General features: G+C 38.0%; 4 protein-coding genes and 4 non-coding genes across 16 annotated transcripts; 1 reads left to right on the top strand and 7 right to left on the bottom strand.

Moving 5' to 3' along the window:
* The first annotated feature begins 25,556 nt into the window (after positions 1–25,556).
* Positions 25,557–84,846, top strand: LOC5578743 (laminin subunit beta-1). Of its 7 annotated transcripts, none has more exons than XM_021852692.1 (18): positions 25,557–25,659; positions 26,529–26,890; positions 55,528–55,633; positions 55,709–55,759; positions 72,332–72,587; positions 77,742–78,418; positions 78,479–79,164; positions 79,233–79,259; positions 79,334–79,744; positions 79,812–80,004; positions 80,498–81,462; positions 81,531–81,627; positions 81,690–82,666; positions 82,725–83,077; positions 83,129–83,270; positions 83,333–83,521; positions 83,585–83,729; positions 83,790–84,846. In XM_021852692.1, the coding sequence occupies exons 3-18, from the start codon at positions 55,576–55,578 to the stop codon at positions 83,927–83,929; spliced, it is 5,367 nt and encodes a 1,788-aa protein (XP_021708384.1). In that variant the 5' UTR covers positions 25,557–25,659; positions 26,529–26,890; positions 55,528–55,575; the 3' UTR covers positions 83,930–84,846. The 7 variants fall into 7 exon arrangements, with proteins under 7 accessions (XP_021708384.1, XP_021708385.1, XP_021708382.1 ...); XM_021852693.1 differs by having other exon boundaries at positions 25,566–25,663; XM_021852690.1 differs by having other exon boundaries at positions 25,566–25,735.
* Positions 84,847–84,920: 74 nt separating this feature from the next.
* On the bottom strand, positions 84,921–84,993 carry Trnav-cac. The gene has a single exon. It is a non-coding gene; the product is annotated as a tRNA-Val (tRNA).
* A 319-nt stretch (positions 84,994–85,312) lies between these two features.
* On the bottom strand, positions 85,313–85,385 carry Trnav-aac. Its single transcript has one exon. It is a non-coding gene; the product is annotated as a tRNA-Val (tRNA).
* A 20,216-nt stretch (positions 85,386–105,601) lies between these two features.
* On the bottom strand, positions 105,602–105,674 carry Trnav-aac. Its single transcript has one exon. It is a non-coding gene; the product is annotated as a tRNA-Val (tRNA).
* Positions 105,675–106,312: 638 nt separating this feature from the next.
* Positions 106,313–106,385, bottom strand: Trnav-cac. Its single transcript has one exon. It is a non-coding gene; the product is annotated as a tRNA-Val (tRNA).
* Positions 106,386–107,158: 773 nt separating this feature from the next.
* On the bottom strand, positions 107,159–119,115 carry LOC5578734 (eukaryotic translation initiation factor 6). The gene is made up of 4 exons (XM_001657056.2): positions 118,856–119,115; positions 116,950–117,388; positions 107,400–107,581; positions 107,159–107,339 (listed from the first exon to the last, which is right to left on the bottom strand). The coding sequence occupies exons 1-4, from the start codon at positions 118,960–118,962 to the stop codon at positions 107,330–107,332; spliced, it is 738 nt and encodes a 245-aa protein (XP_001657106.1). The 5' UTR covers positions 118,963–119,115; the 3' UTR covers positions 107,159–107,329.
* Positions 119,116–136,270: 17,155 nt separating this feature from the next.
* Positions 136,271–263,227, bottom strand: LOC5578735 (neuropeptide SIFamide receptor). 3 transcript variants are annotated; one of them, XM_021851867.1, is made up of 9 exons: positions 262,375–263,227; positions 163,838–163,958; positions 149,685–150,203; positions 148,429–148,610; positions 139,214–139,358; positions 138,949–139,060; positions 138,606–138,806; positions 137,065–137,176; positions 136,271–137,003 (listed from the first exon to the last, which is right to left on the bottom strand). In XM_021851867.1, exons 3-9 carry the CDS (start codon positions 149,933–149,935, stop codon positions 136,651–136,653), a joined length of 1,356 nt encoding a protein of 451 aa, XP_021707559.1. In that variant the 5' UTR covers positions 149,936–150,203; positions 163,838–163,958; positions 262,375–263,227; the 3' UTR covers positions 136,271–136,650. The 3 variants fall into 3 exon arrangements, with proteins under 3 accessions (XP_021707559.1, XP_021707558.1, XP_021707560.1); XM_021851866.1 differs by lacking the exon at positions 163,838–163,958; XM_021851868.1 differs by lacking the exon at positions 163,838–163,958 and having other exon boundaries at positions 136,271–136,988; positions 262,375–263,215.
* A 12,497-nt stretch (positions 263,228–275,724) lies between these two features.
* On the bottom strand, positions 275,725–282,106 carry LOC5565795 (leukocyte elastase inhibitor). Its single transcript, XM_021850413.1, has 4 exons — positions 281,858–282,106; positions 276,662–277,411; positions 276,164–276,600; positions 275,725–276,101 (listed from the first exon to the last, which is right to left on the bottom strand). The coding sequence occupies exons 1-4, from the start codon at positions 281,886–281,888 to the stop codon at positions 275,796–275,798; spliced, it is 1,524 nt and encodes a 507-aa protein (XP_021706105.1). The 5' UTR covers positions 281,889–282,106; the 3' UTR covers positions 275,725–275,795.
* Between the last annotated feature and the right edge of the window lie 6,252 nt (positions 282,107–288,358).

Raw genomic sequence — 288,358 nt, 5'->3', positions numbered from 1 at the left:
TTGCAAACTATTGGATTGCAGTAAAGTAAGTCAATTTGGGTTGAAGTGATTAGCTAGAAACACATTTTAGTATTGGAGGAAAAATTCCCTAATATGATTAGGCCATTGTACGTTGTTGCTCTTGAGTTTGATGCTGACCACGAAAACATGGCTGCCTAGCACCGGGTTGTTTTTTCAGGAAATTGTCAAAACTCCTGGTCAACACGAAAAGTATACCGAATCGTCGGAATTATCGAAGTATGTGTGAGGCGAAATCATGTATGATGTATGAAGTAAATAAACGTTTGTGTGGTACGTTTGAGAGTGGCGTCCATCCGTACTCCATCATCAAAGCAAAGTGATGTTATTTGAGAGAGCCTTTCCTAATGCTCAGAGAGATTCTCAGCAACGGCACATGGGAGTTTTAGCACACAAAAAAGAATGGGTGCAACACAATTCATATTGCACTAGCACGTCTCTTTCAAATTGAACGTGCTGTCTCCCGGCAGCGTGTGCTTCACCGAAAGAGTTTTGAGTCGCACCCTATCCCTGATGGAGAGACAATGCAGTTTATTTGAAGAAATCTTTGGAAGATATCCTAAAAATTGGTGTGTTAGTGGAAAAATCGTTGGAGGAAATCCTAGGACAAAAAAAATTCCTGTGGAAATTATTGGAGATTGTAGCTATCTCCTATCAATAAGGCAACGGTAATCGATATTTCGAAATATTGTCGAGAAATTAGAAAGATATTTATGTTCCTTTAATAATGCTGTTAAATGTCATAATTTTGTGAAAAAAAATCAAAGGGTAATAGCACTTTCCCATGTATAATATAGTATCAAGAGATATGACGAACCGGTAGTAATTAAGAAATGGTCACAGGTAAAAATATTTCCCGATGACGTTTTTCATGGGGAATGATAATATTAGTAATATTCAAATGCCAAGGGGCCCAGATAGCCGTAGCGGTAAACGCGTAGCTATTCAGCAAGACCAAGCTGAGGGTCGTGGGATCGAATCCCACCGGTCGAGGATCTTTTCGGGTTGGAAATGTTCTCGACTTCCCAGGGCATAGAGTATCTTCGTACCTGCCACACGATATACGCATGCAAAAATGGTCATAGGCACAGTAAGCTCTCAGTTAATAACTGTGAAAGTGCTCATAAGAACAGTAAGCTGAGAAGCAGGCTCTGTCCCAGTGGGGACGTAATTCCAGAAAGAAGAAGAAATGCCAAAGTCACGCAATATTCATGATATTCAACAGCACTGTTTCTAAATGTATTCTATTCTTGATTGACTGACTATTCATTCAATGAAGCAATTTCATACTAAATAACATAAAATCCTAGTTTTCATAAGAAATTTGGACAAAACAGGCCCCTATCGTTTATGCGAGAGTTATCTCCTGCACATGAAACTCGAGGATCATCATTAATCGGTTTCAAAGTTATCATTTTCCCTGTTTTTGGGGAAGTTATGTCGAATTATTGAACATAGTACAGCCATGAACTATAATTAGATTTAGAGAAACGGAATATCGATTTAAGGAGAGTTTACTGTACGAACTTGTCTGCTTGTAGTTTGCGTTTTGAAATTAATACGCAATAATGCTGACTTTCTGTGCATCATCTAATTATTGAAATGCGCTAAGTGTGTAACTGTTAACAATCAAATAGGTGAGTTCAATTACATTGATTACAGAATGTAAAACAAATAAGACAGCCGAACCTAGCTCGTTATATCTGCTGTTAAAAACTCAGTAGAAAAAAAAATAAAGCGTGCTCATGTATTTACACTAAAAGTGTCTAGCTCCAATTTTGAGGTTGAATTCATATTTTCTGGGACACCCTATACCGCCTCACGACGCGTCTATCGTTCTTTATTCTACTATCTACGCATCACAGCGGTTGTGAGGCGTATACCACTTCTTCCCATGAACATGTGCTAATGCTGCGCCTCAACAAGCTATGATGAGCTTGATTCAGTTTGTATATACGTTACGATACGTTTGAGTAACGGCGTTATGCGTACACGTTGATTACGAATAACACTGCATAACATAACAACGAAAACTTGCGTTAAAGATTGAAACATATGAGACATCTGTGTTTGGCTAGAGAAAAGAATAAATTTCATACATCCATAATATGGTCAGAGGACACCATATTGTAGGTAATCAGATAATGATGTAATGATGGATCAGATTTATTCAGAAGAAGCACAATATTTACGATCATTAATATAACAAAATAAAATTTAGTTTGAAGCTTACCTGTTTTTTCCGTCAATCATTTTGGAGAACTTTTCCAAATTTGGCAGATTATATTTTATTAGTTGAAAACCTTAACTATGCACGTTAATCTAGACTATTGTGGCTTTGCCTATTGCAATCTTAGAAAAATGAACGCAAAATTTAGCTTGCATAGATTTTTTATTCTAAAATTGAAAACTTATTTCTTATATCCATGTGTTACGTTACACGCCTTTATTCTAGTACACGCGTGAGCTATTCAGTAGGACCATGCTGAGAGTCGTGGGTTCAAATCCCGTCGTTCCTCATCAAATTGCTCTGGATTTTTCAATGAGTTTGTCAAAGAGCTTATGATTCTACAATTATATATCCGCTGCACAGAAAAAAATCCGTTCTCGTATCCGTGAACAGCAGACGTGAACTTGTTAACAAGTAAAAATACACCGTGAACTAGATCATGTTTTTGCGTAAACATGACGGTAGTTCATGGTGTATTTTTGACAGTTCACGTTTTCCAGAACTCTTTTTTGAGCGTGCGGACAATCCGACTTCGCAGTTTACACATACCAACTTTTTGGAAACCGTTTTCACAGGAAAGATATCGTTAGCGTGAGAAGAACCTCCACCAATCATACATGTAGAATACATTCTCGGAAATATTCCCATGTCACGTAGACAGAAGACAGAAGTTTAGCTGTTTCCAAAGCTTTCATTATTTGGATCGCTTTTGTTTATGGTGAAACATCTCGGAATTCAAAGATGACCGTCACAATAGCCAACTTGTGCCCCAACTCACGTTTTCAAAGGCACTAAAACAGGGTTTCCCAACTGGTGGTCCGTGGACCATAAGGAGCCCGTGATGTTCCTTTCCGGGGATGAGCTAAAACATAGTAACATTCATTTACTGATTGATTAAAGAACCTGACACGCGCGGAAATTTGACCGATTGATGACCTGGTCAGCGAATAACCAGCGAGTCAAATTTTCGGCACAAACGGTTCTCTGGTTCTCTAGATTTGTGATCTTGAAAATTTGAGGTTTGGCTTCGATGTATCTTCACTTTAATAGACTCGGTGCTTATGGTACGGGCAAATCCTTCATTTTCATTAACTTCGATTTCAGGAATATCCATTTTCAGGGGTCCGTGAAATGTTTGTGAAACTTCAAAGGGGTTTGTGAAGCTTCAAAAAGGTTTGGAATCACTGCACTAAACCTAACAAATAGTAGGCCAACGTTCCTGATAGTGCAGCAAGCCAAAATAAAAAGTATTATTATTATTGGATGCTTATTAATCGAGATTAGTGCATTAGAAGTTTTCGAACAATATTAAAAGTTGGATTTCAAGCTGTTTATTTATTTATTTTGTAATTTAAAAAAGATCTATACGAAGATTGTCAGTTTTAGTGCTTTTTTCATTATGATTACTTGGGCTGGATAATTTATTTTGCTTTAGATTTGTTCAAGTGTTCTATTGCCACTTGATAAACCTTTCATAACCATCTCTAATAAAGTTCAGTTTCAACGTCGTAAAGTGAAAAAAAAAAACAGTTTCTCTTCAAGATGTTTGAGAAATAGATTGCGATACTTAAAGGGTTTTCGACAACATTGCTACAAGGTTTCTCAGACACCCGGCTAATATTGCTTAGAAATAGGATCATTCCATATACGTTTTTGATTGACAAAATCTTTATTCCCTAAAAAAACGTTGATCACTCAGTTGCTCAATGAATGACGCAAACTCCTCTCATCGTCTTCGTACTGTCCGATAACACAATCAAACGGTCACGATCCTTCCGGTCGGTCGTTGGTGGTGCGCGCAATGGATTGAGCAAGTACTCCTGATTTAGGCAAGCGGCACGGAATCGAACTTGATAACTAAGACGGCAGACAACCAGAACCGCACTTGTTTTCACCGTCGTCCGTGGAATGTGAAATGAAAATGCTGTGATAGGCTTTCTATCACCATCGCGGCCGGCCCATGCTGCAGAGATTCCTTGAACGGTGCCACCCAAGCGGAAAGGTTAGCCAGGTCCCGCGCTTTTCTTTTAAGCTCCTTTGATAAGAAACGGTTCTATGTGAGCAGATCCGCGTGGTTTAACGCGACTGAGCCACGTTAGGTGATTTGAAATTAAGACAAATGGGAACAAAGTTGATTCAAGAGTTAGAAAAATTCCATTATCTAGAGAATGTTTCATTTCCGGAAGTCAACGTTAAATAGGTTCCGTAATGAATTGCATTCCTATGGTTTTGCGAATTTGGCTATAGATCTCCAAAAGTATCTATTCTGTGAGCAATAAAATGTACGAAAGACAAATCATTAATCTCATTTTCGTATTCTATACACGTATAAAGACTTCGCTAGTCGTATACAGCGTCATTGTGGTGGTCAACATTGACATATCGCCGAGCATTCAAAAAGTAATACTCGTAATATTTGAAGAGGTCCAACTTTAACCCTTTCTCACCCCTCTCAGTAACGGATTAAGAAATAATTGCTAGGCAAATTCAACTATTTTATGCTGAATACTATGATGTGGTCGCGTTGAAAATTCAACATATAATCATCCAAAGAATATAATCCTTTATGAACTAGATGCGCCTCGTTTCCTGTTATTCTTGGTGGGCTTAATTAGTGCTGTGGAGTTCAAAAGTTGTTAGCGATAAGCTCATTGGATTCAATGAAGCAAAAGATGAATCAAAGGAATAAGTCACATACTCAATATTGCTGTAGTAATAAGCAATACCATGTTGATTCGAATTGCGATAACGTTTCGAACCCTGGACACCGGTCTTAATTCATCCAAATGCATGTACAATGTAGAAGCTCTTCGTAATAAATTTTCGCATCTCTTTCTGTCGAGAGCATAAAAAAGAGTATGGTGTCATAGAAAACGGGTAGACACAAGTTTTGACTTAAGTATTTTTCTAAGCGAACGGTTGGAATTTAGTCGTGAGGCGAGTGACCGACTATTCTAATCGCTAGCACTGAACGCTTATCAAAATTAAAAAAAATGTCTCGTAATTATTTACCAAACGACAAAAACTCTATATACGCAGACTTTGCCCAAGTTAGATCCGTACCAGCATCCGACATCAATTTAAAATATACCAAGAATAAAACATGTACTTCTTATCACTCAGCAACGAAGTATAAGTTGGTCGAGAGAGCAAGTTGCTTTGCTAGGATGAAAATGAAAAAGAAAGTATCGCTATATACTACATATAGCAGCGAATGAGAATATGATAACAGAACTCTTTTATCAGCACCTTTTGATTGCTCTGCATTCTGGTGAAGTGAAATTTTAAGAAACTGTACTCACAAGTGCTGTAATTTCAATTTGTTCTCTAGTTCGACGAGAAAATAGTAACTTCGGAATTCATATAAGAAAAGGGGTTATCCATTAAGTATGTTACTGTCGTAAGAAGGAGATGGGATTCCCGATTTCTTGGAAATGTTCGGCAAATATTGCTTTTAGGTGACGTAATTACTTAATGTATGTTTCTAAATCTTTTGAAATTAATTACTTTTAGCTTAGCTTAGCTTAGCTTAGACTGACTACACATATCAATGGTTGCTATTCCGTGATTGACCGAAGTCAGTGAAAATGCACAAAGAATCAACTAGAAGTTTGGCTGGGATTGGCCATAATCTTCTTCAATGTGCATAATTCAGTGTCACTATTTATACAGGGTCAATAACGGCGCCGGCCACGTCCTTGCAGTCAGGTGGGATTGGGGGAAGGAATGTTAGTGTGTAACCTTTGCTATTTGGAGACCGTGTTTGCCTCTGCATCTCCACAAAGGTTACTGGGAGGGATGTTTGTTAATGGGAAGGATCGTTGGGTCACAGGATTCACTTTGATAAGCGATTAGACCATGATAAATAATGATTTGTGAGATATATACATGCTTATTTGTAAATATAAAATTTTCATTTGATATGAACAATTTCTATGTAGTGGAAAATTATGCCGACACTTGAGGTGACGAACCATTCAAAGTTTTTTGAACAAATACCTAAATGTAACATTCCTACAGCTGTCAGGACGAAATCATGTGTTATTATATTTTACTTATTTGAAAAGAAACAAAAAACTTGATTGGTTGGAACATCATAGAACACTCTCATTCTTATGCCGACACTTACAGTGGCGAACCATCCAAAGTTTGTTGAATAAAGTGAACTTTTTGCAAGTCTACACTTGTAGTGTCGAACCATTCAAAGTTTTTTTTTAATTACAAAAATAAAGGTAAAAAGGGGTGTCCTGAAAATAAAAAAAAAAATGTGAAACATAAATAATTCATGAATCAGAGTTTGTGTCGACACTCACAGTGACGAACAATTCATAGTTTGTTGAAAATTCATATTTACGTCCCACAATTGTAACGATTAAATGTGCAGTCATACATATTTTATAGATTAGAAATAGTAGCATGAAACGAGCTCACCAATTGATCCTTTATCCTTCACTGTGCAGCCACAATCCACTCTCAGCCTCACTCGTTTGCTCGGCTATATAAAAGCACTCATAAAAAAAAGGCGCGCAACCCGAAAAGGAAAAAAAAAAACTTGGCTTTCTTGACGCACTGCCCAGCAGCAAGCGTCAAGGTCAAAGGATCAAAAAGAACTAACCGATCACGCCACTTTTTCACTTACTAGACCGACGCGCGACATGTTTGATCCTGCCTTCGTCGCTAACCCGCGTAGGAGCAAGCGTCAAGGTCGAAAGATCAAACAGAACTAACCGATCGCGGCACTTTTCACTTACTCTAACCGAACTAACCGATCACGCCACTTTTTCACTTACTAGACCGACGCGCGACATGTTTGATCTTGCCTCCGTCGCTCGCCCCCGTAGGAGCAAGTGTCAAGGTCGAAAGATCAAACAGAACTAACCGATCGCGACATTTTTCACTTACTCTCAACGAACTAACCGATCACGCCATTTTTTCACTTACTAGACCGACGCGCGACATGTTTGATCCTGCCCTCGTCGCTCGCCCCCGTAGGAGCAAGTGTCAAGGTCGAAAGATCAAACAGAACTCCTTTTGAAATTAATTACTTTTAGGATAAAAAGAGTAGTGTGGTTTTTCGAATTCTAATATAATTTTCGCGATAGAAGATAGCTATATAATCTACTAAAGTTTAGTTGGAATGATGTAGAATTAAAATTACATAGAATGTATGTACATACAATCCATTACCAGGGCCGGATTTTTTTAATAATGTTGAACACAACACAAAAAAATAAAATCAGTTTTTTTGTTCGAATTTAAAGAAATCCTCATGAAAATCTATCATCGTATACAGATAGCAAGTGCAATGCAATGATAGATTTCCATGTAGGGGAAGTGGTGGTAAAATGAACAGGGGTGGTAAAATGAACATCGTGCTTTTTACCGAGAAAAAAAATCTCAATGAATTTTTATCACGCACGGATGATTTACAGTATAAATCGGAGTGTTCGGGTTGATACGGAGGACAATTGGAGTGAAAATATCAACGAAAACTAAGATTTTAAAAAAACCGCATTTGAAAATTAGAACTGACGAAACTTTTAGCTAAGAGGTCTTGAGGTTTTTCAGTGAGGTGAATATCATTATGATATGATGTTAAATCTGATACCTTTCGATTTTTTTTATGGTTTATAATTATAATTTTTCGGAAATGCAATGGAAATTTTCAGAAATATTTGTTTTGCTCACGTTTTTTGTATGATGTTCATTTTACCACCAGCAGCTGTTCATTTTACCCATATAGTGCAGTTAAAATTAACATTTGCATCGTTTTTTGCTATCGATAAAAATATGTGAAAATTTAGCTATTTTAGATAACATCCCTATTTTTGATGTTGTGCGATAGAACTATGCAAATTCCTTGTTTTTCTATCAGAAACCAGATGGTATTCTTAAGGTGTTAATTTTACCACACCTTCCCCTATATTGTTTCTATTTAAGCAACAATCTGGCATTAAAAATTTGTAAAATGATAGAACGTTACAGTAATGTAGTCTTGACCACATTATAGCACACTAGACTGTTAGTACGTTTATGGTGATTCGTGTCGTACATTTTAACCATTTGTTTTCTTGTGTTACGCGGGTCTGAGATTTCTTACGCGCCATACGGTTTATTTTTAATTTTCATACAAAAAATCTTACCAGGAGGAAGGGAGGTTTGAAAAATCTCGAAAATTGACTTACGTAATTAATAAATGGCCTCTGACGTTATTGTCAGCCGTAAGCAAGGATCCAAGGGAGATGAACTCGTCGACCACCTCGAATATATCCCCGTCTTTCGTAACACTGCTACCTTGACGAGCCTTGTCGCTCTCGGCCCCACCAGCTAGCATGTACTTTGTCTTAGTTGCATTCATCACCACTTAAACTTTTGCTGCCTCGCGTTTTAGGCGGGTGTCCGCGAAGCAAACAAATTGACTGGATCTCGTAAACATTGTACCCCGCCAGTTAAACCCGGCTCTCCGCATACACCTTCTAGCGCAATATTGAACAACATGCACGAAATTCCATCACCTTGTCGTAGTCCCCGGTGGGATCCATCCTTGCTCTTAACAGTCTCGTGAGCTTCCCGTAGTATTTCTTCTCGTCCATGATTTTTATTTTATTTTCATGTGTTTCAACTTATTTTACAACTTGCAAGTATTTATTCACCTCTAAACAAGAGTAAGTCCAAGTTTCCTTGAATAAGAAGGATTTTTTAAATAGATATCGAGTTATGGAGAGAAATTTATCTATCACGAGATATCGACTAGTGGAAATGTAGAGTTATGAAAGTATCGACTTATGGACAGCACGATGTATGTAAATTTGTAAGGTCCGAAAAATCCATTGAGTTATAGATTATCTAGTTGTAGAGAGTCGACTATACATCACAGCAAACGTTAATCGCTATCGCACCATTATATAACCGCAAATTGCATCAACACAAAGAAATGTTTTACAAAATCGCTTATAATTTTTTATTAAAAAAAATAAACACTTATATTATATGTAAAACTATCTCAGCTTTCCAGTGATGTAAAAACTTTTAAAACCGGTCGAACACCATGAAATTTTAGTTTTCCCGTTAAAATATGGCGATCAAATTCAGTATGGCCACCAAAATTTGTTATTTTGCCCATTTCGCGAGCTGGCAGCGCCCACTCAGATTTCCATGAAATTTTGCAAATGTGTAGACCTTGCCTAAGTAAGTTACTTCGCCACCAGTTTTTCAAAAAAAATTACCCATTTTAATACTAAATATTCAATCAGAATAAAAGGTGAGCACCGTGACATTATATTTGAATAAGCATGAATTGATTCCCATTCGATTTTTGTCTCCTTTGATAAAATGCGAGCATATGTTTTGAACAATAATGTGATTTATTAGCAGATCATCGGAGAAGAAAGGAATATTAGTTAGACAACCATTATTGCACAGTGCACAGTGGGACGGATTGGGGTTTTAGGAAGAAAGATGGAACTCACGCCTTCAATTGTGATTTTATGTAAAAATTATGTTCTACAAAGTTGTTTCTATTATAAAAACAATTTTTTTGGTCGGAACGAAAATTAGGGTGGCATTTTGTAAAAAAAGATAACCATCAAAACTTTTTTGTTTTAAGGAATATTGAAATAGTTTGTTCTACAAAGTTGAAGATCGGAAAATTTTAAGTTGATTTGACAAAAAAAGTTTTTTTCTGGCTCAAAAATTGACCATTTTAGAGCATTTTTCGCTATTGATGTAGGGTGGCCCATCAAACATTGGTTGTTGTGTTTTATTTTTATTATTTCAAGTTTCTCAGCAAAACTGTCTTCCCATCACTTTTTGAGCTAATTAAAACGCAAACATAAAAGATATAGCTAATGGAATCAAATAGATACAAGAGTGTTTTCGTAATGAAAATTTAATTTACTTCCTTGGACATAAAGTATCATCGATACTAATACATACGATACACGAATGCAAAATGACAAAAATGGAAAAGAAAGCTCTCAGTAAACTGTGGAAGTGCTCTTAAAAACAATCACCTGAGAAGAATGATCCGTTCCAGTGGGGACGCGATGCCAAAAAAAAAAGAATATTGATACAATTTTTTTCTGATGAAAAGTTAAAGACTTCTTAATAACAAAAAAAAAAACATTTTCTATTTGTTGGTTTAGCTGGGAAAACAAGGAAAAAATGTGTTGACATGACGGTAGCTTGAAAATGTGAATGAAAATCGTATTATTCTTCGGTGGATCTGTTTGCTAACGATATGACTGGTTCATATGTTAATAACCGTTAATAACAGATTTTTAAAAGAACTTTCAAATTTACTATCTCTAAATTATAGCCTTAATTAGTCAAAACATTTAAACATGATCAAATAATGCATTAAGTTATTCTCCTTAATCTACGCTTGAAAGTCAGCGTCATAATCAGGAATCGTACTTTAGTAATATACCGTTTCAGATACGATATATCTCCTACGGTGGACAAATTACTTGTAAACGGATTTGCAGAAATTAAACATTCGTAACTTCCAATCAGAATGTTTCCCAAAAAGCCTGACAAATCCCAAAACAGAAGTATTTGGATGTTTGGGAGGAGCCATGCCGGGAAATTCAACCGTGTGGTAAATTTAGAATATATTTTCAAAAGACTTTTCTCCTTATTTTTATTAATGAACTCTTTTGACGTTTGTTTTATATGAAAAATGTTTATAACTATACACCGACAAAATTGTACAGACCTCAAAACATGCGTCTCAATCGGCTCTAAAGATGAAGAGAAGACAACTTTGCTGAGAAATCTAAAAAAAACACACAAAAACCTTTTTTTGAAGGGCCACCCTACATCAATAGCGAAAAATGCTCTAAAACGGTCAATTTTTGAGCTAGGAAAAAACTTTTTTTGTCAAATCAGCCTTAAATTTTCCGATCTTCAACTTTGCAAACAAACTATATCAATATTCCTTAAAATAAAAGAGTTTTTAAGGTTTTTTTTTACAAAGGGCCACCCTAATTTTCGTTCCGACCAAAAAAATTGTTTTCATAATAGAAACAACTTTGTAGAACATAATTTTTACGTAAAATCACAATTGAAGGCGTGAGTTCCATCTTTCCTCCTAAAACCCCAATCCGTCCCACTGTGCATTGCTACTTCTAGACCAAATATACCTATAGGGTGCCCCAGAAAGTATGGGCACGACTTTGATAACGAGAAACACAATATTTTTCCATGTAAATAAATATTTTTATATTTTTGTAAATGCTGCCTATGAAAATTTTGTTTGATAAAATAACCTTTTACATTGAAATTTTTGATTTTAGAAAATCAATTCTTATCTAGCCAGCACAGACCCTACCTATGTATTTTGTTGGAACTTAACTAGTAAATAAAATTTGTATCAATATCTCTCGATGTGGTGAGTTCAAGAACATTCTATCTAAGATGTTCCACAAGAATTTTTGTTCAAAATATTATTTGGCTTTGCTAGGAAACATTTGAAAAAATGGTAGAATTCTAAAAAAACACTAGGTTTTCTCTCCACATAAGATAACTTCACGAAATCATAGGTATTCAGGTATTTTCAATATAAATAAAAATGATTCATTTCAAATTACCTTATGTCAAATATCTACACTTTTGGATAGGCAACAAAAATTTTATATTTTTACATGTTTTAACGGATATACAAGGGTTTGGTTTTGACCCTTTTAAAAATCGACCACAGCTGAAACCGGATTTTTAATTTCTCTTCTGATGCATATATTTAACTTTTCAATTTCCAATAAAATAAGTGATAGTCTGATTATATATCGTATCGGCAATGATGAATATATTTTTTCAGATTTTTCTAGTACGTACGTTGTGATCTAGCACAATTTTCGTACAACAAAGTCGTTCAAATATAACGCGATATGTACACAACTGATAAGAGAAGCTTCCCGAAATGTAACACCATCAACAAACAGGTAGCAAACAAATCGCTCAAAATTCACAATCTGCACTTGATAATTATTATTTATTTTATTAGAGAGGCTTTAAACCCTATGGTTCATTCACCTCTGTTATTTTACAATTACAATATATTATAGTCTATTATACAATTGAATATCCTTAAGAAACAATATTAGCTTATTTTCTTCTCTTCTATCATTACTCAATGCTACATCAAATCTTTCACTTATGTTGAATTTGTTCCTTGCCACTTTAAAGTTAGGACAATCAATTACAATATGTTCTTCTTCTTCTTTCTGGCGTTACGTCCCCACTGGGACAGAGCCTGCTTCTCAGCTTAGTGTTCTAATGAGCACTTCCACAGTTATTAACTGAGAGCTTACTATGCCAATGACCATTTTTGCATGCGTATATTGTGTGGCAGGTACGAAGATACTCTATGCCCTGGGAAGTCGAGAAAACTTCCAACCCGAAAAGATCCTCGACCGGTGGGATTCGAACCCACGACCCTCAGCTTGGTCTTGCTGAATAGCTGCGCGTTTACCGCTACGGCTATCTAGGCCCCCTTACAATATGTTTTACATCTAAAACCGCTTCACAAGTATCGCAATTGCTAACATTTTTGTTTTGTAGTAAACTTTGTTTGGTTAAGCGTGTATGATTTAAGCGACAACGTGATAAGATCCTTTGCTCTTCCCTTCTTGGCCGGTCATTCCATTTATATACTGTTGGTTTAATGGTTTTTAATACGTGATGCTGTTCAGAATCTAATTTGTGTTGATGACTTCTACAAATTTGTTTCCGGACTTCCCTAATAGCATCAATAGCAGGAATGTTAGAGGTCAAAAATTCACTATTTCTACCCAAATTGGCGGCGCGGTCAGCTGCTTCGTTGCCTGATATCCCCACGTGACTAGGAATCCAACATAGGACAATCGGTTTGTTACGCATTTTCTGCTCTACTAACTGTAGGAATGGATGATTCAGGCTTCCTTTTACAATTGCCGACAAACAACTGGCGGAATCGGAAAAAAATACTGTTGGTGAATGATGTGTATGATCAATGGCTACTGATAACGCTGCAGCTTCTGCAGTGAATACACTGCATGCACGTGGAAGTTGATTGTTTACTGTTGTGTTGGGGCCTACAACTCCTATTCCTACTAATCTTCCCGCTTTCGATCCGTCTGAGTACAGTTTGTGATGATCATTGTATTTTTGTTCGATTATGGATAAAGCTTTCATTCGGTTAACGGTTGGTGTTTCAGATTTGTCAGTTATATTTCATACAGACCAGTCAACAGTTGGTACAGATTTGTTCCACAAACGGCAGCCAACCCAGAGCAGTTTCTCAATATCCGGTATATTCGAGCCAGTCATCGCCGTAAATACTTCTTTGGCTTCAGCTTCCAAGATTGTAATAGTGGTATTAGGTTTTTCAGCTAATTTGCAATATCTTCGGACCAATGTTTCAACTACTTTACCATCGAAAGATAAAACGCCTGCTTCAATTGCGGTAGTTAGTCCTGGTGTTGTGCAGAAAGCCCCCGTTACAATTCTTAATATTTTGTTATATACTTTGTTATATGGTTTTATGCATTTAGTCCCGAATAACTCAATTCCATATAAAAGCTTTGATAAACATACTGCCTCACCAATTCGTCTAAGCGTTGTACGATTAGCTCTGAAGCTAATCGCTCTAAGAAGATTTACACGATTTTTCATGCTCTGGATGGTTTCACGGAAATTGTAACGTTTTACGTTTTTTGTAGTTTAAAAACATTAATAATAAACAAAAAACGTAAAACAAAAAATGATTTTAGTTTTTATAGTGTTGAATAAAAATATTTTGTTTGCGTTCGAAAAATGCAGCGATCCATGTAGCGTAAGCGTACACTGAGAACAGCGTTGCGGTTGAAAATACTATATCAGAGGGTTAAATTAAATACACAACGCCACTTGATTTGTGCAGACTAAATTCGCATTTATTTAGAATATTTTGTGCATTCAATTTTACCATGGCACCATTTGTATAGTAAAAATTACTATATCATGGTTAGAAACTTGCAGCAGACCAGAATCGAACCGAGGATCTGGCGATTGTCAAGCGCGAACGCTAGCCGCTCGGCTATCGACGTGGTTGGATTGAGAGGGAACAAAACGCAAATAAAAAGCGTTCATGATAGCTCAATCGTGGTTGGAATAGTAAATTTAAAAACACGTTCATGGTTCTCATTACTGCAACGCTTGTTTCAGTGTATGTGGATTGCGTTTGCCATAACGAATTATGAAAGCTTCGCAAAGCGCCATGTACACTATTTGGCGGACTACAGGCGTAATTCAGATTTGTCGCCATACCTACCAAGCGCCATGCAAAAGCAGTTGGCGCGATTTTCTATAATAGTTGCTTTTTGGTTTGAATAGTTGGACGGTCAGAATAGGCAGTTTCTTGGCGCAAGAATTTCTTCAACTCGTGCATTTCGCTACGAAGTTGGCTGGAGAGCAGAAGTGCGCGAGTTTAGTGAACCAATTACGTTTAATTAAAGTAAATTTGAAAAGTTAAAGTTTATTCTGGTGAAATTGAAGTTTAAATTAAAAAGGACCGAGGTCCGTGAATAATTCGCGATTATGCCGGAAGGGTTCATTTATTTTATTTCAATACGGAAAAAGCGCTCTGCGCTTTTTCCGTACGGCTGGATTTTACGTCGGCATTCGGCATCCGTCACCGCCGAATCGTGAATTTTGGTAGTACGTTCGTCGAGAATTCTGGAAGTCCGTTCATCGTTCAGACACGTGTGCAGTGCAAAGGCCCGCCTTTTAATAGGTAGTTAAACGGAGACGTGAGTGAAGTCGCTAAAGTGCTCTGTAGCGAATTTCCTCCTTCGGACGCCAATTACCGAAGGTAAAGGTCCCATCACGTTACACTTTGTGGACCATTTCATCGAGAGTTCGGTTCGTCGAAGCGTGACGTCAATTGCACGCCGCGAACCTCGATCCTAACCCAAAGATAGGGCTGCATTACTCCCCGCTCGGATTAGCGGACAGGTACGCGAAGCCGGGTCGCTGGGTACGTGTATTCCTATTGGCAGGAGCGGATCGTCCCGGGTATTATTTGGCGAGATCGCCGTCCTACTCTCGTTTTCCGAAATCGGAAGCTTCCGTTCTAGCCGCCACTCCCTCCGCATCGAGATTTCGGCCATTTTGCACGCGGGTTAATTCTTCGCTGCCCGCCAATTTGCAGCACGGACACGCCGGTGGTCGCCATCTCGCTACCGCCATCGCCGAGTTCGATCGTCGCCATCATCGAGTCTGCGGAGTCGACGTTCCGTTCCCCGTCAACGAGCCTTCATCGAGTCAACGTAAAAGCCTGCGCAGGTACGTCAAGAGCTTAATTTGTACATGGCCATGTTTGCTCTTTTCCATTCCGTGCGGTTTTTGCTAGTCCAACCCGAATGAATGGTGAATCGTTTCCTAAAATAAACAGTTTTGAAGAAAGATTAGTTACTTTTTCCGTTACGTTTAACTATGCTTAAATAAAACTACCCGCTAACTTACATTACGTTTCGTTCCATTTATTAGCTCATTTGAGTAAGCATCCTCTTCTGAATTCCCTAAAACTTTAAGGCTGTGGAGGAGTAAAAGTCATTCTTGCGTTGGATTTTCTAGTATTGTTTACCAAGAACCGTTTAAAACTCTCCCAGAGAGAAAAAGTCTCTAGACGTCGGGCAAATCTGAACACCTCTAATTGAGAGTGGCGCTTAAGCCACCGAGTTTGCTAATAACCTCTAGTAAAGTTTTATGAACGGTTACAAAATGTTTTTGAAATTTCCAGCTGCTATCTATAGTAACTCCAAGAATCTTTGCTACTTTCACATCCGGAATATTTATGCCGTTAATATTGACTGGTTTTCGTTGACCTTTCCATCGGTGATGTCGATGACAAATATGAATCATTTTCGATTTTTCTGCAGATAGAGAAAAGCGCACCTTGTGAAGCCATCTGCTCATATTTTCAATAGCAACAGCTATTCTACGTCTTGCCTATCGGTAAGATTTACCAACGGAGATCAATACAATGTCATCGGCATACATTAGACAATACACGTTTTTTGGTATGTTGTTAAAAACACCATTAATAGCAATCAGAAAGAGAGTTACGGCCAACACAGAGCCTTGCGGGACACCATTGGTTTGCATTCGAATTGAACTCCGGTGATCTCCAATTGTTACCTGAAACTCTCGTTCATTCAAGAAACTCTCTACACAAGCTGTCATTCTTGTTCCGACATTTAAGTCTCTGATGTTCCTCATTATGTGTGGACGCCATGCCTGATCATACGCTTTCTTGATGTCCAGAATGGCAACATCACAGTGCTGATCATTTCGGAGGGCATTCTCAATTATTTCTTTCAATTGTGCAAAATAGGTTCCAGTACCTTTACCAGAACGAAAGGCATGTTGATTGGGGTGCAGAAAACCTTCACTTTCAAGGAAGTTGACAAGTCGCCTATTAACCATTCGTTCATACACTTTGCTGACGCAACTGAGTAAAGATATTGGACGAAAACCATCTGCTACACGATAAACTGATTCTGATTTTGGAATAGGAACAACAATTGCTTTTTTCCAGTTTTCAGGAAAACGTCTTTCTGCCCAAATATCGTTGTATGCCTTAAGAAGTGCAAACTTACCATTCATTGATAGGTTGTTGATCATGGGATAACCAATCAAGTCGTCTCCAACAGATTGTCCCTTAGCAGCTTTTAAAGCATCCATAAGCTCTGCTATAGAAAAATCCTCATCTAATGGAGGATCTGGGTTAGTTGACCGGAGTGAGTGAGTTTCTTCTGAGTAATAATCGTCATAATCATCATTACTTGATATAGAATCGATTTTAAATCGGTCAGCACTATTTTCTTCAAATTTGTCAGCGAGGATATTCGCGACATTGTTAGGATCCGATATATGTTCTCCATCAATAATCAAACTGATATCGCTTCTTTTGATTTTACCACACAATCTTCCGTAGTTTTCCCACATAAGTTTTATGTTTGTGTTTGGTGTAAAGCTTTCACAAAAACGTTTCCATGAATATGCCTTAGATTCATTAATTGTTTTCCTGGCCAGAGCTCTTGCCAATTGAAATCCCTAAGTGCACGAGGCCTTTCCGAATTTTCAACGGGAAGTTTTTTCAGTTTTCTCAAAGCTTTCCTTCTTTTCTTAACAGCATCATTCACTTCATTACTCCACCATATCATAGCTTTCTACCAATGTTTCCGGATGTCCGAGGAATAGATTTTTCAGCGGCATCGAAAATTTTGTTTGAGAGGAGTTCTATGGAATAATTTGCGTCTTGTTCCAACGAATTGTCAAAATCCTTTTGAAATGATGACCAGTCTGCGTTATCATATATCCATCGTCTAGGTTTTTTCATTTTTGTGTTCACAATGTCGAGGAATGTCGATAAATGAGTTCAGTTCTGTTTGATCTTTCGACCTTGACACTTGCTTTTGCCGGGGCAAGCGACGAGGGCAAGATCAAACATGTCGCGCGTCGGTCTCGTAAGTGAAAAAGTGGCGTGATCGGTGAGTTCGGTTGAAGAAAGTGAAAAAGTGCTGCGATCGGTTAGTTCTGTTTGATCTTTCGACCTTGACACTTGCTTTTGCCGGGGCGAGCGACGAGGGCAGGATCAAACATGTCGCGCGTCGGTCTCGTAAGTGAAAAAGTGGCGTGATCGGTGAGTTCGGTTGAAGAAAGTGAAAAAGTGCCGCGATCGGTTAGTTCTGTTTGATCTTTCGACCTTGACACTTGCTTTTGCCGGGGCGAGTGACGAGGGCAGGATCAAACATGTCGCGCGTCGGTCTCGTAAGTGAAAAAGTGGCGTGATCGGTGAGTTCGGTTGAAGAAAGTGAAAAAGTGCTGCGATCGGTTAGTTCTGTTTGATCTTTCGACCTTGACACTTGCTTTTGCCGGGGCGAGCGACGAGGGCAGGATCAAACATGTCGCGCGTCGGTCTCGTAAGTGAAAAAGTGGCGTGATCGGTGAGTTCGGTTGAAGAAAGTGAAAAAGTGCCGCGATCGGTTAGTTCTGTTTGATCTTTCGACCTTGACACTTGCTTTTGCCGGGGCGAGCGACGAGGGCAGGATCAAACATGTCGCGCGTCGGTCTCGTAAGTGAAAAAGTGCCGCGATCGGTTAGTTCTGTTTGATCTTTCGACCTTGACACTTGCTTTTCCCGGGGCAAGCGACGAGGGCAGGATCAAACATGTCGCGCGTCGGTCTCGTAAGTGAAAAAGTGGCGTGATCGGTGAGTTCGGTTGGAGTAACTGAAAAAGTGCCGCGATCGGTTAGTTCTGTTTGATCCTTCGACCTTGACGCTTGCTCCTGGGCAGTGCGTCAAGAAAGCCCGAACAGTTTTTTTTATTCTTTTTGGGTCGCGCGCTTATTTTTTTTCCTGAGTGCTTTTTTATAGCCGAGCAAACGAGTGAAGCCGAAAGTGGATTGTGGCTGCTCAGTCAAGGATAACGGATCAATTGGTGAGCTCGTTTCATGCTACTATTTCTAATCTATAAAATATATGATTTATCAACAAACTATGGATGGTTCGTCACTGTGAGTGTCGACACAAACTCTGATTCATGATTTATTTATGTTTAACATTTTTTTTTTCAGAACACCTTTTATATACCTTTATTTTTGTAATTAAAAAAAACTTTGAATGGTTCGACACTACAAGTGTAGACTTGCGAAAGGTTCACTTTATTCAACAAACTTTGGATGGTTCGCCACTGTAAGTGTCGGCATAATAATAAGAGTGTTCTATGATGTCCCAACCAATCGAGTTTTTTGTTTCTTTTCAAATGAGTAAAATATAATAACACATGCTTTCGTCCTGACAGCTGTAGGAATGTTACATTTAGGTATTTGTTCAACAAACTTTGAATGGTTCGTCACCTCAAGTGTCGGCATTATTTTCCTCTACATAGAAATTGTTCATATCAAATGAAAATATTATATTTACGTATAAGTATGTATATATCTCACAAATCATTGTTTATCATGGTCTAATCGCTTATCAAAGTGAATCCTATGACCCAACGATCCTCCCCATTAACAAACATCCCTCCCAGTAGCCTTTGTGGAGATGCAGAGGCAAACACGGTCTCCAAAAAGCAAAGGTTACACACTAACATTCCTTCCCCCAATCCCACCTGACTGCAAGGACGTGGCCGGCGCCGTTATTGACCCTGTATAAATAGAGGCACTGAATTATGCACACTGAAGAAGATTATGGCCAATCCCAGCCGAACTTCTAGTTGATTCTTTGTGCATTTTCACTGACTTCGGTCAATCACGGAATAGCAACCATTGATATGTGTAGTCAGTCTAAGCTCTAAGCTAAGCTAACAATGTCGAGGAATGTCGATAAATACATATGATCGCTCCCTCCCGTGTCCTTGCTAGACTCCCAGAAAAGTCTGGGAGCAAGGCAGTTCAATGCGATCGTAACATCAATCGCAGTGAATGTTCCGTGTGAGCCGCTGACGAATGTGGGGGATCCATCGTTAAGAACTAGCATATTGTTGTCGACGATCCAATTGAGCAGGGAACGTCCTCTCGATGTAGACTTGGAACTACCCCAGGCCTCGTGAGCGGCGTTGAAATCCCCACCAATGAGATACGGCGGTTTACCGTGTTTCATCAGGAGGTTCAAGTTAATGATTTCGCTGTTAGATGCTCCAATCGGGAAGTAAACGGATAAAACGGTAGTATTATAAGGAGAGCCGAGCAGCACAGATAGGGATTGTTGTAGGTAATTGAATGAATTGATGCGGAATGTTCTTCAGGATACCTAAGCCAGCATACCCAGCGCCTTTAGCAATGTTTCTGTCGGCAATATTCCAGTCATATAACCCTTTGAGGATGTTTTCCGTTCTATTGGTTTTCAGCTCTTGAAGCCCTATAGCTAACGGTGGGTTAAGTTCTATAATTTGACGAAGTTCCGCGTGGTTGCTCCACAACTTGCGAATATTCCATTGGAACCAGATTTTTTTTCGAACCATGTTTCGAGAAGTGGAGTTTCCATTGGTAGATGAGTCTGAAAAACGTTTCGAAACGGGAGAGTGATCTGCTCGGAATAAAAAAATCGAAGATGTGCTACTTGCCTGTGGAGAGGAGTTGTCCACGCTGACTGCCGCCGAGGGCTAATCGGGCAATCCCGGAACATCCCCGGTCAAAGTCAGCGTGGAATACTTCGCACTTGGCGAATCACGGTCTGGCGGAATACTGCAGCAGGTTTCTATCGTAGCTCGTCTTTGGTTATCCTTGGATGGATCGGAGGTTTGATGTCGGCTATGAGTTCCCGACTAGAGGCTTATAACAAAAATATAATAAAATTTTATCAGAATATGATATGCATATCATATTATGATATAATTTTGTTAGGCTCCGTTCTCCATAGAACATAATAAAGCAGAAATATAACATAATGTGTTTTATTTCCCTTTAAGATATTTTTTTTATTCATTTTTAACAACTTTATAACAAAATAAATAGATAGTTATGCATTTCAATAATATACAATATTATCGTATATCGAACAGTATTATTATTTTGATACTTTGTATCAAACATTATAACTTGGTTTGATATGTTTTTGATAGAATTAAAACATATTTTGTTATGTTTATGTTACTATTCATACACTTTTTGTTATAATTTTAGTTATTTTAACAACATCCTGCATCAAGTTTGTAACAACCTATGTTCGAAAAAAACTTATAACATATGCTGATATAATTTTGTTATGTACCCTTAGTCGGGTTGGCATTTGATGTTGTCGATAGAAGCAGTCGTAGATGGAAGAGTCCGTCAAAGCAGTTGCAATTTGGTTCGGCCGAACCCCAGGAGAACGTTTTAGGAAAGGAACTTGAACAGGTTCTTTCCTTGTTCCCCCAGGCGTTCATTCCTTCGATCAGGAGGGGGGAGGTTACTTTCATCTCTCCCTCCCCACACCGCATGCCCGCTATGGGCAGAGAATGTGTTTTGCAATTTATAGAGGAATTTTCGGTGCGTGATATCAAGCGAGATTCATAATCGGGGTCCTTTTCCATTTCAGAGTCATGGCATATGTTTTTTGGGCGTGAATTCAAATTTATTTTTAAAATCTCTTGTGAGATGTTAACGTTTGGAGTTGGACGACCCCAATATTGGTTTATATTGAGTCATCCGAAAAGTCGGCGAAAATTGAGGGAGATCGTGGAGGTGAAAGAGATTTTGAATGGTTTTGCTTAGTCGGGGTTTTCTTCGAGTTTGGTGAATTCGGAGGGGACATCAGATTTCTTTCGGATTTTCTTTTATTACTTAATTGATCATAATCCATTTTTAGTTCGGTAGTAGAAGTTTTTCCACTCTTTTTGTTACCATTGCTTTTGATATGCTTGTCGTGATTGCTGTTATTCAGATTCGGCTCAGTTATGGGACATATTTGTTTAGGGTTTTTTTTTCAGGGCGAGTGTTAGTCTTGGTTAGCGTAGATTCATCGATGTTCGGTTCATTATCTTTAGAGCGCAAGCTCTCAACAAGCTTTCTAAGTACCGTAGATGAGTTATGAGGCGATCTTTCTCATCTTCAGTGGTTTGCTTTGTAACTGCCCAATAGGAGTTAGAGTTGCTGTTAAACAAAGATCGTGCTTCTCCGAATGACAAACCCTGATCAACCTTAATCTTGATTATCTTTTCTTCGTTTTTGTAAACCGGACGATCTCGCGAGCCAATCACGTGGGTACCTTTACATTGCTTACAGTAAGGATCTCTTCGACAAGGAGCAGGGTCGTCAGCACCATGTTGCTGAGAACAGCGAAGACAGGTTGCTTCGAACTTTGATGGATCACAGTTCTTCTTGGAATGCCCATATGCCCCACATCGGAAGCAGAGCAGAGGAGACGGATAATAAACTCTTACCTTGACTCGAATCAGACCAATGTAGATAAAATCCGGAACTTGTGTAGTGGAAAATGATAGCACTAACAGTGGGAGATTTTTGAAGTTATCATCATCACGCTTACGAATTCGACGAACATGTACCACTCCATGAGATGAAAGTTCTTCAATGAGGAACTCTTCTGTGCAATTAACCGTATCAGGGTCGTAGACAACACCACAAGACACGTTTAGAGTTGGATGAAAAACAACCTCGACAGGTGTATCGTCAATTAGTTTCTCAATTTTCAACAGAGCATTGCGGACGCTGATTGATTCGGTGCGTAGTATGTAGCGAGTACCACGTGCCTCTTTTGTCGTTGACAGTTTTTTCATTTGTTCCAATCCGATCGCTGCTTGTACTGTAGCCCTGATGACGAACGCTTTCGTTGAAAGTATGGGACTGTTGATGGCATTTGTTTTTGGATCCTCCTTCAAACGCATCATCAACGCACATGTCTGTCCTATATCATCACTCGATCGCATCCAACCTGGTAATTTTGTTCCAGCCGGGTCATCCGGAGGCTTTTTGTGGCTCATCTCACGTTTTATATAGGGATTGAATCCCTTTGTTGCACGATGTTCACACCAATAGAAGCACCAACGATCTTCTCTATATACCACTATCAAACACTCTCACTACTTCACAAATTAAAATGTCCAGTTGGCGGAGCACCAAACAAAGCAAGTTATAACAGTAGGTAGTCAGAAGCAATAACTACTTGGGACGATAGCGAGAACCCGTCCGATCGCGTCAAGCACTTTCGACAGAATGTGGGCTCTTGATAAGTGCAAGAATAAAATGTGTGAAAATCAGATTTTTATCTACACTAGTCTCCGAATGGCAGTATGCTAAAGTCGTGCCCACACTTTCTGGGACACCCTATATGCATCTCCACAGGATAGTAGGTTGAAGGGAAAAAGTAACTTTCTGGGAGTCACCATTAATTGGTGATACGGTCCATGATACATGCAAGCCTAATCGAATACACGATATTACTCTACATGAATTGTATGCCAAACTAGTGTGATCCCGTTCTCATATCGCACGCCTCCGCAAGAGCAAGAATCAAAATCAAAGGGTTGAATACTACAAACACTACTTTCATGCTAATAATTATATGAAAGATGATTTACAAAAAAAAACTGTGTTCAAAATGCAGAATCTAAACATTGTGAAGGTTCACCTTTTTCAATGGATTAAATGCTTTGCTCATGTCCACAGTTGATCAGCAGAAGTTTTCTCATTTCATTTTGTATGGGGAAAGGCATCTAACTGCAAATACCTCGTAAATGTAAGCTTTAATCGAAAAAATATTTGGTAGGCGTGAAAGCCATAATCATTGCGCACAACCGGTACCAAATATTTTTTTCGAAAATAATTCCCAAATTTGAGACATAATTCGTTAGATACATTTCGCCATACAAATATTTTTCGAGTAACCTGTTAGCGATTTTTCGTGCACAGACACTAGCGCAAGTGCGTTACTATGTGGCGAGTAGCGAATCAGGGCATGCATGTAACCCATTAGATTGCAGTCACCGATTAGCAAACTCATCCTGGGATCGCTCAAGCCAAACGAGATCACCTCCTAAGTCCCATCCTGTCGCCGAGCGCATTGATCTTTCCGCATACAGAACCCGCACATGGTTTAACTTACAGGGCAGCTATAATACTCCCATATGCGCCTCCTTGATCTTGTTGGTATGGTGTGATGTTGCGCTCTTAGTGATAGCGAGAGAGCATGCTGCTGCGGCATACATATGCATGCTAGCTAACAATCGCAGTCGGACAGTGATCTGACTCACCTACACTAACATCCGTTCCGGTTACAGTTGGATCTTGAGTTTTGCGGATGGAATGTGTTTCTTTGAATATGATGATTAATGAGAATGACCATGACTGGTTGAGAAATCTTCAATATACATCGGAGTAAAGGTCTCAAACTATAGAGGCGTCTCATAGAATGCATAGAGCATAACATAATATGTAGTATGATGTTTAATCCATCATTTAGGTATATAATGATAGACTTCGACGTTTTAAATTTACCTCTTTTCATATTTTTTTTCATTAAGGATGAACTCATCTTCGCTTGAAAATCATTGGAATGACATTGATAAGTACACATTATTTTTTGCTCGAATTGAAAGCTTCTAAAGAATTCACGGTGAATCTTTTAATACAAATTTTGCAGCATGAATACGAATTCAACAGATAACCTTTCCCTTAAAATGACCCAGAATAACCAGAAATCGCATGAAAGTTCACGTTACAACTCGTTTATTCATACTAATTACATCACACCCGCAAAACACCGTGGATAAACTCGTCAGATTGATGAGTTTCTTCGCATAAAACACTTCTTTTCTGAGTTCATTTGTACATTTTGTTTCGTCCCGTACACTCGTACAAAGTAAGTCGAAGTAAGTAAGCAGCTGTCAAATCAACATTAAACATGCTTGTGGAAAATTGAATGTTCTCAACTAGATTTCTTATGCTTATGAACGATACTCAACTAGAATAGAACTGAGATCTGAACTTTTCTTTACCAGCTTGGTAATCTAAAGTTCTAAGGTTGACTTTCTAGTTCAAACACGTTTCATTCTTAATAAATAAAAATAACTAAGCCTTGCTTAGCCGAGTGGTTACAAAGCTTGGTTCGATTCCCGGTCAGAGTATCATGTATATGAGCAAAATAATGCAACAAAGTCGTATTTTAAGGGTTAAAAACCATTTCAATAATATGGTTTGCCATTTCATTTGCTCAGTGACTTATTATTATTATTATTATTATCTTTATTAAAGAGACTTTCAGCCGTTGGCTAGTTCATTTTTAGATATCAAGGGGTTTTGACGGCTTTTTTCAGTAATTTATACAGAGCCTTCTTAGCATAGTAGATATAAGTAGAATAACTTATAGAGCTCTTGAAGACGTATTAATGTATTGTTATGCACTCAGTATTAAAATACTTTGGTCCGTTATTAGAAAGGTATTATTCATAGAAATGTATGCTATTTTTTTGGTTTTTTTGCCTATCAATCCTCTCTTATGAAGATCATATTTGAAATATATTTGCCATGTTTTTTCCTGCTCGGGTTACAGGAAGTCTTGGTCAGACTTGGAGTTAACCTAAAGTGCAGGTAACCGATTATGGCAAATAACTTTGAATTATTCTAAAATGATATGTTGGGAAATGTATGTAGAACTACAAATTCGTGCTTCCTAATAACCGATAGGTTTAGATACGATTTTTAAGAAGAAAACCTCGTGCTTCGAATTGCGCGAGATCCTCGACCCGCGCAGTAAAAATCCGGCATAGATCGAGTGCAGATAACTCAGGCTCAAACTGTAGTCGCCGGAATGGTTGGGTGGATACGTGCTCGCGGTCGCCAGACGACGGCTCAGTCCTCTCGCAGTCGAGTGGATTCGGTCGTATCGGGTGGACGTACGTTTTGGCCGGTCGTTTTTGGTGCTGAGAGTGGCCAGTTGGTGCCATTAGGGTCCGTGAGTGTGACAAGGAGAGGACCATCTCCATCTCCACTGGGAGTGTGAGACGGGACGGGATGGATTGATGGGGTAATACGACGAAGAAGAAGAAGAGCTCTAGAGGAGTGCTGCTAGTAGCCGAAGGAATCATAAGAAAAATTATCACATAAATCGTCGAGCCGAATTCTTGAACTTTTTCACATGTGGAGCGCGCCAAACGGGGTTCAGTGAAGTTTTCGGGAGCTAATTTTGCACCATTTGAAGCATTGAGTCTGCGATTTGCTCTTATCAGTTTACCGAGGATCTGTGAAACAGTTGGTGCCGGAAGAAATGTGTGATCGCGATCAAGTCCCAGTTGATTCCCTGGAGAAGTAAGGTTCTTGGCACTAGCGGAGTGCTATCGCCGTTGAACGACGTGACCAGAAAGGAAAATCTCAGCATATTTCATGTCGCCGTAACGTGGAGTTGCTGCGGGAGGAAAGCAGAACTTCAAGTTGCTTCTTATGGTGCATTTTTCGACTGCTTCGGGATTTGTTCCAAGATCTGCATCAGCCATTGAGAGCGAGCAACACGGGAGAGAGCGAGTTATGTGCGGTTTTTCAGAAGTGCTTTTTTTGTTTTCGAATGTGGAGACATTCGGTGCATATAGCGAGACAGCAAGAGCCCGCAGTGAGTCAGGATAGCATAGTGCAACAGCATACAGAGAGATGTGTACGATTTGTTTTTATGTTTATTTTATGTTGCTCTTTTTCGTGTTGCAACGGCTGATCTCTTTGCCTCTTCTGTGTGTTACTTTGTGGTTCGGAATTTCTGTTGGCCTCATGCTCCAGTCTGGCCAACGAGATTTCTTACGGTTTTCGGGGTGTTTGTTATTTTTCCACAGAAATCATCAACATCATCGTCGCATGGTATAGTGAATAGCGTGGAAATAATCAACAGTAGCAGCAAGTAGCATTCGTAAAAGGGGCCAAGGAGATTGGAAGTGCTGCGCGAAGGTTCCGAAGAAGAGAAGATATTTTTTTACTGAAAGAATTAAAGTGCAGTGATTTTGCGGAGGATAAAAGGAATTTAAAAAAAAAAGGAAGATATCAGTGTGCCAATCAAAAGTGAATTTGTGTTGCCAAGCTGTATTAAAAAAGGATTAAGTTGGTTATCCGAAGGAATACAGCAACCAATCAAGCCCGCGGAGTAAAAGGTCTTTATGCTGCGGCTTTTATGAAGATTGTTATATCTTGGTGCCTGAGTGTAAGTTTCAACAATTATATTTCATTAATTTACAAAGGTTATGAACCTGAAACTACGTAGAATTAAACATACACAAAAGAAAAATACTCTTTGCGTTTTAGCTTTGTGAATGTAACTCGAAAATATCAAGTTTAGGCAATCATTTCTGGCAAACGATGGAAACGCTAATTAAGAAATTGTCCTGTTATAATTGAGGGCCCCAAACGCAAAGGGATGTAAGGCGGCATCCACAAATTACGTAACGCTCGAAGGGGGGGGAGGGGGTAGGCTCGAGCGTTACGACTCATACAAAATTTTAAAAATTTCCATACAAAAAGCGTTACGGAGGGGGGGGGGGAGGGGGTCGGAAATTTCCAATTTTAGCGTTACGTAATAAATGGATGCCGCCTAAGTGACATTTTGGTTGGTTTTGAGTAAATTATTCCAAAAAAGCTGTTATACTGTTTCAACAGTATTCTAAAGTTATTATTCCGTCAAACTGAAAAAATAACATAATTCGTAGAAGATTTGCTTTATTTTTGAAGCTCCCATACAATTTGTATGGAATGAAAAAATGCTGAAAAAACTTCAAATTTCGATTTTTTTAAAACGAGGTTTTTGTCACTTACACCCCTTTGCCTCAAACCCCCTTAATTAAGATGTAAATTTGATGTTTTTTTTTCAAAAATATAATCCAATGAGACAACTGCTTAATTTTTACAAGCGTATAGTTCTGATACATGGACGACTGTGCGATAATTATAAATTGGATAAACTTTAAAACTACTAAAAATGAGATTGTCTCACAATCTTGAAGACTAGCAAAAAGATAACAAAAATCTTTTAACATTTAATTTCAATTCAACATTAGAAAAATAAATGAGGTCATCCTTAGTCTAGTGTTGATATCTACGGCAAAGCCTTTCTGAAAGTGTCTGATATCTATGATACATAAATGCAAAAATGATCATTTAGATACTTTCATGAGTTCAACCTTGAATTTTCCCAAGGATAACAACAGAAAGTACCACACCAGATTGAAGGATTTTTAAAGATTTTTTTCATAAAAGCCCTCAGTTCTTCAGAAATTTATCCAGTAATTCTTTAATCGATTTCAGGAAAACTTGCATCAATACTCCCGTTTGGAACATCTTTTTGAATTCAACCGGTAATTTTTCCTTGAGGGATTTCTAAGGATGTTCTACAAAATTGTTGTTCAGAATTTCTATAACATTTCAATCAGGATTTCTTAAGCTATTATTTCAGAGATTCCTTCAGAGAGAAGTTCAGATTTTTTCTAAGAAGTATTAGCAATTTTTTGGGCGTTCTCAAAGGGTTGTGTCCAAGTAAATATGAACGGATTTTTGTTTAGATATTATTGAAGAAACTAAAAAAAAATCCTGAAGTTATTTCTAATTAAGTAAGTAATTAAAAAAAAGAAAAGCCTAAAGTAATTTCTGAATAAACTTGTGTAAGTAGTAAAGTAACATTTGATGATAATGCAACCGTAACGCGAATAGGTCAGCTTTTCGTAATGCGTTACGGGGTAAGATTTACTCATCTGAATCCTGGTCTTAACTTGATTGTTGTACTATGGTAATACTATCTTGATTCTTGATGGGCAACAATTCTTTGCTGATGGGTAGAATCTACGCCGAATGAAGAAACCTTAACTGTTGGATTCAGTCCTGTGCCAATCGCTTCCAATCGCGCTGAACGTTAAGCGACCTTAAAACTTCCTCAACTGCAAAAAGTCATCTGGTGCGCATTCTGCCACAACGCTCCGGTCGACCTCATTCAACGTCCAAGATACGTGGTCGTCCAGAGCAACCGGAAGAATAAGCGTCTTGTACAACGCGAGATTGGACTTCGTCTGTAAGCTGTAGTATTTGATTTGTCCATGAAGCAAGATATCCATGGTATACCAGATCACTTTCGTTCAAAGTTTATCCCTCCTATGTTTGCAAGTAAATTCGGGCATGTCAGTGAGCACCGACAGTTCTTCACTGATGGGTCAAAAATGGATGATATTTCTGGTTTCGGTGGTTACAACGTTTTTCATAGCGCCTTCTTCATGCTTCAAAAGCCATGTTCTGTATATGTTGCTAAGCTAGCAGCTATACATTACGCCTTAGAGTACATCAGTTCTCTCCCACAGTTCTTCATTTTTTCCGACAGTCTAAGCTCTCTGGAGGTTGTTCGGTCAATGAAGCCGGTGAAGCACTCAGCGTATTTCCTGAACAGAATACGCCAAACATTGAGTGCTTTGTCAAATCGCTCTTACACTATTAAAATAAGTTTAAATTATAAAATGTAAATAATGTAAAAAAAAAAGATTTCGGCTCTGTTATGCCCTACGGCGCATGAGCCTGCCAAATAAACGAGATAACCCAGACAACCAAAATGTACGTATAACGAAATCACCTGGAGGCTTTATATGCGCAAAATTTCACTAATAAGATGTCGTGAAAAGGCTTTCTACGTACAAAAGTGGAGACGATATGCGTGCATATATTATGTGATGAATAATAACATACAATGCGAGTGTATAAATATTCTACCGAACCAACCTGTGATCTTATGCGACTTAACTTATGATAACAAATGTTGATTTGACAGCTTCTACGGATTGATGCGACTTACTTTATACGAGTGTACGAGACGAAACAAAATGTATAAATAAACTCAGAAAAGAAGTGTTTTATGCGAGGAAACTCATCAAACTGACGAGTTTATCCACGGTGTTTTGCGGGTTTGATGTAATTAGAATGAATAAACGAGTTGTAACGTGAACTTTCATGCGATTTCTGGTTGTCTGGGAAGTAAAAAAAACATCATTATCGCAAGTCACTAGAGTTCAAAGGTACATAAATTCTTCAACTACTTCTATAGTATCACTACCTAACATCACCTCACTAGCAACATTACTAATGTCTACTAGCGGATCATGTACTTTGCTTTGTCATATCAATAATGAACCCAATTTGAGTTGTCTCCCTTTCAAAAGGCACGTATGCCTCTTCCACGGCTAGGCGATCAATCCCGATTATGTCGATAACATCCGCAAAACCAAGGAGCATATACGAACGTATGATGATGTTGAAATCTCATCCCCAACCCGTGTACTTGACTCCGATCCTTCCAACGTTGCACATCTAAACAGCTTTACCGGAAAACCATAAACAATGATAGATATTTACCAAAACTCGTTTCAACGAATCGTACGCAAGTTCAAAATCAATGAACAGAACACGAGTCTGCAAGTTGTACACCCGAGATTCATCAAGGATCTATCGCAGGGTAACATTTGAGCCGACGTCGATCGAACCAGCTTGGTACTGGCCGACGAAAAACTATTCAAGCGGTCTCAATATTTTGAACAGATTACGCTACATTATTTTGTACGCCAAATTGAGGTGCGCTATTCCGCGCTAATGGGTTACGTGCATGCCCTGATTCGCTACTCGCCACATAGTAACGCACTTGCGCTAGTGTCTATGAACGAAAAATCGCTAAAAGGTAACGCGAAAAATATTTGTGTGGCGAAATGCATCTAACGAATCATTGCTCAAAATAGGGAAAATTTTTCGAAAAACTATTTGGTACCGGTTGTACGTAATGATAATGCCTATCACGCCTACCAAATATTTTTTCGATTAATGCTTTCATTGACGAGAAATTTGAAGTTAGATGCCTTTCCCTATACAAAATGAAACGAGAAAACTTCTGCTGATCAACTGTGGTCAAGAGCAAAGCAGGTAATTAATTTTGAGAACTAGTTTCGAAAAACATTATTTTATATATCAGCAAGTTACCTTGCACATGACGGAAGATGGCGCAGTCTTCTCCGTACACCTTTGACAGTTTCATAGAATCATCGCGTGTCGTTCTATTCCATACAGTTTTGCGCCTCGGCTAACACATTTTCATCATACTCTTTTTTCTTCCTTGCGATGAATTTACTTTTCGATTGATCTTGCTTTCTTTTACCTCTCTCTGTTCAGCCTGGGACTAGACACTGACATCCGATGTCACCCGTCACCCTCTGGCAGTTCTTGTCAAACCATCCGCTTCTGGGGCGTATACGAGTACCGGGTACCCCCGTTGGTTGGACCACATTAATCTGAACACTTTTTAATTTGTACCCCGCTAATTTGCACATCGTTCAGATTAAAAATGGTTCAAATGTCAATCAACTCATGGAACGGAGTAAAGTGAAATAGAACGCTGTTAAACGGAACGCAGAATCAAAACAAAACAGCCAAAAGGGTAACCAGAAGTACGATATTCAGTTGATCGTAGGCTGACTAGAAGTTCAAATTAAAAATGAACCCCGATGGTTTGCATGAGGTACCGTTCAAATTAGCGGGGGTGTACGGTAATACTTATCATTTTTCGTGCTGTTTCACTCACTACTCCATGGATTGAATTCCATAGATTTTTAGGTTTTCTCTCACATTGATCTCACTTATCCGCTTGTTCAGCTTTTGGTGATATTATTCAGCTGTAACGCTGGATGTTGAATCACGTTATTCGCTGTGGTTTCGAATTCGCTATAGGTAGTTGATCACCGCGCTCAAATTTAACTGACAACGAGGTTGTGATCCGAGTCAGGGCCCCTGAAACTCCTAACATCGATGATATCCGAGAAAGTTCGATTATCCACCAGAATATGGTCTATCTGGTTGCAAATATGATCATTTTTGTGCCTCCAGGTGTGCTTCCGGATGTTCTTGCGTGCAAAGTAGGTACCGCCGATGGCCATCCTCCGAGCAGCAGCGAAAGTCGCTAGTCGTAGGCCGCTGTCATTGGTAACGGAGTGAAAGCTCTCCTTATCGATGATTGGACTAAGCGTTTGCATCTCCGATGACAATTTTCACGTCGTGTTTTGGGTACTCTCCATAAAGGGTCAAACACAATGCAACGGCATTACGGCAAGAACGGCAAAACCGATTTGCATGACATGTCAATGTTTTGATCGATGTCGACCAAGTCAGATTTAACATGAACTTGACAAGGAGAGTGTAGATCAAGATGGGCTTGTCGTTTTGCCGTTGTACCGTGCTGCCGTTCACATTGTGTTTGGGGCTTAAGCCTCATCGAGGCCTTCATAGAACGCGTCCTTCCTTCCTTATAATGTTCCGATTTCGTCAACAAATTATTCGGTTTTTATCAACGCAAAAAAAATTGATTGGTTTTTAATTTTCGAAATGTTAAGAATATAAACTAAATACTTATTTTGAAGCAATTTAAATGCTTTTCAATAGCCTCAGAGTAGAATTTTCGACATTATGGCCGCACGGGACGTCATCATAATCACCCTATCTATTTCAAGAAGCAAATCCCAAGAACCACTCCATATATCGATGCGAAAATGTATCACTATGATTCTATATATGTAGTGCACAACCCGATAAATTTTCAGCTTCATCGGTTCACTAAAACTCGAGATTTGCTTCCACAAAGATTTGATGATTATTGTTCGAGTGAGACGAAAGATAGGAAAATAACACGGTCTCCCGTGCCCCCTTATGTAAAATTTTGAGCACCTGCGATACATGGTAGGTGTCAATTCATATACGATTTAACAAGATTTAACTCCTTCTTATCCACTAATCAATTGGAGTTTTCAAACTTTGCATGGTCTGTTGAACAATATTGACCCATCCTTCAAAAATCGAGAGTTGCTTTGGTCACGTCCTAGCAACAACTGGAATTTGTGATTAGTTGAATACGTACTTAAGAGAGTTGCAAAGACCTCTCCTTTTTCTTATATGGTATCAAAGAATTTTCTATGTGAATTTGATAGACATAGGTACTGTTTGAGCTGTATGGAAATAAAAAAAAATGTATGGCCCTTAAGATATTTCAAAACCCCCCTTCCACCAGAATTTCTTACGTGATTAATTAACGATTTATGCTCCATTACTTTTTTTCATAAGGGATGTACTTGAGAATGAACCTAATAATGTTTGGGCAACGGCAAGAGACATGTTCGAGTTTATTTTATTTTTGATATTTATCTCATATTTTGGACATTATCTTCTATCACTCAAACTTGATAGCATTGCACAAATTATAGCAAACAGCCATTGATTAGATCCTTGTTGATCCTGTTTCAAGGGGTAGCGGAGAGCTCCAGCAAAACTAAGCAATCTATAAAAAAAATTGGGAGTCTCCATATAATAAGTTTGCATCGAGGAAGAGGGTGGCTGACAATTTTAGAAACTGTTGATCCCACGTCACGCACATGAAGACTAAAAGGTTAATTAGGAGTCTTGTACCATCAGCCATACGCTTATTCTTAAAACTTTACAAAAGATTTTCTTATCAAAAAGATCTAATTTGGTGATGCTTGTTCTAGAGTTTGTACACTTTTGTGTTTTTGATGAACTTCTATGTAAATAAAAATGAAATGGTGTTTGTCTGTCACGAAATGGCTTAAGAACGGGCTAACAGACATACATGATTATTTCACTGAATAAGCATGAATTGATTCTAATTCGATTTGTGTCACCTTTGATAAAATGCAAAAATATGTTTTGATAAATTACGCGCTTTTATCATATTTGTCCATTGTTTGAATCCCGGCTCACAGTGACAGTTCGTGACAGCAGAATCTGGGCTCAACTTGACGTGCACAAAATCCGTATCGGTTTCTCCCTCCCAGGTCAAGTGTTCCGGTGTGTTTGAGTGAAGGAATCGATTTGGAAAATTCTCTGGAATAACTGGAAAAACAACTGAAAACTAATATTTTTTTATGGGAGATAGCATGCCATTTTTCAGCAGCCTACTTGAGGGCAAAAAGAAGTTTGACGGAACCACTGGTGTTTAATATTATTTTTACTTAACAAAACACTAGATCTTTAGGTTAGTTTATTGCCAGTTTATTCGTGATCTAACATAAAGCTAAAATGCAGTGATGGCGCTGTTCTTGATAGCGATTAGTGCGTCTCTGTCGAAGTTGGTAGTAATAACTTTAGAAGAAAGATCACTACAATCATTTAACTGATAAGATTTTGACAATTCAGCAGTGGGGTTTTTTGAACGCTACTGAGCTCAGAAGTGACTGGAACTGGGGACGCAATGCCGAACAAATAATATAGATACATGTTTTATCTGATGAAAATTTAAAGACTTTTTAGTAAAAATAAATTACATTTTTTATATGTTTGTATAGTAGGGAAAACAAAAAGAATTGTGTTGGCATGACGATAGTGTTTGTCAGCTTAAAATGTGAATGAAAATCGTATTATTCTTCGGCTGATCTTTTTGCTAATAATATGACTGGTTCATATGTTGATAACCGTTAATAACAGATTTTTAAAAGCATCTCCCAAATTTACTTCAAGGTTCTATTTTCTGGCATGGCTATCTCTAAATCATAGCCTTAATTAATCAAAACATCTATACCTGATCAAATAATGCATATAGTTATTCTCCTTAATCTAGGCTGGAAAGTCAGCATCATAATCAGGAATCGTACTCTAATAATATACCGTTTCTGATACGATATGCAGTAATGACCCGATTTTGTCTACCCCCGATTTCAGCACCCTTTTGACCCGATTTTGTCAGCCTTCAAAAAATACATTATTTTAATGTGAAAATATTAGGTACAACCAAAATGTAAAAAGTCAGGTATGACATTGGCCACGTCTATACGATCATCTAAAGTATGGATTCACTTTGTATCGCAGTTGGCACAAAACGCAGTTACGTTAGGGATCTTGTATATTATTACGGTTCATACAAAAATATAAAACAAACGCTGTAAACATCAACAAAAGCAATCAACAAAGTCTATAGGCGAGAATAAAAATAAAAAGTAGTCGAAATTTGTTTTCCCGATTTTAGCTTTTTCCCGATTTTTTAAACCGTAAATGCTACATGGGGCTGACAAAATCGGCACATTACTGTATCTCCTACGGTGGACAAATCATTACTTCCAATCAGAATGTTTCCCAAAGAGCCTGGCAAATCCCAAAACAGGAGTGTTCGCAAGTTTAGGATGAGCAATGCCAGGAAATTCAACCGTGAGGTAAATATAGAAGATATTTTCGAAAGACTTTTCTCCTTGTTTTATTGCTAACTCCTTTGATTCTATTCAGAAGTACGCATTTAAGAATATGAAATAAAATAGTTTTTTTTATTCAGATTTAAAGATGATAGATAATTATTGTCACGCAAAAACAATGCAGCATCTACATATACATATGGAAAAACGTTTGTTTTTAATGAAAAATGTTTATAACTATTCATCGGCAAAATTATGCGTTTTAATCCGCTCTTAAGATAAAGGTGGATAACTTTGCTGAGAAATCTAAAATAAAATAAAATAAAACACAAAAACTTATTTTTGATGGGCCACCCTACATTAATAGCGAAAAATGCTCTAAAATGGTCAATTTTTGAGTTATGAAAAAACTTTTTTCAACAAATCAGCTTAAAATTTTCTGATCTTCCAATTTGTAGAACAAACTACATCAATATTCCTTAAAATAAAAAAAAATTGATGGTTATCTTTTTTTACAAAGGGCCACCATAATTTTCGTTTCGACCAAAAAAATTGTTTTTATAATAGGAACGGAACAACTTTGAAGAACATCATTTTTACGTTAAATCGCAATTGAAGGCGTGAGTTCCATCTTTCCTCCTAAAACCCCAATCCATCCCACTGTGCAATGATTCCCAAAGTGGGCGCAAAAATGCAAAAAAGTTCCTAATATAAAATATTTATCATTTGAAACAATTTCCGAAGATTCATGGATTACATATTTTGTATTTTCAAAATATTCTATATGTGGCTAATCATTCCGATTCTGATAAAATCTTAAATACCATCCTTTCTTAAAACTCACATGATGTGAGAAAACCTGCAAGCATGGAAAAAGAACATAAAGACAATGGATTAAGATTTCGCGATTTCGAGTCGACGACGTTTTGTGGCGAATATATGTGTATCACCTATCAGGAGGGCGATTCAAAAAAAATTGGCCTCACGGGGGCGAAAGTTGAAAAAGTTTGGGAAACACTGCTCTACATTAAGGATACGGGAAGTGCACAATAAACCAGAATAATGGTCGCATTGGTTTATTCGAACAGAAGAAGCTCTTTTAATTAACTCTTACAAGAATCTCTGATAGAATTCCATCATGACTCTTTGTGAAATCTTGGAGGATTTCCAAGATAAATTGCAAAGGTAATAGAAAAAATCTATCAAATATGTGGATAATATCCTTAATGTTTTTATCTGAAGGAATCCTTTGAAAAACATAGGACGGGATTCCTGAAATAATTGCTGTAACATAAACTAGTGTGAAAACTTAAACGAAATTGTGAAAATCTACTTCAAATTTTACTCAAGAAAAGTTTGAAAGATATAAGAGTAATCTTTGGATGAAATGCTAGAGAAATTCTTGGAGAAGTTTCAGGAGTAACTTCATGACGAATCCCTAGTCGATGTTTTTAAGGAAATTCTGAAAGAGTTCTTAAAAGATTTCATCTAAAAATCCTCGGATGATTTTTTGGCAAATCCTGGGAATAACCGTAAAATAATTCTAAAAGGAATACATAAGAAAATTCCTGGAAAAATTGCGGATAAATTGGCGTAAATCTTGTAGGTTTTTTTTTTTTGTTAAAAAATCCAAGTTTCTTAAAAACTCAATAGTATACATTTGTGGATTTTCGAAGAATCTTTGGAATATTTCTTCGAGTAACAATTGAAGAAATCTATGAAAGAATAAGTAGAAAATTCTTCTAAGCATTCTATGAACAATCACTGAGAGAATGTGTAGAGAAATCTCCAGCGGAATTTCTGGAAGGATCCCTGGAAGAGTTCTCAGAAGAATTTCTGTATTCTTCCCTTGAGAAGTATGAAAATAAATTCTTGAATAACCTGTGGACTAGTCGCGTAATAGTCTCTGATGGTTTCTCTTAAGGTTATACATTTTTTCATCAGGACTTACTGCAAGTAGTATAAGGGGAAAGGTGACTTTAGAGATCATTTGGATCGAAATAAAGACGCATGAGACCTTCCATAAAAATAAAGACTTTTTAGAAACTTGCACTTAAAAATAGCGACCAAGTCATTAAAATCGGAACTGCTACCAAACAACCATAATGCATATCGAACTCAACTATTTTTTTGAGATTATATACTCCACCATACTCTACTATTGATAACAGTTCCCTTAAATTGCTCTTCAATTGTTTTCATAAACAGTCGAAGAAATTCGTTAAACAAGTAGAAAAATTTTACACCGTTTTTGACATAATGATCCCACTTGGACAAGGCCTGACTGATTCTTAGCGTTGTATTCTATGAGTAGTTAATTTTCTGGGATGTCAAGAATATTTTCATCATGAAAAAAACTAGACCGTCCAGGAACCTAACCCAAGCACCTTCAGCAAGGCTTTGATTCATAGCCCTTGACCAGAAAGCTAACAAAGGCCTATTACAGTTCTTTCTCGATTTTATCACTGTTCGTTTTAATATCGCTTCATTACATCACTCTCGATTTTAGCACGATTTTCTGTTCGATTTTATCACGCTACAATAATTGTTTGAATTTCATACTTATTACATTGAAAAATACCCCTAAACAACCAACATGTATCTATTTGACCCATCTCTCACGTGCTTTTCATTTCAGTCGGTCTTGCTCTGCAAAGCAAAGCTCAAATTTTGATGGAAATTTTATGGCAGAAAAACCATTTTCATTATATCACGCTTCGGTATATCACGCCGAAAATTTTTGGAGCCGTGATATAATCGAGAAATTACTGTATTAGTAAGTTGCACAATTACTATGCTCTGACTACTGTTTCATGTTGTCTGGTCTCTGTCATGTTGGATCATGAATTACACTAAAACATTTTCTGTCAAAGACATCCTTTTTCACACGCTTTTGATTCGCCCTTCCGTTTGAATCCCATGCACAGCACTTAGGTTTTAGTCAATGAACCCATTGAATAATTGAACGGGAACGTTACAGCTTTTGCAGTAAGAACGAACGACTGCTATTCCTGGAACGAAAATGACCTGAGAAAGCAATTTGAGGAGGTTCGAGAAATGAATGAAACTCATTTCACTCCATTTGTGTTGATCAAATTGCACGATATTTCAACTTGGTTTCATTCAAATAGATTCAAGCTGGCTTATTTGGATAATAACTAAGCATTCCGTTGAAAACTACAGATCATACCGGTGTATCATCGTGTTGCATCGGACGTTATTATAATGCTATTTTGATTGACAACAATTTGGATTAATTTGTATTCATCAGCTACCCGGTGACTACACTGAAAGCCGACATCGTTCGGTAAAATTTGATGACAGTTTGTAATTGTAGAAGGTTTACAGTATCCTCCAAGTGCAGTGTTCAACGGTTGTCGCCGGCCTACATTTGTGATTATTTTTTATGATATCATGAATTATGAAAGTCAAGTGCAGACAGTAGCTTCCAGTAGATCCATGTGTTTCGTCCTCGCGTAGAACAATGTTGATTCCGAAACGAGCTTTATTATTGCAGAAGTCAGCTTGATTGCTATGCACATTTGTTTTAATTTATACCATCTTTGCTGTATGCCTATCTAGAACTACTACTTGACTGCTGTGGGTCTATAAATAAATCTGACATCACTAGTGCCGAACGCATGGCCGGAGAGCTCAGAAGTCATTTATCCTATGGCTCAGCATTTGCTGCGCGCATGCTTGACCGAATTTGATATGCTTTGGCTCCCGCTTTCCGTTGCCGGGGCCAGCCTAAGTGTATCCGAACAGAAACGGATATCTGGGAAATGTGATTATTTTGCAGGGGTTGCTGAACGCATCGGGAGATCCAGTTACACAACGTCCGACATGGAAAAAGTGCATACAAAGTACGAAATTGCAAGCATTTGGGACTCCAGTGCAACTTCTAGCATGCCAAGCATCTCATGTTTTCTCTACATTTGAGTAACAGGGTGATGATGATTTGGTTCTACCATCTATTGTAGCAAGGCATCTGCCTATAGCACTGGAATAATCTGAAAAGCGATTTGATCAAGATTGTGCTGTTGTTCGTGAGCAGTTAGTCTCCTGTACTGCCCATAAACGCATAATTGTCCCATGTGAATAGGAAATCCAGCAAACATGGGACTGACATGCATTTATGGGCAGTGTATGAAGGGCTAAAAACGGATGTGCGGACCCGCAAGCAGAGACACTTGCACGAAACCCGCGGCAGGGGAAAAGAATCTTCTTCCAGAAGAAAGTTTTCACGAACAATTGTACAATCAAGCCCTCGATTGACAGAATACTCCCAATAGATGGGGTCGAAGAGCCCGCCCTCAATCCACGAAATGTAAGCAACAGTCTCAAGCTCCCTATCCAAATCGTTTCATTCGGGTGCCCTGGTGGCCCCTCCCAACCCAGTTATGTATGATCTAAAAAGATAAATAAACACAATATAAATTAAAACAATCTCACCAAGTTAGTTGGAACCCCATGCAGATTTGTAACACTTGATGAACTGGATGAACTCTCCGATAACCAATGATGGTTTGATTTTTCTGGTTTCCTATTTACACTATACTGCACTCGCGAAACATTTCTTTAATGATTGTGTTTACTTCACGCAAAATTTAATAAGATTGAGATTTCTTATGCGCCACATAATTATTTTTGTTCATATTCATACAAAAAGGGGTTTAAAAATCCTAAAAAAAATGTGTTACGTAATTAATGGACAGTCCCTTAATGGTAGGAAATATAGATCGAAAACTGCAAAATATTTATTTTGCATTTTTCTTTCCTCCCGGATATTCTGTAATGTAACTACGACCCAGGCAATTCAACAAAGCGTCACAATGTCACATATACAGTATTGGACAAAACATTTGCAACTTTTTCGATTTTCCATACAAAATGACCAACTTTGGTAAGCTAGATCTCAGTTATTTATGGACCGATTTGAATGAAACTTTCACAGAACATCAGATATAACTTGAATTTTAACATATATTTTTGAATAATTTTTCCAATCACGAGTTTATAAGTAATAACGGTTTGAGTAAAGTGTAATTTTCGACGAAAAATTCAAAACTTTTTATCTCAAAATCTGATAGCCCTACACAAAAACTGTCTTCAGCAAACTTATTCATCTCGTCAAAATCTACAACTTTGCTGAAGATATCATGAAGCTATTCCTTCAATATGTTTAGTTATGTCAATTATAAAAAAATCGTCAAAAAATTCACTTTAGTCAAACCGATACTGCTTTTCAACTTGTGATTGAAAAAATCACTCAAAAATATATGTTAAAATTCAAGTTATGTCTGATATTCTGTGAAAATTTCATTCAAATCGGTCCATAAATAACCGAGATATAGCTTATCAAAGTTGGTCATTTTGTATGGAAAATCGAAAAAGTTGCAAATGTTTTGTCCAATACTGTAGCATCACTCAACGCTTATGTGCAAATCGCACGATGAACGCGTCACGCTTCGCTTGACGCGCCGCGTTACTATGTCGTCGGCCTACAGCTTTAGGTTGTTCCACTTCTTACACCACATTTCGTCGTTGTCATGACAACATAATGCTCGATGCGCTAAATTTCACGCACACACACTTACTGATCTGAGGTACCCATGGCTTCCAGAAAATTCTATGCGCACTTCAACCACATGATTTTCTATAAATTCTAGAATTAAACGACCATATTACGAAATATTTCTGTAATACTTTACATGCCAACTGACAACAATTCATTCAACACCATAGAGCTTAGTGACATTTGAACACACGTAGACTACCATACGCTCGTCATACACAGTTTGTTTTTGTTTTCCTCAAAGAAACTTGCACACGCTTTCCAGACTCACCAAAATGCAAATGGAAATATTACCCAATTTGAAAAATTTAAACCCGTTTTCTGCGTGTTTTTCGAGACTGAGTGCATATTGTTTTCCTCTAAGGTTCACAACAACATCTACACTAGGGTACCCATACCGTTGGGCGTGAAAACCGCTATTGAGCCCCAAACCCCAATAAAACATAATCATTCAAGCTTCAGATAAAGAAACTCCTCACTTCACTCCACCCACACGACAACACCAATACAATGACTATGCCAGAATTTTTTTTCACTTCACATCGGCCAAGCCATTACAAAATCGATCAAACACCTCGAAAATACCATAATTTCACAATTTTTCACTATACACCATGAAAATTCATTCCTATATCCACTGACACGCACTATCCGCTACTTATTTTGAGGAATTTCGAGAACATTGCATTTAAAACAGGAACCTTCCGCGCACGTCTTCGCCGCCCGAGCACCATTTTGTATTCGTGTAGATATAATGTAATGCAATGTTCAAAATGATATAAATCAGAGAATTGAAAAACATAAAACAATTTTAGGAACAATATAAATGTGTTCATATGCTGGTATCAACTTAGACATAAACAGTTTCAAATTTGCTTCTGAGACCATATGTATCTAATAATCCAGCTCAAAGATTTATTATCATTAATAATTCTGTGTCTGCAAACTTCATGATGCTCAGAGATGCTTAGCATCCAACTAAAAACAAAAACAATATTTTAAACAACCCTAATACTTAGTATTGCGACCCACAACTAAGGGAACACTTACCCTAGTGAGTACAAACTAAAGCTTAGCTTAGCTTAGATTTCACTGCCTACACGTAATAAATGGTTGCTATTCCGTGATTGACGTGATGTTTTCATATCATATGAGTAAAATGATGCTTTCGACATGGTTTCGTCCTGACAGCTGTAGGAATGTTGCGTTTAGCAGTTTGTTCAACAAGCTTTGGATGGTTCGTCACTTCAAGTGTTGAAAGTATTGTCTTCACCCTGGAAATTCTCATATCAACATCCTTCAAAGCAGAGGTAAACAGGGTCTCCAAATAGCAAAGCACCTGATTGCAAGGACGTGGTCGGCGCCGTTATTGACCCTGTATAAATAGAGGCACTGGATTATGCACACTGAAGAAGATTATGGCAAATCCCAGCCGAACTTCTTTGTGCATCTTCACTGACTTCGGTTAATCACGGAATAGCAACCATTGATATGTGTAGTCAGTCTTTGCTAAGTTGAGCTAAGCTTATTTTTTTTTATTATAATAGTTTTGCGTACAAGCAAATGTTATATTTTTGTTTTTGCGCTCGAATTTAATTTGCTAAAAAATATTACAATTCATTGAAAGCTGTCCAACACCGAACAGGCAACTCTCGATTTGTGAGTTCGATTCTCACCGAGGCGACCCAGACAACCAGAAATCACATGAAAGTTCACGTTACAACTCGTTTATTCATACTAATTACATCAAACCCGCAAAATACTGTGGATAAACTCGTCAGATTGATGAGTTCTCTCGCATAAAACACTTCTTTTCTGAGTTCATTTATACATTTAGTTTCGACTCGTACACTCGTACAAAGTAAGTCGAATCAATCCGCAGCAGCTGTCAAATCAACATTTGTTATCATAAGTTAAGTCGCATAAGATCACACGTTAGTTCGGTAGAATATTTATACACTCGCATTGTATGTTATTATTCATCACATAATATATGCACGCATATCGCCTCCACTTTTGTACGTAGAAGGCCTTTTCGCGACATCTTATAAGTGAAATTTTGCACATATAAAGCCTCCTGGTGATTTCGTTATACGTACATTTTGGTTGTCTGGGGACGTTATTTTGTTCGCAGATTTCACTTTAATTTGTAAATGGACAATACAATTGGAAAATAAATGTAATGGGTTTAAATATTTTCGGTAGTTGTTAAAACTTACACTCGACTGGTTAACCGCCAACGCGATGCACAACCGATACCAATGTTTTTTTTCGAAAATAGATTTTAATTTCGAGAATAAATTCCTTAGATGCATTTCGCCATACAAATGTTTTCCGTATTACCTTTTAACAATTTTTCATGCATATAAACTAGCGCTGTGCGTTCACATGTGGTGAGCAGCAAATCTAGCGTTGCAAATAACCCATTATAAATGCCAGCAGTAGAATATCGGTTAACGCGCAGCTATTCTACAAAACCAAGCTGAGGGTCGTGAGTTCGAATCCCGATGATCTTTTCGTACAGGAAATTTTACGTTACAAATAAGCATTATGAAAAGTCTGCTAATATCCACGCATCCCCAGACCGGAGCCTTTTTGCCGTAAAAATATAATTTCTATTTTGAAAAATCAAGTACCGTAAAAAAGGGTGTCAACCCGTGTCCAATCAGCAAATGGAAAAAAAATCAAATTGCTACCATCTTGGCAATCCTTGACGGATTGTCTTCGATTGGTATAGCCTGAGTGTCTAGTTTTTCGAGGATCATTGGAATTTTTGTAAACTTTCACCGGCACGGAGTTATTCCGGAGGGTCACTGGCTCAAGTCGGGTAAAAATGTCCCCAACTTCCTTTTCAATCAACTTTTACCCAACTTATTAGTATAAATCTTACACCAATTCAACTTGTTTTAAAGTTTCGACTGCGGACGTTATGGGGGAACTTAATTAGACACTAAAACCAGCTTAGGCCTTGTTTTTATTTTCAATTATTTAAGTATCATTTGCAAATTATTTAAGTATCATTTGTGGGCTTCGTTGCCGTGCGGTTAGCGGCGTCAGTCGTTTAGGCGTATTGCGCTACGGAGTATGGTTTCGATTCCCGCCCCAGTCGGAGAAAACTTTTCGTCATACGTAAAATTCTGTGTCGTTCTGTGTGTCCGTTGTCTAATGTTAGTTATGTGCACAGACTGTGGCTGAAGACGGTGTAAATTGTCTTTTTAACTCAGAAATGGTCGTGGGAAATCATGTCAAGGATATTGGCCATGTAAATGACAGGTCCAGTGACTTAGTCGTGAACCAGTTTTTTTTACAAAATGGGAAACTTCCGAGCTTAAGGAATCTTGCCAACTCTTATTGTATTTCTAGGTGGCCAATACCCTCAAAATTATCTTGTTCGATCACCAGACCACTGAGCTACTTTTTCAGAATGATAATATTTAATAGAGTAAAGTGGGGCAAGAGTTTCTTTTTTAACTTTCTAGCTCAACTCAAAACAAAACTTATAAATGTGATGGTGGTTCGAATGGCTAATCAAGTAAGAAACTCTCACTCAAAATATCAGAAAAACCGTTTGAGATTTGTAAAAGTTATGGCTATTTGTTGGTTTAAGACATGAAAATTGTAATTTTTGGTCGAACTTTCATTGCATGGAACTAAATAAATATAAAACCTTAATGATTGGTTTATGACAGGCCTAATATGAGGATGCTTTGAGGAGTATTAAGTTTGGCATAAACGCTTAGAAACAATTGGCCTATAGTGGGGCAAAATTTCGAATCAGCGGAGCAAAAGTTCGACCCAAGTATAAACTCGCGGAAAAATTGTAAATTACTTAAAATCCACATATTAACTCCTAATTTAGCAAAATGTGTCTGATCGTGCGGAAAAAAAGTCATCAAAATTTCACAATTTCACTTAGTTTTGCGAAAAGCTGCTATTTTTAGGTAAATTACAATTAACCCTGTTGTGGGCAATTTTTTTTAATAAAAATTTAGTGTGTTTTTTTTAGTAAATATAAGTTTATGGCTGGTATAAAGAATGTCTGTCACAAAAAAAAAAAACCTTCGCCACCGTCAGAACCACCACGCTGCTGTTGTGAATAAAAAGCGAGGTTTTTTCAACAGTGTTGTACAAAATACAACTGCGCTATAAATTCCAAATGCTTCATCTATAAAAGCTGTGACAGTATAAAAAATAATACTTTTTATAGTTGCGGGCTCATTTCGGTATCAAACAAAAATGTGATTATCTCAAAGTGTCAATTTGCTCTCAATGTTAGCAGAAACAGTTTTCAATTTGTTTTTATTGACAGTAAAAATGGTTTTCCATTTGATTTCATGGAAACATTTATTTGCTCTCAGTTTTGATATTTTAACCGTTAAAACGACCAAAATTACAACAAACTGAGATGTCAAATTCCGCAAGAACGCAACACCAAAATTAGTGTTCAATATGATCTCGAGCTTTGCTAGGGAGACCTACCATTTTCCCGGCGTTTATAACAAGAGTCGATTACATTGGAGACGATGTCATGACATATTTTTGAGATAATAATAAAAATGTATGAACCAAGAAAACCATTTTATATTAACTGTTCCATTAATTCATTCATTCTATTTGAAAGCATGCTCTCAATGCGCCATACAATCATCTTGAAATGCAATAGGATAAAAACCTGAAAATTCGCAGTTTTCAGATCTTAGAAGATCTTCTTTTTTATTTTTCTTTTGCAACTGAGGCAGAGCCTACTTCTCAAGCTAGTGTTCTCATGAGTACTTCCACAATTATTCACTGAGAGCTTTCTTTGCCATTGACCATTTTAGCATGTGTATATCGTATGGCAGGTACGAAAATACTCTAAGCCTTTAGAAGCAGAGAAAATTTCCTACCGGAAAAGATCCTCGAACCGACGACATTCAGCTGGGTCTTGCTGTATAGCTGCGTGTTATCTGGGCCCTCTTAGAAGATGTGCAGTGCATCAATGTGAATAACCCATCATATGTACGGATAATTTAAACGAGCTTAACAACAGAAATGATATGATATATATATTTTTCATATACGTAAAGAGCAAGAGCGCCAAAACCAAAACCATATTGCAAGCGTGTGCTAGAATAAGGGCGTATATCGCATCATCGATTTCTCTTCATCGATCCTCTCTTCTGTGAATAAAGTTGACAAAATGCGGGTTTGATAGCATTTTTTCAGTTCAGGACGTTAGGCAGCGATACAATCTTGCGCCAAGAGCTGAAAAAATACTGACAAACTTGCATCTTTTCACCTTTATTCACAGAAGAGAGGGTCGATGAAGAGAAATCGATCATGCGACATACGCCCTTATTCTAGCACACGCTTGATTGATAGATAGCCACTATCATACAATGCACCTCACAGTTCTTCGACTAAATCAAGCATTTCGACTTTTGGCGGGCTAATATAAGGCTATTATACTGCTCACATGCCATATATTAGAAGTATAATAGCCCTATAAGCCCAAAAAGGCAAATTAGCGTGGTTACTTGGGGACATCAATGCCTTTGAGTGCATCGAAATCAGAAGCATCTGCATGTTTAGCGTTAGCGTTAGCGTAGTTACGGTATACTTCGTAGATTGGATACTAGCAATATTAATGTGTTATATGATAATCTCATCTAGATCGCTCTCAGAAACAAGGCTGGGGAGTAAACCTTGACCCAATCTTAAACAACATTACCAAATTCATGAACATTGCTATTCCTGGCCACGCCCATCTTTACCGTAACTTGGGATAGGAGAAGGAAATGTTGATGCAACACTTACTTAATGAGAGGCCACCGACTCAGCGACGCCCTCATAAGTGCTACGGAGATGGAGGTTGGGAGGGTTATTAGGTGTGGTCAGGATTCGCCTGAAGAGCTGGCGATGGACCCAGAGGGAAACAAATGTTTTATTTACAGTTTAGTTGATTACACTTCGAAACCGGTTGTGATTTTCTGCTCAGAAAACTGTAACAAGCAGAACCGATCCCTCCAGGGTCATCGGATTCATAAAAAAAAACCCGGAAATTGTATACAAAATACTATCAGGTGCGTTCAAATCGACCAACAAAATGCGAAGACATTGACAAAAAAGAATGAAAAACGCCCGAGCTTCGTACGACCATTTCCACGACATGCGACTGGCCAAAGCGCGTAAATCGAACAAATATACTGTACTTCGAATAAACGAGAGAAATGATGTCGAATTACAACGCGAAATTTAGTCGCGCAAAACAACACAAACATGCGGAAACTGTGTCATATTTAAAACAGATATCCATTCAGGCTTGGACCTCTTGATTCCGTCATCGCGAGCCGACGATACACAATATCACAAACATAAACAACAAAAACCGAATCGTTCCGGTGGTGAATTCCAAATAATAATATGGAATAAACTCACCAGATCCTCCAACCAGGTTTAGTTGGTTAAGACGACTCCAGTAAGGAAATTCGTGTTACCCCGAACAGCGAAACTTCGGCACACCACTCCGCATTTTTTGACGTTGGATAACGTCCTTCGGCAACATATGGGGGTACAATTTCAAAAAACGAAAAATTGAGCATGTAACGAAAAATGGTCAGGTTTTGACCGCTAATAACTCAGCCATTTGTCGATAGATTTTCAATATTTATACATCAATCGATCGGAAATTTATCTACGCGTCGATTCAAATGGAGGACACTATTGATTATTGGCAACAAACTATTGAAAAATCGTAAAATGTTGACCCCTTTCTTATCTAACCAATCACGTTCAAGCACATTTTTGGGTTCCGCTTCCCACTATAAAAGCGCACCGGTCCTGCTTCTTCCCTCAGTCTTCTTTTTGCGGTCGGACAGTTTACACGGACGGGCGAGTCATTTTCGCTTTGCGTTTGCTCCCGCCGTCACAGTTCAATTTGTGTCGTCGGAAGAGGAAGACGCAAGGTTGATTTGCGGCGGCGATGACGATGGCTGGGGCGCTTCTCCGAGCGGCGAACTACTGCTGCTCGGAAAAGCGTCCAAGCCATCGTCATCGCCGCAGCAAATTCATCCGCGCTTGCAGATTTCGACTTTGAATTTCAGCATCGGTGGTCAAGAAGCAAGCCCGCTAGGAACGAAATATCACAGGTTCTCTGAGTTGCTGATCCGAGGAGCTGCTTCTAATCGAGCGTCGGACTTGTGAAATCGCTCAAGATTTTAAGACTGAGCATCGTTTGCAGATTTCGACTTATGCCCGGTAATCAACAACCCGTTGCTCTTGTGCGCCATCCACGTCACGTCATTTAGCTGGTTCGTCGTTTAAGCAAATCGGCGCTTTTCAGGGCCATCAAATGTGTTGAAATGAGTTGAAAGAATAATATTTTCGACCTTATTGCATCTTATATTTCTCAATCAATCTCACAGCTTCATACAAAATTTTATTTGTCATGAATAATTGATGGCACGACAATTTGATACTGTATTCGCGGACGCTGCTGCAGTGCCGTCACAACATTTCACAACGATTGTAAAATAGAGTGGCATTTCCAACAGCTTCTTAGACTTGCCATATTTTATGAGAACATATGTAACAAAATTGCGAAATATTTAGAATGCTTCTGAAAAGAAATTCTCATTGAACAATTTTCATCATTTTGGCACCCATGGATCAGAAATTTTCCTTCATACAAAAGAAAACTATTGATTATCAATAGCTAACCATTGAATATTAGAAATTTTTCTACGAATCGACTTCAATAATTAAAACTATTGATTCTCATGAATAAACTATTGAAAAATCTATAAATATCAAGGCATGTCTTATTTTCCATAGAAAAGCTCATTTTTCTTGTGTATTCCTAGCACAGACATCATTGCTCGATATCTTAACCACTTTCGTCATGCAAAGGGAAACGCCCCTTTCGGTCTTCTTCTTACTCCTCTTTATTCTATTGTGTTCAGTCGAAGCCAACCAAGCTTCAATGTGCCCCGCGCACATCAGTCAATCGTCGACCAGCAATTGGAGAAGGAATCCTATCGGAATAAATTTTAAATATTCGTCGCTGCCGCTGCTTCTGCTCTTGTTTATTCCCAACCTAAGCTAAATGCTGCGGGTTCCGTGAAATCGCTCATCATGGCCATGGGCATCCAGCTAGGCCATCAAATTCGTGGAGAACTCGTCTAGAAACCTTGAAAATTGCCTTCGGAGGAGTGAGCAAACCAACAAAAACAACGAAGCACAAATTTACCGACAGCATTTCGATTTAATCGTCTTCGGTAATCTTTTGGTGTGTTTCTGTCTCACAATGTGTCAATCCATCAGTTCAATCACCCAGTTCGATCGACGGTGACTAGCCCCTACCGTCCTTTTCAGGACGACCATTTCATTTTGAAAGAGTTGTGAGAATTTTCCACCGTGAAGAGCGACATTACTAGTGTTTGGATGTGATTGATTCAAATTTTGGTCAGTAATTTGCATGCAATCATTTATCACGGCTAGAAAAAAAATTCCCATTGTGCGCGCGCGGTCAGGTAAATCGCGAACGGCACTTGAATTAAGAATCCATCACGGTTTGCCTCGCATTTAGAACAAAGAGCTAAAACTTATCAGCAACAGCTTTGTTGACGTTTTGATTTGGTAAGAAATTGTCGATCGAATCTATCGACATGCATGGAGACACCATCTTCTATGGTGACAGAGGGCTCGATTGGCTTGTCAGATAGATCGGGCCCGGGACATCCTGTCTACTGCAAATCGCTGCAGTTGATATAGGGCATGTCCATTGCCTGATCGAATCGAATTACACACACAGAGAAGACTGCAAAAATGCTACCGCCGCCCGACCCGAGCGACGGGAACCTAAATAAAACTTTGTTTGCCATTTATCTCCGTTGAAAACTTATCATTCGAAATTACAATTGATAACTAAATATTAATTATTCAATTGTGGCCCTGTAAAGGGTTGTTGTTTGAAATTGTGCTTCAATGCAATTTAAGCGCCTTCGCCACGGATACGACGAGCCAGCTGGATGTACTTCGGCATGATGGTGACACGCTTGGCGTGGATCGCGTACAGGTTGGTATCCTCAAACAAACCAACCAGTTAGGCCACGCTCGCTTCCTGCAGGGCCATGACGGTCGCGCTCTGGAATCGCAGATCGCTCTTAAGGTGACACGGCAGACCGTGTTATTTTCCCTATCTTTTGTCTCTCGCTAACAATTATCATAAAACTTTGCAGAAGCAAATCTCTAGTTTTAGTGAATCGATTAAACTGAAAATTTAATGGGTTGTGCACTACATATATATGCTAGTGATACATTTTTCGCATCGATATATTGAGTGGAACTTGAGATTAACTTTTCAAATGGAGAGGGTGATTAAAACACCGTCCCGTGGCCTTAATCAAGAAGTCCTGATCGATTTCACCGCCAGCAACAACGATTGCTGTGGTGCACAAGATTCGCAAACTCTGCACCTGTTATGATGTGGAGCAGGGCTTGTCAGATAATTATGGTGATATTTGCGCTGCCGAGATCACTATAATGAATTGTCGGGCACTACTGGTTTGCTTCTACATTTCTCCGGATACCACAATGAAGCAGAAGAAGTTCTTTATGGCGCGGAACTTCTTCGAGTACCAAAAGGAGACCATGCCAATCATCGTCACAGGTAACTTCAACATCGATTTGAGCAAAGAGGAGTACACAGAGTTAGCGGACTTCATGGACAAGAGCCTCAACCTCAAACTGGCTTCGGAATCCACTAAAGCAACCAATCTTAGTAGATCATGAATGGACCTAACGTTCAACCGGTATATTTGTTTGGAGAGCAAAAGTTACCGCTCATGCTTCATCTTCCATCGACCGGTTCTATCGGTGTTGAAGTGTTAACCGAACCAACCAAATAATAACACTCAATGTCCATAATAGATCAGAATTGACATGCAACAAATAGTTTGAAAATTGATTAGATTTTTTGTCAGTACCTAGAAATCTTTCATAAGTTCGTGACGGTCCTAAATCAGGAAACAGAAGAAGCTAACGTTATCCAACGTCAACTTGGCGGTCGTATCTCGGAAACAACCTTACTTTTTCGATGACATTGCACTGTAGTAATTGGAACATGAACTATTTTAGCTGTACACCAAGTTATTTGTATTTGCAGTGAAATTTACATCTCTTGATGTTGCTAGTATTTTATCTTTAGTGGAACTGCTATTATTAAGGCGAAGTAGGCCGTCATTGAGATTTGTATGCGTCGTTGATGATTGTTGCTAATTCGTCAAACAATTTCCATTTAAAGAAAATCTGGTGGATCTGCACTGGCATAGCTGAAAAAGTATCAGCATACTTGTTGCATGTAAGCACATATAGTGATACTTTCCTGTATCTATATCAATTATGACGTCTAAGTTTTATCACTTTGAAATTGCGAGCTGGAAATTCATCATGGCTGCCTAAACAAATGACGGGCTACTTAGCCTTAAGTATTTGGAATCATTAATCAAGAAAAATGTTTCCCAAAGATGAATTCATACTGCATCTGAGCGAACGAACAATTATTATGCTATAACATTTGAATTTTATCACCTGTGGGCCCTCTGGGAGTTTATGAATGCTGACGGCACTTCTTACAGAAAACGACAATACAATGATACCTTTGTAATGTCAACTCAACATTTGACGGATTTCACGCCAACTCGACAAAGGGATTGGCAGCACCCCTTCAGAATTCAATGAAACTTTCTGGGTGTGAAGACTATGTAAAACTAAGATACTTTACATACTTTGTTTTTTCAAAAACCCGTATTACACGAAAACGGTAAGACCTACAAAAAAGTGTTGTATGGAGGACTGTCGTGCAATTTCCTGACGTTTTAGAGAAAAATATTGAAAAAATAAAAACACATTTTTTACACTGAAAAAAAAAAAAAAATATTCAAAACTTTAAAGTCGATTTAAAAGAAAACGGCCATTTCAGATTTTGATCATCCTTAAGCAAAAAGTTTCGCAATTAAATTTACTAAAAGTCGTCCATACATTGCAAATTGGGCATATTTTAGGGAAAAAAGTTTTTCTAACATCGAATTTTTGAAGTCCCGTAAACTGGGGGGAAGTTGATCACTTTTGAGCGATTCTGTGCTATAATTCCTAGTGGGATTCATGTATTATCATCCAAATATTTTTAAAACCTGTACTGGTTGAATGTTTAACGAATTATACAAACGAAATTTTGACGAATTGTTATCGTAATAACAAAAACAATTTTTGGAGATCAAAAAGTGGTGTTTTTGATTCCGGGGTGAAGTTGATCAATTACTGCGATAGGTTTCCTAAAATAAAGAAGTATGCAATTCACTAAATTTGGGGTCTCTGAATCTGAATCAAGACTTAAAAATATTACAACTTATTGATAAATAGGGTAATTTTTTAATTGAAAGTTGTGAATTACAGATTACACCACATTAAACGCCTAAAGGTAGACAATTTTCTTTGAAGTTAGCAAGCCTCTCGCAAAAAGATCATTTTTTCTCTAAAATAATAATTTGTATCCTCAATACAAATTCGAAACTGGGTACACAAAACATATCTGGAATGTATGAAACAGTTTATTAAAACTATAGCTTTGTATAGCCGTGGAAAAAGTCGATTGTTTGGAGAAAAACCCTTCAACAGTTCATGAAACATTTCCTAAAAAATCTGTTTTTTCATGGAATAATTACCTTGAATGCCAAACCGAATTTATGAAAATCAAGAGTAGCTATCAGGTAATGCCACAACTCAGAAATTGTGGTAATTGAAATCGTGGCATAGCTCTTATAACAGTCTATACATGTGGGTACGGGAATGATCAACTTCTCCCCGCTGATCAACTACACCCCGAATTACGGTCCCAAAGTTTTTTTTTTTACTTTTTTTTATAAACCTGTATAACTCGAAAACGGGTGGGGATTGCTCATCAAACCTTCCGGTCCGCCTCATAGTTACGTACTATTTGGTGCTGGGTGTAGTTCTTGTTTTTCCAGCTGTATTGAAAAGCATGAGCCATAGTCTTTGGCATACAATCGGATCTTTCTTTAGCAGAAAAGAACCGAAATGTCTATCGACGACCGGTGATTGCTAGCAGATATAGTGAAGAGCTTGTCTTGAAACGTTCATCGCTTCAAGCTAGTTGAAAAACTGAATACACTGATTGCCTGTCGATCAGAGCCGAACTAGGCATAGATCGTATACATACATCTGAATCTACATGTCTCCGATGTATTACATCGTTCCAGGTGGGAGTTATCTGATATGTGAATATGGTACCATAACAGAATTTTCCATCTGAACGAAGTGATAAATCATAATATTCCGCAAACTGTATCACACATCTACAGAATGTATTGCGTGAAGTTAAGACACAGCAGAGTATTGGGTACATAGGACCAAGTCCCTGCCGGGTGGCGCGAAACTGATGAGCGATAGACAATAGAATCAACAACACTGCCATAAGGGATAGTAAGCATGTGACTATTGTCGAAACTATGATTAGGAGGCAAATCAACATCCCAAGATCAAATTTTTATTACAACCAATGTAGGTATTATTAAATTAGGCTGTAGAAAATGATAAATATCTGCAAGGTAATAAATGCTCGTAGCCTGTTTTCTTCGAATACACATGTATAAATTGTTAAAATTGACGAATCATACGCGAAATTTATTAAACGGATCATGAAATTAGGACTGAAATCATAATGATGATAGATTATCAACTTTACTTTCGTCGTGCTATTTTTTACCGTTAGAATCACCAAACTGATTGGTTTCCCACTACTTACACCAATACAACAGCACAAAAACTGAAGTATTATAATCGCGCGTTGAAACTTATTCAGTGAATTCTTGTATATAGCTTGTATAAATGACAGAATCATCAACTTCTTAAACTTTCTTTAACTGAAAACAGGATGCTTGTTTATCGATATTCGGAAGCTCCACAGTCACGGCCAGTCCATTCGGGCAGACGAGTACCTCTGGGAAACCGGCGACGACTGGGGCCTTTGGGGCTACGCCCGCTTTTGGCCAACAGGCGACGCCTTCGCTCTTCGGACAAACGCAACCGTAACGCCGCAGGTGGACTGTTCGGGGCGAGTACTACGGGGGCACCGGCTTTCGGCGCTCCGGCCACCACCCAGTCCGGATTCGGAGGAAATTCTCCAAAGACAATCTGGATAAAATCGAACTAGAGTTTCTATCCTTTGACAGATATGGGGATTTTTTTTGCTGTTTTGGAGCGTCTTGCTGGGTAGTGCTTCGTGAAGCCCAAGCAGGACAGTTCGGTTTTGCGTCGTCCGATAGATTTTACTCACGGTTTCGCGCGTGTTTTTGTCGCCGGAGATTTTTTTTCCTGTTTTGGAGCGTCTTGCTGGGTAGTGCTACGTGAAGCCCAAGCAGGACGGTTCGGTTTTGCGTCGTCCGATAGATTTTGCTCACGGTTTCGCGCGTGGTTTCGACGCCGATTTTTTTCCTGTTTTGGAGCGTTTTGCTGGGTAGGAATTTGGGAAGGCCCAAGCAAGACAGTTTGTTTTCGGGACGCCAAGAAGTTTTGCTGTCAGTGTCAGTTTTGTGTTCAGTCGAGGATGGATTACCACCTGGTGAGTTCGTTTCATGCTTATGATGATAACACATTTTTTATTGAAAGCGTAACTTTTATGTAATATTAAAACAAACTTTGTATGGTTCGTCACTATAAGTGTCGGCTTTTTCCTTATACAATTTCAATATACATATATTTTTCCCTTTTTGACATTATTAAAAATTACCTTTTGAATTGTTCGACATAGTGAATGTTGACGTATTTTTTTTAAACTTCTACCATATCGAGACAAAATGCACAGTAATACTCATATGTAATTTTCAAACAAACTATGTATGGTTCGTCACTACAAGTGTCGGCATTATTCCTGTTTCATATAATTTAAAATATATACATGTAATTTTCAATTTTCGTCATTAATAAAAAAGTCTTTTGAATTGTTCGACATTATAGATGTTGACGTGTTTTTTAAAGCTTCTCCCAAAACTAGCTTTAAATATAAGTCGTATATATCCCCCTTGTCCATGGATCGCATCACCGACCAGAGGTGACTCCCAGATCTTTTCCTCCCTCACTAATAAACACCCTTCCCGTGGTGATTGTGGAGATGCAGAGGTATTCTCGGTCTCTAGAAGCAACAATCATTACACCCTAACATTCCTTCCCCATCCCAACTGACTGTAAGGACTTGGCCGGCGCCGTTATTGATCAATAATATTAGATCTGCTAAAATTGCATTTCGAGAGTAAGCGGAAACTCCCATCCCTTATTCATTTGGATCCCAGTGCAATTCTTACCAGTTCCGATCAATCACGGAGTAGCAACCATTGACATGTACAGTCATTCTATGCTATGCATGCTATGCTAAACCCGTATAACTCGAAAACGGTAAGAACTACAAAAAACTGTTGTATGGGGGACTGTCGTGAAATTTCCTGAAGTTTTAGAAAAAAAAAATATTGAAAAAATAAAAACACATTTTCTTCTAATTTCCATATAAACCTACATTATCTTTGGGCCACTTTTAAATCACCACCTAGAAAGCTGAAAATTGGATGGTGAGGAACATATGGGAGATTGGATTCTCAAACATTTTCAAATTTGAAACAATCTTTTTGAAGCATTATGCACGTTCGGAACGCATATACACGCTCTACGTTACATCAACAAATGTTAGTAAAAAGTGTATGAATGAATGAATCTGATAAGGAATTGCTCCATTCATACCTACTTATCCAGCTACTGCCCCTCTGTTGTCGTCTTTTGACACGGGTTGTTATTATAACAACATACTTTATGTACAGAAATGCGTTATCGCCGTTAAGATTGTAGTTCCGTGTGTGCACAGATGTATGTATGTATGCTCACATGGATGCACCATGCTGCCATTCAAAGCACAAGGTGCAATTTGTAGCAGAACTCTTATCAGACTTCAATGAAAACATAACTACGGTCAAACAATGTTTCTAACAGATTTGTTTTCTCTTCCTCTTCTCGTTACAGCTAAGGACGTTATATTAACGTCCTACTCATGTATAGTTGGCCGCAGAGATGGCCAAACTAGATTCATCATGTATAGGTTTTATATTTAATTTATTTATTTTTATTAGTAAGTATCAGAATTGTTCAATTGGCATTTCACTCCTAGATGACACTAATCATTTTTCAAATGGTTTCTTTCCAGATTTAATTTTAAGTAGTTATGCACAGCGTAGGACTTCCAGTAGTAGTAGGTGTAAGTATAAAATTCCTTTCTTTTTTGTTTAGTTTGTGTTTTGGCTTCTGAAAATATCATCAATGACAACGTTTTGGCCATTCTAAATTCTAATTCAACCTTGCATCCCACACATGACCAAACCACGTTTTATGTGCGCTTGCCCAAATGTCTCTAATCGTTTTGTGTACCACTCGAATTTCTTAACACTCATTGTCACTACCATGCGCATTCATTCATTGACCGCTTCTGGGCCTGCAGCAGTCCCATCCATTATGGAATCAATTCCCTCGTTGCGACATAAGTATATCGTTCCATCGGGCAGCAGCGAATCCATCATCTTTAGTACGACCCCCGTAATTCAGCGTGGCGATCAGCAGCCAGTGGACGATGAGCTCTTTTCCGGTGAAGTCTTGTCCGGCGAAGAAGACGAATCGCGGGAAGCGCCTTATCGTGGTGGCGATTACTTCCAGCGGCCGGGAATGATTAACAACCATATCAATTACAATCAGTACAATTCGATATTTATGAGCGGCGCGAGTTCTATGCGGCACCAGCGGCAGAATGGGGGATACTGGCAGAATGTCGGGAGTATGGCTGCGGCAAGATCGTATCAACGAGGAGGTAGATTGTTCGAATTGTTCGTCACGAATCGGGAAGAGGTTACTGATCTGGAATAGAAAAGAGCTGATGGACGCTCCTGGTTTGTACAAAAACTGGTTGTTGGATTCTTTCAAACTTTTGGCGACTGAAGAATGTACTGTATACTGAAGAACGGCATAGCAGAATTCAGGGCTGGTTGCGACTAAGTATCATGAAACTAGGAACTTTAGAGACTTCAACCATTATTTTCTACAGAGATAATTTAGAATTTCCTACAACATTGTTGTTCAGGATTTCTTTGATATTCCAACAGAAATTTCCCTAAGAATACGTTCTGGATAAACTCCAGATATTCTTCCTAAGACTTCTAAAGAAAATATCCAAGCAATTCGTCCAACCATTTTTAAAGCATATCTTCAAAGAATTATCCTATAGTACCATCTGATGAAACTTTGTTATGTTCTAAAGTAACTCTTGTTGAACTACCTTATGGGAGTCTGCTTCGATAATGGATAAAAACACAATCAAATCCTTGGATAATATCTTGGAGGAATTCCTTGAGAATTATCGAACGAAATCCTTGGAGAAATTTTCAAAGGAATGATCGGAGTAATTACTGGAAAAATTACTGTACTGTTAGTTTCTGTCAAATCTTGAATGAACTTTTGAAGAAGCTATGAAGATTTGATTTAAGAAAACAATCGAGAAATTGTTTGGCAGAACTGCAGGATTAATATTTGAATGAAATGTTAAAAATCCACAGCGAAATTTCTGGAGGAACTTCATAAAAAAACCCAGGTCAAACCTATGGAAGAATCCTTGCAGAAGTGTTATATATATTCCTTGGATAATCCCTTGAGGAATTTTTTGAGCAATTCCTGGGGTTAATGTGGCTGATTTTTTAAAGGAAACCATATGAAAAAGCATGGAAGAATAACTGGAGAAATTGGCGTACGAATTATTGTAGTTTTTCTTGGCAAAACCCCAAAAACAATTCATCAAAAACTGTGGAATGTTTTTTTTTGTGGAATTTCATGAAAGATTTTATGTAAGAATCTTTGGAATATCTCCTATAGAAACAACTAGGGAAGTCAGTGGATGAATTAATTGAATCATCACTAGAAAAAAGCCCTGAGAGAGTTTCTAAGAAAATTTACACAGCTATTCTTGTGAAAATTACAGGAGGTAGAAGCATTGGAGTGCTCAAAAATTTCCTGGAGCAAATGGAAAAAATGTCTCTAAGCATCCTTAGAAAAACTTCTCAAAGAATTTCTGGGAGATTCCAAGGGGATTTTCTGGAGGGATCTTTGAAGGAGTCCCTGAAATTATGCCAGAGAAGATCTTTGTAGAAATCTTCTTGATGCTTTTTTTCAAGGAATCTAAGAATTTTTTGAAGTCATAAAATCGTCCGCAGTTGGTGTCTCTTTGTATTGAATTTTTAAATTAATTGAACAGATAGAAATTTAAAAATTTCAATAGTTAAGTACATCTACTGAGTAATTAATTGATTGAAAAGATTATTTCACACATCAACTAGGTATTTGCTTTAGATTAGAACCTTGAAGGTTTTTCAAAATTCGGCACTAAAACCAACAATTTGATGAGGCTGTAGTAAGAATCAAGCAATTGTCAAAACTTAAAATTCAGTTATCTCTAGAATGGACAACGAAAACAGAAAAATAAAAATGTACGTTGCTTTAATATATCAATTATGAAAAAACGGACGTACGATAAGTTCGACGTTTGATGGACAATTGGCAAAAACTAGCGTGTGAAAATTAAAAAATGACGTCCATCGTTTATCTCCTCAGTCACGCTTTTTCTAATACATAACATAATGGTACTGTCAAACTTTACTTTACTAAACTCCCTTTACTCCCTCAAATAATGGACGTCATTTTGCGTGTTCTTGCTACTACTTTGGCAAATTTTCCCGCTCAAATAACGACTATATCATATTTCAACTTAAATTTCAAAACTAGGTCAAAATTTGAACCTTGACACTTTTGATCATGTTTGACAAAAACGTCACAGGGGTTGAACTTTTAAATACTGGGGCTGGTCCTATCTGACATTTCGAGAGACACTGAAAACAAAATGCACTCAAAATTTAAGTTTAAACCAAGAGATGTGACAAAATCTAAAAAAAAACAGAAAAGTTGTTTTTTGGACTTAAACAAACAAAAAACATTAAAAGTAAACATGAATTTCTGGCCTAAACTAAAACGTTTGGTACTTGAAATGGGATAGTGCTTTAGGACCCTATTGCTCTCTTACTTGAGCCATTATGCAGCCCATAGACGACTCAGGTTGTTTGACCAACATTGACTCCGCCCCCAGGTTGGTGTTCATGTTGGGTGTATGTTTGACTGTAAGTGATGCTTCTTGACAAACCAATTTGACAGTTTGTGAAACCGATTTGACGGATTGTGAATTGTTCGGCCAAAATGGACGTGGACGGAGCCAAATGTTTGACGTACTGATCGTACCGTCTTAGGGAAGTTTCACGAACATCGATGTCAGCATGTCAAATTGAAGTTTTTGCGTGCCATGAACTGCCGATGCAGATGGGTGGCAAGTCAAAATGCGTGAATTTACACAGCGTCGACGACATGGTAATCTAGCTAATGTGCTCTCTTGAGTGGTTTCTATATATTCCACAAGCGTTTTCCCACAATCTGTAGTTCAAAGTTGCAGTTCTACCGGTGATTCCGACCAAATGGCCAAAAAAATCAATACGGAATTCTTCGAGGGATCGTACCAGGAATTTCTACAAGGAATCCATCAGGAATGTCACCAGGAATTCATGCAGGTAATGGGATTTCTTTTAAAGTTCTTCCAGGAATTCCATCAGGAGAGTTTACAAGTAATTGTAAGGATTACACCAGGAACTCCATCAAAATTTCCTCCAGGAATTCCAACAGGAGTGCTTCAAAAGATTCAATCATGTGTTCCACGAAGGATTACAGCAGGAGTTCCTTCAGGGTTTTCATTAAGAGTTTCTCTAGGGATTCCATCGGAAGTTCCTCTGTGCATTCCATCGGATGTTTTTCTAGGGATTCCATAGGAAGTTCTTCTGGAGATTCTCAAGAATTTCATCAGATGTTCTTCAAGAGATTCCATCAGGAGGTGCTTCAGGGATTCCACCTGGAACTCCTCTAGGATTTCCATCAGGAGTTCGTCTAGCAATTATATGAGAAATTACTCAAGAGATTCCCCCACGAATTTCTTCCACTAGGGATTCCTCCAGGAATTCTACCAGGAGTTCCTCTAGGGATCCACCAGGAGTTTTTCTGGGGATTTCATCAGGAGTTCCTCCAAAGATTCTATCAGCAATTCCTCCAGGTATTCTATCAGGAATTTCTGGAGGGATTCTATCAGAAGTATATTTAGGGCTTCCATCAGAGTTCTTCCGGGGACCTCATCAGGAGTTACTCCAAGGATTCTACCAAGAATTCCTTGAGCGATTTCATCTCAAGAGATTCCCTCAGGAGTTCCTCGAGGAATTCCATCAGGTTTTCTTCTAGGGATATCATAAGGAGTCCCTCTAGGGATTCTATCAGGAGTTCCTTTAAGAATATCCTTAGGAATTCCTCCAAGGCTTCTATCAGGAGTTCTTTCAAGGATTCCATTAGAAGTTCCTGTAGGGATTCTATCAGGAGCGCCTCTGAGAGTTCTTTTGAGGATATCATCAAGAGTTCCTCTAGGGATTCCATCGAAAGTTTCTTCTTCTGGCCTTCCTGCAGAGATTCCATCAGAAGTTCCTCCAGAGATTATATCAGGAGTTCCTCGGGGATTACACCAGCAGTTCCTCAAGAGATTCCATCAAGAGTTCCTACAGAGAATTCACCTGGAATTCTTCCACAAATTATATCAGGAGTTCCTCGAGGAATTCCATCAGGATTATTTCTAGTGATATCATAAAGAGTTACTCTAAGGATTATATCAGAAGTTCTATCAGGAATCTTATCAGGACTTATTTCAGGTATTTCATCAGAAGTTCCTATTGGGATTCCCTGCGATGATTCCATCAGGAGTTCCTTAAAGAATAGCTCGAGGAATTTCTCCAAGGATTCCATCAAGAGTTTCTATAGGGATTCTATCAGGAGTATCTTTAGTGCTTCCAGCAGAGATCTTCTGGGGATTTCATCAGGAGTTCCTCCTGGGATTCCATCAATAGTTTTTTTCAGAGATTCCACCTATAATTCTTCCAGAGATTCTATCAGGAGTTCCTCCAGAGATTAAATCATCCAGAGGAATATCATAAGGAGTTCCATTAGGAATCTTATCAGGAATTCCTCCGGGATTATCATCAAAAGTTCCTATAAGGATTCCACCACAAGTTTTTTCAGAGTTTCTATCTGGCATTCCTCCAGAGATTATATCAGGAGCTCCTCAAGGAAGTGCTTCAGGATTGCTTTTATGGCTTGCATAGGAAGTTTCTCCAGGGATTCCTCTAGGATATTCATCAGAAGTTCTTCCAAGAATTCCATGAGAGAAACTAATGATTGCATCAGGAATACATTTATTCAGTTTCTGCAGGGATTCAATCAGAATTTCTTCCTTAATACTTAAAATATTTCAAATCCTCTTGGGACGCCATCATGAACACCTTTTGGAATTCCATTAGGAGTTCTGTTAGGTATTCTATCAGGAATTCTTCTAAAGGTTCCTTCAGGAATTCCTCTAGGGTTATTCTAGGTTGCATCAGGCTATTTACTAGGGATTCCTCCTGGATTTTATTAAGGGATTCTACCAGAATTGTCTTTCAGGGTTTTTAGTGACTTTTTCAAGGGTTTTCTTCCATTAATTCTTCAAGGGAGTCCTCCCGGAATTAATCAAGGGATGCCTCCCGAATTTCTCCAACAAATTAATCTCGGAATTCCTTTAAGAGTTTTTCCCGGAATATCTCCAAGAATCCTCTTGAAGAGTTATCAGGATTTCCTCCAGGGATTTTACCAAAAATTTCTTATAAGGATTTTATCACCGGAATCATTTTAGTACCAATTACCAGAAATTCCTTAGAAAATCCGAAATTCGAAAATCACTCACGAATATCCTCTAGGGATTCCAGAGGTTCCTCTATGGTTTGTTCACCCAGGCGATTCTGATTTTCATCATGATTTCATGATTCCCATCAGGAAACCTTCGAGGATTTCAGCTGAAACTCTCATAGGGATTCCGCTAGAAAATCTTTCAGCAACTCCACCAATATTTTTGCGGTAATTTTACCGGGAATTCAAAAAATCCAAGGATTCCATAACGAATTTCTTGTGGGATTTGACCACGATTTCCTTTAAAAATTCCACCATTAATTCCTCCAGAGACTTTACCAGTAGAGTTTTCAATCCCGGGAACATTTCCCGGGAAATGAGATTTCCCGGGATTCCCGTTTCCCGGGAAATGATTTTCTATTTCCCGGGATTCCCGTATTTCTCGTTAAGCTCTGTCTCAATGAAGAATTGAGCATATTTATTCAAGTAAACTATCGCACAATTTACTTTTCACATCATACCAACAAATGTCCTCACTAGGTTACTAATTACATTTTGATGTTTATTGGTGTTATTTTCGTAATCAAATAGTTATTTATAAATGCATATCTTTTTGACGATATGTTTTTCCAAGAAAGTTCATATGCAAAACAATATGAAGGAACTTTCGAGTGATTTATTCCATGATTTGAGTAGGTTTATAGATTTTTTATGATTTCTATATTTTTGTTGCTTTCTATACGAGCTCGGACCTCGTTGATCCATCTCGCTTACGGTTTCTATCAAAAGTAAAAGTCACAATTTTTAGCGAAAGGCTCTAGTTGGTTTTTATTATAGTGTTTGAAATGATTGATTAGGGGTCTATTTTATAAGTCGAGTCGATCAAAAACGACTCGACTGGAGTCACTGTCGACCAAAAAAGTCACTCGACACGACTCTGTCACTCTAATTATTCGACAGCTGTCCACTCTATGTGACAGGATTAATATGGTAGTCGATGGGTAACTTCTGAAATATGCATGCCTACTGTGTTCCACAGTGACTGCAGACGAGTCACATAAAATGGTTCGATTTACAAAAATAGACTCCTAAATATTGGCAAGTATTATTTGAATTTAAGATGATTTGTCTAGCATGACCTGATGAAGGCTTCAACTATCAAAAAACGAAGCCAACAGAATTTTTGTAGAAACATAGATAAATTACTCACAAATAAGAGAAATAATCGTGCTTATTTACTGTTCTAAAATATAGGGGTCTATTTTAAAAATCGAGCAATCTCAAGTGACTCATCTGTAGTCATTGTCGATCAAACTAAGCATGCATATTTCAGCTGTCACACGTCGACTGCCATAGTTATCCGGTCACATAGAATGACAACTGTCGAAAAACTCGAGTGACAGAGCCGTGTTGAGCGAATTTTTTGGTCGACAGTGATTTCAGTCGAGTCATTTCGATCGACTCGACTTATAAAATAGGGCCCATAATATACATTAAATGTAAAAAAATCAAAGAACTGCATGAAATTAGCTTAATTTACAGGTTTTAAGGATTTCCCGGGATCCCGGGAATTCCCGGGAAATGACAATTTTATTTCCCGTTTCCCGGGAAGTCAAATCCCGGGAAAATTGAAAACTCTATTTACCAGTATTTTATCTTATTATTTCACCGGTATTTTTAAAAGAGAGGAGTTTTTTTTAAGGAATTTCACCAGGAGTTCTTCTAGGGTTAACACTGGAAATATCAGAGTTTCGCTAGAATTTCCACCAGAAAAATCTACCAGAGTTTCTACTAGAAAATGCTTCAATGGTTTCACTGGGATTTCCCTTCTTAGATTTTTTCAGTGTTATCATAAATTTCTCCAGGGAATTGAGTAAAAAATTTCACAAGTTCACAAGATTTTTATTTATATAAAACCACCAATATTTTCGCGAGAGTATCGACCAGGAATTCCATGAAGGATTGAACTAGAAAGTCTTCCTTTCTCAACTCTAGGTATTCCATCAGGCTCCAAAATTCCAAAAGATTATTCATACAGGGATTTTACTCATTTTTACTCAGAGGATGAAACACAGCATTTCTCTGAATTTGTTTAGGTTGAATCCCAGGAAGATTTTTTTTTTAAACTCCTGTAAAAATCCATGGAACAATTTCTTGAGAGCTCTTTGGAGGACTTATAAAAAAAAAACACTGGAGAAATTCCCAGAGAATTCCCCGGAGAGAGCAATTCATGAAAGTGTTCCTACAGCATTCTCTAAGCCTAAGAGAATTTCTGGTGGACTCCTTGGAAAAAATCCTTCAAGAAATAATGGAAGGAATTGATGGATAAATTCCTTTAAGAATCATCGGAGAAATTTCTCGTAAATTCTTGAAGTTATTCCTTCAGAAATCCCAGGTCAAATGCGTCGTAGGGTTCCTTTCCTACAAGGAAGAATCTTTGAAGGAAACACTGGAAGAATTTATAAAATAATTTATTGAATATTCCTCAGAAGAATACTCGGAAAATAACCTGGGGGAACCTCTCGAAAAATTGCAAGCGAAATCTCTGAAAGAATTCCTGGTGGAATCCGGTGTAGAAAGTTTTTTGAATTCCTTTGCAGTATTTCTTGTGGAATACCTGGAGAAGCTTCTAAATAAATCCGTTAAGAAATTCTGGGTAGAATCACTGTAATCTCTGCATGTATTTCTGTAGGAATTTTTGAAGGAATTTCTAGCGCAAATCGCGAAGGAACCGCTGAAGCAATCCCTGGAAGAATGTTTGGACTAATGGCTGAAGGATTTTCTGGAGGTATTTCTAGGGAAATCACTAGAAGAATCACTGGAAAATGTTTGATAGAAGCAATTCCTGGTGGATTTTTTTATGGAATTCCTGTATTATTTTTTTGGGAGAGATTCATTGAGCAATCTCTTTAAGAATTTCTAGAGACATTCCTGAGGGAAACACAGGAAAAGAATCCTTATAGAATCTGTTAAGAAATTCCTAAATAAATCTTTGGGGGATCACTGAAGAAATCGCTTGGGAAGTTTTTGGTTAAATCCCTGGAGGAAAATTACCCGAAAGAATCGCTGATGAAATTTCTTTTGGAATTTTTGAAATAACTTCTGGTGGAATTTAGAAGGAGTCCTAGGAGGAAGCCCTAAAAAAATCCCAGTAAATTTCTTGGAGGAAATGAAATGGAAATAATTTCTGAAGGAATATTTGAAGAAGTAGTTATAACAATCTATGGAGGAATCCTTGGAGACAGCCTTAGAGTAACATCTGAAGAATTACTGAAGAAATCACTTGAGTATTTTTTTTACTAATCTTTGAAGGAATCAGTGGGGGAAACCATGAATAATTAGCAGAGGAACCTTTGAAGGAATTTCTGGAAGAATGTCACCTGATGGTATGTCTGAAGGATTTTCTCCGGAAGAATTTCTGGTTAAATTAGTGGATAAATTTCTAGTGACAAAATTCCTGGTAGAATCCCAGGAAGTATTTCTGGCGGAATCCTTAGTATAATCATGGATTCCTTTAAAAACTTCAAAGTAGAACAACTAGAGGAAACCACTAACTATTCTGGATAGAATCTTTAAATAAATTGCCATTCCCATATCGATGAAGTTCAGAATAATCCACGACAGAGACCTCTCATAATTTTAGAGTTTTGCCAAAATACTTCGTGGGAATTATTACTGAAATCCCTCATCAATATTCATTCCGGGTACTGCTCTTTCTCACTTCGATTATTGCCCAAAACTCCTAAAAATATCTCCCCCGCAGCAACAGAACTCGAAAAATTAACAGTCACATATTAACTAGGCTTGATAGAAACTCCTCTGCGAGGCAAAGAGGAGGCGATTTTGCCGTTTTTCTGAGGAGGAAAAAAATAACTCAAAATTTTCAACACAGATCCTCATTTCACCGAACTCTAATGATGTTGAGGAGCATTATCAAGCCTGCGAAACATGCGAAGAAATATAATTTGCTGCAACGAACTTTGTCAGTCGGTCAAACGGTTGCTGCATCATGAATCAGTTTGACTAACTTGGGGGCGGAGTCAATGTTGGTCAAACCATCTGAGCGTCTGTGGGCTGCATTACGCCTTACTCCTTCTTGAAATACGTTCGACTATCGTATTTCACACGCAGGCACAAGAGATTGTTAGTCTCATTTATTTAAAAACCGCTTCTATTATCCAAATTTTCTATATTTGTGAACCTTCCTTTAACATTTTTGAAATACGTAACTAGATCGGCAGCCCTTTTGCTTCAAATCTGCACTTGTAGAGTAAGTCAGCAAATGTTGAGTGGTCAAATTTTGACTTACCTTACTTCAAAGCCTAGATTTATTTGACGATGTTGGTACATCCATAAAACCAACATTTAAACTAAACTCAGTAATTATCAATTAAGCCAAAACCAACTCGAATGTGCGGTAGCAACTTGAAAAACCACGATCATAGTCCTCAATTAGCACCCGCTGTCAAATTGCAACATCGTTTCCTTTGCTGGCTTGCCGCCTCTCAATCGTGATCCTAGTATTCACAAGTGCCAAACCCCAAAAACGCACAAGAAAGAAAAACCTAGCAAACAACCAGGCATCTGCAGTCGTTTCTCCGATTTGAATCCTAACACAATTCCATCGTGACCGCCTCATTTTTGTTGGGCATAATGGTACGAGTCAAATACAACAGCCGCATATGAAAATCACACGCAGTTCATAGGCCTACACAAATGCCCAACTGCATCCACGGAACAAACCCGTACGGGAGTCTCAGCATCGTTGGAGACAGTCACAGTAGAATGTTTCAGTACGATTAACCACCCTAGTGCAACTGGTTGCAGCATTAATATACAGCATCGCTTCCCAAACTTGGCTTTCGCGACCCCCCGACCTGTCAGCGCCTCGCTTTGGTCTTTCAACAAAATGCGAGGTGACGAGGCGTTGGGGGGTCGCGAAACCCAAGTTTGGGAAACGATGATATACAGTATTGGACAATACATTTGTAACTTGACCGATTTGAATGAAATTTTGACAGACTTCATAACATGTTTTATGTAATCATTCCAATCATGAATTCAAAAGTAATAATAGTTTGACTAAAGTGATATTTGCTTTTCATCGAACAATCTGAGAGAAGTTCCTGAAAAATCTATGAAATGGTCGTGTAACAATCTCAGAGGGTTTCTCTGGAGCCTCTAGAATTTTGCAACGAAATTCACAGCAGAATGAGGAAAAAAGTGACATTAGAGACTATTTTGGTCTAAATCTACAAATTCGCTGAAACTACCATGATGCTATTCCTACATTTTTTTGAGTTATGTCACTTATTAAAATTTATCAAGAAAGTCATTTTAGTCGACCCGTTATTGCATTATTCAAATTTTGAACTAGCTATTGAAAAAATCACTCTAAAATATATGTCGAATTTCAAAAATTAGTAAAAAGTAAAAATAACTTAGATCTAACCATTTAGAGTTAACCTTATTCATGGAAAATCGAAAAAGTAGCAAATGTATTGCCCAATACTGTAGGTTTGTGGCCCCAGCAGAAGCAGTAACGGCAACACACCCACAAACAAGTGGAACCAACAAGTTTCTGGCTGTCATCGACGAATTTGTCTCCATCGGTTTTGGAACCAAGATCGCGCTGCGCTAACAATGCTCGTCATTTGACATTAATCCGCGTATAATGCTTCTGCCTTTTTTTTCTCCTAGCACTATGCTTCGCTTCCTAATCCATATTCTCATCATGTGTGTCTCATTCGACGTTTGGCCGGGTCCGACGACCACATGTGGGTCTCCAATCCTTCATCATATCGAAACTGCGTGCGTGCGAACCTCCGCGCCACCACCATATGCTAATGTTAATTTTAGACGTTTCGTTATTCATGTTTACATTCGGAGTTTTCCCTGCTTCTCACATCCACCACCCAAATCCTAAAACATTTCTCATCATTCGTCTAACCGACCATCTTTCTTTGCGTCTCTCGTCGTCTATGTCTACCCATATCTACGCATACGCGTTAGTTTCCAGCTTTAGCCTCTACATAGTGTGTACTTAGCGCGCAAACCGCGCCAGCAGAGCGGTGCAGACCCGCGACTTGAGCATTAAACAGCTCATCGTTTTTGCTGCTGTGCAATAGACTGGTTCAAAAGTGCGTCTTGATAAAAAAAAAATACTTATATGTTCGAGAAAATAATTAAACATTATTTGAAACTCGTGGTCCCGGCCACGGTGTACTATATTAAGAAGGTGATATATTCCGCAAACTGACAGAAATTTACGAAAAATATGATCTAGTGGTCCGGAAGGTACATGGTACGATAGGAGTGACGTCACATGTTTACAATCAAACTTGATATTTATAATATCATATATATTTATTTATCAGTAAAAAGCCTGCCTTGTTAATTTTTATGCCGTGGTCCCGGCAATCTTCGTCTTGCCAATGAGCAATCAGTTCGATGCTCTAGACAAATTTTCCGAACACCAAATCGAAGCAGTCTCTAGCCCAGTCTCTTCGATTCAAGTGAGGAAGCCTAGAGTGCCGCCTATCGTGGTCAGTTGTGCCGAATTTGGGGGATTTTTGCAGGAGATCTTGAACTCCATTAGGGGAATCAAGGTCTCCTTTCAAATCGCAAGGAAAGGAAACTTTCGCGTTTTGCCGGAAACTCTTAAAGATTGCGAACTTCTTCTCAAATATCTTGAAGAGAAGAAGCACATTTTTTTACTTATGACGACAAAACTGAACGTTTGTTCAAAGTTGTCTTGAAAGGTCTCCCAAGTGACCTGGGGATTTTCCCCAGTGCCAGTAATCATTATGAAAAAGAGAATCCAATCTGGTATTGTTCGGAAAGGGCTTTCTGAAGAATATTATTCAGTTCACTTTAACAAAAAAGATCTAAATAATATTAAAGTTTTATAAAAAGCTAGACTTATGTTCGATGTCCGTGTGACATGGGAACATTTCCAGAAACCTGGAGGAAATTTCCAAAACCTCACTCGGTGCCGTCGGTGTCAAAAGTGGGGTCATGGAACCAAAAATTGCCGCATGGATGCTAAATGCATGATTTGCGGATGTTCTTCTCAAGCTAAGGACGTCTGTCCAGTGAAGGAAGATACCGATAAGTTTATATGCGCCAATTGCGGGGCAATCATAAGTCAAATTTTTGGGCCTGCCCTTCGCGTAGGCGAGTCGTTGAGGCTTGTGCCAGGCAGATGAACAATGATGTCATTTACGATAACGATCGTTTCCGGAATTTCCCTGGTAGCGAACAATGCTCATTTTTCAATTAATGATCGCTTGATTAAGAATCATACCCATCAGGAAGATCATAATCATGCTCATTCACAAACTAATTTTAGGCCGTTCGAATCCTTTAATTTCGAATGTATCTCTACCCAAGGAAAATCCTTTGCCGATATCGTTACAGGTAATTTATCCCCCCCCCCTTCATACTATGAGTACCCGTTCTAAATGTTTCAAATCAAATGGAAAAAAAAACCCTGTCGCCACAGGAAACTTCTACTCCACCTCTTCGTCTACCGAAAATTCTAACGGAAAATCATCAGATAATGTACCCACTTCAAGTGATATGTCTGCATCTGATTTTAATTTTCTAACTGAACAATTGAATCTAATGATTGATGCAATGTTCAAGTTAGCGGGATTTGGGGCAAGTGTGCCACCTTAAGCAAATTGTTCTCTAACTTTGTCTAAAGCTTTAAAAACCCAACAATTTAGCCTCACGATGTTAGTTTCGCATCTTTTCATAAGCACTATGCCATTTAAAATGAAAATAATTTCAAAAAGTATTAGTTTTGGAGCTCCTCAAAAATCATCCAAAATTACCTAATTTTCAACACTATGGGGCAAGTGTGCCACCCATATGGGGCAAGACGGCCACCGAATGAACATCACATGTAATTCTACTTGTAATAAAAATTTCTTTATTTCATATTGATATTACTTACAAAGCAGAGACTTATTGATAATTAAAAAAATATTTTTAAGTTTATCGTCATAAGGGGATGCTTTATAACAAGGGTCATTACATGCGGAACTCTCTACTAGTCAATTCGAGTAACTCAAATGGTTATTTTTGTCTTCATTCAATACGATATATGAATTAGCCTTTTATTATGGAGAATATGTATAATATTACACTAGATCAGCAGTAAAAAACGGTAAAATATTGATAAATATAAGTAAAACAGTTCTTAAAACGGCTAAAACCATGTTATTATCGAATATTTGCAGGAAAAATCACTCTGGGCGCAAAAATGCTCGCTATTCCCGTTCTACACTTCAGAAACCAACACTGGTGCCTCATTTTGGTTCATTATTATGATTATGTGGATGATGTTTACATTTTTATGAATTTCACTCCAACCATTTTTGTTTACCAAATAGGTGGCACACTTGCCCCAAAAAGTATAGATTTCAACCAAAATGGATTTCGTATGTGAAACTAAATATTTTTTCGTCCAAATGCTACAATAACTTACACTTTTGTATAGCTTCACGATGTACAATACGTTTGCAAAATCTGTTATTAATTTACCTCTCATCATGCTATTTAGAAACAACGAAATCTTATAAAAATTCACTGAAATCTGATTGTTTTTACAAAATTCGATGTAAATACATGAAAAATAGAGCAATTTTCGTCAAATTTTGATCATCGTTTTATGAACTATTAGGGAACATATAGTTAAGCTCAAAGAAAAAATATATTTTGTAGTTTTTATAAAAATAAGGGGTGGCACACTTGCCCCTATGGCACACTTGCCCCAAATTCCGCTACTCAGGACTTCGAAAATATTCTCAATCAAAAATCAAAATTCCTGGGGGACAGATTTTAAAGAAGTGAGAAATATTATTAAAAAAATCAAAAATATGAAAGCTCCTGGCGATGATGGAATTTTCTACATCCTCATCAAGAAACTTCCAGAAAGTAGCTTATCATTCTTAGTTGATATATTTAACGAATGTTTTCAATTAGCATATTTTCCAGACAAATGGAAAAATGCTAAGGTTGTACCAATTTTAAAACCAGACAAAAATCCTACAGAAGTTTCTAGCTATCGTACAATCAGTTTGCTTTCCTCCATTTTTGAAAGGGTCGTTTTGAACAGAATGATGTGGACCATATCAACGAAAATTCAATTTTTGCCAATGAACAGTTCGGATTCCGCCATGGACATTCGACCACTCATCAACTTTTACGTGTAACAAATTTGATCCGTTGCAACAAATCTGAAGGCTATTCTACTGGATTTGCTCTTCTAGACATAGAAAAAGCATTCGACAGTGTTCAGCATGCAGGTTTGATCGTAAAATTAGAAAACTTTGATTTTCACACATACATAGTTAGAATAATTCGAAGTTATCTGTCAAATCGTACACTTCAGGTTAATTATCAGAACTCCAGCTCCTAATGCTTCCCAAACTCAACTAATAATATTCCCACATAAACCAAAAGCTCTTTATTTGAAACCTTCAAGTAGACATATTGCCACGGTGAGAGAGGTTTCAATAAATTGGTCAGATGAAGTTAAGTATCTAGGGCTCATGCTAGATAAGAATTTAACTTTCAAAAATCACATTGCGGGCATTGTCTCCATCCCCTTATTAATAGAAAATCAAAACTTTGTCTTAAGAACAAGCTTTTGATATTCAAACAAATTTTCAGGCCAGCCATGTTGTATGCTATACCAATATGGACTAGCTGTTGTAATACCAGGAAGAAAGCTCTGCAGAGAATTCAAAATAAAATTTTGAAAATGATTCTGAAGCTTCCTCCCTGGTATAGTACCAATGAGTTACATAGAATATCCAATGTTAAAACATTGGAACAAATGTCAAATACAATAATTAATAATTTCAGGAAAAAATCGTTACAATCTTCTATTGCCACGTTTAATGCGTTATATATTTAGGTTAAGTAAATTGAAAACGTGTTTTTTTTTTCTCTTAAAAGCAGGTGAAATCAACTCAACTGTAAAAAATCTGAACTGCTACGGCAAATGAAATGTAATATTGTTTATATCTTTCACTACTGCACTGCACAAAGCGGCTTCATAAGTGCGAAAATACGAATAAAAATGCGGTTTTGCATCGAATCATGTAGGTGTCTTCAAAGCACTTATTCTTTGGACTGCACACTTTCTCGATTTGATGCAATCGTGCACTTTTATTATTGGCATTTCCACACTTGTAAAAACTTCTGCGATACCCCAGTGGTGAAAAAATGCGCAAAATGCTGTTAATAAAATCTTAATTTGTTTTACCAAATTAGGATGATAGTATTGTCTAATAACACAGAACACCTAGATATAAGAAATTAATGTAATGTTTGGAATGATACTAATAAAGGAACTGAAAATAAAAAAAGAAGTCTTCTCCCGATTTTTCGATGATCCCGGATACTTTCCTAAGCTTTTTCCTTGCACGAACACGTCGTATCCCTTGTCGTGTGCAACAGTGAAAAACTTATGTCAATCCGTTGACCTGTTCTCAAGCCATTTCGTGACATACAAACACCAATCCATTTTGATGAGTCGTTTGGTCAGGAAGCGGTGTTATTTTACACGGGACATCGAACGACGTAAAAAAACCTTAGCGTATAGTTATAACACCGAGTCTGGAATTCTACCTGGACTATCAAAGTTGCCGACATTATAAAAGTTACCTCGTTTTACAGTATAAAATAGTGAAGTTGGAAAGAATAGTTGATTTTTCTACTTTTGTTTTTAGAAAACCGGAAGAAATCATAACTAGTTGAACAATTTCCAAGTAATGGAGTAGCTCGAACGCACAAAATTTAACAGAAGCATAACTATCAGCACCTCTTTTGAACCAGTCTAGCACGCAGTGACTAAACTTTCCTAATGTTGCTTCAAACTCAAATTAATCTATCTTTTTCACGAATCTCTTTTCCACGTACCTCCGTTTGCAACCTAATTATGTTGAACACCAACCGACGACCGCCAACCACCAACAAACAGTACCACATAGGCCCATCCATCGTGTTCATCCGTGCGAGCAGAGCAGTTGCTATCCGGCGACGGGCAATCTGCTGATCGGTCGCGAAAACCGCCTCGAAGCGTCGTCAACCTGCGGCACGGTGCGACCCGAGCGCTACTGCATCGTGTCCCATCTCGAGGAGAAGAAATGTTTCCTGTGCGACACCCGGCCCGAGACGGCCCATATCCCGATGAAGAACCACCGGGTCGGACAGATCATCTACAAGAATCAACCGGGGTAAGTTAGGGTGACTTTTTTGCTTGATATAAATCTAAATTCGATTAAACTTGATCGATCTGAGTCAGTACAGACAGTAACTGCTTCATGATTACATCATAGATGCAGAAAATGTTTTTTTTTACGTAAATATTTATATTTGCGCAATACTTTGAATTAGATATGAATACATAGACTGCGCGTAACGACAAAGCAAGCAAACCTTAAATCGAAAAGCAAGCAATATTGTGTCATCTGGTGTCAGAACAGAGATATTATTTCAAGTTCTGATCACATTTAGACGACGGCTGTTTGAACTACCATACCGCTGCTAATATGATGGTTGCCATGTGCGTGGCCTAGCCTGAACGCTAGACGACTTTTGTCGGTCCAAGTGATGTCATTTTGACAAATAGCTAACGATGATGATGTGTATGCTTTCTACAATTGGGTCCTAAAATTTTTAATAAAAACTTGTTTTTATTTAACAACCCGAAAGAGCATGTTACTTCAACTACTTAAGCATTTTTTCCCGCTCAAATAACTCATATTTAAACTTTAATTTGAAAATTGGGTCCTTGACACTTGATATCATGTTTGACGTTCGCTTAGTCGACAAAAACACCACAGGGGTTTTAGTTTCAACACTGGGGTTGTTCCTATCTGACATTTCGGAAGGGACACGGAAAACAAAATACACCCAAAATTTGAGTTTAAGCCAAGGGGTGTGACAAAATCTAAAAAAATGTTTTTTCGACTTATACCAACGGAAAACATTAGAAAATTGAGTAAACATGTGTTTTTGGCTTAAACTTAAGCGTTTGGCATTAAAATCGGGACAGGGTTTTAGGACCCTATTTTGAAGGATACCGACTTCGACTCCGACTGGTTACTATCAGTTCGATGCACATGCCTCATTTCCAAAACGATGTGAAGAATTATTTCAATAATAATTCTATTCTAATGCGATATCAGAATTTCCTTAGTCATTGTTTCCCAAAGATTTTGAGTCTCATTGTCTTCTATCATCATCATATTCTGTCGGATTTGCAACCACTACCGGATCCTTATTCTACAAAGTTATTCAAGTTATATCAATCGAAATTGATTTCGAACCATCAAAGTATTAGCCAAAAAAGTTTCACCAGAAAACTACGTTCAGACATTATCTATCACAGCGTACAGCCAGCTTATTAGTGGTCTTCCACGAAGTCTCCTACATCTACCAGATTACCTGCTGAATATTATTTTTGCTATTTTTTCTTCCGGAATCCGCATTCAGTGACCAACATGGTACATTTGGTGCGGGTGTGAATCCTTTTTGACCGCAGCTTCTTGTGGAGGCCATATTAGGCCCGACTTCCACTGATGATGCGTCTCCGTATTTCACGGCTAACGTCATTGTCAGCCGTCAGCAAGGATTCAAGGTAGCCGAACTCGTCGACCACTTCGAACATATCCCCGTCTATCGTAACAATGCTACCTAGGCGAGCCCTGTCGCGCTCGGCCCCACCAGCTAGCATGTACTTTGTCTTGGTCTCATTCACTACCAGTCCAACTTTCCTGCCTCGCGTTTCAAACGGGTGTACAGGTCTGCCACCTTTTCAAAATCACCCGCGAAGAAAACAAATTGACTGGAGCTCGTAAAAATCGTACCCCGTCTGTTAAGCCCGGCTCTCTGCATAACACCTTCTAGCGCAATATTGAACAACAGGCAGTCCATCACCTTATCGTAGTCTCCGGCGAGATCCAAACGAACTGGAGTGTTCGCCTGAAACCTTCACACAATTTTGCACACCTTTCATCGTCGCTCTTATCAGTATCTCGTGAGCTTCCCGGGAAAGCTGGTCTCGTTCATGATTTTCCATAGCTCTACGTATGCCGCCTTGAAATCGACGAAAAGGTGATGCGTTGGGACCTGGTGTTCACGACCTTTCTGGAGGATTTGTCGTACAGTATCTAGTCCGTTGTCGATCGGCCGTCAACGAAGCCGGCTAGATAACTTCCCACGGAGTCGTTTACTACAGGTGACAGACGACGAAAGATGATCTGGGATAATACTTTATGAGCCACATTTAGAATGGTGATCACTCGAAAGTTCTCACAATCTAACTTGTCGCATTTCTTGTAGATGGGGCATATTACCCCTTCCTTCCACTTTCATCTTTATGAGTTCAGCTCCGATACCATCCTTACCAGCTGCTTTATTGTTCTTGAGCTGGCGAATGACATCCTTAATCTCCCTCAAAGTGGGGGCTGGTTGGTTTCCATCGTCCGCAGTACTAACGAAGGCATTTCCTCCGTTGTCCCGTCCTTCATTGCCTGTGTTCTCAGCGCCATTCAGGTGTTCGTCGAGGTGCTGCTTTCATTTTTCGATCACCTCATGCTCGTTCGTCAAAATTCTCTCATCCTTATCCCTGCACATCTCGACTCGCGGCACGAACCGTTGCGGGATGCGTTGAGCTTCTGATAGAACTTACGTGTTTCTTGAAACCGACACAGCTGCTCCATCTCCTCGCACTCCGTCTCCTCCAGGCGGCGTTTTTTCTCCCGAAAGAGCTGCTGTTGCCGGCCCATGTACCCGACGTTGCTCTCAGCTACATTGTGGATGGCTGCTTTTACTGTTCTCCAGGAGTCCCTAAGAGGAGCTTCATCCAGCTCACCCTCTTCCGATTGCTTAAGCCGCTCTAGGTCATACCGGGGCGGCCGTCGATACCGTACATTGTTAAAGACGCAGAGTTTTGGGCGCAGTTTCACCATCAGTGGTCAGAGTCGATAGGTCCTGACGTCAATAATGTATGAGAAGTTCCGTCCAGCAGTCAGAACATGGTCGATTTGTGATTCTGTCTGTTGTGGTGATCTCCAGGTATATAGGTATGGAAGGCTGTGCTGGAAGTATAGGTGCTACGAATGGCCATATTTTTGGAGGCGGTGAAATCAATTAGTCGTAGCCCGTTTTCGTTCGTCAGCCAGTGGGCGCTGAATTTTCCAATAGTCGGTCTGAATTCCTTCTCCTGGCCAACCTGAGCGTTTAGATCTCCTATGACGATTTTGACGTCGTGGCTTGGGCAACTGTCGTACTCGTCTTCGAGGGCTGAGAGGTGGGGACGTTTATTATACTGAAGTCGAAGAACCGGCTTTTGAGCCTCAATTTGCACATTCTCTCATTGGTCGGCCACCACCCTCTAAACGTTCGCACCATTGATCCCTTCCAACACACTTCCTGTAACGCTACGATTCCGAATCCGCGGTCCTCTAGCACGTCGGCGAGTATGCGTGTGCTCCCGAAGAAGGTGAGAGATTTACAGTTCCACGTACCGAGTTTCCAATCGCTAGTCCCTTTACGTCGCTATGGTTTTCGAAGATTGTCCCGGTTCGTATTCTCTCGTTGATTATTCGTTGCTTGATTTTTTTTTTCGGCTGGCTTGTAGGGCCTGACACCAATCCCCTAGATTTCCGGAGGACCATTCCCTTTAAATGTTCGGAGGACCATAGTGCGCAGTTTAGCTTAGAGTCCTTATCTGGATTCGGACGATGATCAGGCGCCCCTGATATGAGGAACAAACGCTGTTGTGAGCCGCTCCTAACATGGAGTACAGACGCTCCAGGTTTGCAGAAGCAAAGGCAACAGCAATTTCTGCACGCATAGCATCAAGAAAAAAATAGTTACTTACTTGATAATTCACGCAGAAAACGTTCTCACATGCACATTTTGATGAAAATCTAAAACAAACATGCATACTCTCAATTCTCATTCTGGACCGCCATTCCTTTGTTCAATACCCAGGAAAATGCGCATGCGTTATCATTTTTAACAGCGCGCGTGAACAGATTTCTCGTTCGTGAAAATGGTTCAATGGGTTCTGGATATCATGATTTGAGAGTCATGATACCGAAAGCGTTACTAAACAAGCATGCTATTGGAAGAGGCATGTTCTTAGATTACTGATTAGGTTCATATAAACGAGTATATTGAACAACTTTGCCGAAGACAAACTGGAGCCACCAAGCATTCTAGCTCATCAGGATCTTGAGATATAGACGGTTGAAGAAAATTTGTTAGTAGTGCCACCTAGCGGAGAAATTCTCAACTAGTTTTGCTATTGTCAGATAGCCCTTAGTCTTCTTAACAACTTTACCGAAGACGTCAATCTTCTAGCTCATCAGGATCTTGAAATATAGAAGGTTAAAGAAAATTTGTTAGTAGCGCCATCTAGTTGATGAACTCCCAATTAAATTTGTTACTGTCCGATGGCCCTTGATCTGCTTAACAACTTTGCCGAAGACAACTACCTTCTAACTCATCTTGGTCTTGAGTTATCCGTTGAATGGATTGTGGCCAATTTTGGTACCCCAAGACAATCCGGAATAACTCCGGAACCGCTTGGACCATATTCTCTAGCTCCACAATTTAGAAGAGTTTTTCGGGAAGTTCTGAAAACTTCAACTAAAACCAACGAGAAACAAAAAAGTTATGCACAGTTTAGTGTGTTTTTTGCATGTGAAAAGTATGTTGGCTGGATGAAGGTTAAAGTGCAAGAAACATGGAAACCCTTCACAGTGCTATGCTTAACATTATCATGAAAACGCTGTTGGAGGACAAATCCTTATTTGAAAGGAGTTTTTTTTTTGTAGAATTTGGAGAAACCAGAAACAAATGAAATTTGATGTTAAGATTGTTTATCAGTACATAGTTCATCATCCGAGAAGTCAACAACCAAAAAATCATTCAGAATCCTCATGAAGGATGGGGCGTAGTATATCCAACTGCAATTGGGACTCTTCATAGAATTACGAGCTCCAAGCATCTTCAGTGTATTTTATAATACTACATTTCTTGTAGAACTCCAACCATTTGATTGAGACAGTGGCGATTCCCTAACCTCAAATTTACTTGTTCTACGTATAGAAATGTTTCAATTTTCACAACGAATGCGTATCTACTTTGTAGAGAATGGTTTAAATAGTCGATTTCTTTTGAATTAGATAGTAAATTTGTCAAAATATCAATTTCTAGTAACGTAGAACAGGTAGAAAGTGAGGTTACGAGTCGCACCTGGATTGAGATACTCCAAAAAACTCGTGAGACATATGAAAAGAATTACTGAAAAGAATTTACTGTAAAACACTATGTTACCTTATAAAAAAACAATGATTTTTTTTCTATATTTTCAGCACCCTGGAGCAATCCTGGTGGCAGTCGGAGAACGGCAAGGAGAACGTCACGATCCAGCTGGACCTGGAGGCGGAGTTCCACTTTACCCATCTGATCATCGTGTTCGCTACGTTCCGTCCGGCCGCGATGTTGATCGAACGGTCGTACGACTTCGGCAAAACGTGGCACGTGTATCGGTACTTTGCCCACAACTGCCGGTCGGCGTTCCCGGATGTGCCGACCATCGGCAAGAACATTACCGACGTGATCTGCGACCATCGCTACTCGGGTGTGGAACCGTCGAAGAACGGTGAGGTTATCTACCGGGTGCTGCCACCGATGCACATCGAGAACCCGTACGCTGAGCACGTGCAGAACATGCTGAAGATGACCAATCTGCGAATCAACTTCACGCGTCTGCACACGTTGGGCGATACACTGCTGGACGATCGCCAGGAGATTCAGGAGAAGTACTACTACGCCATTTCGAACATGATCGTGCGAGGATCGTGTTCTTGCTATGGACACGCATCGCGATGTCTTCCGCTGGAGGGAGTGAGGAACACTATCGACATGGTGCACGGTCGGTGCGAGTGTACGCACAATACGAAGGGTTTGAACTGCGAGGAGTGCGAAGACTTCTTCAACGATTTGCCGTGGAAGCCGGCCTTGGGCAAGCAGACGAATGCTTGTAAAAGTAAGTTTTGAGGATGGTAATAGAAGATTATGGTAATGATGGGGTATTTTCATTTCACAGAATGTCACTGTAATAACCATGCAACTAGCTGCCATTTCGATCAAGCCGTTTATGAACATTCGGGACGTGTGAGCGGAGGTGTCTGCGATAACTGCCAACATAATACGCAGGGTTATCACTGTGAAGAATGTTCTCCGTTCTTCTACCGGGATCCTTTGGAGGATATTCAAAGTCCGTACGTATGTAAGCCTTGCGATTGCGATCCAAGGGGATCACTGGACGACGGAATCTGTGACTCGATAGCTGACGAAGAGAACGGAGTCGAAGCTGGAGCTTGCCATTGCAAGAAGAACGTTAACGGTCGACGATGCGACCATTGCAAGGAAGGATTCTGGAACTTTGATGAGAACAATCCGGACGGTTGCCAAACTTGTTCGTGCAACATTCTCGGTACGGTGGACAATGCCGGATGCAATGTCCACACCGGAGAGTGTATTTGCAAGCGATTGGTTACTGGACGCGATTGTAACCAATGTATACCGGAGACATACGGGCTTTCTGATAGTCCCGAGGGTTGTACGATGTGTAACTGCCATCCGGGTGGTTCGCTGGATAACAGTTGCGATGTGATTACCGGACAGTGTCGTTGCCGGCCGCACATGCAGGGCAGGGATTGCAGCGAACCGAAGCAACACTACTTCATTCCAACCTTGCATCAGGTTCTGGAAGCGGAATTCCCGGGAACGGTGAGTGGATCTATAGATAAGGAAAACTGTGAAATTTGATTGATGGCATTTCTTTTTTATAATTTCAGATTTGCGATCATCACTCTTCAGTTGGTGTAAGTATTTTGAAATATCTATAGATTGACCATAGAAGTCCGGAACTAACATAGATTGTACTCATCTTTCGCAGAATTGCTCGGCGGTCATTCGTGAGCACCCGCACGGTTATCCTCCTACGTGGACTGGTCCCGGATTTATTCGAGCTTTCGAAGGAACCGAGCTCAAGTTTACTGTCGACGATATCCCGAAAACGATGAACTACGACGTGCTGGTACGGTATTCACCCCAGATTAAGGGAGACTGGGAGGACATTCGAATGACGGTTATACGACCGGACGAGTACGATCCCGATGGTCCATGTGCAAACTCGCATCCGGAATACGAACGAGATTTCCACACGACATTGTCCGAGTATGAAACCAGTGCAGTGGCAATGAGAGATATTTGTCTGGAGAATGGCAAGACGTACAAGTTCATTGTCACTTTCCAGAGGCACGACCCGTACAGGGACAACGGCGCAGCACAAATTCTGATCGATTCGGTATGTTGGTAGACTACAAGCATGGATTGGAGCAATAGCAATTTTTTGTACCCTTATCCTCTTCTAGCTCGTACTGGTTCCGAGGATAGAAGTTACGCCAATCTTCCATGGTAACCCGCAAGCGGAAGTAAGGTATACAGAATACCAGAATCTTGGATGCAATCAGACTTACTATGACGTAAACTACGATTCGGAAGCTCGGCCGGAATGTAAGGATCTGCTGAACATGGTCAGTGTTTACGTCTTCAACGGAGCAACTCGTAAGTATAGCGATACATCACTTTGTAATGGTAGTGAAGTGCGTTTATTTCGCCAGACTTCATACCATTCATAGTAATCCAAAAGCTCTTCCTCATTCTTCGCTTATTAAAATGACCGGAGACAGGCCCTCAAACAATTGAAGCTGCATACATATAATTACATCATATATCTTATCACGAAGCGATTTTTCAACTCAGCACGCACGGCAGTTCAGGGTAGCGAGTGCTGGTCGTTATCTAATAAATAAACTGAGTCCATCATAAAACAGTCTATATTATTCGGTCGGATTACTTGGAACCAAAACAATGTTCCACGTTGAGTTGCGTTTGTTATTTTATTTTTTTATCCTGCTACCCAGGATCCACCGACTTCAAAGTCAGGATATCAACATCAACGAGCTTGAACTTGAAAAACCTGGTTCGGAGACTCTATGGTCATTCTGTCAGTAGATTTGAGCTTGATACTAATGCAGTTTCTTTTCTATCATTCCAGCATGCGAATGTAATCCGACCGGTTCGACGACGAAGAAATGTGAGGAATTCGGAGGATACTGCGCGTGCAAGACCAACGTGGTTGGGCGCCAATGTGACAAGTGTGCACCGGGAACATACGGATTCGGACCGGAGGGATGCAAAGCTTGCGATTGTAACAGTATCGGATCGAAGGACAACGATTGCGATCTGGTAACCGGTCAATGTAATTGTCATCCGAATACCTACGGACGAGAGTGCGATCAATGTCAGCCAGGATTCTGGAACTTCCCGAACTGTCAGATGTGCGAATGTAACGGACATACACCAACTTGTAATTCCAAGACGGGAGAATGTTCCCAGTGCCAGGACTTCACACAGGGCTGGAAGTGCGACAGGTGCTTGGATGGGTACTACGGAAATCCACTGTTGGGTTCGGAGATTGGTTGCCGGCCTTGCCGTTGTCCGGATACGATTGCTTCCGGACATTCGTACGCCAACGAGTGTCTGCTGGACCCCAAGGCAAACGATGTGATCTGTTTGTGCGACCAGGGCTACGCGGGAGCCAAGTGTGATGTTTGCGCTGACAACTACTTCGGAAATCCGGACCGACCGGGAGGTGTCTGCCAACAGTGCGACTGTAGCAACAATGTGGATCTGAATCAACCGGGCAATTGCGATCCCAAATCGGGTCAATGTTTGCAATGTTTGTACGATACGGAGGGAGATCACTGCGAGTTCTGCCGTGACGGATTCTACGGCAACGCTCTGGAGCAGAATTGTCGACCTTGCGACTGTAATGTACTGGGAACGAATCAAACGGTACAGCATTGCGACCGTTTCACGGGTCAGTGTCCGTGCTTAGCCAACGTACGTGGACAGTACTGCGAGGATTGTATTGAGAACCACTGGAAGATCGCCAGCGGAGAAGGATGCGAGGCATGTAATTGTGATCCGGTGGGATCCATGAGCGAGCAGTGTAATCCGGTGAGTTGGAGAGGGTGAAAAGATAGAGGTGAGGTTCCGGAACTAATGAGGATTATTTTTGGTTTTAGTACGATGGACAATGTACCTGTAAGCAAGGATTCGGCGGACGCCAATGTAACCAGTGTGAGTCTAACTTCTGGGGTAATCCGAATGTTCACTGTCATGGTAATCGCCTAAATGTTGTCTAGGAAATATCAACTTTACATAACCTATTCGATTCGTTTCAGCTTGTGACTGTAACCCGTATGGATCCGCTACGTACCAGTGTAACCGCGAGACCGGTCAATGTATCTGCAACCCTGGAATAGGAGGTTACAAGTGTGACCAGTGCGCTCGTGGTTATTTGGGAGAAGCTCCGTACTGCGAACCATGCGGAGAATGCTTCGACAATTGGGACATGATACTGGATGGTCTCAAGGAGGAAACCAACCGTACGATCGAGGAAGCCAAGGCTATCAAAACTCTCGGAGCGACGGGAGCTTACAAGAAGGAGTTCGATTCAATGGGCAAGAAGATCGATATAATCAAAGGTCTGCTAACGAACACAATCTCGGATCGGGAAATCACCACCATCGACGATCGGATAGCGGAAGTTCGACAGCATTTGAAGGCTTCACTTGAAGAACTGAAAGAATCGGAAAAGCGCTTGCAGGATACGGATGCGACAATCAACTTTGCGAACATCGAGATCGACAATCTGAGGAAGCGAACCGAAGAAGTAAAGCAGCTGGCAGATTATCTGAAGGACAATGCTACAAAGCTACAGGAAGGAAATATCGAGGGAGCTCTAAACTTGACGAGGGACGCTTGGAATCGAGTTACCCTGCTCGGTGAAACCAATATGGAAATTCAAGAGCTCAACGACAATGCCGAAAGGCAATGCAAACGAACTGAGATTCTGCTAAAGAAGCAGCAGGATCACTTCGATCATCTGCATGATACTAACGAGGCGTCGTTCTTGAAGTACCAGAATGAACTGGATACGTTGAATGCCAACATTCCAGATTTGAACGAACGAATTTGCGACCGACGAGGAGATCCTTGCGACGAATTTTGCGGCGGTGCGGGATGCGACGGCAAGTGCGGAGGATTGACGTGCGACAAGGGTGCTTTGACGAGGTCCGAGAAGGCACTACAATACGCCAAAAAGACCGAACAGACTATCAAGGAGAAGGAGGAGCTGGCCGACGATATTCTGCGATCGGTAAGTAAACGTCAACGCTGTGTCGTAAGGACCTAACAAAACGTCTCTCTATTTCCAGATGTCCCAGGCGAAAACGAACGCCTCGGAAGCGTTCAAGAAGGCCAAGCGGGCCCACGACAAGGCAAAGGCGCACTACGATCACACGCATTCGCTGATAGATCAGGCCAATGTCGTAGTGACGGCTTTAACCGACATTATCGACAACAACACAGCCACCCCGGAGAAGATCAAGGACCTGGCGGATCAGGTCATGGACTACACCTTGCAGTTAGATCCGGATCAAATCCAAAAGTTGGCGGAGCAGATTGATGAAGCCGTTTCGCACTTGGAAAATGTTGAGACGATCATTCGACACACGGAGCATGATCTACAGCGAGTTCAGGACCTGAAAGACGACACATTTGCCACAAAGTAAGTTTTATTGAGGATTGCTGGAGACTGGTACTAATATGTTCATTTTAGGGATCGCGCCGAGAAGGTACTGGACGAGGCGATTGAGTTGGTCAAGGCATTGGATGATGCAGATGATGCTCAGAAGAAGGCTCGGCAGTCGATCAAGCGTGCCAACGAGGATATCCAATCGGCTAAGATCGATCTCGAAGAGGTATTTGATCAACCAGCATTGTTTCGTGCAACACAAATTTGACTATTATTGTCATCTTTTAGATTGATAAAGAAACGGATGATGCCTACAAGCGTGCAAACGCAACCGCTTCGAAGGTCGACGAACTGAAGGCACGACTCAATAAACTGCATGTCAGTAACGTACAGAACGATCAGGATGCACAGGAGATCATTAAACAAGCGGAAGCCGTGAAGGATTCGGCTAACAACGCCCACGATTTGGCTACACAGGTACATAATAAAAATCCCAAACTTCTTGCTCACACAATCTAATCGAAAATTCAAAATCCACAGCTGAAAGACAACTACAAAACTGCCAACGCAACGTTGACGGCAAGATCTAACGCTTCGGAAAGTGCCCGGGAACGAGCCCAGAACTTGCTAAACCGTGCATCCAAGATTACCGTCGAAACAACTAACCAGCTCAATAAACTTCATGGTAAGTCACTGAAGTAAACCATTGTAGCAAATTCATTCATTTTCCCATCCCAATCTTCAGACTTGTACAAAACGTACGAACAGAACCAGAACGAGTTGGGATCACTGGAGACGAACATCCAGGGCTTGACCGAGCAGATCAATACCTATCTGAACAAGATCCAAGGCGATGCCGATCGTTACCGACAGTGTACGACGTAAACGGAACATGACGAAGGACAATATTTTTTACATAAGTTAACACACGAAAAGTCAAGTTTATTGGAAGGAAGGAAATTGTTTGTGTTCAGTGTTTTATGTGAAGCGAGAACCAAGTGTTCGTAACAAATATCTGCCGTTTTTTTCGTTCTATAGAATAATTGTGTGGCTAATGTATCTTGAAGATGTACTCGTTAGAATCGTAAACTGCTTGAGAAAATCAACGAGATTTGAAGGAATCTGAAACGTAAAGTCGTGTAACACAGTCAGAACTTATAATAACCTGTTTCTTTAAAACATTTTCGCAACAAACCTTTTTTTTAACCAGTGTCCTATACCACACTGAATAACATTCAGAAATCGAAACAAACAAAAAATAAATGTGCCAAATAAGTAAAACGATAGACTAAATCAACTTCCCCGTATGTGTGCTTTTGTTAACGTAAATATATGTGTAATAAACAGCAATCGTATTATGTAGTGGAAATTTTACTCGCTGCTTCAATTTACTAACATTGGTGTAAAATAATGGAACGAGCAATAAAAACTATAATAATCTATACAACTGCGAGAAAAAAAATGCCATTTAGTCGTACCAGTGGGTAATTTAAAGCGTTTAGAATATTTCCGCACCGAAAGCAATATTTTTGAAACTTGACACAAAAATCTCGGTATAAAAACTACAAATTCAAACCAATTTTATACAGTTTTATACTTTAAGCCCCAAAACCCCCATTTCTAGCGAATAAGTTTTGCCCGTAGCTATTAAATATTAGAACGTAAGCGACATTTTAACAAGTAGAGTAAAACAATCGCAAATTAGTCATAACTACAAACAACAAAACGTTTCTACTGCTAATAATCTGTAACTTCGATCAGTACATAAATAAAGTCTTAATTTTTCTTAGTGTAACTCACAACCAACTGGCTGCCGTGGGAGGCTGTGCCCGATTTATTGGATATCACAGTTCCGAAAACACAACAACAAAAAAAATGTTTCCGCCCGGGTTCGAACCGGGGACCTTCCGCGTGTGAAGCGGACGTGATAACCACTACACTACGGAAACAGTGTTCAAGTGATGTGATATGTGTGCTTCAAAACCATTATAATCAATTTAGATTTATTTTTAGAAACAACGAATCCAATAAACGAAAATATGTGTGGCGAGTTTCGTTAGAAACTATACAGATTCTAAAATAGTGTTTATTACATTTCCAGTTTTATTATGTCCATGAAAATCTTTTATTGATTTTCAAATTTCAAACTTAACTCAAAGATGGGATATGAACGAAAAGAACACACAACAACAAGAACAAATACTGCACGCACATTGGGCATCGTTCTATTTAAAACCCATTCGTAGAAATGTTTCATATTAAAAGATGTGTTTCCGCCCGGGATCGAACCGGGGGCCTTCCGCGTGTTAGGCGGATGTGATAACCACTACACCACGGAAACCGCTGAATGTGGATGCTTTGAACCATAAATTTTAAGTTTGAGATTGTATATTTATTACTACTTTTTATATTGATTGATTTGTACACTCAAAATAATCCAAATGTCATTGTTACGTGAAAACATACGTGATTTTTTTCCATCGCACTTTTCACGTAGCTCCTACGCAAATCATAGGTAGCCCAGAATGAACGCATGAACTTTGGAAGTTCGTCCATTCCACCGTCGCGAAACGTAAGAGCTACGTGAATTTTCCGGTAGCCTTCACGAAGCGTTTCAATAGAACCTAGATGGTTTTGCATTAAATTTAACTGTAACAAAAAACAATCTTATTTTTAATAGGATTTGGAAGAACACTAATTCCCAATTGGAAGATGCAAACAAACTTAAAAAATTGTGATATTTTTATTGTCAATCTGAGCATTTTGAATCCTATTTCGCCAAATTTGTGAGTATGGTCTGTCTTGTTGTTGCCTTCGCGTGCTATAATTGATAGAGGTTATAAATCACGTGTAAAATATGAAGTAATGCAGGGATTCTTCGGTATTCAAAGTATATTTACCTTGAAATCAATCTTACACAATGTTCAAAGCAGCATCAACTTCTGAAGTTCTTCAACAATCAAGCGGGCGCCATCTTAGGATTTGAGCTCAACACCGAATGTACGTACAATATACAAATGTCAAAATGAACTTAGGCACCTACGTGACTTCCACGTAAGTGCGATAGGTAACCTCAGTAAACATTACCGAGTCACTATTTGGTGGTTATGAATGGTTTAGTGATCTTTATCTTAGTCAGGTGAAGTGGAGGTAAAATGAATTTAGAATGGTCTACGTGATTTTTCACGTAGCAATGACGTTTGGATTTTTTTGAGTGTACTCAAACTTGTTAGATCAGGGTTCCTCAACCGGTGGTCCGCGGACCCCTAGGTAGGGTCCGCGAAGCCACTACAAAAATTGACTCAAATTGGGGTCTGGGTCATTTGGCATAAAGCCATTTGGCATAAGGTCATTTGGCATAACGCCATTTGGCATAAAGGACATTTGGCATAACAGCCATTTGGCATAACGGTCATTTGGCATAATTATGAACCATGTGAAAATAAAGGGTCATTTGGCATAACGGACATTTGGCATAATATCAAGACATGTGTAAAGTAAGAATCAATTGGCATAATATCAAACCATATGTGAAGTAATGCTCATATCGGACATTTGGCATAATATCAAACCATCTGAAAAGTAAGGGTTATTTGGTATAATAATTCAGATATTCCTTTTTCTATGTGAAAAAAACTGTTGTAATATTACGCAAAAGAAAAAGTCATGTTAAAAAGAAGGGCAAATTTCTATATAACAAAATAATGCGTCGAATTGCTATAGCAATAACCCTCGAAAGAATACCTTATGTTTAAAAGAAGGGTAAATCTCTAGATAAAGGTCATGACTAAACAGGATAACAGAAGATGAACTAGGGCGTCAATCAGTGACGCAATATTTCTTAATTTGAAATTAAAAATTGAAAACAAGGTAATGACTTTGTAAAACAGAAGAAAAAAATGCAGTAACATTGCTGCTACAATTATCTTTTAAATAACATTTCGTGTTTCAACGAACCCGATCAACCAGTGCACACTGGTCCAGGAAGCTAATTTAGGCGGACATGAGGTTTTCGTCTCGATTTATTGATTTTAGAGCCATAGTTACTTCTGATAATATGTTCAGAATTTTCGGTTCCGGGTCATTTGGCCGAATGTCATTTGGTCGAATGCCATTTGACCAAATGCCGTTCGGCCGAAATTGAAAACAAAAGTGAACGAGCATGGATTTATAATGAATTTCAAAGAAATTTTTCAGCTTATTTATGAATAAGGTTACACACATAATTAGCTTTTTAGTAGTATTACAAGAAACATTTCGTGCTGAAAGGAGAATGACACTCACCCAAGTTGAGGTAAAAAAATGTGTTTTGAATGAGCCTCTGTACGTGCCATAAATCCTTTTGTTTGACTTTTACTGTGCGGCAACTTGAAAACAGGGCGCACAGTAAAAGTCAAACTTTTTATAGCATGCATAGGCTCATAAGACGTAAGGGAATCTGGGGTAATATGCGCCCTTGAGGCAAAACAACCCCACGGTGCCTTTTATGAGTATTTGTAAAAAAGTTGGAAAAAATCGTCAAGGGCGGATAGGAGTGACCCACAACATGCAGTTTTACAAATCCAACTTCCAGAAAAATGTCTAAATTTTTCTAAAATATTTGTAGAATCCCCGAAAACTCGTTTTACTCCTGGGTGCATATTACCCCTGATACCTTTATTATAAGCTTTAACATGAATAGCTATGAGAAATACTTCACTATTGAAGGAACATCCTATGATCAAAAGAAGGAAAAATCTCTTATGAAAATTTAGGCAAGTGTAATGCATATAATAGTTTTATCAGTAAAACTACAAAGAACTTCCGATGATTTAAAGAAGGTAAAATTCCCAATTAAAATATAAGCTGAACTATTTTCAATAGTATAACTCGAATGAATAGCCTATGTGCAAAAGAAGGAAAAAAATCTGATCAAATCAATAAAAAACTTGAAACCTTATTACACCTTTGGTAGTCCAGAGGCGAATTCACCGTCACCTCAGAGTCTTGACGCAATGTGAGGAGTTCACAACTTCGTCCTGAATTAACGGGTCGATATTATCATTCTCTTAGAGCTCTTATAGAGTGACAATAAATTACGTCCCGTCACATTATGAAAAACAACAAATTAATTAGCTTATCAGTTATTGGGTCACACTTATGAAACCTATACATATCAGAGGTGGTGTTATTTGATTTTTATTTTCATGATTCAGCCAAACGGCATTCGGCCAAATGACCCGTTCGGCCAAACGGCATTCGGCCAAGTGGCCGGACACCGAATTTTCAGTACTACAAAGTGTACGCATCAAAATTTGTTTACGATGATTACAAGATTGAAGTAGGTAAAGGCCAACTTCTTTATTTTAACGAATCGTGAGTTGCTATGTTCAGCAAAGTTGTAGCAAATGATCAGAGTTGCTCAATATCAGTCATAACAGCGTATGGCTGATTTACATAAACTATTAATATCAGTTGCGAGCTATCAATATCACTTTGATTTGGCAACCACAAGCAGTGATGCGACATCGCACTCTAGATTAAAATCAATTCAGAATGAGTGATCACGTGACAATTCTCCTTCTCCCTGGGGCCTTCCTTAGCCGAGTGGCTAGAGTGCGTGGCTGCAAAGCAAAGCCATGCTGAATCCCAACTGAGAAACAGGCTCTGTCCCAGTGAGGACGTAATGCCAAGAAGAATAAGTGACAATTCTCCAAGCTATTATTGTTCTTCTGTGACCAACACATAGTTTCAATTCATCTGCAGCTTTATCAAAAATATCGTATTGATAAGTTGCCATTTTATTTGCCTAATTTTAAATTGAACTTAACCCATCATTGATATCCATAGTCTATCGCTATCAATCATCAATGCATTGGTGATGGAGTAGACAGCATGATGTTGATGTTATATAGAATGATCCGTATTGTATCGCAGTCTGCCTGTACAAATCAGCAAGTTTTAGGCGTGGATAGTGACAGCGAGCAACTCTGCAAACGATTAGCTTAAGAGCCGCGATAATTGAGTATTTTTAATAAAAAAAATCGTCGCTCTCAAGTGTTTTATTTTTTCGATTTATTGGCCTACTAAGTTCTGCAAAGTTTTAATACTTATCATTTGCTACGACTTTGCCATAGTTGTATTTCTCATAGTTTTCATGTTATTTGAGTTTTTCATCTTAAAATTTCATATTTTGTGTGCCTTGTATCTCAACTATGAGCACCTGAAGAAAATGATTCTTCCCACCTAATGATTTTGCAGTCTTTCGAGTATCTCTGAGCAAAATTAAGAGAAGATGATATTGCTGTTTGCATTTGACGTGCAAATCCAGTATAACTGAGCTGCAAATGCGGTAACACAAAGTAGCTAAAGGATACTTAGCAACCATGATCCACGTCACCGCCAACATAGCAAAGAAAATCACTCTTTGACTTCGCTTTCCTTATTAAAAATCTTACCGTGTTTGGTGTTCCTGCATTTGATATTTGCATTTCAAACGCACACAGCTATATTTTCTATCTCGTTCAAAATCGATTTGACTAATAGACGAAATGAGATAAATCCATATTTATTGAATATTCAAACATGCTCAATTCACAAAAGTCATCACCTGAGCATATAAAATCTGAAAGAAATTTCACCATTTTTCCCTTCGGTATTTCGTCTATTAGTAAGCGAGATCATTGGGAGTCAACAAATGTCGTATAAAATACATCTACAAAGTTTACAATCCGATTGAATTCGGTGGTATGATTTAACCGGAATCTTCTGATTGATTCATACCGCATTTGTTGTGCTTCTTCGGCGGCTTGCCAGAGAAGAGAATAAATAAATTATTATAGAACAGATTAAGCTGTTACTAAAATGAAACAGTAATAAAATGCAAAAATCTTCAATTTAAGTATGTACAGAAAATATATTGAAATTATGCCAAATGTCCGTTATGCCAAATGACCCTCATCTTTCACTTAGTTAAAAATTATGCCAAATGTCCGTTATGCCAAATGACCCTCATCTTTCACTTAGTTAAAAATTATGCCAAATGTCCGTTATGCCAAATGACCGTTATGCCAAATGTCCTTTATGCCAAATGGCGTTATGCCAAATGACCTTATGCCAAATGGCTTTATGCCAAATGGCCCGCTCCCCTCAAATTGTTGAGATTCTTTTTGTGATTCTCAATGAGAAGTAATTACTAAGATCGTTTCTGAAGGTATCCACTGAATATTTTTAATTTACTTTTTTGGCTCAATCATTTACAATTTCACCAGAGATTTTTACCAGATTCTTAGTGAAATCATTGTAAAAAAAACCTGGGGGGATTATTGCCTAACCATTAGTGAGATTCTAGATAATTTATTTCCGAAATTCTTGACTGATTCTATCGGAATGGCGGATTTTTTTTAAAGTTTTTAAATTGAAAGCAGAAACAATTTTGCAGATTCTTCGCAGATTTCTTATCATACATGAAGCATCCACATCTGTAGCAGTGATTCGTTTTAGATTTTTAAGATGATTTTGGACGATGTTTTGACAAAGTCCGTATAAAATTCCAGTGGATTTTTTTACCGGTTTCTTCCCAAGTCCCTTTACTAGCGCTAAATAATTTTATTAACATTCCTAAAAACATCTATAGTTCATTCAAGAGAAAATACATTATATATTTCAGTCAAAATCTTCAGAGGTTTCTGTAGTTTTCTAATTATATCTTAAGTAGAAATCCTGAGTAAATATTTCGAGTCTTTCGAAGACCTTTTGGGGACATTTCTGAGGTAACTGTCAACTAAATCCCGGAAATGAACAAGACGTATAAAATTTGGATCCGTTTTGAAAATTGTTTAGTGAACTTCATGGAAGATACTACATATCGTCATCTCAAAATATCATTAGTGAACTCCTCCAGAGTTTTTTTATCACATGATTTGCGGAACATTAAAAAAATAACTTGCAGTAACATATGTAATATGCAGTAACAGTAACATGCATATCATTAGTGAACTCCTCCAGAGTTTTTTTTATTACATGATTTGCGGAACATTAAAAAAATAACTTGTGCCGGGTAAGGATGTTTTTATCATATCAGACAAGATCACTAGCGCATTTACCCAAATATCTTTCTTGAATTTCTAAGCACCAGTTCGGTGTCTGGGGATGATTATAGTAATTCAGAAAATACAATTTTAATGTTATTACAACTAGAGTCTATGTTTTTTTTTGTATTTTGTTTGTGGAAATATAAGTACCGTGGGCGAGTGAGTAATGAAAATCGTGTAGCTGAGATTCTTCAAATTCTAAAGACTTTGAATTGAAATAAAAGAAGTCTCGAAAACTTATTCATACAGACTCAAGTCAAAAAAGTATACAAACTTACTTTATCCATCCTACGTGTTAAGCAGGCGGAATTCTATACGTACCGCTCTGAATCAACTCAACTTTTCAAGTTTAGAACGTTTAATTTCCGGATTTACAAAACGAAGAAAGTAAGATTTTCAACTTTCGCAACCTAACCACTACTTTCGCCGCCCCGCTGTATAGAGAGACAAAGTGACTTAACCACGAATCAAAACAAAACACTACACGGGAAAAAATTCTGTAGTAAAAATAACTATTTTAGCTGACTACGCCCATTCTTAAAACTACCATGGAAATTCAGACCAATTTACTATGTTTATGGTACACCCCACCGCATTACTGGTACATTTGACAGAAATAATTTACAACAATCTGATTCCAACTACAGACATAGTAAAATCAAGCGCATTTCTGGTCTGCTGAAAATTGCCGGTGCGAGCGCTTAAGTTAACCCCATAAAATGGTAGTTTTTACCGCACAATTTTTTTGCGTGTACTTGAGTCGATTTTACACTGGTAGAAAAACGTCGCAAGTAATTGAATAAAACGGCTTATCATTTTGTCATAAAATTCTTGTGTGAAATAAAAGGAACTCCATAGTTTTTGAACGCGAGCTCATTGTATGCAAAATTTAAGAAATGTACAAGTCGAAAAAATGTTAAAAAGGTGATTCATTTTAAAACAGCTTTAGAAGACAGGTTGTGATTCTTCTGAATTAATTTTCTCAAAACGGTATGAAAGTTACTTACGTCGGTTTGAAAAAGTAATCGAGAAGTCGTGTATATTTTTGACGTAGGACTACGTCTTTCTTCTCTATACAGGAGTGAAATTGGAAGTTCAAAACCAAGAGCGTTACGTTGGCATGAAAGGGATCGTTCAAATATTACGTAACGCAACAGGGGGAGGGAGGGGGTCTTACGTAGTGTTACGGTTCATACAAAAATTTAAAATTGTTCATACGAAAGCTGTTACGTGGGGGTGGGAGGGGGTCTACAATTGACAAATTTTGCGTTACGTAATATTTGAATGAACCCTAAATATTTTATACGTTTATAACTTTTTGCTGCCTTGACGAAATTCCTTGATTAGCACCTCAATCGAAAGACAAGGCATAAAAGGTTCATATCGGTTTACTTACTGAATCCCACATACCTGTCCAACTAGTTTAATAACTGTAATTGTAAGTGTATTTATTAATCTTACGAACTATTTTGAAAGAGAACGTTGATTTCAAGCAAATCTATGAATAGGGGTGCTAGAGAAAAAGTTGATGTCATTTGCTTTTCACTCACCACTTGGATCGCATCTCAGCAGGCAAAAGATCGGCTTCTCAGGCTTCTGAGTTGTCAATCATGCAACTTAGCAGTCAAAAAATCATGGATGAGTTGGCTCACCTTTTTAACTCAATGTCTCGTATTTCCACAGTTTACTCACTTTGGGAAATAATTTCTTGTTAGTCTGGTAAAATTATGTTAGTCCTTTCTAACGTAAATAACAACATTCGGTTTTCACGAGTTTTTGCCGGGTTTTGCGACTGAATCATTTTTTACGGTTTGAGTTGATTGAGTTGATTTTGCATCAAAATCTCAAGCGTGAGATTTGCGAAGCAGATCTCTACACGGGAAAAAATTGTGTGGTAAAAATAACTATTTTAGCTGACTACGCCCATTCTTGAAACTACCATGGAAATTAAGGCCAATTTACTATGTTTACGGTACACCCCACCACATTACTGGTACATTTAACAGAAATAATTTACAACAATCTGATTCCGACTACAGACATGGTAAAATCAAGCGCATTTCTGGTCTGTTGAAAATTGCCGGTGCGAGCGCTTAAATTAAGCCCCTAAAATGGTAGTTTTTACCGCACAATTTTTTTGCGTGTAATGAGTTGCTCTCACGGGAGAGCGTATTGATTGAGATTTTGAGTGTGAGTCTATCAACACTGCATACATGCGACAGTCCAGTGCGTTTCATCAGATGGCCAAATTATATCAACTGAACAAAAACCATGATCTATTTTGGACACCACCTGATTCATGCCTTATATACTCATTTTAAGATTTTAGATGAACTTAGCTTAAATTTTAGACATATTTTACCATATTCTCACTTTTAAACTTTTTTATGAATGGCAATTCTGAGCGTTATTATTGCATTTGATGAATGATCTTCAAATGCACATCCTCTTGCATTCGTAGGTTTCACAGATGTTCTGTTGATATAATTTACAATTTTGATTTTTTTGAAGCCAATTTGTAATTGTCATGAAAAAGGTCATCAATCATTAGTAGCATAGTGTATAATTTATGCAATACATAATGTTTCGTACATATAATCCTCACCATCTCATTGAAAATGAGCATGGAACGACTAGCCTGTCCAAATTGTATACATGTCCAAGTTATATACGTTACCCTATTTATCTTTAACAGCATAAAAGCTAACAAAGCCATCGGTCCTTTTCAGGGCCATCAAAAGAGTGGAAAAAAGTTAAAAGAGAAATATTAACGACTTTATTTATGACACCATCAGAATTTGTTTGAAATAGTAGTATAGTAGTGTCATTACTAATACTGTCTAGTCGAAATGGTTTTGAATAATTTGTCATTTAAGTGCTATTCTGATTACTCCTGTCTTTTACGTAAGATTAAAGTCTTAAATGTCAATTGTCGTCAAGTCTTAACAAAATTAGGCTGTTTAGTAGTAGTTCTAGTTAATTTCATTTTTTGTTGTTAAAAGTATTTATTGGTCATTACGTTCATATATCCTTAAAGAAAAGGTCACTTTCCTTGTCCGTTTAACAATTTCTCGAAACTAGCATGTGTTCCCTAATGATCGATCTCAGCGATCTTACTTTCCATAGTCATTTTTATAGTGAATATTTAAGAGTAAAGTTACCTTAGGCTTCTATTACAGTCTCCTACAAGATTCACTTTTCGGTGGCAAATGCAATGCTTCACAACGCCTATTTTCTACTTGTAAATTTTGCGAAAATGATGCTAGAATTAGATTATTCATACCGTTGTTACAAAAGAGGTATTTTTTATTATGGCAATGTAAAAACCATATTAAAATAAGATTGTCGCCACTACAAATACTCAGTGAATCTACTAGTCATTTTCCTCAGAATAATATCCCCTACGTCGTACAAGATAACGATGTGTCTAGCTAATAGTAAGAGTGGCTACAGATCATTCTGGTTAGCAAAAGGCAAACTGATCGTCACCAATAGTATTAATGTCCACTTAGAATAGATCAATTATTTGAAATGGGCATCAATTCTATCAATAACGCAGAATGTCCGTTGGATCACATCCGAGATATTATTGCGATATGAATTATGACGCGGCTTTAAGCAAAAAAATGCCAAAATGTGATATTACCACTACAGGTTACGCCTTTGGTTTTCATCATATGGGCTAATGGATTATGCCCTCCCATCGCGGCAAGGTCGCATAACCAAGGGGAGGGACTTTATGACACCTTATATTCCTAAATCAATCTTACAGCTTCATACAAAATTTCATTTGTCATGAATAATTTACGACACGACAATTTGAGACTGTATTCGCGGACGTTGCTGCAGTGCCGTCGGGGTGAGAGCTCAACAGCGTCTTTGATTTTCTATATTTTCTGAGAACACTTCCATTACGAAAATGATAACATGTAAAAAAAATTGCGACATAGGAAAAGTGTGCCAGTTATGGCCATAGTGGTTCCCTATTTGACCATACGTGAAATTTCGATAACCTTCACATTTTAAATCTTCTTGAATGTTTGAACATCAAGATATATCTTAAACCTTACTACTGAAACATACAAAATCTTTCAAAATGTGAAAACATTTAAGTAATTCCATATGGCGAAATAGGGAATTACTATGTCCATAACTGGAACACCTACCCTATTTAGAATGCTTTTGAAAAGAAATTCTCATTGAACAATTTTCATAATTTTGGCACCCAAGGCTAAGAAATGTACCTCATAATGAGTGTTTGGGAGCTGGTCCTTACCTGCCTTTCGAAGTGGACTGTATGATGAAACGGCTGGGATTCCTGGGTTTGTATCCGATACAATCTGGGTTGGGTCAATCTTGGGAGATTTCCTTGGCACCTTAGTTGGAACTTCCTCGAGTTTAGCCAATTAAAATTTAATTTGTTGCACTTTCACGGTTTATTGAGTTCATTACAACACTTTCACTAACAGAACGTTTAATTACAGGAAACTACATTTATTTGAAATACATATATTGGGTTCCAAAATTTTAACACACTCTGCTCCGTCCTAGCTCTTGGGCAACGCTTGGTGAGTGTGTCCAATATCTGTTGGCCAGTTAGTCGTGATTCGAGAGGATAGCGTACCATCCATCCGGTGGAAAATAGATTATCGAGCTACACCCTAGAGATGACGGAATAATTTGAGCTGTCACCTTGAAGACAGCGACAGGAAGCATGAATAGAGCTGTTGAAACATTGTGTATCTATCATCGGTTCAAAAGGTTGAAGGCAATATCGAAAGAAATCCAGCAATTTCAGGGCGGGCGGGAATGTTTGCAACTCGGAATAATCACCCAATGCATTGACGGCCCCCTCGTTGAAACATAAGTTGTTCGCTTAGCCGAATTACACGACTCATCATAAGAGCGAGAGATTGCTCCCGAACGAAGCATGTGACGATGACGTAACAACGTAATTACTTCGTGTCTTCATAGTTGATATAACGAAGCGAAGAAAACAGGGAACGAACGACGTGTAAGCTACTCGAATGCAACGGCGGCTGCAACCGGACGTCCAAACGAACGATTTCCAAGCGTTGAAGTATCGAGAAAGAGGAGAGTGCACACCAAAGTGCATAGAAAACGATAACAAGAGTTTGCAATTCCCACCGGGACCCAGAGAAGGAATGATGGTCAACCCAAGCAATCCATTGATGGCCAATCCAAGCAATTCCATGCCGAGAAGAAGGAACCAACCTAGTAATGCCAACAATCCAAGCTAAATGTTTAGTAGGCAGTCACCCATCCACGTGTGCACGAGAGGTTTTATTCTTTTCTTTTCAGAAATCCCAGATATTTCAGGGCGGGCGGGGATGTTCGAGTGCTAAACCCCATTGAAGATCCCCTCGATGCAACATAAGCATCTTCGTCTAGAAGGATGGTAACGAAGTGACGAGTGACTTCGTTATTCACCTACCAAATAGTGTTCAATACGTCGGCATTTGACTCGCATGGAGCGAGAAACCAATTTTATGGAACCGAATCCCAAAATGTCCTAATTGTTAGTGTAATAAATGTAGTTTGTTTGTTAGAAATAAAGTGTATTGTTAAATGTGTAATGAGCTGTTAATAAATTGTGAAGCTTAATTTGATGTGCTAAGTGGATAAAACCCCGAGAAACCCCATCGAGAATCGGTCAGCTGGCCGCCCAATATAATTGCCGGACGTCCACTTCAGCCACCTAAGGATTCGCTTATTGTAGCCACCCAAAATACAGCCCACTCATCGGAAGGTAAGGACCAGCTCCCAAACAATGAGGAAAACTATTGATTTTTAATAGCAAAGTATTTAATATTTAGTAAATGTTCACCCTTTCAACTATTCATGTTCGGCCATTTTCTCACGCATTAAAATTTTCCGCGATTTTCTAGTGATTCTAAGCTCAACACATTATTGGCACATACCCGTTTCTCAAATTGGTCGATCAGAAAGAGAAGAGCACGAAAGGGAGGAGCATCATCTGCTATTCTAAGGGTTTAGTTTAAAAAATGCTTCCTTCACCGGATTCGAGGAGTACCACGCTGCCAGAAGCCTGCTGAGCTGTTGATCATCCAGCGTCGGGTTTTTGGTGAACAAGTCTCAATCACTACTGTTCTTTCCAATGCTATCATATGTGGGATGGTACACAAATTATGTCACGCTAAATTTCAACTTTTTCGACCTCCCCCCCCCCCTTTGTCTCACTTTTTGTATGAGTCCTTGGAAAATTTAGTAAGGCTTGTCACGCATGGCTCGAGTCAACCCCCCCCCCCCCTTTGAAGTGTGACGTAATTTGTGCATGATCCCTATTTTATAGGAGGTTATAAATATTATTTCACAATGATCCTACAACTTAGAGTGGAATTTCACATCCTCTAAGATAAATATGACAAATGATAGATCAAATTGTAATTTTTATACAAAACGAACTCACAACCATCGGATATATATAATGTATATATGGGACAAGATTCAACGAACACATAGTTACAAATCGTTATATGAATAAATATTGACGAAAGTTTCGAGTACTGAAAACAGTATGAAGTCAAAACGAGCTACAAGAACGATATCAAATTCAGTTACACTAACTATCGCGGTCCTATGTCACCAGTTCATACAACCCCATAGGGATGTACCCTTATAGTTTTTAGCTCCACTCCCACTAAATATAAGCGGTATGATGAAATTGATTTTTATGTAAAGTTGGAGAAAAAATACAGAAACAGTTTTTGACAATTTTTTTCTTATAGGGTAAATGATGGCTTCGCCCTGAGGGTATTTTCGGCAGCACTAACTTATCGTCCTCTCCTCGTTGAAATTTATCTACGGAATAAGAGTTACTTGCAATGTACTCAATATATTCCTTGAACTATAATCTTCCATGTAAATCTCATCTCTCACAAAAATATTATATAACATGGGATTTATCATTAAATGAAATAAATGCTTACGAAATTATCGTCATTCGTGAGCTGCCGAACAAAACAACACAAGAACAGTTTAAAAAACTCATCACTTTGAATTTGTCACAAAAGCTACGCACCGATCACTTTTGCACTATTAAACTTTTGATTTGTCTATAAAGCACTCGTAAATACTTATTTTTTATGATTCAAATCACAAATTAGAATTATTGCACTTTGTTTTCCTCGGCATTCACTTTCTATTAGGGGAGTAAGTTGCCAGAAAGCCATATTCAATAGCGATGTATTTTTATTCACAATTTCAATTCATAGAAAAAATCGAACACAACTAATTAATTTATTGGAATTAGGCAACAAAGCATGCATTGGTAATAATTGAGCCTTTCAATACTTTCCTTATCTGAAGATTGTAGCGCATAAACTTCAATATACCGAATAACATATAAAATATACGTCTTTCAATAGGTTAACTATTTTGGCAACACTCCTGTTGTTCTACAGGCAATCATACACTGAACGAAAACTCCGGCCATAAAGTGAATGATTTTTGCCTCATCCGTGCCCCATACCTATTATCAGACATATCCAGAATGTTTTTCATCCACTCTAAAATCATTTGTTTACAAATTGCATCGAATGAAAATCTTCCAGTCTTTGAATGATTTTCATCCTTATGGAAGATGCTGAATTTCAAATGATTTTCATACAAAATTTTTCACTCATGGTTATTATTGTTATATAATTTCGAAAATTCTGATGTGAAACAAAGAAAACACTGATCCAGGTTTAATAAACACTTTAATTTTCTATTTTCATGCGAAATTGAAATTAGCATGAGCATCTAACAGTATAGATAACTGACAGCAATCCTAGAAGCCATCTCTATATCCGTGCCATAATGATCCATCCAACGGTTGATTGTTACCACTTTCGTTTCTTTGAACCCTGTAAAGATGTGATTAAACGTAGCACATTTGAAATTCGCACTCTAACAGTTATTTACCTTGCAATCTGCTTAATAATTCTCACCAAATAAAGACGCAACAAGCGGCAGCTATCTTGTTTACACTAAGATTTTCAAGGATGATTTGTTTCCTAGGGTCATTTGCTTTTCATATAACACATTAGTCGATAATTGGATGATTTTCGATATGGAGCATACGATAAATTATTGTCAGCCAATTTTGGTATGATATTCCTTTGAAGAACCACAGTTCGATTGAAGACTGTGAATCATACGAGTACATGCGTAGAATCATTCTAGAACCGGATGATTTTTGTTCAATATCAGTCGATGCGTCATATTCTTAAGTTGGTCATTCAAAATGAGTATTATACCAAATTACAGCCATGCGAATGATAAATCATTCATTTCATGGCGGGAGTTTTCGTTCAGTGTAGGATGATGTATTTGTGTCAAATCATAAGTGAATAGGGTCCTAAAGCCATGTCCCAATTTTAGTGCCAAACGCTTAAGTTTAGGCCAATAACACATGTTTACTCAATTTTCTAATGTTTTCCGTTGGTTTGAGACCAAAAAAATTTTTTTATGTTTTTTTTTTGGATTTTGTCACACCCTATGGCTTAAACTCAAATTTTGGGTGAATTTCGTTTTCCGTGTCCCTTCCGAAATGTCATATAGGAACAACCCCAGTGTTAAAACAAAAACTGTCGACTAAGCACTGTTTAAACATGATATAGCCGTTATTTGAGCGGGAAAAAATGCTACAGTAATTGCAGTAGCATGCTCTTTCGTGTTATTGAATGAAAACAAGATTTCATAAAAACATTTAGGATCCAATTGATTTGCAAAGGGTCTATTCTGATTTTCTCATATACCTACTGAGAATAATATTGCATTGCCAATAAAAGAACAAGTGCCTCGTGATTTTGGTGAGGAAAAATAGAAGATTAAGAGAACAAAATAATTTTGTGTGTAGCAATTTATTTATTTATTTATTTCGTCAATCAATAGTAGACTACATATTTGCTTAATTCTATGTTGTATTATATCTTAAGGAATTAAAATATTGTCTTAGCTTTGTTCGCGACATGGTCAGATCAATTTCTGTGCAATGCTGATTACAAAGAGACATCATTCGATTCATTGGGCCGAATTTTGCATAGTTAGTTCGCTGATTATTTGATGCAAACAAATTCCGATTTCTTAACTGTCTAGCGGGCGTGTAGAAATTCAAACATGATAAAAGATTGGTGGAATCAATACGCTGCGATACAATATCATTGATAAATGAAATCATGGCTATTTCGCGACGCTCATTTAAGGTTTGAATATCGATAAGCATGCATCGAGCCTCGTATGATGGCAGTGGAAACGTTGTCCAGCCTAATTTGCGTAAGGCATATAAAAGAAATTGCTTCTGAACTGATTCGATTCTATCACCATGTATTTTTATATGCGGAGACCACACAATACTACAATATTCTAGAACTGATCTTACATAAGCAATGTACAAGGTTTTAATCGTATATGGATCCCGAAAATTGTAGCTAAAACGCTTAATAAAGCTCAACATATTGGTTGCTTTATGGATAATCGTATTATAATGATCAGTAAAGGTAAGTTTAGAATCTAATATGACACCTAAATCTCTAATCTTATCGCACTTTTGAACAATTTGATTTCCTAAAGAGACAGTAATCTGTGGTGTATTCCGTTTTCTGCTATATGTGATTAAATTACATTTTTTGACATTTAATTGAAGTAAGCTTTTGCTACACCATTTATCAAATATACTTATTTCATTCAGATAAATGTCGCTATCTTTGTTACTATTGATTTCCGTATAAAGTTTCATATCGTCGGCATAAATCAGAATTTTAAGATGTTTGAGCACATATGAAATATCGTTAACAAATAATATAAATAACAATGGACCTAAATGCGAACCTTGGGGAACTCCTGATGTAACGTGAACAGGTTTAGACATTTTTCCCTCAAATCTAACTATTTGTTGGCGATCTGTTAAATAAGATTCAATCCAGTTGAGGAGTCTCATCGCAATTCCCATTTTATTGAGCTTGAAAATCAACATAGGAATGTCTAGTCTGTCAAATGCCTTACTAAAATCGGTGTAAAGTGCTTCGACGTGGTTACCTCTATCCATTGCATTCAAGGTGTAATTTACAAATTCCAAAAGGTTTGTTGTAGTAGAACGACCTTTATAGAAACCGTGTTGTGTATTCGTTATTCTATGTTTTATTTGGCTGAACACATTTTTATTTATAATTGATTCAAATAGTTTTGGAATGGATGAAATAATAGCAATTCCACGATAATTTCGAATATCAGATTTTCTACCAGACTTGTAAATGGGTATGAGATACGATCTTTTCCATTCTTTTGGAAATCTGCTCATTTCAAGTGACTTGTTGAATAGCCAAAATAATGGTACTGTAAATTCATTAGCTAAGTTTTTCAGTAAAATAGGTGGGATTCCATCTGGCCCTGATCCTTTGGTGGAATCTAAATTCTTCAGTCCTGTTAAAATGTCCTGTAAAAGTATTTGACTTACACCGATATCGCTTGTAAAATCAGGAAAACTAGAAAAATATTCAAAGTCACGATCTTTATCCGAAAAGTTAGTAAAAGTCTCTTGGAAAAAAGTAGCAAAAAGATTGCACATACCATCTGGATTATCAGCTGCTCTATCATCGAATGTCATTTTAGATGGAAAATTGTTAGACTTCATCTTCGATTTAGCATAATTGAAGAAATTCCTAGGGCAAGATTTTAAATCATTTTCTATTTTTGTGTTGTACTCTTCAAGCGCAGCGGATATTGCTTGATTAAGTTGGTTGACAATGTACAAATAATTTTCTAAACTTTCTTGAGATTTTTGTTGCCTGTAAATTTTATGAGCCTTTTGCTTACGATTTTTTAAATTAGTTATTTGCTTATTAATCCAAACAGGGTTTTTCGACCCATTTCTACGACGTCTTCGCAATAAAGGAACTTCCATTTGAATAATTTCCGACAAAATTGAATAAAAATCCGTCACGGCGATTTCTAAATCTCCCTGGTTTTTCAAAACGGATTGCCAATCTATTCTATTTAATTTTTGTTTAATTCCGTCATAATTAGCGTTTTTATAATCAAAGAAATTCTCAAAGTCACAGTTGTCAGAATTGTGATTATTGTGAACAAAAATTGAGTACTCAATAGCTGTGTGAAATGCTTCATTTTTCCATAGTGGAGAAACAGATTCATTCACACAGAAATCTTCCATAATGTTTGAGAATAAGAAGTCCAAATAACAGTTTTGCCGGTTTTTCACATGATTTATTTGATTTAAAAATGCAGCTTTTTCAAAAATAAATTGTAATGATTCATTTTCACCGACAACCGGAAGCAGAATGCTTTCGTTTTCGGAATCACGAATAAAATCAGCATTACGCTGATTAAAGTCGCCATAGATATGCACTTTGAATTCTGGAGATAACTGGGATACAATTTCATCAGCAGTTTGAAAGAAAATTTCATATGATGATTTGCAAGCTTGGTCTGGCGGAAAATACACAGAAGCAAATATATGTGTTTCTCCGGCGATGTGTGCTTTCACCCACACATGTTCAAATTCTTTATGTTTTGATGAAATAATTAATTCTGAATTGAATTTAGTAGATATTGCGATGAGAACTCCACCACCAGACATTCTTTGGGTAAGGACCAAATCTCGGTCATCTCTGAATACATTAAAACTATTACCAAAAACTTCTTCACTTTTAATTTTTTCATTCCAACTAGTTTCAGTGCCCATAACAACTGAGAAGGATGAAGTTAGAATTCGTTTATAAATTTCGTTCATTTTAGATGCACTCTTCATGCGATTAAAATTTTGGCAATATACTAAAATTTCGGTAGCATTTGCTTCTGAAGAAGTTGATGGTAACACATCCCTTTGCATAACATTATTTGAAAGTTCAGATCTATTATTAGATACATTGTCATTATTTAAAATATTACCAACTAGTTGTTCATCAGCCACGATTGGATCGTCAGGGTCTACGTCTGAAGACTGCGTCAAGTTGATCGAAAACACGTTTTTTCACAGGAGCACGAGGAACAATGCTGCGAAAAGGAGTTTCTTAAGGCAGGACCAAACAACCAGTTCGAACTAGATGTTGAGCACGAAGGGAATGCATCATCGACAGGATACGGATTCAAAATTTCGCCTCTCTGAAATTTGATCCCACGTTGCTTAACTGGAGGCTTGGAAAAAGTCAGCTTTGCTGCTGCGAGTAAATCCTTATCCGAGGGAAGACCATTAGATACCGCTCCATTGCTTCTGCGCTTCATGTTGCTATCGTTGTAGTTGAACCATTTTTGTGAAGTATTGTTTTTCATATTTTCGCGTTCATTTTTACTTCTGGTGTGCTTGGAGGGAGTTTTTGAAACAATGGAGTTTGTTTTTCGATTGGTACTGTTGTTATGGCCTCTGTGTTTATTCGCTTTCTTCCGTTTTTGGGCCTTTTCCTTAGTTTTTTGCTGTGATGCACGACGCTGCTGACGATTGTCATATTCTGTCCAATCAGAGCGCCAAACCTTTTTTGTTCCTAGCAAACGCCAACCTGCAGTGCCATTCGAATTTCGGCCCGGGTTCAAATTAACAGTTTCGATTCCTTGATCAGCCAACTCATCTAAAAGGCTAGGGGGTGACTCAACTTCCACGAATCGAACAGCGTCAATGTTGGTTTGTGGTGAGTTAACAGTATCGATTAAAACTTTAACTTCACTCAAAATTTCATTGCCGATCGATTGCATTTCAACTATCGCATCCGTTGTCATGTGTGGTTGACTGGCATTATGATCGTTGCAATGAGCAGCCATCTCAATGGTTAGACTGCTCAGTGACTGGACTTCAGAACAGATCTTTTTTAGTTCGCCGGCTAGATCTGTAGTCAACGTTTCAACAAAATCTTCAATGTTCTGTTTTGAAGATTTCATTGATATGCCCAAAAGCCCGGTCAAATGATTTTTTATTGCAAGTAAATCACTGTTGGGCGTATCATTTTTTTATTGTTGAGTTTTTTTCAGCCACACGCGATAATGCCGACACAGCATTCGAAACGATCGACGATGTGCTGTTGTTAATACTCAGCACCGATTCCTTTAGTTGAAGCTCAATTTGGTCAAATAAATCCCCCATTGCACTGAGCTTTTTTAGATCGGCGGCTACTCGAAGATTGGCGTCAGTTTGTGCCCTAATTGAATCGATTAGCTGCTGCTGTTGATGGAGCACTTTGCGGGTGTCAATTCCAGTTTTCAAATTATGCTGGCAATCGCCGCAGAGAGGTACCATAAATGATAAAATAAAACTCTCCTGATGGCGTTGCACACCAATGCATGCCGCGTGGTAATTTTTAAAGCAGAACTCGCACTTCCATAGGAAGCGATCGTCACTGATATTGCATGATTCAACACTACACTGCATTTTTACCGGTCGCGCGCGATGTTTGTAAACAGCAAAAAAAAAAATTATTTTAAAATAACTACGGAGCGCTTAAAAATGCGTCTACACCCGACGACTGACTCAATTAACACATGAAGAGTGCTCAAGTGTAATTCATAGGTCTCCTGCTAATTGTTGTGCTCTTTTGTTGCGTAAAATTGCCTTCTTAAAAGTTCAGCTGCTTAGGATGCCGACAACACGTAAGTTTCCCTATTTCACTTGCTTCACAAGCAGGCAAGTGAAAAGTTTATCGTTTTGAACAATAAATTGAAAAACTAACAGTTTTATTTACGATTTCAATTGACTTTAACACTTTTATGGCATGAACAATAACATAAGTTACATGTAAAAAAATGTTCTTGTCAATTCAATTTTCTTCTTTCTTTCGTGCAGTGTTTTTTGAATCATCAGCACGTTTTATTTTAATATGATAATTTCGAACCTTGTTTACTTATAGCTATCTAAACAGAAAACACATATTCAATCTCTGATGAGAAACTTATCACTTGCCTCACGTGATTAGCAAAGTGACGGTGTTTTAATTTAGTTATATTTAGATCTTCGTCGAACTAATTCTAAAACTTCTTTTTAATTTCAGTTTGAAACTGTTTGAAAATAAGCTTGCACGCCGCCAACTTGTTACGGAGTAATAGTTGACGGGTTAACAATCTTTCGCTCTGTTGCAATATGGTTGAAAAATCTCAGGAATCTCTTACCTATCGCAGTGTTCTGAATGGCCTCAAAGGTTTACGCATGAATTTAAAACGTTAATTCACATATTCAGTAAAATATACAAATTATTTTCACTTGCCCCATTTACCCACTTGCGCCGCGGTATCTTACATAGTTGTATACAGAAATTATACAGATTTCATTACATTCGCACAGTGTGCATGAGAGCTTTGCACTTGTTGGTTTCCGAAAATCTATTAATTATTTTCAAATTTCAAACTTATGGGGAAGATTAGATTTAAGCGCAGCACACAACAATAAGTACAAATATTACTGCAAATATTAGGCATCGTTATTTTCAACTCATTCATAGAAATGTTTCATATTAAAAATATGTGTTTCCGCCCGGGATCGAACCGGGGGCCTTCCGCGTGTTAGGCGGATGTGATAACCACTACACCACGGAAACCGCTGTATTCGATGCTTTGAACAATAAAAGATAAGCTTAAGATTTTATATTGATATTTTTTACATTTACTGATTTGATTCCAAACTTGTTAGATCATTTTATTGTCACCTCAAGCTTTTGCAGAATCTTGAATTGAATTTCTTCAGAGTCTTTGACAATTTTTATAGGATTAATTGTTGAAAAAAAAATAAGGATTTCGTAGATGCTTCCGAACTTACCTGTTTCGCTTACGTTCACAGTTGATCAAGAGAAAAATCATTGTATTTTGTATGGGGAAAGACAACTAACTTCAAATTTTTCGAAAATGTAAACCCTTCCCAAAAATATTTGGTGATTGTTGTTACAGCTTTCCAAAGGATTGCAGTGAACAGCTTTCCAAAGGATTGCTGTTCCAAGAGTCGATGGTCCCTTCAATATCGACTCATGGAGGTTTCACAGTATCATAATTTTTGCACTACCAGGGCACCGCGTTTTTTTCGTACGTATTTCACACACGGTAGAGATTTGCGTAAGTTTTGCACAACCAGGCGCCGCGTAGAGGCACCACGGTAAAGATTTACGTTACCATGTGGTGAGTGAGTAGAGAACCCAGCCTATGCATCTAACCCGTTCAGGTAAATGTGTAGGTAACTAAAATATGTTTCCGCCCGGGTTCGAACCGGGGACCTTCTGCGTGTGAAGCAGACGTGATAACCGCTACACTACGGAAACTGATAATTGATAGCTGTTATCTATCAATGCAACGGAAGCTTTATATATTTTTTAAAATTAATTCATACTGACGAAGTATGTGATGTCAGTTGAAATAACTGTTTAACCTCAACTCCTCTGCAAATATTTTTCTTTTCAAATTGCTATTATATGTTACTTTCCCAAAAAGATAGGAAAGTCGAATTAACACTTCAGTCGTCGCGCTGTATTTTGTACAACACTGATGAACAAATCTCGCTTTTCGTTCACAGCAGCAGCGTGGTGGTTCTGACGGTGGCCAACCACGCGACGACTGGAAGGTTAATAGGGAAACGCAGTCTATCAAGCTCATACTGCCAATTTCCAGATATTTTGTTTAAAAAACCTTATGCCAAAGTGAATAATGTTGGCCCAAGTAGTTCTCCACTATATTTAACAATTTTTGCGACGGGGTTGAAACACTTCGTGGAAGCCGAATCTACCATTACCTTTCGGGAAGTTTTTTTATTTCCTTTGGCGAATGACATTTAGGGAGACCTATTCAATTTGCGCTACTTTCGATTCACTTCATTTTTACAAGTCTCAAAGAAAATTTGGTCTGCTTGTCATGCTTCAGTCAATTTTTGACTAAGAAGAATCCACTATGCCGTGGAAATGCCCAAGTAATAATAACGAAAGAAACCCCTATTCATACATTTAGCCTTCGAATTGAAATCACGAGTTTTTCATAATACACAATACACTGCGCAAACCATGGATTTGTCATCGAAAGCATGCGGAAGTCACCGTACTTCTCCAGTATTCACATAAGGATTTCGTATATTTCCACGAATCGTCCACCGGAGTATGATATTGATTGTACAACTAGTAAATTTTATGCCTTGTTATATTATATGCGTTCCTTGCTGGCTGTTTCAGTAACAAATAAAGTTTAATTTTACCCACCTGGTGAATCGTTTTTTTTCTTACGACATTCTGAAAGCATACAAAATGATTAGCTTCTGTTTTCGAATATAAAAGATTTGCAATACTTACGCCTCGATCAAAGATGCTCGTAAATTGTTCGTCACTCCGGCCGGTTGTGCTTCGTTCAGCTTGAAGACGCTTTCCACCACCGACAGCTCGGTTGACGTCGTGCTCATCCCGCAGAAAGCGCACCAATCGTTGACGACCACCCCACCAGCGAGCACTTCCGAGCCACGGTTAACCGTGCCGGCCTGGAAAAGAAAGTTTCATTTAATTTAGAAGACCGATAGCGAAATTCGATGAATAGCTATTTTAGTGACTTGAGTTGAGAAAATAGTCATTAAATAGTAACTTATAATAAAATATTCAAAGTGACTTGAAAATCAATACCTGATCATTTCAATTTCAGCTCAATTACATTGTGTTACGATAAAGCCCTGGGCTTGGGATTATATTTTCCAGGGCGCGATAAGTTTTGATAATTGATCGCTGTTGTTAATAGCTTTGATTAGATGTTGGGTGAATTTCAAAGCAATGGCAACTTTTTTATTACAAAATTTAGATCTTATCTTCTGACCTAAAGATTCTGGTTAAACTACTGTATAGTACGGCTATCAACTCATCAAAATTACTTTCACTTCGGGAAAATATAATTTTAAGCTGGCGAGAAGATTACAAACTGAGGGTGGGTTAGGAGCACAATCAGACCCTTGAATGTGCAATGTGGGGTAGTAATTGGGAATGCCATTGACGGTTTGTAATCTTCTACGAGGTTTTCGAAACCCAACAGGGCGCGTGCACCGGGTTGCGGATAGGAGCAAAGGGAGATCAATAGCATCTACTTGAAATAATAGAGCAAAAAGCCGTTCCATGATTAGGTAATGTTTAGCGATCTTCTATGCTGCCCATACTCGCAAAACAGTCCCATTTCAATTTTCATCACTTTTGAGTTTTCTTCATGAATCATGTTTATTGTTAGTGTACTTCATGGTATCATACTTAAAATTGTATCTTTGTATGGACAAAATGCGAAAAAAATACCAAATCATGTGCGTCCCATATTGAAAGTACCCGCATAACAGTCCCACTAGTAGATTACGACGAAATTCATGTACCCCTATTCCTATTATGATTTCCGTAATCTTGCATCGTAGTTTTCATAAGAAAAATAAATGCTACAAATTACAGTGTTTTAAACTATCTCCACTCCATAACAAATGTTGTTTTTCACTTTTGTCTAGAATGCTTGTGGTGCGATGAGTGATAGAAACATATTTAGTCCTTATGAGAGTCTAAATTGAAAATAAGACAAACAGCTTCCCTCTAAGTCAAACATATAGCTGTCATAACTTTTGTCTTCTGACCAATCACCTAAATCTCCGGTAGGTTCATCTTTCTAACGACATGGCGGGGAGGCTTTTTGGGCTAACATGGGAATTAGCATACCACCACTGGTATCGTCGACTGGTCAAGCAGTACGTTTATCGACACTAATGCTTATAATTAAGAAGGTCCAATGAAAAGCCAGCATTATGGATATCTAAGAAATGTCCAGCAGCTTTGTCGAAATCAGGCTACTTACAAACTTACCAGCCTGAGTACCTGTGTGTCAGATCCTACAACATGCTGCAGGTGAATCCTAACTACTTTTCCTATATGGCCGGCTGCAACGCATTCATCAAACCCAGGAATGTCTTGAGGATTGTCACTATCACCACCATATTTTTTTTTATTGTATAATAAGTATTGCAATTAAAATATGAAAGCACTATAGTAGTAAAAGAAAAAATGCCTTGGTAAACTTGGCAATAAATGTGTCAAGATGCGCGATAACTAAGTAAGCGAGTCCCAAGTAATGGGACTGGTATGCGGGTGTATTTGAATTTTATGAGGAAAGTACTCGGATAACGAGTCCCATTGGCAAGTATCTTGGATTTGTATATAAAAAACAACCGCATTCACAATATTTTAGTAGTTGTTCATTTTCTTGTACTCTAATGATAATGTGTTGAGTAATGCCACTAGAATTTTCTGCTGCCTGCAGCGGCGTTACGAAAACCTTTGCAATAATGTTCAATTGCGTTTTTCTCGGCATGATGATTTTCCTGATGGGACTGTATTGCGAGTATAGGCAGTATGCTGCCCATAACTGCATATTTGTAACATTCGACAAAAGTAGGCATTGAGTAAATTGGATACTAAGTGTGCATTTCATTGCAATATGGGAAGAAACTAAAATTTCAAAAAATTACCAGGAACTCAAAAGTGCTTATTCGAGGCTGATATTTTGTACAACTCATATACATACTAGAGGAATAATCAGAAAATAATTATGATAGAAATTTCATTGCAATTACATTACGAGGCTCATATATAATCTCAATGTGACTGTTATGCCAGGTCCGTCACACTCGAGCTCAGATTTGGTACCTCTTCTAGTACTGCATTTGGTCCCTCGGTAGTGCAAAGGGTACCCAAGTTTGACAGATCGCAGTACACTTTGCACGGCATTCTAGATTACCTTATGAGCCATAAAATTTTGGGCAACTGCAAGGGACATGGAGGTCTTTAATGTGTCTTTGGTTATGCGGTTATAATTACCAATGTGACAAAACAACTTGGTATTTTTTTCGAATTTTCTAGAAGAATCTCACAGATTTCATTAAGTTGATCGAAAGTATTTATCATTTTATGACTCTCCATGGTATTAACTCCAATTTGTCAAAAATGTCGAATGTGACTGTTATGCAATTATGGACAGTATGGTGTTCTAGTACTATAAAATCATTCACTCACTGGGAATCCTGGCCTTGATAATATCAATAGTGATGAAAACATAGAATAATACCTAATACTTAATAAGTACAATGCACAGTGGTACCGCCCATAGGTCATAAATCAAAAAACAAAATGTCACTCCTATACTTTTTCATGGATCATTTATGATCTCAAGATTGTAAAAACATAAACATTAATGGCGTTCCTGTATAATATTCATAGTAGGGCTATGAATGATGGAGTGTATTTTTCATGTGTTATGTGACATCTAGGAGTCAGTATTGATGTGAGTAAAGAGAATAGAAATATACTCACTTGGTAACTACATCACTTTTTTTGAAGTACGTTTTTGAATATGTTCTTAATCACATTTAATCAAACTTCTGCCATCACATGATCATGTTTGAGTAGGAAAATGAACCTGTGAAGGTTCTAGCTGCAAATATTTGCAAAATAAGTTAGCAGCGTGCCTTCAAAGTTGTTAGTTATAATTGTAGCTAACTGGAATGAATGGACAAAATAATAAAATTTTCACTGCTAATACTTCAATTCACTATGAATACACTTGCAACATTGTACTTTGATTTAATGAGTAGTTTTAGTGAGAGCACTGAGACAATAAAATCCTAATATATTAGTAATGGTACAGCAGCCATTCTAATATATATGACATGACTTCCCAAAGTGTGGGAGGAACAAAATGAAAATGTTATTAAAACAAGATCTTCAAATTCCAGTATCTATAGATCCAGTGCTAAAAAAATAAAACTGTGAGAATAAAAAATATATTAAGAAGCAACAATATATTAGCAAATAATTCATTAATTTTTTCTTAGTTTTGAGTATTTGAAACATAAGGTTAATAAGATTAGATGACATGTTTGTTATTTGGTTTTGGTAGAGATTTGATGTGAAATTGGCTTTATCAATTAATAATTATTTCAAGTATTTATCTGGTATATACATCTCCGGCACTTAGAATAGTGTTCAATAGCTTTTTATATCCTAAAAACCAGGCTTTGGAGCATGTGAAGCAACTCTGAGCAGGGAATCTTCTCAAGTTGGAAAAAAATTGTTCTGGTATATTGCTTTCCATGTAGAGATTTCATGATCCTTTACAAGATATTAAATACTTTAGTTAATTTTGGACATGGAAGGAGATATAATTGCAAAGTCGGTTTTATGCACATATAATCATTCATATAACAGAGCCTTCGCATTATGATCTCCGCATCCTAATCAGAGTTTTTGAAGTGATATGAATTACGACATCAACATCGACGGAGTTTAAACAGTCAAAAATAATTAATTTGGCGATTTCTCATGGTATTTTCCACCGGATATTGAGTAAAATGATTTATGACCGCTTCGTAGAACAAATGGAACCACTGTGCAATGTAGCTTCACTGTAGTAATAAATGAAATAAAATCAATTTTCTATACTTGACAAGCTTTTGAAGGCAATCAATGAGTTAAAGAACTACCTATTAGAAAAGCCACATCAGCTAAGCCTATACATATACAAATGTTGGTCATAGGTCACTGGGGAATTTTTCGGCTTCGCAGTCATCAAAGCAATCAAACGATTATTATTTTTCTTGCTTCCAACATTTCGGTGTTTATTACCCCTGCTTCAGGGAATTAGAACGTTCTTGATTATAAGTTCTAATTCCCTGAAGAAGATGTAATAAACACCGAAACGTTGGAAGCAAGAAAAATAATAATCGATTGATTGCTTTGGTGACTGCCAAGCCGAAAAATTCCCCAGTGATCTTGAATCTCAGTCGATAGCATTCCGTGGTTGGTCATAGGGTCATGGTGAGCATTCGGTGTGTATGTCTATGACTGATTCTTATCTAACAGGGGCACTAGAAGACCACGCGGACAATTTCGAAACAAATTATTTTAATACATCGGTCTCACGATCTAGAAGGCTCAGTTATGCTGTGAAATCATTATTTTGCAGCTACTTATTAATACTGTTACATTGTTTGATTCTTTAACAAATTTACACAATCAACTCATTACTAATCACTGTCCCTATAATCTCTCTTTCTCACCTTCTTATGTGTTGCATGATTATGATCATTACTAATATAATGCATGAGCATGCACAATAAGAATAATTTCAGGAATGTTAGCAGTACATGGATACCTGGGCAGAATAGCTTCGAAAAGGGTACTTGAAAATATGATAATCCTGGTCAGAGAAGTATTATCATCAAGAGTAAGTTACTGTTTCGTCCAGGGTTGACCAGGCCCTACGTTGTGTTTTACTTTTACTTGTGGTTCCGGAGGGGCAGACGAATAACGAAAATACGCTAACTATTACATCCACGCTGATTTATTGCACTCCACCGAGAGACAGTGCTCCTGCTCGGTGGGGGATACTACTCTTTACAGATCAACTTATGATTCTGTGCCTCTTTTATATCTTAGAGGTAGTACGGTTTGCGTTACTGGTAACAAAGATGTGATGCGCCAAGAGGCTGGCATCACGAAGCCCGATTCAACAGCATGAAAGCAATTAGGCTGCTTGCTGCTAGCTGGGGCGAAAGTAGTGAAATTAAATACATACTGCTGCGCTGCTGCCTTTGCTGAGTGTGCCTAGCATTGAATCCAATGGGAGATGTCGTTGTGGTGTGACCGAACAGTTACAATTATTCATTATTAACTCCAGAATCACACAAACAAATGAACTAATAATATCAAATATCTTTATATAAATTAGTAATGTCAATTAGCGCACTCAATTAAAATTTTATATCAGCACATGATAAAAACAGATAAAGTTTGTAAAGTCGTCATCATCGATTGAATTGCGTTCTTTATAGTAATATTCATCCATTATCAAAAACTCCTAAAGCATCGTAAGAGCAGCCCACAGCATCACTCTCATATTATTATTATTATGTTGTTTATAAAATTTATGAATAACTATCAGCTCATTCTTCCTAACTTGTACAATTGCCAGTCTGTTTCATATTTTATAAGCAAATCAAATTTCAAAACTCAAATTAAGTTGCTACCAGCACATTTACATTTTGCAGCATTAATCGCATTATTGTGTCAAGTCTTATCCAATTTCCTATACCCTACTCCAACCCTTCCTTTCCTTTCCGATGGTGTTCAAGCGGTCCGCATATTACGGCCATTACCTATCCCCTTTTTTAGGAGAAAAGTATGTGTTTGTGTTCGATTCTCAGCCTGGTTATGACACGTTGGTCGGCCGAATTGCCACTGTTTAACCTCCCTCAGCTTGTTGTCCCTAGTCTCGAAACACTGACAATTCCACCGGTACCGTATGGCTTGCTTCGTTGCTATCAATGTATCTTTTTTTTTTTTTTTTTTACTTATCTCGTTTATTTGGCAGGCTCAGGCGCCGTAGGGCATAACAGAGCCGAAATCTTTTCTTTTTTTTACATTATTTACATTTTGAAATTTGAACTTATTTTAAAAACTATGTTAGTTTGCGGAAGTTTTAAGGTTAGTGGATACATTTGAAACAGGGAAGGAAAGGATTTTTTGGAATTTCTTAGGCTACTTAGACTACTAAGCTGATGAAGCTTGAAGGGACAGGATGTCCAGATCTGTAATGAAACTAAACAGAAACGGTTTGTGGGAGACACGACGAGAAGAGGACAATTTGAATGGGAAAAAGAAAGACAGGGAACGAACACAATCAAACCCGGATATTGATACGCTTCAAAAACAGATGGATTAAATTCATATATTCTAAATCAAGGCCCGCCAACACTTCCCTGACAGGTTTCTGCTGTTTTCCTCGAATCCGGAGAGTTTCAGTCAGCTCAGATCTGACGCCACGATGCTCAACGCATCCCCACACAACATGTTCGATATCCTGGTAAGCCACGCCGCAAACACAGAGATTGCTTTCTGAGAGCCCAATACGGTGGGTATGCGCGCTTAACGAATAGTGATTGGACATAAGCCGACACATGACACGAATGAAATCACGGCTCATGCCCAACCCCTTAAACCATGGCTTTTTCGACACCTGTGGAAATATGGAATGCAGCCATCTACCCATTTCTCCGTCTCTCCATTTCTGTTGCCAGCTGATCAAGGTCTCCCGACGGGCCAATGCAAAAAATTCTTCGAAGGCGATTTGACGTTCGTAAACATCGCCTTCTTTAGCGCCTACCTTAGCCAGAGAGTCCGCTTTCTCATTGCCAGGAATGGAGCAATGCGAAGGAACCCAAGCTAGGGTAATAGTGTAAGAGCGAATTGACAAAGCACTCAATGCCTGGCGTATTCTATTCAGGAAGTACGCTGAGTGCTTCACCGGCTTCATTGACCGAACAGCCTCCAGAGAACTTAAATCAATGTATCTTCGCCGGAAATAGGGGTGTCAATAGTCGGTTGCTGTCTTGCCACGTTGGCCAGGCGATCAGCTTCGTCATCGCCGGTAATGCTGGCATGTCCCAGGATCCAACAGAACCTTACATTTTTATTTCGTACCATGTTCTCGATCTCTTGAATCCACGGATGCTTGGATTTGACGGTGGAGTTGCGGAAGCGAGTCGATAGGAGTTGCTGGACGACGGGCGAACTTTCTCCGCAGGTTCACCGGCTCGAATACTCCGCTTCACGTCCCATATAATCGAGGGTTTCCGTCCATGCCAAGTACAATCGCCTTGTCTCACATGATGGCCGACAGGAGGGAGTGCCGTATCTGTGATTTCCTCTAGACTAGACGATCCGAAGCGCGCTGAATTAAAGAAAGAGTGTTGTTTCGGTTGTTCTTTGCTAGAATGCGGATGGCTATCCTCGCTATGCACTGAACCGCCAGCAGCTGAAAGGGTAGAGTGCCCGCTTCAGCCATGATCGAAATTTTACGGCTGGTGACAAAGGCACCGGACGCATATCGAACCATTTTATTATATAGCGGAGCGAGGGTTTGCAATGTTGCCGGTCTTCTTCGGCTTACCAATCCGATACCGTATGTAAGTTTTGCAGTAACTAACGCCGATCCGAGATTGCCTCGCGGCTGTTTGGCTCCGATAATCTTCAGTATTCTTAGATGCGACTCGCATACTGTCTTCACCATCTTACAATGGGGCTTGAACGGCAAGGTACGATCCAGGGTGATTCCTAAAACCCTCAACCGATTGGTTTTCGGAATGGTGACTTGATCAACGACTAAATTCCGCGCCGGTTCCCGACGCGCATTCGGACTGCAGCAGAAAATATGCGACTTTGCCGCAGACATTGAGAAGCCGACGCTTTTCGCCCATTTACGAACAGCCTCCACGGCAGTCTGCAATTTCTGATGCACTTCTTAGCTTTTGGCACTTTTTACGACGAGGAGGATGTCGTCGGCCTCTCCAACTCAGCGAAGTATGTGCCGGTACCGCGTCCTACACTACAAGCATGCTGACGCTTGTCAAGTCGTCCGTTCGACTCCAGCTCCGTGATTTAGCGACGGTTGACAATTCACTCCAGTGTCTTCGCCATGCAACTGGTCAGCGAAACAGGTCGAAAGGCAGCAGAACCGGAATCTTGACAGTTCGACTTCGGAATCGGAACGACGAGGGCAATCCGGCAGCTAGCGGGAAACTCATCGTTGCGCCAGATTTTGTTCAGCAGTTCCAACAGTACAAATTTTACGGACAAGGAAGACGTTGAAGTAGCGGGTACCCTATCCCATCGGTACCTGTCGAGGCATCTCGCCCTTTGTCGAGAGCCCACAGAAGTTCGGCTAGGGTGATGTCAACGTTGTACGCGTCACCGTTATTAGACGAAACATCCATGGACTCTCTCTCAGCTGCCATTTTCGCCATCTGAAACGATGGAGGGTAGCTAGACGTCGCTGATCTTTCGCCGTAGTACGTCGCTAGTTCTTCCGCTACTTCTTTGGGGTTGTCCGTAAAACCATTAGGCCGTTTGAGAACAACTGAGCGTCTCGTCCGATTTTCACGAAGGGTGCTAACCGTGCGTCACAGTTCGGTCGTCGTACTGTGTGGGGAGATCTTCCCTAGGAAGCTTTCCCACGATTTCTCCTTCGCTTCTTTGATCGCCTTTCGCGCCTCCGCTTTCACTGCTGTTCCGGGTTTATTGATTGTAGACTTCGGAGAGATCGAAGACACTAGTCCGCGGGATAGACTTAGTTGCTGCTGCAATTATTTTTTCGGTAAAGCTACCTACATACTACTCGATCTCTGGGCGGATAGTATCTACTATAATCCGTTCATATGACGTACAGTCAGCTTGGTCGTAGAACCATTTTCGCCGCGTTGATTGCTGACATGACCACCCAGGTATAGACACCGCAATCGGGAAGTGATCGTTGCCGTGCGTGTCTGATAAGGTCCGCGTGAATTATGATTGATGCATCGTGTTTCAAACGTAATTTTATTTATTGTAAAAACACGAGTTTTGGATGATTTTCGCTTACAAGATGATACAATTGTGCATAAATACGTTAGTGAAGACTTCAAACAACCTAACTTTTATAATTGTGGTTATTCTGGAGTGTGGTTATTCTGCTCCGACTAATGTAGTGCATGTTGCCCCAACCGGGCGCTCAATATAAAATGTTATGGAAAATAGAAATAGTTGTGTTATTCCGGAAAATCATCTCATCAACAACTTACCGAGCGCCGTCCACAAATTACGTGACGCTATATGGGGAGGGGGGGGGGGGTGTTCTCAAGCGGCTCATACAAAAATTTTCATACAAAAAGCGTTACGGACAATGATAGTCGATAACTGTCCAAATGTATGAGAAATAATGAGACTTAGTAGTAACTGGCTGACCATGTCACTAAAAAGTGTCCAGCCATAATAGAAAATATATTGTTAGAGGGATTCTACTCACCACCAATGGAATCTGCAGAAGCGAGGCCAACTCATCCAGCTCTGAGGTAGGTGTCTTCGGGTGGACCAATCCGCCCTGATTGCTCAACACTGAGTAAGCCCCCACCAGCACGTTGTTGGCCAGCGTTTGTCGGTACACTTCCACTCCCAGGACATCGCCCACGATCTCTTCGGTTTCTCTGTCGATATCTGGATGGACCAGGGCTACGTAGTCGTTACAAGCGATGACATTTCCCAATGCCGACAGGCGCTCTTCAACGCGCTGAATCTTGACTGTGTCCGGAAGTGAGTTTCGTAGGTGCTGCAGTTCGACGTCTGTGGTGCTACCGGGAACAATGAGACCGTTCTTGTTTGCCACCGACAGGCGACCAATGATTCGACATCCGGCTATACTGGCGTGCACCACCGGGATCGTCTCGGCAAGTTCTGACTCGAAGACACTGGAAAGAATGATGTTGATTATTAGCAATAACCGGATTTTCTTTTAAAGAAATCGCTGTGAAAACTACTTAAGGAGTGATGATATTTTTTCAGTAGAAAATTCTGGGAAAACTCCTTTGAGCATTCTTCAAGAATCTACTGGAGGAATTTGTGAACCCATCGTTGAGAGAAATAATGGAGAAATATCTTACAGTACTGCTAGGAGAGATACTTTGGGGAGTTCTTGGTAGTAATCTGATAAAAATCTCTGGAGAAATTATTAGAATGATTCTAGAAGCATTTCCTCAAAGAATTCGTTAAGAAATTTGCAGATGAACCTGCGAAATAGTCGCCTAAAAATATCTTAAGGCATCTTTCGAGCATCTAGAATCTTACAACAGGTATCATTTCCAAGGCAGAAAAAAGTGACATTATAAACACTTTTGAAAAAGAAAAAAGTCTCTTCCATCCATTAAAAATAGCAACTTCTGGAAATTTAATATGACCAGCCCCAAACAAAATCACAACAGTACCTTGAAGAATTTATCTCTACTTTATTGATTCAACTATTAGTCGATTAGTTTAAGGCAAAGTAGCCCGTCATTCGTTTTGGCAACAATGATTACTTTTCAGCTTGCATTTCAAATTGATAAAACTCAGTCTTGATAGTTTATATTGACTTGAAAAAGTATCGCTGTACGTGCTAACATGCATAAAGCATGCTGATACTTTTCAAGCTGTGTCAATGCAAAACCAACAGATTTTCTTTGATTCGAAATCGTGCAATGAATTAGCAACAATCATCAACGACAGCCTACTTCGCCTTAATGATATTTTAGAAATTCTTACAAGGGACTGTAAAAAATGTTACTCTTAACAGTAAAATATTCGATTTTGATTTTCTTTATTATAGAGGTTTTCTGCCTTTGGCGGGTTTACCTCGTAAAGGCAAGAATAAAAAAAAATATTTCGAAACAACGCTAACCATTGAGAAAAGTAAAACATTAGTGTAGCAAAGTAGGAATTTATTTATTTAATAATAAATTACAAAATCACAGATGCCTCATTTTTAGAGCTTTAAATGTTTGTTTAATTTTTTAGAGCTCGAAAATGTTTGTTCAATATGATCATCGTGAATTCCCGGTGGATTCAAATTCCCGTCTTTCTTCCGGTTCGGTGGCCACTCTGTATTATGCTTAGATGCTTCCGTTAAAAATAGATACCAAATCTTTAAACTGAGAACTGAGCCATCTTCACGGTTGAAAAACCGAGTATTCACTGTACTTGTGAGATGAGCGTCAACCAAAACAAGAAGGCACATGGGAAGTTCTAACCTCGAAAAACAACGATGCAAACATATTCTTTAATCATTTCAATTGCAGCTCAACTTAGACCAACTTTTGTGGACTATTTCCAAGTAAATATTAACATCCGACGATCTTAAAGTAATTTCGCAACATCCGATAAACTTTGGACCGCTTACTCACCTGTAGAAAGCTTCCGATCCTCCTATCGCCACTAAGCAGTAGGAATTTGTCAGTTTGCTAAACACGCCGATATCGTCATTATTTTCGAACTGAGCGCGGAGAGCCATTCTGATGTACTAGAGATTTTGAAGTAATTTGTCTTCCCAACAGCACGTAATTTTGCGAAAACTTAGCAAAATTTAATTACAACGCCAAACACGACCCACTGGCAGAGTGATAACACAACAAAACGAACAACGGGAGAACGAAACGCGACTTTCGAGGTTGACAGACGCACTGACAGTTTAAAACTGTCACTTACGCAGCCAAAAATAGTTAGGGCTGCCAGGAAAAAGGATTTGAATTGTTTTTGGGCTGCGCGCTTGTCGCTAATTTTTCAAAACGGCCGTTGAATCAATGTCAATAGAACAGCATCTAAGCCGCTTTTTGTATCTAAAGACCCAAATACGCCAAATAGGGAAAGTGTACCAGTTATGGCTATAGTGGTTCCCTATTTGGCCATTTGTATTTTCTCGAAAATTTTCACATTCTGAATCTATTTGGATGTTTCAACATCAAGATATATTTGGTATCAAACTACTTAAACACGCTTACTTACTTATTTGGCTTTACATCAATTATCTTGATAAAGCCTCGCCAATTCACTCGGTTCATGGCCGCTTCTCTCCATCCTCGACTGTGACCCACGCTCTCCAGGTCCTGGTGCACCTGGTCAATCCACCTAGCTCGCTGCGCCCCACGCCTTCTTGTTCCGACCGGATTCGTAGCGAACACCATCTTTACAGGGTTGTTGTCCGGCATTCTTCCAACATGCCCTGCCCAGCGTATCCTTCCAGCTTTAGCTACCTTCACGATACTGGGTTCGCCGTAGAGTTGAGCGAGCTCGTGGTTCATTCTTCGCCGCCACACGCCGTTCTCCTGTACGCCGCCGTAGATCGTCCTTAGCACTCGGCGTTGGAAAACCCCAAGAGCTTGCAAGTCCTCCTCGAGCATAGTCCACGCCTCATGCCCGTAGAGGACTACCGGTCTTATGGGCGTTTTGTACATCGTACATTTGGTGTGGGGGTGAATCTTTCTTGATTGCAGTTTCTTCTGGAGCCCATAATAGGCCCGACTTCCGCTGATGATGCGCCTTCGTATTTCCCGACTAACATTGTTGTCAGCCGTCAACAAGGATCCGAGGTAGACGAACTCGTCCACCACCTCGAAGGTATCTCCGTCTATCGTAACACTGCTTCCTAGGCGGGTCCTGTCGCGCTCAGTTCCGCCAACCAGCATGTACTTTGTTTTCGACGCATTCACCATTAGCCCGACTCTTGTTGCTTCGCGTTTCAGGCCGGTGAACAAATCTGCCACCGTTTCAAATTTTCTCCCAATAATGTCCATGTCGTCCGCGAAGCAAACAAATTGTCCGGATCTCGTGAAAATCGTGCCTCGACTGTTAAGTCCGGCTCTTCGCATAACACCTTCAAGCGCAATATTGAACAACAGGCACGAAAGTCCATCGCCTTGTCGTAATCCCCGCCGAGACTCGAACGAACTGGAGTGTTCGCCCGAGATCTTCACGCAGTTTTGTACACCGTCCATCGTTGCTCTGATCAATCTTGTGAGCTTCCCGAGAAAGCTGTTTTCGTCCATGATTTTCCATAGCTCTACGCGGTCGATACTATCGTATGCCGCCTTGAAATCGATGAACAAATGGTGCGTAGGGACCTGGTACTCACGGCATTTCTGGAGGATTTGCCGCACGGAAAAGGTCTGGTCCGTTGTCGAGCGGCCGTCGATGAAACCTGCTTGATAACTTCCCACGAACTCGATTGCTATTGGTGATAGACGACGGAAGAGAATCTTGGATAGCACTTCGTAGGCGGCGTTTAGGATGGTGATTGCACGATAATTTTCACACTCCAGTTTGTCGCCCTTTTTGTAGATAGGGCATATAACGCCTTGCTTCCATTCCTCTGGTAGTTGTTCCGTTTCCCAGATTCTGACTATCAGCCGATGCAGACAAGCGACCCATCCGGGCCCATCTTGATGAGTTCGGCTCCGATACCATCCTTGCCAGCGGCCTTGTTGTTCTTGAGCTGTTGAATGGCATCCTTAACTTCCCCCATCGTGGGAGCTGGTTGGTTTGCGCTGTCTGCTGTGCTGACGTAGCCATCGCCTTCGTTGTCCTGACCTTCTGTGCCTGTGTTCTCTGCGCCATTCAGGTGTTCATCGTAGTGCTGCTTCCACCTCTCGATCACCTCGCGTCCGACCGTCAAGATGCTCCCATCCTTATCCCGGCACATCTCAGCTCGCGGCACGAAGCCTTTGCGGGATGTGTTGAGCTTCTGATAGAACTTCCGCGTTTCTTGAGAACGATACAGCAACTCCATTTCTTGGCATTCCACCTCTTCCAGGCGGCGCTTTTTGTCCCGAAATAGGCGGGTTTGCTGTTTCCGCTTCAGTTTGTATCGTTCCACGTTTTGCCGCGTACCATGCTGCAGCATTGCAGCCCGCGCTGCATTCTTCTCCTCTAAAACCTCCTGGCACTCCTCGTCGAACCAATCGTTTCTTAAGCTCCGTTCCACATATCCGACAATGCTTTCGGCAGCATCGTTAATGGCTGCTTTGACTGTCCTCCAGCAGTCCTCAAGAGGGGCCCTATCGAGCTCGCCCTCATCCGGCAACGCTGCCTCAAGATGCTGCGCGTACGCATTGGCGACATCCGGTTGTTTCAGCCGCTCGAGATTGTACCGAGGCGGGCGTTGGTACCGTACATCATTGATGACGGATAGTTTTGGGCGCAGTTTCACCATCACCAGGTAGTGGTCGGAGTCAATGTTAGCGCCACGATAGGTTCTGACGTCGGTTATGTCGGAGAAGTGCCGTCCATCGATCAAAACGTGGTCGATTTGCGATTCTGTCTGCTGAGGTGATCTCCAGGTGTACCGATACGGGAGGCTGTGCTGGAAATAGGTGCTACGAATGGCCATATTCTTGGAGGCGGCAAAATCAATCAGTCGTAGGCCGTTCTCGTTCGTCAGCCGGGGGGCACTGAACTTTCCAATCGTCGGTCTGAACTCCTCCTCCTGGCCAACCTGAGCGTTCAAATCTCCTATGATGATCTTGACGTCGTGGCTTGGGCAGCGGTCGTACTCGCGTTCTAGCTGCGCGTAAAATGCGTCCTAGTCATCATCAGTGCTTCCGGAGTGTGGGCTATGCACGTTGATTATGCTGAAGTTAAAGAATCGGCCTTTGATTCTTAACTTGCACATTCGTTCATCGATCGGCCACCACCCGATCACGCGCCTTTGCATATCACCCATCACTATGAAAGCTGTTCCCAACTAACATTTAGTGCAAATGTAAACATTCTCTAGGCCTTCTTTATACGGCTTTATGCTGAGTAAAGGCGCTGTACAAACGAACGAAAGCTTCTATGCGATCCTTTTACCAACAAATCTGGCGAATCTACTCAGCTACTTTTAAGCTGTTGGCAGCTCTTATTCATATCGATTATTATTCTATCTCGGGGGGCCCAGATAGTCGTAGCGGTAAACGCGCAGCTATTCAGCATGACCAAGCTGAGGGTCGTGGGTTCGAATCCCACCGGTCGAGGATCTTTTCGGGTTGTAGATTTTCTCGACTTCCCAGGGCATAAGAGTATCTTCGTACCTGCCACACGATATACACATGCAAAAATGGTCATTGGCATAGTAAGCTCTCAGTTAATAACTGTGGAAGTGCTCTTAAGAACACTAAGCTGAGAAGCAGGCTCTGTCCCAGTGGGGACGTAACGCCAGAAAGAAGAAGAAGAATTATTCTATCTCGACAGTTATACGACAAATAGCTGTGTAACATCTTCGGAAGGCGCTTTCTCAACCATTTTGCAACTGTTGAATAATTATTATACAGCTTCGCTGTATTATCGATTAAATATTATTTTCAAGCTATTTCACAGCTTTCGGAATTCATATCATAAGTATCTGAATTTAATGTTCCCAACGTTACCTGCCACCGCTTGGAATCAAACTCACGATCTCTGCATCCACAAGTCTCGACGCTGTCCTTGTTGCCACCACAGTCTATATCGAAAAGCAAAGAAAATACACAGTTTTGTTCTACATCGAAAACGGTTCACACAATATTTTATAATGATCGTAAAAGATGCCATAGCCACGCTTACACCACTTCATCAGGCTGTAAAAGGGTGCGAAACGTCAAACGCAATGTTTACATCCAACAAGCTGAGTAGATGCGCCACAAGTTGTTGTTTTACAGCATACTGCTGTATGCTCGCTGTATAACTAATGACAAAGCGCTTCTTAAATATATATTGAGCATAATAACAAATCATATTATATAGAAGCAGCCGGATTGATGATGGCGAGTTTTATTCCACATCATTAGGTTGCTATCCTTTAAGGTGTTGTTAGCTTAGTGAAAGCTGCAAAAGCGATAACTGATGAAATTTATTCAGCTAAGATTTGTAGCTGCAAAACGTTTGCGTTACAGCTGTATTAACGCTAATGGTTCTATTTTTGACAGCTTTCATTTTTTGCTGCGTTCGCTGCTTCAAATCAACTGTTATACAGCACAAAGCAAATAATCTTGGCTTATAGCGCTAAAATTGTTAGTTGGGTTCCCAGCTCGCGTGTGTTGCCGCAGCTCTGGTAGATGGTATAATTACCTCTAAACGTTCGCACCAATGCTCCTGTCCAGCACACCTCCTGCAGCACAACGATGTCGAAACCGCGGGTCTTCAGTACATCGGAGAGTATGCGAGTACTTCCAATGAAGTTGAGAGATTTGCAGTTCCACGTACCGAGTTTCCAATCGCTAGGGAAAGTGTACCAGTTATGGCCATAGTGGTTCCCTATTTGGCCATATGCAAAATTTTGAGAACTTTTACATTTTTAATCTTTTTGAATGTTTTAACATTAAGATATATCCTATATTTTACTGCTAAAACACAAAAAAAAAAATTCAAAATGTGAAGGCATTCAAGATATTACGTATGGCGAAATAGGGAACCACTATGGCCATAACTGGTACACCTACCCTAGTCCTTTTTCGTCGCTGTGGTCTTTGCCGATTGCTCCAGTCCGTATTCTCTCGTTGACGTTCCTGTGCTGATGTGTTTTTACGGTTGGCTTGCAGGGCCTGACACCAACCCCCTAGATTTTCGGAGGACTTAAACACGCAGAATGATTGAAAATTTTGGTTTAATAAAATTATCACGTATGGCGAAATAGGGAACCATTATGTCCATAACTGGTACACCTACCCTACAATATGAACGGCAGCAAAGTACAACGGTAAAACGGCAAGCCCATCTTGATCTACACTTGGGTTTGTTCATATATTTCATAACGCTTAAATTGGCCATTTTGGACACCCACCCACCCGCTCGTGACGCTTTTTATATTGATAGTCTACTATTTTTGTGTGAACCGTAACAACGTTCGGACACCCACCCACCCCCTAAAGCGTTATGAAATTTGTGAATGGGCCCTTTACTTGTCACGTCCTTGTTGAATCTGATTTAATCGAAATTGATCAAAACAATGACACGACAATCAAATAGGTGTTGTAGTTTTGCCGTTCTTGCCGTAATGCCGTTGCATTGTGGTTGACCCTTAACACCTACGCTATTGAAAATTTCTCAACCACTTCTTTAACTCAAGAGCGGTCGCGCATTCAACCATCGCCAGCGCCACCTCGTTTGAGCTGTGTATGGAAAGCGAGCTTTTTTCAAAGTGCGTGTACTCAGTACACGCATGTGACCGATCTAGGGTTAAAAGAAATATAAACTTTTCTTTAGCGGAACAGCATACATAGCTTTAAAACTACAGTGGGATTCCGTTTTAGGCCCCCCCCCTTGTGCAACATAATGGATCCGTTTTTTGCAACATTTTTGAATATCAGTAAAATATGTAAATTTTTGTAATTATGATCTAGTCTTTTGCTTAAGTTATTTGTGTGTTTCGTGGCTGTACGGTTAGTGACGTCAGGCAGTTAAGAGCATCTCGTCATGGGGTGTGGGTTCAATTCCCCTGCAGCCATTAACTTTTCGTCAGGAATGTATCTCGGCTGTGCCACTGGAGCATGCTTGTCCGTTGTCTAATGTTAAATTACAGTCTATGCAGCTAAATGGCTGAAGACGGTATTCGTGTCTTTTTAAATCATTTAAACAGCAGATCAGCTACAGTATTGGAGAAAACATTTGCAACTTTTTCGATTTCCATACAAAATAGAGTTACTGTGCACGTGCTGTAGCCATAGGTGCAGGAGTCTCATGGCTTGCAAGCGCTGTATTGCTGTGTGCGTTTGAAATGCAAATATCAAATGCGGGAACATCAAATGCGGTAGGATTTTTCACAAGAAATGCGGTGTCGAAGATAGATTTTTCTTGCTAGGCGGCAGAGATTTCTATAATCGTTGTTACACTGAAACGATTTTTATTGTTGAAATTACTGAATCCATGGTAAAATTAAGAACTGCACCAACGATTTTCAACCGGCTACATCATTCTGTCAACTCTACCAAAACATACCCAGTCAACATTTCGGTTGGTATATTTTTTGCTTAACATCATTATATATGAATCAAATCACTCGTATAAAATGCATGAAAACGCTATATACACACCAAATTGGAGGCCATATACGCACTTCGCACGACTTTTTCAGACTTTCCATGGTCAGCAATACGATGCCACAAAATTCCGATAAAAATTAAAAATAAAAATAGTTTCCAGTGAGACTCGAACACCGGACCTTATGATACCTGATCCGGTACCATACCACTACACCACAGACCGCTACATGAATGTAGAGTGATTATTTGCCAACATGAAAGGAAGTTTGCTATACAGCACACACGCTTTGTTGTTCTTTGAAGCCCACCGCCAGAAAATACTGACCTCGGGTGGCAAATTTTGCTAAGTTATTGCGATTTCATTTGATGCTAATCTGCATTGATATATGATCTGTCAGTTTATACAACTTGATGCGATTCTAGATTATACTATTTACGGCATGGTTTGTTGTCAACAAAGTTTGTCGACAATGAATCGTAGTGGATATACAATTTGTGTTAACATTTATGAGTTTTGATTTGACATATTGTGCGATTCTGATTTTTGACGTATGAATATGAGATTTTTGGCGCACATCCTTATACGATACGTGGTTCACTGGGTAGTCAACATCACTACACAAGAAAATGTATTCGGTTTATTTAACCACAGTTGCAGTATTTATGACTAGAAACATGCTTGATTTGACAAGTTTCGCATTGTACTTTTGACCACACTGTGTTGTACGGTGGGTGTCACGGATTGAAATACAATGCTTTGTAGTGGATGCTACTATAGACATGGTCACATTTACTGCACTGCTCAGTGATTTGTACCAGGTTATAGAAAACTTAACAGATTTTTGTAGTCGGTTGAAAATCGTTGGTGCAGTTCTTAATTCTACAATGGAATCGGTAGATTATACAAATAAAATTTGTTTGCGTGTAGGTGTCCTTCGATTGTTTTGTGTTACCGCATTTGGAGGACGACGTTTAGTCAAGATTTGCATCTCAAATACAAACTGCAATACATTGTGAGCCCTTTTTTGGTGCGCCTCATTTTTCTTGAGATGTGTCTTGTCTTAGCTGCGGTCACATGTGCTGTTTAAAATTTAGCGCAATAATTGAAGTGATTACAAAAGTTTTCAACGAGGATCGAAATTGTAACTTTTGGATCGCGAGTTTTCGACCATATCATGTAAACCATCTAGACACCTGTATAATGAGGCGAAAATAGTTGTAGGAGCTCTTCGTTACTAAGCACTTGTTTCACAACTTGGACACTGATGACGAGCCGTAGCGCCGAGCAGCGCATGAAACGAGTCTCTCCGGGTGAACATCACCTAGCGTGCGCTTTTAGAATTTTCGTGAGCTTCCGTCTAGCACACTAGGATTCCGATGAGCTGAGAGACGTTTTGGTTGGAGGCTCGTCAGTACATTTATGTGCTCCTTAGATATATGTAAGTTTCATACGAAATGATCAAGTTTATAGGGTTATATCTGAGTCATTTATGGGCCGATTTGAATGTTCTTCAGAAATAACTTGAAATTTAACATATATTTTTGAACATTTTTTCCAATCACGAATTTAAAAGTTATAACGATTTAACTAAAGTGAAACTTTCGACAAAAAATTCCAATTTATTTATCTTAAAAACGAATAGCCCTACACAAAAACTGTCTACAGCAAACTTGTTCGTCTTGCTGAGGATACCATGAAGCTATTCCTTCAATATGTTTGGTTATGTCAATTATAAAAAATTGTCAAAAAATTCACTGTAGTAAAATCATTACTGCTTTTTAACTCGTGATTGGAAAAATCGCTCGAAAATATATGTTAAAATTCAAGTTATTTCTGAAGAATTGTGAAAATTTCATTTGATTCAGGAATTCTTTCAGAATTTCTCCAAAGAATTCTCAAGCAACTTCTTCTGGTATTCCTTCAGAGATTCCTCTAGAAAATCAAGGATTCTTGCAGAGAATCTTCAAGGCTACACTTTTTTTTAATTTTATGGAAGGATTATTAGATAACATACTCTAATGTTCAATTAGCGGTTGTCATATTTCAAGGTTTCCTTCAGGAATTTCTCCATGAGTTGCACTAGAACATTGTTTTTCAAGGATTACTCATGGTAATTATTTCTTCAGAATTTACTCCGAGGATATCCCAACGGAAACATACAAACATAACCCCAAGTAGTCCTTTGGGGCCCAGATAGCCGTAAAGGTAAACGCACAGCTATCCAGCATGACCATGCTGAGGGTCGTGGGTTAGAATCCCGCCGGTCGAGGATCTTTTCGTAAAGGAAAAAATCTCGATTCCCTGGGCATAGAGTATCTTCGTACTTGCCACATGATATACACATGCAAAAATGGCCAATTGGCAAAGAAAGCTCTCAGTTAATAACTGTGGAAGTGCTCATGAGAACACTAATCTGAGAAGCAGGCTATGTCCCAGTTGGGACGTACCGCCAGAAAGAAGAAGAAGTAGTCCTTTCAAGATTCTTCCAGGAATTGTTCCGGAAATTTCTTCTGGGTTTCCTCCCCGGATCGCTTCAGGGATTCAATTATGAATTCCTGCAGGTGTTTCACAAATTACAAATTTCTCGATTTGAATTATTTTAATGATTTCTCCAGATAACCCAAGGATTCTCCAGTAATTTATCCAGAAGCCATAAATTCCTACAGAAGTTTTTCCAGAGACTCATCCAGGGATTTCTTTTGTAAAACCTCTACAGTGATTCCTTAATAGATTTCTTCATCTTTTTGAAGGAGTTTCATAAAGGATTGCTTCAGAAAAATCTCTAAATGATTTCCTCTGGATGAACTGGTAGACAATCAACTGCATATTATAATGAAATATGCTTTTCGTCTACACAGTCTTTTTTAAAGAAAAAAAACGTTGAATAAAAACAGCGTAGCCAAAAAGTATATTTTATATTCCAGAGATTTATTCATGAATTCCTCCAGAGATTTCCTCAGGAATCTCTCGATAGGCTCCTGCAAGAATTACTTCAGAGATTTTTATCAGGAATTTAACTGAGGATTCCTCAAGTGATTACTCTAGATTGTTTTCTAGAGTATTTAGCCGAATCGACCAAGGAGTGCGGGTTCGATTCCTGCTTCAGTTTGGAAAACTTTTCGTCAGGAATGTGATTCTAATGTGAAATTGGGAGTTGCATACTAGTCCGTTGTCTGGTGTAGTGCTTCTTTCAAAGGACTAATCGTCCAATGGAAGCATTTACGTGTAGGTGTTTTATTAAGGTTTCCCAAGGGATTGCTCCAGGAAACTCTTCAGGAGCTTATCTAAGTTAAAAAAAAATCTTTTTTAGGAAAGAAGCTCCTAAAGGAATCTCTGAGAAAAATCGCAGATGAAATTCTGGATGAATTCCTATTCATTTTGATGATATATCTGGAGGATGGGGTAAATCTATGTTGTAATTTCTGAATTCTCGGAAAATTCCCCGGAGGAGTTTTTGAAGGGGCAGAACGAGTCTCTAAAGAAATTTTAAGGGGAATCCCTGGAAGATTACCAGAAAAAAATCCTTAGAAGACTTTATGTAGCGATTTCCTGGATGCAGGCCTGGCAGAATTCCTGAAGTAAACACTTGAGAAGTCCCTATAGGAATTCATGAAGTTATTTTTTGTAGAATCCCTAGATGAATTTCTCTAGGAGTATTTCTGGAGAATCCCGGAGGAAATCTCAGGAATAATATGTAGAACAATCTCAAGAAGACTACCAGAGAATATTCTGGAAAAATAGCTGGAGAAATATCTGGAGTAATCCTCGAAGAAATCGTCGTATTGTAACTTGAAGAAAGATTCAAAGACATCTCTGCATAAATTTCTGTAGAAATATTCCTGGAGGAATGCTTAGAAGAGTCCTTGACCAGATAGAAGAAACAAGATTATAACAGAAAGTTTTACCGTGATATGATTTTATTATCGTGGGCCTTCCTTAGCCGAGTGGTTAGAGTCCGCAGCTACAAAGCAAAACCATGCTGAAGGTGTCACGGTTCGAATCCCGGTCGATCCAGGATCTTTTCATGATGGAAATTTCCTTTACTTCCCTGGGCATAGTGTATTATCGTAGGGTAAAAGCACCGGTTTTGGCCAGCCTAAGAGAAAATGTCAATGAAAATTAAATGGGAAGCCGTATTCATACTACAAATATGTCAAATGCAAGCTTTCAATCCATTTTATGTGTGTAAAATATCAAAACTGTGCTATAACCATTTTTTCGCTTTGAAAATCCCGTTGGTCAATACAGGCCAACGGATCCAATTGCATTGATTTCTCATGAGGATGGCCAAATTAGGAGTGCCCTGGCCAAATTAGCTGTATGGGAGTTAAAATTAAAAAGAAAATGAATTGCTTTTTCTTTTATTTTGAATCAATTTGGACGAGTAAATTAATGTAGCTCTATCATGTGAATGTGATCTGTTGAACACAAAAGGTTTCATGTTGATTGGCTATGTAAAACGGTGTATAATCCCCTATGGCTACAACTGGCGTGAGGCCAAAACCGGTGCTTCTACCCTACTTTCCACACGATATACGAATGCGAAAATGACAACTTTGGCAAAGAAAGCTCTCAGTTAATAACTGTGGAAGTGCTCATAAGAACACTAAGCTGAGAAGCAGGCTTTGTCCTAGTGAGACGTTAATGCCAAGAAGAGAAGAATGATTTTATTATGCACCCCACAGACGCTCAGACGGTTTGACCAACATTGACTCCGCCCCCAGGTTGATGCTCATGTTGGTGCTATGTTTGACCGTGTGTGATGCTGCTTGACGAACCAATTTGACAGTTTGTGAAACCAATTTGATGGTTGACGAATCGGTCGACCAAAATCAAACGAGTTTGATTTTGCTCAAACCACCGGTGGGCGGAGCCAAATGTTCAACGAACCGATCGTACCGTCTGTAGGGATGTTGCACGAACACCGACGTCATCATGTCAAATTGAAGCTTCGACGTCCCATGAATTGCTAATGCAGATGGGTAGAAAGTCAAAATGCGTGAATTTACGCAGCGTCGGTGCCATAGTGATCTATCAAATGCCCGCTCTTGAGTTGTTTCTTTATATTTCTCTATCGTTTCCAACTATCTCTAACCGTTTTCTTTAGCAAATTCACCAAGGATTCTTTAATTATTCCTCTAGAATCAGGAGTTTTTCCTGGGGACTAAACACGATTTCATCCAGGCATTCCATCAGGAGAACTTCTAAAGATTCAATCATAAATTTCACGAAGGTTCCGTTCAGCAGTTCTTTCAGGGTTTTTATCAGGACTAGCTCTAGGGACTCCATCGGAGTTCCCCTGAGTCTTTCAATCAGAGTTCCCAAGGATTTCCATCAGGAGTTCTTCTGAGGATTTTATCAGCACAGAAAGAATTTTGTTTTGGAAATTTCTGTCTAAAATCATGCACATGAAGGGAATGCCAGATTTGTCGCAAATTTACGCGTCATATCATGTAAAATTACAATAACATCATGTACGTTTCCGCTATACATCGTGTAATCTGGCATGGACTCTGACCGATTACGCGACAATTCGCATAAATTTACATGATGTTGATGTAATTTTACACGTTGTGTCAAGTAAATTTGCGACAAATCTGGCATTCCCTTTATGTGCATGATTGTACGCTGAAATTTACATGGATTTTTTTTTCTGTGAGGAGTTCCAATAGGGATTCAATTAGGAATTCCTACAGGGCAAAACAACAGAAGTCGTTTTTGGCATTTCATCACGAAATCCCAAGGGATTTCATAAGTAGTTCTTCTAAGGACTTTATCACGAGTTCCTCTAGGGTTTCCATTAGGAGTTCCTTCAGAGATTCCACTTGGAATTTCTACAGGAATTCTATCTAGAGTTTCTCTAATGATTCTATCTAGAGATTCTCTAATTACTCCAGGGATTACAACGCGAGTTTTCCCAAGGATTCCATCTGAAGGAGTTCTTCAATCGATTTTATTGGGAATATCTGCAGGGATTCCATCGGAAGTTCTTTCATAGATTCCATTAGAGAAATTCCTAGAACTTTATTATAAATCCTCCTGGGATTCCATCAGAAGTTCTGTCAGGGATTCTATCAGGAATTCTTCTAAAGGTTCCATCAGAAATCCCTCTAGGGTTATTCTGGGTTAATTTATTATGAATTCTTATAGAAATTTATTAGGAGATACTACCCGAACTTCTAGAGAATACTTCAAGAGATTCATCCAAGAACTCTTTAAGGTAGTCCTCCTGGAATACCTTAAGAGATTCCTCCCGGAATTAGTCAATGGATACCTCCCGAAATTCCACAAGGAATTCCTTCAGCAAAATCTCCAACGATTCTCGAAGATTATTAGGGTTTCCTCCAGGGATTATATCAGAAATTTCTTATAAGTATTCCATTACCGGCATTACTCAAGAGATTCCTTCCGGAATTTCTCATGGGGAATTCTCCTCGCGGAATTCATCATGGGGCTCCTCCCGGATTTCCTTAAGAAATCAATCCCGGAAATCTTCAAGGGATTTCTCCAGATTTTTCAAGGAATTTCTCGTGGAATAACTTCAGGGATTCTTGGGGGTTTTCAGGAACCCTTCAGCGATATTACCAGAAATGTATTATAATAGTTTTACCTGTAATTTGGGAATCTACCAGTATATCATCCAGTGACTCCATCAGGAATTGCTCCTGGGATTCAAAACAGGAATTCCTTCAGGGATTCCTCTGGGAGGTTCCTTCGTGGATGCCATCAAGATGAACTCCAATTACCCAATAACGAATTTCATATGCGATTTGACCACAATTTCCTATAAAGATTCCTTTATTAATTCCTTCAGATACTTCAACTGTATTTTCCATAATTATATCACCTGTAATTTTTCACGAGAGAAGTTTTTTAAGGAATTTCACAAGGAGTTCTTCTAGCGTTAACACTGGGAATATCACTAGAGTTTCGCTAGAATTACCACTAGAAAAATCTACCAGAGTTTCGCCAGAAGTTCAACCATAAAATACTTCAAAGGTGTTACTAGGATTGTGCTTCAGGATTATCATAAATTCCTCCAGGGAGTAAACTGACATTTACTCAGAGTTTCTAACAACATATGTCTCTAAATTCCTCAGAATGATTCCCTAAAGTAGACCTTAAAGATTATTTTTTCATTTCTGAAAAAAAAAAAATCCATGGAGATAAATCTTTAGAAATTCTTGGTGGTATCACCAAAGAAATCAATAGATTAATTCCTAGAGAGTTTCCTGGAGAGATTCCTTAGTATATTTCTGGAAGATCTTTTAAAGCAATCCCTGGAGGAGTTTCTGAAAAATTCTCTAAGGTAATTTCTGGTAGATTCCTTGGAAAAAATCCTTCAAGAAATACTGGATGGAATTGAGCACCTTAAAAAAGTACTGGTGAAATCCTTGGGGGAATTTCTGGTGATGATTTTTTTTAGAAATCTCTTGAGAAGTATCTGAAAGAATTCGTGATACGATTCCTGGGTAATGCGTGATGGAATCCTTGGAACTAACTTCTAGAGATATTTCTGAAGAAATCTTTGAAAAAATTGTTATAACAATCTGGATGAATTCTTCTTGGCAGCTTTGGAGTAAGCCCTGAAGAAATTCCTTGGGATTTTTTTGGACAGATCTCTGAAAGAATCAGTGGTTGAAATCCACAATAATTTGTAGAGGAACCTCTAAGTCTAAAGGAATCCTTGGAAAAATTCCACCTGAAGGTATGTCTGAAGAATGTTCCTCGGAGAAATTTCTGGTTGAATCTGTGGATAAATTTCTAAAGGAATTATTGATAAAATCCGTGGTAGAATCGCAAGAAGAGCTTTTGGTGGAATCCTTAGTATAGCTTATGGATTCCTGGAAAAACTTCAAAGCAGAATAACTAGAGGAAACGATTAAAAGATTCTGGATAGAATGTTTGAAAAAAAAAAATCCCTTGCCCATTCCCATATCAATGACTGCTCAGAATATTTCCCGAAAGAGACCCGTCATGATTTATGAGTTTTGCCGTATATCGTACGAGCTATAACTGGAATTCCTCTTAAATATTGATTTCTTCCGATACTTAAATGTTGAAAGTTCTTCTCTTCCTTACTGCGATTATTGCCAGAAAATCGCGAAAAGATTCTCCCTCACAGCCACAGCATTCAAAAAAATAACAATCACATATTCACTAGACTCTCGGCAAGTCCAAAAACATGCGAAAAAATATCGTGTTGCTGCAACCAACTTTGACAGTTGGTCAAACGGTTGTAGCAACATAAGTCGGTTTGACTAACTTGGGGGCGGAGTCAATGTTGGTCAAACCGTCTGAGCGTCTGTGGGCTGCCTTATATCCAGTGTTGATAGACTCACACTCAAATCTCAATCAATACGCTCTCCCGTGAGAGCAAACTCATTAGAGATCAGCTTCGCAAATCTCACGCTTGAGATTTAGATGCAAAATCAACTCAAACCGTAAATATGATTCAGTCGCAAAACCCGGCAAAAGCTCGGAAAACCCGAATGTTGTTGTTTACGTTAGAAAGGATTACTATAATTTTATCACACTTTCAAGAAATTATTGCCGTGTGTGAGTAAACTGTGGAAATACGAGACCAATGAGTCAAAAAGGTGAGCCAACTCATCCAAGATTTTTTGACTGCTGAGTTGCGTGACTGACAACTCACGCATGAAAAATCCCATGTGTGGTTTATGAGAAATTGAGTTTTTCATAACACTGATTATATCACCAGTTGTTATAAAACATATACCGTGAGTAGTTAAAATAACAAAAATTCTAACAAAATGTGCACCAAACAAAAGTAAAATATAGCAAATCCTATTAAAATTATAACATAATTACTACAGAATGTGTTACCAGGGTTTTAAAAAATGACAAAATTTTTAGCAAATTATGTTATTGTTCATGACATCGGATGTTATTTGCAACAAACTCACAAATACGATGTCAAAAATATTACAAGTTAAGAACAAGCCATCTTGATACCAAAATATATCAAATTCTGTTATTTTTAACTCTACTAATACGCTATAATCTTGTTATGTGGTTCTGGTCGGGTGTCTAAAATTTTGGAGGAATATCAGGAGGAGTACCAGAAATAATATTTGGAAAAGTTCCCCGAGGAATCCTTGGAGAAATCCCTGCAGAAATTCTAGTGAAAATTTTACTGTAGGAATCTATGGAGGAATCACTGAAGATATTCCGTCATATTCCTGGAATAGTCCTTGGAGGAATCCCTGGCAAAATTCCTGATTTAATTGCTGAAGGTATTTCTGGAGCCCCATCGAAACTGGTCTGGTAGCGAACAAATGTTGTGGATTACTATAAAATTGTATTACAATTATATCAAGATATGTTAAAATATCATATTTTGTTTCATTTTTGTACATTCACGTTGAGTTGATGAAGGACATTGTTGTAATTAAAACAAAATCAGTTATAATAGCAAAGGCTGTTCTAAATTTGTTTAAATTTTTAAACATAATTATAACACAGTTCGTGATACGATGCAAGATGCTAAGCACATGTGCTTTTATTCATGTAAAGAACATAATTTTTTTTGTTAAAATTCATTTATGAATAATGACAAAATGAGTTATATTTGTGTTTGATTTGAAACATAATGAGTTACATTATTGTTCAAATTATAACATGTTTTGTTTCAATTTTATCTAGTGTAGTGTTGTGTAGTGTAGAATACTATTTTTTGTTCTTTAATCTACTAATCAGCCAAAACTAAAATATAGATAAATAGCTTCTATGATCAAACCAAAGTTGTAGCCGGCAAGAATTGTTCCTTCAGGATAAGAATTCGGGTCTTTCTTTCGGGTCCACTTTCTCCATGAAAAGTTCACTCTAGAAAAATGTAATATTTTTGGATCCAAAATCAATACATCCAAACAATTGTGCGAAAATCTATATTTTTCTGAGTAATTGGAAACTTAAGTTTAAGAATTAGCTGCAAGATTTTTCATTGCCCTTAGGTTGATGGTTTTAGCTGCGAACTTGAAAAATAAAAGCATGTTGGCTGAATAAGATAAACACAGAATATATAATCAATCAAATTACCTCCAGGTATGATCAGAGGCAAATATACAAACGTTTGAATAACTTTTCACTGATAAAAAAAACGGATTCCTTTTAAGTGTTAATTTCATCCGGCAAGTGTAAAAAGATGGTGGAAATTAGAATTAACTGCGTGCCAAAACAAGAACAGAAACAACACATGAAGTTGTTTTATTGCAAACTAAAATATTAGTTGTTTTTGATTCAATCAAAATCTTAGTTTGTTTCAATGTATTGTAATTGTTGAATCAACCTATTACTTCAAAACTAAAAAATAATTAGAGAAACAAACATATATTTTGGTAGAAACAAACTAGTTGTTCGTTAGAATTACCTAAAATTTTAGTTTGGAGCAACCATAATACACCTTATAAGTACACACATGTTTCAGATTGAAACAACCAATAAAGCAAGCTATTTTCAAACAAAATCTTAAACTCAAAACAACCAATTTTGGTTTAAAAATAACTCTAGGTTGATTTTTCTCCGTGTGGGTTTACATGCAGGGCATTTTTACGGCTATAAGGTGAAGATGAATCGAAGCCAAACCTCAAATTTTCAAAAGCACGGATCTGGAGAACCGAACACCTGTTTGAGCTGAAAACTTAATCGATTGGTCACCACCAGCGAGTGACCAATCGATTAAGTATTCAGCTTAAACGGATGTTTGGTTCTCCAGATCCGTGCTTTTGAAAATTTGAGGTATGGCTTCGATTTATCTTCACCATAAATCTACCTGAGGATTTCTTTCACAATTAACCGATTATACCTTCTCGGAATCCTTGGAGTTGAATTTATTTTAAAATGGAGAACGTTCATAAATATTCTGCACTTTGAGCTAAATATCACAAAATACGTACGAAAATAGATTTTCGGTTTTATTGGGTGCCGTTAACATTCTTTCTGCTAGTTTAAAACTTTATGTGATGTTATTTCTGAAACGTTTTTACTGATTTTTACCGCTTGCTTCCATTGACCCCGCGGAATATTCTGACCCAAGTATGTATTTTCCATTACGTTTAACGTTTTTTTTTGTACTGAGTGTATTGTTCTCTTACGATTTACTTCCGTCCATCTTCTATAATGCAAACGGAATAACAGCTAGGTGATAAAACTCTAAGGGAAGTTGGCAAAAATCGAAACGATTGTATGCTCAATCGACTAGATGGGACTGGATTGATACCTTCGTTGAACGACTGTACCGAAGAGAGTTACAGTGCGGTGGCCCGAGGCCGTTTCTGGTTCCATTTCGGACAAAATGCCTCTCGGTTCGTATCCGCCGGAGCACCAGATCACGTGTTTCGTCACTTCGTAGCACCGTTGTCGGCTGGTCCCAGTCATCGTCTTCGTTGTTGCAACAGGACCGGAACAAATGCCGGAAACCGGCCCTAAATTTCCTATTCATAAATGCATACAGGATGGGATTGATGCACGAGTTGGCCGCTCCCAGCCATTGCGCTACTGGCAGGATTCCAAAGATGATGGCTTGAACTGTCGAGAGATAATCTGTTGAGAACGGTTGAGGGCTATTTTGGTATAAGGTACTGTACCGACTACCGCAACTTACCTGACTCATCGTATATCAGATCGCCAGCAAACTTGACGAAGCAGAAAATAGTGTACAACGGAAGCCACGAGATGGCGAAAGTGATGATTACAACGAATACCATTTTGATGACCTATTTGATGGAGAGAGGGAAAAAGTAGCCATCAAAAAATGAAAACCTAGGCTGACCATAAGCCAACCAGATAAAAACGGGACAAATAAAAAACAAAAACGGGACAATTTTAAAAGACATAGATTATGCGATTGTGCTACTTTTCCCCGAAAGGCCCGTTTCTCCGAAGCCATTTCCCCGAATGACCCGTTCCCTTGTAAAGTAATGCAGCTCTAAAAAGTGCAATAATAGTCTTTACCCGAGCAGGCGAAAAAAGCTAAGTCATAGCAAATTTTGATATGGACATACGAAAGTGATATTAACATGAAAGATATAAGAGATAAAATATCCGAAAATAATATCTAAAATTTACTTCTGGAATACTATTAGCATATCATATTTAGCTTTTATAAGATCTCACCAATATCAGCGAGCTATTCCTTAGATCTTGCGACATAAAATTTAGCTATGGCTCAAAAGTTCCAGGAATACAATTTTGATATTATCTTCAGATCTTTTATCTCTTATTTCAATCAAATCAATATCTCGATTTAATGGTCAGAACATTGCTTCTGCTCGGGTAGTGAGATAGTGTTGAATTAGAAAGATCGATAAGCTACCAAAGAAGGAGATATTTGATCATTCTCCACTAAATACATATTGCCCAAAATACATATTGTTCACCACCTTGAAATGCAAAAGGTTATGACAATTATGAGTGTTAGAACTGTTCGGAGAACTGAGCTATTCGGGGAAACGGGGTTTTCGAGGAACTAGCATTATGGAAACTGGCTTTGGGAGAACGACATTCGGGAAACCGCCATTCGAGCGAAAGTAGCAGAACCAGATTATGCAATCCCAAGCTACATGTCTGTATGATTCAATAAAAATCATTTAAGAACCTTGATTTCCAAAAAGCAGCGTTTTTTTTAAGAATTTCCTAAAAAAAATCGTTACACTTTTAAATTTTTCAAATTCAAAAATAAATCCACTTTTTAAACAGTTAATCCAATCAATTGCGTATCAGAAGTAAACACATAGTTGTTCTTTTTCATTTTAGTATCATATGAATAATGATCTTATGAAGATCCGTATTTTGGAAATCAACCAAAATTTGGCACTATTATGAGTAATAATACGCAAAAAGTTAAGCAGAAGCATGTACGGATCAAGTTTAACTCTGTTTGAGAAACTAATTATTGCTTGTAAAATAAAAGAGTAAGACAATAAACTCTGAAATATTTCTAAAAACTGTTTGTTATTTTTTATTTTTTTACTGGTGTTGAAAATTATGTGCCAATTCTCCATTTCCTAAAATACGGGATAATTCGAGCATTTTCCATAAAACGACGGGACAGTCCGTCGAGGGGATGAAAACGGTACTGTCCCGTTAAATACGGTACGTATGGTCAGCCTATGAAAACCGGAAATAAAGGAACAGCACACTTACCTTCACCTTGCTTCGATTGTAGACTTCGTTTTTCCGGCTGATAATCAGGTCACGTGGGAGCTTCCGATAGGCGACATTTTTCCAGATGATGACATAGCAAATCGAAATCACAATGAGGGGTCCCAGGTAGCACAGGAAAAGATTGGCAAACAGAAAGTACCAGCTCTCCGATGCCGGGGAAGGCCATAGTTCGGTGCAAATCTACGGTGAAAAAAGGAAGAGGGAAAGCATTTACGCTTGAAGTTATTCTGTAACTGATACTAAATAAGTATATATCTTCTTCAAACTGCTTTACGCGAAACTTTCATTATGCAAAATACGCCACCCCCTCTAGAAAACTCACCTGCGCCAAACTGCCCGGAATGCCTATCGGTTTCAACGTAAAAACGAACAACCACGGAAGATTGATACCCAGCGCTATCATCCAGATGACGGTAACAATCACCCGGTACTGTCTGCAATGGTACAAAATATGCAAAATGATTCCCATCATTTGTCACACAAACACAAAAAACCACCATTACAGTCAGTGGCGCCCGATAATGCGAGTTCCTAATGGTAGGTAATTGAAAATTTGCGTGCAAAATTGAGACCGAAAAATCACTCACCTGGTGGTGATGGTACCGGAGATAGGGAACGAAATGGCCACGCAGCGCTCAATCGAGATGGCCATCAGCGTGTTGACCGATGCCGACACCGAAACGCCCTGAAGATAGGATACGGTCTTGCAGAAGAACACCCCAAGGATCCAAGCTGGAAATGGGAAGACAGATGTTAGGAAAGGGGCAAAGAACGAGAAAGTGACTAGAATGTAGGGGCAGTTTCGCTAATGGGGAGGAATAAGCATTCCTTGGAAAACGCATAAATTCTTCAAATTTCATCTGAATTTTAAGGCTGACAAGGTAATGAAACAATTTAATCTTCATACACGTACACACTGTTTACAGATGCTTCCTTATAAATCTCTTGTACTCAAATTTTATTTAAATTTAATTTAAATTGTTTTTTTTAATGTCATTTTTTACTATCAAAAATTGATCTAAACATGTTTTGGGCATTCTTTTATATTCAATAGCGAGTTTATGAATGTCGGTTTTTTATGTTTAAATTTTTATTTATGGACATGCTTATTCTTCTATTTTTTCTTCAAGCCGCTTTTGGTTAACAATTTTTGATAATAATAAAAAGTACAATTTTTACAGCACTTTTGGAAAAAAAAATATATATTTTTCTTTTACTTATTTTATTTTCCGTGCATCTAACGGAAAAAAGTTTTGAAATGAGTTTAATACTACCGTCATGTAAGGTGGGTAAAAAGTTCGAAATTAATGGTATAATCAATATTTTCAGAAAAAGAATAACTGCTAATAGGTAAGAAATACATACAGTAGACCTTTAATTTACAATGTTGCTGAACAACTTCTTCTTCTTCATGGCATTAACGTCTCCACTGGGACAGAGCCTGCTTCTCAGTTTAGTGTTCAATGAGCACTTCCACAGTTGAGCAATTCTCGCTGAAACCAGGCCGCCATCGGCACCCATCGTTAGAATTACAATTTTATGTCACTGATCGCTAGTTTTCGATAAAACTTAAGGGTGGTCCTTTCTGATTTCTCAAATTGGTAGACCCCTCGTACGCCAGCTAGCTGAACAGTTTGAGAAAAAACCCTTTTTTTGATAAATCTTGGGTATTTCTTCACATGATATGTCTCATATTTCGCTTGGAACACATAGTAAACTTAGTGGCATCATATAGAGAAAGGATATAGCTTTCATTTAAACTTAAAAAAATGTTGACGGCCATTTTGAATTTGGCCGCCATTTTGAATTTTATTAGAAAAATCGTTGTTTCACCATTAGCGCACCGCTTGTTTTGAATTCTGAGATCACCATCAGAAAGCTGAGGAAAAATTGCTTAAGATAGGCTACAGAAACTAGGTGAGCAATGGTATTTACCCTATGATATGAACGATTTTCTAAATCATGTTATACGATTTTGACGTATATGGCGAGTGCAATCAATACAAACATCATTTTTCATCATCAACATCAACAAAGAAACAAGTTTTCAACCTTTGGTGTTTTATTCGAGTCGAGTAAAGAATAAGAATATTATTTTGAGTGATAAAATCTGGCGGCCATCTTGGATTTTAACGCCATCTTGAGTTTAAGTAGTAGAGTGAATTTTTCACCTTGATACCACTCAGCATGTCGAATTTAGAAGCTACCAAAAAAAGGTTACGTATACTCTTCTTCTTATTATTCTTCATTTTCCTGACATTACTTCCCTACTGGAACCGAGCCTGATACTCAGCTTTATTAATAATAAGTCCAGGTTATTAATCAGGAATTTTCTTTTATAATACGATTTCTGACAACTGAATTATTCTTCGACATATCTTTGAATTCAGTAATAATGAATAAATAAATTCAATAAATGAAAACCGTCCAAAAATATTGATTGTATTAAACACACATTTTGTAACCATATGCATTGTTGTTCATTGAATGAAGTTTATAGATTGCGCGTCGGGTCATGAGTAAATCTTGTGGTAGTAGTAGTTTTAACGTAAAACATTGACAAAAGTACATTAATTCAGAATGGAAATCTTAAATTTTGAAGCAAAAAAACATCCTGGATTTTCTGAGCCATAAAGTATCGTTTTTAGTACCGCCCAACATGCATGTAAAAAATTGAAAGATAATAAGCGGATTTTGTTCTAATGTGGACGTAATGCCGAAACGCAGGTGTATCATTTCGAGGATGGAAAATCTGGCGGCCATCTTGATTTTTAGCAGTTAAATGATTTATTACCATCTCAGTGCTCATCATGTTTAATCATGAGGCCTCCGGTAAAAAAAAACAATCAGATTCTATCTTTCTTATCTTATCTCAGCTGTTCAACTGATTGTTCATATCTATCAATGGTTTAAGGTCGCACGGGACGTCATCATAATCACCCTATCCATTTCAAGAAGCAAATCTCAAGAACCACTCCATATTTCGATGCGAAAATGTATCACTATGATTCTATATATGTAGTGCACAACCCGATAAATTTTCAGCTTCACATTTGCTTCCACAAAGTTTTGATGATTATTGTTAGAGTGAGACGAAAGATAGGGAAAATAACACGGTCTCCCGTGTCCCCTTAAGACTAAATAAATGAAAGAAATAATGCTATTTTTCAACTCGGTGATATGTAGAAGAATCATTCAGGGAGCCAATAAGCGTAAAAAATCCTATTTGATAATTTCTCAGTAAATGTACTCCTGACAGGGAAGATCAGGTTTGAAGAGGACCGGAATTGGTGATGTGTTGGGGTCCTTACAGCATCCAGCATATTTCATTGTTTTAGAAGAATACTTTTTTACAGAGCATCGTTTTTTTAATTTAAAATTTTTTGATTGCTGAGTTGCGTGATTGATAACTCACGCATGAAAAAATCTCAAGCGTGAGTTATGAGAAATTGAGTTTTTCACAACACTGCTACCGTGATGAATCAAGATCGGGACGGGACCAATATCCGGACACTCAATTATTATTTATTGATTTACCAATGATATTTAACAATGATCTAGTTATATGATCTCGTATCTATAGGTTTAAAATTATTTTTATCATTTTACAATAATTTTCCATGTAGTATGCTTTGCCATAAAATACACAGCGTAACAAAAATGATATTTTTGCGTGTCTCAAGGATCAAATTATGTGTCTCTAGTAGATTTGGGGTTGCTGAATCTGGTGCCATTCTCAGAAATGTTCCAGCACGTCACAATTTTTAGCTACAGGTCGCCAAAGTTGTATAAAACACTGGTTTTATTAATATTTACATGAAATTTAAAGTACAATTTATCATACTTTTTTGTAATCTAATCCATCAAACATGCAAAATAAAACTTGAACTTTCATTTCAGACATAATTTGATTGAAAAATGCGCGATTACATTTCGATTAAACCGATTTTTTTAACATGCTTGCAGTCTCCATACAAAATTCTTCGTTTCTTCTATATGGCAAAATACAACAATTCTCTAAACCATCAAAAAATAACTTTTCCGTATCGAAAGTAATACAAACTGTGATGATAAGTATTGTTATACACATAAAGTTTGAATTCTGTGGCAAATTAAGCCAATATATTACCTTACAAGCTGGCAAACTTGCATACAAGTTGGCTGAAATAGTCATTTTTTGCATTTTTAACAGTCAATATCTCAAAAACTAAACGTGCTATGATATTTCTGAAAACGGCAATGGATTCAGCAACCTTTAATTAAGTGAATAGCAGTATTTTGGTGCTGGAGACAAAAACGTGTTCCGCAGTGATATTAAAAATGAAAACAAATTCGCAACTTCAGTTTTGCCTTTTTTCCTGTGTCTTTCAAGGTCATATTGTGAAGTTTCCAATTGACTTTTTGGAGTTGATTTATTCGCGAATATGTGAATAGATATTATTTTTACTGCTTGTTTGGTTCAGAAAAGTAAATGTGATGATAAATAATAAAGTTAGTTGGGAGAAAACAGTGATTTGGTGTGAAAATTAAATAAGTTAAGAGCAAAAAGACGCTGTCTGGGTTTGTGAGCTAATGTTTCTCTTGCCGGACTATATTTGCAGTAAAAAGTACTGTTTGTGAAGAATATATGAGAAAAAATAAAAGTTATGATGGAAAATTATTGTAATCAAAGATAAGACATTTGTTTTGCGCAGAAAACTGCTTAGAATCGCGATTGCTTCCGTGGCGCTGCATAACATTTTTAGCATCGTAGCACCAACAATGAATGCAGGTAAAATATGTTCTAATTAAACATAAAGTTGTCAATTTTATTATACTATACAGCAAATGAATAATCATTTCCTTGTTGATTTTATTAAATTTTATATAGATATAGTCAATTTAAATAACGTTGTCCGGATTTTGATTCACGTGTCCGGCTTTGAGGACAAGAATTGCTTCGTTATTTTAACGATTTACATGCTATTTTTGCTATTTCTACTAAAATATTCTTCATTTTTGTGTAGATGTGGTCCTAAACTAATAGTATAAATATCACAAATTATTCATGTGAGAAAATAAGGTCATGAAAATTGAGCTGAAACATTTGGTGCCTCTTAAGCGTCCGGATATTGATGCACCACGGTAGCGGAATTTGGGGCAAGTGTGCCACCTTAAGCAAATTGTTCTCTAACTTTGCCTAAAGCTTATAAAATCCACCAATTTAGCCTCATGAGGTTAGTTTCACATCTTTTCATAACCACTGTGCCATTCAAAAAGAAAATAATTTCAAAAAGTATTAGTTTTGGAGCTTCTCAAATATCATCCAAAATAACATATTTTTCGACACTATGGGGCAAGTGTGCCACCCATATGGGGCAAGACGGCCACCGAATGAACATCGCATGTAATTCTACTTGTAATGAAATTTTCTTTATTTCCTATTAATATTACTTACAAAGCAGACGCTAATCGATAATTCAAAAAAATATTTTAAGTTTACCGTAATAAGGGGGGGCTTTATAACAAGGTTCGAAACATGCGTAACTCTTTATTACTTAATTCGAATAACTAAAATGATTATTTTTGTCCCCATTCAATACAATATATGTATTACTTTTATATTATGGCGAATATGTACAATATTAAACTAGATCAGCATTAAATAACGGTAAAATATTGATGTAGATATGTAAAACGTTAGTTAATAAGCCAAAAACATGTTATTATTGAATATTTTGAGAAAAAATGCTTAGGGGGGCAAACATGTTCGTTATTCCCCTACTTTACTTTAAAAACTACTACTGGTGCCTCATTTTAGTTTATTATTATGATTTTGTTGATGATGTTTTAATTTTTATAAATTTCACACCAATAATTTTTGTTTACCAAATAGGTGGCACACTTGCCCCAATAAGTATACATTTCAACCAAACTGGATTTCGTGTGTAAAACTAAATACTTTTTTTGTTCAAATGTCACAATAAGTTACACAATTGAATAGTTTCACGATGTATAGTACGTTATAAAAATCTGTTAATAATTTATCGTTCCCCATGCTATTTAGAAACAACGAAATCTTATAAAAATCCACTCAAATTTGGTTGTCTTTGCTCAAGTCGATGTAAATACGTGAAAAATAGAGCAATTTTCATCATATTTTGATCATTGTATTGTGAACTGTAAGGGAACATATTGTTAAGCTCAAAAAGAAAATATATATTGTAGTTTTTATAAAAAGCAGGGGTGGCACACTTGCCCCTATGGCACACTTGCCCCAAAGTCCGCTATGTCAACTCTCCCTTACTCGGTATTTCGTTTATCGATACCTATCGAGTTAGAGAACCACAGTAAATGTTGATTGTCATGGCTATCTCGATAATCCCTTTGATCACAGTTGCACCGGTTTTGTGTTCTATAACTCGATACCTCCCTAACTTGATGGTCCCTTCAATAACGAGGTATGGAAAGTTGACTGCATAAACTGCACTGCCACTACTTTTGGACACACACACTATTTGGAAAAATCATTCATTCATTCGTGAACTTTCTAAAAAACCGGTAATTGTGTGGATCTAGTGTATTAATCTAAGAATTGCTGGAAATCGTTGAAATATTAGAAGATTTCATCATGTTTTTCCTTAAGGTTACTGAAACATCTAACTTTCCCCCAAACACAATTTTCAATCGCTTTTTCATTAACCATTCTTCGTGACCGGAAGATTCGTACATTAGGAAAGCAGTCTGCACATACCCAGTGTATTCATTGGAGAAGGCGCGACAGAAATTTGATTAGAAAGCTTACCACGATATCGTCTATGCCGAATGCCATTTTTCTCTAAATGTCTGTCGGCGAAGAAGAACTCGATGGGCGGACGAAGATGGCCATCATCGACGAGGACCATCATGAGAGGGCAATCAAATCTGCTTATTCAATTTTGCATTTTGTTTTTCATTTCATGATACATTTTCTTCAGACTACCTATTTATTTAATTTCACGTTGGTAAAACTTCAAGACGTGAAAATTAGGACATATATACTATATATCTCTCTCGCATTGAATATATTTTCAAAGTTTCGCGGGAGCACTCTGGCAGGGGCAATTGTCACCTCGGAATAGATGGAAGACCTCAAAAAGCTATGTTCCTCAATTTCCCTCAAAACGACTACGTTCGTTCGCTCGTTGCCCTGTATCTTTTTTTTTTAGTGATTATTCTAAAAATGTTGTATAAAAAGTTACAACATATGTCAACCCATTTCCATTCTATTTCAGTAAATCCTTGAAAACAAATTCTTCGAATAATATGAATCTCATTTTTTTCTTAAATATTACGCTCAACCTCTAAAAAAAAATGCATGAATTCGAAAAGAAAACATACAATTTTCTTGAAAATACCTGGAGGAATCGCTGAGAACTCTTTGAAGGAACTACACAAGTAAAGCAACGTCCATTTACGTAACTTTTAAAATATCAATTTTAAGCTCCCTCCCCTGCGTAACGCTTTTTGTATGCTGCGCTTAAAAGTACTCCCCTTAGAGCGTTACGTAATTTGTGGATTCAGGACCCCTACTCGCCTTTTTGGGCTCATAGAGCTATCATACGGCTAATATAAGGCATGTCAGTTGTATAATTGCATTATAATAGCACTCAGGGTGAATTTAAGTGCTACTTGATTACTTGGGTAGAATTATCAGCTGGATAACAGCATGAAAAATATTGAAGTAGTTCCTCGAAGGATTGGAGGAAAAATCTTAAGGAAAACGCCCCCTCTGGCTACGGTCATGGTAGGGGCATTTTTTAGTCGGCCAAGTGACGCTCGAGAAGTAGTGAAATTTTCCCACTAATTATCATACTTTTCAAGTGACTGCAGCGATTTAATTTGTAGTTGAGTATACCATACCAAAAAAACAGACAAATCTTTGCCTGGAAATAAAGTTTTACAACTGGCTTGGATTGCGGACGGGCATGTCTGCAACGGTAATTGAGGAAAAACTTTTCCGCTGGTGGTTTTTCGATAAAAAGCGAATATAATCGGAAGGCGTGGAAAACCCTCAAGGTACGAAAAACTGGACGCTTAAATCAGAACCATAATCTTTAGCACAGCGTGGTTTTAGGTGCTGGTTGTCGCTGGTGGCATGGTTAAGGGATGCGCTATAGATTTAGTGATTGGGGTCTTTCTTAGCTTGGTTCGTAAAACCGCAATCATAATACAAGACCATGCTGCCGGTAGTAAGGTACGGTTGTAAGCTTGGATCTAGGATATATTCTAGGTATCACTGGCGTGTAACACCGAAGAAGAAGACGATACAATTCAGTTAAAAGCCTATAAAAACCGAGCTTTATGGTGAGATGGATCCGATGTGGAGGAGCGCTGTTGTAAAAATCAATCCATGGCGAAGGAGATTGCCAAGAAGTGTTCAGTCTTAGCGAGCGGAGAAAAAGTTTTGATGCCTCGAGTGATTTGGGTAACAGACTTGAACACCCAAATCAAAATGAAGCATTGAAAGCAAACACGTGTTGCACAGTACTTTTCGAGTTCTGGTATTTAGAGCTACCTACGAAAAAGGGGTGTGGCTATCTGGGAAAGTTACCAGTAGGTGTGAATTATTGATACCATTATTAGATAAGGCATTCACATTGAACTTTAAAATTTAGGAAGCGAACAATGAGATATGAGATAATTGGACGTCTTTGTAGAGTTCGAAATATATTCTTCTTCCTGGCATTACGTCCTCACTAGGACAGAGCCTGCTTCTCAGCTTAATATTCAATGAGCACTTTCACAAGGTCCCATTATTAGTAGTTGGTGATCCATAATAATGTAACTACTTTATATCTTAAACTTCTTCTATGACGATTGTCTGGTAAAGGTCTATGCATAGCCTACCTCCATAAACACTGATCGGACTAATGGAATATAAGAGTTATAAGTCTCATTCTCAATATCATTCCAAAAAACTGGATCCAAAAAAGACTTGCAAATATGTAAGTAGCGTGTTTGTGCTATTGATTCGTAACCTAGTAAAGTAATGATAACGCAAAAACACTTCCTAAAAGAAGCATAATCGTCGCATTTTCATATCCTACTCAGTTTTCAAACAACCCTCAGTGGCATGTTTGTTTTCTTGGGTAAGCGTCGATGATGGGAATTGTTGTTGGAAAAACGGTTCGGGAAAACCCGATCATCTTTGTTTTCCAGTTTTGACTATAGGTTGGTTCGCTTTTACCCACCGCAATTTCGACCGATTCTCGGTAGGCGATAAGTTTGTTTTAGACAGGGCTGTTAAATGTCTTGAATTTCACGTGACTTTGACATTTGAATATTGCTAATATCATCGCTTCTAGTGGATAAAGTCATCGGAAAATGTTTTTCCCAGTGAGCTTTTCCAAATTACTATCGGTTGCTAATATTTTCTGATATTTTTTTTGCATGCTTTGGTGCTATAAGCATTTGAATTTTTCCAAAATTTTGACATTTAACAGCACTGGTTTTAGACAGACACAAAATCAGCCACATATAACGAACGGACAAATGAGGGTGTTACTGACTTTCGCCTCTTTGCTTGCATATATTATCTGACAATCTTCGGAGAAGAAAAAGTTTTGCCCTAAACAAACATAAATGTGGCGTTTGGGATATCAGAAGTAGGGAAATGATTTGGATAGTCTTACAAAGTCAAGCCTGTAGTTCTAGTCGGAATACTTCTGCCCTTGTTTCAACCCCGTTTACTCAGCTGAAAAATAATTACTCTTCACGTTTTGCTCCCTCAATCAAGAGTTTAACCGGTAATTTATTTCTAACTTTAGAACACGAGACTTACCCGGATAGATGTTGCCAATGAGCGTGAACGGCAGACAGAGGAAATTGACCAATAAATCAGCGTACGCCAGATTGACGATGAAGCGATTGGTCGGAGATCGCATCATGGTGCTTTTCTTCACGACAATCACCACCGAGATGTTGCCCAGCAGTCCGACGATGAATATCAGAGCATAGGCCACGCTGTAAAGGGGGCATGAAAAATTAAAGAAAGAGTAAAAAATTGACGGAAATTTATAGAAGAAGTAGTGATGTTTCTTAGATTGATGGGTTAACATATTAAAGAGCAGCTATTTTCAAATTATGGAGAGCTGTACATGTGTATTGGTCGTTCTAAAAATTAATGTTTCTTAGAGAGCTTCGCGTGACAGTAATTGTCCCTTCCGAATGTAATCCGATATTTAAAATGTAGGCTCAATTGTAAGATAATGAATAATGCTACTTCATGCTTGATTTACTAATTTTTTTTATTCAATCTTAAATTGTTTTTATAAAAAAATATTCTTGGCACTTTTGATTTACTGCGAAAGTGGTTGTTTTTTTTTTGAAAGCTACAAAGCTCATATTTGGCCACAATATACGTGGTTCTGAAGTGCTTCTAGTTGCAAAGTTTTAGAAAATTCGGTTGAGAAAAGCCCCCATGCCAAAGTGAATCATGGAAGTGCTCAAGCGGTCCTGCATCCTATCATTTCTGACTGAATTTGTACATGAATTCTTCGAGGTACCTTTTCATACAATCTTCGGGTACCTCTTGAAATGTCCAGAAATTCCACTAGGGATTCCTGTAAGATTTCTGTTAGATTCTTCAGGAATTCATTCAGCTTGTTATTAAGAAATGTTTGCAGATATTACTCCAGAAAATCATTACAGGAGTTCCAAAGTGAATTTCTTCAGGCATTTTTTTCAGTGATTTTCACAAGGCCTTCAAAAATTATTCTTTAAGGCATATTTCCACAGATTATTATTTTCATAGATTAGTCTTGATACTCCGCCTTGGTGTAGGAAGCCGTGAAATGCTTTTTTCTAGAAATTCCTTCATCAATTTTTCTAACGATTACTCCATTAAATCTTACATGGGATTTCTAGACGTATTCCGCAAGTAAGTTTTTGCAATTTATTCAGTAGAAAAAGACCAAGGTAAAACAAAAACTGAGAACTGCTTGCCTTGAAAAATTTAAATAGTTATATAAAATCAGCACAATAAATCCCGAAAAGCTGCTTGTCAGAAGTCCCATCAATTCACAAAGCGATACCAACCTTAGCAAAACCGTCCCAACCAGCCCGTATCGTAGTTCGTAGGCAGGGTCGATTACCAGCGGGTCGTCGTAGTCCACTTCCACTTCCGCTTCCAGTTCGTCAAACTGTGACTGGCTGAGGTTGGCCAACGTGGTCGTCGTAGACAGCGATGGAGATGCCATCGATTCCGGCTCATAGTGCACGACGAAGCAGGTCCAATTGTTCTGGTGCGATCCGATGCTGGTAGAACAGTTAATTAAATTGGTTTCCATCCGAAAATTCCAGTGAATGACGGCGCGGAACGATATATTCGGTGGGGAGGGGCAGGATGAGTAATTGTTCGACTTCCAGTTGGCCTATAAGTAGTCGTCAATGATCACCCCCAAATTGTAACGGATGACGAGGCATGGGCGATGGAAGAGATAATATAACACATTTTCCGTCTCATTTGTGTGTGGTGTTGCTGACAGCTGCTTCGGAAGTTGCTAGACGAATTGCTGCTCGATAAATCAAGATGGGATCGTAAACGTGGCCAATAATCTGCAAATATACGAATAGACGAAAAAAATGGTTATGGAAGCCGAATGTAGAATGAACTGTAAAAAAAGTATGGTGGGATCTAATACAGATGGAATACTAAGTTCTGTTAAACCCAGATGAACATAAATTGCTTCATGTAAAACCAATATTAGGGTGTCTCAGAAAAAAAAAACAATGTAATAAAAGACATAGTCCTCAACCCTTGAATGAAAGATATGCTTATTTATAGCATTTTTGTAGAATAATTCAACTTTAAAAAATATATATGGAAGCTGTAAGGAACATAAGCATTAGTTGAAATTGAACATATAGCTGAAAGTTACCTATTTTTATGGGTTTTTAAAAGTTTTGCAGAGAGAAATGAATATTTTCAAAAATTAATACGTGAGGAGTGACCAAAGCGCCATTTTAATTTTCGCCTTATTATGCAACATATCTGCAAAAATAACGTTGGTTTTCTTTTCTATAACATGAGGTTGAAAGAACTGATGGCAATCAATGGTTTTTGCTCGATAGCCAAAAAAGCGATGAAAAACTTCAACGGCGCATACTTTAATTCGCCAGATTACGGCTGACAAATGTTCAAAAATCTGGGGCCTCCTTAGCCGAGTAGTTCAAGCGTGTGCTAGAACAAGTCAAGGAAATTTCCATTATGAAAAGATCCTGGACCGACCAGGAATCGGTCAAACGTGTGCTAGAATAAGGGCATAGGTCGCATGACCGATTTCTCTTCATCGATCCTCATTCATTTATTTAGTTAACATCTACACAGATAACACTGAATCAACAATTTCACGCCACATCTCTCCATCCTCGGTTCTGCCCCACGCTCGCCAAATCGATACGCACTTGATCCGCCCACCTAGCTCGCTGCGCTCCACGCCTTCTTGTACCAACGGGATCCGAAGCGAACACCATCTTTGCAGGGTTGCTGTCCGGCATTCTTGCAACATGCCCTGCCCATCGTATCCTTCCAGCTTTGGCCACCTTCTGGATACTGGGTTCGCCGTAGAGTTGGGCGAGCTCGTGGTTCATCCTTCGCCGCCACACACCGTTCTCCTGCACACCGCCGAAGATCGTCCTAAGCACCCGACGTTCGAAGACTCCAAGTGCTTGCAGGTCCTCCTCGAGCATCGTCCACGTTTCATGCCCGTAGAGGACTACCGGCCTTATGAGCGTTTTGTACATGGTACATTTGGTGCGGGCGTGAATCTTTTTTGACCGCAGCTTCTTCTGGAGGCCATAGTAGGCCCGACTTCCACTGATGATGCGCCTCCGTATTTCACGGCTAACGTTATTGTCAGCCGTCAGCAAGGATCCAAGGTAGACGAACTCGTCGACCACCTCGAACGTATCCCCGTCTATCGTAACACTGCTACCTAGGCGAGCCCTGTCGCGCTCGGCCCCACCAGCTAGCATGTACTTTGTCTTGGCCGCATTCACCACCAGTCCAACTTTTGCTGCCTCGTTTCAGGCGGGTGTACAGGTCTGCCAGCTTTTCAAATGTTCGGCCGACGATGTCCATATCATCCGCGAAGCAAACAAATTGACTGGATCTCGTAAAAATCGTACCCCGGCTGTTAAGCCCGGCTCTCCGCATAACACCTTCTAGCGCAATATTGAACAACAGGCACGAAAGTCCATCACCTTGTCGTAGTCCCCGGTGGGATCCAAACGAACTGGAGTGTTCGCCTGAAACCTTCACACAATTTTGCACACCTTCCATCGTCGCTCTTATCAGTCTCGTGAGCTTCCCGGGAAAGCTGTTCTCGTCCATGATTTTCCATAGCTCTACGCGGTCGATACTGTCGTATGCCGCCTTGAAATCGATGAAAAGGTGATGCGTTGGGACCTGGTATTCACGACATTTTTGGAGGATTTGCCGTACAGTAAAGATCTGGTCCGTTGTCGATCGGCCGTCAACGAAGCCGGCTTGATAACTTCCCACGAACTCGTTTACTACGGGTGACAAACGACGGAAGATGATCTGGGATAGTACTTTGTAGGCCGCATTTAGAATGGTGATCGCTCGAAAGTTCTCACAGTCTAACTTGTCGCCTTTCCTGTAGATGGGGCAGATTACCCCTTCCTTCCACTCCTCCGGTAGCTGTTCTGTTTCCCAGATTGTGCCTATCAGCCGGTGCAGACAAATGGCCAGCCTTTCCGGACCCATCTTTATGAGTTCAGCTCCGATACCATCCTTACCAGCAGCTTTATTGTTCTTGAGCTGGTGAATGGCATCCTTAACCTCCCTCAAAGTGGGGGCTGGTTGGTTTCCATCTTCCACAGTACTGACGAAGGCATTTCCTCCGTTGTCCCGTCCTTCATTGCCTGTGCTCTCAGCACCATTCAGGTGCTCGTCGAAGTGCTGCTTCCACCTTTCGATCACCTCACACTCGTCCGTCAGAATGCTCCCATCCTTATCCCTGCACATCTCGGCTCGCGGCACGAAGCCGTTGCGGGATGCGTTGAGCTTCTGATAGAACCTACGTGTTTCCTGAGACCGGCACAGCTGTTCCATCTCCTCGCACTCCGTCTCCTCCAGGCGGCGTTTTTTCTCCCGAAAGAGGCGGGTCTGCTGTTGTCGTTTCCGTTTATAGCAGTCCACGTTCTGCCGGGTCCCTTGCTGCAGCATGACCGCCCGCGCTGCTTTCTTCTCCTCCAAAACCTCCTGGCACTCCTCGTCGAACCAATCGTTCCGTCGACTCCGTCCCACGTACCCGACGTTGCTCTCAGCTGCATCGTTGATGGCTGCGTTTACTGTTCTCCAGCAGTCCTCAAGAGGGGCTTCGTCCAGCTCACCCTCTTCCGGTAATGCAGCCTCGAGTTGCTGCGCGTATGCCGCTGCGACATCCGGTTGCTTGAGCCGCTCTAGGTCATACCGGGGCGGCCGTCGGTACCGTACGTTGTTAACGACGGAGAGTTTTGGGCGCAGTTTGACCATCACCAGATAGTGGTCAGAGTCGATGTTAGCGCCACGATAGGTCCTGACGTCGATAATGTCGGAGAAGTGCCGACCATCAATCAGAACGTGGTCGATTTGCGATTCTGTCTGCTGTGGCGATCTCCAGGTGTATCGGTACGGAAGGCTGTGCTGGAAGTAGGTGCTACGAATGGCCATATTCTTGGAGGCGGCAAAATCAATTAGTCGTAGGCCGTTTTCGTTCGTCAGCCGGTGGGCGCTGAACTTTCCAATCGTCGGTCTGAATTCCTCCTCCTGGCCAACCTGAGCGTTTAGATCTCCTATGATGATTTTGACGTCGTGGCTTGGGCAACTGTCGTACTCGCGTTCAAGCTGCGCGTAAAAAGCGTCTTTATCATCATCAGTGCTTCCGGAGTGAGGGCTGTGCACGTTTATTATGCTGAAGTTGAAGAACCGGCCTTTGATCCTCAACTTGCACATTCTCTCATTGATCGGCCACCACCCGATCACGCGCCTCTGCATATCACCCATCACTATAAAAGCTGTTCCCAGCTCATGTGTATTGCCGCAGCTCTGGTAGATGGTATGGTTACCTCTAAACATTCGCACCATTGATCCCTTCCAACACACTTCCTGCAACGCTACGATGCCGAATCCACGGTCCTTCAGCACGTCGGCGAGTATGCGTGTGCTCCCGATGAAGTTGAGAGATTTACAGTTCCACGTACCGAGCTTCCAATCGCTAGTCCCTTTACGTCGCTGTGGTCTTCGCCGATTGTCCCGGTTCGTATTCTCTCGTTGATTATTCGTTGCTTGATTTTTTTACGGCTGGCTTGCAGGGCCTGACACCAACCCCCTAGATTTCCGGAGGACCATTCCCCCTAAATGTTCGGAGGACCATAGTGCGCAGTTTAGCTTAGTGTCCTTCTCTGGCACTCGGACGATGATCAGCCGCCCCTGACATGGGGAACAGACGCTGTTGTGAGCCGCTCCTAACATGGAGTACAGACGCTCAAGGTTTGCAGAAGCAAACCCCCCCTTCCCTGTCAGCATACCACCAAACTTCCCACCGGGGGTTGGTTACCCGATCTTCCCTAAGGTTACTCGTACCCCGGCCAGTACCGCGAGGAGGTAGGGATAGGAGTTGCTGGGCATGAGGCTAAGGACCGCACAAAGGGGTCTATTTTATTCCTTCAGGTACGCGAGGTACCAATGGTACGCCATGCCCAGCCATTTACCAACCAAAATCGATCCTCTCTTCTGTGAATAAAGGTGACAAGAAGCAAGTTCGTAAGCATTTTTTCACTTTAGACCACTTGGCAGCGATGCAATCTTGCGTCCTGTAGAGAAAAACTGCGAACAAACTTCCAGCTTATCACCTTTATTCACAGAAGAGAGGATCGATGAAGAGAAATCGGTCATGCGACCTATGCCCTTATTCTAGCACACGTTTGAATTAGAGTCCGCGGCTACAAAGTAAAGCCTTGCTGAAGGTGTCTGGGTTCGATTCCTGGTCGGTCCAGGATCTTTTCATAATGGAAATTTCCTTGACTTAGTTCAATCGTACCTGCCACACGATATACGAATGCGAAAAATGGCAACTTTGGTAGAGAAAGCTCTCAGTTTATAACTGCGGCTGTGCTCATAAGAACACTAAGGGGCCATCCATTAATTACATAAGGGTTAATGTTGGGAGGGGGGGTTTCAGATTTCTTACGCGCCATACAATTAATTTTTAATTTTCATACAGAAAACTTTACCATAGGGAGGGGTGGGGGGCTTTGAAAAATCCCGAAAATTGTCTTACGTAATTAATGGATCGCAAAGGGATTTGAGATTATCAAACATGTTTTGAAAAAGCTACTTGTAAGCAGTTTTGCTACCGGGTACATTCCCAGATCCTGGCGTGATATTACTGTAAAGTTTATCCCGAAAGGAGGACGTGCATCGTATGAAGAAGCGAAGAGCTTTATACCAATCAGTCTGACCTCTTTTCTTCTGAAATGTCTGGAACGCATTATCGATCATCACATCCGTGATGTTTTTTTTGGCAAACATGCCTCTTCATGTCAATCAACATGCTTACCAATCTGGAAAGTCCACTGTGACTCTTTTACACAAAGTTGTATACGATATCGAGAAAGCATTCGCTCAGAAGCAATCCTGCTTGGGTGTTTTCTTGGTTATTGAGGGTGGCTTTGATAACGTGTCTTTCGATGCCATATTGGAAGCCGCACGAAACCATGGACTACCTACAATGATTACCAATTGGATTCATCAAATGCTCAAAAACCGACATCTCTTCTCGACATTGCGTCAAGCAGCGATTCGAAAATTGAGTGTTTGCGGATGCCCCCAAGGGGGAGTCTTGTCACCACTTTTGTGGAATCTCGTAGCAGATACGCTATTGAGGCAACTCAATAATTGCGGTTTTCCAACTTATGGATTTGCCGACAACTATCTAGCTCTGATAGTTGGTATGTGCATAAGCACCCTATTCGACCTGATGCAAAGTGCTCTTCAGGTAGTCGAGAGTTGGTGTCTCCATTATGGCCTTTCGGTTAACCCGAATAAAACATCTATTGTTCTTTTTACGGAGAGACGAAACCGCGATGGAATTTGACCTTTACGTCTTTTTGGCACTGAGATTAATGTGACTGATCAAGTAAAGTATGTCGGAGTCATTCTAGATTCCAAAACTTTCATGGACACCTCACATTGATTTCAGAGTCAAAAAACCTTGCATGGCCTTCGGTCAATGCCGGCGAATCTTTGGTAAAACTTGGGGCCTCAAACCCAAATATATCAAATGGATTTACACAACAGTTGTTCGACCAATATTGGCATATGGATGTCTTGTGTGGTGGCAAAAGGGCGAAGTGAGAACAATCCAATCAAAATTGGGCCATCTCCAAAGGATGTGCTTGATGGCGATGTCTGGTGCGTTCTCTACAACTCCCACAGCAGCGCTTGAGGCCATTTTCGACGTTGCGCCACTACAAATATATCTTAAACAAGAAGCACTTTCTTGCTCTTACCGTTTATGGGTACTGGATCTACTGGAGAAAAATCCAGTGAATCGTAGATCTACACACACTTCGTTGTTTCCACTTTTGGTGAATTGGGACAAAATTGTCCTTGCTCCAAGTGATCTCACAATTGCTTGTCACTTTCCTTACAGGACATTTACCACACAATTCCCTTCACGGAAAGAGTGGACGTCTGTCTATTTGGAAAGAAGTATATCAAACAATATAGTATGTTACACTGATGGCTCCCTTCTTGAAGGTAGAGCTGGTGCAGGAGTATATTCTCGTGAGCTAAGGCTGAATCAGTTTTACTCACTTGGTAGAAACCGCACCGTTTTTCAGGCGGAAATATTTGCTCTTATGTGTGGAGTGCAATCAGCACTTCAACAGCGCGTAATGGGTAAAGTCATATACTTCTGTTCAGATAGTCAGGCTGCTATAAAAGCTCTCGCTTCGGCCAACTCAAGGTCGAAGCTTGTTATCGCATGTCGAACTCAAATTGAGGAACTGAATTCAGTCAACTCTGTAAACCTTGTATGGGTACCTGGCCATTCTTCCATCGCTGGAAATGAATTGGCTGATGAGCTAGCTCGCGATGGAGCATCGCATGACTTCATTGGCCCTGAGCCGGCTATTCCAATTTCGAAGTGCTGGGTGAAGTTTCAGATAAACTCTTGGGCGGCAACTCAGCACAAGCAATATTGGAATAGTTTGGAGTCCTGTCGTCAAACAAAATTGTACATTACTGAGCCATCTCCAAGGGTGGCGAAGTATTTAACAAATCTGTCAAAGCAGAATTGCAGTCTCTTGGTCAGAGCGTTGACAGGACACTGGCGACTCAACTATCACATGGCAAATATTCAGCGTGCTGACTCATTTGTGTGTGATAGTTGTGATTCCGATTATGGAACTTCGTATCACCTGATATGTAACTGTCCAGTTTTTTCGCAAATGCGATTCCAATTACTTGGTAAACACTTATTAAGTGAAACTGAATTCAGAAGCCTGAATCTTCAGGACATTCTGTTATTCTTAACCCGCTGTGGTAATGAGCTATAGGCTCTCTTTGCGTTCATGCGTTTTGCAGTGCCCTTTTTAGGGCGCTGTTCGAACCCATTGTGGTATGGAGCTACATCAGTGATTCCCAAAGTGGGCGAATTCGCCCCCCTGGGGGCGATTTTCAGGTCCAAGGGGGCGAAAATTTTTAAAACTAAATTTGGGGGGCAAAAATGTTAGAAAGGGGGCGAAAATTATGGTATGACAGCAATTGAAAAACAATAATAGATTCAAAGTTTGTAAGAGACACTCATATTTCAATGAAAGCATTTACATCTGCAACAGAATTTATTTGACTCCAAACTATTTCTAAATATGTTGGGTTGCTTTTTGCTAGGCGATCTTTGGAATAAGGCTTTATTATAAATTTTTATTACTTCTCACGCATTTGTTACACTACTCATTTTGATATTTTAGTTTAAAAAAAGGCCTGAGTAACATAAAATTGCATGGATCAAAGCTTAAAAAACAATTTGCACTGAACGTTATATTTCGGTGAATGAAGAGTTGAAGAATAGTCTGAGTTTACTTATATTTTTTTATATTTTGTATTATTTTTATATTTGCGATAATTTTTGCAATGTTGTATAAATCCTCTTGAAATTTTAGATTGGAATGTTTCCAGAAAAGCCGAAAATGGAATACACAAATTTCTTAAATGTATTTCAACAACTTTATAAAAGAAGTTAAGAGCAGAGTGAACTAAAATTGTTTCATTGATCGCACAGTAGCCAAAATAATAGATTTGTTGATACGAAAACAATTGATGCATATGATAAATACTGCACAACTCTTTTATGGATATACAAGTAGAAGACATTCTTTTTGGGGTATTTTAATTGAAGCATTATGATTGACTACTACACCCTTTGAATTTGACCAATTTTCGGTTCACTTATGATGAAATATTGATCAATACTTCAATGTTAGTTTACTGCACAATACAAACGTTCAAAATTTCGCATCAGGGGGGCGATTCCAAAATATATTGGTCTCAAGGGGGCGAAAGTCAAAAAAGTTTGGGAAACACTGAGCTACATGCTCTCATTTCGCTTGTGCGATCTTCCCTCTTCAAGGGATCCCACTCCTATTTCCTCCCATCTTTCCCTTCCCCTTCCTCTCCCATCGGGTAGATGATGAAATAGGCTCAAATATGGCGGTGGCACAAATCTCCCAACTGGTGGGGAACGTGCCTTTGGAGCCGGCCTTCTGATACCTGATACGTAATTAATGGATCGCCCCTAAGCTGAGAAACAGGCTCTGTCCCAGTGAGGACGTAATGCCAAGCAATTGGCAATTGGCACATTAGAGCAATTGGCATTGTACATATGTATCTGCACGAAACGTCAAAATATAACAATTTTCATCAAAAATTACCGTTTTTCATAATTCGATCAGGCGGAACCTCAAACGATTTTTTCTGAAGTTGATTCATTCTACAGAAATGCTATAAGTATGCATACCTTTCATTCTTGAGCCTCATGACTTTTTGAACACAATTTTTTTTCTGGGACACCCTAATATATATGTATTGTTTTTTTTTTCAGAAACCACACATCCCCAAAATTTAGATAGCGGAGGCATCTCAACAATAAATCATTCCATTGCCAAAACACTAGCTCCGTTCTGTCGGGCAGGGTGCCTTTTTTGGCCTTTGGGGATTTGTGCCCACATCAACCGTCAGCACACGCCCAATGATAAATGGTATGCGTGGGAAAAATCAACAAGTGAATTCAACATAGGTATTCCCGCTGAACGTTTATCGGGCAGCATCCATTTATTACGTAATGCTAAAACTGACAATTTTTGAACCCCTTCCCCTCGTAACGCTTTCCGTATAAAAAATATCAATTTTTGTATAGGTTGTAACGCTTAAGATCACCCCCTACGTTCCTCTAAAGCGTTACGCAATTTTTGGACGGCGCTGCAGTAGTATTCCCGGCTGAGAATACACCCACGAACCACGTCCGTCATCGCCGTGCGTGAAATTGAAGGACCGTGTGAATCTTTTCGATTGACTACTTTGCCGACAGCATGCATGGTTGTTTAACATGTTCCGGGAAATATCTGGCGCTATCAATTGTGGGATGAGCGTGCGATTATTTATTGTTTATCTTAACTGGCGTTCTGAGCATAATCATCTGGTATTAATTTTTGTCGATTTTAACTTTTTGCCACCAAATTGTTTATTTTGAACCAAAATATTGTTTATAGAACACGCAACAAATCTGAAAAGCGGCCACATTCAAAGCCGTGGGTAGTACCAATAGTAGAAATATATGCAAAAGTTTCAATAAAACTAAATTCTAATTCCAACTTGAATGTTCAAGAGTAACCGATTAAACAGCTTTCTCGTAGAATTTTGTCCATAGTTTTTTTCAGAACTTTATAAAGTGACACGTAAGGAATTTATGCCAAAAATTTATCTAAAAATAATACCTACAAATGTTTTTTTAAAGAGCAGTTCATCCAAGCTATGCAGAGATTACCTGAAGAATGTTAAGTAACATTCTTCAGGTAATCTCTGCATAGCTTGGATGAACTGCTCAAGAGACTATCGCATAGAATCTTTGCAACATTATCTTAGGGATGGCAAATAAATTATGTTGATTCTACTCTATTACCCCGAATTCCACTTCCCCGAATGACATCACTCCAAATGCCATCACCCCGAATTCCATATCCTCGAATGACCGATTACCCCGAATGACATTACTCCAAATTCCAGAATCGAGGGGCAATATCATTCAAGATAATTGTACATTCGGGGTAGTGGCATCCGGGGAGACGGCATTCGGGGTAATGTGGTAGAATCGCCACACTATATACAAATGCAAAAATGGCAACTTTGGCACTCAGTCAATAACTGTGCAGATGTACTTAGAACACTAAGCTGAGAAGCTGGCTCTGTCCCAGTGAAGACGTAATGCCAATAAGAAGATAAGGCACGTACCGTAATACTTATAGAAATAGTGAGGTGTGGAAGTTGTGCACACTGAAAGCGTTCAATTTATATTTTTTTGGGTTGTATGAAATGCTTTTTAACGCTTCGCAGTATTTCAATGATACATGATACAATTTCTGGTTTCTGCTCATTCAATCGTTTTTTAACTAACTTATTATGATTATCATTATCTCATTATCATTAGCATTTCACATTTTGAACTACATCATTTTAAAAACTACTTTGCTTCCCATCCCAAACGTTAAAACCATATTTCTTCATCGCTTCACATGCGGCTCCCATTGGAGTTAGAAATAGGAAGGCCAACCCAGAATTTTAGATGATAAAATACATGGAAAATAAAAAAAACTCTGAATTGATTTACATTACTCTTAATATTGACAAAAAACTCTTCAGTAATTACATTTTTTTTATTTTGTACAACAACAGTGGAAACATCTCGCTTGTCGTACCCAACATCAGCGTGACGGTTATGATTTCGTAAATCGCGTGACAACCGAAAAATTTATCATCCGGTTGTTGCTCGATTGGTTACTGCTAGAATCAGCTTTTGTTGTGTGCGATAAGCTCTATTTCCAACTTTTCCGTTGCAAAAAATACCGTGGTATAAAAAAGCGTCAATATCCTGAAGTTTTGGTTCCCACAATTCGTATTTTTTTAAATAATGCAAAAAATGTTTTAACATAAAGCAATTTGGGGGGTCTGTAGCCTTGAGGTTACGCTTTCGCTTCATAAGCGGAAGGTCATGGGTTCGATTCCCAGCCCCTCCACAAAAAACCCATCCAGCCACCAGAAGACGCCTCACGGAGGACCGTGCTTTGGGGATCACGTACATCCTCCGTCAGTATCTGATGGTGACTGAGACAAACTGACCCTCTTCGCAGGCAGCTAGCCTCACTAACAGCAGAGCTCTCTCCTACCTGCTCGGTGTGAGAGTAAAAGAGTAGGAGAGAGTGAAACTAGATGTAAATATAGATAAGTTAAAAAAAGATCTGTATCGGTAAAGAAACTACAAGATCAACTGAGTCCGGCACAGTAGTGGCCACAAGCACGGAGTGCCTTAAAAAAAAAAAAAAAATAAAAATAACAAAAAAAAAAACATAAAGCAATTTATTTACTGCATTCTGATTTCTCGTTTTTGGAAAATACCCTTCCCGGCTTATCCGATGTTCCGAACAGAAAAAAAACCGTAAAATCAATATACTTGTTATCGGACCGACAATAGTTTTATTATTATTTAATTTGATCGAAGCCAAGCATCAAATTTTCAAGAGCACAAAACTGGAGAACCATACATCCGTTTGAGTTGAAAACTTGATCGATTTGTCACTTGCTGGTGGTTACCAATAGATTGAATTTTCAGTTCAAAAGGATGTTAGGTTCTCCAGATTTGTGCTTTTGATAGTTTGAGATTTGGTTTCTATTAATCTTCACTTCAAATGACAAACAACTTGTTTTGACAATATCAAATTTGAGGTTTTTTTCGGCGATTTTTGTTTCCATACAAATTACATGGGGACCAAACAACGAGTCAACCTACTACGAGTTGTGCTATATTTTTGTTGTTGTTGGACTTAAATATCACCTAAAGCTACCTTTGGAAAGCTTGAAACCAACTCTTGATTCTAATTAACACTCTTTTTCTTATATTGTTGTAAAGAATGGTTCTAATTTTTACAGAACGGTTGCTGATACAGAACACAGATGAATTAACTTCTATAATGGCGTTTATATCGATTGCATGTTTCAAAAGAAAGGACATTTATGCGTAGAACCGAACAAACTCTTTAAGCATCCAGGGGGAGTGGCTTTTAAATCCAATACAAGAACTTGTGCAATTCAACCGTTTATTGTCATTTTGAGTGAACCAAGCTTTCACATCCACGTGCGAAAGTGCTTTTGGCAAAGCAGACGCTTCCGCCCATTCGTGGAATCATTCACTTCAGGAGAGGGTGGGCGTAAAACTCAGAACAAAGAACACAGATTGGCGAAAAAACGCCGACTTTCACCCGCGGGACTTGGCTTCCTCGAATAATTTGATATCAGCACATGGATTTGACAAATCACCTTGACTGCTAGCGAAGCGCAACAAGCGAAGAAGTACTTACCAGCAGCAGGTGGTAGTAGCCCCCAGTTCACAATTCCCAGGCTCCATAACACTTGAGAAAGTTGTCACGCAATTGAGTAATTTATGTGGCTTGCGAATCACTGTTTGTCGCGCGCGTGAGGGTGGGCTTCTAAGGTAAAAGTCTTGTACGCAGTAATGGAATTCATTCAAAAATTAGCGAAATTCATTAGGCATGAGGCCTTTGGATTACTTTCGTTCGATCCATAAAGATACCGGTTTTAGTAGTCATGGATTGAAGTTCGTCCTAATTGAATAACACAGCGTAACAAAAATGACCTGTTTGCGTGTCTCAAGGATCAATTTATGTGTCTCTAGTAGTTTTGGGGTTGCTGAATCTGATGCCATTCTCAGAAATGTCCCAGCACGTGACAATTTTTAGCTACAGGTCGCCGAAGTTGTGTAAAATACAGGTTTTATTGATGTTTACATACAATTTAAAGTATAACTTATCAAACTTTTTGGTGATCTAATCCATTAAGCATGCCAAACTGGCAGTGAATCAAATTGTCATCAAAACAGACGAAAAACAAACAACAAAGCAAGCTTGCTCACAACCGTTTGTCCCAACTGTTGCGGATAAGGATACAATCAAAAGCAAAATTGTCATGACAATCACAGAGCGCAATATTGTTGCAACCTTTTCAACTCGCGATTAATCAGTAATTTTAAACACAAAACCAAATTTGTTTTATTGATGCTGTTCGATAATGTGTCAATGTTTACCAACACGGAGAAAGTTCTCGAAAATTCCAATGCGAAGCCCAGAAAATCGCTGCGCACGTTATGATCGATCATTGTCATATTCTGTTCAAGTGATGACAAACTGATGTTGCGGAATAAAATTGTTGCAACAAGAATAGGAGATGACAATGTCCTTGTTGTTGCATGTTGGGTGACAATTGATTCACTGCAAACTGGACCTGAACTTTCAATTTAGATATAATTTGGTTGGAATTACTCCATTAAATTTAGATTAAACCGATTTTTTTTCAACATGCTTACTGTCTCCAGACCAAATTCTTCGTTTCTCTTATATGGGAAAATATAATATGTTTTTAAACCTTCAAAACATAACTTTTCCGTATCGAAAGTATTATAAACTTTATTGAAAATCAATGTAATACAAATCAAGTTCAAATTCTGTGGCAAATTAGGCAAATAAATTGCCTAACAAGCTGGCAAACTTGCATGCAAGTTGGCTAAAATAGTTAATGTTTGCATTTTCAACAGCTAATATATCAAAAACTAGACGTACTATGATATTACTGAAAACGGCAATGGATTCAGCAATTCTTAATTGAGTGAAAATCGGTATTTTGGTGCTTGAGACAAAAACGTGTTCCGCAGTGTAGTTTCATAGATTTGTTGTTGCATGCTATTTTTTTTTGATCTTATCAAATTGACCTTTTACGCTATAAGTATTTGTTGTTACTATTCATCTGGTCTTCATTACAAACAATATCCAAACTGTGTAAGTTAGCCCCTTGCCAAAGAACCTAATTATTTTCAATTGTCGAAAAAAAGCACGCTAACCGTTCTGAGCTTGGCGGTGAGTCTTCTTTATCATGGTCCGCATAGTCATGGTCACCAAAACGGCATACATCATCCTGAAGTTTTCCCATTAGCTTCAAAGGACAATGCCTCGAACGATGACCTGCAAAGAACATTTTATTAAAAAATGGGATGTTATTAAAAGTCAAATTTCATTTTTGCAAGTCGGCTTCAAACACCGCATTGAGAGTGAGATTGATGAGACGACAGATTGGCCGTGAATAGTGCTTCGATTTATTTTCTTGGTGGTGGAATTTAAGATTTGATGCATGAATCGGGGGGTATCGAGGGCGGGGGCGTTTAGAGTGATTTTCATCTGAATTGTTTCCTTATTTTAAACATACACTGAGGCAAAAATACTTAGTTTTCCCATAAATCATTACTTATGAATCAGTCAAATTATGGTTTCATTGAACGCTTAAGCATTTCGAAAATAGTATCATAATTTTCATAAGTAAGATTTATCAATACTTTAAGAGCCATAATTTGTAATAATTTTCTTACCCATCACTAATGCAACTGCTCCGGTATCGATAATGGGTACAAACTCAGCAAATTATAGTCACATGTTGTTTGAACATGTCAATTTTTGAAGTTGCCTGAGATAAAAGGCATGCATTCCAATTTTTCTATCTTTAAATTTACAAGATTTTCATAGCGTTAATGAGAGAATTTTATTGAATGACTTATGAAATTGAGTGATAAAATTTTTCACCAAAATCATAAGTCAAACTAACAAGTTTCAACAGTATTGTTTGTGGCGCCAAATCATAATTATTCCTTTTGAAACTTTTAATTTTTTTTTTTGTCTCAGTGTAGGCTATTCTTTTGATTTGTACTGGTTTCATAACTACTGGCAATAGTTAAGCTTATATTTTAGTATGGAATTTTACCTTCTTTAAATCATCGGCAGGTCTTTGTAGTTGAGCAATTCTCGCTGAAACCAGGCCGCCATCGGCACCCATCGTTAGAATTCCAATTTTATGTCACTGATCGCTAGTTTTCGATAAAACTTAAGGGTGGTCCTTTCTGTTTTCTCAAATTGGTGGACCCCTCGTACGCCAGCTAGCTGAACAGTTTGCGAAAAAGCCCATTTTTAGATAAATCTTGTGTATTTCTTCACGGGATATGTCTCATATTTCGCTTGGAACACATAGCAAACTTAGCGGCATCGTATAGAGAAAAGATATAGCTTTCATTTGAACTTGAAAAAAATTTGGCGGCCATTTTGAATTTGGCCGCCATCTTGAATTTTGTTAGAAAAATCGATTTTTCACCATTAGCGCACCGCCAGTTTTGAATTCTGAGATCACCATCAGAAAGCTGAGGAAAAATTGCGTAAGATAGGCTACAGAAACTAGGTGTGCAATGGTATTCACCCTATCAAATGAACGATTTTCTAAATCATGTTCTACGATTTTGACGTATATGGCGAGTGCAATCAATACAAACATCATTTTTTGTACAACAATGAAACAAGTTTTCAACCTTTGGTGTTTTATTCGAGTCGAGTAAAGAATAAGAATATAATTTTTAGTGAAATAATCTGGCGGCCATCTTGGATTTTGACGCCATCTTGATTTTGAGTAGTAGAATTTATTTTTCACCTTGATAGCACTCAGCATGTCGAATTTAGAGGCTACCAATAAAAAAAGGTAACGTATACTCTTCTTCTTATTATTCTTCATTTTACTGACGTTACATCCCTACTGGAACCGAGCCTGATACTCAGCTTTATTAGTTATAAATCCCGGTTATTAAACAGGAATTTTCTTTTTTAATGCGATTTCTGACAACAGAATAATTCTTCGACATATCTTTGAGTTCAGCAATAATGAATAAATAAATTCAATAAATGAAAACCGTCAAAAAACATTGATTGTATTAAACAAACATTTTTTTACCCTATGCATTGTTGTTCATTGTATTAAGTTTATAGATTGCGTGTCGGGACATTAGTAAGCCTTGTGGTAATATCTGTAGCTCTAACGTAAAACATTGACAAAAGTGCATTAATTTATAATGAAAGTCTTAAATTTTTAAGCAAAAAACATCCTTGATTTTCTAAGTCATAAAGTAGTACCGCCCAACATGCATGTGAAAAATAGCGAAATTGAATGATGAGAAGCAGGTTTTGTTCTAATGTGGACGTAATGCCAAAAGGAAGGTGTATAATTTCGAGGTTAGAAAAACTGGCGGCCATCTTGGCTTTCGACGCCATCTTGGTTTTTAGCAGTTGCATGATTTTTTACCATCTCAGTGCTCATCATGTTGAATTATAAGGCCTCCGTTAAAAAAAACAATCAGATTCTATCTTTCTTATCTTATCTCAGCTGTTCAATTGATTGTTCATTTGTATCAATGGTTTTAGACCAAATAAATGAAAAAAATAATGCTATTTTACAACTCGAAGATATGCAGAAGAATCATTCAGGTAGCAAATAAGCGTTAAAAAATCCTATTTGTTTTTAAAACTAGTTAAGCTTAAGGGCTGGCTCTGTTCCAGTAGGGACGTAACGTGAGGAAAAAGAAGAATAAGAAGAAGAATAAGTGTAACGGTAGCATTGAAATTTAACATGTTGAAAACTCATTCTACTACTTAAAACCAAGATGGCGTCAAAATCCAAGATGGCCGCCAGATTTTTTCACTCAAATTAATACTCCTATTCTTCATCTGTCTCAAATAATACACCAACGATTGAAAACTTGTTTCTCTGTTGTAAAAAAATAATGTTTGTATTGATTGCACTCGCCATATACGTCAAAATAGTAGAACATGATTTAGAAAGTCGTTCATATCTTAGGGTAAATACCATTGCACACCTAGTTTCTGTAGCCTATCTTACGCAATTTTTCCTCAGCTTTCTGATGGTGATCACAGAATTCAAAACTAGCGGTGCGCTAATGGTGAAAAATCGATTTTTCTAACAAAATTCAAGATGGCGGCCAAATTCAAAATGGCCGCCAAATTTTTTTCAAGTTCAAATGAAAGCTATATCTTTTCTCTATACGATGCCGCTAAGTTTGCTATGTGTTCCAAGCGAAATATGAGACATATCCCGTGAAGAAATACCCAAGATTTATCAAAAAATGGGCATTTTCGCAAACTGTTCAGCTAGCTGGCGTACGAGGGGTCCACCAATTTGAGAAAACAGAAAGGACCACCCTTAAGTTTTATCGAAAACTAGCGATCAGTGACATAAAATTGGAATTCTAACGATGGGTGCCGATGGCGGCCTGGTTTCAGCGAGAATTGCTCAGTTATACTGATGTAATAATTATTTGCATTACACTCGCTTAAATTTCTATAAAATATTTTTCCTTCTTTTATTCGTTTATTACAATCATAGCTTATAATACACTTATAAAGTTTTATTAAAAACATATAATTTATAAGTGATCAGACGTCCCGGATTATCTGGGACAGAGCAAATTTCAACTTAGCAGTAGAGTGTCAATAATTTTTATTTCAATTACCTTAGTATTTAGGACATGTCTTAGATCGATTATGAATGTAAATTACACATCAAGTAAGGGATGATATCTGGCATACGTCCCGGAATTTTTCCGGGATTTTTAGCACAAGTAACTTGTGTGAGATGTATTTCCCTTCCAAGATTAACTCTGCGCCGTTGCATGCGTATATCAATAAATCGAACGACTCGGTGAACACTTACGTCAAATAGGCTCAATGCTTCTCTGTTGTGAAGAAAAAAGCTAAAACTCATGGTTTCTAAAACTATTAATTAATTTACTTAGTACTATTCAAAGCATTGAAGTTAACCCTTGATGCAGAAGGACTATTACCACTAGCAGAAGTGAATAATTGCTTACATTTAGGATGTTCTTCTTTCAGCATTTAGTGTTCCTTCAACTAATACTAAAGAGCTGTATATCAATGGTGATTTATCCCACTTTAAGATTAAAAAGTTCTTTTAAATTCAGTTTGAAATTCATTACAAATGCATGCTAACTGTAGTTCTCTATTCAATTTCGGCCAAACGGCATTTGGCCAAATGATGTTCGGCCAAACGACATTCGGCCAAAATGGTGTTCGGCCAAATGACCCGGAACCAGCTAGTATAGATCCGTTAATAACAATATATTATATAACATTTGCCGAAGCAGTTTAGATTCATTACAGGTGTATTGACCTAATTATATAAAAAAATATTTTGTTAGTAGACTTAACCTAATAACTTGAAAAATATAGGAAGATAGCATTCATTTTGGTGTATTCTGAACATTTCTCGATTACTTTTTCAAATCGACGTAAGTAACTTCCATACGGTTTTGAGAAAATTAATTCAGAAGAATCACAACCTGTCTTCTAAAACTGTTTTAAAATGAATCACCTTTTTGACATTTTTTCGCCGTGTACATTGCATACAATACAATAAGCTCACATTCAAAAACTAGGCAGTTCCTGTTATTTCCCACAAAAATTTTATTACAAAATGATAAGCCGATTTATTCAGCTACTTTCGACGTTTTTGTACCAGTGTAAAATCGACTCAAGTAATGTTTTGTGTTCATTCGTGGTTGAGTCACTTTGTCTCTCCATACAGCGGAGCGGCGAAAGTAGTGGTTAGGTAGCGAAAGTTTAAAATCTTACTTTCGTCGTAAACATTCTAAAAGTGAAAAATTGAGTTGGTTTAGAGTAAAATGTGTAGAATTTCGTCTGCGAAACACGTAGAATCGACAAAGTAAGTTTGAATACTTTTTTGACTTGAGTCTGTTTGAATAAGTTTTCGAGATTTGATTATCTGGTCAAACACGTTATATGCAAAAGTGTCCTAAGCGCTAGATATCATAACTTTCGAAATTGCTCTCAAATTTTTTTTATTACAATAGATAGCACAATACAATGTTCTACGATGTTGTAGATTATTCAAATTATGAAAACTTTCTAGAAAATATTTTTTCCCTTATTCAATAGTTTGGGGGATATAGGTCACTTTAGAAATTTAAAGTTAAAAATCAGTTTTTATTCAATACTAAAAAGTATAAAATTTTAAGGCCTACTATGTTCGGAAGAGTTTTAGATATGAGCAAAATATACATTTTCTCTTAAGACGTTATACCTCTATAATTTTCCTACATAAACAATTATGTAGTTTTCTATCAACATTTTCAAGCGTGACATTTCAAAATGGCGCATGGTGAAATCAAAACTTTTCCAGCTACTTCAATAAGCATATCCTAAACAATATTTTAAATTATTAGAAACTATCGTTGTTTGCCAGCTGACTGTATTTGCCAGAAGGATTATTAATTAAACTTTCACTAAATTGAAAAATGCAAATGGGTTGACATATTTTTTATTCTCTGTATTAGTGTTTTTCAAACTTAAAAAAAATAACTACGTTTACAGGGTGTCCGCAAATTATCCGAACATCAAAATATTGGAAAGATGATCTCGCATTGAAAACAATGAAAAATCAATGTTCATGTACCTTTTATAATATATCAATGTTAACACAAAATACAACTTAAAAGGCCGCTAGTGATACTGGAGATGTGTTATCCCTAAAACCTAAAAGAGATGAATCCAAATGTCCTATTATTATTTAAAGTAATCTACAGGTTAGTGGCATCAAGTTAGACTGGAAATAGAAAATTGTACGGTTCAAATCCAGTGAGTTGTATGGACATTTCTCTTCCGTCATAAAGCTCGGAAAACAGCTTTCTTTAAGACACCTCAATACATTTTGATTGGTTGTACAATTATTTGAAATCGGAAATGTGTCAAACTTACTTCTTAAGAATATAATAAGCCAATGTTTAAAACCATGCAAGAATATTGAATTTATTATGCTTGATTGTATAGAGCCATGTCTTCAAAGTTTGTACGGATAATTTGCGGACACCCTGTATTATACATATGTATTCAGCCTCCACATGAGAAGTACATTGAAAAACAAACTTTTAAACAAGATCGCTGAATTATTAAAAAATATTTATTTTTGATACCTTTTTTGCCATAACTTCTACTAAACTCCCATTCAGGCATTATCATGGAACTATATTAACACAATTCTATATGGTTAATCTTCGAGCTGTTTAGTGGAATACCTATAAGTGAATGAAAAATTGAATTTAGTACCGTAATCCGGGGTAACATTGATCAGTTTTTAGGATATTTCTTAAATATTTCATCCAAAAATGTAAATATTGTGAGTTTTAAATTTTTCAAACAAGTGCTGCCACCCATAGCTCGTGACTATATACTGTATTTTGTTTTTTGAAAGATTTAAGCATGTGTACAAAAATGTTTTATGTGATTTTTTCATTTAGCTGATATGGGGTAACATTGATCATCCATGTAAGCAACGATCGGTTATATTGAAAATGTCGTTACTTACATATATCATGGCCCCTGAAGCCGAATATGGTGTCCAAACGCTTACATCTCATTTACTTTTTGAATTATTTTAAAATTCAAAACACCTCGAACAGCGGAATACGTCTAAAGGTAGGCAATTTCCTAAGGGAATTCTACATTCTTAACAGTAATTCGTTAATGTTGCCTAATTGAGCATACTTATAAAAGTTTTGACAGCGGAATCGTTTTTGGCGATGCCATTTTTAGTGAGAACCGCATTTTTCTTGCTCATATCGCTTGCAGAACTTATGTGAGACATAAATCATCGATAGTGCCACCCTTAACCATTGAACCCATTGTTTCGCAAACTTGACAAATTTACGCATAAAGTCAACGCAATTTTTGCAAAAATCTTAGTTTGTAATAGCACATAAATATAAGAAAGAGAAGCAACATTCATGCTTTGGAAATGTTTCATCAATAAATGATGATACCAACTTATTACGAGATGAGTCATTCCGATCAATGTTACCCCGCTGATCAATGATACCCCGGATTACGGTACTATACAATTCAATTCCACTAGAGGTTGTATCCTTTGACAGATACGCTTATTTCGACCTCAACTGTAAGGCCGTCTTCAGTGTCGTGTACTAGACTCGGCCTCCATATGGAATATTCTACCCAAGCAACCAAAAGTTCAGATAAAAGGGCACGTTTTGGCTTAAGCAGCTTACTTTTTAAGTAATTAACCAAACTTCAGTTCACAAAAAGTTTATTTAACCCCTCTACCGGCAGCTCCATTTTTTACCGCTAACAATTTTCAAATCACGATAAGTTTTTTGCTTCTCGATACTTTTGCACCATTTTTTCACAAGATCTCAAAAAACCTTCTAGTTTGAGGATCCTTGTAGATATTAATGGTTGGAGATCTAGTTTTGAAGATATAACGATGTTCTTTGGGGGACCGACATTATTCATATAAAATGTCTTTGGCGGCCATTTTGGTTTTGGTCAATTTATCAAAAAATAAAATGTGTACTATACAATACCAGGCAATGAGGAGCTACTCTAGAAAAAGCATACAAATCGGTTTAGTATTCTTGGAGAAATCTGAAAATTGCGATATGAGGTTTTTTAGAGTTTTCAGGATCCTTATTTGTTCAGCATGTTACCAGAAACATAAATGCTCATTACTCAAAGACGGCTGCACCAAACTGCTTCACTCCGAGGAGTGAATATCCGAATACGATAAAAATTCTGTAGCCTGAGATATTTTCGTAGGTTATGGTTACGCGTCGGCACCCCAAAGAATTTTGGAATATTTTCGGATCCAGATGTCCAATTATCATTATCGACACATATTCTAAAACTAGAAGATGTTTTTGAGAGATTGTGAATAAATGGTCTAAAAATATCGAGAAACAAAAAAAAATATTGCGATTTGAATATTTTTAGCTGTAAAAATGAAGCTGCCGGTAGAGGGGTTAAGTTGCCTAAAGAGAATGCTGCTGACCATAAAGTTGAAAGAAAGCTCTACAGGGTGATTACTATATCCTGTCATTAAAATAAGTAATCATAGAAAAAAGATGGTTAAATGAATTTTAATTACCAGTGCATATCCAGTTTAGGACATCTATAACATTTGTCTTTGCTATACATAGATAACAAATTATTTTTTTTACTTAAATTTCCAGCCACAAGCATTGTTTCAGAAGCATTACAGTTAACACGCACGTTATTCAAAAGCATATATTTTAACCAAAAATTACATATTTTTTTTCGCTAAAATTTAATCTTTACTTTGTCAAAACAAACTTTTTAAATGTGCAAAACAGGATGTACACCGGAAATTGAAATTCATACATACATCTCTTATCTACGAACATTTACTTTACTGACAGGAATTAGTAATCACCCTGTACATTTGTCCCGCTTTTCCCTACAGAGGTTTCGTTTAAAGGGCTCTCCACTGTTATGATTTTGTATGTAATTTTGACTTTACTGAGCCTTGTTTTTATTACAAGCTTGATGGAGGGGTGGATTACTGAGGAACGGTTTTGTTCAGAGCCTTTTTCCTTGAAACCAAATAAACCAAATCACTTCTATTCACAGAAAGAGTTAATTTTTGCGGATGATATTCGCTAGACACGTGCCGAGTCAACTGCCAAAAGGAATCTATTCATTGATAATCATAATTTGCAGAAGGGTTTCAATGGAACCGTTTTATTGCCATTACAACATTGTAATGAAGCAAATCACTTGTTGAATCATAGATATCATGCCAAAGAGTCGACATTTCCGTCCACGTTATGATCTAGTAAAGAACGATTGTCATTTTGAGCTCCCAAGAACTGACGAATGTCTTCTTCATTCGTCTCTGAATGACTTCAGAGATAGGAAAAAGTGGTCCGAAATGTCACGCAATTAACATTGAGTGCTGAATGAGTGTATTTGGTGATTTTCAACGAATATACCCACTGAAAAATTTGTTCATTTATTAAAAATATGTATTCAAAATATTACTCTTTTTTATTTGACTGACATACTTTTCATGTAGTGTTTGGAAACATCATCAAACAATTCTGTTCTTCTTGGTTGAAGTAGTCAGGACTAGAGATGTCACTAACTTCCAATCCTATTACGCACCACGAAAAAGTGATCTTTATCCCGTTTATATTTTCCCTGGGGCGCGTTTTTAACCACCTTCTTTCCTTCGTTCTCACTGCGCCAACGAAACCCGTACTCCCAAACGGTGCGGTTGGGTACTTTATCCCTGCGGCATTGAAATGATGAAATTGATTTTTCGTTCCTTAGAACTGACAAGTTCACCGAGGAAGCTCAACAGGAGATTGAAATACTATCAAATATTCAGAGCCCAACCGATCCGGGATTTAATTCCGGCCAAAAATTTTCCACGCTCCCAGACCACGATGTCGGAATTTTTATATTTGCATTTTTGTGGTTGTATTTAACTGGAGGGAAAAAACCGAAAAAACCAAGTAGACAAGGTGGCATCTCATTTGATCTGCCTTGAAACGTTGAGACGTATGACTGAAAAAGGTATCACTTACAAAGGAGAAGTACGGTTAGAATGATTCAGATTCTGCAACATTCTTAGAATGATGAACGATTGTCGAACGAGATCAACAGTAGCGATTTGATGAGTGACTGAATTTATCGGCATAAGTGTCACAGCCTTGACAGAGAGCCGTTTATTATTCGGAGGAACGGTTTGAAATCCGGCTAAAGTCTTGGTGTATGGTTGATAGAAAAAGGGTAGGAATATGGAGGGAAGGGAATATAGCATAAATACAATGTACCGTAAAACGGGTTATCCTTAATAATGCGACTTACTTTGATACTGTGGGATACTGTGGGACCCACAAAATACTTATCGAAATAACACACGGGTAAAAATGCGGCACTCTAAAACAGGAGAAAGAGTCATGATTTCGGGAGGAAAGTGTGTTTTCATGTTATGAAAATACACCATGACCAAAAGTCATGAAATCATGAAGCATTTTACCGTAACGCCGGCTGTACGTTACGTTTTCAATCTTTAGCGAAGAAAAATGGCAATTAAAATTCTCAAATCATGAAGCATGTATGCTGGAACCATGAATAAAATTCATGGATTTATTCATCTGTCATTTATGATTCCTATTTTTGATACGAAAAGTGGCAATTTCGGTCATGAAATCATGAAGCAGGATCTGATATCATGAACACAGGTCATGAAAACATAAGCACTTTTCATGTATTCAGATGCCTGTCATTTATGATTCCAATTTTGGTGCTGAAAAGTGGCAACTTGAGTCATGAAATCATGAAGCAGGATCCCTGAATCATGAACTCAGTTCATGAAAACGAAACATTATACGTCAATTTAGATCCCAGTTTATATTTGCCATTTGTAAACAAATAAAACAAAGTTTTACTGCTTTTGTGCCGATAGTATTGTAATAAACCGTGAAAACATTCCACAAATGTCAACCTAACGAGTGTGACATCTTTAGCAGGAACGCGAACATTCGGTGGTTAGGTTTGTACGCAAAATATTGTTTCGAGCATCAATTGAATTGGTAAATGGTCCCTGGGCTGGTGGATTGCATGAGTCATGGAACACTCCTTAACAACTCTGCGGATGTGGAAAGTGGAACTGGATCAACCGGCTGCCGAAGGCCTTTTGTGACCTGCTCTGTTATAGGACGTGGGGTATGCATCACTTCCGAACAGTTAAAATCGCCGATGAGCTTGTCAAGCAAAATCTTCGCTCAAAGTGAAACATTGCCCGGTTCTGCAAAGTCACGATTAAGTAAGTACATTGATTGTGTCGTGAAACAATGTTGGAACTCACGAGAATTTCACCAAGAATGTCATCGATATGATGACAAGGTTCCGAAGAATTTAAACTTTTTCAAAACATTTTTTTTTGTTATGATTTCACTAGAAAAGATCACCGATCGCAACGAGACACGTTGAGTAAGGTGAAGAAAGTGACAGTTAGATTTGTGTAACGCCCTGAGCATACGAATTCTTGCATAATAGTCACGATTTCATGACTTTTAGTCATGATATCATGAAACATAAAATTTTATGAAATCATGACTTTTTGTTCATGAATCCGGCAACGGATTTTTTTTCCGTGACATGATTTCCGTTAATCAGTTAAGCAAAGAGAATGCAAAAGAAAAGAGTATTATTATGACTCTTCATGTCAGAGCTATTTCCGTTGAAATTGGGAGGCTTTATATTCGAATATTAAAAATTGATGAGATTTTGTTGTTATAAAAACGCTTACAAACAATCTGTTCTACGATGACTATTTGATGATGTTATTGCTGTGTGCATTTGAAATGCAAATATCAAATACGGAAACACCAAACGCGGTAAGATTTTTCACAAGAAATGCGATGTCAAAAATCGATTTATCTTGCTAGGGCGGCGGTGATTTATTTAATCGTTGCTAGGTGTCCTTTGATTGTTTTGTGTTACCGCATTTGGAGGACGTTTAGTCAAGATTTGCTCCTCAAATGCAAACAGCAATATTAAGAGTTCATCACTTATTCTTGACAGCCTAGTTATAGCAGGACATGATTTTAGTTTCAAATCTCTTAGCAAAAGTATTTTTAGAAATTATAAGCGGTTTTTGTAAGCATAGTGAAATATTTTCACATAACGTTAAACGCTTAGCTTAGAGCTTTGCATCGCCTTATACACTTCGCGTAGTTCATTTGATTTCGTTCAAAATTTGAATGTTTAAATTCTAAAAAAACTTTTGATTTGTGTTGAATTCTATGTCAAATCATAATAGAGTAGTGAAAAAAGTGCCGCGAAAGTTAGTTGTGTTTGATCCTTCGACCTTGACGCTTGCCATTGCGGGGGAGGGTGATGAGAGCAGGATCAAACATGTCGCGTTGTTCGCGTAGTGAAATGAAAAAGCGCCGCGGTTGGTTAGTAGTGTTTGATCTATTGATCGCGTCACTTTCTCTTGCGTGGGCGAGTGACGAACACTTGTTCGGCGTACAATGCGATTATCGAATTATATCGTGAATCCGATAAGGCGTGATTATATCATGGATCGCATCACCAACTATTGGTGACTCCCAGATCTTTACCTTATCCCACTAACCCAATATCCTGTCCATGACAACTGTGGAGATGCAGAGGTATACTCTGTCTCTAGTAACGTTGTCTAACTAACATTCCTTCCTTTCCCTGATGATCGCCGTTATTGACTTTTAAAATTTGAGCTCTCGATTTGTGCACATTGAAGAATGGTAAGCTAATCCCAAGCCCCATTCAATAATTTCCTGTGCAACTTCGATTGTTCTGGTCAATCACGGAGTAGCAACTACGAATTGTACGGTCATCTATGTTCATGCTCATGCTCATCATCAAGCTCAATTCTATGTCAAATCATGGTAATCCATTGATATCTAAAGAGAAATAGGTATTTTTTCTATAAACCCTGTATTTTAGATCATCAAATGATATCCATCCTCTCTATTAACATTCTGCAACTCAGTTCAAATTGCAATGATGTTTGATTGTGGATTTCCATGAGTTTACGTGCCCATTATCAAAGTTACCCCAAAACCAAAAATCTACTTTCGATTATATGAAAAATTATAGATGTTTTCAAAATGAAACGTTACGCAATCTTTCAACTGCAAGCGATAACTAAGACAACAGTACTTGTTATAAAATATAAAATAAAAATCTTTAAAATAGAATGCAATGATAAACTCTTAATCGCATGGTATTTTTAGATTTTTGTTGTTCGATGGCATTACAATAGGGACTTAAATTTATTTGATAAAATCTTGTTTTTATTCAACAACACGATACACAGTTCGTACGAAACGTGTAAATTTCTGAGACATATAATGCACATAATTGGAGCGTGGAATATCATTTACATGATATGTCATGTAAACTTCAATTATATGTCATGTAATCCAGCAGGATTCTGTGTGGTTACATGATATATAATACATTTTACATTATTTCAGATTTAAATTTACATGACGTCATGTTTACATCGCATAAATGAAGTTTACATGACGTGTAATGTATTTTTAACTGTGTAGAATGGTTTTTATAATCACAAAGCAAACATTTTATATTAACATGTTTTCTGGTGTTTTCAGACATTTTTGCCAAGGAAATTCTTCGCCTGTTAATCTGATCCACTGTCAACTATCATATGACGATATTTTAATTTCTTTAAGTTTATATAAGTTTTCTGAACATACGTTCGCAAATAAATATGGATAAAGAATTTCAATTTTGTGGAATAAAAAAAACGAAACATCACATTTTACCGTAATTTTGTGCCGATTTAGCCTTATACCTACGTTGTAATCGAATGGTCAATTATGTAAAATTCATTCCAAAATCACTAATAGATAGTTCAGTATGTGTTCAGCTTATTATAAATCAGCTCCCAAAGACAGTAAACTTTGAAATATGTCGTTAACTGTCGCTAAGACTCTGCTTTGTATGTAATTCAAATAGTCAATAGAGGAATTTTTACTTGGCGCATTTTTTAACTTGATATTTATTCGGTGGCCACCTTGTCCCATACGGGTTAAAAAAAAATTGAATTATATAAGACAAGCTTCAAAAGGTACAAGGACCACATTTTCCAGAAAACCAAATAACAGTCACATAGAAACAGTAAACATATCCGGTATCTCAAAATTGTAAGCAAGTTCATAGGTTTCTTGGACTGATGAGCTATTTCAGAAAATTTATTCAATTCTTTGCTGTTTTGCCAGACCTTTGCGCAGTTTACTTCAAAAAGATGCTATTTTTCAGTTTGAGGTAGAACAAAAAAAGCTTTCAATCTTTCGAAAAAAAAAATGGTTTCAGTTCCTATTTTGGCAATTTTTGACCCACATGCTGATACTGAGCTTCATTGTAACGCATGTTCATTAGGATTTGGTGCTATTTTATTGTTAAAACAGTCAGATAAACAAATTCCATCCTGTTAGTTTCGTTAGCAAAAATAAAATGACAAGTACGAATCCAAACATCATAGTTTCGAATTATAAACCTTAGCTGTGATTCTTGCAATTAAAATATTCCATGTTTATTTAACTGGTAAAAATTTCAAAACTTTCACTGATTGTAATGCATTGGTACACATATTGAAGAAAAAGGAAATGAACCCTAAAATAAATAGATAGGCTTTATTTTTTGGATTTTTTTCTCTGAAATATATATTTTTTAGTTAAAATAAGAAGGAAAAAATTAGGCAAGTTGACGCAATTAGTCAAGAGCATATGATAAAGAAGGGAAATAATGAATCTCAAATAGTGCATAATATTACTATAGCTCAAGAACAAGATTGAAAATTTAAAAAAATATTAAACAAATTTTAAAAACATCGACTTTTTCAAAAAAAAAAATTAAGACGGCATTTTAGAAGCCCAAGCAGGACAGTTCGGTTTTGCGTCGTCCGATTGATTTTGCTGACGGATTCGCGCGTGTTTTCGTTGCCGGAGATATTTTTTTTTCCTGTTTTGTAGCGTCTTGCTGGGTAGTGCTTCGTGAAGCCCAAGCAGGACAGTTCGGTTTTGCGTCGTCCGATTGATTTTGCTCACGGATTCGCGCGTGTTTTCGTCGCCGGAGAATTTTTTTTCCCCTGTTTTGGAGCGTCTTGCTGGGTAGGTATTTGAAAAGGCCCAAGCAAGACGGTTTGTTTTCGGGACGCCATGAAGTTTTGCTGTCAGTGTCAGTTTTGTGTTCAGTCGAGAATGGATTACCAACTGGTGAGTTCGTTTCATGCTTATGATAACACATTTTTTCTTGAAAGCGAAACTTTTATGTAATATTAAAACAAACATTGTATGGTTCGTCACTATAAGTGTCGGCATTATGCTTTTTTCTTATACAATTTCAATATACATATATTTTTCTCTTTTTGACATTATTAAAAATTATCTTTTGAATTGTTCGACATTGTGAATGTTGACGTATTTTCTAAAACTTCTACCATATCGAGACAAAATGCACAGTAATACTCATTTGTAATTTTCAAACAAACTATGTGTGGTTCGTCACTACAAGTGTCGGCATTATTCCTGTTTCATATAAGTTAAAAGGTATACATGTAATTTTCAGTTTTCGTCATTAATAAAAACGTCTTTTGAATTGTTCGACATTATAGATGTTGACGTATTTTTTTTCCAAAAACTTCTCGAGACAAAAATACAAAACTAGCTTTAAATATAAGTCGTATATTTCCCCCTTGTCCATGGATCGCATCACCGACCAGAGGTGACTCCCAGATCTTTTCCTCCCTCACTAATAACCACCCTTCCCGTGGTGATTGTGGAGATGCAGAGGTATTCTCGGTCTCTAGAAGCAACAATCATTACACCCTAACATTCCTTCCCCATCCCAACTGACTGTAAGGACTTGGCCGGCGCCGTTATTGATCAATTATATTAGATCTGCTAAAATTGCACTTCGAGAGTAAGCGGAAACTCCCATCCCTTATTCATTTGGATCGTAGTGCAATTCTTACCAGTTCCGATCAATCACGGAGTAGCAACCATTGACATGTACAGTCAGTCTATGCTATGCTATGCTATGCTAAAAAAATTAAGACGGCATTTTATTCACAAAAACAATGGCAAAAATCTATTAAAAGTTTCCAAAAATATAATTGATAGTATATTGAGGCACAGTTAATTAACGATCATGTATTAATTATGTGGCAATTGTAGGAGGGTTTGCCATTGCCACATTTTGATCCTAGTTTCATGATGATGAAAATTTCTCATTTTGCGTCTCGAACCTGCAACACCCGTATTGTTGAGTTGTTGAAGTCCTGCTCGTTTACTCCTTCGGTCACATACAGTCAGTGACATAAGTTAGTAACCAAATGCTGTTTCTCCATACAAAATGCCCAAGTTTGGGGTGCTGTATCTCAGCTTCTGGTAGTCCGAATTGGCTGAAATTTGGATGACGAACTACAAATAACTTGAAGTTTTGTCTGTAAGGGAATTATTACATTGCAGTCATTTTACATAGAGTTTCAGAGGGTTGTTCAAAGACAAAAGTAAGTAACCGAGAGACTTTTTAATTTAATTCGAAAACGGTAAGTCGTGGAAAGTTGGTGTCTACTTGTGGAAGTGCAGAAGACTCCTCGGTTTCCATAAAGCTAGTAACACGTCAACATTTCCCTCCCGTCCCTAAATTGACCTGCATTCGGACGCAATCGGCGCCGTTATTGTTTGTTATAATAATGAGAGCACCAGTACTTACACATTGAGGATGCTACTGATCCCGAGTAGTGTCTGTTGATTCCCCTGTACAACTGTTCTTGCAATAACGGAATAGCAACTGTTGGCGGTCAATCATGCTCATGCTCAAAATACTAAGAAAAATTGAGAATAACGTCACTATGTGCATAAAAGTACCTTTTTGTGTGCAGAACATTTCGTCCTAAGGTTGCATTGAGAAATTTCCAGTAGTTTTTTTTTTTTTTTTTACTTAATCATTTATTTGTTAGGCTCATGCGCCATTAGGCATTACGGAGCCGAGTTCTTTTGATTTTGAATACAAATTCATGGTGTTTTCTTAATTTTCTATGTTAGTTTTGGGGAACCGAAAAACTCGCGGTTTGGTCGAGGTTAGGGGTAACAATAATTTCAAGGAAGGGATAGGACAATGGGATCGTTCCGTTGACATTCAGCAGCTTTAAGTTGTGACGTGTTTGCTTTGCTGCTGGTCGAACGTTGAGTGGACAATGACAACCTGTAACGATACAAAAAGACGGGTTTCGAGGGGACACAAGGTGGACAAGTGGACCGACAAGAAAGGGGAGTTAAACAATGATGTTAGCTTGTTTCAAAAAATTGTACAAAATCTTCATGTACACAAGGTCAAGTTTACCCAACACATCCCTAATGTCTTCCTTTTCTGGTTTCCCTTGGGCCCTGAGGGTTGCACAAAAATCAGATCTGGCAAAACCGTATTCGGGGCATTCCCAAACTACGTGGTTGATATCTTGGTAACCTGCACCGCAGCTGCAGTGATTGCTATCTGTGAGCCCTATTCGATAGAAGTGAGAGCCTAGAGAGTAGTGATTGGACATAAGACGACACATTACCTTAATAAAGTCTCGGCTTAAGTCCAACCCCTTGAACCACGGCTTCTTCGATACCCGCGGGAGAATGGAATGTAACCAACTGCCCAATTCTCCGGCATCCCACTTTTGTTGCCAGCTGACCAATGCATGTTGACGAGCCATTGAAAAAAAATCATTGAAGGCAATTTGTCGATCATAAATATCGCCTTCCATAGCGCCCACCTTGGCAAGCGAGTCCGCTTTCTCATTGCCCGGAATCGAGCAATGCGAAGGGACCCAGGCCAAGGTGATAGTATATGATTCATTCGATAGAGCACTCAATGTAGATCGTATTTCACCGAGGAAATACGGAGAGTGCTTTACCGGCCTCATTGAACGAATAGCCTCTATGGAGCTAAGGCTATCCGTAAAAATGAAATATTGATCAGAGGGAAGAGAGGCAATTCGCTCTAATGCGTAATGTATAGCCGTTAATTCTGCGACATACACGGAACAAGGGTTCTGAAGTTTATATGCGGCGCTATGAAACTCGTTATATACACCAAATCCAGTGGAATCATTTGTTTTTGACCCGTCTGTGTAAAACCTTTTATCGCAGCTGGCGTGACCGAACTTGCTTGCAAAAATTTTTGGTATTTGCTCCGAACGAAGCAGATCTGGTATTCCACGGATATCTTGCTTCATGGTCAGATCAAAAACTACAGCGGAACTTGAGAAGTCAGGGAAGCAACCGTGATTGGGAAGATTCAAAGAAGAGTTAACCTCCAGAGTCATGTACACGTAGTACAATGTCATAAATCTTGTTTGAGGATTTCGTTCGATTAGCTTCTCAAAATTTTCAATTACCAACGGGTTTAACACTTCACAGCGGATGAGGAACCTTAACGACAATTCCACGAACCGATCTGATAAAGGCAGTATTCCTGCTAATAACTCTAAGCTCATGGTATGAGTCGAGTTCATACAGCCTAAAGCGATCCGAAGACAGCGATACTGAATACGCTGGAGCTTCAGAATGTGTGTTTTCGCGGCGGATTGGAAGCAAAAACTACCGTATTCAAGAACCGACAAAATCGTGGTGCGATATAGCTTTATCAGATCATCCGGGTGGGCTCCCCACCATGTTCCTGTGAGTGTACGCATGAAGTTGATTCGTTGTTGACACTTCTGATACAGATATCTTATTTGTTTTCCCCAGGTGCATTTAGAATCAAACCAGACCCCTAAATACATATGTGATAAACCTTGAGAGAGTTCCTTACCCATGAATTGAAGCTCTAGATCCGCAGGATTACGCTTCCTAGAAAAGACAACTAACTCAGTTTTCTCCGGAGAGAATTCGATACCCAGCTTTACAGCCCATGCGGACAAATTGTCCAGAGTATCTTGCAACGGTCCTTGCAAATCGTCCGCCTCTGGTCCTGTGACAGAAACAACGGCGTCATCCGCAAGCTGTCTTAACGAGCAATTTCTCATGAGACAATCATCAATATCTCTTACGTAAAAATTGTAAAGAAGAGGACTTAAACACGAGCCCTGGGGGAGACCCATGTAACTTATTCGCAAAGTTGTCGAGTTTCCATGTGAGAAAAACATATGCTTCTCAGACAACAAATTATACAAGTAGTTGTTCAAAATCGAGGAAAGTCCACACTCGTGGAGTTTGTCTGAAAGGACATCTACGCAAACTGCATCAAAAGCCCCCTTAATATCCAAAAAGACTGAGCCCATTTGTTCTTTTTGAGCATAGGCCAGTTGAATTTCAGTAGAAAGCAACGCAAGACAATCGCTCGTTCCTTTGCCTCTGCGGAATCCAAATTGAGTATCTGAGAGAAGGCCATTCGATTCAACCCATTTGTCCAGCCGAAAGAGAATCATCTTCTCTAACAACTTTCGAAGACACGACAACATCGCAATAGGACGGTACGAGTTGTAGTCCGAAGCAGGCTTTCCTGGTTTTTGGATGGCAATAACTCTCACTTGTCTCCAATCATCCGGAACAATGTTGCTCTCCAAGAATGCATTGAATAAGTTCAACAAGCGCCTCTTTGCGACGTCTGGGAGGTTTTTGAGCAAGTTGAACTTAATCCTGTCCATACCTGGGGCAGAATTGTTACATGAAAGGAGAGCGAGTGAGAATTCTGCCATCGAAAAAGTTGAGTCCATTTCATTCCTTTCGTCTGGATAATCTCGTGTGATCGTTTGCACTTGGACAGAATCCGGGCAAACTTTCTTCGCGAAGTCGAATATCCATCGAGAAGAGCTTTCACGATCCTCATTTACCGATACCGCATTGCGCATTCTTCTTCCGACCGTCCAAAGAGTTCGCATCGACGTTTCCCGTGATAGACCATTAACAAAATTCCTCCAGTAACCGCGTTTCTTTGCTTTCACGAGGCTCTTGAACTTGCGGTCAAGAGAACAATACCGATCGTAGTTATCGCGCGTGCCACGTTTCCGATATTCTTTAAACGCATCTGATCTTTCGCGATAGACTCCGGTACATTCGCCATCCCACCACGGGGTGGGCGGCCGACGTCGTACTGAAGATCCTGGAACCGGTTTACGCTGAGCTTGAAGAGCACTGTTTATAATCAACGCGGATAAGAATTGATATTCTTCCAGCGGAGGAAGTATCTCGACCGATTGCTCACCTACGGAGATCGCTTCAGCATATTTTCCCCAGTCGATATGCTTCGTGAGGTCATACGCTACGTCGATCAGGTGTGTTCGACACGAATTATTGGTAACTGAAATTTTGATAGGCAGGTGATCACTACCGTGGGGATCCTGAATTACTTTCCACATGCAATCCAATGATAATGAATTCGAACAGATTGAGAGGTCTAACATACTAGGGGGATCTGGAGGTTTTATTCGTGTTGCTTCCCCAGTGTTCAAAATGGTCAGATTGAAGTAGTCGCAAAGATCATATATTAAGGTTGCGCGATTGTCGTCCCTCGGTGACCCCCAGGCTGTACCGTGAGAATTAAAATCTCCTAGGACCAACCATGGCGCAGGCATAGCTTCGCATATTGCCGCTAAATCTCTGCGAGACATTGTAGCGTTTGGCGGTATGTACACACTGGCTATGCTGAGGCTTTTACCTCGGGCTGTAATATGACATGCAACTACTTCAATGCCTGTCATCAAGGGGAAATCGATTCTATAAAAGGAGTGATGCTTGCTAATCCCTAAGAGCACCCCTCCATATCCATCCCCTCGATCCAGGCGAATAATATTAAAATCGTGGAAAGAGATATTTTTATCAGAAGTGAGCCATGTTTCACAGAGAGCAAATATGTCGCAGCGAGTGCTGTGTACTAAAAATTTGAACGCCTCCATATTTTTTAAAAGACTTCTACAATTCCACTGTAGTACTTCGATCATATCTCCGACCTCATTGACCATATTAGCCATCGAAAGATACAAACGAGTCAAGAATCGGCCACTTTGAAGCTATTTGCTTCAGAAAAGGTTTCACCAAGGAAAGTGCCATGTTGAGCAGGTTCCTCGTTTCGGGTGACAATTGAAACATTTCGAAAATGAAATCCACTATCCCAGAAAGAGTCAGTTTTCCGGAAGCATTATTTTGCTCCTGCTGACGAATTGGTTGTTCTTCTGGGCAAAAAACTGGGACAACTGGGGTTTTAGAAGTTCCCGGAAGTGACGGAAATTCTCCAGCTGAAAACTTGAAGCCTGGAGGTGACCCCTTTTTGGTGATTCCGCCATTTCTTGATTTTGTCAAAGGCTTTGAAGAAGCGTTTTGATCAACAGGGACGTCCTGAGAAGCCTGTTGCTTCAAGCGCCGTTTTGTAACAGCACGCTTCCTTTTCGTCCCTGTCTCAATTATTGTATACTCTTCTCCATCCTCAGAGTCAGAGCATTGATCGTTATCCGGCAGGGATGCGAAGATATTGTTGCTTTGAAAGGTATGGGCCGATGGAGCAACAGTCGGAGCGATCTTTTTCAGCATGTCTGCATAAGAACGCCTGGACCGCTGTTTCAGAGAGTTTATGGTATGTTTCTCCCGCTCTATGTACTTCGGGCATGCACTGAGTTCGTGAGGAGCTTGGCCGCAAGAGGTACATTTTGGCTCCATATTGCAGGAACCTTCGGCATGTTGTTCGCCACACTTACTACAACGTGGTTTGTTGCTGCAGTAAGGTGCAGTGTGACCCAACTGCCGGCACTTTTCACAGTGCATAACCGTCGGTACATAGAGACGAACAGGTAACCGAAGACGCCCAATCACGAGGACGCTTGGTAAGGCCGAACCGGAGAAGGTTACACGGAACGAATTTGACGGCTGTTTTGAGCCATCAGGCAACACTTTGTTCATTTGATTGGCATCAAGAACAGGAGCCAGCGGAACGGCACGATTTTTAAACCCACCAGCTCCCGACATGATGTCTGCGCGAGTCAAATTGTGCTCCGTGACCACTCCATAACATTCGACCTCGCGACTGGGAATGTAGACTCTGTACTCCATCAAAAAGAGCTCAAAGGCAGCAATTTTGTTCGCCTGGTCGCGATCACTGACTGTGACACGCAACTTATCACGGCTGGGTGTATCTATCTCGAGGATACCTCGAAACGATTTTGCCAGATCCCTTTCAATTTGGAGTTTGTTCAACGGTTTTCCATTCGCTTTGGGCCGAAAGAAAACCAGAAAGGGACCCTTAGATCCGGGTGGGTAAGCTTTATGGCGGGGGGGTGCCGGGTTCGATGAGGAACCAGAGGGGGAAAACGCATGGGATTGGCTTGAACTGCCAAGCAGACCAGAATGTGTAACCGTTTGCTTTTGAGACGAATGCGGTGAGTCTCCTGACAATGCAGTACCTGAGTGTACTGGAGGCTTAGCTGAAGGAGATAAAGGAGGAGAAGGAGTACCATCATCGATGGTCTCCATGGCCTCACTATGTTGGGTTTTTAGAATTTTATTCATCTGACCCAAAACTAACTCATCGTCAGAAGAGACTAAATATTCCGGCGTGCCCCCGCCAGTATCATTTGGTTCCATTGCGGAGCAATTTTTGCTCTACCGCAAAGGAAGATCAACACAGCGCTAATGAGCGAATTAACTTCACTTAATTTAATCACACTATTGTCAAAGGAATTAAATAATAACCAACTCACGTACTACAACTAGTTTGGCGAGAAATTCCTAATAGTGTAAAAAAAAAATTAACGAAAAAAAAAAAATATTTACAAAAAAAAAAAATATTAACGAGAAAAAAGAAAAAAAAATAACGAAAAAATATTAACAAAAAAAATATTTTCAAATAAAAAAAAAAATTATATTCACAAAAAAAAAAAAAAAAAAATGAGGCGGAAAAAAATAATTGAGCAATAAAGCACTCCAAGACCACTGTGTCACACGGTGTGTGAATATTACTCCAAAAAAATGTTTTGAAAAAAAATATCAAAAATTTGCCAATTAATTGAGCGGAAGAGCACTTCGAGACCACTGTGAGAATATCACTCTAACAACGGGGACTAACAGCGACCAAGTAATGCGGATGGTATGAAACTGGGGAGGAACAATACCTACAATCTCCTTTCTGCTGCTCTAGCTACGAGGACAGATGTACCGGCGTGGTCCAATCTATTTCTGCAGCTTGTTTTGATGCGATGAAACGATGACGCCGATCGCTTTTGTTCTGCCACGTGGTGCGAATTAGATGATGCCTTTTGTGGTATTATCACCACCGATTGATGCTGGTGGTGATCATCAAGTTAAAGATGTTCAGTCTACCAATCTGGGCTCGGCCAATGGTAGCTGCTCCTTGTGCGGGTGCACTATCGGCGGTATGCTTTCCGATCGTAGCCAGGAAAAAACCCATATACTTGGGAAAAACACTGGTGAACTTCGGTTTCGGTATATCACTGCGCGATAGTCGACTGACTCGGGCGAGCACTCAACAAGGAATGGTCCAGTAGTTTGTTAGATATAGTCATATTAAGGAAAAATCTAGCCGAAATCAAAATTTCGAACTAATCTTTTGAAACCCGAATGGGACCGTCCATAAATGACGTAGCATTTTTTCAAAGATTTTTTACACCCCCCTCTCCCCTCGTAGCATTTCGTCACAAATGCTGATACTTCCCCTTTGAAAATACGTAGCATAACAAGCTACCCTCCCCCCTTATATTTTTTTAATTTGTTTTCCTTAGCAATTGAGCTAAAACAATAAAATGGAATTCAGAAGTTCAATAAAAAGTTTGATATTAACTACTAACTGAAACATAAGGATAATCTAACAAATAATAGTTTGATATATCATAGCACTCTCATAGCACTAGTAATTAGGAAAACAGTTTTAAACAAACTTGTATCTTTGTTAAGTTACATAATTTTGATTCCCAGTTCCATAAAGGCTAAATTGTATTAGTTTTGCTGTTGTTACCATGAAAAACAAGTTTACAGCTAAAAATGTAGAAAATAAAGTCAAAATCTTTGATCTGATTGATGAAGCTAACACGAGTGGTACAATATATTTTATAATATATTCAACAGAAATTTCGTAGTTTTAAAGATATTTTTTTAATTGGTCTTTGTAACACAATATCTTAATTAATAATAATTAATCTTGGAAAAATTGATGAGTTGATTGGGTGGAGATCTCTTGCAATATTGAACGCATAATTCACGGAATTAATGTCTTATTTTAATGTTATATTTGTCAAAATGAGCATACTTTATTCTTTCACTCCAGCAGAAGATATGAATAAAACTAAAACTGTTTGTTTTATGTCTTGTTAACAAACGAGAAAACAATGTTCTCTAAGTCGTAACGGCATTGATTTTTTATTAATTTATTGAACTTTTATGTTGTTTATTCCAGAGATAAACTAGACCAGGGCTAAAAATCTCGTTAATAAAGATAGAAAAAAAAGTTTATTTATAAATTAATTTATTTAGACACGAATACAATAGGTGGTAGGTCATTTGGCATAAAGTCGTTTGGCATAAAGCCGTTTGGCATAAAGTCGTTTGGCATAATGGTCATTTGGCATAAAGTCGTTTGGCATAATGGTCGTTTGGCATAATGGTCGTTTGGCATAATGGTCGTTTGGCATAATGGTCGTTTGGCATAATGGTTGTTTGGCATAATAGTCGTTTGGCATAATTAACCTGAAACCAAGACTTTCTCACTTTTTCATTTTTACGTTTCTATTGAATCTTTCTGATGACATCAGGCTTGTTTTAGAGTCAGTTGATACAAAATGACACTTTATTCTGTATCAATTGACACAATCATATGCTCTTGACTAAATTTAAGCATATTAGGAAAGTTATTGCCAATAGTATTTTATTATTTATCCAGAAATTACCCTTCTTTCAAATGTTAATTCTTTTTTTGGGTTTCGCTATTGGAGCAAATTTTTGCACTGAAGATTTTGATATATTTAACACAAATTTACCCTTCTTTTAATTGTTCTATTTTTGTTTTCTAAATATGATGTAACCATAATTTTAGGTATAAAAACTGTTGATTTATAATTTCAATAAATTTCTCCTTCTTTTAAGCATAGGCTGTTCTTTGGAGCTATATTTTTAAGTATATTTTTGTTTCCAACTGACAAAAGGGTGGCAATCGATAACATTGATCTGCTCAAATTATCACCGAAAAGAGAAATCGATTACTGTAGTAACTTCGATGGGTTGTACTACTTTTCCCCAAATGTCATTTCTCCGAACGCCAGTTCCCCGAATATCCCGTTTCCCCGAAAAGTATTTAGCACTCATAATTGTCGTAACTTTATACATTTCATGGTGGTGAACAAACTGATCATCTAATATGCACACTTCTTTATTTAATTGGCGGTTCTTTCGAGTTTTACCGTATTCAGCATTTTTCCAACATGTGTATAGCCGAGAATGACAGAATACTTCCTTCTTTTGACTGTTTATCATTCTTACTCGTCACCACTTTTCGGGAAACCAGTCATTCGGAGAAATGACATTCAAGGATAAGTAGCACAATCACTTCGATGATTCTTAGCGCACTTTTTTATGTCTTTTCGTTTTATTATGCCACAATTATTTTTGGCGTACATTAGGCGCGGTAAATGGCTGGGCATGGCGTACCATTGGTACCTCGTGTACCTGCAGGAATAAAATAGACCCCTTTGTGCGGTCCTTAGCCTCTTGCCCAGCAACTCCTATCCCTACCTCCTCGTGGTACTGGCCGGGGTACGAGTAACCTTGGGGAAGATCGGGTAACCAACCCCCGGTGGGAACTTTGGTCGTATGCTGACAGGGAAGGGGGGGTTTGCTTTTGCAAACCTGGAGCGTCTGTACTCCACGTTAGGAGCGGCTCACAACAGCGTCTGTTTCCCATGTCAGGGGCGGCTGATCATCGTCCGAGTGCCAGAGAAGGACTCTAAGCTAAACTGCGCACTATGGCCCTCCGAACATTTAGGGGGAATGGTCCTCCGGAAATCTAGGGGGTTGGTGTCAGGCCCTGCAAGCCAACCGTAAAAACACATCAGCACAGGAACGTCAACGAGAGAATACGGACCGGAACAATCGGCAAAGACCACAGCGACGAAAATGGACTAGCGATTGGAAACTCGGTACGTGGAACTGCAAATCTCTCAACTTCATTGGAAGTACTCGCATACTCTCCGATGTACTGAAGACCCGCGGTTTCGACATCGTAGCGCTGCAGGAGGTGTGCTGGACAGGAGCATTGGTGCGAACGTTTAGAGGTAATCATACCATCTACCAGAGCTGCGGCAACACACGCGAGCTGGGAACAGCTTTCATAGTGATGGGTGATATGCAAAGGCGCGTGATCGGGTGGTGGCCGATCAATGAACGAATGTGCAAGTTAAGAATCAAAGGCCGATTCTTTAACTTCAGCATAATCAACGTGCATAGCCCACACTCCGGAAGCACTGATGATGACAAGGACGCATTTTACGCGCAGCTCGAACGCGAGTACGACCGCTGCCCAAGCCACGACGTCAAGATCATCATAGGAGATTTGAACGCTCAGGTTGGCCAGGAGGAGGAGTTCAGACCGACGATTGGAAAGTTCAGCGCCCACCGGCTGACGAACGAGAACGGCCTACGACTGATAGATTTTGCCGCCTCCAAGAACATGGCCATTCGTAGCACCTATTTCCAGCACAGCCTCCCGTATCGGTACACCTGGAGATCACCTCAGCAGACAGAATCGCAAATCGACCACGTTTTGATCGATGGACGGCACTTCTCCGACATAACCGACGTCAGAACCTATCGTGGCGCCAACATTGACTCCGACCACTACCTGGTGATGGTGAAACTGCGCCCAAAACTATCCGTCATCAACAATGTACGGTACCGACGCCCGCCCCGGTACAATCTCGAGCGGCTGAAACAACCGGATGTCGCCAATGCGTACGCGCAGCATCTTGAGGCAGCGTTGCCGGATGAGGGCGAGCTCGATAGGGCCCCTCTTGAGGACTGCTGGAGGACAGTCAAAGCAGCCATTAACGACGCTGCCGAAAGCGTTGTCGGATATGTGGAACGGAGCTCAAGAAACGATTGGTTCGACGAGGAGTGCCAGGAGGTTTTAGAGGAGAAGAATGCAGCGCGGGCTGCAATGCTGCAGCATGGTACGCGGCAAAACGTGGAACGATACAGACTGAAGCGGAAACAGCAAACCCGCCTATTCCGGGACAAAAAGCGCCGCCTGGAAGAGGTGGAATGCCAAGAGATGGAGTTGCTGTACCGTTCTCAAGAAACGCGGAAGTTCTATCAGAAGCTCAACACATCCCGCAAAGGCTTCATGCCGCGAGCTGAGATGTGCCGGGATAAGGATGGGAGCATCTTGACGGACGGACGCGAGGTGATCGAAAGGTGGAAGCAGCACTACGATGAACACCTGAATGGCGCAGAGAACACAGGCACAGAAGGTCAGGACAGCGAAGGCGATGGCTACGTCAGCACAGCGGACAGCGGAAATCAACCAGCTCCCACGATGGGGGAAGTTAAGGATGCCATTCAACAGCTCAAGAACAACAAAGCCGCTGGCAAGGATGGTATCGGAGCCGAACTCATCAAGATGGGCCCGGACAGGTTGGCCGCTTGTCTGCATCGGCTGATAGTCAGAATCTGGGAAACGGAACAGCTACCGGAGGAGTGGAAGCAAGGCGTTATATGCCCTATCTACAAAAAGGGCGACAAACTGGAGTGTGAAAATTATCGTGCAATCACCATCCTAAACGCCGCCTATAAAGTGCTATCCCAGATTCTCTTCCGTCGTCTATCACCTATAGCAAACGAGTTCGTGGGAAGTTATCAAGCAGGTTTCATCGACGGCCGCTCGACAACGGACCAGATCTTTTCCGTGCGGCAAATCCTCCAGAAATGCCGTGAGCACCAGGTCCCTACGCACCATTTGTTCATCGATTTCAAGGCGGCATACGATAGTATCGACCGCATAGAGCTATGGAAAATCATGGACGAGAACAGCTTTCCCGGGAAGCTCACAAGATTGATAAGAGCAACAATGGACGGTGTGCAAAACTCCAGTTCGTTCGAGTCTCGGCGGGGACTACGACAGGGCGACGGACTTTCGTGCCTGTTGTTCAATATTGCGCTTGAAGGTGTCATGCGGAGAGCCGGACTTAACAGTCGAGGCACGATTTTTACGAGATCCGGACAATTTGTTTGCTTCGCGGACGACATGGATATTATTGGGAGAAAATTTGAAACGGTGGCAGATTTGTTCACCCGCCTGAAACGCGAAGCAACAAGAGTCGGGCTAATGGTGAATGCGTCGAAAACAAAGTACATGCTGGTTGGCGGAACTGAGCGCGACAGGGCCCGCCTAGGAAGCAGTGTTACGATAGACGGGGATACCTTTGAGGTGGTGGACGAGTTCGTCTACCTTGGATCCTTGCTGACGGCTGACAACAATGTTAGTCGGGAAATACGAAGGCGCATCATCAGCGGAAGTCGTGCCTACTATGGGCTCCAGAAGAAACTGCGGTCAAGAAAGATTCACCCCCGCTCCAAATGCACGATGTACAAAACGCTCATAAGACCGGTAGTCCTCTATGGGCATGAGGCGTGGACTATGCTCGAGGAGGACTTGCAAGCTCTTGGGGTTTTCGAACGCTGAGTGCTAAGGACGATCTTCGGCGGCGTGCAGGAGAACGGCGTGTGGCGGCGAAGGATGAACCACGAGCTCGCTCAACTCTACGGCGAACCCAGTATCGTGAAGGTAGCTAAAGCTGGAAGGATACGCTGGGCAGGGCATGTTGCAAGAATGCCGGACAACAACCCTGTAAAGATGGTGTTCGCCACGAATCCGGTCGGAACAAGAAGGCGTGGGGCGCAGCGAGCTAGGTGGATGGACCAGGTACACCAGGACCTGGAGAGCGTGGGTCACAGTCGAGGATGGAGAGAAGCGGCCATGAACCGAGGGAATTGGCGAAATATTGTTGGCGAGGCTTTATCAAGATAATTGATGTAAAGCCAAATAAGTAAGTAAGTAGGCTGATACAAATATTAAATTTCTTTTATGTCCGAGACCACTTGTAAGGTACGAGGGGGGGGGGGATAAAAATAAATAAGGAACAAAAATATAAAAATGAAAAAAAGTTTTTTTTTCGAATTTTTATTTTTAATGATAGTTGTTAAAATTTTTAAATCATCGCCTGGATCATTATTTTACTTGTTTTTTACTTTGAAAATTAAAAAAAAACCTAACTGATGTCAAAAAAATGATGAATCTTTTTTTTTCTCCCCTTTAAAATTTTCGGATTTTCGAAGGGGGGGGGGGTGACATAAAAGAAAATTAATATTTGTATCAGCCTTATTCTATTGATTTAAATATAAATTTTGCCTTCTTTTAAAAGTAGGCTGTTCTTTATATTTATACTGTTTTAAATTTTATTATTTAGTGTAGCTAAATGTTAACCAGTTTTGTATTTTGCTGTTTTATCAATTCTTGCCAGATGTGCTGTAGAATGATAATTACTTTAGAACCTGCCAATATTCAAAATATACTTGTTTTGAGACTGCTGTGCTGGGCTGTGAAAAGATTTTTTTTGTGTTAGAGCCTTAAACATTTTAAACGAAAAATAATCTGCTCGTATATAGGCTATTTTTGCATTTAGTCGCATTGATAGATCTTTGGGTTAGAGCTTTTGATATTTTGCAAAAAAATCCATTCTTTTATCAAGTAATCTTCTTCGAGTTTTACGTCCAAACTGGGACAGAGCTTGATCTGCAGCGAAATATTCTATAAATAACTGCGAACTTTCTTTGCCAATTTACTATTTTCAAATATGTATATCGCAACAAGCTCAAAGATACTCTATGATCTGAGATGTAGAAAACCGTCACGAGTTTTATTTTGTAATGCTCTCTAATGTCACAACAATTTTTGAAATTCTTAGCTTGGAAAATCGCTGAACGAACACCACGCTTGTTTAGAACCTACCATTTTTTTTTGCTATGGGCTCGGTAGTGTTGATCTCGGTAGAAGCTTAAAAAATGACGATATTTACTTTAAGTCAATCATTATGCAAAACGGTCATTATGCCAAATGACCATTATGCCAAACGACCATTATGCCAAACGACCATTATGCCAAACGACTTTATGCCAAACGGCTTTATGCCAAACGACCTTATGCCAAACGACTTTATGCCAAACGGGGTACAATCAATACAATATACTACTCACTTAATTAATTAAAGCTTTAAAAATCGGTTTGATTGCATTTATCAAAGAAATCTAAAATATCTTAGAAACTTTCTAATCTTGTCTTATCGATGTTTTGAAGATCAATCATCACTTTATAATTCCAATTTACAAGTAAAAAAATAGTTTTATATAAAATAATTATATGTTATTTTATTTAGCGCCTCTCTTTTTACCGACGTTATTCAAAATGCTACGTCCACTAGCTAGGACCCCTCCCTCCCCCTCGTCACACATCGTCACAAATTCGTGAAGCCCCCCCTCCCCCCTAAAATGCTACGTCATTTATGGACGACCCCAATAAGGTTTTGCTAGTAAGAGCATGTACTTTTAAAACCTACAGTCAGAATTTTGTTCACATGTTGTGTGTTGCACATTATGATTATTATGAGCATGGTCAAAAAACCATACATATTGTTGCATCTTCAACGAAACAATATTCCACAAGACAGGTAAATTTTATGACACGCCATGTTTTCATTCTATCGCTGTTCGGGGAAGTAAGCCAGCAATTAGATTAATTCGTTGTCACACAAAACCGTAGACCAATTAAGGGGTTGGTTCCAGCTAAAACTCTTTCGCTTTCAAGCTCCAATTGAGTTAACTTCGGGAGCATATTTACTGGTGGGGGGTCGAATTTTTAGGAAAACGCCAATGGTGGCCGTAATTAAGCCAGGGTATCAGAATTAATGAGTGGTGAATATTATGGCGGAGGTATTGTCCTTGAAGATGCTCCGGAATTGTAATCGATTGATTTTGTCGGGGTAAAAGTTGCTGGTGTTGGCGGTGTCTTCTGAACAATTAGCTACGTATTATTAGTATCTGGCTGAAGGGTTCAGATAGCCGTATCGGTAAACGCGCAGCTCTTCAGCTGCTTGACAAACGTGAAGATGGTGGGTTCGAATCCCACCGGTCGAGGATCTTTTCGAGTTGATCGGTGGTCATTGAAAGTGTGACAAACCTTACAAAATGTTTAGGTTATCCATACAAAAAGCGAGATAAATTATGACAGAATCTTCGAAGAATAACTCTGTTTAAGTTAAGTTGGAAAGTTATTTAAAGCATGTTATGTTTGTATAGATAATAATGCTACGGTGGAATACCTTCATGCAGTTGTTTTAGTGTGTATCATGTGTGTATTTGGACAAAGATAAATTAAATAAATATCCTAATGTCTTGCGTAACAAAACGAGGGGCTACTCGGCCTTATAGTACTTTGAATTTCAAATTCTTGTTATTACTATTATTTATCAACGACACTTTACCCTTATCAGGCATTCGTGTCGGGATTCAGATTCTTGAATGAGTTATGGGCAAGTAATATTTTACTGACTGCTATTGTGGGTTAGGATTCCTGCACGTACAAACTTCAACGCCCTCGAAGACATTCTTTCGAATTTGAAGAACCGCAGAAAGTGTTTTCCAGCCATGTTCAATTCTTCTTGAACCCTTTATTGCCTTCTCCGACATTACATCCTGATTGGAACCCGATTCCTTACAAACGTTCTATTAAACGCGTCGGCCTGTTCAACACACTTAGGTTCTATAGTTTTGTCTGAGCAGAATATAAATACGATATCCAGCACCACTCCTTCCCTTAACTTTTTACGCACCTTCATTGGTATTCCGAATATAATCCATCGCTTTTGCACAAGTCAAGCATATTGACATAAACATATAGACGCAACACTCAACTTGCATGACATCAATAGCCTCTATATCGCTTGTTTTAAAAATTTGCTATTTCCCAAATAATGGTTTGTTATTAAATACCACTTTTATAATACGTTTTACCATTTACTTTATACACAATTCCTACTCAATCACTTATTGAGCTCTTATAACCGGTTTAATTGTTTTTGTTATGCATTCAGTATTAAATTTGTTCGTCATTTTGCAGGTGTTATTCATACATATTTCTGGTATTTTGCCTCTAATTCCGACCTAATGAACAGCATACTATTCAATTTCAATATCATGCCATCATACCATCGTTTGTCATTTCTTTTCTGCTCATATTCAGCATTGGGAGGATATTGTGATTGCAACGGTGACTGTGATAGCAAATTATTTTAAGTATTACGTCTGTTTGCCTGTGATAAAGATTTTATTTCGTACTAGCCGAAAAAGTTTTGGATGTAATACATCACCAAGGAAAATAGTTAATCTTGACACGTTGTCATCAAAGAGCAGAACATGGTGATGAAATATATTTCCAAAACATGACTGTTGTCCAAACATAACTAAATCATTTTCATATGCTTATTTTTCATTTTTTTTTTTGTAATTGAAAAAGCAACGAAAAACATCCATAGGGTTTTGTTCTTCTTCGTCGTAAGCGCTACTATTCGTCGTATCAAACTTTAAATGTTCCTCTACGGCGGATATTCAAACTTACCTGCAACATAGATTCATTATCCAAGTGTAATTGTGTGAAAGCTGTTATGGTTTGTACACTTGTACACCAAAAGTGCAATAAAACTACTGTATTTTGGTAAATAACTTCAGTTCAATCATCCACTTAGCACTTTTTTACCGAAATCGCATGGACGAACACGATTTGGGAGAAATGCTTAGCGATAGACTGAGCCACACCACTTTCCAACACAAGTTTCTTCCCGCCCCCGTGGGTGACTTACTTCGCCGGGCACTTATTTTCACTATGGAAAACCTTCGTACTTCTTCACTGAAGGATTTCATTCCAATCACACGCCGTAAAACTTCAATAAATCACCAAATTTTACGAAATTTCCTCAACCGCCGCGTATAATTAAGAATGTAAACAAAGTTCAATCCGTCGTACTGAGAAAAAAAAGCTTGTGTGCATCAATGTGTGTGCGACGCTCGACGTAAAAATACGATTCCTTTGATTGTGTTGTTTTCGCTGTACTGTGAGCAAATGCCATAATTGTACGGTCAAAAGGAATTGTGTTCATATGTTCGTGCTGAATTTTGATGACGCACAATTAATTTTAAAGGAAATAAGTATATTCCATCATGCTGAAGGAATGGAGGGAGATGCCCGTAGATCTATATACTCTAATAAAACATTTTATTATAGCGTCGATATGTTGTGTTTTGACCACTCAATACACACAGTGAGCCGTAAGTTGTGAGACGAATCTGGAAACTGATTGCGACGGAGTTGAAAACGATACGACGGATTGAGAATACGGTAAGATGCATTTTCTTTGCATTATTTGCAAAAAGAGATAAAGATTTATCAAAATGTTATTGTACAATGCTAAAGTCGTTTTGAGAAAGAATTGTTTGGCATCGGTTTGTATCAGCATCATTAACTGCAATACTGGGAAAATTGCAGTTCTCACTGATCAATGCTTAATACGATAGATACTAGCACATCACCCTACATATTGATGATTACAAAACTGTTGTAAATAAACTATGAAGAATATTCTGATAGTTCAAATACATTCTTTCCACACCATCTGCATTTAGATCATCTCAAAATGTACAATATCTCTCCAAGTTCATCATGCAAGAAAACTCATCTCCGACTTACAACTTGGCACTGAATGTCACTACGGAGGCACGTTTCGTTAGGAAATTCCTACGAACGCAGCTCTCGACTTGATTGGCTCACAATGGGTGGATGGCTTTTTACTGGAAGCGTTGTAATCATTTCTGCACAGATGATGAGATTATAGGCAGCATAAGTTCTCACTCAGCATTCTTCCATTCTGGTTGTATGCCGCATTATCTATGCTTCCTCGCCTCGCAGTCGTCTAGATTTGAAGAATCGTGGCGAAAATAACGCGTTCTTAATATTTTACAATTTTTCATCATCACAGATGTTGAGGAACATATTACAGGGTTACAAGCCTTAATTTGGGCATAGTTATAGTTTTTCGGTTTTCATTGAACATTTTTTTTTACAAATTTGCAATTTTTCAAACGAAAAGAATGTTAGAGCAAACTTAGGAAAGAGGATTCTTCTGTTCTCAATTCCTTGGACTTGGAAGAGCATTTGAGCAAGACATTTTGCTTTACGAACTAACGAGTCATTTGTATACCCAAAAAAAAGTTGTTGAATAAAGTTAAACATTATTTTTCGCAAAACAAATATCTAAGTTTTTATGCACAAATTACATGTTGGTATCTTACACTACTCTACATACTAAAGGTAGAGCTTTTAAACTACCAATAATATTCAACCAATCTCCTATAAAATTTCACTCTAGTGATTAATCCATTAATGGTAAACTTTTTCTGAATTATTTTTCTCTTACATCCAGCAAAAAGAAAATATTATATTTAGTATTTAAAACCAATCTGCCAAGCCAATTAATCATCTGATATTGTAGATAAAGGGTTGACTATTTTGTTCAACTAAATACATGATTGGAAATTTTGATTTCACCAGCCTTTTAGAAATCCGGACCTCTGTGCGCCGGGTCTTGTGCAGTTCGGTTGGCCTTCGGATGGCGTACGGAGGTTGTTTGTCTCTTAATGCTGATCAAATTTATTTCGAGGGTTTTTCCTCTCAACGGGAGGTTCTACAAAATAAGTAGGTACCTGTGGAAGCGAATCTATGAGTTGCGGAAAAGAGGATATTGCTGGATACTTCCGAAGGCTTTTTGATCAAGTAACAAAGTCGAGTGAGCTGTAAAAAGTGTATTGAGTCGATGGTGGTAGTTATGATGGATTCTTGAAATATGCGTAAAATTTATGATATGCATTGATGCTCCACTTTATTGGAAGCCAATTAGAGGGATACTCATTGAAAAAAAAAAATAGTCAAGAGCTTCTTTTGATTTAGGCAGTACATATATAGAAAAGTGCTGCCTCAAGATTTTGTTGGTAAACAATTAGAACTTTAATGATGGACGATTATTAACATATTTTTCCATTTGAACTTATGAAGCATAACGAATTTAAAGTCTTCTATCCTAAATCTTCGGGTGTTTACGGTCATTTTCTGTACTATTAATATCCATGAAAATTTAAACGATAACCTTGATTTCTGGCAGCAAACCAGTATATACACATCTTGTTTTGATGTTCTCGTGACCAATTTATTGCACGTGGCCTTTTCTTAGCGAGAGGTCATTTCTCGCATAATCTGAGATAACGCCCTAAAAGCCATTGGTAACCACGTGTGTAGCTCGTTGTTTCTGAGCAATTGAATGAATAAGCATACAAACAAATACCACTGGCAGGTAGGAAATGATTATTTCTTTACCATAGAGTTGTTAAATAACGTGTAAATCCAATAAAATTCTCAGAAACAACGAACTACACACATGGTTACCAATGGCTTTTAGGGCGAGATCATAAGTTATGCGAGATTTCTGGTTGAAATATGGCGTTCCTTTATCAAGATTTGTATCATGTATCATCACAGTGGATAGCTGCAGTGACGCGTCATCGTCTTACCGATACCAGTAATTGAAATTACATATTGCTGAAGAAATATCAATATAAAATTTATCCTTTATATTTATACACAATAAAACCTGTCTACATAGTTATCATTGCTGTTTTCGTATATAGAACGGCTAGCACACCACAAAATGAGTGCTAGCAAACAATCCTCGTGTTTTCGGATGTGCCATGGTGCGGGACCGCTTTTCCTAGCAGATGGGATACCACCAACAAAGTATGGGTTTTAGATGGACACTGTGCTCAGGATATTAATTGTGATTGAATGAAGCAGAATATTAACTCGTCTAGACATATCTCTGATTAGACAGAACTATATTAGTGTTTTGAAACGGTTGTACTGATTTTATGGTTTTTCTTCGAGTTCGGCTGCCAAAGTTTATACCATGTTGCTTGCTACTGTAAGCGTGTGGTAGAATTTGGAAAACAATTCCCCGGCGTGCAATACGGAGTTAGTCGTGAATATGTCGTTGCACCCGCAACACTTGCTGATGTGCTACGGAAATCATCTTGTCTTAAAAGTTTTGAAACATTGTTTCCAGCTTTCACATTCATAGAAAAACTGCGTCATGGTAAATTGGAATTTAGGGAGATCAGGCTTCTGAATAAGATCTTACCAGGAACTATTCAAATGTGTTATCAACGATTTGCAATTTATCTTGTGAGAAATCTGCCAAAAATCTGTTTTAAAACCCGACAAGCTTATGCCAAGAACATTTCAAGCAGATCTACTAGTTATACAGCCATTCACCGAATTCCGTGAAAATTTGCTATTTTGTTCCTTATTCAAAATAAGGATACACGTGTTTTTGGATTTTTTGATTAGGGTGACCATTTCCGAAATAGAGTGACCAGAAAAATCGCAAATGCGCCAAATTTTTATTTTTGAAAAATCATAGCTTTTGAACCGCTTGATCGATTTTCGTGTTTTGAAGGCCTCGGGACAAAGGGGGCTATTGCTGTTCTCATTTTTTCAATTCAGAAAATTTTACGTTTACTGTCAAATTTTCAGCAATGTATGTTTTTTAGTTTTTGAGATATATTTTTTTGAAAATAACAAGTCAATAATTTTTTATCGGTACATACTGTAGGTCTCAGCGCATTAGATTTTTATACTTAAAAAAAATCATGACTTTTGATCAGCTCAATTTCAAATCTTTTTTATGGAATAAAAGCTGAAGATTAAAAAAAATATAAAACTCTTAAAAAAATTGTTATATGAAATAATATAAAAATTTCTAGTTCTTTTAGGAAATTTCAGGTATTTTTACTTGAATTCCACAGATAAATATTCCAGAGATTTCAGTAATTTCATTTAAGATGAAGAAGAATCGAAGCCAAACTTAAAATTTTCAAGAGCACAAATCTGGAGAACCAAACTCCCGTTTGAGCTGAAAACTTAATCGATTGGTCACCTTCAGCTAGCGACCAATCGATCATGTTTTCAGCTTAAACGGAGGTTTGGTTCTCCTGATTCGTGCTCTTGAAAATTTGAAGTTTGGCTTCGATTCATTTTCACCTTAAGGCAAAACTAGAAGCTTTTCGTAGGGATTAACATAGCCCGCCCTCAAATTCAAATTTTCTTGGTAGTATTGAGCTCATCCAAGTACCGCAATGGAAAGTATTGTAATCGCGTGTAATTCAAATAACATGAAATATAAGAATGCCAAATCGGGTGAACATTGACAAAACAATTACTCAAGAAAATGAAATAACTTAGTTTAGGCTCAACGACCGTGGCTGCCTGACACAAGATGGGCGTGGCCGGGAATAGTGATATTCATGCTTTTAGTATTCTTGTTAATGATTTGAACAAGGTATACTCCCCTGCCTTGTTCCTGAAAGTAGTCAGAATGAGGTTATTAAAAAGAAACATGAATGTTGCTAGTATCCAATCTACGAAGTATACCGTAACTACGCTAACGCTAACGCTAACTACGCTAACGACCGTGGTTGCCTGACACAGTGGGCAAAATCCCATAATATTCAGTCAATTTCTCTATATTCTTAGATATGAGTTTTTGAGAATTGTTATCTCCGACGAAACATATAGCATAGATTGGAACTGTATTTTGTGAACCGAAAATTCGATCATGGCTTTGAAATCATATAGGCTACTTCTCCTTTTCAATAGTATCATATAAACTGTAAGAAGTATTGGAAAACGTTTGATTAAGATTAAATAAAACAAAAACAATTCGTGGACAAACAATATGTGAGCGAACATTATGTTAGCGAACAATATATGAGCAGCATTTTTTCATATATATATTCCATAAAATTTAAGTAATCATGGGTTCGATTTTCCGTTACCTAGTAATTTGTCAAATTGGAGGAGTTAGATGACTTTCCAAAAACCATGTTATGGAATTTTTCTTGAGATTCTGTCAAGAAATTATATTTGAATTCTCTTTCGAGTTTTTCTTCGAATGTTTCTTAATTATATTAACAGAGATGACAATTTTCATAAATTTAACTATGAATACCTCTTCAGCTATTCTTACAGGTATTGTACTTTGATTCAAACAGATTCCAACTTGAGATTTCAAAACCCTAGGTACCCCAACAAATTTCGACCTTAATCTGAAACCATCCGAGAACTTATTTTTAAACAGCCCAAAACCTCTTTAGTTCGGAATACACTCAAAAGATGGCACTAGCGATCGAACATTTTGATTGTTTATATCTCAGTTCAGTGATGAGATACAACATTAGTGTCTTCGACAAATGTGTTCAACTGAATGAGATCTATTCGCCCGAAAACTTATTAGTTCGGAAAACACTCACTAGATTTCGCTAATTGGCAAATATTGTATTTGCTTGCGTCCCAGTTCTGTTATGAGATACAAAATTGGTGTCTTCGACAATGTTGAACAACTAAATAATTCTTAGTCACATAGAACCACTCATAAAACCACATAACACTCACAAGATGGTTCAATTGGGCAAAGCTTTTATTTGCTAATATCTTAATCAAGTGATTAGATACAAAGTTTGTGTCTTGGACAATGTTGAACAACTAAATGAGTCCTATTCACCTAAAATCTTATTAGTTTGGAAAACACTCACAAGGTGGCGCTAGAGGTCAAATATTTTATTTTGTTTATATCAGTCCAGCGATGAGATTCGAAATTGGTGTCTTCGACAAAAGTGTTCAACTAAATGGGATCTATTCGCCCAGAAACATAGTAGTTTGGAAAACTCTCCCAAGGTGGCGCTAGTAGACAAACATATTATTTGCTTATATCTCAATCCTGTGATTGGATATAAAGTTAGTGTTTTTGACAAAGTTGAAGAACTAAATGGAAACTTATTACTTCGGAAATCAGCTAAATGGCACTGCTGGGCACACATTATATTCGCTTAAATATCAGTCCACTGATTAAATCCAAAGAAAGCTATTTACCTAAAACCTTCTTAGTTCGGAAGTCATTCTCATGATGGCGCTAGTCGACAAATATTTTATTTGCCTATATTGAAGTCCAGTGATGAAAAATTTGGTATCTTCGAAAACGATGATCAACTAAAGAAGATATTTCCGCAAAAAAAACATATTAGCTGGGAATTGTTTTTATGTGCGAAACATCAAGGAAGCAACTAGAGTGTCAATTTCCCGGCCGTTTTGCTTGTCCCGGGAAATCCCGGGATCCCGGGATTTTTCAAATTTTCAATAAAACCTGTATTTTTGTTGAAATGAAGTAAAAATTTCATCAATACAAAGTTTTTGGAATTAAATATAAAGAAAAAATAAAATTCCCCACCTTAGATGCTAATTACTACATATTATATTTTATATATGATTATTTTTATTCTGAAGAAGTAATTAAGAACAAAAGCCAAAGCTAATTTTGTCTGATTACTATTTTGCAGATTTCCTTCAATTCTTCTGTATAATATACATGAAAATATGGTGAAAATTTGAGTCATATTATTAAATAGTTGTGAAACACAAAAAAATAATGACAAAACATTGAACTTTGAATATAAAAACAAAGGTTTTAAGATTATTGGTCATATATTGGAGTAGAGCATGCTAAGAATTAATAACTGAATACTATTGACAGATGCCATTTTGTACTTTCAAATTAGCTTTCTTAGCCCAGGCTTATCGAAATGGCATTATTACAACTGCGTACTACGATCAAAGAAATGTGATTTTATGGGCCATTTCTGGGAAGAAATTTACCACGCATCGAGATAGGCGATTACTTTTCTTGTCAACAGCAAACCAGCATTTATCTAATATATCTTGAGAGTGAAGAAAAATTCCATTGTGGTTTTCATCAATATTTATATTCATTTCGAGAATCCTGGGATTCCCGGGACGTCAGATCTTATTCCCGGGAAACGGGAAATCCCGAAATTTGTCCAATCCCGGGTTATTTTGTCCCGGGATGGACACACTAGAAACAATAAATAATAAATTGGTCTGCCTAGATCAAAACAATGGATACTTATTATCGATTCGAGCAACAATCGCATATTTCGGATGCAATGCTCCTTACATTTTTAGATGAACCTTGAAACTATTTATTGAAGGCTAAAAAAGAAAACACATGTTTTCGAAAAATTCGCAAAATTACAGGTAATAAAAGCGCTTGAAAGATATTGTTTGCAAGTAGTTATTTACCACGCGCTACTGCAGTGCGTTGTTGCCAATTCAATCAGAAAATTCTACTAAATTCCCAAAATGAATGTTTTCGAGAAAATTGATTACGCCTTCACCATTGTTTGGTCGTAATTTTGTATGGTTGATTACTTTTTAGAACCAGCGACACGTTGAAGTAGCAGTAAAGAGCCTTCCATGCTTCCGTATACTCCCCAGATATTTTGGCCCGCTCTAGTGTCAAAAATCTTGGACCGCGTGAATTCGGTTCTATCGTGCATCAGTGATGCAGTAACTTTAACGTTATAGACGAATAATGATGGCTTCAAATATTCACGTCTGTGAAGCATGTAACAGTTGGAGTCCAATATTTGACTGTCATTGGACTGAAGGACTAACTGCCAAATATATATTTCGATCGTTGTCAGATCCGAGCCACATTATATACTAATAACTTGACCCAGAAAAAATATTGTGATAGTTATGTTCTCATTATCAGCTGGCAAGTTTTATAGAATCCTTTTGAAGACTATTCTGAAACATCTGTAGGTTATTTTTTATAATCAAAATATTTGACGTAAGATTTTATTTTGTTTTTGGTATAAAGGGTGTAAGTGTGCATAATTGTACATGTACATGTACGGAAATGTATGTATGTTTGTATCTCACTTAGGTGGTAGAACAGAACATTGAATTGAAGTTTAGTTTAAATGATTTAGTTCTGGCATGCATCTTTCGCCTCTGAAATTTTTATTTTTTATGTTGCAATTTTTTTATCAGGGTACGTTCATAAATTACGTCACGCAAAGTTTTGCCGTATTCATCCTCCTCAATTTTCCTCTATATCACACTTTTTGTATGGATTTAAATTTTTATATGGGTAGTCACGTTTCCTTGTAACCCTCTTCTGTACGTGACGTAATTTATGAATTACCCCTCACCTGCAGTTTTTTTTTTCAACTATTTTACATTGTAATGGGCCGAAGAGCATGAAAATATATTTGATTAATCTAGAAAATAAATGTATAGAACAACTAGATATGGACGACACACTTTCAAGAATTTTTTTGGATCCCCACCATAGGCTTGAATTGTTTTGGTGAAATAAGGTTTAATTTATGGGAATACGACTATGAATAACAAAAACGGAGCTGAATTCCAATTGTGAAATACCTTGGGCGTTAACGGGTTAATCCCTCTACGGGCAGCTTCATGTTTTACCGCAATAAAAATATTCAAACCTCGATAACTTTTTTGTTTCTCAATATTTTTGCACCATTATTTCACAAGTTCTCAAAAAACTCTTCTAGTTTTAGAATCTGTGTCGATATTGATCATTAGTCAACTGGATCCTGAGATATTCCAAAATCCTTTGGGGGACCGACGCGTAGCTATAACCCACGTAAATATCTCAGGCTACAGAATTTTTATCGTATTCGGATATTCACTCTTCGGAACAGTACATTAATGAGAGTGTGTTGTGAAAAACTGAAGCAATTTGGTAGAGCCTTCTTTGAGTCATGAGTCTGGTACCACGCTGGTCAAATAAAGACCTTAAAAACTTCAAAAAACATCATATCGTATTTTTCAGATATCTTCTAAAATACTTTACCGATTTTTATGATTTTTTCAGAGTAGCTCATTATCACCTAGCTTTGTATAGCCCACATCTTATTTTTTTGATGAACTAACGTAAAACAAAATGGTCGCTAAAGACATTTTATATTGAGATTGTCGGTCCTCCAAGGAACATCGGAATAACTTTAAAACCAGATCACCAATGACAGATATCGACATGGATTCTTAAACTAGAAGAGTTTTTTGAGAACTTGTGAAAAATGGAGTAAAAATATAGAGAAACAAAAAAGTTGTCAAGGTTGGAATATTTTTATTGCGATAAAAAATGAAGCTGCTGGTAGAGGGGTTAATAGCAGTTGCGAAAGAGAGCCCCATGATAAAAACCCATTTTTCTAAGTTATTTATCATTAGGGGTTATGTTTTAATATACCTCGATATCACCAAAGTTCGGTAGCATGATCTAGAGCTGTCTTTGCCTCTTTGTGAGGGAGCGAAAAAAGTATTATGAAAAATGAGCGAAGAAGATGCGACACAAAACACAAGGGAGGAACTCAAGTCACTCGTGTTCTTTCAAAGTGTGAGTAATGGGGAGCATTGAAGCAAGAATTAAATAGTGCCAGAAATAATCCTCGCGTTTCGATGCACTCTCACTCGAACCGTTTGAGGATTCGTGTTGTGAAATTTAAGTACAATCTTTACTCCTCAGAAAAACCTCGACGTCGCCTCAGTTTTGCATCGCAGATGAATTTTTGTCAAGCCTGCTGATATCTGTAGAAATGATACTTGACAGACTTCTGCGAAGATTCTTGGTGGACACCTGGCAAGGTTTATACGACTTTTTCAACTAGTTCTTTCAATGACAGTTTGCTTGCTCATATGAAGCTTATTACCCAGCTTCTGAAAATATTCACAGTAAGCTTGCAGAGGGGATGTTCGGTGGGAAACTAATTTTTTTTTGGGAAATTTCATGGTAAGAACATCGCGGATTTTGGTGTAACCCTTGGCAATACCCGAATATTTCTTTGAAATCTTGAGAAATTCTTTTAAGATGGTTCTCGTAGAAATCTAAGTCGTACTTCTTCGAGGAGCCTCTTGGTAGCCCGTGCGAAACTCTCCGAAATTCTATGACAATCATCCATGAAACATCTGGGAACTTCTGTGGGTACTTTAGGAACCCAAGGTGTTCCCAGAGTCGGCAACAATACTGTAAAAAATTTAAACGACTCGCCGAAGATAAGTATTAGTTGATTGCTACTGCTTGTGCGTTATATTTCCCTGCTGGGATACAATAATGCGTTGATTCATAAATTTGATTAAATTCAATAATAATTTTAACTCACGTTCAATATCTATTTTGTATTTACCACCTTGTTCAAAAAGCGGTTCTGAACGGTTTTGTCTGGCGATATTCTAAACATATGTAACCGCTTTTTACCAGAATAATTGTAGATACTTCACAAGGTTCGTCCTACTTATTGGTAATTTTCATATTATGAAAAATTATGGTCAACTTTCCCTACACAAACTGTGGATTCTATCTATGATATTTATGTAATATAGTTAAGACTAACTTCTTTTAAGAATTAATACTTCGAATTCGAACCTAGTTCAACAAATTCACTTTTACCTGTTGTCGAATCCGACTAGTAACTAATAAATTCACCGATTTTTCAAATGGATCATTAAAATAACCAAAACGGCTGATATGGAAAGCATTGATAGCTGTCACAATGTTAAATCCCATATACAGTGGCGCCTTTGTTTCGATGCGGTGAGCACTGACAAAAACTACCTTCAATGATTCATTAACTAGTAAAAAATTAAGAAACTGTTTTGCAAGAGAAATTCACATCACTTTTTCTTGTTTTGGTTATTTCAATACTCTAGGTACTTTTTTGCAACATCATCTTTTTCACGCTTTGATATTTCTTCATCATCAACCGTATCACGTTGCACCGATGTACCCAAATTACCATGGGGATCGTTGGTAATGGAAACTAGTGATCCTTTATAGAGAGATAAGCGGAAGTAAAATGGAATGATTTGGGAACAGACCAGCAGTGCTGATTTTGCTCGGCGTCGAGAATAATATTGTAACACGGACATGACTTCTTCATTGCTAAAAAGTGTATTTTGTTTCGTTATAGATCTTTGAGCTACATATCCAACCTAAAAAGCAGCCGAAAAAATCAACAACTAAAAATCGCATTGACAAAAATTTAAAAAAGAAAAATATTTCATTTTCTTGCTTCATGCAAAATTACTTTTACCGAAATAATTTCAAGCGGATTACATTACTCTTCAAGAAAAGTTCAAAACAAACATAACGCATGTTCGTTTGGCTCACACACTGACATCTCTCGCTGCTCGATTGGCTCACACTTTGACAGAAATGTCAGCTTCCTAGAATCTATCTTATAAAGGATTACTAATGGAAACGCGTCCGCAGATAGCGGAACACGAGGAGTAACTATTGATACGCCCTGAAAACCTCGTAGGTACCCCTTGGAATCCCTGAAAGACCACTGGTAGCTTCTGGAAACCACTTAGGAATCACTGACAAACACTTCTGAAACCTATCAGGTTTCCCTGTGATCCTGTAGGAACCCCTTGTTAAACTATGATAACCCTTTGAAAAACATAGTTTACATAAATCCCTTGAAAGGACCCTGTGGAATAAAAATAACTAATGTCGTTTTCGTTTTTAGGAACTGGGTCGGTGATCAACACATAAACAAACAAACGTCAAGCAAATTGTAGTTCGGTCGAACCTGGATTGGGTTGGGGTTGAAACTGTGATTCAGAACGGGTTGCGCCAGTTCCAACCTAGGTTCAAAAACGGATTCGACATAAGAACCTTTCGTTTCGAACGATATTTGACGGAGTCATTCGAAATACCGCATAATCCGCATAAATGTTTAAGTTCTCTTGACTCAATCCACTTACCTTATTCGGATATACTGCAGCATTTCCCAGTTGAAAATATTGTGAGAGATACAAAACCAAGAGAAAAAGAAAGATAACAGATTGGCCCGTTTCTGCACATATAATTATTGGCTATGGAATTTTCTGACCGCGTTAGTGCATACGAACAACGAGATGTTGTGTATGTGTTTTCACCAAGGCTTTGCTTCCGACGGACGTTATTCCAAGGCTATGAAAGACTCGAGATGAAACTAAAAAGTGTAAAGAAATTAACTTTAACGAATGGAGAAGAGATTATTCGGATTATTTTCGACGCAATTCTTCGGTAGGTAAAACACAATTGTTAATACCCAGCATTTTTTTTTTCAACCTATTAAACTTTTCCTCACTTTAACCTATATCAGTAGTGTCTTTAAAATTCAATGGAAAGATTAGATGTTTTGGAAGGTGCATTGAAAATTAATGCCTCAGTATAAGTCATGTCATGGAGTTTGTTCACAAATTTCATAACGCTGAAAATGGCCATTTTTGACACTCACCAACCCCCTCGTAACGCATTTTGTATGGATATTCTACAAATTTGGTATGAGCTGAAACATTCTAAGGACACCCACCCACCCCCATGTATCATGGAAAAGGACCTGAAGTCAAGAATTATAAAAAAACACATCGAACACGGCAATTGGGTTCGTCGATTTAAAAAAAAAGGTTTCTACTAAACGACATCACCCCGTTCGAGATGTTACCCCTCTACATGAATGGAAACAATGAAAGGGTAAAATCAATATTGATAAGTTTTCCGGGCGAAGGGGTTTTTTCTTGCTTCCAGATTTGGATGACACGTGCACAAACACATCAGGTGTGAGAATGGTAATCGAAAAATGATGCGCTCCATTGGGAATGGGATGTCAATTTGGTGTAAAAGTGTGGGTAAAGTCATGGATCAGGAAACGGAAGGATCGGAAAATTGAACATTCTTCATCTTCTTCGTTGAAGCCTTCCTAAGATTCGAAAGGCAGCTTTGATAGAAACATTTTCTGCTCTTCGGCGCATTATTAATTGATAGTCCGTTGGTTGAGGTGTTGTTTTTAGTTTGAAAAATAGTTCCCTAACTTAAGGGATTTTTTTTTTAATTTTGATGAAACTGACATCAAACTATAAGTACCGTAATCCGGGTAAGAAGCTCGAATTAACATTTATCGATGGAATATTTTCATTGCATGAATACAGCTTCTCGTTCTTATATTCATAGCATCGTCAAAATTGATTCTGTTCTCAAAATTTATAAAAGACTTTGAGACAGCAAAACGTAAATGTCTTATTAGACTTTGACCTTCATATTTGGCATCTAGGACCATGATTCCAGTAAGTAACGACATTTTCAATATGACCGATCATTATTTACGTGGGTTACCTCATATTAGTTAAATAAAAAAAGGTTTTTTTTGAATAAGCTTAAAAGTTTCATAAATCAGAATACAGTAGCGTTTTGAAATTATATAAATTGTTACATTCGTACGTTCGAATGAAATGTTTAACAAATATCTGAAAAACTAGTCAATGTTACCACGGATTACGGTATCAATCCAAAAAACGTTTTAGTTTCAAATTTCACCATATAATTTAGTTTCGCTAAGGCAACACTCCACATATGGAGATTACCACTTACTAACATCATATATTTTCAAAACATCAACAACAATCCAACCGAATCACTTTACTCGTTGGGTCCAATTACAACTAAGGCTCCACCGAAGCTAGTTTTTGTCGGATTCCTTTGGGCATATCCTTATCACACCGAGGCGATAAGGCAAGCCTTTCTAGTAGTCGCGTGCTCTTTTCGCTTGCCATTTACGCCGCTCGTGGGCGTGAAAACATGATGAGATGAAGGGGTGAGTGGCATGATAAACGGCAGAGCCGTCAGTCGGTCGTGCTTTCCTTCAGTTTACGACGCTTGATGCCAGTGAACTTATAGCCTGACAAAACATCGTGAAACGCACGGCACACGATTGGAATGGTTGACACCACGAGTTATTTTTCACTCAGAGAAAGTGATTTTTTTTTGCTGTTTCAGTCATCATGGCCTTACGTAGATTCACTTGAGGGTGGTCTTCACAAACCACGTAATTCAATTATTTGAGCATGATAGGTCCCTTCTATCCACCTTTAACTTTGTATGGCCTAAATGTACGATTTAGTCCATGCAAATTTTTTAATAATTTTATGTATCGTAGACTTTGTTCAGACCTCCCTCCTCCCAGAAGAACGACTACGAAGGTAATGGAGAGTCAAAGAACTTTGAATTTTCTTGTACCACAATCGTGGAGTAAATAATTTTCTGCGTGCGGAGAAAAAGCAATCTTCACCAAGCCAAGCATGGTGACATTCATGTCGCATACTCCGGGTTCGCCCACATAAACTTTTCGCTCTTGGGACGATAGATTATTTGCACGCGTTTTTGCCATAACTCTACAATGGTGTCCGGCCATTTGGCCGAACGCCGTTTGGCCGAATGTCGTTCGGCCGAACGCCATTTGGCCGAATGCCATTTGGCCGAACGGGTCATTTGGCCGAATGTCGTTTGGCCGATTCACGAAAAAAATGCTTCAACGCTGATAAGAAGCAGTCATAAGTGTGGCCCAATAATAAATCAGGTAATTCATTTGTTGATTTTGATAATGTAGCCGAACGTCATATTTGTCGCTATATTAGTGATCCAAGAGAATAATTAAAACGATCCGTTAATTCAGGACGAAGTTTAGAACTCGCATCAAGACTCTCCTGGATTACCAACGGTGTCCTAGGTTCACTCCTGATTGATTTTTATCAGAATTTTTTTCTTCTTTTAAGCATCTTTCGATTTGTACTGGTTCCATAACTATTGGTAATAATAAATCTTATATTTTTTGGGATATTTTACCTTCTTTAAATTATCGGCAGATCTTTGCAGTTAAACTGATATAATAATTTTTTGCATTACACTTGCTTTAATTTTTATAAGAGATTTTTCCTTCTTTTGATCATAGGCTGTTCTTTCATATTTGAATAATTTTAATAGTTTATTGGAATTATGGCTGATAATACGCTCTTAAAGAATCTTATTAAAAATATGTTATTTAGCATAAGGGTTAACTTAGGTAAGATTTCATCCTCCTCCAAGATTAACTCTGCACCGTTGCTTTCGTATATCAATAAATCGAACGATTCGGCTAACGTCAAATAGGCTCACTGCTTCTCCGTCGAGAAAAAAAGAAGCCAAAACTCGTGTTTGCTAGAATTATGAATAAAATCGCTTAATACGATTGGAAGCATTGAAGCGAACCGATGCTACATAAGGACGAATAAATCTTAAACTGTCTTTTAGTTACTGTCAAGAGCTGACTACAAACGCATTGCGAAAACTTCTGCTGGCTACTATTACCGCTAGCAAAGAAGTTAATAATTTCTTTCATTTAGGATGTTTTTCTTTCAGCATTGACTATTTCTTGAACTAATACTAAAGAGCTGTACGTGTACATACATGATGATTTATCCTTCTTTAAGAATAAATTGTTCTTTGAAATTGAGCTTTGAAATTCATTAAAAATTCATGCTAACTATCATCTATCATCTATTATTTTCAATTTCGGTCAAACGGCATTCATCGAAATGGCATTCGGCCAAATGACCCTTTCGGCCAAATGGCGTTCGGCCAAACGGCATTCGGCCAAATGGCGTTCGGCCAAATGACCCGTAACCCTCTACAATAGCATTGAGCCCAGCATACGCTCATGTGCAAAAGTTTGGGATCACTGCGTAAAAACATAAAAAAAACTGTTTTATCAATATTTCAGTGAGTATATGTCCAATTAAAACTGTCTAGCGCTCTTTCGAAAGCCAATGAGTTATGCTTATCTTAATTCGGGGTAACATAATTCATCTAAAAAATTCGAATCATTTGTTGGTGGAACATTTTTAAAGTATAATTGGTGCTTCTTTTTCTTATGTTCATGAGCTAATAAAAATAATGGTTTTTACAAATTAATGTGTTTAGTTCATGCGTAAATTTGTCCAATTGTAAAAATAATGGTTTCCTTGATTACGGATGATATTATCGAAGATTCATGTCTCATAAGAGTTGTACAAAATGATATTAGGCGGCATCCACAAATTACGTAACGCTCTAGGGGGAGGGGGAGTAGGCTCAAGCGTAACGGCTATTACAAAAAATCAAAAAAAATCATACAAAAAGCGTTACGGAGGGGGGGACGGGGTCGAAAATTTTCAATTTTACGTTACGTAATAAATGGATGCTGCCTTAGTAAGTTGTTTGTTACTTAAAATAGCATCGCCGAAGATGATTCCGTTGTCAAAATTTTCATAAGTATGTTCAGTTAGGCAATATTAACGAATTGCTATTAGACAGCATCCTTTCATTACGTAACGCTAAAACTGGAAACTTTCGACCCCGTCCCCCCCTCCGTAACACTTTTTGTATGACAATTTTTGAATTTTTGTATGAGCCGTAACGCTTGAACGTACTCCTCCTAGAGCGTTACGTAATTTGTAGATGCCGCCTTAAGAATGTAGAATATCCTTAAGAAAATGCCTACCTTTAGGAGTATTTCGCAGTTCAAGGTGAAATAAATCAAAAGGTAAACGACTTGGCCTTCATATTCGCCTTCCGGGCCATTTCTTCGCCGAGTGCTTAGAGTCCGCGGCTACAAAGCAAAGCCATGCTGACGGTGTCTGCGTACGATTGTATTGCAACACCCCAGTTGAATATTGCAGCGCCCCTCAAAAATTTCAGCATCACTGAATAGTAGTTTACGGAACAAGTTGCAGAATGATGATTTTTACAGCACGAGTCGTAAATTTATCCTACGAGGCTTGCCGTTTTACAACGAGTGCTGTAAAAATCGAGTTCTGTAACGAGTTACGCACAACATTTTTTGCAATTTCTCATCGTAATAGGCTGATTTTCATTACGCCAATCTGTCATGAAACGGCCTACTTTCCTGCACTGAAGTATGCAGTGCGGGAATAGTCATTACGCAACTGAAAGCAGTGCTGTAATGATTCATTACGCAACGCTTTCTCATTACGCAACTGTTTTGAGTTGCGTAATGAATCATTACACTACAATTTTCCCGAAATAATAAAATGATGGTGAAGGCATTCCGATGTTATTTCTGATACTCTCAAGAGATCTTCTATTGAATGTTGTACGTAATTCGCTGCAGAACTCGATTTTTACAGCACTCGTCGAAATTATCCTACTCGGCAAGCCTCGTAGGATAAATTTACGACTCGTGCTGTAAAAACCATCATTCTGCAACTTGTTCCGTAAACTACTATTTTGCAATTTCGTAGAAGAAATTATATTGGAATGCATTCGCCATTATTTTACAATTTCTGAGAAATTGTTGTGTAATGAATCATTACGCAACTCAAAACAGTTACGTAATGAGAAAGCGTTGCGTAATGAATTATAACAGCACTGGTTTTAGTTGCGTAATGACTATTCCCGCACTGCATACTCCAGTGCAGAAAAGCAGGCCATTTCATGACAGATTGGCGTGATGAAAAACAGCCTATTACGATCAGAAATTGTAAAAATATATTATAGTTTTAGGTGATGCTAATGTAATATCGCGGAATCCTAAATTTCTCAAAAGGTGCGGTCTTCAGCGAAGTTGTTGATTTTCTAATGCGTTATTTTGCCGCTACGTGGCGCTATAATTTGGTAATATTCAAACAGGCTCTAGTTCATTACCCTGACCACTTATAAAGTTCGTGTCTTCAGCAATGTTGTTCAGAAACTTCAAATCAATTTGAGACAACACTGTTCAGTTAGTAATTTTGTCACTACGTGGCGCAAGTGTGCATGTAATTTGGTCATATTCCAGTAGACCCTAGCTCATGATCTTGGCCACTTTGAAAATTCGTGTCTTCTGCCAAGTTGTTCAAAAGCTTGAAAGCAATTTGAGGCAAAACTGTTTGGTTAGACATTTTGCCGCTACTGTGCCGCGTTGTGGCGCTAATGTGAATGTAAAATTTGTCATATTTCAGAAGAGGCTAGCTCATTATTCCGACTATCCTGAATGATCGTTTCTGCAGCAAAGTTGTTCAGAAGCTTGAAATGAATTTGAGGCAGCACTGTTTGTTTAGTAATTTTGCTGTTAGCACCACAGCAAAGACAAATTAAAGACCCCATGTCCCTTGCAGTTGCCCAAAATTTTATGGCTCATAAGGTAATCTAGAATGCCGTTCAACGTGTACTGCGATCTGTCAAACTTGGGTACCTTTTGCACTACCGAGGGACCAAATGCAGTACTAGAAGTGGTACCTAATCTGAGCCCGAGTGGGACGGACCTGACCACAGTATGCATGTAAATAGGTCATAATCCAGCAAACTATAACTCATGATCTTGGACACAAACAATATTCGTGGCTCCAGCATAGTTGTTCAAAAATGTTTAAGCAATTTGAGGCAACACTGTTTGGTTATTAATTTTAATGTTACGTGGCGCTAGTGTGCGTGTAAATTTGATAATATTTTAGCAGGTTCTAACTCATTATCATGCCCACCTAGAAAGTTCATGTTTTCAGCAAAATTGTTCAGAAGTAATTAATTTAAATTCTTCAGAAGTAATTTGGCATTTGGATTTGGATGTTTTGAAAACAAACAATTAAATAATATTTGTTTATATTATATTATTCCTTAGTTTAGATTAAACTTCAAGTTATTTCTGAGCAGGAAGCTGCAATATAAGTCCACAAACTGGACGTTTTTGTATAGAAATCAGCTATAAATTACTTTTTTATTGCCAGTACTGAAATTTTAAAACCGATCGCCCAATTTTGGTTCGCTTTCGGCAGTCTGAGCAACTATGATGAAGACACTATTCATCTAGATCTAGGTGGTAAAGATCATAATATAAAGCAGTTTGAAAAGTAAGAAACTTGTACATTGAATTCAGTAAACATTTCTGATAAAGTTTGTTGAAAATCGTAGATTTGAGATATTTCCTCGTAAATTTCCTTACTGGTGATGTTTCATTGTGAAGAGTGTAGAAAACATTGCAATACTTGATGGAGCGATCAGATATATACGGTGGGTTGTACTATAGGCCTTTTCACAAGCCGTTTCAAATCAGCTGATTCGGAAACTGTTTGACAGTTATTCTTCGGACACGACAGGCCCGTGTATGCACCGCTCTTTGGCAGATGTAAACAAATGCATACATGGAGCTGTCACATGAAAAGGCCTATACAGAAGTCACCTAAAATCTACTAAAAACCTGGGGGCGCGAACTGGATATGAACAAGCAGCCAGGCTGCTGTCAAGCTAAATTTTTCATGAAAATGATCCGAGTTTGCCTAGGAGTGTGCGGTCATTACTTAGTCACGCTAAAAAATGTAATGCATTTTACGTGACACAAAAACTTCCAACTATTGAGAAAACGTTATACTTGGTTTTATCTATGCATAAGTTTACCAAAAGTCTGGTAAAATATATTTCTTACTAAGGTACGGTCAGAAACTATCTGATTCAGTCGATTTATTGGACTTATTACCTGCATCAATCTGCAGTAGTTTTATATGAAGTATGTTAAGTGTGCACCTTGAAAACGGTTTCCTGCGAGACAAGCAAACAAGCAACGGTTAGCTCTGGTGGAAAAAGTTTTGTTCAAATTGGAAGGTCAAAATGTTCGAGTTCGCTTGCCTTAGCTAAAAACCATTGTATTCACATTCAAACTGCAAAACGTAGCACAATATTGCTACCAACACAGTTTTGCCTCAACTTGCATTCAAGCTTCTGAACAACTTTGGTCGGGATCATGACCTAGGGTCTACTAGAATATGACCAAATTTACATGCATACTAGTGCCACGTAGCGACAAAATTGCTAACCAAACGATGCTGTTAGGCACGCACTTCCTAAGTGGTCAGGATCATGAGCTAGAGTCTACTGGTATATTACCATGTTGCGTTACTTGAGGATGCTACTGATCCTTTGTAAGTAAAACGGTTCTTGCAATGACGGAGTAGCAACTGCGGGCGGTCAATTATACGCATGCTCGTCGTAGGTATTTTGACAGTAGTTTTGACTCTTGTTTACTTTTTTTTTAAATCTCTAAAACAGTCATTGAAGTTCGCTAGCGCATGACGGCTCACCATAGTAACATATCCGAAAGAACTTGAAACTACCCTGCTAATTTGAACGGTACCTCATGGAAACCATGGGGGTTCATTTTAAATTTTAACTTCTAGTCACCCTACGAACAACAGAAAATCGTACTTCTGGTTACCCATTTGGCTGTTTTGTTTTGATTCTGCGTTCCGTTCCACAGCGTTCCATTTCACTTTACTCCGTTCCATGAGCTGAACGACGTTTGAACCATTTTTAATCTGAACGATGTGCAAATTAGAGGGGTACAAATTAAAAAGTGTTCAGAATAAATGTGGTCAAATCAACGAGAGTACCCGGTATTCAGAACCGGGACTACAGGTTCAAATCCCTGATAAAGGTGGATAAAGGTGGCTTTGAACGTAGTCATCTTGTGAAGAACAAACAGACAATGCTGCATCGTGTCAGCACCAGGCAGCCCCTCTAGCAGATGTAGGTAGCGCAACCCTGGTTAGGTGGTCAATCGAAGACTCTTCACCAACCAAGAAAGCAAAAAGAAGAGCAAATGGATTGATTTTACGTCAAACGGACACGGTAACGATTGGAAAGTCGGATCTTGGAACGTGAGAACTTTGAATGTACCCGCGCTTTTTGGGCTCCTGGTTCGTGAATGATGGCGTGAACGTGGCAGCTATTCAGGAAATACTCTGGCCGAAAACCGGAGAACGTGAATTCCGAGCGGTGGATCCCATCACCAACACTTCATTCAAGTATCACTTCTACTACAACGGCGGCGGATCAGAGCAGGACGTGAAGTTGGCTTCATAGTGATTGGAAATCAGATAAAGCGAGTTATTCGTCAGTGGAAACCGGTAAGCGATCGAATCTGTGTGTTGAGCCTAGAGGGTCCAGAACAAGATGTCAAGATAATCATCGGCGACGCAAATGCGCAGATCGGAAAAGAAGACTTTTTCCGACCCGTAATTGCACAATCGACCGAATCGACAATTTAGCCGGAAAAAAGTGTTTTCTCTGTTCTCGTCGATTTTAGACGTTCGATGTCTTCAGAGAAGTTATTCGTAATTGTGACTCAAACTTTTTTGGTTGATGAAATTTGTGGCTGCGCTCTTCTGCAATCTTTTAGAAAATACTATTTTGAACTACTTTGGCGAAGACACTCTTCTGCAATCTTTTAGAAAATGTTATTTTGAACAACTTTGGCGAAGACACTTTTGATCTAACTCTTCATTTGAGCTAATTAAATTCATTTTGAAAGTTTTAACTTAGGGTGGACCAAAAAAAATCAGTTATTTTGATCTAACTTTTTTATTTTCAGTTTGACGTGAATGTGGTTTTCAGAAGAGTTGCAGAGAAAATAAAGATACACATTTTTGCTGAACATCGCAAGCTTGTAACTCTTGTGATTTTGAAGTTATAAGCAAAATTAAGTGAAAAACTATGCAATCTTCAGATGCCCATAACTCATGGAATTGATTCGATAAAATTTTTCTTTTAGTGGCATTAGAAAGGCCATAGAATAGGCAAAATTTGCTGTAAAAACTGGGAGAACGTAATTTTTGTAAATTGAGAAAATTCACTTCAAATATACACTTAAAAAACTCAAAATATGCTTGTAACTCACAAAATTTTAAAGTTAACGACATGCTGTTGTCAGAAAATTGTAGAATTTAGCTAGATCAAGAAAAAAATCCATTCCAAAACTCGGTTCGATAAACATCGCCCCGTTCCTTCGTATTAATAGGTTTTCAATTAGCGTGACGTTCGTAAGAAATAGAAAGATACCGTCCTGATAGGTACATTTTTTTCTGCGGAACTCCTTCACGAGATTGTACGTGCACGATAAGGGACACTTTTGCTAACACCAGTTGGCAGCAGCTCATCTTTTCGTAACACCTTCATCACTGGGATGGCGCTCCGATGCTAACCCGACTAGGAAATTGAAACAAAAAATATCATAGTATTTAAGCTTATATCACCTAAGTGTACACAGAAAGAAAAATCCATGTAAATTTCAGCGTAAAATCATGCACATGTAGGAAATGCCAGATATGTCGCAAATTTATATGACACATCGTGTAAAACTACATCAACATTATGTAAATTTATGCGAATTGTCGCGTAATCGGTTAGAGTCCATGCTAGATTACACGATATGTAGCGGAAACTTACATGATGTTATTGTAATTTACACGATGTGACGTGTATATTTGAGACATATCTGGCATTCCCTTCATGTGCATTATTTTATGCTGAAGTTTACATGGATTTTTCTTTCTGTGTACCAATTGTCTCAATAGTAGGGGCGTCAGGGTCCAAAACCTGTGCGGTTGTTTGGTACATGTCTGGGCTGGTGTCTTATTATTTTTAAACAATAAAACAAAATTTTGAATGGAAATTAATCATATTCTGAAACTGTATTATACGCACTTAAAATATTTACGCAAAACTTTATAAATTACATATATAGTTTTTACACTAATTGATTTGTACTCAAAATGTTATTTTAAAACAACACATGTCACAATTTTGACATGCTAGAGTGCAAAGTCAATTATTTTCAGCATCATCCTTCATCTAATTCACAACAGTTGTTACAAACTATAACTCTGTTATTTTCAATACAGTTATAATTCTGCTTGTTTCAGCTGGTCGGCCATCAGCCAGCGAAAAGGATCGTTAGTGGAAGTCATTTGAACTGGCAAGGAAAGCCAAACTGATGGAAGATAATCTCGTTCTCCGGTTGTTATCGTTTCGCAGTCGACGATGATGCTGCTACCGTGAATTCGTGTTCGAAAATGGCAGCGCAAATCAAACTGGAGCCCAATTTGCGGTGTACAGCACGGTATAATGAAATGTTTACCAGGAGGGGTTTCAACATCTAACAATCAACTCTCAAATATTGATTTAACTTGACCTTGGATGGTTTGGCTTTTGCGTCCAATTGAGGAAAGAAAAAAAACTGTTGAAACCAAACTGAATCAAACACGAAATGTAATTGATTTTATATTTGTTTTCGCCATTGTGGAGACTTTCGAGAAACTGGGAGTTGACCAGTTTTAAGGTGATTATAGAACGAAGCCACACCTCAAATTTTCAAATGCACAAGACTAGAGAACCAAACAGCGCTCCGCGTTGAAAATTTATCCCATTGGTCACCACCAGCAAGCAAGTGATTTGATTGATTTTCAACGCGAGCTGTTGACAGATTCCCCAGTCTTGTGCACTTGAAAATTCGAAGTTTGGCTTCGTTTTATAATCACCTTAAAGATGAGTTTTTCGTAAAAATGTTTTCAAAAATCTCATCTGAAAATTTTTGCACATCAACGATTATCAATTGAGAGCTTTCTCTGCCAAAGATGCAATTTCTGTAATTTATGCCCATTAGGGTGCCAATGGAATGTATGGGAAAAATTTTGCCATCGAATTTCAAAAAATGGTAGCGCTCAAAAGTTTTGTCTCAAGACAATAGTATTGGAACATCTCTCACGTTATCGATAAGCCATTTTTTAATTCGTGGTATTTTATTAGGGTGGTTCACTTATTTTCCATTACGGTGGGCCTTTCTGTCGAAAAATCATAATTTGAATGGGATATTAAAAACAATAGTATTTTATCACCTCTTTCATCATCGTAGGCCATTTCCTTCATTCGATTCGTGATATTTCATTGGGAAGGCTCACTTATATTCCATCACGGTGGTCCTTTAAAAAAATTGAGAATTTGAAATAGTAAATATAAGAGTAATTAAACATCTCCTATGTCATCGTAGGCCACTGTTAACATATAATATGTGATATTTCATTGGGGCTATTGTCCTCAGTTTTGCATAAGGGTGATCATTTAATTTGTAAATTTAAAAAAAAATATTCTCAACAGATCTAAAAAATCAACTTTGTTTGTATAGTTTTGAATCATGATTCTTCATTGGCATGCAACTCTTCGTTAAGATATTTTCATTAAGGTTTTCTTTTGAATAGTTGAAATAAAACGTTCCAATAGCAATAATCAGTGAATTCAGTGAAGCACAACTCTAACTGCCATAATCAAAATACAGATAAAAAAGGATTGAAATAATTTTTGACGTATTAAAATTATGACAATAGCTTGATGGGCGACGATGAAGGGCAACAAAAGTGTTTAGTTTATATTTTCAAAAGAGATTCTCAGCCTTGGGCTCCTTCATTCCCGAAACAAAAGTACGTTGCCTTCTGCTTGCTATAGTACACGCGATTCGGTTGTGACAACGTAGGCAATTCCAGTTTTTACAATCAGTTCTCGTATATTCTTCAGAGATGTAACAAAGTTCCTTAAAGAAAATTCGTCGGAATTTCATATGGATTTTTTCCTTCGAAATTCCTTTTAAAATTTTTTATTGGACTTTTCTACGAAATTTCCTTTGAAATTTTCTACGGAATTTTCATCAAAATTGGAAATTTATCCTGAATTGCTTCGGAATATCCTGTGGAATTTTCTTCGGTATCTTTAGAAATGCCCTTTTGAATTTTCTGTGGCATTTTCTTCGAAATTTCCTATGAAGTGTCCTTCGGAATTTCATTCTGAACTTTTCATTGGAATTTTCTTCGAAATTTACTTCGGAGTTTCTTTATGAGTTTCCTTTGAAATTTGCTTTGGAATTTTCTTTGGAGTTTCCTTCCGAATTTCTTCTAGAGTTTGTTTCGGAATTTCCTGTGTAATTATCTTTGGAGCTTCCTTCAGAATTGTATTCGAAATATTATTTGGAATTTCTTTCGAAGCATTGGAATTTCTACAGAGTTTTCTTGAGAATTTCCTTACAAATTTGCTTTGGATATTCCATGGGGGCCCAGATAGCCGTAGCGGTAAACGCGCAGCTATTCAGCAAGACCAAGCTGAGGGTCGTGGGTTTGAATCCCACCGGTCGAGGATCTTTTCGGGTTGGAAATTTTCTCGACTTCCCAGGGCATAGAGTATCTTCGTACCTGCCACACGATATACGCATGCAAAAATGGTCATTGGCATAGTAAGCTCTCAGTTAATAACTGAGGAAGTGCTCATAAGAACACTAAGCTGAGAAGCAGGCTCTGTCCCAGTTGGGACGTAACGCCAGAAAGAAGAAGAAGATTCCATAAAAAATTCCTTAGAAATTTTCTACGAAAATTCCTTTTAACTTCCATTTTTCATTGCAATTTGCTTCGGGATTTGCTTTGGAATTTTCTTTGGAGTTTCCTTAGAAATTCCCTTTTGAATATGCATTGGATATTTTTCAGAATTGTCGTCGGAATGTCCTTTGGAATGTGCTTCAGAATTTCTTTTAGAATTTTATTTAGTTTCTTTAATTTTTTTTTTCGGGATTTCCCTTATATTTTGAAAGATTCCATCGAAATTTCCTTTGGAATTTCTTTTGAAGCTGTGATTTTTTCTTCAAAATTTCCTTAGAAATTCCTTTTTGAATTTCATTCGAAATTTCCTTAGAAATTCCTTTTTGAATTTCATTCGGAATTTCCTTTGAATTTTTTTCGGTTTTTGCTTTGGAATTTTCTACGCAATTTTCGTCAGAATTTCCTCTGAAATTTGCTTCGGAAATTCCGTTGGATTTTTTTTAGTTTCCTTCGGAATTAACTTTAGAATTTCCGTCAAAATTTCCTTAGGAATGTGCTTTAAAATTCCTTTGCAGTTTTCTTTGAGGCTACTTATCAAATTTTCTTCAGAATTTCCTTTGGAATTCCTTTATAACTTCCTTCAAAATTCTCTTTGAAATTTCTTTCGGAATTTCGTTTGAAGTTTACTTCCAAATTTGTTATAGAGTTTCCTCGGAATTTCCTTTGGAATAACCTTTGGAATTTTCTATGGAGATTTCGGAATTTTATTTAGAAATTTTGATTGGAATTTTTTACGGAATTTTCCTTTGGACTTTTTTACGTAATTTTCTTTGGAATTTCCGTTAAATTTTCTCGGAATTTACTTTGGAATTTCCTTAGAATTGTTTTTTCGGAATTTTCTTAGAAGTATCCTTTAAAATTCCTTTGTATTCTTCGGAAATTCATATCTCATTTACTTCAGAATTTCCTTTGGAATTTCTTCATGAATTTCTTTCAGTAAGTTGCTTCAGGAAGTTATTTTGGATTTCTTTGGAATTACTTTCGGAATTTCCTTCTTTAGTTTTTCAAAATTTTCTTCGGCGTATCCTTTGGAATTTCATCCTTCAAAAATCCATTCGGATTTATTTTTATGGAATTTCCTTTTGAATTTGCTTTGGAATTTCTTTCCGGATTTGCTTTGGAATTTCATTTGGAATTTCTTTTGGAGCTACCTTTGGGATTTGATTTGGAATTTTCTACGTTATTTTCGTCGAAATTCACTTTGCAATTTGCTTCGCAATTTCTTCTGGAGTTTCCTTCGGAATTCCTTTTGGAGCTTCATGCTATATTTGATTCGGAATTTCATTTGTAATTTCTTTTGAAGCTTTGAAATTATTTCGGAATATTCTTCGGAAGTACCTCTATAATTTTCGTTTCCTCTGGAATTTCCTTCGATATTTCCTTCGAAATTTTCTCTGGAATTTCCTTCGGAATTTTCTCTGGAATTTCCTTCGGAATATCTTCTGGAATTTTCATCGGAATATCCTCTGGAATTTCCTTCGGAATGTTCTCTGGAATTTCCTCTGGAATTTCTTTCGGAATTTCCTCTGGAATTTCATTCGGAATTTCCTTTGGAATTTCCTGTGAAATTTCCTCTGTAATTTCCTGAGAAATTTAGTCTGGAATTTCCTTCGGAATTTTCTCTGGAATTTCTTTCGGAATTTCCACTGGAATTTCCTTCGTAATTCCCTCCGGAATTTCCGTTGGAATTTCCTTCGGTTTTTCCTCTAGAATTTCCTTTAGTATTTTCTTCGAAATTATCTCTGGAATTTTCTTTGGAATTTCCTCTGGAATTTCTTTCAGAATTTCCTCTAGAATTTCCTTCAGAATTTTCTCTTGAATTTCCTTCGGAATTTCCTCTAGAATTTCCTGCGAAATTTCCTCTGTAATTTTCTGAGAAATTTCGTCTGGAATTTCCTTCGGAATTTTCTCTGGAATTTCTTTCGGAATTTCCACTGGAATTTCCTTCAGAATTTCCACTGGAATTTCCTTCAGAATTTCCACTGGAATTTCCTTCGTAATTCCCTCTGGAATTTCCGTTGGAATTTCCTTCGGTATTTCCTCTAGAATTTCCTTCAGAATTTTCTCTGGAATTCCCTTCGGAATTTGCAAAACTAAATTGATAAGTTCACTGAGGCTCAATGCTTGATCTCTGAGATGAGTGTATCTGAAATCACGAAGTAGCAAGCGACTTTTGTATGAGACGAGGACTCCGGACTGGTTCAGCTTAGTGAAGTGTTGCATTCCGAATGAAAATCACGCAAAACTTTTCAAAAGGACCTTTCGAACAATGAGAGGCTTTCTAGAAAACTCTTTTGTTGTTAACTAAGTTACCTTTACATTTTTCGTCGAACATTACGCAGATATTGTGTAGTAGTCTACACCATAATCTTTCGGTCTGTAGATATTAAGGTTGAAATTTTTACAATGACACCATAATTAAGGAAAGTGGACGAGATTTTTGCGAGAAATCATGGTTTCAAACTATACGAAAAATGATGCACCCTAATGGAAAATGAGAGAAACTCCCTAATGAAATATGTTAACAGTGTCCTACGATGATGTCGCATATCAAATGGAACTAGAGGCGCATGAATTCAGAGGAATTTAAAACCTCTCAAAACAAAAATGAAGACAATGGCCTACGATTATAAAAGAGGTGTTAAAATACTATTTTGCTAAAAAAAAAGGATCAAATTCAAAATTTCTTGATTTTTTTTTTAATTTTTGGCAAACACCAATGGAAAATAAGTGAGCCACCCTAATAAAATATCACGAATCTAATGAAGGAAATGCCCTACGATGATGAAAGAGGTTATAAAATACTATTGTTTTTAATATCCCATTCAAATTATGATTTTTCGACAGAAAGGCCCACCCTAATGGAAAATAAGTGAACCACCCTAATAAAATACCACATATTAAATGAAGAAAATGACTTACGATAATGTGAGAGATGTTCCAATACTATTGTCTTCAATATTTAATTAAAATTCTATTTTTTATTTTTTTTTATTTTTTTACAAAAAGGACCACCCTAATGGAAAGTAAATGAACCACCCTAATGAAATATCACATATAATATGCTTTCAGTGGCCAACAATGATATAGGATATGTTTCAATACTATTGCCTTGAATTTCTCAGCAATTGAATTCAAATCGTTCATTTCAAATTCAATTCACTCCCCCAACTCAAAAATTTACTAAGTCCCAAAAGGTCGATTTTTTCAAAAAAAAATTTTCAAATAACACCAGATCTTGACGTTTCATGCATTTCTAAGACACCTGGCATAAAAAAAAAAAAAAAAATCGCTTTCGGTAATTTCATGTACCCCCCCTTTGGAGATTTTTCATGGGTCAAAAAAGCCAAACTTTGACCGCTTTGGGGGTCCACTTAATAAAGTCCGATTGAGCTCAAATTTTGCATGGGGACTTTTTTCGAGGAGACAAAACTTTTGAGCACTACCATTTTTTGAAATTCGAAAAATCGATTTTCATTGGCACCCTAATGCCCATATATGGTACCGTAATCCGGGGGCAAATTGATCACTATTTTACAACTTTTTGATTTATTATCCTTCAGAATTCAAATATCGTCAAAAACATTTTGACAAAACCGGTACTCTATTGATCTCTATCAGTTTATGAAATCGACTTTTCATGAAAGAATGTTTAACATATTATAAAAATAGTGTTAATATTAAAAAAATTAAATGACACATTGGGGCGAAATTGATCATCATATAACAAAGCAGGTTTAAGAATAAAAAAAAATCCCTATCTACTAAATTTGGGTCTCCTGAATCTGAAAATGATGTTGAAATTCTCACAACTCGAGTATTTGATCATTTTATTGCAAAATTAAACTTTGAAAATCTGACTAATACGCCTAAATGTAGGCAATTTCTCTTGAAATAAGCACAATATTTAATAATAAACGGTTTTATGGATTTAAAACTTTACTTGCTATGCTGTATGATATCAAAAATGAGTTTACTAGTTTATACTTAAGCTTACAAAACATTTTGAACACTCAAAGTTGACATGTAGGCATAGCACCAGTGAATTGTTTAGCACCGAGATTTCAAACAGTATTGCTTACACCTTCAAAAAGTGAGAATATTTCTATGCAAAACTGACCCTAATAAAAATGAAATAGTTCTAAATCATCATTAGACATCAATAAACTAGAAAACTTGGAATGTCTGGTGTGAATACGAAACCTTCAGCATGCTTGGGAGGAAATGTTTCTTGGTACCGACCTGATCAAATCAAGTCTTTGGTGAGGCTTAAAATGCCTTCCTTAGACTATTAAATCAGCCCCTTATGGAACAGGCTCACTCCTTTCTAAACCATTGTCATCCTCCAAAGCTAATGAAACTCATACCAATTATCGTTATCATCCATTTTATGTGACAATGTGTTGCTGTTATACGAATTTTAATTTACTGTGAGATGAAGGGCTCATGTGTTTCTGCTATGGTCTCAAATGCGGCACAAAGTATCTTACAATTTGCACTAACTTTCACACAAATTAAATTACATACCCCAATTTTGCCGCGGGAGATCCCACGAGACTGCTGGATAAGGACGTGGCAATTGCTGCCTTTTATATTCTACGGCCAAACATTTTAATGGTGTAAGCCTAATATATGTGTGTCACATCCACTCCGGTGGCCCATTAACCAAACCAAACCATGCTGTGGATTTTTGTCTCCAAGGAAAGGTGCGAAAATTGTCACTTCTTAACGATACGAGGAAATGAAAATTAGGTCTCCAACTTGGAAAGTTGTCAACCATGGGTTTGTTGGCCAAGGCTTTGTTGTATGGTATAGGCTTGATACTAACTTTTCTTGGTTACAGTTCTGTTGATTTACAATCATAAGAGCAGTCATGGTAAAAACCACGTGAGGTGCGATCTCTTTTTGGGTAATATTGAAACTGGAGTGGTTATTTGGAAATTTAATTCCATTCAAACTTAAATTTAGGCCTTTTTCAATGTTTTTGTAAATAAGATTCCTGAACGCAATCGTACCTATTTTTATTACGTATAATGGACAATGTTCCATGCATGTCTTAAATTTCCTATGACACATTCTCAATGTATGACACATTTCTCAATTCGTCAAACAATATTCTGCCCAAAAATGAGGGAATATGATAAAATTCCGGGGGTGTGGGCAAGATACTAGTTTTGACGCTTTTATTTTTGAAATGTTTATTTTAAAACAGTACATATATGAAAGATACACATTGTGATATGATAAATTGAAGAACTAAAACTTAATCCATACATCATGGCGTGATATGTATTATGCCATTAACGTGAGTTATCATCAAGTGAAGGTAACTTTTCACAAATGATTGTTTGCATCTCGGCCTCCGAGTAACAGGCAAGACAATCCAAGTACACGAAACAATAAATCAATTTGTGGTTCGTTCGCAGATATTACGGTTAGGAATGTACGATAGACCATTGAAAGATTTCCAAAAAAAACTTTTCTCGACCACCCCACTGCGAAAAGTGATTGAGGCCTATCGGAAAACTACGATCTTGCTCACTACCGGTTGCTCTATCCCTCTAGAGTTCCACGTGGCGTGGTTTATGTTATCCTTTTTTATGTTATGTTCTGCATCCCAACGCACCATGTGTTGCGTACGGCAGATGCGTCATTCCCCGCGAAGGCACTTTATTTTTATTACCAGAATGGTTCATTCAGTCATCTATGGCAAAAAACACTTTATCATCGAAAGATTCGTTAGCTGAGTCGATGGTTGACCAACTCATGGAATTGGAATTGCTTTGAGAACGATTTTCGACAAGCGCATAGTGCTTCCTGAGGCCTAGATTCGCAATCGAAATTATTTTACTTTATTTTATTTTTATTATTTATAATTATCATTTCAAACATTACAATAATTTCTTATATCTAGGTGTTCTATGTTATTAGACAACACTATAATCCTAGTTTGGTAAAACAAATTTAAGATTTTATTAACATTTTGTTAACAACATATTACATTCATTTGCCGTAGCAGTTCAGATTTTTAACAGATGAGTTGATTTCACCTGCTTATAAGAGAAAAAAAAAAAACGTTTTCAATTTACTTAACCTAACTTAACCTAAATATATAACGCATTAATCGTGGCAATAGAAGATTGTAACGAGTTTTGCATGAAATTATTAATTATTTTATTTGACATTTGTTCCAATATTTCAACATTGGATATTCTATGTGACTCATTGGTACTAGCCCATGTTGGTACAGCATACAAGACATTTATCATATTTGTTACATTTGTCTTGAATGCCCTCAATGAGATTTTTGAAAGTTAAATTATTATCTAGCATGAGCCCTAGATATTTAACTTCATCTGATCAATTAATTGGGATTCCTCTCATCGTGACAACATGTCTACTTGAAGGTTTCAAATAGAGAGCTTTTGGTTTATGTGGCAATATTATTAGTTGAGTTTTGGAAGCATTAGAAGAAATCTTACATTTTTGCAAGTATGAAGAAAATATATCCAAACTTTTTTGCAATCGACTACAGATGACACGCAGACTTTGTACTTTGGCGTAGAGGCCTATGTCATCCGCAAACAAGGATTTTTGACATTCCTGAGGTAACTCAGATAAGTCAGATGTGAAAATATTGTATAATATTGGTCCCAAAATGCTGCTTTGAGGAACACTAGCTCTTACAGGAAGTCTTTCAGACCTGGAGTTCTGATAATTACCCTGAAGTGTACGATTTGACAGATAACTTTGAATTATTCTTACAATGTATGCTGGAAAATAAAAGTTTTTTATTTTTTTATTTTACAATCAAGCATTCATGCCAAACACTGTCGAATGCTTTTTCTATGTCTTGAAGAGCAAAACCAGTAGAACAGCCTTCAGATTCGTTGGAATGGATCAATGTTACACGTAAAAGTTTATGAGTGATCGAATGTCCATGGCGGAATCCGAACTGTTCATTGGCAAAAATTGAATTTTCGTTGATGTGGACCATCATTCTGTTCAACATAACCTTTTCAAAAAGTTTATTGATGGAGGAAAGCAAACTGATTGGACGATAGCTAGAAGCTTCTGCAGGATTTTTGTCTGGTTTTAAAATTGAAACAACCTTAGCATTTTTCCATTTGTCAGGAAAATATGCTAATTGAAAACATTTGTTAAATATATCAACTAAAAATGATAAGCTACTTTCTGGAAGTTTCTTGATGAGGATGTAGAAAATTCCATCATCGCCAGAAGCTTTCATATTTTTGATTTTTTTAATAATAGTTCTCACTTCTTCCAAATCAGTCTTACAGGCATTTCGAAAAAGTTCTCTTGATTGAGAATATTTTCGAACTCCTGAGTAACTTGATTTTCAATTGGACTAGTAAGTCCTAAATTAAGATTGTGCACGCTTTCAAACTGCATAGCAAGTATTTGAGCTTTTTCGCAATTAGTTAGTAATAATTTGTTTTCTTCTTTCAATGCCGGTATTGGCTTCTGAGGTTTTTTCAAAATTTTATATAATTTCCAAAACGGCTTAGAGTCCAATTGAGAAATCTTATTTTCAAAATTTTTGTTTCTTAATTGTGTAAATCGTTTCTTGATTTCTTTCTGCAAATCCTGCCATATATTATTCAAAACAGGATCGCGAGTGGGTTGAAATTGCCTTCTCCTCACGTTTTTAAGACGGATTAAGAGTTTAAGATCGTCGTCTATAATCACGGATTCAAATTTTACTTCACATTTTGGAATTGCAATACTCCTGGCTTCAACAATGGAATTTGTTAAAGTTTCAAGAGCATTGTCAATATCAAGTTTAGTTTCTAAAGAAATGTTAACATCATTGGCGTAGCTAGGATTTTTTTCTGGAGGGGGCCTAGGGGGGCCTAGCAAATAATTGTTTTACAGAGGTAATGTCGGTCGCAATAATCACGATTTTCACAAATTTCGTAGTTTTAACAGATTTGTATTGGTTTTATTTATTTGTTGTTTTATGTCATTTTGCGGCACATCAGTGATTTCAATTATTGCTACCAAAAATAGTCATTCTTTTTGTAATCCGGTCAAAAATTCTTCAAGATTTCTAGCAAAAAAAACACACAAAGAATGTCCTTGGTGATACTTCCACGAACTTTTCAGGTTTTAAACCATGTGCTTCGAAGAGAATCCTCTGTGAATTCATACGGGATTTTTTTATGAATTAATTCCGTACTTTTTAGTGCTTTCTCCAAGAACTCCTTTTCACGGAGTTCGTCCTAGGATTCCCACGGGAAATTATTCCCAGACTTTTAATCTCAACAGAAAATTTTTCAAAGAATTTTAATCGAATACCTTAAAAGATCTCTTAAGGAACTCCGCCAGAGAATGTATTAAATACTACTTTAATCATTCCTCCTGGAAGGCCCTCTACGTACTTATCACATATAAATTTTAATTGTTAGTTTAAAGTATCCTCCAGTTGTTTATTAATAATTTGTTCAGGATTCTAAGAAATTACTGAAGATTGCTCCAAAAAATAGTACACAAAATTTTAGGAGTCTCACCAAACATGTCTTCAACACCGCCAAGCAAGGATTCATTCAACGGAAAGCTTGCCAAAAGTATTTCCAACTTTACTTCCAGATGTTACTGTATGGATTCCTCGTAATTTACATAAAAAAAATGAGCAATTAAAAAGAATTCAATTGGAAGAATGTTATTCATGATTTCTCAGAGAAGTTTCCTGCATATCTATATCTGTATTTTTTTTATAGATAATTACACAGCGTAACAAAAATGACCTATTTGCGTGCCTCAAGGATCAAGTTATGTATCGCTAGTAGATTTGGGGTCGCTGGATCTGATGTCGTTCTCAGAAATGTCCCTGCACGTGACATGTTTCAGCTACAGGTCGCCAAAATTGTACTCAAAATTGGTTCAATTGATGTTTACAAGTTCCGCAGTGTTATTTTTTAGATTTCTCTAAAATCAATGAGCCACATCTCGCATTCCTTCAAAACTCTCTCAAAATATTTATTTTTTTAAATGTCCGTCTAAGAAATGTTTAAAGAATTCAAACATTCCTATAAAATTCCTATTGGATACGTTCAACTGCTTTTTCAAAAACTCTTCTGCGAAAATACTTTTCCGAAGAATTTGGTCCGGAATTTCTAAGAGAATTATATTGTTGTTTCCCCAAGCTTCATCCGAAAAATTAACCAGAGGTTCATCCAAGTATTTTCCAGAGATTTTTGTCTTTAAACCACACTAATGATTCTTTTGGGAATTTTTTGAAGAATTTTTTCACCAGATCTATCTTGATTTTGCAATTTATTCTTGAATTTCTCGAAACAAATTTTCAGAAAATCCATAAAGTATTCCTTCAAGTCCTAGAAATAACTTTTTTTTTTGAAAATGCTCAATTTTTTGTTCAAAAACTACTCCAGGAATATCTTAATATTTTTTTCGCAATTTGAAATTTCCTCTACGATTCACATTATAACAGATTTCTTGAGAAACACATACAAAAATGGTTTGAAATAACTGCTTGTATTTATTGAATAATTGCTGCTAAATATAATTCGGAAAAAAATACTAAACTCTTGTCGTAAAATTCAAGAAATAAACCGTAGAATTTTTCTGAAACTAGTTGACAATGTGACAATGTACAATGTAGGAAAGCTTAAGTGGCCCTTGTTTGTAGGATTTACTTCAAGAAAATCTTGTCATTTTTTCTACTTCTCTTATAATATAAAATGATTGATATTTAAACGGATAGATTTATTACTGAATGTAACTAAAATATTCGATAATATATTGTATGAACTCCGAAGTTTGAATGAATTTAAATCTTAGGTGAAACACATTACTTTGAAACTTTTGAGGGACTTTCGGAAATCAGGTACCATACGTATAAGCATTCTGCAATTCTTCAAAACTATAATTTACCTTATTTTAGATGTTTTAAAATGTTGCTTTTTTGAGTTTATGTACCTACCAAATACTTCAGAGCGTCATGCAAAGGAAAGAGAAACAACAAAATGTCGAAACAGGTGGAACAGTAGATAGCCAATGGTACAATGATAGATAATTTAAAATCTTTTCTTCAGAGGTAAATTACAGGATAGTTAAATCCTCTCTAATGAATTTACAAATAAAAAAAAATTTCTCAAGAAGGTCCATCAGGATCTTCTTTAGAAATTATTGTTGAAATCAATGCTACCTTGACTTCTGGTTTTCTAGAATTCTTCCAGAAAGCTTCTAAAAACTCCGCCCTCGTATCGCACAAAAAATTAAACTAAGAATATAAATTCTTTCAATAATTGGTAAAATTATGTCTAAAGAAATGTTTGTTTAAGGAAGATCAATACAAATTTCTTTATGAATATCTTAATAAATCTTCCTTCCCAGTTATTTTGCTAAATGTTTCTCTACAGCAGGCATGCCCAACCTTTTTGACTCTTTTTCGACATAAATGGTTGGTGCGTTCACAAAAATAGACCGAAATTCAAAATTTTCGGCATGGATTGAACAGATATACTATCAAGCTTTCATTTGAGACTAATTTTGTTCATATCGGTCTATTATTGCGAGCGCACTAACAATTTATGTCGAAAAAGAGTCAAAAAGGTCGAAAATTTTACTGGGGGTTTTCAATAAATTTCCTCTTAAGATTCGAAGGCAAAAGGCATTTCAAGAACAATTTTGTTTCCAATTCATGATATGCCGGGTATTTAAAGCAAAATTGAAATATATTTTTTTTCGAGAAAACTGTTTAAAGAAATTCAATGAAAATTTCTAATAGAACTTTCATTGAACTATCTCAGTATTTGATTTGACAGAATCAATGTTTTTTTGCAGGAATTGCGAGAAAAACTGAACTTTAATAAAATGAACTACCACTTTTGAGGTAAATCCGGGAACATTCTCCGTAATCAATTTACTAATAAAGTAGACATAGAAGGAATGCTTGTCCACCAGGAGGATTTTGCTTTGAAACAAGTCCTTCAATATTATTTGATAAGTTTTCAAGAGATTTGCAAACGTTCTGAAACCACCCTTCAATATTCTTTGAGAAATTTTATTATGCTTAAATTCTATAAAAAATATCGAAACGTTTTTTGGAAAATTTTTGCTTCAAATCTGTTGGAAAACTATGATAAGTTTTCTTGAATAAGTATAGTTTAAGCAATACATTTATTCATACAAAAACACTTAAAAACAAATCAAAATCAAGAAGAGAATTGATTGCTAAAATAAAACGCTATGGTCGATTTTGTTACATTATTTCACACCAGCCGGACGGTTAAGCTTTCGGTGGTCGCGCGGTTCACCGAAGTCAGAACCGCCACGCTGATGCTATGTAAGACAAGCGAGGTTCCCTCACTATAGTTGTACAACATAGAATAAACTACTGAAGAGATTTTTGTCAATAACAAGAGTCATGTACATTGATTCGGAAGATTTTACTTCATGTTTAGTTGCTTATTTTAATTTTAAATTTTTATTATCATGATAAATTCTGGGGGGGGGGACCTGGATGATTCTGGAGGGGGCCAGGCCCCCCCTGTTCCTACGCCAATGGTTAACATCAAGATCAGAGTCAACATACGTTTCATATATATTCCAGTCGGCTCGTAAATTATTTAAAGAGCAGCTGATAGGATTGAGAATCGCTTCATGGGATATTTGAAATGTAACAGGGACTACAAAGATGACTAGAGTCGGTTAAGACCAAATCAATCGTAAAAGGATTTCTAGAAGAGGAAAAACATGTAGGGCTATCAGGGTATTGAATTGAGAAATATCCTGAAGAGCACTGATCAAATAAAATTCTGCCGTTGGAATTACTTTGAGAATTATTCCATGACCGATGTTTGGCATTAAAGTCACCAATGAAAAAAAAATTTGACTTATTGCGAGTCAATTTTCGCAAGTCAGTTTGGAGCAAATTAACTTGCTGTCCAGAGCATTGAAATGGCAAATAGGCAGCTATGAAAGTATATATACCAAGTTGTGTTTCAACAGAAACACCTAAAGTTTCAAAAACTTTAGTTTGAAATGACGAAAACAGTTGATGTTTTATACGCCTATGAATGATGATTGCAATACCCCCACATGCCCCATCAAGTCGATCATTACGATAAACAAAAAAGTTAGGATCTCTTTTGAGTTTAGATCCAGGTTTTAAATACGTTTCAGTAATAACTGCTATATGCACGTTATTAGCTGTAAGAAAATTAAACAGCTCGTCCTCTTTACCATTCAGAGTACGAGCTTTCCAATTTAAAATATTTAAATTATTATTTGGATCCATTAGAAAAACGTAAACCAATAACTATTTGATTAGTGAATTTTACACCTACTTGAACTGCTTCAGTCATAGTGGTGGCTTTGAACATTGCATCAATCATTAGATTCAATTGTTCAGTTAGAAAATTAAAATCAGAGGCAGACATTTGAAGTGTGTACATTTGATGATTTACCATTAGAATTTTCGGTAGACGAAGAGGCGGAGTAGGAGTTACCTGTAGCGGTAGGGTTTTTTTTCCATTTGATTTGAAACAAGTAGAATGGGTACTCATAGTACGAATAGGGGAGGAGTTCAAATTACCTGATACGATATCGGCAAAGGATGTACCGTGGGTAGATACATTCAAAATTGAAAGATTCAAATGGCTTCCCGACGGATTAAAATTAGTTTGTGAATGAGCATGATTATGATCTTCCTGATGGGTATGATTCATGATCAAGCGATCGTTAACTGAAAAATGAGCATTGTTCGATACTCTACCAGGGAAATTCCGGAAACGACCGTTATCGTAACGGATATTATCTTTCATCTGCCTGGCACGAGCCTCAATGACTCTTTTGCGTGAAGGGCAATTCCAAAAATTTGACTTATGATTGGTCTCGCAATTCGAGCATATAAACTTGGTGGTATCTTCCTTCACTGGACAGACGTCTTTGGCGTGAGAAGAACCTCCGCAAATCATGTATTTAGCATCCCTGCGACAATTTTTTGTACCATGACCCCACTTTTGGCACCGACGGCACTGAGTGGGGTTCTGGTAATTTCCTACAGGTTTTTGGAAATGTTCCCACGTCACACGGACATCGAACATAAGTTTTGCTTTTTCTAAAGCTTTAATATTATTTAGTGCTTTTTTGATAAAGTGAACTAAATAATATTCTTGAAAAAGCCCTTTCCGAACAATGCCAGATTGGGTTCTCTTTTTCATAATATTTATTTGAACTGGGGAAAATCCAAGTAAATCATTTATTCCATTTTTGATCTCTTCAGGTGACTTGTACATAGTCACTTGAGAGACCTTTCAAGACAACTTTGAACAAACGTTCAGTTTTGTCGTCATAAGTAAAAAAAATGTACTTCTTCTCTTCAAGATGTTTGAGAAGAAGTTCGTGATCTTTAAGAGTTTCCGGCAAAACGCGACAGTCTCCTTTCTTTGCGATTTGGAAGGAAACCTTGATTCCCCTAATTGAGTTCAAGATCTCCTGCCTAAATCCCCCAAATTCGGAACAACTGACCACGATAGGCGGCACTCTTTGCTTCCTCACTTGAATCAAAGAACCGGGGCTAGAGGCTGCTTCGATTTGGTGTTCGGAAAATTTGTCTAGAGCATCGAACTGATTGCTCATTTCGATACAATTATTCATTTCACCCTTGGAAGTGACAGTTTTTAATCCTACTTTTTTGGAAGGAAGTAGTGAATTCAGAGATTCACCCTTCCTCTTGTTTGTTGTTGATACCATGTTTAGTTAATTAACGAAAGAAGAATTGACCTTCGAGAGGTTTTTTTTTCCAAGATTGTGTCCAAGAAGGATCACCGCCGCTAGCTTTCTCTAACGGGTCCAACGAAAAATCGAAGGCACGGGTCCAAACAAGGATCGTAAAGGGATCAATAGTGAAAAAAAGGACTGAAAAGTATTGTTTTAGTAGCACAGAAAAGTACCTTTTTTATTTAAGCACTGAAAAGTACGGTTTTTGTAGCACTGCTTGTTTTATTACTTTAGGTAGTTTTTAAAAAACTTCCAAGAACAGAGAGAATTCGTGTATGCACAGCACGAAGGTACGATGCGCACTGTTCTTCCGACAGATGATGCCCTTCATCTTGAAGGTTCGGTGAATCAAGGTATGGATGCTGTGATATTTTCGGTCGGCGTCCTTGTTGTCGAACAGCTTTTTCAACGCTTCCTTCTTCTTCATCGTCATTATCTTCGCCTGATGTCCGCTAGCGGTCTTCTGCTCCACGCTCAGGAATGTCAGGATCCAGTATTCTGTACTCACGGGCACGTTTTCGTCTCGAAAGTGGTCTAACGTAAGCTTTTATCCACGTTTCGTAAAACCGTACATCACGCTCGTGGAGTGCTTGGTGTTTAAACGCCATCTTCGATTAAACTGACAGCACCCGAGCGAAAAGAAACATGTGAGCAATTCTCTTATGCACCCCACAGACGCTCAGACGGTTTGACCAACATTGACTCCGCCCTCCAGGTTGATGCTCATGTTGGTGCTATGTTTGACCGTGTGTTATGCTGATTGACGAACCAATTTGACAGTTTGTGAAACCAATTTGACGGTTGACGAATCGGTCGGCCAAAATCAAACGAGTTTGATTTTGCTCAAACCACCGGTGGGCGGAGCCAAATGTTCGACGAACCGATCGTACCGTCTGTAGGGATGCTGCACGAACATCGACGTCATCATGTCAAATTAAAGCTTCGACGTCCCATGAACTGCCGATGCAGATGGGTGGAAAGTCAAAATGCGTGAATTTACGCAGCGTCGGTGCCACAGTGATCTATCAAATGCACGCTCTTGTGTCGTTTCTATATATTTACTATCGTTTCCAACTATCTCTAACCGTTTTTTTTTTTAGCAAATTCTCCAAGGATTCTTTAATTATTCCTCAACTAATTTCTCCAGAAATATCTTTAGTGAATTCATCAGCAGAGTTTCACCTATGATTCAAAAAATCCATCCATGGATTGTACCTGGTTTGTACTACAGGGATTCCATCAGGAATTTTACTAGAAATTTCTTCAGGTAATCCTTTTGTAATATCTTTAGGAATTCTTCCAAACTGCTTCATGATTCCACCAGGTGTTCTTCCAGAAATTTAATCAAAATTTTGTCCAGAGATTTAACAAGAAATTCCTGTAGGAATTCCTTTATAAATTCCTTCCTCATGGGATTAGGAATTCCTACAGGGCAAAACAACAGAAGTCGTTTTTGGCATTCCGTCACGAATTCCCAAGGGATTCCATAAGGAGTTCTTCTAAGGACTTTATCAGGAGTTCCTCTAGGGTTTTCATTAGGAGTTCTTTCAGAGATTCCACCTAGAATTTTTACAGGAATTCATTTAAGAGTTTCTCTAAGGATTCTATCAGGAATTACTCCAGGGATTGCATCACAAGTTTTTCCAAGGATTCCATCTGAAGGAGTTTTTCAATAGATTTTATTGGGAATTTCTGCAGGGATTCCATCGAAAGTTCTTTCATAGATTCCATTAGAAAAACTTCTAAGACTTTATTATCAATCCTTCTGGGATTCCATCAGAATTTCTGTCAGGGATTCTATAAGGAATTCTTCTATAGGTCCCTTCAGGAATCCCTCTAGGATTATTCTGGGTTAATTTGTTATGAATTCTTTTCGAAATTTATTAGGAGATACTACACGAACTTCTAGAGAATACTTCAAGAGATTTATCCAAGAACTCTTGAAGGTAGTCCTACTGGAATTCCTGAAGGGATTCCTCCCAGAATTAGTCAAGGGATACCTCCCGAAATTTCTCAAGGAATTCCTTTAGCAAACTATCCAACGATTCTCGAAGATTATCAGGATTTCCTCCAGGGATTTTATCAGAAATTCCTTATAAGTATTCCATTACCGGCATTACTCATGAGCTTCCTTCCGGAATTTCTCAAAGATTTCCTCGCGGAATTCATCATGGGGCTCCTCCCGGATTTCCTCAAGGAATCAATCCCGGAAATCCTCAAGGGATTTCTCCGGATTTTTCAAGGAATTTCTCGTGGAATAACTCCAGGGATTCTTGGGGGTTTTCAGGAACCCTCCAGCGATATAACCAGAAATTAATTATAATAGTTTTACCTGTAATTTGGGAATCTACCAGTATATCATCCAGTGGCTCCATCAGGAATTTCTCCTGGGATTCAAAACAGGAATTCCTTCAGGGATTCCTCTGGGAGGTTCCTTCGTGGATGCCACCATGATGAATTCCAATTATACAATAACGAATTTCCTATGCGATTTGACCACAATTTCCTATATAGATTCCACTTGTAATTCCTTCAGATACTTCAACAGCATTTTCCCTAATTATATCACCTGTAGTTTTTCGCGAGAGAACACTGGGAATATCACCAGAGTTTCGCTAGAATTACCACCAGAAAAATCTACCAGAGTTTCGCCAGAAGTTCAACCATAAAATACTTCAAAGGTGTTACTAGGATTGTGCTTCAGGATTATCATAAATTCCTCCAGGGAGTTAACTGATATTTACTCTAAGTTTCAAACAACACATTTCTCTAAATGCCTCTGGATAAATCTCTAAAGTAGACCTAGAAGATTTTTTTTTTCATTTCTGAAAAAAAATCCATGAAGATATATCTTCAGAAATTCTTGGAGTTTCTGAAAGATTCTCTAACGTAATTCCTGATAGATTCCTTGGAAAAAATCCTTCAAGAAATACTGGATGGAATTGACGGATAAATTCCTTCAGGAATCCTCGGAGAAATTTATATTAGATTATTGAAGTAATTCCTGCAGAAAACCCAGGATGAATGCCTCATAGGGTCCCTTCAGAGATACAAGGAAGAATATTTGGAGGAAACACTGGTGGAGTTTATAAAAGAATTTATTGAAGATTCTCTCTAGAGGAATACCGAAGGATAACCTGGGGGATCCTCTCAAAAAATTACAAGTGAAATCTCTAAAGAAATTCCTGCTGATCATGTTTTGATGAATTTTTTTGCAGTATTTCTTTTGAAATCTTTGAAGGCTTTCTGATGGAAATCTTGGAGGAATTGTTGGTGGAATCCCTTGAGGAACTTGATGAATCCTTGGATAAATTGTGGGTAGTATCTGTATAGAAATGCTTGAAGTTTCGCTGGAGGAATTCTTATATGAATTTTTGGAGGATTTTTGGTGGAATTCTTGAAGGAAGCAGTGGATGAACACCTGGAGAAATCCCTTGGGAAGTTTTTGTATAGATCCCTGGAGAAATCTGTTGAAAAATTGCTAGAAAGAATCGCTGAAGAAATTCCTGGTGGATTTTCTGATGTGACTCCTTGAGGAATTTGAGGAGGAGTCCTAGGAGCAAGCCCTTAAAAAAGTCCTGGTGAAATCCTTCTAGGAATTTCTGGTCATGATTTTTTTTTTTTGAGAAATTCCTTGAGAAGTATCTGAAAGAATTCCTGATGCGATTCCTGGGGAACGCGTGATGGAATCTATGGAACTAACTTCTAGAGAAATGTCTGGAGAAAGCTTTCAAAGAATTGTTAAAATGATCTGGAGGAATTCTAGGAGACAGCCTTGGAGTTAGCCCTTCGGATTTTTTTGGACAGATCTTTGAAAGAATCAGTGGTTGAAATTAACAATAATTTGTAGAGGAACCTCTAAAGGAATCCTTGGAAAAATTCCACCTGAAGGTATGTCTGAAGAATGTTCCCCGCAGAAATTTTTGGTTGAATCTGTGGATAAATTTATAAAGGAATTATTGATAAAACTCGTGGTAGAATCCCAGGAAGAGCTTTTGGTGGAATCCTTTGTATAGCTTATGGATTCCTAGAAAAACTTCAAAGCAAAATAACTAGAGGAAAAGACTAAAAGATTCTGGATAGAATGTTTGAAAAAAAAAATCCCTTGGCCATTCCCATATCAACGACTGCTCTGAATATTTCCCAAAAGAGACCCGTCATGGTTTCTAAGTTTTGTCGGAATATTTCGTACGAATTATAACTGGAATTCCTCTTACATATTTATTTCTTCCGGTACTTAAATGTTGAAAGTTCTTCTCTTCCTTTCTGAAAATCGCGAAAAGATTCTCCCTCACAGCCACAGCATTCGAAAATATAATAATCACATATTCACTAAACTCTCGGCAAGTCTAAAAACATGCGAAGAAATATCGTGTTGCTGCAACCAACCTTGACAGTCGGTCAAACGGTATCAACAAAAGTCGGTTTGACTGACTTGGGGCGGAGTCAATGTTGGTCAAACCGTCTGAGCGTCTGTGGGCTGCATCAGAGAAAATAAAAATTACGCTCTATATTTTAATTACAGAAAGGTATTGAATTAATTTTATTTTTTACTGAGCACCCGTTTATCACAAAAATAATACTCACCCACATTTTTGGAAAACATAATATCTCAAAAGCAACTTCACGGGGTGAAACAATTCCGATCACGAATTTAGGCGTCAGGAAGGACTGTGACAACAGCCTTCTTCGTACATGTGGTACATAAAAGCTGCAATCCGATGACAATGGAAGAAACTTAGAAACATATATGCTTTGTTGGGAAAACACATTTTACTGCGATGATTGGGCGTCTGACGAAAAGCCAATAAATGGTAGGCACAGCAATTGGAGACAAAACTAAGGTGGAAGACTCGAACCGAGCCGAGGCGTATATTTATTTTCATCTGCGGTAATATTGTACTCTCAGGTCGGTACTTTGTGTTTTCTCTAACATTCCGATTAACTGTCTTAGGCTTTTCCGGTTCTGTTTGGTTTGTAGCTTAATTAACAACCGGTGTCTACGACCAGGCACGAACGGTATATTGTTTACTTAGGACCGGATTCGGTGCGGGACCATGAAATAACAACACGTTGTTTTGATTTATGCCTTGTTGCTGTCCATTTTCATGTTTCAGTAGAAGGGGGAGAAAAAGCGTTCATGATGCGGAGCCAGTTATCGGACTGCCGTTCATGCCAAGTTTGCCAAAACTCTCGCCTCCGAAACTGGTAATTGGTACAGCACCACTAGCGTCCTTGTGTAAGCAGCACCATCGTTTCATACGGAAGGATTTGTAAAACAATGACGGCAGTCAAAGGTAATGAAGCAGAACATAAATTTCCCTAATTAATTTGAGTTGACATTATAAATAAAATTTTGTCAGACAAATCGTTACACGTGTAGGTATTTGTACATTTAAAATAAATTCACTTAGTCGCCTTACAATTATGGATTGCACACATATGTATATGGATCAGTTAACTCTCCCTTACTCGATATTGAAGGGAGGTATCGAGTTACAGAGCACAAAATCAGTGCAATTGCTATCCAAGGGACCATCGAATTAGCCATGAAAACCAACTTTTCTTATGGTTCTCTAACTCGATATCGAGATACCGAATATCGAGTAAGGGAGAGTTAACTGCATATATTATCGTATAGAATTTAAGGTTTGAGTCTAAGCAGTGGCGCAACCAAAGGGGGGCTACCAAATATATTTTGAAATTCAGGACCTGCAAACACAGGAGCAGTAATATGTATCAATATTTTTATTCTTCTATAGTGGGTTTCAAATTCTTAGATCACCTAAGGATTTATATCTGTTTTGCTCTTCGACATGAATAAACTTTTGGACAAAGAGTTGATCCACATGTAGATATATTGAGACCTTTTCAACAGCCGATTAATATAGTATCCGAATTTTCTTCTAAAGTATAATCGGCTCTGTCAGTCTTAAGGCAGCTAAAACGACTTTTGCTTCTACTTCTCCGACGTTTCGGCGTATATTTCGCCTAAGAAGGCGAAATAAACCTTTGAAAAATGCGAAATATACGCCGAAACGTAGGAGAAGTAGAAGCAAAAGTCTAGCTGCCTTAAGACTGATAGAGCCGAAAAAACTTTAGAAAAAAATTAGTCATCACAGTCGAAAGCATTCATCAAATAGTATCCGTAGTTTCAAAAATCTTTCAGTCAGATTAGCATTTAGTCAAATTTTGCGACCTTCAGAACACGAAAATTTCCAGAGAAGCAATTCTTCAGTTTTAGATGGCGGTTTCGTTTATGCGCTGCTTTAAACTTTATAAGTTTTGAGTTGTGTTTGATCCTTCGACCTTGACGCTTGCTCCTCCGGGCGGGCGATGAGGGCAGGATCAAACATGTCGCGCGTCGGTCGGTCGGTTGTGAAATGAAAAAAGTGCCGCGGATCGTTAGTTGTGTGAGATCTATTGATCGCGCCGCTTGCTCTTGCGTGGGCGAGTGACGAACACTTGTTCGGCGTACAATGCGATTATCGAATTATATCGCGAATCCGATTAAGCGTGATTATATCATGGATCGCATCACAAACCATTGGTGACTCCCAGATCTTTACTTTATCCCACTAATCCAATATCCTATCCATGACAACTGTGAAGATGCAGAGGTATACTCGGTCTCTAGTAACAACGGTTGTCTAACTAACATTCCTTCCCTTCCCCGATGACCGTAAGGACGTGGCCGGCGCCGTTATTGACTTTTAAAAATTGAGCTCTCGATTTGTGCACATTGAAGAATGGTAAGCTAATCCCAAGCTCCATTCAATAATTCCCTGTGCAACTTCGATTGTTCTGGTCAATCACGGAGTAGCAACTACGAAATGTGCGGTCATCTATGCTCATGCTCATGATTTAAACTTTAAAAGTTTTCAAAACTTTTATCGATACCTGCAATGGTGATTAATCTTCGGTGAAATACTAATAATAGTCGCAACGCTTTCTACTGTCTATTATTGCCTTTAATGTTTTTCGATAATTTAACACCGTTTTTTACAAGTTTTCAAAAAACTCTTCTGCTTTAGAGTCTGTGTCGATTTTGATCATTGGGCATCTGGATCTGGAGCTATTCCCAAATTCTTTAAGGGACCGACGTGTAGCCATAACCCACGTAAAAATCTTAGGCTACACATTTTTCTCTTGTTCGGCTATTCGTTTTTTGTAATAATACTTTAATGAGATTCTGCTGTAATTGCAGACTGTGAGAGCAAATTTGTGAAACCGTTCTTGAGTCCAACAAACTGATACCCTTTTCCTTTCGTATACCTATGCCTACTATGATCTGAATTGATTCAGTACTAGTTAAACAGTTCGTTGACTCACGAACATATTTTGTTTTAATTATAGGGGAAGGGGTGGTAAAATGAACACCTTAAGGAAATCATCTTGTTTCTGATAGAAAAACGAGGAATTTGTATAGTTCTATCCCACAACATCAATAACAGGGATGTTATATATAGCAGCACCACGAATTCAGACTAAAATTGCTGAATTTTCACATATTTTTGTCGCTAGTAAAAAACGATGGAAATGTTCATTTTCCCTGCACTATGTTGGTAAAATGAACAGCTGTTGGTGGTAAAATGAACATCATTCGAAAAACGCGAGCAGAACAAATATTTCTGAAAATTTTTATTGCCTTACCGAAAATATATTCATTAATGATTGTAACCCATTCAAAGAGAATTCTAAAGGTATCAGATTTGTCCTCATATCATAACGATATTTCCCTCACTGAAAAACCTCAAGTCTTCCGAGCTTAAAGTTAAATCAGTTTCAATTTTCAAACGTGGTTTTCTTAAATCTTAGTTTTCGTTGATATTTTCACTTCAACTGACCTACGTACTCAACTCGAACACTCTTATTTATGCTATAGGGAAACTGTACCAGTTATGGCTATAGAGGTTCCCTATTTCGCCATATGACAAATTTAGAAAACTGTCCCATTTTAAAACTTTTTGAATTGATGCTAACCAATATATAATTGATATTTTACTACTTACACGCACAAAAAGATTAAAAATTTGAAAACAATTGAATTATCACGTATAGCGAAATAGGGAACCACTATGTCCATAACTGGTACACCTACCCTAAATCGTCCGTGCGTGATAAAAATTTATCGTAATTTGTTTTTTCTCGACAAAAGGCAAGGTGTTCATTTTACCACCCCTGTTCATTTTACCACCACTTCCCCTACTTTGCTTTAACGTCTCATAATCCCTACAGTTACTACTATACTATTAGGCCCCATTGCTATAATAACGGATTCTCTTTTAACAATATAATTCGAGTAAAACCTATTACACGACACTGAAGACGGCCTTACAGTTGGGATCGAAATACGCGTATCTGTCAAAGGATACAAACTGTAGTGGAATTAAATGGTATAGTACTCAATTCGGTTTTCCATTTTCTGAATAGATTGATCGAAACCAGATCAATCGTCAAAAGGTTTCTAGAAGAGTAACATTTGTATACTCTTCTAGAAACCATTCGACAATTGACTTAAGAAACATTTGTAGTAAATAGTAAGAACAAAAAACCTAAAACAGAAAATTTGATTCTATGAATAATTACGCAAGATTCAGCCTCAGATAAATCCACTATATAAAAACATCTTGCAATCTTCCTTGCAAGTTAAATAATTAAATTAGTATTATCTTATTAAAAAATCAAAAATTCTTCTCACATGCCAACGTCAATCCATTATCCTCATTAAACACAAGAAGTTCATGCATGCCTAATCGAGTCTCGTAAAAAATACGGCGAGAAGTGTTTCTAATCCGATTAAGTTTCTGTCTCACACTTTTAATTTCCATTTTCTGATGTTGGCCCCTCCAAAGAAAATCTTGCATTCGTTCCATTCATCTCCATCATTGCCAACCCGGTTCGTCTTTTACAACTGATGATGTTGGCACGTTTTCAAAGGTCACAACTGGCAGGCTCTATCTTATGTATGTATCTTAACGTCAGTACCATAGCAAAAGACGAAGAAGACGGCACAACCATCAAATGCTCATTAAATGTTCTGTTGGTTTTCCAACCGGGGAGACCGGGACCTCTTTTGGCGTTCTTAGTAAAAGACAGAAGGCAATTGGCTAGCATGCATATGAGCAGTCAGAAGTTATTCGCCTCGAGCTTCGACTGCTGAAATAACATAAAACATTCAGCAAATGTCTTACATGCACTTGAAGAAAAAACAAATATTTCCATAAATAGATACATAGTAGGGTAGAAGCACCATAGCACAAATTGTAGCCGAATAGATCAAACGCTATCTTACACAGCAAACTCCGATATTTTTTTTAATAAATAATATAAATTGGAAGCTTTCATTTGGCTTATTTCCAGTACATATTTAAATGTCTTTATATTCAAAAAAAAAAAAAATCTCTCTTAGGCTGGCTAAATGCGCGAGGTTCTATCCTCAACATTTCTTTCACATTATATACAAACGACTGGCTCCGTTAACTATTTAAATATAATGTTGGACTATTTTTATGGTTTTCGGTAATGTTTCAATATATTCAATCTTTAACGTAATCGAACCGTCTGAACAGAGTATGAATAAACAGAATAAAAAATAGGTTTGAATAGTGTAGCTTTTAATTGAGCACTAATTGCTTTCATTTGACAGATACGCGTGTTTCGACTACCACATCAAAAAGTGGTCAATCAATCTTGTTGTCCATTTATGATAAAATCAAATGATTATGGTAGATTGCCAATTATTGCACACCACCCAATTATTGCACACTTACCAACACACTATACCAATATATATATATATATATATATATATATATATATATATATATATATATATATATATATATATATATATATATATATATATATATATATATATATATATATATATATATATATATATATATATATATATATATATATATATATATATATATATATATATATATATATATATATATATATATATATATATATATATATATATTATCAAACGAATTATAATCCACAACTGAAATACTGAAATGTGAGTACAACACAACAATATAAACTTTTCCCAGTGCAAAGCTTCTGCTAAAGACTCATTTGCAATTCAAACACACTATCCTGCCCAAGACGCAATGATCCCTCAGTTAAGAAGTTGAAGGCAAGGCAAAATAATGTACTGCCGACATAGACAACCGAAAAGTAGAGGCGTTGGTCACGTGCGCTGTTGAAAAATTTTTCTTCTCCGATGTTTGGATGTTCGAAAAACTTCGTACCCCACTAGGATCCATGTCTGATGGAATACGTTGCAAATGTACGTCACCACGATGATCGATGGGGTTGGCGGTCGAATTGAGTAAAGGCTTATTTTCGGAGGAAAGGTATATTTTAGGGTGCGATTTCCGACCGGTGGTTTACAACAGATTTTGTAACTCAGTTAACACGTTTGTTATAATTTTTGCTTGTCAAAAAGAATAACAGAAATTATTACAAAATTTTGTCTAAAATAAACAAAAATAAAACAAAGTGTCTTATAATCCAAACAATAGTATACCCATTAGATTGTAATTTCATAGCTGCATTATATGACTTTTTTTTAAACATGAATTAAAATTGCATATTTGTTAGCCATAACTCTCTATTTGGGAATAACAAGTGGTTTTATGATATTGATTTCAATTGAATTAAAAGACTAAAGATAAACATAAGCGTATGTTATTACATATAACTTATTTTGTTTCAATTGAGTTAAAATTTCCTCGCAAATGCTTCTCACAAAAATGAAACTAGTTGTTTGTAACAAATTTTGATAAAAATGAGATACAATTTTGCTGTAACCTACTAAATGTATTATAACGTGCGAATATAACTTTTATTTATTTCTTTTTATAGTACCAAACAAACGAAAAAAAATCTTTCGAAACTTTGTGAATGTAAGCAACGTTAACTGAAGTGCGTGCTCATGTTTAATCGGCCGAACAATCAACTACGTACGCTGCAAAATCTTCCAATCTCACATGAGTTTTCTACAGTAGCAACTGTTGACCTTGTTATTGCTTAATTCCTAGGGGGAAATATCACTTCAGATTAAATTCCATGGTGCTTCTCGTTTCATTTGTATGCGGTGACTACACCACAAGAGTATCGTAAGGACCTGCTTTGGGTTGATGTCCCTATCATTCGTCACCGCATTAAAACTTTGTACATATCCCGCTTCCTGTTTCCCGGTTCGCGTTTACAGTAACGGACACATGGTTATGGGGGCTGCATAGGAAAATTTTCTATTCGAAATAAGACTATTGGAAAGTATCTAAATTTCGTTGAGCACTTGTTACTTTCAGGGTCGCCTAAAAGGGTACGTTGGGCAGGGCATGACAAGACTACCGGACAACATCCCTGCAAAATTGGTGATCGCGTCATAAACTTTTTTCATTAACTCAAGACTTTAGGCAAATTATTTCCAGCAGCACGCTCATGAGCAGAGCCAAATTCAATCTGCAGTTATCACACATCGATTTATCAATATTTATCTATTCAAAACGCAATATGATTTGATTAAAGTGACTGAAATGTTTTTGTGAATGCTCTGATTTTTACTTTACAAATCAGACCGATATGACCAAAAATTCATTTGAAGTATAAAACACGACTTCAATGGACATTCTCATATCAAGGCAGTTATTTTTTCTAATTCATCAAACAAGCTTTTTTACGTTAGTCTAATGATACCATAGTACAATGAAATATTAAAACATAGGATTATCCTACATTCAGTAAGATTATACCAAAGGAAAGTGTAGAAAGTGAAAAAGTGTATTGAAATATTGTTTTTACAAATACTTTTCAAATCATTAGAATACTTAATTTTATGATGCATTCATTATCTTAACCCAAAATCTTGAATGTTTTCTTTGCACTTAAATTTTATTAAAGGTTCATTATGAAAAACAACACGTTGAAGATCAATCTTAATTATTATTACGGCAACAATTTTGATATCATGATTTCCTTCAACATTCAATAGAACAAAAGTCATAGTCAAGAGGCCAATTTTACAATTTTCAGTTTAATATTCTCACCGAATATTATTAAACAAACTCCAGAGAGTGATTTATGCAGGATCCTTGGCAGGCTTATAAAATAAATAAACAGGCTTTTTTTACAAAACATTGGACAGGATTCTCAAAGGAATTTTGGGCACGATTTTCACGGATAACATGGGCCGAACTTTCAAAAGGATTTCATAGACTCCCAGCCAGGATTTTCATCGATTTCTATACGCAGTGTTCTTAAATCCTGGGCAAAGTTCCAATATAACCCTAGGTAAGATTAGAACAGAATCATAGACGAATTTATAATAGAATTATGAGTAGATTTCTTTAGGAATAATGAACAGAATTCCTAAGATTTCAAGAAAGGATTCTTGTAAAATCCCGGACATAATTCTCACTTAACTCTGACAAAGATTTTTGCATATTTCTGGTCATAATTGTCACAAAATTCTATGTAGGGTTTCAAATGATTCTAAGTAAGTGGGATGCTGGCAGAATTCTGAGCATGATTTTTATGAAACCCTTAATATTATTATCACTGGCTTCAAAAATTCAGGAGAAGCATCTTTAAAATTGTAGGAAGCCCAAATAGCTATTATTATGGGCAAAAATATTCTTGATTTCGTGAAGTATAGTGTATGGTGGAGAAAAAGTTCGACCTTATTGAAATAATCCATATTTCCTGAATAACTATAATAAATACCACACAGTTTATATTGGCTATATTTTTGCTGAACAAACTTATTGTTTGATCCTTCGATCCTGTTACTTGCTCCTGCGGGGACGGGCGACTAGGGCAGGATCAAACATGTCGCGCGTCGTTCGCGTACCACAGTGGTATAGTATCGCGGATCGCGTTAGTAGTGTTTGATCCTTTGATCTTGTCGCTTGCTCCTGTGGGGCGAGCGACAAACACTTGTTCGGCGTTCAATGCTTTTATCGAGTAATATCGCAAATCCGATTAGGCGCATTCATTTCAAACTATATGTTCATCGTTTACCAAAACGAATCCTTTACCCCAACCTTTCCCATATCCAAACTCCCAGTGTCTACTTGTGGAAATGCAGAGGACTCCTCGGCTTCCATAAAGCAAGTAACACGTCAACATTTCCCTCCCAACCCTAAATTGACCTGCATTCGGACGCAGCCGGCGCCGTTATTGTTTGTTATAATAATGAGAGCACCAGTACTTACACATTGATGATGCTACTGAGCCCGAGTAGTGTCTGTTGGTTCCCTGCTGTTCTTGCAACAACGGAGTAGCATCTGCGGGCGGTCAATCATGCTCATGCTCATGCTGCTACATTTTTGCTGAACATACTGGTGCCGATATATTTACTCATTTTTGGTTATAAAAGTTCCAAAATGTATTGTCTTGAACGATGTTTTGCCCCACCGGTACGGCAAATGTTCGAATCTAGTGTGGGCAAAACTTCGCTGGACGAAACACAACACAGTCACATTATTCATCGTGGAGTGCTAATATTGGACTTTACTGGTTCTGCGCATCCTGCCGAATGAATTTCAATCCCAACGTCTGCGTTCGAGAGAAGACGATAGTTAAAGCTTTACGCGAACTGCTTTTACGCACAGATTCGATGGACACTCGCCTCGCGAATTATGGAGAGCACTTGCGCAAAATCAACATGACGCTGTATGGCTATCAACAACGCACATCGCAGACTAATCGGTCACATGACAATTCGACGTTTCATCAACAAATTGATATGCTAAACCTGGATGATACCATTGACAATACCGTCAATCGCTCAAGATCCTGCGAAGAAACATCCTTTTTCGAAGTTCTCGATGAGATCAACACTACTGTGGGTCAACCTACAGATAAGTTCATCGTCGGTGCGAATAAACGGGTTTAAATCATATGCAACCAGCCTTCACCATCTACATCTAAAGAGCATAAAAATCAGTCTCGTGCATCTACTCCCGCAGTTTCTTCACGAACACCAAAAACTCCAATCTCTGTCAGCAAATCAAGTAATGCATCGAATCCTAATCCAAATTCTGTGAGCAACCACCCTACTGGTACTACCAGGACATCTTCTGGTCCTCTAAGCGTTGCCAATATCGGACAGCCTGCCGCTGATTCTGTGGATTTTTACGTTACTCCTTTCACCCCGGACCAAAAAGAAGAAGACGTAAAACTGTACATTCAAGAGGTCGCTAATGTTGCCCCATCAATCATTAAAGTTGTCAAACTTGTACCACGCGGGAAGGATCTAGATGATTTGTCTTTTGTGTCCTTCAAAGTTACCATCAACAAAACTGCCTCGGATGTAATCGGCGACCCTTGGTATTGGCCTGACGGTGTTACTGTTCGTGTTTTCGACCATAATCAAAAAAATGGTTCATCCATCCAGCGACCGCCCCAGCCTTAGTACCATTTCTATCGCTCGAATCGACAACCCCAGGACGCACACAAAAATGCATTATGGATGTCCCTAGCCACCCCGACCCTGCAGTTTCGTCAAATGTTCCTTGATCTAAAAGTCGTCCTGGCACCTCTGCAGTCGGAGGTATGGTAAGGGGCATTCAAAATGCCTTCTCAGGCAAGTACAATTCGTCGTTCAAGCTTCCTTCGTTTGATCGTTTCTCAAACCCTCGTAGCGACCTGCAATCGAATGATCATCTGGGACCTTGCTGCTTTTCAACCACGTCAACGAACATGTCTATAAGGAACTCGACTTCTCCGGGACGCACACAAAAAAGGCACTTTGGATGCCCCCAACCACCCCGACCCAGCCGCTGCAGCTGATGCCTGTTTTCAAAGTCGTCCTGGCATCTCTGCCGTCGGAGGAAAGGAAGGGGGCTTCCAAAATGCCTCTTCAGGCAAGTACAATTCGTATTATGAACTTCCATCGCCTGGCACCTTATCAAATTCCAGCTTCCAGTCCCCAGTGCTACTTCCATCGATAAACCAATCTCCAAACACCAGTGCCGATTCAGCGTTAAAAGTGTACTACCAGAATGTGCGTGGTTTGCGCACTAAAATCGATAGTTGGTTTCTTGCTGTTACTGGCTGTGATTACGACGTGATCGCCCTTACTGAAACCTGGTTGGACAACCGTATCAATTCCGTTCAACTGTTTGGACCCTTATACGACGTGTACAGATGCGACCGCAACGCGAACAACAGCGATAAGCGGTCCGGAGGCGGAGTACTGATCGCCGTTAAAAAGTCTCTCTCTCTTCCACGCAATTGAATGTTGGCGACAGTGTATTGGAGCAAGTGTGGGTTAAAGTCGGTGCAAACAATACAACCCTGTATATCTCGTCGTTTTACCTTCCTCCGGATAAAACGAACGATCGCCAAGTCATTGAGTCGCATCTGCAGTCCATTCGTGCAATCGACACTCTTAGTTCATGTGATGACCGAATTCTGATTCTTGGTGATTACAATCTTCCTGGAATTCAGTGGATACAGAATGAGTATGGTTTCGTTTCTATTGACTATCCAAACTCTACTCTTAACAATACATACTACTCGATTATTGACGGTATGGCTTTCAGCAATCTCCATCAATTGAATGCTACTCGTAATTTAAATGAACGTACTCTTGACTTGGTGTTCTGTAATTCGCTTGACAATTCTGTTTCTGAAGCCAACTGCTCAATACTATTGATTCGCATCATCCCGCATTAGAGCTTCTTATTTCAACTTTGGTCGAGGAAACTGGCGCTGACGATGAACGGCAGCTTAACTTCAAACAAACGGACTTCGGTGCTTTAACTAATTATCTTGATCTCATAGATTGGTCCTTTATGAGTAATTGGACAGATGTGGATTCAGCTGCTCGCTGTTTTATCGATGTGCTTAATACATGGCTGATAGAACACGTCCCATTAAAACAAAAACCACGATATCCACCTTGAGAGACTAATGAGCTACGAACTCTTAAGCGCAATAAGAACGCCGCTTTGCGTAGAATGCGCAAAACTCGAACTCCGGCAACGAAAACTGAATTCCAGCATTTTAGTAGAGCTTATACCTCAATGAATGCTTCTTGCTATCGCAGTTAGGGGAAATCAGGGTAAAACCGACACTGTGGGTAAGATCGACACCCTTTGATTTTTCATGTTTTGAGCAGATTTTCATACAGTTTCCACCACGCTCTATCTTAACTTGTGAAATGCTGTGTTTCGAATGACATTACAACTTACGCTACCAATAAACTGCCAAAATAAACAACAAAATCATATTGGATAACATAGAAGCAACATCAGTTGCAATATTTGGCTGTTATTCTTTAACTATTTCGCATGTGAAATTTTTTAAATGTCATTATTTGTTCTGCGTCTACATCATCATTTACTATTATTACGTTGATACAACATGAAGGAGAAATTATTTTTTGGTTTTACGACAGCTGAAAACGCTATTGAAAAATAAATGTCCAATCGGGGTAAGATCGACACTTTCATTTGGGGTAAAATCGACACCTTTCTTTGCTTCATAATCTAATTTCAGGGAATCTTTCTAATCGGAGGACTATCTCTGAGGTTTATGTGAGTCTTTATTTTTGAATTCCAGTGAAGTTCATGGACGGCGAACTTGTTAACATGTAAAATATGACACTATGTAACTTGTTACAAGCTATCATTAAGTATTAAAAAAATATTTCTATGTTATCACGTTTCAACTTATTTGATGAAGCTTGAAGAAAAATTTCTCATTTAAAATTGAAGAATTAACAGAATTTGAAATATTTTCACATAAATTAATCTTATTGTTTATTTACAAACCATGAGGTTCGACAGTTATTATTATCTAAAAATAATTACACTTTTCTGTGTTGTAAAAATAAAACAGTATTTATTTTCACAACCAATTATTCGCTACAACTTTATCTACGTAAACATTACATGAACACAAATTAATAATATCCATGTGTATTCACCCCAACTTTATAGTCTTAGCATGGAACATTTGAAATTTTCACATTTATTTAGTGGATCTTTGGCCTCTCCTCAATAATTTACGTAATATGTGTATGATCCTTCAGAGGAAGGGGTCATAAATGTCGAAAGTCATGTTTAAAGCATTGTTTCGAATATGAAATGTGATGGTGATGTTTAGAACGTATAAATTTTACTCAAAGTGCATGTGTCGGTTTTATCCCAACAGGGTGTCGATCTTACCCGCACTCTCAATTGTCTCACCTAAAAATGATGCAATATCAATTTGATTTAAATCACTATATAACCTTAATATGTTATCCAGCGATTGCAAGGATTGATAGATTTATAACCAATATGTGATTCTACAACAATTTTGGGTTCGTTTAACAAGCTAAAGTACATAAATTTTATCAATAAGCTTAGGGTGTCGGTTTTACCCCGAATTCCCCTACGTGCACCGAATGCAAAATAATCTCCGTCGCAATCCAAAATCTTTTTGGGGGTTTGTAAATAGCAAGCGTAAGGACAACAGGCTTCCTGTCAACATGTTTCTTGGCGAAAAACACTGCACTTCTTCTACGAACAAGTGTTCTTTATTTGCCCATCGTTTCTCCAGCGTCTTCAACAATGAACCCTGTTCGGATGCTGATGTAAGCAGAGCTGTTCAAGATATCATTCCTGATGTAGTTGACATCGATATTTCTGATGTAACTGATTCAATGATCCTACGTGCGGCAAGTAAGCTTAAAAACTCGTTTAACCCTGGTCCAGACTGTATTCCTGCAGCAGTGTACAAAAAGTGCATTAATTCAATGCTTCGACCATTACGAATAATATTCAACATCTCTCTGAAGCGTTATAAGTTTCCGGATGTCTGGAAGACTTCTACCATGTTTCCCGTCTTTAAAAAAGGATCGAAGCGCGATATAGCAAACTATCGTGGGATAACGTCTCTTAGCGCCGGATCTAAGCTCTTCGAGATCATCGTAAACGATTTCTTGTTTTTCAAAATAAAGAACTATTTGTCGACCGATCAACATGGCTTCTTCCCTGGAAGATCAGTTACTACGAACCTAGTGGACTTCACCACCAATTGCCTTATGAACATAGAAAATGGATTACAAGTGGATGCCGTGTATACTGACTTGACTGCCGCCTTTGACAGTATCAATCACAACATTCTTCTGGAAAAAATTAAGAAAATAGGTGCATCTTATGGTCTTGTTAGATGGCTCAAGAGCTACTTAGTGGGTCGGAATTCACGTGTCAAAATTGGTGGCTGCTATTCGGGAACATTTGAATGCAAATCTGGAGTTCCCCAAGGCAGCAATTTGGGACCGCTGCTGTTCTCTATCTTCTTCAATGATGTCACCAACTTTTTACCGAAAGGATGCAGATTATTATACGCAGATGACCTTAAAATCTACTTCATTATAAAGAACGAAGATGACTGCGTAATGTTGCAAATTGTGCTTAACCAGTTCTCCGGATGGTGTTCACGGAATCAGATGACTCTGAGTATCGACAAGTGTTCAACTACACTCCCGTGCAAAAGTTTGGGTTCACCCCCTCAAAAACATACAAAAGTGTTCTATCCATATCTCTGTGATTACACGTCCAATTGAAACTCTTTAAGCCGCATTCGAAAGGCAAAGAGTTATTCTTACTTCGTATGTATTTTTCCAAAAACATTTTTTGTATTTTGTATACTATTAAAAAAATACTTAAAGTTGTGATATTTTTCAAAAAACACACTGAAAATTCATATTCAATTTCCTCAGCATTGGGTCGACCAAAATTTTAAATCAAAGTGTCATTAGAATTGTAATCTTATATTCTTTGAAGAGACCCCACGAAATTTTTGCGGAAAAATCTGGAAAGTATTCAAAATCAATGAAACAGTCAGTCAAGTCATCGTGCAAAAGTTTGGGTTCACCACTCAGTATGATGCAAATCGTGCAAAAGTTTGGGTTCACCTGAGCCGCATGCACATCATTTTTGTCAATATCTCTGCCATTTTTCAACCGACTTTAACAGTTTAAAGCTTTTTTGAGCGCAAATAATGGCGCGTACATGATCGGTTTGAGATTTCACAGATTTAGGTAAGTTCAGGTGAACCCAAACTTTTGCACGATGACTTGACTGACTGTTTCATTGATTTTGAATACTTTCCAGAATTTTCCGCCAAAATTTTGTGGGGTCTCTTCAAAGAATATAAGATTACGATTCTAATGACACTTTGATTTAAAATTTTGGTCGACCCAATGCTGAGGAAATTGAATATGAATTTTCAGTGTGTTTTTTGAAAAATATCACAACTGTAAGTAAAAATTTAGTATACAAAATTCAAAAAATGTTTTTGAGAAAATACATACGAAGTAAGAATAACTCTTTGCCTTTTGAATGCGACTTAGAGAGTTTCAATTGGACGTGTTATCACAGAGATATGGACAGAACACTTTTGTATGTTTTTGAGGGGGTGAACCCAAACTTATGCACGGGAGTGTATATCATTCCATAGGAAAGTAAAGCCTATCTGTTACAATTATCGGATCAATGGAAGGTTACTGGAGAGATTGTCTGTTGTAAGAGACTTAGGTGTGATGTTGGACGACAACCTTTCGTTTAACCATCACAGGAGCTCTATCATTGATAAGGCCAACCGTCAGCTTGGCTTTATCTCAAAGATTTCACGCGACTTCACTGATCCTTACTGCCTGAAAGCCTTGTTTTGTTCACTGGTACGACCGTTGCTTGAAACTGCAGATGTTGTATGGACACCTTACCACTCCACATGGGTTGAGCGAATAGAAAGAATCCAGAAGAGATTTTTACGGCATGCGCTTAAAAATTTCCCATGGAGAGAACCCGATAATCTGCCACCTTACCAAGAGCGTTGTCAGTTACTGAGCATGGACACCCTTGAACAACGAAGACATGTCAACCAAGCAGTTTTTATCGCAAAACCTTTAAAAGGGGAGATTGATTGCCCAAATCTTCTTTCTTTGCTGCCTCTGCATGTTCCATCGAGAATGCTACGCAATCATACGCTACTCCGCCCCGGTCAACATAGGACTAACTATGGTGCTAATGCTCCACTTCCTGCCATGTTAAACCATTTTAATTTGGTACAACAATTTTTTGATTTTAATATGTCGACAACTAGTTTTAAGAGGAAGATTGTCACTCAGCGACTACCGTAATAATAAGTTAAGGTCTTGTATAAGAATAGAAAAATTCACTAGGGCGTGTTCCGATGAATGTATCCCAATAAATAAATAAATAAATAAATAAATAAATAAATAAATAAAATATCGATGCTATTATGATGGGCATACTTCATACCAGCCGTAAACTTAAATTTGCAGAAAAATACATACTAAATTTTCATAAAAAACATTGCCCAAAACAGTGTTAATTGTAATTTATAAAAAAAACACAATTTTCGCATAACAAAAAAGAAAATAGAAATTTTGGAGACTTTTTTCGCACGAGTAGACAAATTTTGCTAAATTTAAAGTTGTGGTAGGGCAAGTGTACCATTAGTGGTGCAACTAAGGGAAAACTGCTAAAACACGGTGTTAAGATCATGAAATATATGATTTTAACGTATCATTCGATAGATCTCAAATCCTTCTATCATTCAAATGTATAAAAATCACGATTGATTTGAAATTTCCCTGCAAAAAGCCTTGCACCAATAATAGGAACACTGGTCCTTTAGTGGAGGTATATTTTAAGGATGGTTCCTTTAGTGGCGCAAACCATTGATTTCTTATTAGACCCTCCACTATGGGTACTGATGCATCACTATTGGTGCAAAGGAGCAAAAAAATAAGCAAAATAATTGTTTTAAATAGTTTTACGGTAAAATTTCATGAATATTATTCGATTACTTGTATCATTTTCGCATCGTACATAAAACAAAAGTATCACATAATCATTTATTAGCGCGAAACATGCCAAAACACACTACCTCCACTATTGGAGCTACCTCCACTAAGGGAGCGTTTGCCCTATGTGTAGTGAAGTATGTGGATTTTAGACAATTTGCATAATAATATATGGCTCGAGCTTTTGCCCCACGTTGGGCCATAACTGGTTTCCAAACATTTATGCAAAAACTAATAAACCTCAAAGCATTCTCGCGATAGGCCCAACAACACCCTTACATAAAAAATCGAACTAAATTTAATTTTCATTTTGTTCAATGCATTGAAAGTTCTACCGAAAAATTACAATTTTTACATCTAAAAACAACGAATAGCAATAACTTTTGCGAAACACTAATCGATTTCTATAATATTTGGAATTGAACTCCCTTACTAAAATAGCATTTGAACCACCATGACATTTATAACATTTGTTTTAAATTGATCTAGAAATCTACAAAAATCTCTTACCCCACTTGAACTTTTGCCCCACTTTACTCTATTAATTTGTTTTTCGAATTATCTCTTACTAATTATGACATTTATCAGATTTCATCCGATTTCATGAGCATTTAAAGAAATGACCCGCCACACAAAATTGTTTCTACTATATGGCCCGCGGATCAAAAAGGTTAAGCAGGTCTTTTCTTCAATTTTTTTTATGGACTATGGGCTGGGCATTAAAATTAAAAATGGTCTCTGGAGTGGATGTGCATGGAAACTCGTTAACAATCAACCCAAACAAATAATAAAAACTGATTAGAATAAGTGATGAACCGAATATTGATATTCAGAATTCGGTATTCGGCGCTTGTATAGTAAAAATGTCTAGTTACCGTTAAACAGGGCTTTTCTCGACATTATTTCCACATTCTGCAACTTTGAGGATCCATAAGAATTATAGATAGATTTCGATAATAATAGCATATATCTGAGTTGTATATCTTCTTTCTGGCATTACGTCCCCACTGGGACAGAGGCTGCTTCTCAGCTTAGGGTTCTTATGAGCACTTCCACAGTTCTTAACTGAGAGCTTACTGTGCCAATGACCATTTTGCATGCGTATATCGTGTGGCAGGTACGATGATACTCTATGCCCTGGGAAGTCGAGAAAATTTCCAACCCGAAAAGATCCTCGACCGGTGGGATTCGAACCCACGACCCTCAGCTTGGTCTTGCTGAATAGCTGCGCGTTTACCGCTACGGCTATCTGGGCCCCTCTGAGTTGTATATGTGCGTGTCAAATGTGCAAAATATGAGGCAAATCCATCAAGAAATAAAAAAATTGCTTAAATAGCGAAAAATATGTGTCCTTCAAAACAAAAAAGGGGCTACTTTGGACACTTTTAGTAATCAATACGGATTGATAATAAAATGATTTTTTCTCATAAATTTCCAACTAATTCTATAGGTTATTGTCAATTGTTATGTTTTTGAACGTTTTTTCATCGATAAACATGATTTTGAAATACTTGTTATTAATCATGAATCGTGGTTTACGGCTAACCAGCCGAGTGGAAGTTTAACAACTACCGAAAAGCTAAATATTACATATACTCTGCAATTTGATTAAATGGACAAATTGATGTGAAGTTTTGCGAAAAAGTTACACGTCTTCTCAGTGAGAATCGAACTCATGCCCATCCCATTAGATGAAGTTAAAACAAACGAATGACTACCAAGTATTGTGTTGATTAATTGGTTATGTACAAACAAATTAGTTTTGATTCCTAATGTTATATGAAGTATATGTAGAAGGCTCTCATCAATTCCTGCAATTAAAAGTATTTTTTATTTAAAATGCAATCCATTATGAAAAAAAAATAATGTTTCGCAAGATCGCAAACAACCGGCACCATAAACGGGCAGATTTATCGAGAGGAATGCTCGCAGAAGCGCTTGCTGCCCTTCCTCGCTCTCACCGTGTTCCCTCGCTGTTCTGGCCGGATCTCACTTCGTGCCATTACGCCAAGTCTGTAATGGATTGGTACGAAGCGAAGGGCGTTAAGGTGATTATAGAACTAAGCCAAACGTCAAATTTTCAAGAGCACAAGACTTGAGAACCAAACAGCACTCCGCGTTGAAAATTTATTCCATTGGTCACCACCAGCAAGCAAGTTTTTTGATTGATTTTCAACGCGAACTGTTGTCAGATTCTCCAGTCTTGCGCACTTGAAAATTCAAAGTTTGGCTTAGTTTTATAATCACCTTAATTTGGTCAAGTAGGAGGCGAACCCGCCAAATATACCAGAACTTGGTTAGATCGAAAAGTTTTGAGCGATAATGAAGAAGAAGTTGAGAAAAAACGAAAAACAGTCAAACCCGATGAAACTTTGAAGAAAAACTGGGAGAAATTGTGTATGGAAGATGGGCAAAGCCTCGCCCAAGATCTCATGAGTAGTGTTAAGGGGACAGGATCCGTCATTGGTTTTGGAATTTTCAAAAGCAGTTTTTTGTTCAAAATCGCGAAAATTTACAGGAAAATGTGTTCACTGTATCCAAATCTACAGCCAAAACACAGTGAATACATTTTCATCGAATAATTTTTAGTTTTGAACAGAAGAACTGCTTTTGAAGTTTCGATGATGACGATGATTACGATGAAGGAGCGTTGAACGTTAAGGCCGCACGGGACGTCATCATAATCACCCTATCCATTTCGAAAAGCAAATCTCAAGAACCACTCCATTTATCGATGCGAAAAATGTATCACTATGATTCTATATATGTAGTGCACAACCCGATACATTTTCAGCTTCATAGGTTCACTAAAACTCGAGATTTGCTTCCACAAAGTTTTGATGATAATTGTTAGAGTGAGACGAAAGATAGGGAAAATAACACGGTCTCCCGTGTCCCCTTAAGAGAAATGTGCAAGCTTTGGGGGAGGAAAATCAGAAATACATTATACCAAAACATAAAATTTGAGAAATAGCCGAATTAAAATGAAGTTTTGGTGATCATTTTTGTGTGTTTCATTTTTCCGAGTCCAGTCTTTATATAGATAGTAAAAGATCTCCTAAATCTATTATCTTTAGAAGCAAACAGTTAATTTAGTTGAACATTTAAAAATATTTGCAATTTAAGTGTTGGAAATTTATTTCATTCTCTAAAACAATGAGGAAAGTGTAAAGACAGTCAACAATAAAATATTATAGTCCGCTCCACTTGTCCACCTTGTGTCTTCTCGAAAGTCATCTTTTTGTATTGTTACAGGTTGCCATTGTCTACTCAACGTTCGATCAGCAGCAAAGCAAACCCGTCACAACTGAAAGCTGCTGAATGACAACCGAACGATTCTATTGTCCTATCCATTATTTGGAATTATTGTTATCCCTAACCTCGACCAAACCGCGAGTTTTACGGTTCCCCAAAACTAGTATAGAAAATTCATGAATGCGGTAAACAAAATCAGGAAAACTCGGCTCCGCCATGTTTAATGGCGCATGAGCCAAATGAATAAATGATTGAGTAAAAAATACAAAATAATATTATGCACGTTAACTTTGCAACATTGATGAAAGTAATTTTGAATTTCCTTATTTTCAAACTTTGAAAGATTCAGGATGGCATTATCCGACCATTCTTGTGAAATTTTATTAATGTTCGCAGAATATAGTTTGGAGTAGCATGTAAAATATGAAGGATGAATTTTCATTACAGTTCATCTCTTACAAGCTTCTTGCTGAAGATATCCCTTATTGTATATGTACATTTGGCTGAATGGACGATGGGAATAATAATTGGGTCAAATTAGGAAACATTGCGAAATAACGCGAAATGGTCGAAGACAGTAAAGGGTTGCTTTATTTTCAGTTTCAATCAAAAAATTTCCATTTTTTTTTCAGCTCAGACTGTTTTGTCACGTGTTGTCAAATTGTTGAGACAAACTTTTGAAAAAGAGCTTTAGGGAAATAATTAGTTTTGTAACTAAAAACAGAACATTTACACTGCGAAAATCATTATAAATATAAGAACTCACATAGTTATGACGATACATGGATACTCAATTATCTCCTGAAATAATCTTTAGCTGTTATTGAAGGATAGCTAAAAATACCGAAAACAATAAAAAAGCACACTGGGGACGGACCTGGTGTAGTGGTTAGAACACACGCCTCTCACGCCGATGACCTGGGATCTAATCCCATCCCCGAGATAGTCACTGACAAAAAAGTTGTAGTGACGACTTCCTTCGGAAGGGAAGTAAAGCAGTGGTGCCGAGATGAACTAGCCCAGGGCTAAACATCTCGTTAATAAAGAAAGAAAAAAAAAGCACTAGATGAAAAAAGTGCAAATATGTGCATCCTATAGTTTACATATTATCGTACAAACGGAAATAAATTTTAGTCCAGGATAGCTTGAAACCAAAAAGTATGGAATATTGAAAATTTTAAGGTGAAGATGAATCGAAGCCAAACTTCAAATTTTCAAGAGCACGGATCTGGAGAACCAAACATTCGTTTAAGCTAAAAACTTAATCGATTGATCACCACCAGCGACTGATCAATCGATTATGTTTTCAGCTTAAACGGATGTTTGGTTCTCCAGATCCGTGCTCTTGAAAATTTGAAGCTGGCTTCGATTCATCTTCACCTTAAAGCACGAAATTTTAGTTCTTTTTTTAAGATTGCTTTTTTAATACTCTTTCGAATAGTGTGTAAGGATAGTTCGACTTACTGTATCAAAGAAACTACAAAAGATCTTGATCTTATATTCTAGGAATAGCTTAGCTTAGACTGACTACACATATCAATGGTTGCTATTCCGTGATTAACCGAAGCCAGTGAAAATGCACAAAGAATCAACTAGAAGTTCGGCTGGGATATGCCATAATCTTCTTCAGTGTGCACAATTCAGTGCCTCTATTTATGCATGGCCAATGACGACGCCTGCCACGTCCTTGCAGTCAGGTGGGATTGGGGGAAGGAATGTTAGTGTGTAACCTTTGCTATTTAGAGACCGTGTTTGCCTCTGCATCTCCACAAAGGTTACTGGGAGGGATGTTTGTTAATGGGGAGGATCGTTGGGTCACAGGATTCACTTTGATAAGCGATTAGACCATGATAAATAATTATTTGTGAGATATAAACATGCTTATATGTAAATATAATATTTTCATTTGATATGATCAATATCTATGTAGAGAAAAAAATATGCCGACACTTGAGGTGACGAACCTTTCAAAGTTTGTTGAATCAAGCGAACCTTTCGCAAGTCTACACTTGTAGGTCGAGCCATTCAAAGTTTTTTTTTTAATTACAAAAATAAAGGCTAAAAGAAGAAGGTGTTTTGAAAAAAAATAGACATAAATAATTTATGAATCAGAGTTTATGTCGACACTCACAGTGACGAATAATTCATAGTTTGTTGAAAAATCATATTTACGTCTCACCGTTGTAACGATTAAAGGTGCAGTCATACATATTTTATAGATTAGAAATAGTAGCATGAAACGAGCTCACCAATTGATCCGTCGTCCTTGAGCAGCAACAATCCTTTTTCAGCTTCACTCGTATATAAAAGCACTCGGCTATATAAAAGCACTCAGAGAAAATAGGCGCGCGACCCGAGAGGGAAAACAACTGATGACTGCTCGGGCTTTCTTGACGCACTGCCCAGGAGCAAGCGTCAACGTCGAAAGATCAAAAAGGACTAATCGAACGCGGCACTTTTTCACTTTACTCGACCGACGCGCGACATGTTTGATCCTGCCCTCATCGCCGGCCCCCGCAGGAGCAAGCGTCAAGGTCGAAGGACCAAACACAACTGTTGATCTTTTATTCTAGGAATAGAATACTTACTAGAATTGAAGTTTTTACTGTTATTTTCAAAATGTCACCTATTTGTCTGTGGATCTATGTTGGGGACGCAGTGCATCTTCACCTTATAAGGGCGTGGCTGTCAAACGCCAGACGGAATCTAGACTCACTGATCCGCACGTTGATCTGATCTTCAGTTTCTGAGCAAAAAATTGATGTCAAATGGCGAAATATTATAAGAAAATATGAATTAAAGAGGCCACACTTCAAATTATAATAATTTTATTGTCTAAGTAATTTATTGAAAAAATCTTGAAAACTCATGTTATTGTTTACTCTTTTTTTGGTGAAAAGTACTTGTTGGCTCTTGATTGGTCATGCTGTAGTTAATATTGATGGTTTTAGCTTACATTTAGAATATGATACATATATTATTGTAAATTGTTTGATATAGATTGAATATAATAATTTGATTAGGTAAATATGTGCGATTTAGCAATAATATATGAAATGCGTTTAAACACAAGCAGTCTGTACAACATTATAAGTCGAAGAAAATGAATGTATAAATTTAATAATTAAATCCAGGTGCGATGAATGATGTATTTTTAGCTTGCTTTTTTAATAGATGCATGTCATATGAAATTAAAAATAATTAAATTTGAGTACTTACATATGAAACTAAAGACGATCTTCTTTTGGGTAAGCCAGAAGTTGTTCACATTAAGTTCACCACCGGTGTATACAATTATGTTCGATACTGTATCCACCGAGATGCAACTTGTTTGGCGAATTGTTTACCACAAATAGAAGGGCCACAAGTTCTTCGATGTTTGTTCCAGCACAGAGATTCCTTTTGTTCTGTTTTTATGTGGAACGAGTCCACTTAACGAATGACACAAATATAAAACAGCTTGGCGACAAAAAACAATCTCGGCTTATCCCGTCAAGTGTTTCCCATCGGTAGGTACCTCTCGATTCCTTTCGCACCAGGAGAACCTGCACAGAGGGGACACTTTGTCACAATCAGAAACTTGTGCTATCAGACACGTTTATTTTGGAAGCTCTCCAACGGTTAACGAGGGTACCTCAATCCAAAGGACTTCACAACAGTAGCTGGTTGGGTTTGATTTATTTTGTGTTGCCGAAATGAAACAATAACATCATTCAAAACAGCACTCTAGTAACAGGACAACGCACCCGGACCGATATGCAAATCACTCACGAAAGACTGAAAACTTTCACTTTCGACCGCCAGAAAAATTCTACGCTCACGTGTTCGTTTTTTGCGCGCGCCCGTTCCGATTTTGGCAATTGGAAAAACTCGACCAACACCAGCGGATAAAGCCGTGAAAAGTCCGCAGGTCGGAAAAGCACGTTCGTACCCGGCGCTGGCCGAAGTCGAAGTGAAAGTGAAAATGCAGACTCCCGAGATTACAACAATGCCATGTGCCGGTGTGGCGCTTCGTTTGCTTGGTGTATTCGCGAATTTCCGAGTCGAATCGGGTTCGGTTTCGTTGTGTGGGTTATTTGAGGTAGCTTTCGAAAAGTGCGGATGGAAATAAGTAAAATAATAAACGAAGCCTAAATGAATGAAGACTAAACGATTTACTTATGAAAAGTTATAGCATGTTTTAAAGTGTTAGCGGCGTAATGCATTAAACTCGTTTGAGCCTCAAATAAATAAACAAGCTTCTATTGACTAAAAATCAACAGTGTTATCATATTTCACAGGCTTATGAGGATGCGGCTCATCATACTATCTGAAGTACTACTGTAGTAGACGTTCGGCTACTTGCAGCGAGAAAATTATGAATGGACGAAAAAAGTTAGGTTCCGGTGGAAAAACAGGCAAACGATGAACGCGAAATGGGTGATCCTGAAAGCGAAAAGGAACTCGGAAACTTTACTCATGGGGTGGTCCTTAATAAACGGACGTAAAACGAAGAGTGGTAATATTGGTATAATGTTTGATTGAAAAGGTTATTACAGTTATTGTTTTTATGCGATCTTGGTACTCGTTTATAGTAACTATTATCATTTTTGTAGAGTACAAAAAAAATTTGAATACATAAATATGAATTTTGACATTGTATTTTGATTATTTATGTTGTAAATTTGTACATTGTTGAATGTTTTCATTCCAGGAATAGTATTTCATTGCCAATTCAATGTATTTGTAACAGTGAATCAAATTGTCATCAAAACAGACGAAAGATCCTAACTTGTGCAGATTGAGATAAAATCAAAAGAAAAATTGTTATGACAATCACAGGAGGCAACATTGTAGCAACTTTTTCAACTCGTAATAAATCGATCATTTCAAACACAAAATCGAATTTGTTTCACGGATGCTGTTCGATAGGCTTTAGGACATTTCGTCGAATGACATTTGGTCGAATGACGTTTGGTCGAATGACATTTGGTCGAAAGTACATTTGGTCGAAAGGACATTTGGTCGAATGGACATTTGGTCGAATTGATTTAGAACATTTAGTTTGGTCGAATGGCGTTGAGTTGAACGGAAATTAAGTTGGAAGCTTATTTCAAATGGTTTATTGAAAGATCATTTGGTAAAATTGATTATTGTTTTCTGAATTTTACAAAGTTGGTGAGATTATTCTTTTGAATAATTTGAATCATCTAACTGTTGTGGAATAAAAAATGGGACATTTTATGTAGGCTTATTTTTTTATTTCATACATCTTTTTATTTGTAAGTTTAAGTTATGCCAAAATATAGGATTTCGGTGATTATCCAGAAGAAAATTTTAGAAAAAGTTTTTTTTTTTGTACATTAACTGAAATATTTAGCTCTAGTGAATTTATTATTCTTTCAAAGTGTCATCATTCTTTGAAAAATTGGTCAACATTACTTAACGATGTGAACAAAATGTTTTTATTGTAAATTATTCTTTTGAAATGCCGTCGTTCTTTGTAATGAACTGCTGATCTTTATCTGATGGAAGCATTTGAAGATAGTGATCGGGATCTTTCTTTGAATTCTGGGTTTTGCAGCTTACGGATGTGGGTAAGAATTTTGAATGCGTAAATCAGAATTGAAACGGCAGGAAGACGAGTTGACTTAGGCGACAAAAGAGAGAGATCTGCTTATCTGGAATCGCAGAACATGCCTGAATGAAAAAGCACAATGAAACGTCAAAAACGCAAGAGGTTGATAAATATGTTGGGAAAGCGTCCATCAAATTGAATAACAAAATTTTGCTAATAGCATATAGATTATTAGTAAAATGGCTGATATTTTTCAAATTATTCAATCACTCTTGTATTGAATCTATCACATTTGGTCGAAAGACATTTGGTCGAATGACATTTAGTCGAATGACGTTTGGTCGAAAGTACATTTGGTCGAACGGACATTTCGCCGAATGGACATTTGGTCGAAAAGGTTTAGTTGCAACAGAAAGCATATGATATTTGGTCGAACCGTTGAATGATAGTGGTCGAATCTAACTACTTTTTCGTTCATGCATGTTCTGCGGTTCGAGATAAACTGATCTTAAATGGATGCAAGCCAATTTTTGTTGCCTCAGACAACTCGTCTTCCCTTTCCCGATACATAGAATTAGCACATTTTTCATTCGTATTAATTCAAAGCTTCTACTGCAAACTCTGTTATTCGCCCGAGGTCATCAACACTGTCAGCAAAGCCATAGATTTGCTTGACGAATGTAAGCTGGAAATCACAATAAGCCAATCAGTCATAAGTAGAGTTATCGACACAATAACTTCGCCATAAAACTTCTCCTTTAAGCAAATTTTTTCTGCCGTTATAATCCTGATTTTCTCATTCAAAAATCTTACTCACGTCCGTGAGCTTCAAGACCCGGAAATCAAAGAAAGATCTCGAGCACTCTCTCCGAATGCTTCCATCAGATAAAGATCAGCAATTCATTACGAAGAATGATGAAATTTCAAATATATAATTAATAGTAAATCATTATTTTCACATCGTTGAGTAATATAATAACTTGTTGAGCAGCTTTTCAAAGAATGATGATATTTCCAAAGAATAATAAATTCACTAGAGCCAAATATTTTAGTAAATAGTACAAACAAGCTTCTTTTAAAAAGTTCATTTGAATTATCATTGAAATCCTAGATTTTTGCATAACTTCAAATTATTAATCCAGATTATTCAAAAATATCTTACCAACAGTGCAAAACTTAGAAAACAATAATCAATTTTACCAAATTATCTTTCAATAAACCATTTAAAATTAAGCTTCCAACCAAATTTCCGTGCAACTAAACATCACTCGACCAAAATAAATGTTCCAAGCAATTCGACTAAATGTCCATTCGACTAAATGTCCTTTCGACCAAATGTACCTTCGACCAAATGTCATTCGACCAAACGTCATTCGACCAAATGTCTTTCGACGAGATGTCCTAAAGCCCTTGTATTAGCGACATAATGTTACTCTCGACGGTCAGACTAAACGTAAAACTGTTTTCCATATTATTTAGTTTCGACCAGTATCCTTTTCGGCTTTGGGACATTTCGTCGAATGACATTTGGTCGAATGACGTTTGGTCGAATGACATTTGGTCGAAAGTACATTTGGTCGAAAGGACATTTAATCGAATGGACATTTGGTCGAATGGCTTTAGAACATGTATTTTTATCGAATGATGTTTAGTTGAATGGAAATTAGGTTGAAAGCTTATTTTGAATTGGTTTATTGAAAGAACATTTGGTAAAATTGATTATTGTTTTCCAAGTTTTGCAAAGTTGATAAGATAGCGTATTCTTTTGAATAATCTGAATCATTAAAAGTTGTTGAGAAAAACGAGAACATTGTATACAGTCTTATTCTTAAACTTAATACACATTTCATTTGCAATTTAAAGTTATGCCAAAATCTAGGATTTCAATGATAATTCAAATGAACTTTTTAGTAGTGTTTTGTACATTGACTAAAATACTCAACTCTAGTGAATTTCTTATTCTTTTAAAATATAATCATTCTTTGAAAAACTGCTCGACAAGTTATTTTATAATTCAACGATGTGAACATAATGTTTTCTTTATTTATTATTCTTTTGAAAAATCATCGAACTTCGTAATTAAGATCAGCTCATCTGATGGAAGCATTTAGAGAGAGTGCACAGGATCTTTCTTTGAATTCCGGGTCTTGCAGCTCACGGACGTGGGTAAGATTTTTGAATGCGGAAATCAGAATTAAAACGGCAGGAAAAATTTGCTTTAAAGAAAACCTGCATGGCGAAGTCATGGTTTAAGGAAACTTTCATGGCGAAGGTGACGGTAACTCTACCTATGAGCAATTGGCTTATTGTGACTTCCAGCTTAATAACATTCCTCAAGTAAATATATGGCTTTGTTGACAATGTTGATGACCTCGGGTGAATAGCAGAGTTTACAGTAGAAGCATTGGATTATTCAAAATGAAATTCGTGCAATTTTTTGTATCGGGTAAAAGAAGATGAGTTGACTGAGGTGACAAAAATTGGCTTGTTTCCATTTAAGATCAGCTTATCCCGAATCGCAGAACATGAAACGTCGAAAACGTAAGAGGTTGATCAATATGTTGCAAGAGCGTCCATAAAATTGAATAACAAAACTTTGCTAATCGCATATAGATTGTTGATGAAATGGCTGATACTTTTTCAAATATTCAATCAATCTTGTTTTAGCGATAAAATGCTAATATCGACGATAGTCAGACAAATCGAAAAACTTTGCATTCATACTATTTAGACTCGAGCACTATCCTTTCCAAACATAAAATTTTATTTCTGTTGCAAATAAAAAGTTTCGACCTAATGTCCATTTGACGAAATGTCCGTTCGACCAAATGTACTTTCGACCAAACGTCATTCGACTAAATGTCATTCGACCAAATGTCATTCGGCCAAATGTCATTCGACCAAATGTCATTCGACCAAATGTCATTCGACCAAATGTCATAGATTCATCCTTTTCACGGAATGTTGGCTCGACCAAATGTCATATGCATTCTGTTCCAACTTTACCTTTTCGACCAAATGTCCATTCGACGAAATGTCCGTTCGACCAAATGTACTTTCGACCAAACGTCATTCGACTAAATGTCATTCGACCAAATGTCTTTCGACCAAATGTCATAGATTCTCGCCGGGCACGTGGTGAGCGATCATTGTCATATTCTATTGCCGTGGTGATCAATTGTTGTTGCGGAACAGAATTCTTGCAACAAGAATAGTAGAGAACAATGTCTTTATTGCTGCGTGTTGGTTGATTGATTCACTGATTTGCAACATTCACAAGTGTAATTTGAGTTTTACTTAGTCTGCAAGTCGTCCATCAAAAAACTGTTTTCAAATATGGTGAAAAACAACATATTATATGGTGTTGTTTAGAGTTTTCATTCTTTTTATTTTCATTGCATTTGATACCATGATCAATATAATGAATGTATTTTGAGACACTGGTACAGAAAGATATCATGTAAAATCTCAAGCTGTCCGAAACATGGGGACAAGAGGACATAGACCTAAATTGTAGTTTGACCATATTCAGTTCGAATGTAGTGCAAAATACATTCATACTTTTATTACTTTTTTTTTCTTTTGACGATTGAGATTATTTGTTTGTATTCAAAATCATTATTAATTAAGTTCAAATTTAAGGCCAAACCGCCGTGTGGGGTGAAAATGGGCCAATGCAACAATGTTAATAGTTATTTTATTGTATTCAACTATCCTTATTGTAATTACTTCTTGCGATTGAGCAGACAATTAAAGATGAGCAAACCAGGAAGGTATCATTCCGACTTCGCTTATAACAAAAACAATTGTGAATTTACAGTAAAAACAATAAATGTTAGAGTTGCTAAAACACTCAGCAATAACGAAATTATAGGTTATATCTGTACCATAGAGCTTATGGTGTTTGAATAGGTTTAGCCAGTGTTTCCCAAACTTTTAAGACTTTCATCCCCTTGAGGTCAATGTATTCTAAAATCGCCCCCCTGATATTTATATTTTTGAATAACACAGCGTAACAAAAATGACAGATTTTGAGTCGCTGAATCTGATGCCGTTCTCAGAAATGTTTCAGCACGTCACAATTCTTAGCTACAGGTCGCCAAAGTTGTATAAAACACTGGTTTTATTCCTCTTTAATGAATGTTCGAATCCTCTGAGCAGAATCTCAAATAGAGAAACTTTAAAGTAGATGGAGTACCGTGTACCTTTTAATTCCGCTCCTAAATGCTTATCTTTGACAGATACGCGTATTTCGACTACCACTTGCAGTCTTCTTCAGTGTCAGTTACTCGTATCCACTGAAGAAATCGTCGCATCTCTCTATCTTAAATACTAACACCAGATAAGTACCTACACAATCAAACTACCTAGGAAAAAATTTTCGACAGGAGCCCTGTCATGTCTTGGTCAAAAATTGAAAAGGGGATAATAATAATTATACAAATCCCTAACTATCTACCTATGTATTCAAGTTCGTTTATATTTCTTAGGTACAAACTTAAATAGCCTTGATTGTCCGTTTCCTTGATCCCTATTAAGAAGTAGTGAAGGCTTTTGTTTGTAAATTTCTAAACTTTCAGCGACGTCTAGTTTCCAAGATGAAGATACGCTTCGTACGATGTCTATGTTATCGCTTGTCATTTGATGTCCATCCTGGAAAACATGTTCAGCCACTTTTGATTTAAAATCATACGCTAATCCCTTTTCTAATTCCTTGTCCGCTTTTTTTACCTCAGCAATATGTTCTTTGAATCTTATTTCTAGAGTTCGTTTTGTTTGTCCTATATAGATTTTATTACAATGGGGGCATGAAATTTTATATACTCCTGCTCTATTCAGTTTATTAATTTTATCCTTTGTTGATCCTAATCTAGATTTAAGCTGACTACTCCTACTGCTGAAAACCAAATCTACTCCATATTTTCGAAATTTCTTAGCCAAAGGCTGTGTAATCTTGGTATCAAAATTCACCGCTACTCTTTTTAAATCCTCTTTTTCGGCAGTAAGTGTTGTCATACTTTTCCTATATTTATCCCTTGCCCTCTTATCTACTACTGCTTGTATTGTACTATTCCTATATCCGTTAAGCCTAGCCGTCTCAAAAATATAATCCAGTTCATTTGATTTTCCAGTTTCACTTAAAGGAAGGGTTTGCATTCTATGTATCATATGATGAAAAGCCGCCATTTTATGCTGATAAGTGTGGTTGGAAGTACTCGGAATAACTCGCATAGTATTAGTTGGTTTCCGGTAAATTTCAAATTCAAAGTGAGACGATTCCCTCGTAATTAGCAAATCCAAAAAAGGTAGTTTATTATCCTTCTCCTCTTCATGAGTAAATTTAATATCTTTGTGGATACTGTTAATTGCTTCTAAAATTTTTGGCAAATAATCCTTTTTGATAATGCTAAACACATCATCTACATATCTCCACCACCGCTGTGGTAACAAATCTTTCTTTTTCAAAATGCTTTCAAAATTGGCCATAAACAACTCGCTCAAAAACGGAGACAATGGATTACCCATAGGTGCACCTTTTGTCTGTTTATAAAAATTACCACGGAAGCTAAAATAGTTCTCTTCCATACAAAGTCGGGTTAATTTGATGTAATACCGAACTTTGTTTTTCCAATTAGACTCATTGTGTTGGTTAAGTAGCCATTCTTCCAAAAGGTTTATGGCTTCTTTAACTGGCACACTAGGAAATAATGCTTTAACATCAAAAGAAACCATAATTTCATCGTCTTGAATATACCCAGAAGCCTGAAGTTGGCTTGCAAACTCCTGAGTATTGTCAACCGAACGGCTTTCAAAAGGTTTGGGCATGGATTGGAATTCCTTAACCAGCCACTTTGCAAGTTTGTGTGTAGGAGACCCTTCTGCTGATATAATTTCTCTCATTTCATTGCCAGGTTTGTGAATTTTTGGCAATCCTTTAATTCTTGGTGGAACTGGATTAGAAACTTTGAGGCGGCTAGTGTTATCTCCAAGAAGTGGCTTACATTCTTTTAAAGTTTTTTCTACATGTCTCACCATTGTGGGTAGTGGATCGACTCTAAAATGCCTATAGGGACCAGTGGTTATTTTTTCGTTCATTTGATTATCATAATCATCTTTATCCAAAATAACCACTGCATTGCCCTTGTCCGCTTTTAAATAGTATACCGACTTATCCCGAAGTTCACTCAAAACTTTATCCTCATCACTATTTTGACCTCTTAATTGAAATTTGTTACCTTTTAATGACTCTTCAGTGTCATTTCTAGCAGATTCTTGAAACTCTATTGGTATTGTATGTGTAATGGCGGTTTCAACATCGATTATTGTCTGTTCAATATCTGGTTTTGTGGCAACCGATATTAAATTTACTAAGATATTAAATTTACTCATGAAGAGGAAAAGGATAATAAACTACCTTTTTTGGATTTGCTAATTACGAGGGAATCGTCTCACTTTGAATTTGAAATTTACCGGAAACCAACTAATACTATGCGAGTTATTCCGAGTACTTCCAACCACACTTATCAGCATAAAATGGCGGCTTTTCATCATATGATACATAGAATGCAAACCCTTCCTTTAAGTGAAACTGGAAAATCAAATGAACTGGATTATATTTTTGAGACGGCTAGGCTTAACGGATATAGGAATAGTACAATACAAGCAGTAGTAGATAAGAGGGCAAGGGATAAATATAGGAAAAGTATGACAACACTTACTGCCGAAAAAGAGGATTTAAAAAGAGTAGCGGTGAATTTTGATACCAAGATTACACAGCCTTTGGCTAAGAAATTTCGAAAATATGGAGTAGATTTGGTTTTCAGCAGTAGGAGTAGTCAGCTTAAATCTAGATTAGGATCAACAAAGGATAAAATTAATAAACTGAATAGAGCAGGAGTATATAAAATTTCATGCCCCCATTGTAATAAAATCTATATAGGACAAACAAAACGAACTCTAGAAATAAGATTCAAAGAACATATTGCTGAGGTAAAAAAAGCGGACAAGGAATTAGAAAAGGGATTAGCGTATGATTTTAAATCAAAAGTGGCTGAACATGTTTTCCAGGATGGACATCAAATGACAAGCGATAACATAGACATCGTACGAAGCGTATCTTCATCTTGGAAACTAGACGTCGCTGAAAGTTTAGAAATTTACAAACAAAAGCCTTCACTACTTCTTAATAGGGATCAAGGAAACGGACAATCAAGGCTATTTAAGTTTGTACCTAAGAAATATAAACGAACTTGAATACATAGGTAGATAGTTAGGGATTTGTATAATTATTATTATCCCCTTTTCAATTTTTGACCAAGACATGACAGGGCTCCTGTCGAAAATTTTTTCCTAGGTAGTTTGATTGTGTAGGTACTTATCTGGTGTTAGTATTTAAGATAGAGAGATGCGACGATTTCTTCAGTGGATACGAGTAACTGACACTGAAGAAGACTGCAAGTGGTAGTCGAAATACGCGTATCTGTCAAAGATAAGCATTTAGGAGCGGAATTAAAAGGTACACGGTACTCCATCTACTTTAAAGTTTCTCTACTGGTTTTATTGATGTGTACATGAAATTTAAAGTATGATTTATCAATGTGATATAATCTACCAAACATGCTAAATAGGACTTGAACTTTCAATTTAGATACAAATCAGTTGAAATTTTACTATAAAATTTAGGTTAAATCGATTTTTTTCAACATGTTTACAGTCTTCATATAAAATTCTTCGTTTCTCTTATATGGCATAATACAATACTTTTCTGAACCACCAAAAAATAACATTTTACCATCGAAAATATTAAGAACTTCGTTGATAATTATTGTTCTATACAACTTGCATGCAAGTTTGCTGAAACAGTCAAATTTAGCATTTTCAACAGTCAATATCTCAAAAACTAGACGTGCCATGATATTTCTGAAAACGGCAATGGACTCAGCAACCCTTAATTTAGTAAATAGTGGTATTTTGGTTCTTGAGACAAAACCGTGTTCTGCAGTGTAAATGTTAGTCTCCAGGAATCTAAACCGTTAAGCCCTCAACAATTTAGGATTACATAATCGAAACGAGACAGTGCCTTCCCGATTTTGGCAACACCCGATTTTGTCCACCCCCGATTTTAGCAACACCCGTTTTTGGCAACATTTTCTTCCCGATTTTGGCAACACATTGAACAATATTTTCAATTGATTATTAGGATTCAGCAGCTAAACTTTTTGAACAATTTTCAATTTGAATGTTAATCCTAGGTTGCTTCAACAATTCCGCCCCACATTTTTTCTTCGACATGATTTTTTCAGGAAATTCCTTGCAATCCTCTAATAATTCATATTGCAACTCTCAGTAAAATATTTCCCGAACAACATAATGCTTGATGAGATCTCGCCATGAACTCTATTTCTGAGTGCATGGCAGTGCCAGTCTCCATAAAAAGCATTGATAAACTGCCATGATTCAAAAAAAGCGTATAGTTTTTAAACGGGCCTTACTATAAATATTTGATGAATATCTTACATCTTCTCTTTTTCTATTCATTCCTGATCGATGAAGAGAATCCCTGATAATAGATATTTTTTAGGATTTTCCCCTGACTACTTTTCCAATTGGCTTAAGCATCACCTCCTGAACTAAACAATCAATTCTCTAGGTGTTGTATATAGAACTTCTTCGACGATTCCTGCAGGAAACACTCCGTACAATTTTTTTGGAGCTTTACTGGAAATATTTCCAAAAAAATAATGCAAGAATTATTCCTCGAGTACTCCTAAGAACTTCTTTAGAACAACTCCTGAACATACGCAAGTAATATAACTAAAACAATCCTCAAATGAATTACAGGTTTTTTTTTCTCTGAAGAAATTTCATAAAAAAATATTTACATTCCTTAATGACAACTTCTGGGATTACACTTTAGTGAAACGCTAAGAAAACTATAAAGAGAAAGATAATTTTTTGAGTCCTCTTGAAAGTAGTAGTAGAGTGGAGGAAACTTTGCAAAACAAATAATATAAGACACATGAACTCATGCCATATATTTATGAAACCTTGCGTTAAATAGTAAATTTTAAAAGGAATTTCTAGAAAAATTCCTTGCAAAATAATTTGAATAAAAATAATCCTGGAGAAAACCTTTCAGGAATTTCGAGACTAATTCCTAGGGGTAATTTACGATCAAATTCATTGAGGAATTTCTGAAGAAATAAGGGATGACTCCTTGTAAAATAATTGGAAGAATAAAAATAATCCTGGAGAAAACCTTGCAGGAATTTCATTTCTGAAGAAATGAGGGATGGTGAGGTGCTGATAGAATCCATCTTAGATATTTTTTTGGGGGAACAGCATGAAATTCTTAAATATTCCAGCAGGGCGAAATTGTAGATTGTACCTCCTGAACGAAAGGGTTAACTCGCTAGACATGCATTATTATGTTTAGCCAAGACCTGGGAGGGAGAAACCAATACAAAATTTATGTACGTCAAGGTGAGCCGAGATTTTGCTGTCACGAACTGTCACTGTGAGCCCAGATTTTGAAGAGAGGACAAACATAATAAAAGCGCATAATTCATCAAAACATGTTTATGGGTTTCATAAAATTTGACAACAATCGGTTGTAAATCAATTCCTACACATCCAAAAGCAATGCCACGATAGCGCCTTTTTATTTTTAATGAATATAAAGTATTGAGACACGCACAGAACACTTTGGCCATTTTCTCATATTTGTCCAGAAAGATCGAAGGTGCACATCAAAAGAAAACCAGCGATTTTCCTCAAGCCTGCCTTGATTGTCGTTGGTGAGTTGGAATTATCTTGCAGTTTGGAATAGTGTTGTTTCATATTTTGTGTGTAGTATCTGTGCCTCCCTCCCAGGCCAAGACCAAATGCACAATCATTTGACGTCTTTGAATATTTACATACATTGAAAATGACTAGAGAACAAAAAAACTAAATGTTACATCGGTTATACCTGCACAACATTCCTCTTCTTGGCATTAACGTCCCCACTGGGACAGAGCCGGCAACTCAGCTTAGTGTTCTTATGAGCACTTCCACAGTTATTAACTGAGAGCTTTCTTTGCCAAAGTTGCCATTTTCGCTTTCGTATATCGTGTGGCAGGTACGATGATACTCTACGCCCAGGGAAGTCAAGGAAAATTCCTTTACGAAAAGATCCTGGACCGACCGGGAATCGAACCCAGACATCTTCAGCATGGCTTTGCCGCGGACTCTAACCACTCGGCTAAGGAAGGCCCCACCTGCACAACATGCATGTCGTAATGATTGCGTAAATTTTTACCGTCAAACATGATTTTGCTTCGTTACCATAAACTGCCCATGTGCGAAAGATCAACGTATGTGCCACTGGAGTTTTTAGCCAACCCGGTGCTAGGCAGCCATATTTTCGTGGTCAGCATCAAACTCAAGAGCAACAACGTACATTGGCCTAATCATATTAGGGAATTTTTCCTCCAATACTAAAATGTGTTTCTAGCTAATCACATCCAACCAAATTGACTTGCTGTACTGCAATCCAATAGTTTGCAACCGTTTGTATGTTCGAATAACTGTTGTTTTGCGGGAAAAGAAATTTTTCGGAGAAAAAGATTTCGCCACCATCGATTGTTATTCCGCAAACGGTTATTTGTTCAAAAACATTGAGCTGTCAGTGGGAACCACTTCCCGGTGGGAACCAGAGATGTTTGCTCGTTATTTTTCAATGGGATTGTATGGGCGGTGTCAGGAGGCTGTTTTTAGCATATTTTCGTTATTTGAATTATGAATAACGAATGGTTTAAGATTCTTCATGTACACAACTACCAGATTAGATTAGATCAGGATAGAACAAACACATTCAAAAGATCTGTGTTTGAATAATGCAGTTTGTTTCAAAAGCTTCTGTTATCTATTAGTATTTCTAGAAACAAGATTTTATAGAATGAATTTGAAATCCATACTGTAAAAACCTACTTCACAAAAAAATTGTGCATTTTAAAAATCCAAAAACGACATTTTCCACATTTTAAAAAACGTATATTCTATTAGTATCGAATCATTGCTCGTCACATATGCAAATCAAGTCTTATCCACGTGTCCTCGATTGGTCATCTTTAGACTTCTCCGGTTTCCTAATTTTAGCCATGAAAAGTGGAATCTGGCGAGTTTTGTCCACCACCATCACCATGAACGGCTCATCGCAAACGAAATCCATGTCTTCGTACATATTCAGACTAAGTGGAATAATCGTTACTCTGCTGACGGCAGTCGCAGTAGTGCCATCCTCATCGACTTTGAGGAATGCATCCTGCTTAACGTCTCCCACCTTGGCGGGCGTCTTGAATAGTTTCGGCAGAGGATTATCATCTTCGAAAATTTCCTTAATGCCGAGCTGTAATAGAATTATTTATATTGTTATTTCACTTTAGACGGAATTAAGTAGCATAATCGTACCTTTTTCAATGGTTCAACCAACGACACCGAGCTCTTGATGGCGAATCGTGGCATTTTGAGGTGAATCTTGATCGGGTTGTGATTCCGGCGGATCACATCGAAAATTTCCTGGAAATGACTTCCATTAATGTGACGCAGCATTTCGTCCAGCTGCAGACGCACCTTCGGAAGAAGAACAATCATCGACAACTCATCACCATCGTACGGAAGCTCGACCCAGCGCAATCCTTGCCTGAAGTCTGAGTAAACGCCATAGCTGATTTCACCAAAGCGAAGCTTGTTCGATTGCGCCATCATGTGAACGGGCATCTTCTTGTTCTTTGAAGATTCGAATAGGGCCCGTCTATCCGTTAGTGTTTCATTGAATTTATACAACCAGGTACCCTTGAAGTAGACAGCGTTCATCAACAGCATCATCATGTCCGGGGCGATTCCCTCTGTAGGAGAAAAATATGTATGAAATGTATCTTATAATCATAAGAAATAATTGATCCTTACGTTCTGTTATGACTTGTGGAATATTGCCTCGAGTTTGAGTACTCGCCCATTCATTAACTGCATTTGCAGCTTGTTGCGGATTGGAAAAATCGATGTCCTTCATCTTAATATTGTTCTGCTTTGCATCGTCACGAAATTCTGTCTGCAACTTGATATCCTTTGATTTGAAAAACACTGATGCTATATCCAGCTTGTTGGCAGTGGAGTCCTTATTGCTAGCAGCCGTTAGGGCATCCACTAAAGACGCCGCTTCGTTTCCATTCAACTTGACGCCATGGACCATTTCCATCCGGGCCTTTTCGGAGCAACCTTCCGTCAGCTGTGCCAGCAGCACTTGTGGAGACAGTGGGCTGATGATGAAATTTTCATCGGGGTTTTTATTATCGGCAACCCGGAAGAGATCCAGCGCGAACTGCATAGCTTTCCCGGCAGGATCGTTTGAGGAATCCAAAGCACGGTCGTAGTTGCACCGGTTATCCAAGCCGATGTAGTAATGGCGATGATCCTTACAAACCTTCGAACCAGGCTGTGAAGGCAGGTACTTTTCGATATCGCTTTCACATGTTTCCCGCTGGAATTGGAACTGATGGCACAGACAGGCCCAAGGATCGACTTCGGAACCTGCAGCAGATTTCATTTCATCACACATTCGATCATCAAAGAACTCATTGTCATTGCTCGGCGGTGGAGTTGTTGTGGTTTTCTGGTTGAAACGTCGATTTTTCTGTGCTATTGTTATCGCAAGGCAGGCTGAAAATGTAAATGTTCGATTTAATAAATTATTAAATATTAGTTTTAAAAAATATTGTGAAGTCGCGGTCTTATTATTTATTCATAATCGAGCCCGCCACTGAGACCAGTGATTAGATCTGTTTTGATATCACCCGTATCCAATGCATGTTTCATTTCTTAAATGTTATTGAAGATCGATTAGGAAACGTGGGGCCCAGATAGTTGTAGTGGTAAACGCGCAGCTACTCAGCAGGCCAAGCGGAGGGTCGTGGGTTCGAATCACACGGGTCTTTTCGAAAAGGAAATTTTCTTGACTTCCTAGGGCATAGAATATCTTTGTTCCTGCCACACAGTATACATATGCAAAAAATGGCAATTGGCAAAACATTCCTCGATTAATATCTGTGTAAGTCCTCCTAAAAACACTTCACTCAGAAGCAGGCTCTATTCCAGTTGGGATTTATCGCCAGAAATAATAATAAGAAGAAAAAAAGATTTAGACATCAGTGCGCACCGCACCCTCGAACACAAATTCTTTCTGCTCTCAAAAGTACCCAAATCAATCAAACAGTCCTAGTGCTACATAAACAGTGCTTTTTGGTGCAACTATTTTTCACCTTTTATCAATAGGCTATTGATCCTTCTCATCCTTGTTTAGACCCGTGCCTTCAATTTTTCGTTGGACCCGTTGGCGAAAGCTAGCGGTGGTTTTCCTTCTTGGAAACCGTCTTGAAATAAAACCTCTTTCGTATATTCACTAAACATGGTTACAATCACGAACAAAAGGAAGGGTGAATCTCTGAATTCACAACTTCCTACCAAAAAAGTGGGATTTAAAACTGTCACTAAACGTGGCAAGAATGGAAGAAAGGAAGTTTCTTCGGAATGCGAACTTTCTTCCAATGGTGAAATGTATAATGTTAGTAATTGCATCTTAATGAGTAACCAGTTCGATGCTCTAGACAAATTTTCCGAACACCAAATCGAAGCAGTCTCTAGCCCAGACTCTTTGATTCAAGTGAGGAAACAAAGAGTGCCGCCTATCGTGGTCAGTTGTTCCGAATTTGGGGGATTTAGGAAGGAGTTCTTGAACTCCATTAGGGGTTTCCTTCCAAATCGCAAAGAAACGAGATTATCGCGTTTTGCCGGAAACTCTTAAAGATTGCGAACTTCTTCTCGAACATCTTGAAGAGAAGAAGCACATTTTTTTACTTATGACAACAAAACTGAACGTTTGTTCAAAGTCGTCTTGAAAGGTTTCTCAAGTGACTATGAGTCACCTGAAGACATCAAAAATGGAATTAGTGATTTACTTGGATTTTCCCCAGTTCAAATAATCATTATGAAAAAGAGAACCCAATCTGGCATTGTTCGGAAAGGGCTTTCTCAAGAATATTATTTAGTTCACTTTAACAAAAAAGATCTAAATAATATTGAAGCTTTAGAAAAAGCTAGACTTACATTCGATGTCTCTGTAACATGGGAACATTTCCAGAAACCTGGAGGAAATTACCAGTACCCCACTCAGTGCCGTCGGTGCCAAAAGTGCGGTCATGGTACCAAAAATTGCCGCATGGATGCTAAATGCATGATTTGCGGAGGTTCTTCTCACGCTAAGGACGTCTGTCCAGTGTAGGAAGATACCGATAAGTTCATATGCGCGAATAGTGGGGGTAATCATAAGTCAAATTTGTGGGCCTGCCTTTCGCGTAGGCGAGGCTCGTGCCAGACAAATGAACAGTAATGTCCGTTACGATAACGGTCGTTTTCGGAATTTCCCTGGTAGTGTATCGAACAATACTCATTTTTCAGTTAACAATCGCTTGATCAAGAATCATACCCATCAGGAAGATTATAATCATGCTCATTCACAGACTAATTGTAATCCTTCGGGTAGCCGTTCGTTTCGGAGAATCTTTGAATGGAAAAAAGTGGAAAAAAAACCCTGCCGCCACAAGAAACTTCTACTCCGCCTATTCGTTTACCGAAAATTCTACGGAAAAACATCAGATAAATTTAGCCTCTGATTATATTTTTTTAACTGAACAATTGAATGTAATGATTGATGCAATGTTCAAAGCCACCACTATGACTGAAGCAGTCCAAGTAGGTGTAAAATTTACTAATCAAATTGTTTTTGGATTACGTTTTTCTTATGGATTCAATAAAAAATAATCTAAATATTTTAAATTGGAATGCTCGTTCTCTGAATGGTAAAGAGGACGAGCTGTTTGATTTTCGTACAGCTAATAACGTGCATATAGCAGTTGTTACTGAAACCTATTTAAAACCTGGATCCAAACTAAAAAAAATCCTTTTTTTTTTGTTTATCGTAATGATTGACTAGATAGGGCATGTGGGGGAGTTGCAATCATCATTCATCAACTGTTTTCGTCATTTGAAACTAAAGTTTTTGAAACTTTAGGTGTTTTTGTTGAAACACAGCTTGCCTATTTGCCTATTGTTGAAACACAGCTGCCTATTCGCCTGTTCAATGCTCTGGACAGCAAATTAATTTGCTCCATACTGACTTGCGAAAATTTACTCGCAATATGTCAATTTTTTTTGTAAATGGTGACTCTAATGTCAAACATCGGTCATGGAATGATTCTCAAAGTAATTCCAACGGCAGAATTTTATTTGATGAGTGCTCTACAGGATATTTCTCAATTCAATACTCTGATAACCCTACATGTTTTTCCTCTTCTAAAAATCCATCTACGATTGATTTGGTCTTAACCGACTCTAGTCATCTTTGTATCCAATTAGTTACTCATACTGATTTTGATTCTGATCATGTTCCTGTTACATTTCAAATATCCCATGAAGCGATTCTCAATCCTATCAGCTCCACTTTCATTTATTTTCGAGCCGACTGGAATATATATGAATCATTTATTGACTTTAATCTTGATGTTAACATTTCTTTACAAACAAAACCTGATATTGACAGTGCTCTTGAAACTTTAACAAATTCCATTGCTGAAGCCAGGAGCATTGCGATTCCAAAATTTGAATCAGTGATTATAGACGATGATCTTAAACTCTTGATCCGTCTTAAAAACGTGAGGAGAAGGCAATTTCAATGCACTCGCGATCCTGCTATGAAAATTTTATGGCAGGATTTGCAGAAAGAAATCAAGAAACAATATTTTCAATTAGGAAACAAAAAATTTGAAAATAAAATTTCTCAATTGGACCCTGGCTCTTTTGGAAATTATCTAAAATCTAGAAAAAAAAATCTCGGAAGCTAATACTGGCTTTGAAAGAGGAAAACAAATTATTGCTAAGTAATTGCGAAAAAGCTCAAAAATTTGCTATGCAGTTTGAAAGCGCGCACATTTTCAATTTAGGACTTACTAGTATAATTGAAAATCAAGTTACTCAGGACTTCGAAAGCATTCTCAATAAAGAAAACGTTTTCTAAAATTCCTGGGAGACTGATTTGGAAGAAGTGAGAACTATTATAAAAAAAAATCAATTATAGGAAAGCTCCAGGCGATGATGGAATTTTCTACATCCTCATCAAGAAACTTCCAGAAAGTAGCTTATTATTTTTGGGTGATATATTTAACAAATGTTTGCAGTTGGCATATTTTCCTGACAAATGTAAAAATGCCAATGTTGCAACAATTTTAACACCAGACAAAAATCATGCAGAAGCTTCCAGGTATCGTCCAGTCAGCTGGCTTTCTTCTATCAGTAAACTTTTTTAACTAAAATTCAATTTTTGCCAATGAACAGTTTGGATTCCGACATTCGACCACCCATCAAGTTTTATATGTAACAAATTTAATTCGTTTCACTAAATCTGAAGGCTATTCTACTAGTCTTGCTCTTCTAGACATAGAAAAAGCATTCGACAGTGTTTGGAAAGAAGGCTTGATTGTAAAATAGCTTAATTTATCACAGATTTCCTAGGTATAAGAAAATCTTGTACATGTTTTTATTTTATTATAGATGATTCTTAGGTGGTGTTACCCACCGTTATGCGATGACGATAAGCTTCCTGATTGCGTTCAACTTCATGCCATCGACTAACCGTATTTTCATATGCATCCGAGGAGCTTGCTGTATAGGTGATCTCTAGCCATATAAAAGGTCACTAGAATACCAACATTGATAACGCTTGGTAAAGACCGTTAACTCAGGGAAATCCCCTGAGCCTAATTTATTAATTGAAGGATTCGATGTCAACATAAGCGGGTGGATTTAATGCTATTACATTTGGTTATTCATGTTTAGTTTTGGTTCTAAATCAAAGTTCTCAATGATCCGAGTCAGTCGGGAGGTCATAACATAAATAAGTCATCCTCAATATCAACAATCTCATCCCCTGTATCAACACGGTTATTCCCGGCACAACATCGCAATAGCAACCAACTGGGGAAACCCCATCTTTCTAGCTGTGGTTTCTCTTGCACGACGCATTGGACAGGCTCATTCAAAAACCATATTCCTTACCACTTAAAACTATGAGCAGCTTCATTTTCATTACAACTATCGATCACTAGCACTAAAATCAAACTCAAACACAGTGGATATCACACAAAGTAGTCGTCCCGGTGTTTCCGTCACCCACAATCTAACAATTGAAACACGGATCCCCCAGGGGTGATCTTATTTTCTCACACGATGCTCACTCTGCATCGAGAGCACAAAAACAACTGATCGCAAACGCGGCTTCCAGTGCACTACGGCTAGATGACTAATTCTGCTAACTCCCAGCTTGATCAATCTGATCGTTGGTTGGCAGTATGCGTAGTCTGTACGTCGAACTGGTTTGTCTGGAATAGTGACCGATGTTCCTCCACTGTTTTGAATTATTCGTCCACAAAAAGCGAGTTTCATTGTTTACATAGGACAAATAAGCCTGTACCGAAGCGATCTTGATGTGGTTGTTTTATGCAGCGAAGCGTTATCAGACGTAGAACGTAGTGTTTGAACGATAGGTCTGCGCTCCACACTTTAACAGTGGAGTCGAAGTCCCATATACAGATATACAGTATTGGACAACACATTTGGGCTAAATATTAGCTTTTCATTTTTGAGTAATTTTTCTAATCGCATGATTAAAAGAAATAACGGTTTGATTTATGTGAATTTTTGACTAGGTATATAATACACAGATAAAAATATTTAAATTTCAATGTAACGTAAACAGAAGAGTACACTAAAAGTAAATCAAATTCATCTATTACAGCATCACGTTTAATTTTCAACTAAATATGCTATAATGTTACATGATCGTGTAAATTTCAAGTGCATTCGATTGAAAAATAAGCGATTTGGCGTTGACATTTCAGTTTATTTTGATGCTCCAAATATCTGCATGAAAATAAACTGAAATTTACAACATATTTTTAGCTGTGTATGTATAAACGAATATCTCAGAATATGAGATCTGCACATAAAGGATCTTCAGTATACTTGTGCATCTAGTCTAAATGTACAACTTTGTTTTTCTGAACTATCGAGCTAGTTTTTTTTAAGTTATGTTCGTTATCAACGTTAGTTAAACCGTTATTAACATAAGCATATATGACCGTACAATTCGTAGTTGCTACTTCGTGAGTGACCGTACAGGGAACCAACAAATACAGCTTGGGAGTAGCATGCCATCATTAATGTACAATTTCAAGAACTTCAAACTTAATAATGTCGATAAAAGCACCAGCCACGTCCATACGGTCATCGGGGTGTGTGACGTCCATTGCTACTAGAGACCGAGATCATCTCTGCATCTCCATGGTTTTCACAGGAAGGTTTTTTGTTAGTGGGAGGGTTCAAAAGTCACATGACCAGGATTCACCTAGGTACGAGAAGCGATTCAGATAGCCTCTATTTAAAAAGTTATCTATCAGTGCGTTGACATATTTATTGCCCAAATATTATTTTAAGTCATCGTAAAAACGTATTATTTTTAGCAATTGCGACAAAAAAATAATATAAAAGGAACAAATATTTCATTTTTTATAAAACAGATATAAGGGCTTATGCCAACACTCAAAGTGACGAATCATTTATAGTTTGTTTAACGATTAAATAAATGTTACATTGTCACGATACAAATTTGTGCTCTAAAATTTTGTTCGATAAAATATTTTTTTACATTGAAATTTTTGGTTTCATACAATCAATTCTGATCTAGCCAGTATAGACCATACTTTAGTGATTTGTTAGAATTTAATTAGTTATGAATGTTTTATCAAAACCCTTTGATGTAGTGAGTTCAAATAGGGGGAGATCCTCCAGTACCGGACAGCACCCAATACCGGACAAAGTCGAAAAATTGATAAATCATAGTTCTATCGAGCTGGTGTATAAGAAGAAAAGAAAGCGCTTATGGAAAGTAATGTTTGCGTAGAATAACACATCCTTGAATTATGCATGCCTTTTTGAATAAGTAAAGATGTTGAAAAATTGTCAAAAATCCTTAAATTTAAACCTAGTTACTAATTATTTTGAATATGGCAAAAGGGTTTGGATCATGCAAGGATTATGATATAACGCAATTTTTGCATAACTGAGGAGCTTATAGAAATTTAGCATCATCAACAAATAAGAAGCGAAAAAAATCACTCAAAATTCAAAATCTGCTCTCGATAAGTGTAATAATAAAATGTGTTAACCTTTCGGTTGTCGCGCGAATTTTCGAAACGCAAGTAGTCGCTCGTTGCACATTGTTCAACACCCTTGCTTTTTCATGTTCAACATGATATTCCTTGCTATCTAGGTTAAATATAGAAAAACCAGCCTCGACAGAGTTGTTTAGGAGATCAAAGGCTGATATGCGGTGATTATTCAGTTTCGGAATCCGCCACCAGGAGCCTCAGGAGCCTGACCACTTAGAAAGATGGCGTCTCCAGCAAAATTGTTCAGTGGCTCAAGGGCTATCATTGTTTGAGCCAAAAGGTGTCGCTAGTGAGCTTGAAACTTTTATTTCACGGATATCTTAGGATCCTGGCATTTGAGTCAAGAAATACAAAATACGTTAGTGCTCATGAAACGGTTTCGAGGATATCTCAGGATGGCGTCTTCAGCAAAGTTGTTTAATAAGCCAAGGTCTCAACAGTATGCGCCGCCGCCATCTTTTCGAATCCAACATGTTCTTAGCAACCGGTGGATACTCAAATGCATTTCAATGCGGCTACTCATTTGATCTTGACTACTGTCAAAACCATTAGGAGGGGTTGGGGTTGCCATGTACGTGCAAGGTCTATTATTATTCAAGCCAAAACAAATCCACCAGGTGGCGTTTGTGTGAATGAATCCGCAGACAAACAGACGATCATTTTAAATTTGCTATGTTTTAAACTTCACACTCAGAGGCGTGCGCATCGTTCTTCTTCGTGTTTCACAGAACAGTGATTCGTGTTCATCAGATGGTAATGGTGTAAACTGGGAGATTTATTTCAAATGATTTTGTTCTAACTGTTACGTCTGTTTATCTGTAATAAAACTTTTGTTTTGCAGATATCTCAAAATCCTGACCACTTATAAAAAGGGCGTCGTCAGAAAATTCGTTTAATAAGCCAAGGGCAATCATTGATCGAGCTAGTTGATTCTAAATTTTGCCACCAGGTGACGCCAATGAGCCAATGTTTCATTGTTTTGCAAATATCTCAGCAGCTCGATCACATAGAAATGTGGCGTCTTCGGCAGAGCTGCTCAGTAGCACAAAGGCTATAGTTATTTAGGCCTTGAAATTAGAGATTGACTTAAACAATGATAGCCCTTGAGTTACCTTTTTGATAATTACATTGGTTATCATATACAAAAATTCAAAATAGTTGCAAATGCATTGTTCAATACTGTAGCTTGGAGCAGGCAGCTACAGTTAGTTAAGATGAGTATTGCTCACCTCAAGAAAGGTCTGTCCACGCGGATGTTGTGTAGGGAATTCTAATCGTGCAATCGTGCGACTTTCTCTAGGCCAAGGGATATTCCCAATTATGTCGTGATCTTCTCAAACTAAATCCGGTAGTTGCGGTGCAGCTTTATTTTAGGCATGTATTGATTAATAGTCGGAATATAACTTGCTCTGAATAACTGTTGGAGTAAATGGTTTGATAATTATGAAAACACTCACAACATTGTTTCTATAACATTAGTGAGCCAGCAAAATATTATAATATGTAATATTCTGAATATGTTTTATTTCGCTTCCCGACATAATAAAGGAACTTTTGGTTATGATCATTTCTTAAAATTTCCAGGGCATGAAGTATCAGTGTAATACATTGTATTAAGATTTTTTTAAAGACACCTATACGTTAATGCTTCTAGTGGACCATTTACCCCTTGAAGGAAGCACCACACTACCAAATTTACGATTTGCCTTCCAGCAATTTAGTTTGCTGAAACCAATTCAGCAATAAATCATTTTACTGATGTACAGCACTTCTGAAATTGTTTGCTGAAATTCAGCAATCTGTCTTGCTGGGTAGTAGTCAACACAATCAGATTTACTGATTTTCATTAACTCGTATGACAAGTGACAGATAACAAGCAATCGATTTGAAATTTTGCTATAAACCAGTAAACATAATTACTGAACTCCAGCAAAAGTTGTAGTTGTCAACCGAGAAACTTTAAACGAGAAAATTTCTCTCCCACTGTTACCATTTGCCAACTTGGAGTTTAATGGGAAATGTAATCAGCTAATCGTACTTTTTTATGCCTCGGAATATCTGAGTAAGTACTGTATTAAGTGGAATACATAATATTTAAAAATAACTCAAGTGTTTGTTTCTAGGATGGTAACAAATCCGGAATGGCAAATAGTGCATAGCCTTTTCCTTTCACCACCAAGTACAGAAAAACATTGCTTGACTTTTTATTATGAAAATAAATAACGAAACATGAAACGGAGTAGCATTTTCAATATTTTCTTGTCGACTTTCACCTAAACTTTTGATCAACAGGTGACCCAAAATTGCTGAGGAACAAATAACCAAGTACTGATTATTCAGCAAGTGGAAATGTACTTTGCTGAATGGTCAGTAAATCAGCTGTCATTTTTATGCGAATTTGCTTTGCTGAATGATCCAGCAAATTTCATATTGCTGGATCGATTGCTGAATTTACAGCACAAAAAAATCAGCAAAAATTTGCTGGTTTACAGCAATAAAATTTTGGTGTGTAGACAACGTACTAGCATGCAACCGCCTAGTGGCACAGTCGAAATACGTTTTCTGTCAAAAAGTTTTCCGGCTGAAAAGGGAATAGAACCCACACTCCTTGACTCGATGCAGATAAATGCTAGGTAACACTATCCACACGACCATCAAGCCCACAGTTTGTATGGGATTAGAGCCCAAATAGTCGCAGCGATAAACTAACAGCTATTAAAGTAACGTCTCTCGTGTCACATTGTTTTTTCCCTATCTTTTGTCTCACTCTAACGATTTTCATCAAAATTTTGCAGAAGCAAGTCTCGAGTTTTAGTGAACCGATGAAGCTGAAAATTTAATGGGCTGTGCACGGAATGTTTAGAATTATATGATATTTTTTTCAAATCGATATATGAAGTGGTTCTTGATTTCTGCTTCTTCAAATGGGTAGAGTGAATATAATGATGTCCCGTGCGGCCTTAAGCAAGCGCATCGCAAGTTAAGATCATTTAAGCAACTCCTTCTTTAAATTTCTCGCACATTAAGGTGAAAACAGCATCTTTCACAAATAATTGTTTATCATGGTCTAATCGCTTATCAAAGTGAATCCTGTGACCCAACGATCCTCCCCAATAGCACACACCCCTCCCAGTAATCTTTGTGGAGATGCAGAGGTAAATACGATTAACTAAGGTTACACACTAACATTTCTTCCCCCCAATCCGACCTTACTGCAAAGACGTTACCGGCGCCGTTATTGACCCTGTATAAATAGAGGCATTGAATTATGCACACTGAAAACGATAGTGGCCAATCCCAGCCGAACTTCTAGTTGATTCCTTGTGCATGTGTAGTCAATCTCAGCTAAGCTAAGCTAAGCTAAAAGTATGATCCTCAACTCCTAAAGGTAGATCGTACTGAGTATTGAAACTTCGCCGAAGGCAGTACTGTGCTATCTCTTAACTCATACGAGGTATTCAACTACACCCCCAAAATTGATGTAATCCCATAAGCTCAGGGTCTCATATAAGGCTTTAGGACATTTCGTCGAATGACATTTGGTCGAATGACGTTTGGTCGAATGACATTTGGTCGAAAGTACATTTGGTCGAAAGGACATTTGGTCGAATAGACATTTGGTCGAATTGCTTTGGAACATTTATTTTGGACGAATGACGTTTAGTTGGCTGAAAGCTTTTTTTCAAATGACTTATTGGAAGATCATTTGGTGAAATTGATCATTGTTTTATAAGTTTTGCAAAACTGCTTATAAAACGTATTCTTTTCAATAATCCGAATCATTAACTGTTGTTGAATGAAAAAGGGACATTTTATGTAGTCTTATTTTCAAATTTCATACATCTTTTAATTCCGAGTGCCAAAGAAGGACTCTAAGCTAAACTGCGCACTATGGTCCTCCGAACATTTAGGGGGAATGGTCCTCCGGAAATCTAGGGGGTTGGTGTCAGGCCCTGCAAGCCAGCCGTAAAAAAATTAAGCAACGAATAATCAACGAGAGAATACGAACCGGGACAATCGGCGAAGACCACAGCGACGTAAAGGGACCAGCGATTGGAAGCTCGGTACGTGGAACTGTAAATCTCTCAACTTCATCGGGAGCACACGTATACTCGCCGACGTGCTGAAGGACCGTGGATTCGGCATCGTAGCGTTGCAGGAAGTGTGTTGGAAGGGATCAATGGTGCGAACGTTTAGAGGTAACCATACCATCTACCAGAGCTGCGGCAATACACATGAGCTGGGAACAGCTTTTATAGTGATGGGTGATATGCAGAGGCGCGTGATCGGGTGGTGGCCGATCAATGAGAGAATGTGCAAGTTGAGGATC

This window comes from Aedes aegypti, chromosome 3 (assembly GCF_002204515.2).
Source record: "Aedes aegypti strain LVP_AGWG chromosome 3, AaegL5.0 Primary Assembly, whole genome shotgun sequence".
Classification (NCBI taxonomy): domain Eukaryota; kingdom Metazoa; phylum Arthropoda; class Insecta; order Diptera; family Culicidae; genus Aedes; species Aedes aegypti.
This window is presented reverse-complemented; position numbering and strand designations above follow the sequence as displayed.

What these genes read in the sequence shown, in the direction of transcription:
- LOC5578743 (XM_021852692.1), top strand. Translation starts at nt 55,576, where the DNA reads ATGGCCAAACTAGATTCATCATGTATAGGTTTTATATTTAATTTATTT. An exon ending in GCAGACGAATGCTTGTAAAA is followed by an intron (nt 78,419 to 78,478) that starts GTAAGTTTTGAG and finishes TTCATTTCACAG; the next exon opens with AATGTCACTGTAATAACCAT. An exon ending in AAGCGGAATTCCCGGGAACG is followed by an intron (nt 79,165 to 79,232) that starts GTGAGTGGATCT and finishes TTATAATTTCAG; the next exon opens with ATTTGCGATCATCACTCTTC.
- LOC5578734 (XM_001657056.2), bottom strand. Translation starts at nt 118,962, where the DNA reads ATGGCTCTCCGCGCTCAGTTCGAAAATAATGACGATATCGGCGTGTTT. An exon ending in GGATCGGAAGCTTTCTACAG is followed by an intron (nt 117,389 to 118,855) that starts GTGAGTAAGCGG and finishes CATTCTTTCCAG; the next exon opens with TGTCTTCGAGTCAGAACTTG. An exon ending in TTCTGCAGATTCCATTGGTG is followed by an intron (nt 107,582 to 116,949) that starts GTGAGTAGAATC and finishes TTTCTTTTCCAG; the next exon opens with GCCGGCACGGTTAACCGTGG.
- LOC5578735 (XM_021851867.1), bottom strand. Translation starts at nt 149,935, where the DNA reads ATGGAAACCAATTTAATTAACTGTTCTACCAGCATCGGATCGCACCAG. An exon ending in CATTGGCAACATCTATCCGG is followed by an intron (nt 139,359 to 148,428) that starts GTAAGTCTCGTG and finishes TCCCATTTCCAG; the next exon opens with CTTGGATCCTTGGGGTGTTC. An exon ending in TCCGGTACCATCACCACCAG is followed by an intron (nt 139,061 to 139,213) that starts GTGAGTGATTTT and finishes GTACCATTGCAG; the next exon opens with ACAGTACCGGGTGATTGTTA.
- LOC5565795 (XM_021850413.1), bottom strand. Translation starts at nt 281,888, where the DNA reads ATGAAAATGAAGCTGCTCATAGTTTTAAGTG. An exon ending in TCCACAAGTCATAACAGAAC is followed by an intron (nt 276,601 to 276,661) that starts GTAAGGATCAAT and finishes TTTCTCCTACAG; the next exon opens with AGGGAATCGCCCCGGACATG. An exon ending in TGGTTGAACCATTGAAAAAG is followed by an intron (nt 276,102 to 276,163) that starts GTACGATTATGC and finishes ATTCTATTACAG; the next exon opens with CTCGGCATTAAGGAAATTTT.